Source organism: Schistocerca piceifrons, chromosome 5 (genome assembly GCF_021461385.2).
Source record: "Schistocerca piceifrons isolate TAMUIC-IGC-003096 chromosome 5, iqSchPice1.1, whole genome shotgun sequence".
Classification (NCBI taxonomy): domain Eukaryota; kingdom Metazoa; phylum Arthropoda; class Insecta; order Orthoptera; family Acrididae; genus Schistocerca; species Schistocerca piceifrons.
The window spans coordinates 696,165,116-696,453,473 of NC_060142.1; the positions used below are offsets into that span (position 1 = coordinate 696,165,116).

The 288,358-nt window shown below is 42.6% G+C and overlaps 1 protein-coding gene and 2 non-coding genes across 3 annotated transcripts; 2 read left to right on the plus strand and 1 right to left on the minus strand.

Moving 5' to 3' along the window:
* Positions 1-23,612: 23,612 nt before the first annotated feature.
* LOC124799208 (doublesex- and mab-3-related transcription factor 2) lies at positions 23,613-134,944 on the minus strand. The gene is made up of 4 exons (XM_047262743.1): positions 134,768-134,944; positions 99,918-100,147; positions 72,263-72,399; positions 23,613-23,962 (listed from the first exon to the last, which is right to left on the minus strand). Exons 2-4 carry the CDS (start codon positions 100,121-100,123, stop codon positions 23,613-23,615), a joined length of 693 nt encoding a protein of 230 aa, XP_047118699.1. The 5' UTR covers positions 100,124-100,147; positions 134,768-134,944.
* Trnat-ugu lies at positions 56,142-56,215 on the plus strand. Its single transcript has one exon. It is a non-coding gene; the product is annotated as a tRNA-Thr (tRNA).
* Positions 134,945-238,984: 104,040 nt separating the features above from the next.
* On the plus strand, positions 238,985-239,068 carry Trnas-gga. Its single transcript is given in 2 exon segments — positions 238,985-239,024; positions 239,034-239,068. It is a non-coding gene; the product is annotated as a tRNA-Ser (tRNA).
* The last annotated feature ends 49,290 nt before the right edge of the window (positions 239,069-288,358 follow it).

Sequence of the window (288,358 nt, forward strand, 5' to 3'; positions counted from 1 at the left end):
TCTCTGTGAGACTCTCCCATGGATCAGACGAACCTGTAATATTGGTGAAGCTTCCTAGCAGATTAAAACTGTGTGCCGGACCGAGACTCGAATTCGGGACCTTTGTCTTTCGCGGGCAAGTGCTCTACCAACTGAGCTACTCAAGCACGACTCACGCCCCGTCCTCACAGCTTTACTTCTGCCAGTACCTCGTCTCCTACTTGCCCGCGAAAGGCAAAGGTCCCGAGTTCGAGTCTCGGTCCGGCACACAGTTTTAATCTGCCAGGAAGTTTCACATCAGCGCACATTCCGCTGCAGAGTGAAAATCTCATTCTGTACCATTGGTGCTGCCCTTCTCTGTAATCATTCAATATCCCCTATTAGTCCTGTCTGGTACGGGTCCCACACACTTGAGCAATATTCTAGGATGGGCCACACGAGTGATTTGTAAGCAATATTTTGTGTAGACTGATTGCACTTCCCCAGTATTCTACCAAGAAACCGGAGTCTACCATCTGCTTTACCCATGACTGAACCAATGTGATCATTCCATTTCACATCCTTACAAAGCTTTACACCCAATTTGCATGATTTGTCCGATTCCAACAGTGACGCATTGGTATTATAGTCATAGGACACTATGGTTTTTCGTCTTGTGAAGTGCATAATTTTACATTTCCGAACATTTAGAGCAAGTTGCCAATTCTGCACCATGTTGCCCGGCCAGAGTGGCCGAGCGGTTCTAGGCGCTACAGTCTGGAACCGCGCGCCGCTACGGTTGCGCGGTTAGAATCCTGCCTCGGGCATGGGTGCGTGTGATGTCCTTACGTTAGTTAGGTTTAAGTAGTTCTAAGTCTAGGGGACTGATGACCTCAGAAGTTAAATCCCATAGTGCGCAGAGTCATTTTTTTCTGCACCATCTTGAAATCATATCAAGATCTGACTGAATATTTATGCAGCTTCTCTCAGATGTTACTTCATTATAGATAAGTGCATCAACTGCAAAAAGCTTGAATTTACTATTAATATTGTCTGCAAGGTCATTAATATACAAAACGAACAACAAAGGGTCCCAACGCACTTTCCTGGAGCACACCCGAAGTTACTTCTACACCAGACGATTATGGGGTTTCGAAAAACTGATCCTTTAATTCTGTTGCGCAACATCTTTTCTTAAGAATATAAAGGTACATGTTTGGAAACATCTGAAAGACACGTTTCGTGTTCTTTCAGTTCTTAGAAGTATGGAGAATTTATGTCATTACCATCGTCAAGAACATCAGTTACACATTTTGGTACAAATGGCTCTGAGCACTATGGGACTTGACTGCTGTGGTCACCAGTCCCCTAGAACTTAGAACTACTGAAACCTAATTAACCTAAGGACATCACACACATCCATGCCCGAGGCAGGATTCGAACCTGCGACCGCAGCGGTCGCGCGGTTCCAGACTGAAGCGCCTAGAACCGCTCCGCCACTGTTGTCGGCCTACAAATTTTTCTTTGGTCATTAATGAACTGTACTGGCAGTGCTTGCTTCTACACTCTGTCACCATACTTCAATTTTATCTTTATTTTATTTATTTATTTATTGTTCCGTGGGACTAAATTAAGGAGAAGTCTCCATGGTCATGGAACGAGTCAATACATGAAATTATAACACGATAGTAGAAACAGATAAAATCAAATATAAGAAATATATTCAGGCGACAATTCGTAAGTTTAAATAAATAAAATCAACAATGTAACACTGGAATTTGCTTAATTTTTCAGCTCTTCCAGGAGCTCCTCGACAGAATAGAAGGAGTGAGCCATGAGGAAACTCTTCAGTTTAGACTTAAAAGTGTTTGGGCTACTGCTAAGATTTTTGAGTTCTTGTGGTAGCTTATTGAAAATGGATGCAGCAGAATAGTGCACTCCTTTCTGCACAAGAGTCAAGGCAGTGCATTCCACATGCAGATTTGATTTCTGCCTAGTATTAGCTGAGTGAAAGCTGCTAACTCTTGGGAATAAATATTGCCAACAACAAACGACATTAAAGAAAATATATACTGTGAGGGCAATGTCAGAATTCCCAGACTTTTGAATGGGGGTCGACAAGAGGTTCTCGAACTTACACCATACATAGCTCGAACAGCCCGTTATTGAGGGAGGATGCTAGAGTTCACCCAACCTGGGTATGATGTGACGTCATTATGACGTATATACGCTTCAGTCGATTGACACACCTATCGACTTTTACGATCGTTCGAGATTCTAAACTGTCGTCAGCTAATGGTATGTTTTGACACGTGCGATTCTGAAAACAGCTCAGTGTGGCAGCGTATATGTATTTCGCCAAAATAAAAGAGCTGGATATTAATTGAAATATTCCTGACCGTGGCCTTGAAAATACCACGTAAAAGAGTGAAGTCTTCTAATGTCATGACCAGATTAGATTGTGTTATTGTTGTATTGAATGCTTACGCCGAAAATAATATTTATTTATTATCAACATTTTAGTATGGCTTCATACAATTGGTCTTGTCAGTACATATTAGATTGTAGCAGCATACTCTAGCTGACTTTTTTTTCTTAATTTATATAGCTGAAAGAGAACTCGTGCAAGTTTGTTAGCTAAGTAATTTATATGTCCATCCCAAGATAGTCTTTTATCAACCATAATTCCAAGTAATTTTACACTCGGACCGCAGAGACAGGTACCTTAGTGTCCAGTAATGACTGATGTGTAGAATGACTGAATTTCGAACTTAAAAAGAAAAATATGAGGCATTGTTGAAGAAAAATCGTCGACCGGAGATGAAATACGAGGGTAAGTGGATTTCTCAATGTAATCTTAACCAAAGGTTAGTGTCTAGTACTGATTGACGTATGAAATGATTGAATGCAGTGTCAAAGCATTCCATGGTGGTATGATAGTGTCAAAGCTTTCCTCTCATTAGTGTCTCGAATGCTGAACACATAATTAGAGACGAGCAAACGAAAAACAACGCACAGGACACAAACACAGTACAATACACGATTTAAACGCAAGGAACGCAAAACACATTCAAACGAATGGCGCAGAGCACAGCGCTACCCTGTCACAACCTCTCGAAAGTTCACAAAAGTCGAATAGTCGATATACGGTTTCTATCGTTTTCGATGTAGCGTGTATACGTCATAATGACGTCACATCGTATCCAAGTCCGGTGTACTTAGCATCCTCCGTTTTTGAGCCGTAGAAACGATGGTCCCTCATAACCTCACTTTCATTATGCAGGTGTCAAACTACGCAGCAGACAATTCTCACAGCAGACCCAGTTTCGACGCTGACATATAAACACAAACGACCATTTGTGATAGAGGAGACTCAGTGTAGGAATAAATAGGCAGTGGCGCTACAGCAAACGCACTGGCCACGAGTAGTCGCTCGTGTAAAAGGGGCTCTAAGAGAGTAACACCTCGTCGGCTGTGGTGCGCGGAAGAGCGGTGTGAAAAACAAATAGCGGGGCGAATTCCGCGAGGAAACAGATGGGGGGGGGGCTGGGGACTGGGGACTGCTCATTTGGAGCGGCCGCCACCTGCCCGCGCGCCGCAGATGTCGCTGCAACAGGAGCTCGCGGAGCGGCTGCCTGCCCCGCCCTGCGACAAGTAGCCCCGCGCTGGGCAAACAGCGCCGCTGACGGAGACAAACGGCCAACGTGCGCGCCATCTGTCCACTGGCTGGGGCTGGAGCTGGAGCCACGCTGTCTACGGCTGGCGGGCCCTGGAAACGGGACACCGGCGCCGCGCGCTTCCGCTTCCGCGAGCACATGTGCCGCCGCGCCTGGGACCACCCCTCGCGAGGCGAGACGCGAACACTTGTCGCGAGGACGTGGGAGGCGGCTGCGAGGGGAAATGGCGCGCTTCCGGCCCGGCCTCTTTGTAACGCAGGGGGTTAAGTTGCGGGTTCCACAGGCGACTTACTCCGAGGTGAAAAAAGTCATGAGATACCTCATAATATCGTGTAGAACTTCCTTTTGTCCGTCGTAGTGCAGCAACTCAAGTAGGTGGAAGTTGTCTGCAGAAATATTGAGCCCTGCTACCTCTATGATGATGTCCCACACTCCGAGGAGCGTAGGGGACGATGCGGGAGACCTGCACCGCTGTACTAGGCAAGGTCCTAGCGAAGGTGGTTTGCCATTGCCTTCCTCCGACCGTAATGGGGATGAATGATGATGATGAACACGACACAACAACACCCAGTCATCTCGAGGCAGGAAAATTCCGTGACCCCGCCGAGAATCGAACCCGTGACCCCGTGCGCGGGAAGCGACAACGCTACCGCAAGACCACGAGCTGCTACCTCTATAGCTGTCCATAATTGCGAAAGTGTCGCCGGTGCCGGATTTTATAACTGACCTCTCGATCATGTCTCATACATGTTCGATGGACTTCATGTCAACCTATCTGGGTGACCGAATCATTCGCTCGAATTGTCCAGAAAATTGTGGACCGATGACATGGCGCACCGTCATCTACAAAAACTCCATCGTCGTTTGGAAACATGAGGCCCTTGAATGGCTGCAAACGGTCTCCAAGTAGCCAAACATAACCATTTCCAGTCAATGTTCAGTTCAGATGGACCGGAGGACACAGTCCATTCCTTGGAAACACAGCCCGCGCCATTATGGAGACACAATAGCTTCCACAGTACCTTGTTGAGAACTTGGGGCGATGGATTCATGGGGTCTGCACCACACTCGACACCTACCATCAGCAGCCGGCCGGTGTGGCCGTGCGGTTCTGGCGCTTCAGTCTGGAACCGCGTGACCACTACGGTCGCAGGTTCTAATCCTGCCTCGGGCATGGATGTGTGTGATGTCCTTAGGTTAGTTAGGTTTAAGTAGTTCTACGTTCTAGGGGACTGATGACCACAGATGTTAAGTCCCATAGTGCTCAGAGCCATTTGAACCATTTGAACCTACCATCAGCTCTTACCAACTGAAATCGGGACTCGTATGACCGTCAGAGACAGCAAAGGACTTGGAAGAGCAGTTGAACAGAATGAACAGTGTCTTGAAAGGAGGATATAAGATTAACATCAACAAAAGAAAAACGAGGATAATCGAATGTAGTCGAGTTAACTCAGGTGATGCTGAAAGAATTAGATTAGGGAATGAGACACTTAAAGTAGTAAAGGAGTTTTGCTATTTGGGGAGCAAAATAACTGATGTTGGTCGAAGTAGAGAGGATATAAAATGTAGACTGGCAATGGCAAGGAAAGCGTTTCTGAAGAAGAGAAATTTGTTAACATCGAATATAGATTTAAGTGTCAGGAAGTCGTTTCTGAAAGTATTTGTATGGAGTGTAGCCATGTATGGAAGTGAAACATGGACGATAAATAGTTTGGACAAGAAGTGAATAGAAGCTTTCGAAATGTGGTGCTACAGAAGAATGCTGAAGATTAGATAGGTAGATCATATAACTAATGAGGAGGTATTGAACAGAATTGGGGAGAAGAGGAGTTTGTGGCACGACTTGACTAGAAGAAGGGATCGGTTGGTAGGACATGTTCTGAGGCATCAAGGGATCACCAATTTAGTATTGGAGGGCAGCGTGGAGGGTAAAAATCGTAGAGGGAGACCAAGAGATGAATACGCTAAGCAGATTCAGAAGGATGTAGGCTGCAGTAGGTACTGGGAGATGAAGCAGCTTGCACACGACAGAGTAGCATTGAGAGCTGCATCAAACCAGTCTCAGGACTGAAGACCACCACAACAACATCAATGACCAGGCCACGGATTTCCAGTCGTCTAGAGTCCAACCGATATGCTCACGAGCCCAGGAGATGTACTGCACTGCACTGCACTTGCAGTTAGTGAATCCACTCGATTCGGTCGTCTACTGTTATAGCCCATTAACGCCATACTTCGCCGCCCTGACCCAACAGATGTGTTCCTCGTACGTCCCGCATCAATTTCTGCGGCTATTTCACGCAGTGTTGCTTGTCTGTTAGCACTGAAAACTCTCTCGGTAGTAATGTTAAGACCCTCTGCGTTGTCCGTGATAAGAGGTAGTGCCTGAACTTTGGTGTTCTCTGCACACGTTTGACGCTGTGGATCTCGGAGTATTGAATTCGCTGACGATTTCCGAAATGGAATATCCCATAGTGTAGCTTTAATTACCATTCCGCATTCAAAGCTTAATTCCCGTCGTTGGCCATAACCACCTCGGTAACCCTTTCACATGAATTACCTATGTCTACATCTACGTGATTTCTCTGCTATTCACAATAACGTGCCTGGCAAAGCATTCAATGAACCACCTTCAGACTCGCTCTCTACCGTTCCACTCGCGGACGGCACGCGGAAAAAACGAGCACTTAAATTTTTCTGTGCGAGCCCTGATTTCTGTCATTTTATCCTGATGATTAGATTAGATTAGATTAATACTAGTTCCATGGATCATGAATACGATATTTCGTAATGATGTGGAACGAGTCGAATTTTCAAATACATGACATAATTAGGTTAATTTAACAACATACTTAAGTTAATATAACAACTTTATTCTTTTGTGTTTTTTGTTTTTTGTTTTTCTTTATTTTTTATTTTTATTTATTTTTATTTTTTAAATATTTTTTTCTTTTTTTCTTAATTTATATCTAAAAATTCCTCTATGGAGTAGAAGGAGTTGTCATTCAGAAATTCTTTTAATTTCTTCTTAAATACTTGTTGGTTATCTGTCAGACTTTTGATACTATTTGGTAAGTGACCAAAGACTTTAGTGCCAGAATAATTCACCCCTTTCTGTGCCAAAGTTAGATTTAATCTTGAATAGTGAAGATCATCCTTTCTCCTAGTATTGTAGTTGTGCACACTGCTATTACTTTTGAATTGGGTTTGGTTGTTAATAACAAATTTCATAAGAGAGTATATATACTGAGAAGCTACTGTGAATATCCCTAGATCCTTAAATAAATGTCTGCAGGATGATCTTGGGTGGACTCCAGCTATTATTCTGATTACACGCTTTTGTGCAATAAATACTTTATTCCTCAGTGATGAATTCCCCCAAAATATGATGCCATATGAAAGCAATGAGTGAAAATAGGCGTAGTAAGCTAATTTACTAAGATGTTTATCACCAAAATTTGCAATGACCCTTATTGCACAAGTAGCTGTACTCAAACGTTTCAGCAGATCATCAATGTGTTTCTTCCAATTTAATCTCTCATCAATGGACACACCTAAAAATTTGGAATATTCTACCTTAGCTATATGCTTCTGATTAAGGTCTATATTTATTAATGGCGTCATACCGTTCCCTGTACGGAACTGTATGTACTGTGTCTTATCAAAATTCAGTGAGAGTCCGTTTACAAGGAACCACTTAGTAATTTTCTGAAAGACAGTATTGACAATTTCATCAGTTAATTCTTGTTTGTCAGGTGTGATTACTATACTTGTATCATCAGCAAAGAGAACTAACTTTGCCTCTTCATGAATATAGAATGGCAAGTCATAAATATATAATAAGAACAACAAAGGACCCAAGACTGACCCTTGTGGAACCCCATTCTTGATAGTTTCCCAGTTTGAGGAATGTGCTGATCTTTGCATGTTACGAGAACTACTTATTTCAACTTTCTGCACTCTTCCAGTTAGGTACGAATTAAACCATTTGTGCACTGTCCCACTCATGCCACAATACTTGAACTTGTCTAGCAGAATTTCATGATTTACAGAATCAAAAGCCTTTGAGAGATCACAAAAAATCCCAATGGGTGGTGTTCGGTTATTCAGATCATTCAAAATTTGACTGGTGAAAGCATATAAGGCATTTTCTGTTGAAAAACCTTTCTGGAAACCAAACTGACATTTTGTTAGTACTTCATTTTTACAGATATGTGAAGCTACTCTTGAATACATTACTTTCTCAAAAATTTTGGATAAAGCTGTTAGAAGGGGGATTGGACGGTAATTGTTGACATCAGATCTATCCCCCTTTTTATGCAAAGGTATAACAATAGCATATTTCAGTCTATCAGGGAAAATGCCCTGTTCCAGAGAGCTATTACACAGGTGGCTGAGAATCTTACTTATCTGTTGAGAACAAGCTTTTAGTATTTTGCTGGAAATGCCATCAATTCCATGAGAGTTTTTGCTTTTAAGCAAGTTTATTATTTTCCTAATTTCAGAGGGAGAAGTGGGTGAGATTTCAATTGTATCAAATTGCATAGGTATGGCCTCTTCCATTAACAGCCTAGCATCTTCTAATGAACACCTGGATCCTACTATATCCACAACATTTAGAAAATGATTATTAAAAATATTTTCAACTTCTGACTTTTTGTTCGTAAAGTTCTCATTCAATTTGATGGTAATACTGTCTTCCTCTGCTCTAGGTTGACCTGTTTCTCTTTTAATAATATTCCAAATTGTTTTAATTTTATTATCAGAGTTGCTGATTTCAGACATGATACACATACTCCTGGATTTTTTAATAACTTTTCTTAATATAACACAGTAGTTTTTATAATTTTTGATAGTTTCTGGGTCACTACTCTTTCTTGCTGTCAGATACATTTCCCTTTTCCGGTTACAAGATATTTTTACACCCTTAGTAAGCCATGGTTTGTTACAAGGTTTCTTACGAGTATATTTAACTATTTTCTTGGGGAAGCAGTTTTCAAATGCATTTACAAAAATGTCATGAAATAAATTATATTTTAAATTGGCATCAGGTTCACGGTACACCTCATCCCAGTCTAACTGCTGTAGGCTTTCCCTGAAATTTGCAATTGTTAAATCGTTGACTGAACGTACTACTTTGGATGACTGTTTAGTATTGCTGAATGATCATTTCTCCCATTGTAGGTAGGTGCCAACAGAATGTTTTCGCAATCGGAGGAGAAAACTGGTGATTGAAATTTCATGAGAAGATCCCGTCGCAACGAAAAACGTCTTTGTTTTAACGATTGTCACTACAATTCAAGTATCATGTCTGTGGCACTACTACCCCTATTTCGCGATAATACAAAACGGGCTGCCCTTCTTTGTACTTTTTTTCTATGACATCCGTCAGTCACACCTGATGCAGATCCCACACCGCACAGCAATACTCCAGAATAGGGCGAACAATCGTGGTGTAAGGAGTCTCTTTAGTAGACCTGTTGTACCTTCTAAGTGTTCTGCCAAAGAATCCCAGTCTTTGGTTAGCTCCACCCACAACATTATCTACGTGATAGTTCCAATTTAGGTTACTTCAAATTGCAATTCCTACGTATTTAGTTGAATTTACAGTCTTCAGATTTGAGTGACTTATCGCTTAATCGAAATTTAGCGGATTTCTTTTAGTTCTCATGTGAATAACTTCACACTATTCTTTATTCAGGGTCAGTTGCCACTTTTCATACAGATATCTTATCTAAATCATTTTGCAATTCGTTTTGGTCATCTGATGACTTCACAAGACGGTAAATGACAGCATCATCAGCAAACAATCTAAGACGGCTACTCAGATTGTCTCCTATGTCGTTAATATAGATCAGGAAGAATAGAGGGCCTATAACACTTCCTTGGGGAACGCCGGATATTACTTCAGTTTTTCTCGATGATTTTCCTCCTATTACTATTAACTGTGACCTTTCTGACAGGAAATCACGAAGCCAGTCGCACAACTGAGGCGATATTCCAGAGGCACGCAGTTTGGTTAGAAAACGCTTGTTAGGAACGGTGTCGAAAGCCTTCTGGAAATCTAAAAATATGGAATCAATTTGACATCCCCTGTCGATAGCACTTATTACTTCATGAGTATAAAGAGCTAGTTGTGTTTCACAAGAACGATATTTTCTGAATCCGTGCTGACCATATGTCAATAAATCGTTTTCTTCGAGGTACTTCATCCTACTGCAAATCGACGTTGGCGATGTATGCCTGTAATTCAGCGGATTAAACCTACTTCCATTTTTGGGTATTGGTGTGACATGAGCCATTTTCCAGTCTGTAGGTACGGGTCTTTCTGTGAATGAGCTGTTGTATATAATTGCTAAATATGGAGCTATCGCATCAGCGTAATCTGAAAGGAACCTGACTGGTATACAATCTGGACCGGAGGCCTTGCCTTTATTAAGTGATTTAAGCTGCTTTGCTAAATCGAGGATATATACTTGTATGTATCATCCTGGCAGTTGTTCTTGATTGGAATTCAGAAATATTTACCTCAGCTTCTTTGGTGAAGGAGTTTCTGAAAACCGTGTTAATAACTCTTCTTTAGTGGCACTGTCATCAGTGAATTCACCATTGTTATCGCGCAGTGAAGGTGTTGATTGCGTCTTGCCACTGGTGTGCCTTATGTACGACTATCTCTTTGGGTTTTCTGCCAGATTCAGAGAAACTATGTCGCTGTGGAAATTATTAAAAGCATCTCGCATCGAAGTACGCGCTATATTTCGAACTTCTGCAAAACTTTGCCAATCTTGGGGATTTTGCGTTCTTTTACATTTGACGTGCTTTTTTCGTTGCTTCTGCTGCCTGAGTACAAACGACAGCCCCGCCAATGAACCGCCCTTTTATACCTTGTGTACGCCACACTAACACCATCTGTTTATGCGAACATCGCCATCCAATGACTTGCCACCTCAGTGTAATTCGCCTGTGGCCTCATCGAAACCTAGCTCTGCTTTATAACGAGTGGGTCAGTTTTGTGAAAAGTGTATAACACCGTGCCAAAGAGAAAAGGCTGGAGTATTTGGATACAGATCGATGGGCAAACGTTTATAACAGGCTGCTAGTGGAAATAAGACAGGAAATTAAAAATCCCTAAACTCAAATACGAAATAAGCCACTTCTACAGCACATTTGAACATTTGCACTCACGAATATAAACTCAGCCTAACTGGAATGTTTGTATCAGATGGATCCTGATTTCACCTGTATGAAAACAGTTTAGTGGCCTTAGACGTCATGAGGCATCAGAAAATGGAAATTTTCAGAATGAGATTTTCACTCTGCAGCGGAGTGTGCACTGACATGAAACTTCCTGGCAGACTAAAACTGTGTGCCGGACCGAGACTCGAACTCGGGACCTTTGCCTTTCGCGGGCAAGTGCTCTACCAGATGAGCTACCCAAGCACTACTCGCGACCCGCCCTCACAGCTTTAATTCTGACAGTGCCTCGTTTCCTACTTTCCAAACTTCACGGAAGCTCTTTTGCGATCCTTCTTCGACTCTGTAGTTTCGAGACAGTCTGTACGAGACGGCGCCTGGGACGGCGGGCAATTCTCAGTTCTGGTTGCCGATAGTTCAGGCGATGGTAAAAGGCTGGAATAGTGGTTACCTCACTTCTCTCCACGAAAATGTGAGGAAGAACACCTTGCTATCTTGGTCAATTTCAGTGTATATGCGGCCTAATTAATTTATGGTCCAAATGGTGTATTTCAATTTTTGTGATACAGAAACTTCTTAATCGTAAAACGTAACTTGATTAAACTATTAGACAGTGCTAGCTCAGCTGAAAGTAATGTGAGTGAAAACTATGGCAGCATTTACGAGAACATGTTGTACGTTATAGGCAGAGAGCAGAATATTTGGGATAGGAATAGAATATGACCATTGTTTGTATAAAAGTCATTCTGTGTGTGTTTCGCCTAAACAGAATAATCAGTTCTACATCCGCAAGTGAGACTGTTGAAATTACCTTCGTACTAGTGATCCGTTAGAGACCCCGAGAATATCATATGAAGGGGTAATAGCAGAACTACCTGAACGATTTGCTGTCGATTCGAGACAGCCTCGCCTCCCTGCGTAATGATCTTGACGGGCTTATGCACGGCAATCTCAGCAGGTTCGGGGTTTTTGTGTCAACTGAGCCTACCGATACCAGACGTCAGCCTAGTCAAGTGACCTACATACATGCAGTAACAGGAAGAGAACAGAACACCGACAATATTTTCTAGAGTATGCGTTAGTTTTTTGGAATTTAGGATGTGGTGTCTTATTGATCTGTAGCGTAGCCGGAGATTTAAGTTAGGTTGCAAGGAGACAATTGTTTCTGTGAGAGTTGGCGAGGGGGGAAGACGCCTCCATGAGCCCCAAACTTTAGATCCCGTTCTTTGAGTAATGCAATACATGACGCGTTCATTGCAGGTTCATTGAGTGTTTTACTTACATTTAAACGTAGGGACGATAATTTTTTTATGGTTGTCCTAAGTCTGACTCACAGGAATGTATTTGCAATGTGTGGTTCTTTCTGTCACGACGTCTGCGTGAGTTCTACACTTTATAGACCACCCTTTAAGTAATGCATTTACCGGGTATTCATTTTGCTAATTTTTGTAGTGAAGTATCGAAAAAATCTCATTTCCATGTATTCGAGAAAGCACCTTTGAAATTACGAAGCAGTCATACAAAGAAATATGCATAATGTACAAATGTATAAGTACAGTATCCAGATTAAGGAACACGATACCGGACAGTTTCTGTTCGCTGGGCGCAACGCGATTTCTTAGACGTCTCTGTGGCGTGGCTCTGTGGACAACTACTGTTTTCGCCTGCCAGCGTTGCCAACCGTACGATCTGCATCGTACATGTACAATCATTTAAGATGGCGCACGAAAATAATGATCCACACTTCGGATCACACATCTTTAGTACCATCTTTTGAAACGCTTATTACGGTTAAGAGTTCATCTTGTTTTTATTATTTTTATGGTCTATTTAATTTGTGACAGTTTATTTCACAAGCACGATTTTGAGCAGCCTACAAGCCAGTCTGTCCAGCCGTGGAATTCCCCAACTTCATTACGCTGCAGCTTAGGTTACTTCTCGAGATGAGTCCCCTGAGGAATTCGCCGTATTGACTGCTTTGCATCCTTCGCGGTGCTCATACATAAATGAAAACGATTACTGTTAACCTATTGGCTCAGATGAGCACCGCGAACGTTTTACAAGGTGTTAAGCAGTGCAAAATTGTGTCAATGGAAACAGAAGACAGTGATAGTGGTCCTAGTACTCCCAAGAAATCTACTGCGGGCGCGCTTAAATGTAAGAGGTGAAAACAAAAATACAGAAAAGTCTGGGAAACTAATTCTGAATATGAAGGTTGTTTGTGCGCTGCTGAATCGAACCCTGAAAGGTTTAGATGTAGAATCTGTAACTTAACTTTTGTGTCTGAGCTGGGATGTGATTCACTTTCTAAAAGTGAAAATAATATCAAGAAAATGAAGGTGGTGTAATCTAAAAACCAGACAATTTTGAGTACATTTTTGAAATCAGCTACAACTGATAGGTCTTTACACAATCAGGCTCACATTGCTGAATTTAACTGGCAGGTTAAGCGGCAGAACACTATCTCCTACAGGAGGAGGAGACTAGTGTTTAACGTCCCGTCGACAACGAGGTTATTAGAGACGGAGCATAAGCTCGGATTAGGGAAGGACGGGGAAGGAAATCGGCCGTGGCGAGTCCAGTGTGTTAATCACTGCACAGCCTCGCTCGCTACTATCCTTCGTTCAGTGTTGTGGATTACCTTGAGGGTTGCTTTCCTTATCCTAAAATCACCGCACTAAATGTTCTCAGGTCGTACAGAACGTGATAAGACAGAGCCATAAGAACGAACTTGCAGAAAAAATGAGACATACAAAAATTCACTGTTCTTACAGACGTATAATATGCTAAAACGTCGTGTGCCGTGGTTACATATTTTGATAAAGACGCAAATAAAACTGAAAGTAAATTTTGGAATTTATCTGGATTTTTTAAGTAGGGTGAATGTGTGAAATCAGACGAAGGTGCAACAAGTAAAAACCTTTATTCTTATCTAATACTTTCATTTTCTGAGTACAACGTTTCTGAGAACAATATTATAGGATTTGCTTCTGTGATGGGATCAAGAAGCTGTGTTACTACTCGATCAATTGAAAGACGTCCTGGACTAATTATTCTCAAATGTACATGTCACTTGCTTCACATATGCGCCAGTGAAGCTTGAAACTGTCTTCCCAGACGTTGTGAAGATCTAGCTAGGAACATTGATTACCACTTTGCTAAGAGACAGGCAGAACTACATGAATTTTAGAAGTGTTTAGATATCAAAAATCATAAGTTGTTGCATCCATCACACCTAACATTGCTACCTTTGCGGGCCATTGTAGTCAGAATTTTAGAATAGTTGAATGCTTTTCGTCTCTACTTTCAGTCTAAATACCTACAGTAGAGGCTGGTTGCGGAAGAAGAAATTCACCATCCCTCAATGACAATTTTAAAATTATTTTATTTATTTTTGGCCTATGTTTTGCCGAAATTCACAGAGTTAAATAATTATTTCCATAGTGGTAAAGTTTATATTACCGACTTACATGAGAAGATGGTAGAAGGGTACAAGCAAATATTGCTTTGCAACATTGACCGGCAGTAAACAATAAATTGATTGACACTGGCCCAAACAACAGGTCAAAATTGCTTCCTGACAGCCAAATGTAGTTACGAGTTCTGAAGTCCTGAAGGCAGTTCAGAAACCAATAAATGCATAATGAACGGGATGCCGGGAAAGACTTTTACCGCAAATGTAGGGACTTCATGCAGACATATTAATCTTGGCGATAAGCATGTAAGTGAGAAACAGTTTAGAAAAGGATTGAAATAATGGCTACAGTTTGTTGGAAGTCGCTAAATGCTTTCATTATGAAAAACTGGATGGTTATCGGATAGGTAATTTGCGCTAGATTTTAAGCAGAATCGCCTTTCTGACACATTTAATTATTTCTTGAACTATTTGCCGTACAGTGATACGTTGCAGGTGCATTGAGTGATATATGTGGATACTGTCTGCAAAGTATGTTGTAATAGTTGGTGGAGCAGGGAACAGTATCGATAGGGACCAGGGCTACAGTACTGGTAAAAATAGCATCAGCAACGAACCATACTAATGTTGAGTTCGTGCCTGTTTTCAAGCGGTACGATCGATCCCAGTTGGACAGCTCTTTGAAGAGGGTCAATATGGAGTTGGATCGACTGCTTCGGGCTGGTACTGGGTCAGGGATTGGTTTGATTCCTGACACTATTGGTAGATGGGGCTTTACTTTCCATGGCCTGCATCTTAATAGAATAGGGAATGATGTACTGGCTGGGCTGATTGCAAATTCTTTAAGTGGGGACACTGCAACTCATGGAAGTAGTTCTTTTTTAGGTTAAGCTCATTATCTACACATTCAATATTGAAACAAGATGTATCTGAAAATGTTAAGCATAATAATAAGACAAAAAAGTAACAGTAAATTTACTGCATCAAAATATCAGAGGTTTAAAAAATAAAATTAATGAATTTCAGATCTGTTTAGATGAGCTACAGTCTACAAAACCTGTTGATATTATTTGTATTACTAAGCATCATTTAGGTAGTGAAATTGAAATGCTCAATATGAAAGGGTATACCTTAGCTTCAAAGTATTGTAGAAAAGAGATAGAGAAAGGAGGAGTTGCCACTTACATTAGAAAGGGGCACAATTATAAAAACATTGACATTCTTAAATACTGTAGTGATCACCATTTTGAAGCCTGTGCCACACAATTAGAAACACACAAAAGAAAAATAATTATAGTCACAATATACAGGACTCCAATTGGTAATTTCCAGCTATTCACTAAACAGCTTGATGCAGTATTAAATTTCTTAACTTCTAAAAATAATCAACTCATACTAAATGGAGATATTAATTTAATTTTTCTGGAGGATAGTCACTCAAGGTCCATACTAGAGTCTCTTACCACTTCTTATAATCTCATTCCCTTAGTGCAGTTCCCAATCAATGTTATGGGTACCAGCAGCACTGTTATTAATAACATTTTCACACATACTACCACACTATCAAATCATAGTATAAATCCAGTATTTAATAGCCTTTCAGATCATGATGCCCAGTTGCTTACATTTAATGTAGTGGGGTCTGATTCAACTAATAACAGGATGTGGGAAACTATACGAATAATAAATGAAACAGGAATTGAAGGTATAAAAAACTGTATGAGGATTGCAGACTGGAAAGATGTATACAATTTACCTGGGATAAAGTGCATCTCAATATGGTCATAGGTCAAATTGAAAAGTGCTACCCCAAGAAAGTAATCAAAGCAAATAGATTACATGTTTCAAAACCTTGGATTACAAATGGAATAAATGTATCTCACACAACAAAAAGAAGATTGTACTTAATGTCAAGGCAAAACGATGACTACAGAGCTAAATCACACTGCAAATTGTATTGTAAAATTCTAAACAAAGTAATCAGAACCTCAAAATGCATTTTTTCAAGAAAAAATAAATGTCTCTAATAACAAGATAAAAACTATATGGAACAGAGTAAAAAGTGAAACAGGAAAAACTAATCAGGCAAATGAGAAAATTATGTTAAAGATAAATAATGAGCTGATTAGAGCTACCTCCAAAATTACAGACACTTCCAACAACTTTTTCCTTTCAGTAGCAGACAAATTAGGTTTGCATAGTTCCTCAGAAGACAGCTTAAAATATTTAAAAAATGCATTTCCGCTGACGTTTGACAAAATTCAACTATATCCTACCTCACCCAAAGAGAATTCTAATATTATCAGCTCTCTTAAAAACAAGTGTTCCAGTGGTTATGATGAAATCAGCTCTACCATAATTAAATGTTACTCCTCAGAACTTTGTGACATACTGAGTTACTTATGTAATGAATCTCTCCACAGTGGTTCTTTTCCAGATAGGCTTAAATATGCTATTGTCAAACCGTTGCACAAAAAAGGAGACAAATCATCAGTGGAAAACTTCTGTCCCATTTCATTATTGGTAATATTTTCAAAAGTGTTTGAAAGGGTTATGTACAGTAGACTTTATAAACACTTAGGTTTTTTTTGTTGGTCATCAGTCTACTGACTGGTTTGATGTGGCCCACCACGAGTAGTAGTACAGAAAAATATTCTCATTCGCAATCAGATTGGATTTCGGAAAGGATTGTCAACTGATCAAGCTATATTCACTTTTACAGATGATATATTAGAATCAATAAATCAAAAGTTACTACCACTAGGAATATTCTGTGATATGGCTAAAGCTTCTGATTGTGTTAAGCATGATATCCTTATACAAAAGTTAAGATATTATGGGATAACAGGAGTAGCAGGCTCATGGTTCACATCGTAGTGTGTGTCTGTATCAGGCTTACCACATAACAATAGTCATTCAAAATATGAAACCATCAGACAAGGGGTACCCCAGGGCTCTATATTAGGTCCCTTGTTGTTCCTATTATATATTAATGACCTTCCATATGCAGTCTCACAAAATGCAAATTTTATCGTATTTGCAGATGATACAAGTATTGGTATAAAAAAACAGTACCCATGATCTCAATGAGCAATCAGCTAATGAAATATTTGTAAGGATCAATGGGTGGTTCACAGCAGATGGACTGTCACTGAATTTTGACAAGACCCAGTACATACAGTTTAGTACCTCACAAAGAATATCTGACCCTGTAAGCATAATGTATTCAAACAATGAAATTAAAGCTGTAGACAGTGTCAGATTTTTAGGGCTACAAATTGACCACAATATAAATTGGAAAACTCACACTCTAGACTTATTGAAACACCTTAGTTCAGCTACGTTTGCAGTATGCATTATAGCAGAAATAGGTGATTTAAAAATGAAGTTAGTTAAATGGCCTACTTCCATTCACTAATGAGTTATGGAATCATCTTTTAGGGAAACTCCTCTCACAAAGAGAACATTTTCAAAATTCAGAAACGAGTCATTAGAATTATATCTGGTGTCAAGCCCTAGATCATCATGCAAAAAAATGGTTCAAATGGCTCTGAGCACTATGGGACTCAACATCTTAGGTCATAAGTCCCCTAGAACTTAGAACTTCTTAAACCTAACTAACCTAAGGACATCACACACACCCATGCCCGAGGCAGGAGTCGAACCTGCGACCGTAGCAGTCCCGCGGTTCCGGACTGCAGCGCCAGAACCGCTAGACCACCGCGGCCGGCGATCATCATGCAGAGACCTCTTTAAGAAACTTGGTATTCTAACTACTACTTCTCAGTACATATACTCATTGATGTTCTTTGTCATTTCCAGCATATCTCTTTTTACACAAAATAGTGCAAAACATGATTATAATACCAGAACCAAAAAAATCTGTATAAGGACTATAAAAGCTTAACATTAGTACAAAAAGGAGTCAAATACATGGGTACTCATATATTCAGTAACTTACCAGAGCATATCAAAGGTCTTGTAAGTGATAAAGATCGGTTTCGGAGTGAAGTTCTTTTTCCTGTTGGCCAGCTCCTCCTACTCCACCGATGAATATCTTCACAAACAAGGATTATAGCTCATAACTATCTATCTGAGTAAAAAAAAAAAAAAAAAAAAAAAAAAAAGGGAGAGAGAGAGAGACTTTTGACTCTTTCCACATCCCAGAGACTCCTCTCCAAGGGATCCATGGAAATCGATAAGTATAATGTGATGTAAGATGATGAAGTCTGACCACATGAGCAGTGAAAATGTAGTTAGCGATAAACTTTTTTCGTTACATCATTTTGTGGGAGCAGCCAGTGACAAAAAGTTTCGTAAAAGGTTTGAAGTTATATGTGAAGTTTATTGGAAGTCGGTAAATGTAATCATTTTCGAGAAATGCATGAACGAAGTTGCAATATTTGAGCTCTTCAAGACATATACATAGTTTCTAATTGTAATACTTGTGTTAAACGTAAGATATTCTTAATGAGTAGATTATGACAGCATGTTACATTTTTAAATTTGGTCAACAATTACGCGAAGTACTGAAAGTGAACTTTTTGTAGCCGCTGGAAGCCGTTAGATAGGCCAGCCGCAACAAAAAGTCCAGGACACGCACACAGAAACGGATTTTATATCGTAGATTGTAGCTGTTGAGGATCCCTTAATAAAGCGCACGATAATTTCGATGCAAGTATACGCGGTCCAGTAACGCTGGAAGGCTGGCAACGTTGTTGCCTGAAGCCGTTTGCGCTATCAGAAACGCTGGCGTCAGAGACTTCCTTAATTTGACTCGACTGTACGAGTGACATTGATAAAGAATATATGTATTAAAACTACATCCGTAATGCGCAATCTTTCACGCATCTCAGTGCTTGTGACGTCATATCTCTATGTGACGTACAGTGACGTATTTGATTAGGAGCATTCAGCGGCGTATGTGGATATTCTCTGGGAAATATGTTGGAAATAGGGTCAGTAGTAAATGAGTAATAAATACACGTCAAGCATGAAGCGGCATTTTTCCACGCTTCTGGTTGTTTACGACGTCATATGTACTGAGCTACGTTAGGTAGGTGGTTCTCACCCCCACAGCCGTTGTTGCCGGAGGACTGTAAAGGATATCTGAACCAAGTTTGGCTGAAATCGCACCATTGTTTTAGTATCGATCTCTCTCTCTCTCTCTCTCTCACACACACACACACACACACACACACACACACACACACACACACATTTTTATATTATGTTTGTTTACAGTCCACAAAACTACGTAATGGCAGAACACTTGACTATGCCGTGTTATATCTTCATGACAGTATAGTGTTTTAATGTGTTATCTAATTCATGGATGTTATTTTTGACTATTGTGAAAAGTGCGACAAGTGTTGTTTTCCATTGCCTTGAGTTTGGTAGCGTAGACGAGAAGTAAGCTCTTAGCTGCTGAAGATTTTGTATAATGTCTGTGAGTGTCTTAAACGTAGTCCTTGGAAATGACGGAAATACATTGAAGTTGATTCTCGCCTGTTTTGACCAGTATGTTGTTCGTTACTAACATGTGCAATCCGCACGAATTTAGTTCTGAATTTTTTTGTCCCGTCCGCCACATACTGGTAAAATTAGTTAAGAGTACTGCATTTATCTGTTTGTTCTATAATGTGTCCTCGTAACGTGGAGGAGTATTTTATACTTTATACAGATGGTCTATGTAACAAGCGCTGATAGGAGCCTTGGCACACGCACTTTGGGTCTAGTTTAGCAGGGGATACAACCCGTCGGCTTTGACCAAAGACGTCAGAATTGGCCAGAGAGCATGTTTTACAAAGATGAAAGAGCTAAGAAGAATGTTCAGAAACAAAGGAATGCAAGAGAGAAAAACTGTACTTCACATATATAAGGGCCAGTAATACTTTCACGTTAACGATATCGCGTGTTTGTATCTTGGTATTTCTCCGCAAAATACAATGGAAAGAAATGAATTAAATATATTACTAGCACAGAATACATCACGTTACATGTGTGTCAGTTGTATCTCGAAACTCTTTCGAAATGTATTGCTTAAGTGCAGTACGGGATACAAGTTCAGCGTACGTCGATTTCTTCGTTTTCACTAGCATTTCCGTCCTGTTCTTCACTCGAACGATGTATCAAACCCTAAGTGGAAAACGGGATACAAATTGTAGATGTGTTGTTTATTTCGTCTCCGCTATTATTAACAGTCTTTTGTTACGTACATATCAGTACTACTGATGACAGGAGGACCTACGTATGTAATATATGTATACCAGACTTCCGTTGACCTCTATATATGTACACTGGAAACGAAAAAGTGGAAATAGACGTACGTTACATTTGCAACCTGTACCTCATACACGGAAACAAGAAGACGACACATATACAATTTGTATCCCGTACTTCACTATGGGATACAGTTTTCTTGTTGCCTTGGACGCTAATAGTATCCCATTCGTTACATTTGTTATCTTGCTCGCCAATTGACATATATAGTGTCAGTGTAAAGGCGAAGTGAAGGACGGGATACAAATGTTAGGTGTATCGTCAGTGTAAAAGCAAAGTGAAGGACGGGACACAAATTTTAGTTGTGTCGGGGGTTTCGCCTGTAATATAGCACGTACACATTCGAAAATGTGTTACTGATACTAGTGCTGGGAAACGAAAGAAGATCGGCGGCTGAGAAATTTCTATTACGTACTTCACAACACGAAAATACACATATTGCTGGAATAAAACAGTGAAATATGTCAAAATAGTGAAATACAGTGAAAGAACCAAATGGAAAAGTGAACTTACCACACGGAAATATAGAGGAATAACCGAAGCTCGCGTAGACAGACAGTAACGAAAATTACATACCCACAAATAGACAAATCCATTCCTATAATGAAAATAAGGCACTAAATATTGTTCTACAATAACAAACTAATACTCCAAATTTCCTCAATATCATTACGAATAATTATTTTAATGTACAATTATAGCGCTTATCCGGAGCACAGAACTGTTTTATTATCTATGCCTCGGAGTGAAGACTTTACTATGACTAATGTATGACGTCATTGGTCAAAGCCCACGGATTGTATCCCCTGCTTCACTAGACCCCGCACTTTTTATTAGTGTTGACTATTGATGCGCTTTCTGCGCCTGTAATCACTTGAAAATGATCACATGTCGAATTCCAACAGTGAATATCTTAATAAATAGAGTCTATGGCGACTATGACGTGATTAATAATTTGTGAGATTGTGATCTCACAACAGCTACAATTTATAAAGATCGGAATGTTTTGCGGGTGTTTGTGATTCGAAAAAAGTTAAAAACATTTCCTGGGATATTATTCGGATTAGCCTGTTGCGGCATACAGGGGATACGCAAAATAATGTGAACAGTGGCAGTAATGGGAGTCTTGTGTTTGACGGTCAACAACGCAGATAAGACGTGTCGCACTGAAATGTGCGTGTTCAGTACGGACTAGGCATCAGTGCAGGTTATTTATGAGTACTGCACATTTCGTACTCGCATTCAGAGCCCGACGTCGACGTACAATGAAAGACCGAACAGAGTTCCAAAGAGAGCAGACAGTGGGGGCGCGATTAGCTGGAGCGATGTAGTAACCAAGGCAGCCAACTTATTGAATGTTTCAAGAGAAATTGTTTCTACAGTCATGACAGCCTACACAAATCATGGAAAGACATCATCGTGTAAACGTAATAGTGGGCGCATATCAAAACTATGGCAGATCGTCGTACTCTTAACACGAATTGTCTCAAAACAACACAAAAGTAACTGCAGAGCTCAATAGCCACCTTCGAGACCCCGTATCTATCGACACTGTCCGCCGAGAACTCCATAAAGCGAATATTCATGAACGGGCTGTTATACCGAAACCATCAGTGACGAAACCAACGCAAAGAAGCGTAAAACATGGTGTCAGGAGCGTAAATCCTGGACAGCTGATCAGTGGAAAAACGTCATACGGTCCGACGAGTCGACGTTTTCGTTATTTCCAACATCGGGCTGGGTTTACGACTGGAGAACGCCAAAAGAAGCCTACAATCCTGATTGCTTGAGTCCAACGGTTCTGCATGGTGGTAGAAGCGTGATGGTGTGGGCATCCATATCATGGTATTCTGGTGGTCCCATCATTACTCTCAAACGCCGTGTTACAGCCAATGATTATGTGAACATTTCACGTGATCAAGTGCACCCCATGACTCAAATGTTATTCCCCAACAATGATGCCATATTTCAGGACGATACTGCACCCATTCACACAGCCAAGACAGTACAATCGTGGTATGAGGATCGTGCAACTGAACTGCAGCGTCTTCCCTGTCTTTCCTGGCCAGCACAGTCCCCAGACGTGAACATAATCGAACCCTTAATCTTCGTTGATCCATTGTGGATCGCGGGACGACGGCTGGCATGAACTTCTTGATGCAATAATTTACCAACAGCCGTATGTATTGTAGAAATTTATTTTATTTTATGAACTTCTATGTGCTACCAGTTTCGGCATTACATTGATGCCAGCTTCAGGCCCCACTCGTCATAGGCACACAGTCTGTGTCGCCTGGCCACCAAGAGCTGTTGCAGGACGATTTGATTCACGGATCCAGTTATATGGCCCATTCTGTGTACAGCGATTTTACGACTATGACGTGTGGGGCCTGAAGATGGCATGAATGTAATGCCGAAACTGGTAGCACATATAAGTTCATAAAATAAAATAATTTTCTACAATACACACGGCTGTTGGTGAATTATTGCATCAAGAAAAAGGAAATAATCGAACTCTTGTGGGCGGTATTGGAGCGCAGACCCTCGAGCAGATTTCCGCCTCCCTCGTCACTACAGGAGTTAAAAGAGTTTCTGAATGAGGAATGGCGTAACATGCCACTGGAGACTGTACAATCATTATATGCCAATACTCGAAGAAGAATCGCAGCAGTATTACAGGTAAGTAGGGGTCCAACCACTTATTAATAAACAATTTCGAAGTAAGTACAGGAGCTCACATTATTTTGCTTATCCCCTGTATTTTAGATCTGAAACTTCCTGGCAGAGTACTGCGGAGAAATGGCTGATAGTGAGTCCTGCCCAGCAGACAGTTTTAGTCTGCCAGAATATTTCACTCTCCGATGCATTCAGGATTTTTCTGGTAATCTGGAAATAAAGTAGACTCAAAAGGTTAATCACATTCTCGGTAGCAAAGCTGCCGGTCGTGTTTTATATTTGGTAACATTAAATTACATACATACAAAGAATAACAATAATAATGAGAGCAGTTGAACCACACTGTCAGAAACATTTTCTGTCCGTACTCCTGTGTTGTAGTGTCCGCGGGAGAGTGGGCGTCGACACTACTTGACGCCTATGATGGCCTCCACCGAGAACGACAGCCGGGGCTTGGGCTTTGGCGGGGGCGGCACTGCGGTGACGACGGTGGCCGGCGGGAGCAGCAGGTCCGCCGCGAGCAACAGGCGCGGGGGCGGAAGGGGAAGCGGAAGCTGCGTCACGGCCCGGTGTGCCGGCGGCGGCGCTAGCGTAGTCGGCGTCGTCGCCGCCAGAGCCGGGAGGAGCGCCGGCGGGGGCGGCGGCAGCAGCAGCGGCGCCGACTCCAGGGCGCGGTCGGCGAAGGCGCGCCGCTTGCGGAGGCGGTCGCGCAGCGCCGCGGGCAGCAGCGGGTGGCGGCCGCCGGCCTGGCCCACGCCTGTAACACACGCGCGACTTAGACGATCGTTTACGGCGTAGCACAGTGGCGGAGGCGACGTCGATACGAACAATTTGATAGGGGACACTTGGGTCGCCTTCACACGGGACGAGGCAGCTAACGTTGACGTGGACGCGGAAGGGACATCCGACTTGACGAGGGAGAGAGAGCACTGCCGGCTCACGGGACGAACTGGCTACCGTGCTTTGCTCTCTCAGCGCTCTCAAGCGGTCTTTATCGGCTTTGTTTGGCTCGCAAAAAACAGTATCCTTAAGCCGTCGGCACAGAGACCGTGCATCCGAACGTTGAGCGTTGAGCGTGCCGAGTTTCTGGCGTCATAGCGTGGAATAGCACGCTCGGGAGTCTTTCCGAACGTGCAGAGCAATATCTGGCATGTCAGATATTCTGAGCGTGCGTCTTAGCGTTGACCAATGAGATGGCACAACGCCGCCTACGTCACACGCACGCCGTCTCCCTTCAGTACAGAGTTGTGAGGCGCCATATTGGCATTCATTTCAAGCCTATACGTATACAGGGTGTTACAAAAAGGTACGGCCGAACTTTCAGGAAATATTCCTCACACACGAAGAAAGAAAGTATGTTATGTGGACATGTGTCCGGAAACGCTTAATTTCCATGTTAGTGCTCATTTTATTACTTCTCTTCAAATCACATTAACCATGGAATGGAAACACACAGCAACAGAACGTACCAGCGCGACTTCAAACAGTTTGTTACAGGAAATGTTCAAAATGTCCTCCGTTAGCGAGGATACATGCATCCACCCTCTGTCGCATGGAATCCCTGATGCGCTGATGCAGCCCTGGAGAATGGCGTATTGTATCACAGCCGTCCACAATACGAGCACGAAGAGTCTCTACATTTGGTACTGGGGTTGCGTAGACAGGTATTTTCAAATGCCCCCATAAATGAAAGTCAAGAGGGTTGAGGTCAGCAGAGCGTGGAGGCCATAAAATTGGTCCACCTCTACCAATCCATCGGTCACCGAAGCTGTTGTTGAGAAGCGTACAAACACTTCGACTGAAATGTGCAGGAGCTCCGTCGTGCATGAACCACATGTTGTGTCATACTTGTAAAGGCACATGTTCTAGCAGCACAGGTAGAGTCTCCCTTATGAAATCATGATAACGTGCTCCATTGAGCGTAGGTGGAAGAACATACTGACGAAACTAAAATGAGCTCTAACATGGAAATTAAGTGTTTCCGGACACATGTCCACATAACATCTTTTCTTTATTTGTGTGTAAGGAATGTTTCCTCAAAGTTTGGCCGTACCTTTTTGTAACACCCTGTATATGCCGTTTCTGAGCACCAGCAAATTGAGAATCACTGGAAAACTCGTTGTTAACTGTGTGATTCGTTCCAATAAAATAATGAGAAACATCATATTCGTGGCAAAAAAATCATTGTAAGTTGCGTATTATGAGAGTATGCTATTTGAAGGCAGCGACACACTGAAGATCCACCCAAAACGTATTGTTCTTGGTAGAATTTGTTATAATTAAATTTCAATTAGCAACATATCTACGACTACGGTTTTCAGCAAGGGGTAACATAATATGCTTATATATAAAAAATATGAATTTGGTTTAGCGTAATGAGTAGCGCCACTGTCCAGTATTGCGTTCCCGTCTTGATACTTCCAAATTTTTTTTCCTAACTTTCGCGTTTTTATTAGGTTCTTATACTTTATTACTAGTTTAATATAAACATATATTATAATATTTGATGTTATGTAAATATAAGTTCAACTGTTTTGAGGGGTGACTTTGTTCGATTGGCTTAATCTACAGGACAGCTTGCGGTACTTGTTTATTTTCCTCCTTTTTCTTTTACGCTTCATAATTCACATGTTGCAAAGATTCTGCTACTAGATAGGAATAGAGATCAAGTAAGACTGACCTTGGGGTTTTACTAAAATGTGGGAATGATGAAATAATGTTTATCTTATGCGGAGAAGTATTCCAAATTTGCAACGCACTGTTTGTAATGGAACATTTATAAGCCTGTGTCCTTATTGATTGGACATGGTACTTTCCTCTTCGTCGACGATGGTGGAAATGCGCGTTTTAATAGAGCTAACGTGGGAATTTTACGCACGCCCGTTGAGTAAACAGTGTGATTTACGAACTAGAAACATCCCTCAACTGCCGCTGGAGTGCGTTGCGATCGCGTATACCACCTTGGGGCTCATGTACCATATGCACAAGTCGCATCGTTCCTGAGCGTTCAGCAGCACGTTGAACTTGGCACGCTCAACGTTAACGTTCGATAGCACGGCCCGTGTGCCGACGGTTTTACGAAAATGAACGCGCGTAGAACGGCTGCGTTAACTCTGAATGCAGCTGTCGAAGAAGAGCGGAGAAAACCGCGAAGAAGATTGTAGAATCATCGACGGCTTGAACGGTGGATTTCTGGTAGAGGAAACTAGGTAAAGCCGTCGGCACACGGACCGTGCTGTGGAACGTTAACGTTGAGCGTGCCAAGTTCAACGTGCTGCTGAACGCTCAAGATCGATGCGACTTGTGCATACGGTACGTGGGCCCCAACGTGGTATACCCGATCGCAATGCACCCCAGCGGCAGTTGAGGGATGTTTCTAGTTCGTAAATCACACTGTTCACTCAACGGGCGCGCGTAAAATTCCCACGTTAGCTCTGTTAAAACGCACTTTTCCTCCATCGTCCACGAAAAGGAAAATACCATGTCCAATCAATAAGGACACAGGCTCATAAAAGTTCCATTACAAACAGTGCGGTACAAATTTGGAATACTTCTCCGCATAATATAAACATTATTTCATCATTCCCCGATTTTAGTAAAACCCCAAGGTCAGTCTTACTTGATCACTGTTCCTACCCAGTACCAGAATCTTTGCAACATGTGAATTATGAAGCGTAAAAGAAAAAGGAGCAAAATATTTTTATACAACTAGCGCAAGCTGTCCTGTAGATTAAGCCAATAGAACAAAGTCACCTCTGAAAAAAATGGAACTTATATTTACATAAGATCAAATATATACTTATATTAAACTAATAATAAAGTATCAGAACCTAATAAAAACGCGAATGTAAGGAAAAAAATCGGAAGTGTCAAGACACGAACCACCGCTCCAACATACAACTCAAACCGAGACAGTGACGCTACTCATTACACTAAACCAACTAGACACATATACCATCTGATCATGTTATGTTACCCTTTGTTGCAAACCTTAACCGTAGATATATTACTAACTGAAATTTAATTATAACAAATTGTACCAAGAACAACGCGTTTTGGGTGTATCTTCAGTGTGTCGCTGCCTTCCAGTAGCCTACTCTCATAATACGCAAGTTAAAATAATTCTTTTGCCACGAATATGATGTTTCTCATTATTTTACTGCAACGAAAAACACAGTTAACAAGGGTTTTCCAGTGATTCTCAATTTGCTGGTGCTCAGAAACGGCATATATACATATATGCTTGAAATGAATGCCAATATGGCGCCTCACAACTCTGTACTGAAGGCAGACGGCATGCGTGTGACGTAGGTGGCGTTATGCCATCTCATTGGTCAAGGCTCAGAGGCACGCTCAGAATATCTGACATGCCAGATATTGCTCTGCACGTTCGGAAAGACTCCCGAGCGAACCATTCCACGCTATGACGTCAGAAACCCAGCACGCTCTACGCTCAACGTTCGGATGCACGGTCCGAGTGCCGACGGCTTAATGCTGTTCAACTATCTGAGATACACACTAGTACAAGTTACTACCTATCTCCTTCGAATTTTCATCCCATTTTCGGCTTTAAGTTGAATATAGTGTCTAACGTCAGTCTGCGCATCTACAATATCCATATTCTCCATGTTGCGTTGACTACCAACACTGAAATATCGCGCTACTTCACTTAGATTTCAAGATAAAAATTCGTTTCGTAATATCATTCGAATTGAAGAAGAGGTATTTTCGAAGCTGATAGAGATATATACCGGCAAGATACAAATACGAGCATATCTGTAAACTCACAGATACGAACATATACACTCCTGGAAATGGAAAAAAGAACACATTGACACCGGTGTGTCAGACCCACCATACTTGCTCCGGACACTGCGAGAGGGCTGTACAAGCAATGATCACACGCACGGCACAACGGACATACCAGGAACCGCGGTGTTGGCCGTCGAATGGCGCTAGCTGCGCATCATTTGTGCACCGCCGCCGTCAGTGTCAGCCAGTTTGCCGTGGCATACGGAGCTCCATCGCAGTCTTTAACACTGGTAGCATGCCGCGACAGCGTGGACGTGAACCGTATGTGCAGTTGACGGACTTTGAGCGAGGGCGTATAGTGGGCATGCGGGAGGCCGGGTGGACGTACCGCCGAATTGCTCAACACGTGGGGCGTGAGCTCTCCACAGTACATCGATGTTGTCGCCAGTGGTCGGCGGAAGGTGCACGTGCCCGTCGACCTGGGACCGGACCGCAGCGACGCACGGATGCACGCCAAGACCGTAGGATCCTACGCAGTGCCGTAGGGGACCGCACCGCCACTTCCCAGCAAATTAGGGACACTGTTGCTCCTGGGGTATCGGCGAGGACCATTCGCAACCGTCTCCATGAAACTGGGCTACGGTCCCGCACACCGTTAGGCCGTCTTCCGCTCACGCCCCAACATCGTGCAGCCCGCCTCCAGTGGTGTCGCGACAGGCGTGAATAGAGGGACGAATGGAGACGTGTCGTCTTCAGCGATGAGAGTCGCTTCTGCCTTGGTGCCAATGATGGTCGTATGCGTGTTTGGCGCCGTGCAGGTGAGCGCCACAATCAGGACTGCATACGACCGAGGCACACAGGGCCAACACCCGGCATCATGGTGTGAGGAGCGATCTCCTACACTGGCCGTACACCACTGGTGATCGTCGAGGGGACACTGAATAGTGCACGGTACATCCAAACCGTCATCGAACCCATCGTTCTACCATTCCTAGACCGGCAAGGGAACGTGCTGTTCCAACAGGACAATGCACGTCCGCATGTATCCCGTGCCACCCAACGTGCTCTAGAAGGTGTAAGTCAACTACCCTGGCCAGCAAGATCTCCGGATCTGTCCCCCATTGAGCATGTTTGGGACTGGATGAAGCGTCGTCTCACGCGATCTGCACGTCCAGCACGAACGCTGGTCCAACTGAGGCGCCAGGTGGAAATGGCATGGCAAGCCGTTCCACAGGACTACATCCAGCATCTCTACGATCGTCTCCATGGGAGAATAGCAGCCTGCATTGCTGCGAAAGGTGGATATGCACTGTACTAGTGCCGACATTGTGCATGCTCTGTTGCCTGTATCTATGTGCATGTGGTTCTGTCAGTGTGATCATGTGATGTATCTGACCCCAGGAATGTGTCAATAAAGTTTCCCCTTCGTGGGACAATGAATTCACGGTGTTCTTATTTCAATTTCCAGGAGTGTATTTCACACAAAGTATCACAATGGCATAAACTTCCAGTGTGTAACTTCTGTTTACTTTCAGACACAAACTGGCAGTCACGTTTAGATTTCTGACCACTGGGGAAACATTCCATCATTGGCCTTTGCAACATCAATTGTAGCAAATAGATTGTTTTTAATAAATAATATGACTTTTGGGATAATACTTGTATTAAATGAATAAGAAAGACACAGAATCTTTTAGAAATCAGAAGGTGGGAAAAAAGTGGTGGGAGGTTGGCACGAACCTACTAATTTTCTTTTCACCCTTCGTGAGCTGACGGCACTTCCCACTACGCTATAATTTCGACATTGTAGCAAGGTCTCCTTATATTGTATACATCAGGGGTGTCCAGCACGTGGCTCGCATGCGGCCTAATGCAAGTATCAGTGCGGCCCAACAAGTGAGCATGTATCACACGCCAAGTAAAAAAAATCCATTAAACCCTGTTTGTGTAAAGCTATGATGAATGAAATATTTTCCGTTTGGAACTCGTGCCACACAATCATGTGTGTCAGGTATATACGCATCCGACGTCCCCCTTTTTGGCCGCTGTTTTTCTCAGTGTAAATTATATGTGGCCCAGAAATACTCTCCTTTCAGTGTGGCACTCGTAAGCTAACAGGCGGGACACCCCTGGTATGCACTATCTAAAGGCTGTATGTCTTTATTTAGCATTTAATATGCAAACTGTACCAAAAAGACGGGCTTTTGGTAAACCATCATTGTGCCTTAGCACTGAAACGGTACATTTTCGTACTAGCACACCAGTTATAACATTGAAAACAGCTACAGGAAGCCTCCATTTACCGATATTCATAATAGTTTGCTGTCGTTTTATTACAACAAATCGCAGCTAAAACGACTCGTTTTCGGGAGAATCTCAATCTTGTGATGCTTTGGAAGAACTTTTATTCATATCACGTACCCTACGAGAAAGAAAACACACCAAATACGGTTTAATGCCATACAGTATGGTAGGTCCTACGTTCTGCTTGTGACGTAAAACAATGTCGGACCTCACTGGCAACGTTCCTCTCGACGGGACAAAAATCTGACATCCCAGATTCTTTAATTCACACTCCACAGAGCAGCTCCACGCTGTGTCGCCACCAGCTCCTCGGCCACGTGCGTCTTCACGTCCAGCAACAGTTCCTGTCTACTAAGGCGAGAAACGACAAATTGGGCTGCAAAAGCGGCCCAAGCTCCAGCGCATGCGCGCTGCGCGGGGTTTCCAAATACCCTCTCGCTGTCTCATGGCACCGTTTTAGTAGGCTGTTTTGTTGACATTATTGATCTAAACTTACCCTTTAGGGTAATGAACAAAAAAAAGGACTTTATATATGTATGCAAAAACTAATTACGTCTACAATTCGTTCCAAGCTTAACGCTTACAAGCATAGAACTTTCGTAGTAGGAAGACCAGTCAAACAAAGCGATTTAACTGTTAAGTTTATGCTTTTAAAATTCACAATATTTTGAGGTAAAATTTACACAAACAGCAATTTTATATTTTGGAAATGCAAGAACAAAGGGTGTTTTCAACAGTCAAAGACGATTTTCGCCAAAAGCTCGCATGGTACACACGTGTTGCAGCTTAGGCAGCCGTTGTAGGCCAATTTGAGGTTGCGTCCCAGTTTGATATACCACAGGTATCCTACATCAATCCGTTCATCTCTATTTCACCTACCCGCGTACGGCCATCGTGGTTTAAGCTCTCTATGATTTCCCTAAATCTCTTCAAGCAGACGCCATGACGGTTCCTTTCAAAGGGCACGGCAGACTTCCATCCCCATCCTTGACGCAATCCGAACTTGTGCTCCGTCTCTAACGACCTCGGTGTCGACGGGAAGTTAAATCCAATTTTCCTTCCTTTCTTCCTTCCTTCGACTTCACCTACACTACTGTGGTAAGCTGTAAATAGTTGCGGTTTACACTCTGTGGACCTAATCACACGCTCGTGCTAACCCTTTGAGTACCAGTAGTTTCTGCCTGAAACCACTATTTTATTAATTTCTTTAGTACCGGCACCTCTCGTATAAAACCATCGATGCTACTGCAAGACAGAGACATCTAGTGGTACACTGAAGTACTTCTACGAATGTAGTGCATTGTAGCAGTGACTTCAGCGTTCGATGCAACAGTCAGAGCATAGATTGAGCTTCATGATTGTAGTCGTGACATGTAGTTTCTTTCAAAACGATCGTGGACAGTGAAAGTAAGTATATCTAAAGTTATTGTAACTTAAATTTGAGTTTTTACTACTACTCTTTTGAGTGTTATAGGAATGAAGTCATTGGAGCAGTATATACTTTTGATACGTATTTATTAAATTTTAGGGCCATTTTTGCTTATAATTTAGAACTATAATTTATTTTAGGCATTACGAGTTCATGGAAGTTTCGGGGTGTGGGATTGTGTCTAGGAAAATGGCGAAATTGCCCTCAAATGTATCTCATGAAGTATTGGGTGATTGAAAACCGTAGGTCCTAGTGGTTCCAAAGCGAAACCGTCTTCTTAAACAATTGATTGTTTACTTTTTGCCAATTTCTTGTTGAATTTTGCGTACTTTCGTAAAGGTCAATTTTTTTTATATTGTTGGGACTCAAAGGCTTTAAGAGGTAGGGCGGTGTAGCATCCCTGCAGGGTTGGTAACAGGGAATATGTTTTTAGCCATGGATGTACACTATCCGCATTACAAACAGCCAAACACCATGTTCGGCCTGATGCGGTACTACATTTATTTTACTAAGGAATTAAGCCATAAATTAAAGTAAAAACCCTTCCTCCTAATTTTCTGCCTGTCTCCGAGACGAGAGTGATGTGGAAATTACTGGACACTAATCCCTACATCTACATCTACATGGATACTATGCAGATCACATTTAAGTGCCTGGAAGAGGGTTCATCGAACCACCTTCACAATTCTATTTATGTTGCTCCTGTAGTCTTCAGTCGAAAGACTGGACTGATGTAGCTCTCCATGCCACTCTATCCTGTGTATCTCTGAGCTACAACTGCAGGTTCGAATCCTGCCTTGGGCATTGATGTATGTGCTGTTCTTAGGTTAGTTAGGTTTAAGTAGTTCTAAGCCTAGGTGACTGATGACCTCAGATGTTGTCCCATACTGCTCAGAGCCATTTGAGCCATTTTGAGCTATTACTGCAACCTACATCCCTCCGAATCTGCTTATTCTATTCATTCCTTAGTCTCCCTCTATGATTTTTACTCCACACACTTCCCTCCAGTACTAAACTGGTGATCCCTTGATGCCTCAGAATGTGCCCTACCAACCGATCCCTTCTTTTAGTCAGGTTGTACCACAAATTTCTCTTCTCCCCAGTTCTACCCAGTACCTCTTCATTAGTTACGTGATCGACCCATCTAATCTTCAGCATTCTTCTGTAGCACCACATTTCAAAAGCTATTTTCTTCGCGTGTAAACTGTTTATCGTCCATGTTTCACTCCCTTACATGGCTACACTGCATACAAATACTTCAGGACTTCCTGACACTTAACTCTATACTCGGTGTTAACAAATTTCTCTTCTTCAGAAACGCTTTTTTTGCCGTTGTCAGTTTACATTTTATATCCTCCCTACTTCGACCATGTTTCGTATTTTGCTTCCCAAATAGCAAAACTTATCTACTACTTTCAGTGTCTCATTTCCTAGTCAAATTCCCTCAGCGAACCCTGATTTAATTCGACTACATTCCATTCCATTATCCTCGTTTTGCTTTTATTGATATTCACCTTATACCGTCCTTTCAAGATACTCTCCATTCCATTCAACTGTTCTTTCAAGTTCTTTGCTGCTTTGACAATTACAGTGTAAGTTTTTATCTCTTCTCCCTGGACTTCAATTCCTACTCCAAATTTTTCTTTGGTTTCCTTTGCTGCTAGCTCAAAGTACAGATTGCATCAGGAATAGGCTACAATCCTGTCTCACGCCCTTCTCATCCACTGTTTCCCTTTCATGCCCCTCGACTCTTGTAACTGCCATCTGGTTTCTGTACAAATTGTAAATAGCCTTTCGCTTTCAAGCCCCTTCGACTCTTTCGCTCCCTGAATTTTACCCCTTCCACCTTTAGAATTTGAAAGAGTGTGTTCCCGTCAACACTGTCAAAAGCTCTTTCTAACTCTACAAATGCTATAAACGTAGGTTTGCCTTTTCTTAACATATCTTCTATGGAAGTCGTGGGGTCAGTATTGCCTCGCGTGTTCCTTTGTTTCTCCGGAATCCAAATTGGTTTTTCCCCGGTCAGCTTCTACCAGTTTTTTCCATTCTTCTGTAAAGGATTCGTATTGGTATTTTTCAGCCTTGACTTAATAAACTGATAGTTGGATAATTTTCACACCCGTCAGCTCCTGCTTTCTTTGGAATTGTAATTATTATATTCTTCTGGAAGTCTGAGGGAATTTCGCCTGTTTCATACATCTTGCTCACCAGATGGAAGAGTTTTGTCATGGGTGGTTCTCCCAAGGCTGTAAGTAGTTCTAACGAAATGTTGTCTACTCCCAGGGCCTTGTTTCGACTTAAGTTTTCAGTGCTTTGTCAAATTCTTCACGCAGTATCATATCTCTCTTCCCATCTTCCTCTATGTCTTATTCCATTGCAATAATATTGCCCTCAAGTACATTACCGTTGTACAGACCCTATATATACTCCCTCCACCTTTCTGCTTTTCCTCCTTTGTTTAGGACTGGTTTTCCATCTGAGCTCTTGATGTTCATACAGGTGGTTCTCTTTCCTCCGAAGATACCTTTAATTTTTCTGTAGGCAGTATCTGTATTACCCCTAGTGATATATTTTATAGTTCCTATCGATTTCATTTTTTAGACTTGCCTTTCGCCCGCTTCATTTATTGCATTTTCATATTTTCTCCTTTCATCGACTGAAACTGAATTCAACACGCCTTGTGTTACCCAAGGACTTTTAATAGCTCTCGTCTTTTTACCTACTGGATCCCCTGCTACCTTCACTATTTCATCCCTCAAAGCTACCCATTTTTATTCTACTGTATTCCTTTCTCATGTTCTTGTCAATTGTGCCCTAATGTTTCCTCTGAAACCCTCTACAACCTTTGGTTCTTTCAATTTATCCAGGTCCGATCTCCTTAAATCCCTGCTTTTTTGCAGTTTCTTAAATTTTAATCTGCAGTTCATAACCAATAAATTATGGTCACAGTCCACATCTGCCCTTGACAGTGTCTTGCAATTTAAAAACTGGTTCCTATAGCTCCATCTAACCATTATATAGACAAACTGAAATCTTCCGGTGTCTCCAGGTCTCTTCTACGTATACAAACTTGTCTCATTCTTAAACCAAGTGTTACCTATGATTAAATACTGCTTTGTGCAAAATTCTACCAGGTGGCTTCCTCTTTCATTCCTTTCCCCCAATCCATATTCGTCTACTACTTTTCCTTCTCTTCCTTTTCCTACTATCGAATTCCAGTCCCCAATGACTATTACTTTTTAAGCTCCCTTAACTATCTGAGTAATTTCTTTTATCTCATCATACACTTCCTCAATTTCCTCCTCATCTGCGGAGATGGGTGGAATATAAACTTGTACTACTGAGGTGGGTGTGGGTTTCGTGTCTATCTTGGCTACAATAATTGATTCATTCACTATGTTGTTCATGGTAGCTTACCCGTCTTCCTATTTTTTTACTCACTATTGAACCTACTCCTGCATTACCCCTATTTGTATTTATGTATTGTATTGTATTTATAGGCCTGTATTCATCTGACCAGAAGTTCTGTTCCTCCTGCCATTGAACTTAAATAATTCCCATTATATCTAACATTAACCTATTAATTTCCCTTTTTAAGTTTTTTAACCTACCTGCCCGATTAAGGGGTCCGACATCCCACGCTTCGATCCGTAGAACGCCGGTTTTGTTTCTCCTGAATATCGCATCCTCCTGAGTAGTCCCCGCACGGAGATTCGAATGGGGGACTGTTTTACCTCCGGAATATTTTGCCCAAGAGAATGCCATCATCATGTAACCATACAGTAGAGCTGCATGTCCTCGGGAAAAATTACGGCTGTAGTCTCCCCTTGCTTTCAGCCGTTCGCAGTAAAAGCAATGCAAGGCCGTTTTGATTGATGTGACACTGCCAGATCAATTAATCATCTAGACTGTTGCCCTTGCAACTACTGGAAAGGCTGCTGTCCCTCTTCAGGAACCACACGTTTGTCTGGCCTCTCAACAGATACCCCTCCGTTGTGGTTGCACCTACGGTACGGCTATCTGTATCGCTGAGGCACGCAAGCCTCCCCACCAACGGCAAGGTCCATGGTTCATGGGGGACCCTCTTTATCATGAAACATAATTATTCCCTCTGTAAAGGAGTAATTTTGGGCCAGATTAATTTCAAGGCAACGCCTTTCGCATTGTAAGCACTGGTGGTCTTCAAGATAGCGGTGACCTTTAGAGAAGTTCCTTGGTCTGAAGCAGGACGCCAGGATTGCAGGGATACATTCCTCAGAGGTAGTATGTCAACATAACAGACTTGAAGATTTTTAAATGTAAACCTCAGAGGCCGGGGATGTCACACTCGTTAAAATGTTTGGGATTATTATGCAGTGGTCGAATGAATTTTTTATTCGCCCCCACCCGCGGAGGACATCTTCAAGTGGAGGTTGTAGCTTGTTTTCCGCTCCAGTGCAGAGGTGTGACGTCACATGTTTTGAATACTCCGGTGCAGGCATTCGCAGACGTTGGTACGGTTAGCGCTGGTGGTATGCAATGAAATTTCAGACAGTATGGATACAAGTAAACGAAATACGTACTGATATAAATAAGATTATTCTCTTAAGTTACTTTGTTTTTAAAGTAAAACGATAGTGCAAAAACTGATTGATAGAAGTAGCATCCGTACAACGTTAAAGGAAATGTATTTACTTCAGAATATTTGCTCCCCCCCCCCCCCCCCCTTATACATCACTAGTCGTCGCTGCGTTGGCCGGTAATGATTCATCTTATTTTGACAATGGCGATATTCTGATCAGATCTTGGTGATTATGCTAAAGTTTTCGTGCTGCTTTGCAACTGCTACCAACGTGCGTGGTGTACCGATATGTGGAGTTGCAGCAGTTATTACGCAGTGAACGGATTGTTATTGTTAGTGTCTTTGTTGCACGTTACGTTATACGGGTGAGCAAGAGGGCGAAAACAGTTCCCTCCCTACTACTACGACTGTTTGATAAAATATTGATTTGTCGATAACTTTTACAAAAACTTTCGATACATACCAGTGATATTTCTTACAACGTTATATGTATATATCTAAAGCGATATCGAAATGGCGATATTTCACTTTCACTGTTTGAAGGAGTCTTACTACTTTTTGAGCTTTCATCATTCTTTGACTGTGTGAAGCAAGTATAGATGGCACAAAGAAATAGTCCCATAGCACAGGGGGTTTGGCGGTCTGAATGGAATAACAATACATCCGATGTAAAGAAATAGCATACCAGTCGCGTCAAAAAATAAATAAAAATAACGTAACTAGTATGCCAGTTCTTCACATCGGCATTCTTCAAAGACTAATGAACAAAATTCTAAATGACAAGATTGGTCATTCATGGATGTATGTGCCGTCTTTGCAACTAAATGAAAGGCAGTTTTTTATTGCCTTACTCGTTTCGCCTCTTATTTGTGAAGATGTTCAGCAGCCTGTAAGACATGTTTCTTTTTATACATAAAATAAATGTGTTATTTAGAGTTACAATATGTTACTATGTTACACTTTCTCATGTTTTTCTCTTGGTTTTCAGATCAGAACGGTGGGGCCGAGCGGTTCTAGGCGCTTAAGTCTGGAGCCGCGCGACAGCTACGGTCGCAGGTTCGAATCCTGCCTCGGGCATGGATGTGTGTAATGTCCTTAGGTTAGTTAGGTTTAAGTAGTTCTAAGTTCTAGGGGACTGATGACCTCAAATGTTAAGTCCCATAGTGCTCAGAGCCATCTGAACCATCAGATTAGAATCAACGTTAATAGCACAAACTTCATGAGGCGAAAATATCGTTCGGTGTTACGATTTCCAGTGCCTTTAGCCCATATGTGTGGTCCTGGAGATGTGTTCATTAGTCCCCATGACGACAAGTTTGGTCTTTGCGGTGGGCAGCGACGCGTGAGGGGAAATGCTGACGCAATCGGCGCTCGGCTTACCGACAGAAACTGCAATGTTTAACTTCACCAAGCAATTTTGACACTGTAACTGCTAGGTCGCTGGCGTATGCAGAAAAAAAAAAGAAGTCGACTTGTATTCCAGACAAAACCGATATGTTTCGAATCGGAACAAAAAAATGGTTCAAATGGGTCTGAGCACTATGGGACTTAAGATCTATGGTCATCAGTCCCCTAGAACTTAGAACTACTTAAACCTAACCAACCTAAGGACATCACACAACACCCAGTCATCACGAGGCAGAGAAAATCCCTGACCCCGCCGGGAATCGAACCCGGGAACCCGAGCGTGGGAAGCGAGAACGCTACCGCACGATCACGAGCTGCGGACCCATCGGACACCTTTTATTGTGCCACTTTCGTGCAGTTGCAATTGTTAACAAAGTGGTTATCGCTAAGCGTGAACGTGCATCGTTTCCCTTTCAGTTATTGCTCTAAGGGCGATACGCAGGCTGCTAGCTTGTTGCTGTATAGAAAATCTTATAATGAATCAACTGGCAGTATACTTACAATGCGCAGCCGATTTTTTTTTTTTTTTTTTTTTTTTTTTTTGCAGGTACGCCGATATCTCTTTCATTGATATATCGATAATTTTTTCCTATATTTATAGAGGGCCGATAATGATATTTTTTAAAATATCGAGACATCAAGTTCCCCATATTTCTAAGAATATCAACAGTCCTACTTCGTACCGTTCCTGACCCCTGCGGCAGTCGTCGATCAGCATTCCGCACTGTCTCCCCTTTTCTCCTACCCAATCTCAGGGTTCGTTAAAAAGTGAACAAGCCATAGCGGCATGTCCAGATTTCTAAAAATGTCAACTGGTGCAATGAGTCTGGGAACCCTTGCTGTAGTGCAGTTAGCCGTTGTTGGTTGTTGGGAGGTATTATCACCCCACGCTGTGTGACTGGTATACACTTTCAGCATCGGAATCCAGATATTCAGTTTCACACCCTCCTTCTTCCGATTGAAATTTTGGGGTGTTTAAGATCTGTATGGATTTCTTTTGTAGTCTTTCATAGTATCCGTTGCCTCGTGAGTCTCTCATTCGCCGCATCTGCTACTGATTTTATGTGGTCGCTCCGCTTTAAATCGTTCCGGTACGCATATTCCTAGATATTTTATGGATGTTAGTGCTTCCAGTGATAGTTCTGCAACCGTGTAATCATACGATAATGGGTCTTTCAGCTTCTTTGTGTACAATAAGTGACATTTATTTTTATACTTAAGGTCAGCTGTCAAGCCCTGCACCTAACGTCGATACTGTGCAGGTGCTACAATCTTGTAGTGTTCCGACTTCTCAATATGCAGCAGCGTCGTTCGTGAAAAGCCTCATGGAACTCCCATTAGTTCATTTACCCACTAGTTTATTTACCCACTGGTTCACTTACCCACTAGTTCACTTACCCACTAGTTCACCAACCCACTAGTTCACCAACCCACTAGTTCATCAACCCACTAGTTCATCAACCCACTAGTTTTTCAACCCACTAGTTCATTTATAAAGCGTGAGCATTAATAAGACCGACAAACTGCAGGGACGGATTCCTAACTGGAAATAGCAGAAAAAAGTCCTTCGAACTTTTGCCCGGAAATGCTTCGTTGCCACAGCAAATGGTGCTGACGAATGGAAGTTCCTCTGACAACGTGTCGTGTCTTCCTTGTGTGTTCCAGGCTGTGTGATTGACGCAGCGTACTGTAAGCAGCACAGTGACCGCGCAGTGGTTAGCACACTGGACTCGCAGTCGGGGGGACGACGTTTCAAATCCGCCTCCAGCCACCCTGATTTAGGTTTTCCATTATTTCCCTACATCGCTTCAGGTAAATGCCGGGATGGTTCCTCTGAATGGGCACGACCGACTTCCTACCCCATCCTTCCACAATGCGACGGGACCGATGACTTCGCTGTTTGGTCCCCTCAACCAACCAACTAAGCAGCAGAATGGTCCGGTGTTCATGTCGGGAACAAGCCGATATGGTGTTTGTGTACGCCAAGCAGATGCAAACGGTCGAGACACAGCACGGCTATACCAAAGCAAGTACCCCGCACAGACACCAACCACATCACACAACAATTCAAACCCATTTTGGAGTTTGTGTTATCACGGGTCCTTTCAGACAGACGAAGATGCTGGGAGGCGTCCGAGTGAGCATACACCAGAATTGGAGGACAGGGTTCTAAAGGATATTGAGACGAACTCTCATACAAGCTCCAGGAAAGGGGCCTGCAAACATTGTGTAAGTCAAAGTACGATTATGTGTATCCTTCATGATAACTGCTTTTATCCTTATCACCTGCAAAGAATGCAAGGATTATCAGCAGAGGATTTCCTTCTACAGGCAGGATTTTGTCGATAGTTTTTGCACCAGACCATCACAGTTATGGGATTTCTGTCGTCAGGCCTCTCTACCGATGAACCATTATGGTGTTTACAGTACGCACTCAAAACACAAGGAACACAGGGCATGTGGTCAGAGGAACTTTAAGTCGTCAGCGCCATCTACGATGCCAACGATGCATTTCCGGGCATAGGACCTTTTTTCCTCCATTTGCAGTCAGAAATCTGTCCCTGCAGTTCATTAGTGAACCCTGTATATTAAACTGTGAAGAGTAATGGTCCTATAACACTCCTATGTCGAACGCCCGACGCTGATGTTACGTCTGAAGATTTCTATCCGTTCAGAACGACATGTGTTCTGTTTGCTAGAAACTTTTCAGTCCAGTCACATAGCTGGTCTGGAATTCCACTCGATCGTATTTTGTTCATTATGTGACAATCTGTATATTGAGCAAGCAGTGAAGGAAACAAAAGAAAAATTCGGAGTAGGTATTAAAATCCATGGAGAAGAAATAAAAACTTTGAGGTTCGCCGATGACATTGTAATTCTGTCAGAGACAGCAAAGGACTTGGAAGAGCAGTTGAAGGGAATGGATAGTGTCTTGAAAGGAGGATATAAGATGAACATCAACAAAAGCAAAACGAGGATAATGGAATGTAGTCGAATTAAGTCGGGTGATGCTGAGGGAATTAGATTAGGAAATGAGACACTTAAAGTAGTAAAGGAGTTTTGCTATTTGGGGAGCAAAATAACTGATGATGGTCGAAATAGAAAGGATATAAAATGTAGACTGGCAATGGCAAGAAAAGCGTTTCTGAAGAAGAGAAATTTGTTAACATCGAGTATAGATTTAAGTGTCAGGAAGTCGTTTCTGAAACTATTTGTATGGAGTGTAGCCATGTATGGAAGTGAAACGTGGACGATAAATATTTTGGACAAGAAGAGAATAGAATCCTTCGAAATGTGGTGCTACAGAAGAATGCTGAAGATTAGATGGGTAGATCACATAACTAATGAGGAAGTGTTGAGTAGGATTGGGGAGAAGAGAAGTTTGTGGCACAACTTGACAAGAAGAAGGGATCGGTTGGTAGGACATGTTCTGAGGCATCAAGGGATCACCAGTTTAGTATTGGAGGGCAGTGTGGAGGCTAAAAATCGTAGGGGGAGACCAAGAGACGAATACACTATGCAGATTCAGAAGGATGTAGGTTGCAGTAGATACTGGGAGATGAAGAGGCTTGCACAGGATAGAGTAGCATGGAGAGCTGCATCAAACCAGTCTCAGGACTGAAGACCACAACAACTACAACATGTGACAGTTTGGAACTGTTCTGAATCCCTTGTGGAAGTGAAGGAGTGCGACATGAACCTGGCCGCTGGTATCTTCTGCTTTCTGGGTCTCTCTGACTAACAGAGTGAGCTGGGTTTTACCGGATCATTTATTTTTATACATGTTTATTCGCACAGAGGGAATTTCCTTTCTCAGTAAGTGTCATAACACACGAGCACAAAACTATCCATAGTTTTTGTGCATGTGTACAAAGATCGTTTTTGAAAACGATTTATTAACTCTAGTTTTCTGTGCCATATTTCGAGATGGCCAAGCCATCTTCTTTAGGTACAGTGATCTGCGTTATGTGTAACCGCCGCCTGGAATCCAGCCAGCTTGTGAAGTGCGCGCTCTTTGACACACATTTCTTACTCATCTGTTTTTCGGAATCCGCATTATTGTTCCGTGAAACGCACATTCTCTAAAAGTGTTCCAGTTCTGACAAATGATATGACAGGCGAGATCTTATAAATCGAATGCCAGATCCTAAGACTCACTTAAATCGAACTTTCCGGACATCTTTATTTCGACAGATTCCTTATTCACGCTGCCCCAAGGACTTGGCTTTAAGCACCAGTGACCAGACGATACTGGCGTGGTCGTAGAAAATTTCATTATTACACTCGAGCCAGAGTTCGGTTACAGCTGATTTGTTCGGTTGTTTTCGTGCTGCTGTTTTCCTTGCACATCTCGACGGTTTTAATAGCCTGCCTAACATAAAACATGCCTCATTCGCATAGAATGCGATACACAGGCGGGTTTCTTCTTCTGCTTAACAAAAAAGACTTATCATTTCTGACGGGAGAAAAAGACATTGTTTTTACTTTTCCATGTTCCCGTAGAAATGTGGCGATCTTTCGGTAGACTGATGCAGCATAAGACTGATAAGCGATTGTTATGCTGCCTCAATGTACTGGGAATGTCCAGTGTGTGGTCCCAGTTGTGATAATACCCCAAAATTTTAATTATTGCCTTTACTGCCTTGTACAGTTATTAATGTCTCACGTCCGTTGCGTACAGATTAAAGCAGTGTTTCTTAAGGATGGGTCTTTATCAGGAGGAAACGCCGTTCCAAAGGTAAATGTTTGGCAGATTCCACACTGGCACAACCATCGCCGTTTCACAGTCTTGACAATGCGCCTGCACTCAACTTGCTCATTGTGAGGGAACTCTTGGCAAAACAGTATAATAACTGCCATCACTCACTCTTTCTGGAAATGAAACTGAAATTGAAAAAACAGTGTGTTGACCTGATAGAAGAGATTCAAGCGGAAAATCGATTAATTCTGAACATGATTCAACCAGTAGAGTTCCAGCGTTGTTCTAACAATGGGGAAACCTCCCAGGTTTTCTCGCCGTGGTTGATTAATGGTGTACTTCAGGGTGTTCTGAGCTGTGGTTTCCATGATATTGTCAATATTTCCACAACCCACCCAGCCTCCTTCTTCAGGTCCTGCGAATCTTGCTGTTATGTGTACTCTCTGCCTGAACTCCATTCAGACAATTGTTGTTAATCGCTCACCTGTTTATAGCATCGAAGGGCGTACTGGGCGTAGAGAATCGAACGCAACTATAAACAGCAGCGCGTGACCGACGGTAATTTACAGACTGGTTGGTGTCCAGGCAGCAAGTACACGTAACAAAGCTAGCAGCACCTGAAGAAGACGGTTGGATAGGCCGTCGAAATATTCTGCACCAGATGGAAACAACTCGGCAGAACACCTGCAAGTAAGCCATTAACGAGAAAATCGTTCGAAACGTTGCGTGCAAGAGCGAGGGGTAAGAGGAAGGTGTAAATTAAGATGCTTTTTACGGGGATATTTTCGGAAATTTTGGGTGCAGAGCATAAATCACTTGCTGAAAGTCGGGATGGTTCTTGAAACGACACGACCGATTTTCTTCCTCAATAAGACTTGCCTTCCTCCTCTAATGAACTCATCGTGTGTTAACCTTGGAAGTAAACGTTATTTGATACATACAAAATTAATTTTGCAATCCTAAACATCTAATGCATGGTAAGGCTTCTTTAGATCGCTTAGCGAACAGGCTATCTTAATAGTTTGTTTATCTTTGAGTATGAATGGCACGTTACGTTGACAAAATTAGTGACAACAGTTAACAGTTCGGCACATTCGTTGTTGAAAAGTCAAAAGTACTGCAAAAAGTTACAACTTTTGGAAGGTAAGTGTATTTCTTTAGACCAACATTGTTTCAGGTGAGCACAAGGTTACTTTTGATGTTAATTGAAGGTGGAGGGGGAGGGGGGGGGAATGGAAAGGAAAGCAAGGACTAATGATATCAGCTGCATCGATGCTCACCTATCCACAGTCCCCTTTGATGTCCTTCATGCTCCCTAATTTTAGATTCCCACTGAAGGTGGAAAATAAATTTGAATCTACGCCCAAGGTTGTGGATCCATTGACCGGCCATCGGGGCGAATCAATTGCATGAATGCGTGGGGTGTGTTTTTTCGGACATGGCTGAAAGAATAAGCACCATGGTTAAAAAATGGTTCAAATGGCTCTGAGCACTATGCGACTCAACTGCTATGGTCATCAGTCGCCTAGAACTTAGAACTAATTAAACCTAACTAACCTAAGGACATCACACACATCCATGACCGAGGCAGGATTCGAACCTGCGACCGTAGCGGTCGCTCGGCTCCAGACTGTAGCGCCCAGAACCGCACGGCCACTCCGGCCGGCCTAAGCACCATGCATTCAAACAATCCATATAACAAGTTTACTTTCATGAACATAAATTTTTATGCAAGATACTTTTATCCTTTACTGACAGCATGGATTACAGATTATCGGAGCAAAATAATTCTGTATCAGTGCCGTGAATAGCTTGAAGATGAAGCTCCTTTTGATCAGCAAAATAACAGTGCTTCAGACACTGGTGGTCCCCAGGATAATAAATCCACGTAATCTAGCATACCAAGTGAAGATCTGCTGATCTCTTTATTGGTCATGATGGAACTCAGTGGAGTGAAGGACGCTGCCATGCAGCAGAATTCGAGTACACAATATCATAAAAATTCCTCCTGAACCAGTTAAAGGTAGTGTAACTATGACCTAAGAGAACATGGGACACTTTTACCTCGCAAAGAATGTTATAGGAGATTGCGCACTGTACTAACCTGAAAGGTAGGTGCGTTGCTAGAAATAACCCTATCATGCATTTTTGCAAGTCAACCCCTCATGCATCCAAGGTTGGTGGGTTGGTTGGTTTGGAGAGTAAAGGGACTAAACTACAGGGTCATCAGTTCCTTCTTCCTCATTAGAACAGTCCTCGGATTAAAACCATTCCCCAAAAAAGTCTGGAAAGTACAAAGGGGTAAAAGGAAATGGAAACCACGCTGAAAGTGAAAACTAAAATGCAAGCCAAAATGGGAAAACGTGCACTAAAAGAGAAAAAAAGCCGTAGAAGGCATTCAATGTCAATGTCGTATGACCAGGGCCTCCCCTCGGGTAGACTGTTCGCCGGGTGCAAGTCTTTTGATTTGACGCCACTTCGGCGACTTGCGCGTCGATGGAGATGAAGTGATGATGATTAGGACAACACAACACCCAGTCCCTGAGCGGAGAAAATCTCCGACCCAGCAGGGAATCAAACCCGGGCCCTTAGGGTTGACATTCTGTCACCCTACCACTTTTTTTTTCTTCTCATTTTGTTCAGTATTGTACGTCGTGTTTGGTCTGGGCGGACGTCACAAGACATCCATTCAAGTTGGCCGTTGACTCCTGTACTCAGTTTTTTTTATTACAGAGGGCGAGCAGCCCTCTGACCGAACATGCTGAGCTACCGTGGCGGCAAAATCCTAACCATTACACCACCACAGCACTACACCACTCAGGTACCGGGGGCGGACGTAGAAGGCATTAAAATATTATAGCTAATGGCCTGGGCTGGCTGATCGCAAGAATCAAAAAGGACGAGCCAGTCATTTTGCAGTGCACTAAAATCTCCACCCTAAAAACACAAGGCTAGAGAAACACAGATAGGGGAAAAGACGAACATCAAGGCGAAAAAACAGCTAAGAAAGTGCGAGGAAGAGTTAACATGGTGGGAGGATGGGTAAGTCCTAATCTACCTTTCACCAGATAATAGACTAACTCGCACTCTTTCACGGATCACGTACGCTGACAGGAGAATCTGGTTCCTCATGGACTCGGTATGTCTTGAGAGTGATTAAACGTGAGGTAATAAGTTGTAGAATACTGGAAAGTTTGTAGACAAACAGAAAACCTCGGCCGAGGGATTAAACGTAAACACTCCCGGAAACAACCCCCGCCTTTCCCGAGCTCACCGTCCGCGGCAGTCCCCAGGGGACACCCAACACTGGGGCTACCTCGCTGCAAGCAGGTAGCGGGCACCCAGTTCGCCCCGACCGTAAACCGATCCCTTTGTTTCGGACGCGCGCGGGAGCGCAGCACACGACACTTATCGAGTATTTATAAACACGGGGGCCGCGGCAAGCTGTCCGCAGCCGGCGACTACCGGAGGAAGTGGAGCGGCAAAATAAACTCCACTTTACGACCTCTCCCGACCGACAATATGACGGCCCGCACGCCGAAAGGACCGCCGCACTAAAACCGTGTTGTTTTCGCGAAAGAGAAACCTTTGTGAATCCCTACGCCGCGGCCTCACACGCGTACACACGACTGTCGGCCCCTTGTATACAAGACTCGTTCGGAGCGAGTTGCGCTCTCGGCCGTTATCCCGCACGTCCGCCCACTATTTCCGAATTTTCCACTTTGTTGTTGAGCGGACAGCGTCTTCGGGCGGAACCACTGGTTAGGTGAGAACTTTTAACACTCCAGCAGTGTGTTCTCCTAGAGCTGGCCGCTGAGCTAAACGTCCGCGCACGATGTACAGATCAGCACTGACACCATCTATGGTGTCTTAATAATCAGGTGTATACACCTAGTAATCGGATCGATATGCATCTGACTACATCCAAGTACATTTAAACAAACGCCGATACATACACTGCTCAACAGTACAATCTACACTACTGGCCATTAAAATTGCTACACCATGAAGATGACATGTTACAGACGCGAAATTTAACCGACAGGAAGATGATGCTGTGATATGCAAACGATTAGCTTTTCAGAGCATTCACACAAGGCTGGCGCCGGTGGCGGCACCTACAACGTGCTGAAATGAGGAAAGTTTCCAACCGATTTCTCATACACAAACAGCAGTTGACCGGTGTTGCCTGGTGGAACGTTGCTGTGATGTCTCGTGGAAAGAGGAAAAATGCGTACCATCACGTTTTCGACTTCGATAAAGGTCGGAATGTACGCTATCGCTATTGCGGTTTATCGTATCGCGACATTGCTACTCGCGTTGGTCGAGATCCAATGACAGAATATGGAATCGGTGGGTTCAGAAGGGTAATACGGAACGCCGTGCTGGATCCCAACAGCCTCGTATCAGTAGCAGTCGAGATGACAGGCATCTTATCCGCATGACTGTAACGGATCGTGCAGTCACGTCTCGATCCCTGAGTCAACAGATGGGGACGTTTGCAAGAGAAAGACTATCTGCACGAACAGTTCGACGACGTTTGCAGCAGCATGGACTATCAACTCGGAGACCACGGCTGCGGTTACCCTTGACACTGCATCACAGACAGGAGCGCCTGCGATGGTGTACTCAATGACGAACCTGGGTGCACGAATGGCAAAACGTCATTTTTTCGGATGAGTCCAGGTTCTGTTTACAGCATGATGATGGTCGCATCCGTGTCTGGCGACATCGCGGCGAACGCACATTGGAAGCGTGTATTCGTCATCGCCATACTGGCGTATCACCGGGCGTGGTGGTATGGGGTACCATTGGTTACACGTCTGGGTCACCTCTTGTTCGCATTGACGGCACTTTGAACAGTGGACGTTACATTTCAGATGTGTTACGACCCGTGGCTCTACCCTCCATTCGATTCCTGCGAAACCCTACATTTCAGCAGGATAATGCACGACCGCATGTTGCAGGTCCTTTACGGGCCTATCTGGATACAGAAAATGTTCGACTGCTGCCCTGGCCAGCACATTCTCCAGATCTCTCACCAATTGAAAACGTCTGCTCAATGGTGGGCGAGCAACTGGCTCGTCACAATACGCCAGTCACTACTCTTGATGAAGTGTGGTATCGTGTTGAAGCTGCATGGGCAGCTGTACCTGTACACGCCATCCAAGCTCTATTTGACTCATTGCCCAGACACATCAAGGCCGTTATTACGGCCAGAGGTGGTTGTTCTGGGTACTGATTTCTCAGGTTCTATGCACCCAAATTGCGTGAAAATGTAATCACATGGCAGTTCTAGTATATATATTTGTCCAATGAATACCCGTTTATCATCTGCATTTCTTCTTGGTGTAGCAATTTTAATGGCCAGTAGTGTACTATTACTGTAGAGATATTCTGGTGTGGCTCAACCAATAAGCAACCTCTGGATGCCACTAACGGCCAGTTCCCACCCTTATATATCGGATAAAGGTACTAAATCCTAGATATGTTTACTCTAACAGGGACTGACAATGCGACACTGCCTGAACAGAATAACGTAAGAGCTCGGCAGGCGCAGTTTCGTCATTCTGCAGCGTGACTTACCATACAGTTACCAAATTGTTATACAACTGTGACTTCTCACAGACATCTTACTTAGCCAGAAATAAGTTAAAAATCCGGAATAGCACCAATCGCAAAACGTTTGTTTGTTATTACTTCAGAAAGTCGTGAGATGGGAACGGTAGTCTGACTAAGGTAATGTAAAATGGAAATTTCAAGTAAACTTATTATTTATTAAAGTAATTATTATGGCAAACTCTCAAACAGATTAATACCACATGAACCATCCGCTAGGCATGGGGCAGCCACGTGCTGCCCGATTCCTGAATCGGCAATATACAGGGTGTAAATTTTAGGTTGACAAACCAACGAAAAATAAGCTTCACACGAAAAATCGTGTAGAATCCAAGGTTGATTATTTTCGAGGGGGACATCTGCTGGTGCTAAATTACCCCGTCACCACAGCCCCCTGGGGGTGGGGCGGGAGGCAACTTTAAATTTTTCATATGGAAACCCCATTTTTATTGCAGAATCAGATTCTACGTAAAAAAGCTACGTACATTTTGTCTTAAACAGTTGTTTTGATTCTTGGTAGTTGGCGCTGTAATTCAAGAAAATCCATGTTCCTTTTTTGCGTGGAAAATGGTTACGAATGAAAAATAAATACTTATTTTCTTCGTCAATTTTGATTCGCTAAAACTAAAGCTCTCCCTCTCTCCCCATAGGGTGGGGTTTGAGAGACAGGAATTAGAGTTTTACAAACGTTGACCCAAATATTAATTTTTTCCGCTGATTAATATTTGGGTCGAAGCTTATTATTCGAGTTATTCTGGTTTGTCAACTTAAAATTTAAACCCTGTGTGTATACGTATATATTACATAAACCCACAGAAATATTACCATTTTGTTTGGTGAATGAAACAATGGCTCCAAATTCACAGTCAGTTTAAACATGGGATGCGAATATAATCAAAATGCTGTACATCGGTTCAAAAAAATGGTTCAAATGGCTCTGAGCACTATGGGACTTAACTTCTGAGGTCAACATTCCCCTAGAACTTAGAACTACTTAAACCTAACTAACCTAAGGACATCACACACATCCATGCCTGAGGCAGGATTCGAACCTCCGACCGTAGCGGTCGCGCGGTTCCAGACTGTAGCGCCTAGAACCGCTCGGCCACCCCGGCCGGCTTGTATATCGGTCTCAGTCTAATCGTCACTCTATCTCGTTCGTATGAAAACCTGATTAGTCACACGGCTAACACACCAAACCGTGTGGAAAACAGTATCACGTTTGCCAAGTAACGCTGAGCTAAATAAAAAGAGGAGTGACATGGGCATGTAATTCATTTAAAAAATGTAGCTCACTCTCAATATACGGGGTATTGCTGGTATAAGTGCAGAGATTTCTACTGGTGACTGAGGACGGTGTACTGAAAAACATTACGTCAGTATTTACTTCATTTGCAGGATAATAATTATAGCTATTAGGAGTAGTATGTTTTTAGGTTTGTTACCGCCCTTTTCAACCTCTACTTGAAAAATATGATCGACCAATGCTCATTAGATGACAAAGGAGTAGAAATTGGAGGAAGAAGAGCAGGGTGTTTGAGGTTTGCTGATGACATGGTCCTTCTCGCCACAGGGGAAAAAGAATTACAGGATTAGGTGGACACCATTGAAGCTAACTGAAAAAATTATGGAATGAAATTTAACACAAAACAAAACAAAAGTATTGGCCCTAGGAGGAAATAAAGAAATAAAAATTATGCTGAATGAGAAATATTAGAACAGGTGCAAAATTTTAAGTATCTTGGAAGCAGGATAGACGCCGACTGGAAGTGTACCATAAAAACTGAAACAAGGATAGCAATGGCAAAAGAGGAATTTTACAAGGAAAGGAGAATTTTCTGCAGCGGTCTGGACAGAGAACTCAGGAAGAGACTCATAAAATGCCTTGTGTGGAGTGTTCTTCTGTATGGCGCTGAAACATGGACTTTGGGGAAGAACGACAGAGAAAGGCAGGAGGCTTTTGAGATGTGGACATGGCGGAGGATGGAAAGAATAAGTTGGACGGACAGAGTAAAAAATGAAGAGGTAGTGAGGAGAGTGGGAGAGAAAAGGTAGTTACTAGATGTAATAAAAAGAAGAAAAAGAAATTGGATTGGGCATATATTAAGAAAGAATGACGGGCTGTTAAAAACAGTTTTAGAAGGTTATGTAGAAGTGAAAAGGAAGCGAGGAAGGAAGAGATTCCAGATACTGGATGACATGATGGACGCTACAACATACAGCAGCCTTAAGAAGGAAGCAATGGATCGCAGAACATGGAGAGGCAAAGGACCTACTAATATAGGATAAAACTAATGATAATGAATACCTCCAAGGACATGGGGCAAGAGCAGTCCATTAATGCTTATTTTACCCTGGGCAGCAGTCAAGGTGGTGAAGAGTAGACACATGGATGCAAAACGGTTAGTCTCTAATGACTGGCGTAGTCGACTTAATGGTGCAATCACGGCCATGCAGAAAACATCAGTTCATAAAGTTTGTGACGTGCTTGTGGGAAGACAGTTCGACACAGAGAAAAACAACCAGCACACAGATGTGGGTACATATTGAAATACCACACCTAATAGTTGTGCATTTATATCCGCTCTGTATTATATTGTTGTTGTTGTTGTGGTCTTCAGTCCTGAGACTGGTTTGATCCAGCTCTCCATTCTACTCTATCCTGTGCAAGCTTCTTCATCTCCCAGTATCTACTGCAACCTACATCCTTCTGCATCTGCTTAGTGTATTCATCTCTTGGTCTCTCTCCACGCTGCCCTCCAATGCTAAATTTGTGATCCCTTGATGCCTCAGAACATGTCCTACCAACCGGTCCCTTCTTCTTGTCAAGTTGTGCCACAAACTCCTCCCCAATTCTATTCAATACCTCCTCATTAGTTATCTGATCTACCAATCTAATCTTCAGCATTCTTCCGTAGCACCACATTTCAAAAGCTTCTACTCTCTTCTTGTCTAAACTATTTTTCGTCCATGTTTCACTTCCATACATGGCTACACTCCATACAAATACTTTCAGAAACGACTTCCTGACACTTAAATCTATACTCGATGTTAACAAATTTCTCTTCTTCAGAAACGCTTTCCTTGCCATTGCAAGTCTACATTTTATATCCTCTCTAATTCGACCATCATCAGTTATTTTGCTCCGCAAATAGCAAAACTCCTTTACTACTTTAAGTGTCTCATTTCCTAATCTAATTCCCTCAGCATCACCCGACTTAATTCTGCTACATTCCATTATCCTCGTTTTGCTTTTGTTGATGTTCATCTTATATCCTCCCTTCAAGACACTATCCATTCCGTTCAACTGCTCTTCCAAGTCCTTTGCTGTCTCTGACAGAATTACAATGGCATCAGCGACCTCAAAGTTTTTATTTCTTCTCCGTGGGTTTTTAATACCTACTCCGAATTTTTCTTTTGTTTCCTTTACTGCTTGCTCAATATACAGATTGAATAACATCGGAGATAGGCTACAACCCTGTCTCACTCCCATCCCAACCACTGCTTCCCTTTCATACCCCTCGACTCTTATAACTGCCATCTGGTTTCTGTACAAATTGTAAATAGCCTTTCGCTCCCTATATTTTACCCCTGCCACCTTCAGAATTTGAAAGAGAGTATTCCAGTCAATATTGTCAAAAGCTTTCTCTAAGTCTACAAATGCTAGAAACGTAGGTTTGCCTTTCCTTAATCTTTCTTCTAAGATAAGTCGTAGGGTCAGTATCGCCTCACGTGTTCCAATATTTCTACGGAATCCAAACTGATCTTCCCCGAGAACGGCTTATAGTAGTTTTTCCATTCGTCTGTAAAGAATTCGCGTTAGTATTTTGCAGCTGTGACTTATTAAACCGATAGTTCGGTACTTTTCACATCTGCCAACACCTGCTTTCTTTGGGATTGGAATTATTATATTCTTCTTGATGTCTGAGGGTATTTCGCCTGTCTCACCAGATGGTAGAGTTTTGTAGGACTAGCTCTCCTAAGGCCGTGAGTAGTTCTAATGGAATTTTGTCCACTCCCGAGGTCTTGTTGCGACTCAGGTCTTTAGTACTCTGTCAAACTCTTCACGAAGTATCATATCTCCCATTTCATCTTTATCTACATCCTCTTCCATTCTCATAATATTGTCCTCACGTACATCGCCCTTGTATAGACTCTCTATATACTGCTTCCACCTTTCTCCTTTCCCTTCTTTGCTTAGAACTGGGTTTCCATCTGAGCTCTTGATACTCATACAAGTGGTTCTCTTTTCTCCAAAGGTCTCTGTAATTTTCCTGTAGGCAATATCTATCTTACCCCTAGTGAGATGAGCCTCTAGATCCTTACATTTGTCCTCTAGCCATCCCTGCTTAGCCATTTTGCACTTCCTGTCGATCTCATTTTTGAGACGTTTGTATTCCTTTTTGCCTCCTTCATTTAATGCATTATTATATTTTCTCCTTTCATCAATTAAATTCAATATTTCTTCTGTTACCCAAGAATTTCTACTAGCCCTCGTCTTTTTACCTACTTGATCCTCTGCTGCCTTCACTACTTCATCCCTCAAAGCTACCCATTCTTCTTCTGCTGTATTTCTTTCCCCCATTCGTGACAATTGTTCCCTTATGCTCTCCCTGAAACACTGTACAACCTCTGGTTTAGTCAGTTTATCCAGGTCCCATCTCCTTAAATTCCCACCCTTTTACAGTTTCTTCAGTTTTAATCTACAGTTCATAACAGATTGTGGTCAGAATCCACATCCGCCCCTGGAAATGTCTTACAATATAAAACCTGGTTCCTAAATCTCTGTCTTACCATTATATAATCCATCTGATACCTTCTAGTACCTCCAGGATTCTTCCATGTATACACCCTTCTTTTATGGTTCTTGAACCAAGTGTTAGCTATGATTAAGTTATGCTGTGTGCAAAATTCTACCAGACGGCTTCCTCTTTCATTTCTTAACCCCAATCCATATTCACCTACTATGTTTCCTTCTATCCGTTTTCCTACTCTCGAATTCCAGTCACCCATGACTATTAAATTTTCGTCTCCCTTCACTACCAGAATAATTTCTTTAATCGCATCATACATTTCATCAATTTCTTCATCATCTGCAGAGCTAGTTGGCATATGAACTTGTAATACTGTAGTAGGCGTGGGCATCGTGTCTATCTTGGCCACAATAATGCGTTCACTATGCTGTTTGTAGTAGCTTACCCGTACTCCTATTTTTTATTCATTATTAAACCTACACCTGCATTACCCCTATTTGATTTTGTATTTATAACCCTGTATTCACCTGGCCAAAACTCTTGTTCCTCCTGCCACCGAACTTCACTAATTTCTACTATAGCTAACATTAACCTATCCATTTCCCTATTCAAATTTTCTAACCTACCTGCTCGATTAAGGGATCTGAAATTCCACGCTCCGATCCGTAGAACGCCAGTTTTCTTTCTCCTGATAACGACGTCCACCTGAGTAGTCCCCGTACGGAGATCGGAATGGGGGACTGTTTTACCTCCGGAATATTTTACCGAAGAGGACATCATCATTTAACCATACAGTAAAGCTGCATGCGCTCGGGAAAAATTACGGCTGTAGTTTCCCCTTGCTTTCAGCCGTTCGCAGTACCAGTACAGCAAGGCCGTTTTGGTTAGTGTTACAAGGCCAGATCAGTCAATCATCCCCTGCAACTACTGAAAAGGCTGCTGCCCCTCTTCAGGAACCACATGTTTGTCGGCCCCTCAGCAGATACCCCTCCGCTGTGGTTGCACCTACGGTACGGCCATCTGTATCGTTGAGGCACGCACGCCTTCCCACCAACGGCAAGGTCCATGGTTCATTGGGGGGGGGGGGGAGGAGATATTATAGTGTAGGCAGCCTCAATGTCAATTCCAGTTTATGCACTCCTCCTCTTCAACTGAGTGGCAGCAGAATTATCAGACCACAGCTCGCCTGATACAAACAGCTTTCAAACGATCTCTTCTGGCTCAGTGCTGTCTATCCACACAAGATGACAATAATAGACACTGCATACGCGAAACTCGTGAGCGCCAATTAACTCTCAATAATATGCGCTACATTACATGGTGAAATCGCTTAGAACAACTAACGTCTGTTCACAACATACTGTCTCAGTGCGATTGCCTTTCCTTCTTGCTCTCAAATTCACCTACTCACGTGGCACGTCTACTCCCTAACCGTTCATTGGCCGAGCTACCGACTCCAAAAACTAGAAGTAAAACTTAAGTATTTCCCATGTAGTAGAGATAATTATCAAAATAGATCAATATGTGATCAGTAAATAAAGACAAAGAGCTCTCCCGTAACCAATGCGTAGAGTGTACGATGTAAATGAAGAGTGGATGAGTCAACAGACATCTTTCAACAGCCTCACGGCTTCATCCCATAAGACACCATAGCGAAATTTAAAATTTGTTATAAGACACTGGCGTACACCCGTACTTCATCATACAGCTTAATGCACAGAGCGCGAGCTTGAAAGACAATGTCACGGATTAAATTCCGAACCTCTCCTTAGTGGCTCATGGAGCCTGAATTTTTTGTTCGAAAATTACTTCGAGCAGGTAGAATACCACCTCGCGATGGTACCGTCTTAGACCTCCTAGAAAAATGCACACCGGAACTTTTCGAATCAGTTAACGTAGAGGAGGGTACTATTTATTACAAGGAATGTTAAGGAAGTTGAGAAATTATTTTTGCTTGTTAAGCATAACAGGATAGAAATGGCATGATATCTGAATACTCAACATCAGACACCTAGTTCTGAGTACGAAGATATGGACCACAAATGGATAAAATTCGAAAGCATGTTCCAATACACCTTAGACAAGTACGTTCCCGGCAAGGTGTTAAGGAATGGTAGAAGCCCACCGTGGTTTGATAGCCTTGTTAGAAAGCTGTTACGGAAACAAATACAGCTTTAACACAGACTTATACGAAGTCCAAGCCTAGCTGACGAACAGCAGCAAGAAGCGAAAGTGAGCGTAAGGAGAGCAATGAGAAAAGCATTCGATGAACCCGAAAGCAGAATTTTGGCAACCGGTCTGGCTAAAATCCGTAAGAAGTTTTAGTTTTCTGTAAAGTCAGTAAGCTGATCGAAATTACCTATTCAGCTTCTCAATAACCACAATGTCACCGCACGGAAGATAACAGAAGACTGAAAATTGAATTCGGTCTTCCGAAATTCTTTCACTGCGGAGGAGGAATTCAGTGTTTAACGTCCCGTCGACAACGAGGTCATTAGAGACGGAGCACAAGCTCGAAGTAGGGAGATATGGAGAAGGAAATCGGCCGTGCCCTTTTAAAGGAACCATCCCGGCATTTGCCTGAAGTGATCTAGGGAAATCACGGAAAACCTAAATCAGGATGGCCGGACGCGGGATTGAACCGTCGTCCACCCGAATGCGAGTACAGTGTGCTAACCACTGCGCCACCCCGCTGGGTTTCACTGCGAAACATCGTACGAGTAATAGGGTCCTTCATTTCAGTCATCGCACAAAATGGCAGATGTTGAGATAAGTGATCAAGGAATAGAGAAGTGACTGCAGTCGCTTAACAGCGAAAAGGTACCTTGGCCACATGAGGAACCTGTAAGGTTCTACAGAGATTTTGCGAAAGAACACGCTCTCCCGTTTAACAGTACTTCATTGTAGGTCGCTGAAGCCACGAAGAGTACCCAGCAACTGGGAAAAAAAAACAATCGCAGATCATTCCCATTTTTAAGAAGGGCCATAGGTCGGATGCACATAATTATAGGCCGTTGTCGCTGACACCAATCCGCTATAGAATTATGGAACATATTTTATCCTCACTCTTTATAGAGTTTATGCAGAAAGAAAATCTCCGCTATCAAAAATCAACATGGGTTCCACAAACACAAATCTTGCGAAACTAAGATCACTGTTTACTTATATGTATATGGTGTCCACCATATCCATATAAGTACATAGTTCTGTCAACACCGGCCATGACCTCCTTCTTCTGTGCACACATATTCCCGAAACTCTTACGGGACTTGGAAAGAATGTCTTCCACGAGTAATGAGTGTGTTGCGGTGGGACACTACGAATGTAGTGTGTGGACATACAAGGTGAGAATGTGGGTCTCGCGGGAAGCGTGCAAGGGATAAGTCTCTGCAGTCGCGCTATTCACTTGTGTCCTCGGTGGCTCAGATGGATAGAGCGTCTGCCATGTAAGCAGGAGATCCCGGGTTCGAGTCCCGGTCGGGGCACACATTTTCACCTGTCCCCGTTGATATATATCAACGCCCGTTAGCAGCTGAAGTTATTAATATAATTCTAATTTCAGATGACTGTTAGTCCATAAGTACCAAAGTGTAGTAGACATCGCCACTTAGGTTGACGGCGTGTTCCTTGACTTCAGAAAGGTGTTTGATACAGATTTTCACTGTTATTTACAAATAAAAATTCAAGTTTATCGAGGATCGGGCCAGAGTCTGGAACCAAATAGTCAGTTGTAAATATAATTAAAGGAACACTTCAAGGAAGTGTAATAGGTCCGTTACTGATACATAGTGAGGCAGTTAAGATAGGTCACGCCAAATATATCGAGAATAAATAAATAAATAGAGGTGCGGTTTTCACCAAATCATAGCTGACAATACGACGAATTTCCTAACATTCCCAGGTAATTACTATCATTTATATTCGCCGAATTACGACACCGACTGTTTTTGTCTACTGGAACTACACTACTGGCCATGAAAGTTGGTACACCAAGAAGAAATGCAGATGATAAACGGGTATTCATTGGACAAATATATTATACTAGAACTGACATGTGATTACATTTTCACGCAATTTGGGTCCATAGATCCTGAGAAATCAGTACCCAGAACAACCACCTCTGGCCGTAATAACAGCCTTGATACGCCTGGGCATTGAGTCAAACAAAGCTTGGATGGCGTGTACAGGTACAGCTGCCCATGCAGCTTCAACACGATACCACACTTCATCAAGAGTAGTGACTGGCGTATTGTGACAAGTCAGTTGCTCGGCCACCATTGACCAGACGTTTTCAATTAATGAGAGATTTGGAGAATGTGCTGACCAGGGCAGCAGTCGAACATTTTCTGTATCCATAAAGACCTGTACAGGACCTGCAACATGCGGTCGTGCATTATCCTGCTGAAATGTAGGGTTTCGCAGGGATCGAATGAAGAGTAGAGGCACGGGTCGTAACACATCTAAAATGTAACGTCCACTGTTCAAAGTGCCGTCAATCCGAACAAGAGGTGACCGAGACGTGTAACCAATGACACCCCATATCATCACGCCCGGTGACACGCCAGTATGGCGATGGCGAATACACGCTTCCAATGTGCTTTCACCGCGATGTCGCCAAACACGGATGCGACCATCATCATGCTGTAAACAGAACCTGGATTCATCCGAAAAAATGACGTTATGCCATTCGTGCACCCAGGTTCGTCGTTGAGTATACCATCGCAGGCGCTCCTGTCTGTGATGTAGCGTCAAGGATAACCGCAGCCATGGTCTCCGAGCTGATAGTCCATGCTGCTGCAAACGTCGTCGAACTGTTCGTGCAGATGGTTGTTGTCTTGTAAACGTCCCCATCTGTTGACTCAGGGGTCGAGACGTGGCTGCACGATCCGTTACAGCCATGCGGATAAGATGCCTGTCATCTAGACTGCAAGTGATACGAGATTGTTGGGATCCAGCATGGCGTTCCGTATTACCCTCCTGAACCCACCGATTCCATATTCTACTAACAGTCATTGGATCTCTAACAACGCGAGCAGCAATGCCGCGATACAGTAAACCGCAATCGCGATAGGCTACAATCTGACATTTATCAAAGTCGGAAACGTGATGGTACGCATTTCTCCTTCTTACACGAGGCATCACAACAACGTTTCACCAGGCAATGCCGGTCAACTGCTGTTTGTGTATGAGAAATCGGTTGGAAACTTTCCTCATGTCAGCACGTTGTAGGTGTCGCCACCGGCGCCAACCTTGTGTGAATGCTCTGAAAAGCTAATCATTTCCATATCACAGCATCTTCTTCCTGTTGGTTAAATTTCGCGTCTGTAGCACGTCATCTTCGTCGTGTAGCAGTTTTAATGGCCAGTAGTGTATAAACTTTTCTGTGGCATTTGAACGAAGCTTTGAAGAGAACTTCAACGACGCAACATGTATGAGATTTGATAGAATAATATAAAGATTACAGCTCCGCAAAGCACTGTCCCGCCATCAGGAGAAGAGGTTCCCCCGCAAACGTCTGCCCTATTATACCAGATGTAGGCAAACAGGTATCTCAGGTACGGTTCGTGTGTTTATTATCACGGCTGTCATGCCAAGTGCTCAAATTATTGACTTTGAGCATTGCTACACGGTATAAAGTATTTGTGGAGAAATGACACTGCGCGTTGAAGTTCATCTGGAGTTAGCGATAACACACACTCGTATTTTAAGGGATTTCATGCCTTTGGGACACGTCAGTGTTTCCTAATAGCACTCAAAGTTGATTTTCACCGCAGATAAAAGTATAGAAGTGTTCCGTAAACAAAATTGGGCTTAGATATGCCACATCATTTCGCACTTTTCGTAAGTAATATTCGGAGAATTGGAAGCAATCTTGGAGGTCATTGCCATGGAGCTGTACATGCAGCAAAGTGTGAAGAGGATGAAACACGATGGGACGTTGTGTGCGCAGTTCCCACTCTTGCTTGCGAGACGCCTTTTACTGCTGCTAAAACGTTAGTTTCCTTTCCTTCATCAGTTGGCTTTCTTTTTCCTTGGCGTATTCTATTCTTCTCACTTCCAGTTTCTACAACTTTTCTTAAAATAATGTTTGCAAAGACAGGTCGTGAGTGCTTGGCACATTCTGGATACTCTCCAGCGTACGATCGCACCGCCGCTCTAGTGGTTTGGTGACATTCACCATAAACGATATTCATCTTTTCGACTGTCGTATACATTGTGATTGTATCAATAATTTTACGAGCAAGTTATGTGATTGCTACAACAGCAGAACAGAGATTTATAGGCATCAAGAGCACAGGTAAACACACGAACCGTACCTGAGTTACGTTTTTGCTTGCATTAACTATAACAGGGCAGACGTTTGTGGAATCTCTTCTCCTGACGCCGGGACTGGTTTGCGGCGCTGTTACCTTGACACTATTTGATCAAGTCCCATACATGTTATGTCGTTTAAATACTATTAGAAGCTTCACTGAAATGTCGCAGAAAAAATGTATAGTTCCTTCTTTAAAAAAAAAAAAAAAAAAAAAAAAAAAGCGAAGTCTCTATCGTCGTCCAGCGACTATAAACCGTACAAATTACTTGGGAATGTCAGTAAATGTGCTACATTGTCAGCTGTAACTTAGCGAAAACCTCACCTCGATATTTTTATTCATTCTTGATATTTACTGAAGACCCTAAGATACCGGTACAACTGCTTAAGATTTGGTGTAAGGTCTGACAGAATGCACAACACTTCAGCAGACGTCGCTATGTATGCTGATTACGCACTGGATTCTTCGAACCTGCAGAGCTATATTTTCTTCTTAGTGCTTGAATCAAAACGGGAGCTGCATATGCCAGTTACTGGTACCTTTGTAAATTATTTTCATCGCTCTTGTACCCAGTCCCCGGTTGAGCCTTGCTGATTTAGCTAAAGAATGAATAAATTTCGTGCATATTTCAGTCATGTACTGTGTGTGTCCATTGAACAAAAATTTAGAATGAATAATTATAAAAAACTAAACTCCTCCCGAACAGGTCATGAAGGCCCAACGGTTCCGACCGGCCGCCGTGTCATCCTCAGCCCACAGGTGTCACTGGATGCGAATATGGAGGGGCATGAGGTCAGCACACCGCTCTCCCGGCCGTATGTCAGTTTACGAGACCGGAGCCGCTACTTCTCAATCAAGTAGCTCCTCAGTTTGCCTCACAAGGGCTGAGTGCACCCCGCTTGCCAACACCGACCGAATGGTCACCCATTCAAGTGCTATCCCAGCCCGACCGCGCTTAACTTCGGTGATGTGACGGGACCCGGTGTTACCACTGTGGCAAGGCCGTTGGCACTCAGTAATTATATCCAAGTACTTTAATTGTTCAACTTGTAAAACATTGTTTAAAACGATACTAAATGTTGCTCTGTGTTTACCCCTTCCCCTTTTTATTAGCATTACTTTCGACTTTTGCTCACTAAACGGGAATACGATCGGGTAATCTGGCAGGCCAGCCGAGGTGCCTGAAAGTTTTCCTCAAACAAGGAGCGTACGCACGAAACCGTGTGAACTCGGCTGTTCATCTTGATAGATAGGAGTGTCCACAGCCTACGAGGTGTGTGAGAAATGTAATGAGACTGACAACAGAGCGAGCGATCTGGCAACGGCGTGTTGTCCTACTTGTATAGACAGGTGAGTTCATCCCTTCCACACGCTCAGTCCGAGTGTCACTCTCTACAGCCATCAGTGATTTTTGAAAGCGCCGTCAGTGAAGTTATGTTTTTGTCGTGTGTTACGAAATTGGATCAGCGGAATTTAGAGCAACGTTATGCCATCAAGTTTCGTGTTAAACCTGAGGGACCCGCAAGTGTGACCTTCGAATAGTTGAAACAGGTCTATGGGGAACATTTTTATCAAGAGCACATGTGTTTCGCTGGCACAAACCATTTTTGTAATGCCGAGAATACGTTCATGATGAACCTCGCTCAGGGAGACCAACTTCAAAAACCGACGAAAATGTCGAACCTGTGCATGCTCTTGTGATATCCCGAACGACATTTAACAATGAAGATGACGGGTTCCCGGTTAAACATTTTCACCGTAAATCAAATATCGACTGAAGTTTTGCACGTGCGAAAATGGTGCCGAAAAACCTCAAAACTGAGCAGAAGGGCAATCGAAGAAATGTGTTCGTTGATCATCTTGAGAGGATTGCCAGTCGTCACGAATGGTTCCATCACCAGCAGGAGTCGAATCAGAGTACCTCCGAACCGAGCGCCACTGCACACGGGTGCCTTAGCAGCCTCGGCTATTGAGGCAGGTCTCAGGGTAAAGGCTCCAGGTGACTTAATATTTTGTTCGCTGTTTCAAGTGTACGGTATATAGGGCAGGCACCTGTGATGAATCCTACATTTTTTAGCACAAGCCTGAGACAAAACAGCAAAGTGAAGAGTGCAACACCAAGACATCTCCTCGAAGGACAAAAGCTCGAGTAAGAGAATCAAAGTTCTTAACAATGCTGATATGCTTCTTGACAGTATGGGTATTGTGCATAAAGAATTTGTTCTTCTAGGGCAACCTGCCACCGAGAGTTTTTCAAAGTTGTCCTTCAAAGGCTGGGGAAAAGGATAAATCGAGTGAAACTAAACACTGCAGACAATGACAGTGCCTCATGTCACACGGCCACGTCCATCTCGGAATTTTTGACCTCAAACGGCATTCATGTTGTTCCGCAGCCCTCCCAACTCCCTATTCACCTGATATGAGTCCGTATGAATTTTGTTTCCCCGAAATTGAAAAATGTGTTAAAAGGACGTCATTTTGGGACTCTGAAGAGGGTTAGTAGTAGTAGTAGTAGTAGTAGTAGTAGTAGTAGTAGCTTTATTCATCCGTAGATCTATTTTTACAAGGATATACGACATTCAAAGTATTTACAAGTTTAGACCAATTTAAAATTAGCTAATTCGTACACGCATACATTTGCAGACTTATAGTTAGTTAATAAAAATGCCTTCCGAAATGTCTTCACAAAAGAAGACGAAGTAAATATTCCAGAATTCGAATTAAGAACGACTGCCAACATGAGTAACGTAGAAGTAAATATCCTCGGAGTAGTGAAGCAAAAGCAAGTCTTCTGGTCCAGGCCGTTCACCAATTAGGTTCCTTTCAGAGTATGCTGATGCATTAGCTCCATATTTATCAATCATATATAACCGTTCGCTTGACGAAAGATCCGCACCCAAAGACCGGAAAGTTGCACTGGTCACACCAATATTCAAGAAAGGTAGTAGGAGCAATCCACTAAATTACACGCCCATATCGTTAACGTCGATATGCAGCAGGATTTTGGAACATATATTGTTTTCGAAGATTATGAATTACCTCGAATAAAACGGTCTATTGACACAGTCATCATGGGTTTAGAAAACATCGTTCTTGTGAAATACAACTAGCTCTTTATTCACATGAAGTGTTGAGTGCTATTGACAAGGGATTTCAGATCGATTCTATATTTCTGGATTTCCGGAAGGCTTTTGACACTGTACCACACAAGTGGCTTGTTGCGAAATTGCTTATGGGATATCGTCTCAGTTATGTGACTGGATTTGTGATTTCCTGTCAGAGAGGTCACAGTTCGTAGTAATTGACGGAAACTCATCGAGTAAAACAGAAGTGATTTCTGGCGTTCCACAGGGTAATGTTATAGGCCTTTTGCTGTTTCTTATCTACATAAACGATTTGGGAGACAATCCGAGCAGCCGTCTCAGGTTGTTTGCAGATTACGCTGTCGTTTATCGAATAATAAAGTCATCAGAAGAACAAAACAAATTGCAAAAGAATTTAGAAAAGATATCTGAATGGTGCGAAAATTGGCAGTCGATCCTAAATAACGAAAAGTGTGAGATCATCCACATGAGTGCTAAAAGATATCCGTTAAACTTCGATTACACGATAAATCAGTCAAATCTAAAGGCCGTAAATTGAACCAAATCCCTAGGAATTACGATTACGAAAACTTAAATTGGAAGGAATACATAGAAAATGTTGTGGGGAAGGCTAACCAAAGACTGCGTTATATTGGCAGGACACTTGGAAAATGTAACAGATCAACTAAGGAGACGCATACACTACGCTTATCCGTCCTCTTTTAGAATACTGCTGCGCGGTGTGGGATCCTTACCAGATAGGACTGACTGGAGTACATCGAAAAAGTTCAAAGAAGCGCAGCACGTTTTGTATTATCGCGAAATTTTGGAGACAGTGTCACTGAAATGATACAGGATTTGGGCTGGACATCATTAAAAGAAAGGCGTCTTTCGTTGCGACGGAATCTTCTCACGAAATTCCAATCACCAACTTTCTCCTCGAATGCGAAAATATTTTTTTGACACCGACCTCATAGAGAGAAACGATCACCACGATAAAAGAAGGGAAATCAGAGCTCGTGCCGAAGGATACAGGTGTTTGTTCTTTCCACGTGCTATACGGGATTGGTATAGTAGAAAATTGTGAAGGTGGTTCGACGAACTCTCTACCAGGCAGCTAAATGTGATTTGCAGAGTATCCATGTAGATGTAGAGACAATCGTTAGATTTACTCCTGGTATACTTCTTTTACAACTAACTTATTGTAATGCGATACTGTTCACTCATATCTCACTATCAGACACTACATTCACACATTGTTTCATAACACTTCACTCATTACACACGCGCGCACACACACACACACACACACACACACATACACACACACACTGGTGATCTCTGAGCCATTTTCTGTACCGCAACTTCCCATTTGCTATCCTGAAAAACTGAGTTAGCATCCCTCTATAATGAGCGAGATGTTGAACTCAGAAAGAGGAAGAGGTGTTAGTATTGTGCTATGCATCGCTTCGGGGAAAGTTTTTCTAGAAAAGGAAAAAAGAACGAAAAAAATAGTGTGAAGGTGTTCTGTGAAATGTTGGATGTTTTATAATCATTATTATTATTATTTATTTGTATATCATTTTTTTTACCAAACCCCTACTCTGCTTCATCTAAGTAATCCTTCAATGTAAAGATGTTTTGCATAACAGATACTGTTTAGCTGCCTTTTTAAATAAGTGTATTTTTGCAATTTCTTTAATCTCTTTTGATAATTTACTGTAGAGTTTTAATGCTGTTTTGAGTTTTATGTTTATTTTTTCTTGGTAAATTTAAGTTGAGTCCAGCTCTTGTTCCATGGTCATGGACAGAGCTGTTTGTGCAGTAATTACTAATGTTACATTTGATGCGTACAACTGGCTGGTAAATGTATTCACACGGAGCAGTTGAATTCCCCAGTGTTTTGAACAGATCTTTACAATGAGTTCGACTAGTATTTTTTGTTATTATTCTTTCGGTTCTATTCTGGAGTTTGAAAATTTGTCCATGTTTTGTGCATTTGTTAACCAAAAAAGAATGACATAGCTAAGAATTTAGTGTACATATGAATAGTATGTAACTAAATGACACTGCATGTTACACGCTGAAGACAGGATTCTAAGGACATAACATGCTGATGACATTCTGTTTGCAAGTGCCTTTGTGTGTTCACACCACTTCAACTGAGAATCAGTATTCATTCCTAGAAATTTTGCATTTGTTACACTGTCTATAGAGGTACCATCTACATTTAATTTAACATTGTCATTTTCCCTCTTCAAACTAAAATTTATGTTCAATGTCACTTTATTGGTTATTGACGAATCGTAAACTTCCTTGAGAGTTTCATTCAAATGTATGTGATCGACATGTTAAAGGCCCTACCAGACGAAGCCCCTCAGTTACCAAGACTGGGAACAACGACTTCACCGGTGTACAGCCGCCAAAGGGAACTACTTTCAAGACGACAATATCGTTGTTTGAAAAAAAAATGGGTATTTTGGTAGATAAAAAATTAGACTCATCTTTCTCAGACACGACATACTTATTAAGATACAGAAGAAATGCTAATACTTGGTGAACGAAAATATTGAAATGAACTTCCTGGTCCACGTTCACGGAAACCTGAATGAGCAGGCCAAAGTGATGGCACTGAAAACACCTCTAAATATTAAACACTCCGTCCAGATGGAACTACACACTGCGGCTTAGCTCCATTATTTGAAAGAGAGAGAAAATCGCGACTAGTGCAACCACAATAGACGTCTTCAATCGGCTTCAATCCAGTTTCTGTGTTGTTTGCCCCAGTGCAGACGAGTAACTTTATGTGCCACTGTCAGCCACAGTTTTCTGCGAGGTATCCGACACAGAATGTTCTTCGTATGCAAAAAATGGCTCTGAGTACTATGGGACTTAACTACTGTGGTCATCAGTCCCCTAGAACTTAGAACTACTTAAACCTAACTAACCTAAGGACATCACACACATCCATGCCCGAGGCAGGATTCGAGCCTGCGACCGTAGCAGTCGCGCGGTTCCGGACTGCGCGCCTAGAACCGCTAGACCACCGCGGCCGGCTCTTCGTATGCAGTTCCGTGCGCAGTTTTCTTTCGCGATGAACCTGCATCCACTGACATTAGCAATTCCTGTCTGGTTTAAAACCGATTGTCATTCACAAGGCGTGACAATCATTACCGGGTCCACAGCTCGTGGTCGTGCGGTAGCGTTCTCGCTTCCCGCGCCCGGGTTCCCGGGTTCGATTCCCGGCGGGGTCTGGGATTTTCTCTGCCTCGTGATGACTGGGTGTTGTGTGATGTCCTTACGTTAGTTAGGTTTAAGTAGTTCTAAGTTCTAGGGGACTGATGACCATAGCTGTTAAGTCCCATAGTGCTCAGAGCCATTTTTGAATCATTTCCGGTCTCCGTCAGTAAGAGTCCTTTTACGACACATGCTGTTATGCGGGGTTGTGTGCGGTACACAGTTCCTGTTAGACACGTTCGACAGTCAGCGTTGATGCATCAACAAACCGTGCAAATTCACTCACGGTATGCCTGTGGGCTCCTCGAAAGACGATTACTTCTTTCTGCTATTCTGTCACATCAACACGTCGAGCCGTCTCTCACATGATTCGTGGATACCAGTTCTGCACTGCTACATAGTTATCAGAGTACCCTCTGAGGGTAGTAACTGATAATTTTGAGCTAACAAGGGAACCTCCCCATCGCACCCCCCTCAGATTTAGTTATAAGTTGGCACAGTGGATAGGCCTTGAAAAACTGAACACATATCAAACGAGAAAACAGGAAAAAGTTGTATGGAACTATGAAAAAATAAGCAAAATATACGAACTGAGGAGTCCATGCACAAGATATGGAATATAAAGGTTAGTGTAAACTCTTGAGCGCAGTGGTCCCGTGGTAGCGTGAGTAGTTGCGGAACGGGAGTACCTTGGTTCAAGTCTTCCCTCGAGAGAAAAGTTTAACTTTTTATTTTCAGTTTATGTGACAAACTCTTATGTTTTCATCACTTTTTTGGGAGTGATTAGTACATCCACAAGAAAACCTAAATCGGGCAAGGTAGAACAATCTTTGTACCCATTCGCCAAGTGTACAAGTTAGGTGGGTCGAGAACATACTCCTGTCATGTGACGCACATGCCGTCACCAGTTTCATATAGAATATATCAGACGTGTTTTCCTGTGGAGGAATCGGTTGACCTTGCGATCAAATGTTTTCGGTTCCCATTGGAGAGGCACGTCCTTTCGTCTACTAATCGCACGGTTTTGCGGTGCGGTCGCAAAACACAGACACTAAACTTATTACAGTGAACAGAGACGTCAATGAACGAACGGACAGATCATAACTTAGCGAAAATAAAGAAGTAAACTTTTCACCCGAAGGAACACTTGAAACAAGGACTTCTCGCTCCGCAGTCGCTCACGCTAAACACGGGACCACAGCGCTCCTGAACCCACGTTCTCCTGTATGTTGCATATGTTACGCATGAACTACTCAGTTTGTATATTTTTCTAAACTTTTTCATAGTTCCACACAACTCCTTCCTGTTTTCTCGATTGACCTGTGTTCAGTTTTTCAAGGCCTATCCACTGTGCCAGCTTATAACTAAATCTGAGGGGGCTGCGATGGGGAGGTTCCCTTGTAAGAACTTACGGTGACACAGAAGAACGAGATTGAAGCTGAGAGTTTGTGGACTTAGATGATACGCTTAACCAGTGGTGGTCACCTTCCAAGTACATCTACATCTACGTATATACTCCGCTAGCCACCAAGCGGTGTGTGGCGGAGGGTACTATTCGCGCCAAAGTCATGTTTCCCCCCTCTGTTCCACTCGCGGATCACGCGAGGGGAAAACGACTCTCTGAACGCCTCGGTACGAGCTCTTATTTCGCTTATCTTTGAATGGTGATCATTGCGCGATGTGAAAGTTGGTGGTAATAATATATGCTCCACATCCTCGGCTAAGATCGGATTTTGGAATTTAGTGAGCAGCCCCTCCCGTTTAGCGCGTCGTCTGTCTGAAAGTGTGTCCCACTTCAAACTTTCTACGAGAACTGTAACGCTCTCGCGATGGCTAAATGTACCAGTCACGAATCTTGCTGCTCTTCTTTGGACCTTCTCAATCTCTTGAATCAGACCCAACTGGCAAGAGCAATACTCTACGACTGTACGAACTGACGTATTGTAAGCTATTTCCTTTGTTGCATCGCTACAGGATTCCACCTATAAACCGCAATCTAGAGTTCGCCTTACCCGTCACTTGTGTAATCTGACCGTTCCATTTGAGATCATTTCGAATAGTCACACCCACATACTTGACGGACGTTACCGCTTCCAGAGACTGACCATTTATTTTGTACTCGTACATTAATGGGGATTTTCGCCTTGTTATACGCAGTAGGTTACACTTACTAATATTGGGAGATAACTGCCAGTCATTATACTACACACTTATGTTCTGCAAAGCCTCATTAATTTGCTCACAACTTTCGTGTGATACTATTTTCGTGTAGACTACAACTTCATTGGCAAACTAATGCTGCTGTCAATACCATCAACCAGATCGTTTATGCGAATCGTAAGAAGCAGCGGACCTATTACGCTGCCCTGGGCCACACCTGATGTTATGCTTGTTCCTGTTGAAGACTCCCCATTCAGGACGACATACTGCTCTCTGTCTGTTAGAAAACTTTCTATCCAGCCTCATATGTCATAGAATAGGCCGTAAGAGTGCGGAACTGAGTCTAACGCCTTTCGAAAGTCGAGATATATGGCATCCACCTGGGAGCCGGTATCTAGAACCTGTTGTATATCATGCACAAAGACGGCCATCTGTGTCTCGCATGACCGCTGTTTCCTAAAACCGTACTGGTTTCTGCAGATGAGCTTCTCGGAGTCTAGAAAAGTCATTATGTCTGAACACAAAATATGTCAGTGTGCGCTCGTGTGTGTGTGTGTGTGTGTGTGTGTGTTTTGCCGACCTGGGGTCTTAGAGGGACCATTTGCTCTTGTTTTATTCACGCACTTGTTAATGTTTCACTCCCACTTCATCACGCCACAGGAGAGCGGAAAAAAGGAGGGCTCAAAAAGCGTAAGTAACACTTGCTGCTACGGATCACGTTCAGATTTCGTTGAATGGCTTTGAATGGTCCGTAGTGGTTCCAGCCTGTATACGAGAGCAAAAATTACGGTCGCGCTGCACTTCAAAGGGCGTGTGATCTCGTTCAATGTAAATGTAGCCCAAAAATGTCTTTAGAAATGGACAGAAACGTCAGCAGTCTCGAAGATCGTCAACACCATCATCTTGTTGCTGGTCGCAATGCAAATTAACGTTTTCGACCGCTAAATACGTGGTAATCAACGCCCCTGGAAAAGGGGTGGTTTCATTAAGCCCTTTACGTCACCCTCTTTGGCCTTTTCGAGTGTACTATGAGCGGCGGCGTGCCTGAAATGTTTTCGTCGGCCGCACATAAAGAAACCCCGTGATTTTAAGATTGGGTGTTTCTGTTCTGACCTCCATCACAGAGACGTCAAAAGAGGGGGTGAAATGTGGGTAAGAGGGGCTGCGATGACCTTCTCAAAATGTGACATGTCCACAGCGCCGTTGGTCAGATTTTTGGTGAAATTTGGCGCCAGTGTGACATCATTCACCCACCTTACAGATCACATGAACTTCCGAGCTGTGGCATCTAGTTTTTTTCATTTTTTACGTCGCAAGCGCACCCTTTAGCATCTCTACAGAGATAGATGGTACGCACCTTTGAGCAAAATTTCAAACTTATGGTTCCAATGAGAGGCAATTACGGGGTTTCCAAAAAGCGATCCTTTAATTTTGATGCGCAGTGTATATGTTCGGCAGATATGAAGTTGCTTTGCCACGACCATTCAATGGTCCTGTATCGAGGCAAACTTCGGTGGGTTCAGAATATCGAGAATAATACGTATTTTAATAGAAATTCGCGTATGAAGTTTTCCTTCTTGTCAAATTTTCATGCAGACGCTCTGTGATTGCGGTCATAGACTTTGTAGTTTTGCCTCTTGTATGAATCCGTGTCTGAAAATATTATTAAACAAATAATTAAGTACCCCCTTCTTTGCTAGAACTTGACGATACAGTTGCTGAGAGATTGCTACGTATGCGTGATACATCAGGGAAAAGTCTCAGGTTTACAACAGCACGTAGAAGCTACTCTCGAAACGCTTGACGTCTTCACCAGATAGAGTACAATTGTCTCTTTTCTCAATATACTGTATATAGAATACAGCAGTACATCGGAATTTACATGAAACCTTATCTGAAGAAAAGATCTGTTCCCGATTGATTCCGCATGATATGACCGCAGCTGAGAAACTGACTAGTATCAATTGGTGTAAAGAAACTTCGATGGATGACACGCAAAATCCGTATCCAACACCATCACACGAGATGAAAATTGGATACGTAGTATTCGTACAAGCAGCAAACTAAGCAGCACTCAGTTGTATGAATGTCCCAGGATGACATAAAACCAATGAAAATGGTTCGTTTACGAAGTACTTCCAAGAAAATGATTGCTGATTTCTTTTGTTACGCTGGACAGGTCATGACCACTACCTGAGAGGCTCGTAGAACAGTTAGTACTGAATGGTTGACAATTTCTTTTACACAAACCATTGATAAAATCACAAGAAACAACCGGAAACGTCGCATCGTTCTTTATCATGACAATGCTAGCCTAGCTGTTGCACCGCAAACAATTTATTATTTGATGGACGAAAACACTGCACAAATGTCTCACTGCCCTTATTCACCTGATGTAAATAATAAGATTATAACTATATACGTAAATTACTAGAGGATGGTGAGACATTTCACCAATATGAATACTAGAAGTTCGAATAGAAAGAGGGGAAAAATTCCTGTAAGAAACACACTACACAGAGAGAATTATCAAATTATTTAATATAGTTCTTCTACACAATGAATTTGCACAATTATGAATGAGATTGAGAAGAGTCAATTTCATATATTTGTTACCGTAGACAAGACCAATTCGTTTTGTTTTTCTTATCTCGACAGTGCGAATGCAACGCCCCTTGTAACATTTGTGAAAAATATTTTATTTATATAATTTTTATTCTATTGATAATATGCTTTCTGGCACAAATTGGTGACATCAGAAGACAGGGAGTTGTGATTTTCATTGTTTTAATAAGCAGGTGAATCCATCCGAAACTGTTACGGAGTGCTAACATCAGAATGGGGAAAATGTTTGCAGAACTGGTTCGAAATCATGAAAATTTTTTGGAAATTTATGGTAAGTTCCTGTGGCACCAAAATGCTAAGGTCATCGGTCCCCAGGCTTACACACTGTTTAATCTAAGTTGAACTAACTAACGCTAAGGACAACACATACACTCAAGCTTGAGGGAGGACTCGAACCTCCGACGGGGGTAACCGCGCGAACCGTGGGAAGGCCCCTAGACCGCACGGCTACCGCGCGCGGCTCAAGAAAAATTGCATACATTTTAAAGAAGAGTATAATATCTGATCAAAAGTATCCGAACACCTATTAATGGACGTTAGTAAGGGGTGTTTTTATCCTTTGTCCTTATGACGGTTTGAGCTCTGCTAGGGTCACTTTCAGTGAGGTGTGTGAAGGTCTGAGGAGGAATCGCAGCCAATTCATACTCAAGAGCCGTGACCAGAGGAGTGACGTTGGACGCTGGGTCTGGAGCGACGCTGACGTTCTCTCCCATCCCAGAGGTGTTCAGCTGCGCTCAGTTCGGGCCTCAGCATCGGCCAAATCCATTTGAGGAATGCCTTTGTCGACAAACCATTGCCTCACAGATACTACTTTGACATGCTGAAACAATGCTCTCCGAACTGTTCCTCTACTGCATGCAATACACAATACTGTAAAATGTGCTCGTATCCGCACTTAGCTTTTTGTTCATCATAATAAGGGGACCACGAAAAACACCAGCACACCTGCACTTCACTGTTGGCACTAAATATAATGCCAGGTAACGCTGTCCAGGCTTTCGTCAAACCCAAACCCTTCCACTGGACTCTCACTGCCCGATTCATCACTTCCAGTCACTTGTTTCCAGTCACCCACTGTCCAGTGTCTTTACACCACCGCAACTGTCGCTTTTTATCGCTTGGCCTTAACTACAGAAATGTAAGGTATATGGAGCTGCTGAGACCACTGTAACCCATGCCTTTTGACTCGGTAAGCACAGTCATTGTAGAAACTGGAGTGCAGGTAGCACTTTGGAGCTCACAAGTGATTCCTTCTGCTAATTCCAGGCTGTTTTTACAACCACCGTCTGCAATTCTCGACGGTCCCTGTCTGTCAGTATTTGAGACCTGGTTGATGTTAATTTAACTGTGATTGTTCCTTCACTTTCTCACTTCGGAATCAAATCGCCAACAGTCGACTTGGGCAACGCTAGAAGTGATGAAATGTCGCTGATGGATCTGTTGCTCAGGTTCGAAGTCAATGAACTCTCCTAACCGACCCAGTCAGCTGCTACTCTACTGACAACGCAAGACTCCCGCCACCTTTTTATACCAGCGGGTCCGCCTCTCGTGAGATCTATTGGTCAGTTCTGCTCTGCATAGGTGTGCCCGGATACTTTCGATCAGATAGTGTATTTTGAAAAATAAAACCATTGAAATGTTCTTGCAGATTAAAACTGTGTTGCCGGACCGAGACTCTAACTCGGGACCTTTGCCTTTCGCGGCAAATGCTCTACCAACGGAGCTACCCCCGTAACGACCTGTCCTCATAGCTTCAGTTCTGCCAGCACCTCGTCTCCTAGTTTCCAAACTTCACAGAGGCTTCTCTGCGAACCTTGCAGAACTAGTACTCCTAGAAGAAATGATACTGCGGAGATGTTGCTTAGCCATAGCCTGGGGGATGTTTCCAGAATGGAATTTTTACTCTGCAGCGGAGAGTGTGCTGATATGAAAGTTCCTGGCAGATTAAAACTGTGTGCCGGATTGAAACTCGGGGCAAAGATCTCGAGTTCGAGTCTCGGTCTGGCACACAGCGCAGGAAGTTTCGTATGAGCGTACACTCCGGTGCAGAGTGAAAATTTCATTCTGAAACAAAACTGTTTTTTTACACAAAGAAGAAAGTTAACTGGCTCACCTTGCAGAAGGTCTCTGGCAATGGCGTTCTGCTGGAGCGAGCGCAGGTGCTTCTGGTAGAGCCGCTTCTGGGCCAGCAGCGCCTCGGCTGACTGCAGGCGAGACCTCACGTCCGGGCTGTCCTCGCTCGACTGCTGTCTGCAACGCACCGCAGAGTCCAGTTCCTTATTTGTCGAGCGCAGGTTTCTGGCTGTTCAAATAAACTGACGGGAATGGAGAGAGTTACACAGCGAACACTTTGGAAAAACTGGAAATTTGTGGTAAGGACTATGGGACCAAACTGCTGAGGTCATCGGTCCCTAGGCTTACGCACTAGTTAATCTAATTTAAACTTATGCTAAGGACAACATACACACACCCATGCGCGAGGGAGGACTCGAACCTCCGACGGGGGAGCCGCGCGAACCGTGACAAGATGCCTCAGACCACACGCACCAACACTTTAATCGAACGCTACCAAACTACAGCTTTTTCTTGCCTGTGGGATACGTTAGTTAAAATTGCATCCTTAAGAGATATTTTCTTTCAGTCTAGATAAAAGCCATTCCTACGGATGAAGGCCGGCCTGAGTGCCCGAGCGGTTCTAGGCGCTACAGTCTGGAACCGCGCGACCGCTGCGGTCGCAGGTTTGAATCGTGCCTCGGGCATGGATGTGTGTGATGTCCTTAGGTTAGTTAGGTGTAAGTAGTTCTCATTTCTAGGGGACTGATGACCTCAGAAGTTAAGTCCCATAGTGCTCAGAGCCATTTGAACCATTTTGAACCTACAGATGAAGAATGGTGTGAGTAGACGACGGCTTTTGGATCTGCCTAACGTTGCTGGTACTTTTCAGGTGGCAATTGTAAGACAGAATGCCCAGAAGATGTGGAAGTGCAGATTATAACCATTTTTCGGAGTTTGAGAAAGTGAATCGCGGGTATGGTGGCCGTAGAAGCATCATACGGACATATCGCACAGATAGTTGGGTGTACTGGAATTACTGGAGAACCAGTCGTGATGAGATCAGGTTAAGACGACAATGTAGGGAAAGTCCCTTCCAAAAGGGCTGGATTACGACATGTTAGGGTAGTTCAGTTGGCTCTGAGCAATAGACAGACGGCAACAACTGATATCCGTACAGTCGCCCCCCGGTAGGTCAGCGTATTCGGTCGGAGGGTTTAGCTACCCTCTGTAATAAAAAAACTGAGTGAACGGATCAAGAACAACCTGAACGAATGTCATCGGACGTCCGCCGCGAACAAAAAATAATAATAATAATAATAAAAGAGTGGTCAGCGTGATTTTCTCCGCTCAGGGACTGGGTGTTGTGTTGTCCTAATCATCATCATTTCATCCCCATCGACGCGCAAGTCGCCGAAGTGGCGTCAAATCGAAAGGCTTGCACTAGGCGAGCGGTCCACCCGACGGGAGCCCCTCGTCACACGCCATTATTTATTATTATTACCACTAATTGACTGGAGCATATCACTGAAAGCTCAGGAGAGATCTGGAGTTGCCAAGCGTCGTTTACCCTGGCATCACACCACTGACGACAGAGACTCGAGTGATGCAGAGCCAAGAGTCAACTGGAACATTTGATGGGATTCTTCGGTGTTCAGCAAAAGGCCTCGCTTCTGTTCACGGCGGTCAGAGCAGCGCCAGCGCGTCTGAAGACGACATGGTGGAACGTCACAGGAAGCAGCGTTTCTCGAGACAATTACCTTTCCAAATCTTGGAATCAGGGTGTGGGAAACCACTGGATATGACAACAACACTGATGTGGTAACTGTTGAAGGGAGGCTGAATGGTCACCAACATTTGGCGAGAATGGTAAACCCTGTTGGCTTGCCCTTTTTGACTAGGGTACCAAATGGCATTACTGCTGCACAATAATGCAAGACCATACACTTCAGTTCATCCCACAAACAATTTGAGGAGCGTACGAAACTTTGGCAAACCTACCTCGTCGTATGATTTGTCACCTACATAACACGTCTGGGATCTGGTATCGGACACTGTTTCAGATTCCCCACACAGCCTGAGAATTGATATAGAGTAAAGGGCAGAGACACTCGGGCTTCATAGCACGGCCGCAGCTAGCTCCGGTAGACGGTGCAGCAATGGGCATGTCGCGTGGGCCTGTCCGCTGCTACAACGGTGGCCGCGTAAGATGGCAGGGCCTCTGGCCCTCCGACACATGATAGTAGACCCGCTACGCCAGTCCATCTGGCACTATTGTGTTTGATTCTGCATATACGCAAATTGCCTTTAATATGCGATGGACATACTTTGCTGTGCAAATCAGTGACCGGATGCTCTGTACCGACGTGTAAGTGAAATTATTTGCATAGGTGCGGCACGTATTTGAGTACGTCACGGTACCACCACGCTCTTGTGTGTGAGCAGACTACCGAGACGTGGGGAGTGGAGAAATAGGAAGTACCCCACAACAAACCAAAATTCTGGACCGAACACAGTAGATGCTAAGTCGGCTATCTCATAATTTCGCACTTCTTCCTCTCAGGCTGTAAATTCTTACGAGTGCAGTTCCACTCGTAACTACAGAACGCAGCATGTCATTCTCAATGGAGAGAAGTCTTCCGAAGTAAGAGTGATTTCAGGTGTGCCACAGGAGAGTGTCGTAGGACCGTTGCTATTCACAATGTACATAAATGACCTTGTGGATGTCATCGGAAGTTCGCTGAGGCTTTTTGCGGATGATGCTGCGGTGTATCGAGAGGATGTAACAATGGAAAATTGTACTGAAATGCAGGAGGATCTGCAGCGAATTGACGCATGGTGCAGGGAATGGCAATTGACTCTCGATGTAGACAAGTGTAATGTGCTGCGAATACATAGAAAGATAGATCCCTTAGCATTTAGCTACAAAATAGTAGGTCAGCAACTGGAAGCAGTTAATTCCATAAATTATCTGGGAGTACGCATTAGAAGTGATTTAAAATGGAATGATCATATAAAGTTGATCGTCGGTAAAGCAGATGTCAGACTGAGATTCATTGGAAGAATCCTAAGGAAATGCAATCCGAAAACAAAGGAAGTAGGTTACAGTACGCTTGGTCGCCCACTGCTTGAATACAGCTCGGCAGTGTGGGGTCCGTACCAGATAGGGTTGATAGAGAAGATCCAACGGAGAGCAGCGCGCTTCGTTACAAGATCATTTAGTAATCGCGAAAGCGTTACGGAGATGATAGATAAACTCCAGTGGAAGACTCTGCAGGAGAGACGCTCAGTAGCTCGGTACGGGCTTTTGTTGAAGTTTCGAGAACATACCTTCACCGAGGAGTCAAGCAGTATATTGCTCCCTCCTACGTATATCTCGCGAAGAGACCATGAGGATAAAATCAGAGAGATTAGAGCCCACACAGAAGCATACCGACAATCCTTCTTTCCACGAACAATACGAGAGTGGAATAGAAGGGAGAACCGATGGAGGTACTCAAGGTACCCTCCGCCACACACCGTCAGGTGCCTTGCGGAGTATGGATGTAGATGTAGATATGTAGCAGCGGAATCAATCCGGAGCAACTACTTACATGCGCTGACAAATTTAGGGATAGAGCTTACGGACAAGGGAACCTCCCCATTGCACCTCCCTCAGATTTAGTGGTAAGCTGGTCCAGTGCATAGCCCGTGAAAAACTGAACACACATTAAGCATGCAAACAGGAAGAAGGTGTACTGAACTATGAAAAAAAAAAGCAAAGTAGAAACAGTGAACGGTCCAAGCTTAAGAAGTGCAAGGTCGAGGAAAGTTCAAGACCCGTGGCGTAGTGGTTAAGCGGACACAGCGCTGGACTGCGAAGAGGGCGAGCCGGGGTCTTTCACCCTTCATGGCACTTCTTTTTATTATTTTGTTTCGCAACTTTATAAACTGTCCGTCCGGTCATTGGAATGTTTGTTCTTTTTCTGTAGTCTCGTAGTTGTCATACTAAACACTGGTTATGGAGTATAAGTCATGTGCTGAGAATACATTAACGTCGCAAGTAAATGTGATGAATAGCGAGAGCAGGCGAAATACAACATAGACGTCTCACAGAAATGAAAACAACAAATAAACGGATGTGAGCTATGTTACAACAAAGGAATTTAAGCGTCGAAACTTCCAAAACGGAACGCAACTCGAAAAACGTTGAAAACATATATTTTGACAGAGCAAAAAGAAACTGAGTGACTGTGAAACTTGCGTTCATTTGTTGAAGTTTATGTGACAAACTATTATGTTTTCATCATTTCCTTGGGAGTCATCGCATGCACATTCATACGAACACCTATATCGGGTAAGGATGCATATCACACGCACTCACCAGACGTAGAAATTAGGTCCTATCATATGACACAGGTAATGTTGCTAATGCCGTGTGTGACACACCAGACGTCTTTTACGAGGATTCGGTTGACTTGTCGCCGTGTCATCAAAAGTTTGCGGTTGCCATTCGAAAGCCACTTCCCTTCGGCTGCCAATAGAGTAGTTGTGCAGAATCAAATTACAGCTCCATTCGTTACACCTCGCTGTTGGAAACGGACGTAACACCACGACACGGACGCAAATCTGAATACAGCGAACAGCGAGAGAGAGAAAAAAAAATTGTCACGGAGTTTTGGACACGGATCGTCGAACGCGGCAGTCCAACACTAACCAGTTACCCACGACGCCTCTATTGTTTCAAGCTGCTCTGTACTATACTTCTTGTTCTTGGACCGCTCACGGTTTCTATTTTCCTTTTTTCCCCCCACAGTTCCGCACTTCTCCCATGAACCTTTCACCTTGCCGTTGGTGGGGAGGCTTGCGTGCCTCAGCGATACAGATGGCCGTATCGTAGGTGCAACCACAACGGAGGGGTATCTGTTGAGAGGCCAGACAAACATGTGGTTCCTGAAGAGGGGCAGCAGCCTTTTCAGTAGTTCCAGGGGCAACAGTCTGGATGATTGACTGATCTGGCCTTGTAACATTAACCAAAACGGCCTTGCTGTGCTGGTACTACGAACGGCTGAAAGCAAGGGGAAACTACAGCCGTAATTTTTCCCGAGGACATGCAGCTCTACTGTATGATTAAATGATGATTGCGTCCTCTTGGGTAAACTATTCCGGAGGTAAAATAGTCCCCCGTTCGGATCTCCGGGCGGGGACTACTCAAGAGGACGTCGTTATCAGGAGAAAGGAAACTGGCATTCTACGGATCGGAGCGTGGAATATCAGATCCCTTAATCGGGCAGGTAGGTTAGAAAATTTAAAAAGGGAAATGGATAGGTTAAAGTTAGATATAGTGGGAATTAGTGAAGTTCGGTGGCAGGAGGAACAAGACTTTTGTTCAGGTGATTACAGGGTTATAAATACAAAATCAGATAGGGGTAATGCAGAAGGTTTAATAATGAATAAAAAAATAGGAGTGCGGGTTAGCTACTACAAACAACATAGTGAACGCATTATTGTGGCCAAGATAGACACAAAGCCCATGCCTACTACAGTAGTACAAGTTTATATGCCAACTAGCTCTGCAGATGATGAAGAAATTGATGAAATGTATGATGAGATAAAAGAAATTATTCAGGTAGTGAAGGGAGACGAAAATTTAATAGTCATGGGTGACTGGAATTCGTCAGTAGGAAAAGGGAGAGAAGGAAACATAGTAGGTGAACATGGATTGGGGGGAAGGAATGAAAGAGGAAGCCGCCTTGTAGAATTTTGCACAGAGCACAACTTAATCATAGCTAACACTTGGTTCAAGAATCATAAAAGAAGGTTGTATACCTGGAAGAATCCTGGAGATACTAAAAGGTATCAGATAGATTATATAATGGTAAGACAGAGATTTAGGAACCAGGTTTTAAATTGTAAGACATTTCCAGGGGCAAATGTGGATTCTGACCACAATCTATTGGTTATGAACTGCAGATTGAAACTGAAGAAACTGCAAAAAGGTGGGAATTTAAGGAGATGGGACCTGGATAAATTGAAAGAACCAGAGGTTGTAGAGAATTTCAGGGAGAGCATAAGGGAACAATTGACAGGAATGGGGGAAAGAAGTACAGTAGAAGAAGAATGGGTAGCTCTGAGGGATGAAGTAGTGAAGGCAGCAGAGGATCAAGTAGGTAAAAAGACGAGTGCTAATAGAAATCCTTGGGTAACAGAAGAAATATTGAATTTAATTGATGAAAGGAGAAAATATAAAAGTGCAGTAAATGAAGCAGCCAAAAAGGAATACAAACGTCTCAAAAATGAGATCGACAGGAAGTGCAAAATGGCTAAGCAGGGATGGCTAGAGGACAAATGTAAGGATGTAGAGGCTTGTCTCACTAGGGGTAAGATAGATATTGCCTATAGGAAAATTAAAGAGACCTTTGGAGAGAAGAGAACCACTTGTATGAATATCAAGAGCTCAGATGGCAACCCAGTTCTAAGCAAAGAAGGGAAGGCAGAAAGGTGGAAGGAGTATATAGAGGGTTTATACAAGGGCGATGTACTTGAAGGCAATATTATGGAAATGGAAGAGGATGTAGATGAAGATGAAATGGGAGATAAGATACTGCGTGAAGAGTTTGACAGAGCACTGAAAGACCTGAGTCGAAACAAGGCCCCGGGAGTAGACAACATTCCGTTAGAACTACTGATGGCCTTGGGAGAGCCAGTCATGACAAAACTCTACCATCTGGTGAGCAAGATGTATGAGACAGGCGAAATACCCTCAGACTTCAAGAAGAATATAATAATTCCAATCCCAAAGAAAGCAGGTGTTGACAGATGTGAAGATTACCGAACTATCAGTTTAATAAGTCACAGCTGCAAAATACTAACGCGAATTCTTTACAGACGAATGGAAAAACTAGTAGAAGCGGACCTCGGGGAAGATCAGTTTGGATTCCGTAGAAATGTTGGAATACGTGAGGCAATACTAACCTTACGACTTATCTTAGAAGAAAGATTAAGGCAAGGCATACCTACGTTTCTAGCATTTGTAAACTTAGAGAAAGCTTTTACAACGTTAACTGGAATACAGGGAGCGAAAGGCTATTTACAATTTGTACAGAAACCAGATGGCAGTTATAACAGTCGAGGGGCATGAAAGGGAAGCAGTGGTTGGGAAGGGAGTGAGGCAGGGTTGTAGCCTCTCCCCGATGTTATTCAATCTGTATATTGAGCAAGCAGTAAAGGAAACAAAAGAAAAATTCGGAGTAGGTATTAAAATTCATGGAGAAGAAGTAAAAACTTTGAGGTTCGCCGATGACATTGTAATTCTGTCAGAGACAGCAAAGGACTTGGAAGAGCAGTTGAACGGAATGCACAGTGTCTTGAAAGGAGGGTATAATATGAACATCAACAAAAACAAAACGAGGATATTGGAATGTAGTCGAATTAAGTCGGGTGATGCTGAGGGAATTAGATTACGAAATGAGACACTTAAAGCAGTAAAGGAGTTTTGCTATTTGGGGAGCAAAATAACTGATGACGGTCGAAATAGAGAGGATATAAAATGTAGACTGGCAATGGAAAGGAAAGCGTTTCTGAAGAAGAGAAATTTGTTAACATCGAGTATAGATTTAAGTGTCAGGAAGTCATTTCTGAAAGTATTTGTATGGAGTGTAGCCATGTATGGAAGTGAAACATGGACGATAACCAGTTTGGACAAGAAGAGAATAGAAGCCTTCGAAATGTGGTGCTACAGAAGAATGCTGAAGATAAGGTGGGTAGATCACGTAACTAATGAGGAGGTATTGAATAGGATTGGGGAGAAGAGAAGTTTGTGGCACAACCTGACTAGAAGAAGCGATCGGTTGGTAGGAGATGTTTTGAGGCATCGAGGGATCACAAATTTAGCATTGGAGAGCAGCGTGGAGGGTAAAAATCGTAGAGGGAGACCAAGAGATCAATACACCAAGCAGATTCAGAAGGATGTAGGTTGCAGTAGGTACTGGGAGATGAAGAAGCTTGCACAGGATAGAGTAGCATGGAGAGCTGCATCGAACCAGTCTCAGGACTGAAGACCACAACAACAACAACAACAGTTCCGTACAGCTTCTTCCAGTTTTCATGCTTGATCTGTATTCAATTTTCGACGGTCTCCACTGGGCCCTCTTACCACTAAATCTGATGGGAAGGGGGTGGGGGGTGCGATGGCGAGTTTCCATTGGGAGGAACAACGATAACAACGAAAGGAAAAGAACACCAGCACACAACCCAACGGACCCTGTCAATGGCGCGTCATCACGAGGTGCAAAGCCTCATCGTGGATCTCTGTGGCCTTAATAATCAGCGTGATGACAACGCTAGAGGGATATAATGTCTCTTACCATCGCTTTCTTTTAGCTCTCAATATGTATTAAGATAAATGTACTCACAATCCCGTGGAAGTCATACTGTTTCTTTCGTCTCATATCATTACTGAGGAATTAATCTCGACAGTGGTATCTGAAAATTTGTTTTCTTGGGTGGGTGATGTTCACAGGAGTTGCACTCACAAATTACATTGGTGAGAGACTGGATATGCCTGGACAGCGCGCTAACTCAAAAAAGGTCAGGTTACGTAACAGTTTTTTTTGTCTCAAACATCATACTTATACATACCCTTCTTTCTTTTCTAGTGTTATCACAATGCACGCTAGTTTTATTGATTTCTTTATCTCACGTCTTAGCTCATAATTGTAATTTGGAGGAGTACAAGGTGGGGGGGGGGGGGGGGTAGTCTTATGTATCAGTTTAACATTAGCAATAATCAGATGTCTTAAAATACTCAGTATCAGGGGTACCCCACACAAACAATTCGCTTTAGTTGCGTCACATACGACTAAGTATCCTTAAGATAAACGATAAGAATTTTCTTTGCTACATTTCATGCTATGTTTGAATATTCCTTTGTACTTGTCAAGTAAACACATTACTATTATCAAAATATATTTCGATATCAATTTCGGGTCGCATTCCAAGTATGAAGAACATTACTAAGTTTTATAATCATTAATATTATTTTCTTAAGTGATTCAGCTGTAAGTAGGCTGTTTAGGTTCTTATATTGGTAACGCCACGTAGCGCTCTGAATGAAAACCACTGGCTGTGCTGTGTGCAGTCTGTGGCTAGTTTGCATTGTTGTCTGCCATTGTAGTGTTGGGCAGCTGGATGTTAACAGCGCGTAGCGTTGCGCAGTTGGAGGCGAGCCGCCAGCATTGGTGGATGTGGGGAAGTGAGATGGCGGATTTTTGAGAATGGATAATCTGGAGGTGTGTCCATCAGAAACAGTACATTTGTAAGAATGGATGTCATGAACTGCTATATATATTATGACTATTAAGGTAAATACATTGTTCTCTGTTAAAATCTTTCATTGCTAACTGTGCCTATCAGTAGTTAGATTACTGAAAGTCAGATTGCGTTGTGCTAAAAAAAATATTGTGTGTCAGTTTAAGCACAGTCACGTATAATTTTTCTAAGGGGACGTTTCATACAGCTAACGATGATTGCTACTGATAACACTTAATGTTATGTTATGTTATGTTAGCCGGGGACCTAGAAACGATAGAGAGGCTCCATCCCCGCTGCAGCCGCAGTGGCCCGCAACCCCACGACGACTACCGCAGTCCACTTCAACCCTCCACCGCCCCACACCGAACCCAGGGTTATTGTGCGGTTCTTTCGGCCCCCGGTGGGACTCCCCCCCCCAGGGAGCGTCTCACACCAGACGAGTGTAACCCCTATGTTTGTGTGGTAGAGTAATAGTGGTGTACGCGTACGTGGAGAACTTGTTTGCGCAGCAATCGCCGACATAGTGTAGCTGAGGCGGAATAAGGGGAACCAGCCCGCATTCGCCGAGGCAGATGGAAAACCGCCTAAAAGCCATCCACAGACTGGCCGGCTCACCGGACCTCGACACAAATCCGCCGGGCGGATTCGTGCCGGGGACCAGGCGCTCTTTCCCGCCCGGAAAGCCGTGCGTTAGACCGCACGGCCAACCAGGTGGGCGATAACACTTTAGGTAAACATTTCGTAAGGGTTGTGGTCAGTGGTTAGGCGAATTTGCGTCCTAGGATTGTGCAGGCGACAACCGAGATGGAGAGGCAGAACCATTTGCGGACGCGCACCGTGAGTGGCACAGGATGGGGGGGGGGGGGAGAGGGGGGGTCGTTGTTGCACCGGACGTGGGGGGCGCTGGCCTCCGCCTGGCAGCAGGGAGAGGCGAGCTGGAAGCTGGAGTGGGCGCTTTCCTGGGTGGCGCACAGACGAGCGGGCAAAGGACGGGGGGATTCCCGCTGTAGGCGGTCGAGTCACTCTCGCTGTCGATGAGATGGCGTGTGCCACAGCCGCGGGCGGTCTGTTGCCCAACACGGGGCCCACCAGACAGCCGGGCGCCGCGTCGCATCGTGGCAGAAGGACCGCGCCGACGCCCAGGGTCACACGTCTTCTGGTGGGACGAAGCCGAGAGAAGCTGCAGGGCCGCCTACAACGTGCTGACTGCAGGGCCGCCCGTAGGCACGCTAGCCCGGGGATCGCCAAACTACGGCCCGCGGGCCGAAACCGGCCCGCGTTAGCTGGCCGGACATCCCCGGTATCCGGCCCCCCAAATACACTCCTGGAAATTGAAATAAGAACACCGTGAATTCATTGTCCCAGGAAGGGGAAACTTTATTGACACATTCCTGGGGTCAGATACATCACATGATCACACTGACAGAACCACAGGCACATAGACACAGGCAACAGAGCATGCACAATGTCGGCACTAGTACAGTGTATATCCACCTTTCGCAGCAATGCAGGCTGCTATTCTCCCACGGAGACGATCGTAGAGATGCTGGATGTAGTCCTGTGGAACGGCTTGCCATGCCATTTCCACCTGGCGCCTCAGTTGGACCAGCGTTCGTGCTGGACGTGCAGACCGCGTGAGACGACGCTTCATCCAGTCCCAAACATGCTCAATGGGGGACAGATCCGGAGATCTTGCTGGCCAGGGTAGTTTACTTACACCTTCTAGAGCACGTTGGGTGGCACGGGATACATGCGGACGTGCATTGTCCTGTTGGAACAGCAAGTTCCCTTGCCGGTCTAGGAATGGTAGAACGATGGGTTCGATGACGGTTTGGATGTACCGTGCACTATTCAGTGTCCCCTCGACGATCACCAGTGGTGTACGGCCAGTGTAGGAGATCGCTCCCCACACCATGATGCCGGGTGTTGGCCCTGTGTGCCTCGGTCGTCTGCAGTCCTGATTGTGGCGCTCACCTGCACGGCGCCAAACACGCATACGACCATCATTGGCACCAAGGCAGAAGCGACTCTCATCGCTGAAGACGACACGTCTCCATTCGTCCCTCCATTCACGCCTGTCGCGACACCACTGGAGGCGGGCTGCACGATGTTGGGGCGTGAGCGGAAGACGGCCTAACGGTGTGCGGGACCGTAGCCCAGCTTCATGGAGACGGTTGCGAATGGTCCTCGCCGATACCCCAGGAGCAACAGTGTCCCTAATTTGCTGGGAAGTGGCGGTGCGGTCCCCTACGGCACTGCGTAGGATCCTACGGTCTTGGCGTGCATCCATGCGTCGCTGCGGTCCGGTCCCAGGTCGACGGGCACGTGCACCTTCCGCCGACCACTGGCGACAACATCGATGTACTGTGGAGACCTCACGCCCCACGTGTTGAGCAATTCGGCGGTACGTCCAGCCGGCCTCCCGCATGCCCGCTATACGCCCTCGCTCAAAGTCCGTCAACTGCACATACGGTTCACGTCCACGCTGTCGCGGCATGCTACCAGTGTTAAAGACTGCGATGGAGCTCCGTATGCCACGGCAAACTGGCTGACACTGACGGCGGCGGTGCACAAATGCTGCGCAGCTAGCGCCATTCGACGGCCAACACCGCGGTTCCTGGTGTGTCCGCTGTGCCGTGCGTGTGATCATTGCTTGTACAGCCCTCTCGCAGTGTCCGGAGCAAGTATGGTGGGTCTGACACACCGGTGTCAATGTGTTCTTTTTTCCATTTCCAGGAGTGTATTTGAGGTGGTGCCTATACTGCCAACAACTGAGTTTCGAGGCCTATCGCTACTAATACATCGCGACATTCTCGGAGCTCTATCTTTACAAAGAGGTAGGTCATGGTTAAACTTGTGGCTATCCACAATAAACAGACAGACCATTCTACGTGCGATAGTGAAAAAAAAAAAAAACTGTTTGTAACCTCCCCCTCACTTATCGACCTTAATGACAGTGAAAAATTAAACCACGTGTACCTAATGCAAATTTGGGAAAAGCAAATCGTCACCGAAGTTAATCTGTCGGTAAAGAGGGAGGAAAGGGTTACATCTAAATGAAAGGAAAAATGCAAATGAAACTGGTGGAAATTAATTTTGAAAAGGGATAAAGTTAATACAGATAGTTAATTTGCGGCCGTTACGTCAACAATTAACTAGCGGTAATTGGATATTTGAGATTTGGGGGAAATTACAGTCGCCAGTCCTAAGGACAATTACCATAGTAACTGAAAAAGAAAGGTTATTACACATATAATTAGCACTAGAAGCGTGGCACTGAAGGTTGACACGTATAGTGTGAAAACTGAAAGTTTGTCAGAAGTAATAAATTTCGCTACACTCTGACTTAATTTAGCTAAAGAATTAATAAAACCGTAAAATTGAAAGTTAATTTAGTGACTGAGATTAACAGTGAACTTTGTTTCTGAAGCATATCGAAATTCAGTAAAATACAGTTAGTCTTGGGCTACCTCAACAATCATTTCAAAAGCTACTTGAATATACGCAATTTAGAAATAAGAGATTTAACTTCGAACTTGAATTAAATGATTCTGAACAATTTACAATAGTAAAATTTAGTATGTACCAAGCTGAGCTGGAGTCACAGGTAAGCTAAAATATGCAAACAAAAACTCGCACTCTTAATTTGTGCTTGCGTAATCTAAATATTGTAGCAGATATGAATACCTTAAGTGAACTTTGAAATTAAAGCAGTGAAATCGAATGCTTTTACTTTAACGCTGGCGTTTGAATTTCAACGACACTCGAGTTCATTCCGGAAAAGGAAGGGACCCTGCTTGGTAATGCAATTGGGACAATGAGCAACAAATGTTCATGCTAAGTTGCTGTAATTATAGTTACGAAAAAGGAACAGTTTGAAAAGCTGAGGTCTGCCATACAGTTCTAAAACTTTACGTGCTTCCAGTCTTCCTTGTTGGTTGATTGAAGGTTTGAAACCGTTGATCAAGGAGGTGGCGACAGTAACTCATTGTCGGCCGTCGCTGTTGCAGAAGCTGGGTGTTGGCGCGCCTTCTTCTCGACACGGTCACCAGGCGAAAGGGGCTCTTGATGTGCGCCAGCTAATGCTTCCCGTCCGCGACACCGTGTCAGAAACTATCATAGCAAGTCGAGCGCAATTACATGCTCCCCAACCCCGAAAGCGCGGCAACTCGGGGGAGCGTCACACAACACACCTGCTCCACTGCACCACCCCAGCCAGACTCCTCTGCTCTGCCCGCGCTCCACGCGACAGAGTTAACACTACCAAAGATCCTAATCACTTTGGTTCTCCACACGACCTATCGATGTATTCGTTCGATAGCATAGTTTTCCCTAGGCCAGACCCAGTGTATAAATACAAATATTATTCACAAAACAAACCAACATAAATGCATAAATATATGTATATACAAACAGTAAAACAATTACAATGTATAAAGAGACAGAAATGTCATATCTTCAGGTGACAAAATAAGTAAATATCTGTAGTACAATAGATGGAAATAGAAGGATATGCATTTCCGGCGTTACATGTTAACAGACTAGTTGGGCGAAAACATTTTAAGTAAAAAACTTCTTTCGTAACACACAGCAAAAACACGACTTCAGTGATGGCGCTCTCAAAAATCACTTGATAACTGCACGGAGCTGAAACTCGGAGTGAGCATTTGGAAGGGATGAACGCACCTGAATACACAAGTAGAACAACACAGCGTTGCCAGGTCGCTCGCAGTGTTGTCAGTCTCATTACTTTTCTGAAACACCTCGTATGCCTCAGGAGTCCTTCTAAGTAAGGACTTGTCTACTTCAGGACACGCAGAACCGTTGATGGATTGCATACTAAAACAATCATCGTCCAGCCTGGATCACAAGTTACCAGCAGGTGAGTGTCACGCATACGTCATGGCGCAGGTTTGCCACCCAAGCACTGATGGAGTTGTATGATACAAGCAGTCACCCATCGTTCTGTTAGTACAAGCCGTGTGTATTACACAGTACCAGGATGGGCCTGAAGGTAGTACTAAGTAATCGGCTTCAGTATCTGTGCCATGCACTGATCGATGGGCAGCGTATAAGAAGAAGGAAAGGAAGATTAGCATCTAACATCCCATTGATGATGAGATCATTAGAAATGGAATCTTGGATAGAACAAGGATCCGGTACGAACTGGCCATGCTCTCTCCAAAAGAACTGTCACAGCATTCGTCTTCAGTAATTTAGGGAAACCTCCAAATCCTGTCTGGACAAGCAGAGGAGGATTTTTATTCTGCTCATTCTACATGTGATCACAGTAACTTAACCAATTTGCCACTTTATCAGAGATGTAAGTGCTGTAGTAATTTTAATCTAACGATAATCTATAGCACAGAACCAGGGTACGTGTCAATATGAGGGTGCATAACATATGAAATGAGCATACATGCACTGCCAGACCTGAATTCGGCAATGATGGTGCTGTAAACTAAAGCATGAGTCTTTGGAAAAGATGTGGCCTTACCACGCATACAGATGTACATGCACTACAACAGCAAACAGGTTTCGTAAACGGTCATTGTTAGCTGTAGTAATGGGCAACTGGAAGATATTCTGCTGCTTCAGAAGCTGACGAGTCAAGCATGCTGACCCAGACGAATATATGGAAAAGTGAGTTGAGTTGGCAGTTATTTCTGTTATTGGCAGGCACACTAGACGGCTATTTCATTTGTGCTCCGAAGCTATTTGAGTAATTTGCACCAACACTGACTTCATAAATAGTAAATATAGCGCAACGACACAGGCTCTCACTATCTACATCAACAAGATCCATGCTGTACCTGTCGGCAATAGTACCGAAGTTCTCAGACGCGAGTGGCTCGAAGACTTCTCAGGTACTAGAATCTAGTACGTTGTCCTGGAAGCCAGGTGTTTGTTAGAGAGAAGGGTACTGCCAGGAGTGCCCTAGGGAAGTAAAACCACTCTTGTTACCTGTACGTACAACGATCTGAATTATAGGATGAGCATCAGTCTGTGAATGTTTGTGATAACACTGTATTATACGGGAAAGTATCGTAGTTGAGTTTCTGTAGGACACAGGATGACTTGAACTGGATTTCTATTTGTTGCGATGAATGGAAGCTTGCCATAAATGTAGAAAAATGTGAGTTAACGGAGAGGAGCAGGAAAAACAGTCCTGCTATTTCGAATGCATTATTAGCGGTGTGCTGCTTGACAGCCGTGTCGATTAAATCCCTAGCCGCAGCGTTACAGAGTGGTGTGAAATGGAACGAGCACGTTAGTCAGTTGCAGGAAAGGGGAGTGGTCGGCTTCTGTTTATTCATCTGTGAAAGAGACCACGTACAGAACACTTGTGCAATCCATTCTTGTATACTGCTCGAGGGTTTGGAATCTCCATCAGGTCGGACTACAGGAAGACGTCGAACCGATTCAGAGGCGTCCTGCTAGATTTGCTACTGGTAGGTTCAATCGACATGCGAATAATACGTAAATATTCCATTAACTCAAATGGCGATTCCTGGTGAGAAGGCGACGCTGATTTCGTGGAACACTGTTGGGAAAGTTTGGAGAACCACCATTTGTGACTTCAGAACTATTCTACTACCCTGCCTCCCCCCTCCCCCGAACATTCCGAGTAAGGATCGTAAAACCAAGATAAGAGAAATTAGGGCTCATACGGAGGCAGATGGACGGTTATTTCTACCAAGTTGTTGTCCAGGAAGACGAATGCCTCACCAATATGCTGCCGATATGGCTGCACTATCGGTCGGAGGATGGCATTCACGTATCGTACAGCCATTACGGCGCCTTCCATGACCACCAGCGGCGTACGTCGGCCCCACATAACGCCACCCCAAAACAGCAGGGAACCTCCACCTTGCTGCACTCGATGGACAGTGCGTCAAGGCGTTCAGCCTGACCGGGTAGCCTCCAAACATGTCTCCGACGGTTGTCTGGTTGAAGGCATTGCGACACTCATCGGTGAAGAGAATATGATGCCAATCCAGAGCGGTCCAGAGCCCTTCATGGCATAAAGTAATAATGCGGACGCGATCGAACCGCGGCATTGAACGTCTAGGCACGGTTGAACTACAGACAACACGAGCCGTGTACCTCCTTCCTGGTGGAATGGCTGGAACTTATCGGCTGTCGGACCCCCTCCGTCTAATAGGCGCTGGTTGTTTACATCTTTGGGCACGTTTAGTGACATCTCTGAACGATCAAAGGGGCCGTGTCTGTGATACAATTATGACAAGCTTCACAGTCAACGTCTATCTTCAGGAGTTCTGGGAACTGGGGTGATGCAAAAACTTTTTTGATGTGTGTAAAAACAATAGGTTTCTTGGTCATTCATTTTACGTGATTGTAAACTGTCATATTGTAATACTACTCAGCTTTATTTCAATAACATTCAGGAAAGTGGTTAAAACTTGGTTTCATTCATTTCTTTCGTAACCATAATAACCTTCCGGTCACGAAAAAAATGAATGAAACCAAGTTTTAATCCCTCTCCCCCCCCCCCCCCTTGAACCACGGACCTTGCCGTTGGTGGGGAGGCTTGCGTGCCTCAGCGATACAGATAGCCGTACCGTAGGTGCAACCACAACGGAGGGGTATCTGTTGAGAGGCCAGACAAACGTGTGGTTCCTGAAGAGGGACAGCAGCCTTTCCAGTAGTTGCAGGGGCAACAGTCTGGGTGATTGACTGATCTGGCCTTGTAACACTAACCAAAACGGCCTTGCTGTGCTGGTACTGCGAACGGTTGAAAGCAAGGGGAAACTACAGTCGTAATTTTTCCCGAGGACATGCAGCTTTACTGTATGATTAAATGATGATGTCGTCCTCTTGGGTAAAATATTCCGGAGGTAAAATAGTCCCCCATTCGGATCTCCGGGCGCGGACTACTCAAGAGGACGTCGTTATCAGGAGAAAGAAAACTGGCGTTCTACGGATCGGAGCGTGGAATATCAGATCCCTTAGTCGAGCAGGTAGGTTAGAAAATTTAAAAAGGGAAATGGATAGGTTAAAATTAGATATAGTGGGAATTAGTGAAGTTCGGTGGCAGGAGGAACAAGACTTTTGGTCAGGCGAATACAGGGTTATAAATACAAAGTCAAATAGGGGTAATGCAGGAGTAGGTTTAATAATGAATAAAAAAATAGGAATGCGGGTAAGCTACTACAAACAGCATAGTGAACGCTACTACAAACAGCATAGTGAACGCATTATTGTGGCCAAGATAGACACGAAGCCCATGCCTACTACAGTAGTACAAGTTTATATGCCAACTAGTTCTGCTGATGACGAAGAAATTGAAGAAATGTATGATGAAATAAAAGAAATTATTCAGGTAGTGAAGGGAGTCGAAAATTTAATAGTCATGGGTGACTGGAATTCGGTAGTAAGAAAAGGGAAAGAAGGAAACGTAGTTGGTGAATATAGATTGGGGGTAAGAAATGAAAGAGGAAGCCGTCTGGTAGAATTTTGCGCAGAGCACAACTTAATCATAGCTAACACTTGGTTCAAGAATCATAAAAGAAGGTTGTATACATGGAAGAAGCCTGGATATACCGACAGGTTCCAGATAGATTATGTAATGGTAAGACAGAGGTTTACGAACCAAGTTTTAAATTGTAAGACATTTTCAGGGGCAGACGTGGACTCTGACCACAATCTATTGGTTATGAACTGTAGGTTACAACTGAAGAAACTGTAAAAAGAGGGGAATTTAAGGAATTGGGACCTTGATAAACTGACTAAACAAGAGGTTGTACAGAGTTTCAGGGAGAGCATAAGGGAAAAATTGACAGGAATGGGGGAAAGAAATACAGTAGAAGATGAATGGGTAGCTTTGAGGGATGAAGTAGTGAAGGCAGCAGAGGATCAAGTAGGTAAAAAGACGAGGCGTAGTAGAAATCCTGGGGTAACAGAAGAAATATTGAATTTAATTGATGAAAGGAGAAAATATAAAAATGCAGTAAATGAAGCAGACAAAAAGGAATACAAACGTCTCAAAAATGAGATCGACAGGAAGTGCAAAATGGCTAAGCAGGGATGGCTAGAGGTTAAATGTAAGGATGTAGAGGCTTATCTCACTAGGGGTAAGATAGATACTGCCTACAGAAAATTAAAGAGACCTTTGGAGAGAACAGAACCACTTGTATGAATATCAAGAGCTCAGATGGCAACCCAGTTCTAAGCAAAGAAGGGAAGGCAGAAAGGTGGAAGGAGTATATAGTGGGTTTATACAAGGGCGATGTACTTGAGGACAATATTATGGAAATGGAAGAGGATGTAGATGAAGACGAAATGGGAGATAAGATACTGCGTGAAGAGTTTGACAGAGCACTGAAAGACCTGAGTCGAAACAAAGCTACTGATGGCCTCGGGAGAGCCAGTCACGACAAAACTCTACCATCTGGTGAGCAAGATGTATGAGGCAGGCGAAATACCCTCAGACTTCAAGAAGAATATAATAATTCCATTCCCAAAGAAAGCAGGTGTTGACAGATGTGAAAATTACCGAACTATCATTTTAATGAGTCACAGCTGCAAAATACTAACGCGCATTTTACAGACGAATGCAAAAACTAATAGAAGCCGACCTCGGGGAAGACCAGTTTGGATTCCGTAGAAATATTGGAACACGTGAGGCAATACTGACCGTACGACTTCTCTTAGAAGCTAGATTAAGGAAAGGCAAACCTACGTTTCTAGCATTTGTAGACTTAGAGAAAGCTTTTGACAATGTTGACTGGAATAGTCTCTTTCAGATTCTGAAGGTGGTAGGGGTAAAGTACAGGGTGCGAAAAGCTATTTACAATTTGTACAGAAACCAGATGACAGTTATAAGAGTTGAGGGACATGAAAGGGAAGCAGTGGTTGGAAAGGGAGTGAGACAGGTTTGTAGCCTGTCCCCGATGTTATTCAATCTGTATATTGAGCAAGCAGTGAAGGAAACAAAAGAAAATTCGGAGTAGGTATTAAAATCCATGGAGAAGAAATAAAAACTTTGAGGTTCGCCGATGACATTCTAATTCTGTCAGAGACAGCAAAGGACTTGGAAGAGCAGTTGAACGGAATGGATAGAGTCTAGCAAGGAGGATATAAGATGAACATCAACAAAAGCAAAACGAGGATAATGGAATGTAGTCGAATGAAGTCGGGAGATGCTGAAGGTATTAGATTAGGAAATGAGACACTTAAAGTAGTAAAGGAGATTTGCTATTTGGGGAGCAAAATAACTGATGATAGTCGAAGTAGAGATGATAAAAAATTTAGACTGGCAATGGCAAGGAAAGCGTTTCTGAAGAAGAGAAATTTGTTAACATCGAGTATAGATTTAAATGTCAGGAAGTCGTTTCTGAAAGTATTTGTATGGAGTGTAGCCATGTATGGAAGTGAAACATGGACGATAAATAGTTTAGACAAGAAGAGAATAGAAGCTTTCGAAATGTGGTGCTACAGAAGAATGCTGAAGATTAGATAGGTAGATCACATAACTAATGAGGAGGTATTGAATAGGATTGGGGAGAAGAGAAGTTTGTGGCACAACTTGACTAGAAGAAGGGATCGATTGGTAGGACATGTTCTTAGGTATCAAGGGATCACCAATTTAGGATTGGAGGGCAGCGTTGAGGGTAAAGATCGTAGAGGGAGACCAAGAGGTGAATGCACCAAGCAGATTCAGAAGGATGTAGGTTGCAGAAGGTACTGGGAGATGAAGAAGCTTGCACAGGATAGAGTAGCATGGAGAGCTGCATCAAACCAGTCTCAGGACTGAAGAGCACAACAACAACAATAACCTTGCGAACCTATTAACTTTGGACACAGTCATTTTTGCAAACAGTAGTAAGTAGAATTATTGAGAAGAGTTGAACAATTTTGGTTTCTTTTCATTTGCTTTTAATGTCACTTTTTCCTTATTCATGTAGTCTGCAAGTGTTTACCTAATTTGCATGTTTTGTTGTTCTGCTTTTAACCTCATAGGAGTTGTTGTGCACTGCCGATTTATTTTACGCTCTATGCATCAATCGCCATTGCATCAGTAGACAGCAACATGTCATGAGTTGTCCAGTTTCTTTAGGAGAATACACTCCTGGAAATTGAAATAAGAACACCGTGAATTCATTGTCCCAGGAAGGGGAAACTTTATTGACACATTCCTGGGGTCAGATACATCACATGATCACACTGACAGAACCACAGGCACATAGACACAGGCAACAGAGCATGCACAATGTCGGCACTAGTACAGTGTATATCCACCTTTCGCAGCAATGCAGGCTGCTATTCTCCCATGGAGACGATCGTAGAGATGCTGGATGTAGTCCTGTGGAACGGCTTGCATGCCATTTCCACCTGGCGCCTCAGTTGGACCAGCGTTCGTGCTGGACGTGCAGACCGCGTGAGACGACGCTTCATCCAGTCCCAAACATGCTTAATGGGGGACAGACCCGGAGATCTTGCTGGCCAGGGTAGTTGACTTACACCTTCTAGAGCACGTTGGGTGGCACGGGATACATGCGGACGTGCATTGTCCTGTTGGAACAGCAAGTTCCCTTGCCGGTCTAGGAATGGTAGAACGATGGGTTCGATGACGGTTTGGATGTACCGTGCACTATTCAGTGTCCCCTCGACGATCACCAGTGGTGTACGGCCAGTGTAGGAGATCGCTCCTCACACCATGATGCCGGGTGTTGGCCCTGTGTGCCTCGGTCGTATGCAGTCCTGATTGTGGCGCTCACCTGCACGGCGCCAAACACGCATACGACCATCATTGGCATCAAGGCAGAAGCGACTCTCATCGCTGAAGACGACACGTCTCCATTCGTCCCTCCATTCACGCCTGTCGCGACACCACTGGAGGCGGGCTGCACGATGTTGGGGCGTGAGCGGAAGACGGCCTAACGGTGTGCGGCACCGTAGCCCAGCTTCATGGAGACGGTTGCGAATGGTCCTCGCCGATACCCCAGGAGCAACAGTGTCCCTAATTTGCTGGGAAGTGGCGGTGCGGTCCCCTACGGCACTGCGTAGGATCCTACGGTCTTGGCGTGCATCCGTGCGTCGCTGCGGTCCAGTCCCAGGTCGACGGGCACGTGCACCTTCCGCCGACCACTGGCGACAACATCGATGTACTGTGGAGACCTCACGCCTCACGTGTTGAGCAATTCGGCGGTACGTCCACCCGGCCTCCCGCATGCCCACTATACGCCCTCGCTCAAAGTCCGTCAACTGCACATACGGTTCACGTCCACGCTGTCGCGGCATGCTACCAGTGTTAAAGACTGCGATGGAGCTCCGTATGCCACGGCAAACTGGCTGACACTGACGGCGGCGGTGCACAAATGCTGCGCAGCTAGCGCCATTCGACGGCCAACACCGCGGTTCCTGGTGTGTCCGCTGTGCCGTGCGTGTGATCATTGCTTGTACAGCCCTCTCGCAGTGTCCGGAGCAAGTATGGTGGGTCTGACACACCGGTGTCAATGTGTTCTTTTTTCCATTTCCAGGAGTGTATTTTACCAGTGGTTATATGTTCGATTTGGGCTAATAGGTGATAATCCGTATTGTTATAGTTTTTGGGTAATTACTTGCGTGTGTGAATGCAATGTTCAGTCTAACTAAAAAAGGTAGAGTATTCCTGGTTCCAATTAAAATTTGCGGATGAGATAGTTGAACACGGTCGGGGCTATCTCAGTCGATGTTTGAGGAGGTGCTGTTACATTTCGTGATGCCCTCTGATCCGTTATCGCCACACCTTCAACATTATTTATTATCTCATTCAGTGTTGTGATAACAGCATTGAATGAGACAACAGAGCAAGCGGGAGGGCTTTCATTCCGAAAGAACAACTAGGAAAGGAAAAGTTAGAATACAATTTTTTATCTTCACTGCCTGATGATAGGTTATATGATGTTATTTCAATGGTTACAAAATCGAGTCAAATTTACACAGAACTTGGCAGTATGAGCTCTGTTATGTCCCCTTAAGCCTGGATGCATGCGCTACCCAAGTGGGAAGGATGTCTAGAAGCCACTGTATCCTCTTCTGGGGCATGATCGACCCTAACTGTTGTAACAAGTCCTTGAAACCCTAGATACTGGCATTGGGATGTAGTTTACATCCAAGCTACCCCCCCACATGTTCTTGATGGCCAGAGGAGTACCATACCAGCACACAGACTGTTAAGAGACATTTTATTGTTAAAAAATTTCAGCACGATCCTACCGTATGAGAGGTAACACATGAAGTCGCAGGGTATCCGTGACTTATTGCTGTGCTGTCACTGTTCACTCAATCACAACGATCGATGGTCTGAAGTCTAGCCGGCCGCTGCGGCCGAGCGGTTCTAGGCGCTTCAGTCCGGAACCGCGCTGTTGCTATTGTCACAGATTCGAATCCTGCCTCGGGCATGGATGTGTGTGATGCCTTAGGTTAGTTAGGTTTAAGTAGTTCTAAGTTCTAGGGGACTGTTAGTGATAATCTAGCTCACTTAGAGTTTTCTTTGGATCCTGTTTTACGTTACCTTCTCTAATTTTGAGCTCAGGCTGTAAGAGGTCCATGCCTAAGGAATTTATTGCTAGCGCGCTCGAGCAGATGTAATTTCGATGGATTGCTCACGCTCTGCCTGCGAAATTTACCAGTTTAAATTCACAGTCAATTATTGAAAGGTTGTAAGTGAGCCACAATTTTATTGAGAGATTAGTCACATTGTATTATTGGTAGGTTACGGAATTTTCTGTTGGGAGGTTACAATGCCATGCGTGTCTGTACAGTATGCCTGCGTTTACCTATCACGATTCACCACATTTCGGTTGTGTCGTAGCATGCTTTACTGTTTAATCCGTTCACATACACCACTGTGCTAATTTCTCCCAGTCGAATACCGCATTGTACGGTTTCCAACCTGCTGCACTAGCACTCGGAGCGAGGTGGCGGAGTGGTAGGACATCAGACTCACATTCGGGAAGGCCAACGGCTTCTATACGCGACCGGTCATCATGACTTAGGTTTTCTGTGGTTTCCCTAAATGTCCTTAGGCAAATGCCAGGATGGTTCCTTTGATAGGGTACGTTCGATATCTTTCCCCATCCTTCCTCGATACGAGCTTTTGTTCCGTCTTGATAACCCTGTTGTCGTAAGATCGTTAAACTCTAATCTTCCTTCCTCTTACACTAGCCGGCTGTGGTGGCTGAGCGGTTCTAGGCGCTTCAGTCCGTAAACGCGCGACTGCTACGGTCGCAGGTTCGAATCCTGCCTCGGGCATGGATGTGTGTCATGTCCTTGGGTTAGTTAGGTTTAAGTAGTTCCAAGTCTATGGGACTGATGACCACACATGTTAAGTCCCATAGTGCTCAGAGCCATTTAAACCATTTTTGAAGCCTGAAGTCTAACTTGATAGATCCCCGCAGCATGAAGCCATGCTGTGCCTGTCTAAAACATTGGAAGAATGAGACCTCTCCCCAGATCGCTGCCACATTCGCCGACTATGGTCATCCATGGTATTGCAGGACCATGATTCCTCGCTGAACATGTGATGCCAGTCACCAGCAGTCCATGCTTCCCAATTACAGCATCACTCCAAATTCAGGTGTTTGGACTGTGGTGTTAATGGCAGTCTACACATTGGATGGTAATTCCCTGATCCGACTGCTGATAGTCTCCAGTCAGTGGTGAGGGATGACACAGAACGTTGCATTATTTGTTCGTGGACTGCAGGCCCAGATGTGGTTACGATGTGCTTAGTGCACAATATGACAGTACTCCCTTGTTATGATCTGACGTGGCTGACCAGAACCTTGAGGACAAGTATGAATGCCCTCACTTTCCCATGCAGTCCAAGCTCGAGCCTCTGTCACATCTGTTGTCCCGCAAATCTGGATATTCGACCAGCCGACCAAATGAAGACCCTTAATGAGACCCCTTTTAAATTTTCAACAATGCTGTCTAACGGGTACGCAGCATCTCTGTGTCCTCCACTGTGGTCATCAACGTCTAGAACTGTTCACGCCGCTTGTATACACAACCAGTCCCGGTAACAACACTGATGTACACTTGTGGTCGTTCTGCCTATCACAAAGAAAAGTAACTCTTAAATCATTTACATACCCATCTATGATGTGTGCACATACGAAGCTACGCATCCAATCACAGCTTCTGGGTGGTTCACTTTTTTTGTCAGTGTCATGAAATAATTACCGGAGGGTGAGCTGTGCGTGGCTCGTGTTCGTGCCATCTCTTATTTAACATCCTGTTTTTGTCGTACTGCCACCTCGTTATGTTAGTTTCAGTTACTAGTGCCACCGAGTTCCTGCTTTGCCTGCCCGTGAGGGGCAGCAGCAGCGCTTATCGATATAAGGCCTGCCGTATTATCTTAGCTGGACAGCATTTACTTCCGACTAGTCGTGTGTCGACCAGTGAGTTGGACGTACCATCAGTGAAGTCGGGGACGGAGCGCAGATGAGGCGCAGGCAGCCAGTACTCGCCCGACCGCTGGCGACACACATGCATTGTCCGACGAAAGGAGATTTGAACGGGGACGACCGTTGGTTGATCGTTCGGTCGTTAGTCTCATCGGGCAACGTGTAACTGGCTCTCTGACCGCTTCTGGGCCCCTTCAGTTGCCATCTTGTGGAACTTGGGTCGGTCCTTTGCTGGTGCAGGGATGTCGGTTAGCCAGTGGGCGTGTTTCCTCTGCATGGTCGGGTCCGGGCCAGCATTTGCGCCGTCGTGTGTCTGGAAGTGAGTGGGAGGCGCACCAGCAGTGCAGTCGCGACGGAGCAGCACTCGCGGACGGACCAGCAGGCAGTTGGTCGGTTGGCGTGGAGCAGCGAGGAAACCTCGGCGCGTGTTTTGGCTGAGCCCGCGGGCTGCGTCCACGCGCTGCCTGAGTGTGTTCTGCTGTTCCCATTGCTACGAGGTCCGTGGCTCATCGATCATGGACACGAAAGTTAAGTTTAACTTAAGATTAAGTTCGCTGTTCGGATTGTGTCGTTCGGATTTCGTTGTCGGCTGTTGGGACATGTTATCTTGTCCGTGGATCCGTTGACAGTCGGTCGGTTTGGGTTGTCGTGGGATTGTAAATGGTTGGCCCTACTGCCTGTCTCACCTAAGCGAGCGTTAGTGTTTGAATTACAGGCCGACCCTCGAACATTTGAGCGCCCTTGTGTGTACTGCCTTATTCAAAAAATGGTTCAAATGGCTCTGAGCACTATGGGACTCAACATCTTAGGTCATAAGTCCCCTAGAACTTAGAACTACTTAAACCTAACTAACCTAAGGACATCACACACACCCATGCCCGACGCAGGATTCGAACCAGCGACAGTAGCAGTCCCGCGGTTCCGGACTGCAGTGCCAGAACCGCTAGACCACCGCGGCCGGCTACTGCCTTATTATTTTAAAATTTGTTCTTGTTGTTGTTACTTGTGTGGCTTCTAGCCGGTTTTGTGTTTTAAATTACAGTTGTTTTGTCCTTAAGGCCTTCAGCCTAGCTGAAAGTACTGTTTCACATAAGCCTTTTGACATTTCAAAATTTTTTACAATTTTTAAGTCGTCGGCCCTCGGCCGGTTTGAGTTTCAGTTGTTTGTTCTTAAGGCTTTCAGCCTAAATTAAAGAACTGTTTCACGTAAGGACTTTGGTATTTAAAAAAAATAATGTTTTGGAGTTTTAAGTGTTTGGCCTTCAGCTGATTTGAATTTAATTTGTTTACTTCAGCCTAACTAAAGAACTGTTTTTGAGATAAGGCTTGCCTTTTAAATTTCTGATTATGCTTGCATTTTAAGTTATTGGCCTTCAGCCGTTTTTAAAGTAAAGTCACTTTCAGTCGGTAATTAAATCCCAAAGATTAAAGCTGTGTGTTTAATTTTTTGTTTTGTTTTTTGGCTCTTGTAATGTTTGATCAAAGAATAAAGTTGTATGTTGGATTGTAACTGACAGCCCCTTATTTTGGCCTCTTTCCACAATTTATTCTATCTGTCCTGTCCTGCGGATCATGTAACAGTGGACCGCGCCGATTAAGTAATAGTAAGAAGAATAAAAACAAGGACCCAGCCAGGTTAGAGCCACTGTTGCCAATGACGGCCGCTTCGAGTACTAAATTTCGCATGAATCACCTCGAAGGGAACGATCTATTGATACGTAATTAGCATCGTTTCAGAAAACATCGTGCTTGTGCAACGCAGCTAGCTCTTTATTCGCACGAAGTAATGGCCGCTATCGACAGGGGATCTCAAGTTGATTCCGTTTTTCTAGATTTCCGGAAAGCGTTTGACACCGTTCCTCACAAGCGACTTCTAATCAAGCTGCGTGCCTATGGGGTATCGTCTCAGTTGTGCGACTGGATTCGTGATTTCCTGTCAGGAAGGTCGCAGTTCGTAGTAATAGACGGCAAATCATCGAGTAAAACTGAAGTGATATCAGGTGTTCCCCAGGGAAGCGTCGTGGGACCTCTGCTGTTCGTGATCTATATAAATGACCTGGGTGACAATCTGAACTGTTCTCTTAGGTTGTTCGCAGATGACGCTGTAAGTTACCGTCTAGTAAGGTCATCCGAAGACCAGTATCAGTTGCAAAGCGAATTAGAAAAGGATTGCCGTATGGTGTGGCAGGTGGCAGTTGACGCTAAATAACGAAAAGTGTGAGGTGATCCACATGAGTTCCAAAAGAAATCCGTTGGAATTCGATTACTCGATAAATAGTACAATTCTCAAGGCTGTCAATTCAACTAAGTACCTGGGTGTTAAAATTGCGAACAACTTCAGTTGGAAAGACCACATAGATAATATTGTGGGGAAGGCGAGCCAAATGTTGCGTTTTATTGGCAGGACACTTAGAAGATGCAACAAGTCCACTAAAGAGACAGCTTACACTACACTCGTTCGTCCTCTGTTAGAATATGGCTGCACGGTGTGGGGTCCTTAACAGGTGGGATTGACGGAGGACATCGAAAGGGTGCAAAAAAGGGCAGCTCGTTTTGTATTGTGACGTAATAGGGGAGAGAGTGTGGCAGATATGATACGCGAGTTGGGATGGAAGTCATTAAAGCAAAGACGGTTTTCGTCGCGGCGAGATCTATTTACTAAGTTTCAGTCACCAACTTTCTCTTCCGAATGAGAAAATATTTGGTTGAGCCCAACCTACATAGGTAGGAATGATCATCAAAATAAAATAAGAGAAATCAGAGCTCGAACAGAAAGGTTTAGGTGTTCGTTTTTCCCGCGCGCTGTTCGGGAGTGGAATGGTAGGGAGATAGTATGATTGTGGTTCGATGAACCCTCTGCCAAGCACTTAAATGTGAATTGCAGAGTAATCATTTAGATGTATTTAATCACGTATTTCCTCCTATAAAATTTCGTTATTTGCTGTCCTCCTCGACGTTTGCAGTTTCGACAGCCAGCAGTGTAGTTGAGATGAGCGACGTCTGACTGACCTGCGCAGAGCGACCTGGGCCGCCATGACGCGCTGCCGCTCGACCACGAGCTGGCAGGATGCGCATGCGCACTCGCGCCAGCGGCACAGCCGCTTGTGGCCCTTGAGGCTGGAGATGACGCCGTGGTTGCGGCAGCGCGCACACTTGGGTGTCCTCAGGAGCCTCCGCGCGCGCCCGCCGGCTGTGGCGCCGCCGTCTTCCCCCATGCCGCCCGCGGGGATCCCCGCCACCTGCTGGCAGCAAAGAGCGTCATCCGCAGTTAGCGTCGGTCAGTAGCTGCGCGGTCTTATCTCGTTCAACAGATATACGCTACTGGCCATTAAAATTGCTACACCAAGAAGAAATGCAGATGATAAGCGGGTACTCATTGGACAAATATATTATACTAGAACTGACATGTGATTACATTTTCACGCAATTTGCGTGCATAGATCCTGAGAAATCAGTACCCAGAACAACCACCTCTGGCCGTAATAACGGCCTCGATACGCCTGGGCATTGAGTGTACAGGTACAGCTGCCCATGCAGCCTCAACACGAGACCACAGTTCATCGAGAGTAGAGACTGGCGTATTGTGACGAGCCAGTTGCTCGGCCACCATTGACCAGACGTTTTCAATTGGTGAAAGATCTGGAGAATGCGCTGGCCAGGGCAGCAGTCGAACATTTTCTGTATCCAGTAAGGCCCGTACAGGACCTGCAACATGCGGTCGTGCATTATCCTGCTGAAATGTAGGGTTTCACAGGGATAGAATGAAGGGTAGAGCCACGGGTCGTAACACATCTGAAATGTAACGTCCACTGTCCAAAGTGCCGTCAGTGCGAACAAGAGGTGACCGAGAGGTGTAACCAATGGCACCCCATACCATCACGCCGGGTGATATGCCAGTATGGCGATGACGAATACACGCTTCCAAGTGCGTTCACCGCGATGTCACCAAACACGGATGCGACCATCGTGATGCTGTAAACAAACCTGGATTCATCCGAAAAAATGACGTTTGGCCATTCGTGCATCCAGGTTCGTCGTTGAGTACACCATCGCAGGCGCTCCTGTTTGTGATGCAGCGTCAAGGGTAACCGCAGTCATGGTCTCTGATGAACTGACAAACGCTCTTAACACCATCCAAGAACACTTTTCGCAGATTGGAAAAGGTAAAGAAAGCTAATGGAGGCACAACATGGAACTTATTGCGGCACAACGCAGAAGCGCTTTTTGATCGCTTGATCACTCGAGATGACACATAGGTCCTCTACGGTAATTCAAAATGCAAAAAGCAGTGCCTCTCTCCAAATGAGTCTTCAAGAAGTACAAGCAAGCAAGTTTTACACCCCAAAAAAGCGCTTTTGTGTGTTTCGTGGAGTATTTGCAAGGTGTTATCCTGTAACAATAATGCAAGACGATACCTGGAAAAGTTTATGAGATGCGATGGGAGATATTGCCTCCCCCACTATACTCTCCCGTCACTGCATCAGATTTCCATTTATTCCGATCGCTACAACATTTTCTATGTGGCAAAAAATTTATAAATGGGGTCGATGTCCAATATATACTTTGTTCAGAAACCAGTGGGTTTTTGTGGATCCGGCATTGAAAATTTGCACAACAGATGGCAATAGACTGTTGATAACGAGGGTGATTACATCAATGATTAAAAATAAGAACTTGTTAATAGCTTATCAGTTCAAATTTAATGTAAAAAAAGAAACGACATTAGTTTCCGGTCTCCCTAATGTTTTGATACGTGCCCCAAGGGAGTGTGTCATGACACTTGCTATTTATGTTTTATACAAGTATTTATGACTTGGCAGACTGGAGTAATAGCAACATCAAACTTCTTGCTGAAGATGCAGTTATGTATTCGAGGTGTTTCTAAAAATTTCCGAGAATGCCCTCGTAGATATCAGAAAAGTTACGTTGCACCCTAATTTCCACCTTCCAAGGAGTCTCCTTGTGCTTGTACGGAACACGCTCAGTAAGAAGCAGTGCTAGAAGTCTGCTGACTCAAATGTATTCAAAATCAGTTTCAGTTCCGCTTCAATCTCGTCTATGGTACTCATTTTACAAATGTTCGAAGCTCCTCTTGATGTTCTTCCGTGTTTGAGATTTAAAATTGGGTTGTTTTGGAAATCATCCCCATGCAAACACAAATAGGTTATTTTTGTATTTACCCAGACATGTTTCGACACCTATGTGTCATCTTCTGTGTGTCAAATACTTATTTCTGTAAAGTACAATATCAGATTTTATAATAATTTAACTGCTGTAGGCCTAAGAATTACAATATGTGCAATTTTCTTTGTTTTGTTTAGACGCTCACCTTAAAATTACATCGCTTGTCATCTGCAAAACTAGCCATGAAGAAAATTAATGCTTATTTATCAAGAACTTTTCCGTGGGTGGAGGCTATGTGCGTTTCTGCACGTACATTTTGACGTCCTGTTGCGTGTCTGGTTGTTGTATCGAGCAACAGCTATTCAGTGCACTGTTTCCACATAGTTGTTCTCGCAATTTTCGATCACTAGTTCACCTCACATGCACTTACACAACAGACGTGATCTGAGCAGGAACTTCTGACTCCATTCTCAGGGAGAGATGTTATGTTATGAGAGAGAGAGAGAGAGAGAGAGAGAGAGAGAGAAAGAAGGAGAGAGAGAGAGAGAGAGAGAGAGAGAGAGAGAGCTGGAATGAGGGGTGGGAATGGAACCGAAAAACATTTATTATTTTTATTTTTATATAGGCTGTTTGAGTATTGTGTTTTATGTGGGGGAAGTGCCTTTATATAAGTCTTTGAGTCTTCCGAACAGTGTTTTTGTTGCACAATGTTGTATTTTCATTCAGGACATTCTCCCCTTGCATTATTGCTTTTTGTATGTGGTTGTTCTCTATTGCGAGTTTTTGATAGAAACTGTTGCTTTCTCTGAGAATCTTAAGATCAGTCTCCATGTTATTTGGGTGATGGTTCTCTGGAATCAGATAATCTGCAAAAGTGGAGTGTGTACAATCACTTCTTAGGGCTCTGAGGTTTTCAGAGTACCTCGTTCTGAAATTTCTTCATGTTTGGCCTATGTAGACCGACCGGCATTAACTGTAAGTTAACTGATATATTCCAGTTTTGGAGAATTGGTCTGCTTAGGAGCTCTTAGTGTTTAGATTTTTCTGTACTGTGTTATTCGTGCGGAATGATATTTGTAGTCCTTGTTTCTTCAGTATGTTTCCCACCCTGTGTACGTCTTTGTTACTGTATGTTAGTGTCTGCCATGCTGTACTCTTTACAGGGTGTTCCTGGTACCCTGTGTTTGTCTGGAGTTTGTGTACTTGGTTTTCTGTTGTGGCTGGTAATTTCTTGATGTTCGTGGTGTGTTCTCTTTTAATTTGATTTTTAATTTTGCTGTTCAGTTTGTTTATCATTTGTGTGTTGTACCCATTCTCTCTGGCTATTTGTTATATTGTGTTTAGTTCCTGCGTGTAGTTGAGTTTGTCCAATGGAGTTCTGTTGAGCCTGTGTAGTATGTCTCTGAAACGTGGGAGTTTGTGTGTTGAGGGTTGTTAGAGTTTATGTGAATGGTTGAACTTGTGGCTGTAGGTTTCCTCAAAATTATGTTTGTTGTTGGTTCTGTGTATAGTGATGTCTAAGAAATTAAGTTTCATTTCCTCTTCTGTCTCAAAGGTGAATTTTATTTTGGGGTAAACTGTATTTGTGTCACAGTGTAATTGTTTTATTCGTGTGTGTTTTATCAATCAAGCAAATGATGTCATCCACATATCGGTACCAGTATATAATCTTGTACTATTTTGGATGTATGATTTCACTGAATATTTTGTTTTTAGTGTGGTTTAGAAATGTTTTTTTAAGTAGACCGCTAATGGGTGAGCCCATTGGTAGACCATCTTTTTGCAGATAGAACTCCTTGATAGTGAAATAGTTCTGTTATAATATTTAGGGTGACTTCTATTTCATCTATGTGTGCACTTATGTCCCCTTGATACTGCAATGCTGATTGTTGCTTCTACTGGCTCTTGTGTACATGGATGTGATGTCGAAAGATACCTGGGTTGCTGTTGATGGTATGTTTATATCTTTTATCTTTTCTGTCAGTGCACTGGTAATTTTTAGGTTTCTGCTGTTCGTTAAAGTATATAGTTTCTGTAGTAATGTGTGTAGGTGTCTAGCTAGGAGATAAGATGGTGCAGTTTTTGAAATTGATTACGGGCTTGATTGGACAGTTATTTTTGTGTATCTTTGGTAAACTATTGAGGCTGGGTGCTTTGGGATTCTCTTGTGTCATGTATTTGCATAAGGCGGATTTCCAAAACAACGCAACTCGTCTATGGTGTCAAAACTCCGCCTTTTTAAATTGTTTCATTTTCCGGAAGACAAGAAACCATACAGGGCTAGACCAAGAGAGTGTGGTAGATGGGGTATAGTTATGTTCTTCTAGTCCAGGAATTCCATAGCGATGAGCGAGATGTGTGCAGGTACATTTTCATGATACAGCGGACAGTCTTTGTTCTTCTCCCTCTCAGACCGTTTGCGTCTAATATCTACCACACGATCTCCTGGAAACATTGCATTAGAATTTTCCTGTGACTGTCTGACCACACGGAATAAATTCCTTACGGACAATTCCATTAATCTAAAAGATAAATGATTAGCAAATCATTAGCATTGACTATATGTTGCTGCGAAATTGGAACTTTTTTTTTTTTGGATCGCGGAGATGGTGTTTTCCATCAGGGTCATAACCTTACACCTAAGATTCCTCGATAGTTACGAACCTGGATAGGAAATCTGGATCAACTGCTTTTGTAATTCAGTGCATATCTGAACCTTACGGTCTCGTTAGTCGGCGTTCCAAAGACGAGGAGTGAAGCTTGTTGAAATTCATCTCATGGCTAAGTCCTTCATCTAGATTGCCTTAACATACCCTGTATGAAATTCCAACGATTTCATAAACGTAATGGACTGTTTGCCTTCTGTCTTGTGATTACTTTGGCATTTATTTTCGAAGTTGCGCATGATGGCTAGCTCGTGGTTTCATCATGCTTCACAGACACAGGGACATCTTTACATCACTTAAACCACTTAAGTGTTCTTGCTTGTCTCAGCCGAGGCCTTCCTCTACTTTCGGTTTCAGCTGTAGCTTTGCGGAAAACAAAATTTCCAAATTCGCGGACTTACTAGGACACAGCATAAAGAAATCAGCAACAACCTTCGTACCGAAGCACTCACCACGTACGCGACGTCACATACTAGCAGTAGGGGTGGCAGTTATTGCTGAAACAATCGAGTTTAAATTACACCGGTTCTTTTCGACTCCAAATTGAGCTGGCTGTCACAATCCTTAAAAGAACTGGTTTATGAAACAATCGACTTTCGGTTCTTTAGTACTGGTACTTGCAGTTACAAACGCAGAATTCGAACAAAGATTGAAATTCCTAATGAAGGTGGAGGAGTGGGAGATTGTGACTGATGGGATGAGGCTGTGACAGAAATCTGTCCCACCGTCCCCAGCGAGGATGGGGTAGGTGAAGGAGACGGGCGCGGCAACAGCGAAAGCGAAAGGTCACAAGTTGATTTCCCTGCACCGTCACTTCTGGATGATATCAGTATTTCAGTGGGAAACAAAGACAAAATTAGATATTCAGTTATTACCCCAAGTTTATAGTTTATAGCGACGGCTCTGCGCGCATTATAATTCGTCCAGTCCTGCCTTCATGACCCCTACGAGAGAAATACGTAGGGGGTTGTTGAAGTATGTGCCAGTTCGGTTCTTTCAGCATACCCATGATGCTGCCCCACAGGTGAAACAAACCTGTGACTGTGTTGTCCCTCTCTGTATATGTTGAATATCCCCTGTTGGTCATTTCTGTTATGGATCCCACACACTACTGCCATATTCTAGAATGGGTAGCACGAGTGTTTTGTAAGCAAATCTCCTTTGCAGACCGACTACATTACTGTACTGAGACTTGGAACGCTTAGAGACTGCTGGCGTTTGGAGACCAGCAAGTGATGACATGGTACGCACCATCGCGTGTCATCCACCCTGGTGCCACCCACTCTGACCAGAGGCCCACCCCACGGGCATCGCGCAGCCGCGGCAAAGGCCACCTGGCAGGGTGGCCGTTGCCGGGAGTCCCGATGCCCCAGCGTGACGGGCATCTACTCCCTGGCATACGTGGGGAGTTAGGCGCAGGCATCAGTAGAGCGTGTACATGGCTCAAGAAGCACACAGCACTACCACGAGAGGCCACCAGCACACAGCCGCCTCCCAGCTTCGACCAGCTGCCTCCAGGTGGCGCTCGCTAATCGGGACTAGCTTCTGCTTCCGCCTCACGTCCACCTGCGCGTCGGATTCATCCGCCAATGGTGATACCAGCCGCCAGAAGAGCACAGTCAACAGCGCACAACTTCGCTTTTGCCTAGAATGCTTCCGCCAACATGCACAAGGGACGACGCGCTGTAGGCGTTCTCTCAGGAATACTGTGCCAGGAATTCCTGCAATTCTCCGTCACAGTTTCTGCTGTTCACACCAGTCCAGTCGCAGCTCCGCCACAGTTCCTATTGTTCGCACCAGTGCCATCACAGCTCCGCCATATTTTCTGGAATTACGCTGTTGTTTGTTGTTGTTGCGGTCTTCAGTCCTGAGACTGGTTTGATGCAGCTCTCCACGCTACTCTATCCTGTGCAAGCTTCTTCATCTCCCAGTACCTACTGCAGCCTACATCCTTCTGAATCTGCTTAGTGTATTCACCTTTTGGTCTCCCTCTAAGATCTTTACCCTCAACGCTGCCCTCCAGTACTAAATTGGTGATCCCTTGATGCCTCACAACATGTCCTACCAGCCGATCCCTTCTTCTAGTCAAGTTGTGCCACGAACTTCTCTTCTCCCCAATCCTATTCAATACTTCCTCATTAGTTATGTGGTCTACCCATCTAATCTTCAGCATTCTTCTGTAGCACCACATTTCGACAGCTTCTATTCTCTTCTTGTCCAAACTATTTATCGTCCATGTTTCACTTCCATACATGGTTACTCTCCATACAAATACTTTCAGAAACGACTTCCTGACACTTAAATCTATACTCGATGTTAACAAATTTTTCTTCTTCAGAAACGCTTTCCTTTCCATTGCCAGTCTACATTTTATATCCTCTCTATTTCGACCGTCATCAGTTATTTTGCTCCCCAAATAGCAAAACTCCTTTACTGCTTTAAGTGTCTCATTTCCTAATCTAATTCCCTCAGCATCACCCGACTTAATTCGACTACATTCCATTATCCTCGTTTTGTTTTTGTTGATGTTCATATTATACCCTCCTTTCAAGACACTGTCCATCCCGTTCAACTGCTCTTCCAAGTCCTTTGCTGTCTCTGACAGAATTACAATGTCATCGGCGAACCTCAAAGTTTTTATTTCTTCTCCATGGATTTTAATACCTACTCCGAACTTTTCTTTCGTTTCCTTTATTGCTTACTCAATATACAGATTGAATAACATCGGGGATAGGCTACAACCCTGTCTCACTCCCTTCCCAACCACTGCTTCCCTTTCGTACCCCTCGACTCTTATAATCGCGATCTGGTTTCTGTACAAATTGTAAATAGCCTTTCGCACCCTGTATTTTACCCCTGACACCTTCAGAATTTGAAAGAGAGTATTCCAGTCAACAGTGTCAAAAGCTTCCTCTAAGTCTACAAATGCTAGAAACGTAGGTTTGCCTTTCCTTAATCTTTCTTGTAAGATACGCTACAAAGAACATTTCCAGTAGTCTTGTACAGAAGACTACAGCTCCAACTTAGTGGTAGCTTTTTACAGAGCAATAGGAACAGTCTACTATGAGTATCTTTGTAATACTTTCATCAGTTGTATGGACTGCATCAGACTGCCAAATGACAGCAACGTCATTTACACTGAAGCACCAAAGAAACTGGTGTAGGCATGCGTATTCAGAGATATGTAAAGAGGCAGAATACGGCGCTGTGGTCGTCAACACCTGTATAAGACAACAAGGGTGTGACGCACTTGTTAGATCGGTTACTGCTGCTGCGATAGTAGGTTATCAAGATGAGACACAGCATCTCCGAGGTAGCGATGAAGTGGGCATTTTCCCGTGCGACCATTTCACGAGTGTACCGTGAATGTCAGGAATCCGGTAAAACATCAAATCTCCAACATAGCTCCGACTGGAAAAAAAGATCCTAAAAGGATGGGACCAATGACGACTGAAGAGAATCGTTCAATGTGACAGAATTGCAACCCTTCCGCAAATTGCTACAGATTTCTTTACCGGACCATCAACTAGAGTCAGCGTGCGAACCATTTACCGAAATATCATCGATATGGGTTTTGGGAGCCGAAGGCCTACTAGTGCAGCCTTGATGACTCCACGACACAAAGCTTTACGCCTTGTCTGGGCCCGTCATTACTGACACTGGACTGTTGATGCCTAGAAACATGTTGCCTGGTCGGACTAGTCTCGTTTCAAATTGTATCAATCAGATGGACGTGTACAGGTATGGAGACAACCGCATGAGTCCATGGACCCTGCGTGTCAGCCAGGGACTGCTAAACCTGTTTGAGGCTCTGTAACGGTGAGGGGCGTGTGCAGTTAGAGTGATATGCGACCACTGACACGTCTGCTCTGACAAATGACACCTGCGTTAGCATCGTATCTGATTACCTGCTTCCATTCATGTCCATTGTGCATTCCGACGGACTTGAGCAATTCCAGCAGGACAATGCAATACCCCACTCATCCAGAATTGCCACGGAGTGGCTCCAGGAACACTCTTCTGAGTTTAAACACTTCCGCTGGCCACCGAACTCCCCCGTCATGAACATTATTGAGCATATCTGGAATGCCTTGGAACGTGCTGTTGACCTCGTACTGTTACAGATTTATGGACAGCCCTGCAGACTTCATGGTGTCAGTTCCTCCAGCACTACTTCAGACATTATTTGAGTCAATGCCACGTCGTGTTTCGGCAGTTCTGCGTGCTCGCGGGGGCCCTACACGACACTAGGAAGGTGCACCAGTTTGTTTATCTCTAGTGTAGTATCATTGTATCAGATAGAGGACATGAAGTGCCATGCATCAAACTGTTACCAAAGTTAAGTAAACTGTGTATCTTAACAATTAGTAAACATTATTGATCATATCTTACTGTGTTGTCATATCTGTTCTGGTGCCATCCTGTCAGGCAAGTGTATAATTACATTTTGCTAGCGTGTATAGTTCCACCTTAAATTAGAGCTATAGTGGAAATACTCTTTCTGCTACCGCGCGTGATTGGGCTGAACCAATGGTATGACTGAGTTCAAGATCCCACATTTACCTCAGAACCGATGTCTTACAACCTGCTTTACCTCCGACTGGTCCTACGTCATAGTTCCATTTCATATACAAACAAATTGTTATGTGCAGGCATTTGCATGAGGTGCCGATTTCGAATACATTTCTATGACGTACATAAGACACATAGCTTCTAAGGAAAGATTTTTCAACATGGTAGAGGTATTAGAAATTTCTCGTAATAAAATGTGCTTTCCAAATCATATATTAAATTAACAGCGTGAATATGGATATAATTATTGTTTTCATATTTTGGAGGAGTGGCCTGCATAATGTCACAGCCTGTCTCTATTTGTTGATTTGTAGTGTGTTAAGAGACAGAAATAATAGTGTTTCCTGTGCATATTTGAAGAAAAATTCTCCTCGTGGCCCATCTACGCTCTGTCAAAATATAACAGCAGCTGAGTAGAAGACTAGAGAGCTCGTCAAAGCAAAAGAGATCCCTGGTGGTTGCATAAACGCCGTCGGCGGACGCTGCAACGTCCAAAGACATTTTTGTGTTTTACTCTGCGCAACACAATTAAAAGGGTCATCTTTTCGGAACCCCGTAACTGTGTCTCCCGCTGCGATGCAGAAGTCTGAAATTGGGTTCACAGGCTCCTACAACCTTTCTTTGTACTGTGCAAAAGCGTGGCGTCCTGCAACATCACCCTCGCACTCTGCGATGCTTAAACATAATGATGTCACTATGGCACCAAATTTCACCACAGTTCTGGGCAGCGCCGCAGTGGACGTGTTACACGATGAGAAGGTCGTCACACCCCCACTCACTCATATTCCGTCCTGAGGAAAACATTACAGGGACACCGCCGGCCAGAAGCGACATTAAAAGGCCTCAGGCAGTGGCATAAAGGGCGTCAATGAAACCACTCCTTCCTTTGGGGTCTTGATTACCACACATTTCGCAGTCAAAACGATAGGTCGCAATGCGATGGGCCACAGGGCTAGTTTCTTGACAACCTTTCACTCTGCTGACACTCCCTGTTCAAAATGGCTCTGAGCACTATGGGACTTAACTTCTGAGCTCATCAGTCCCCTAGAACTTAGAACTACTTAAACCTAACTAACCTCAGGACATCACACACATACATGCCCGAGGCAGGTTTCGAACCTGCGACCGTAGCGGTCGCGCGGTTCCAGTCTGTACCGCCTAGAACCGCTCGGCCACTACGGACGGCACTCCCTGTTCAATTCAACGCTTCTCTAAGAGCACTGAGGGGCTATAAACCCCGTGAATATGATGCGCCCGCAATTTAATGTTCTGGTAAAGAGGGTGGAACCTCTGGGGATCTTTAAAAACCATTCGACGAAGTCCGAAAGTAATCTGAAGCAGCAAAGGTTGTTTATGCTTTTGCAACCGTCCTGTTTCGGACCTTCATGTGGCGTGATCATGGGAGTGTGACACTGACATATGCGAAAGTAAACTGACAATGGTCTCTAAGACCTTTTGGGACGATGGCGTATTAAAGTAAACGTCGACAAGTGCGAAGCAGTTCTGTCCACACGCAGACCGAAATTACTGCGCAAACATCAAAACTGTCGACAGGTAACGCTACATACATGCCCAATACGTTTCCGAGAGAAACTCAGATATCTGTGTCTGGCTGGACCGGAAACTTACATGGGAGGGACCACATTGAATACATTGTCAACATAGCGCACACGAGGCTCAAATAGCTCTACCCAATGCTCAACAGGGAAAGTACACAGAATAGGAGGGTGTCGACGTCCATGTACATGACACTGATTAGACCTTTGATGTACGCAGCTCCCGTCTGGGAATACGCAGCTCCTATACGCCTGTGCCGCCTGCAGATCATACAGAACAAAGTGCTGGGCATCATTAGCAACGCTCCACGCTACACACGCACCGTGGATCTTCACAATGAATAGCGCCTTGAAGCCGCGCGGGATTAGCCGAGCGGTCTGAGGCGCTGCAGTCATGGACTGTGCGGCTGGTTCCGGCGGAGGTTCGAGTCCTCCCTCGGGCATGGATGTTTGTATATGTCCTTATGATAATTTAGGTTAAGTAGTGTGTAAGCTTAGGGACTGATGACCTTAGCAGTTAAGTCCCATAAGATTTCACACACATTTGAACATTTTTTGAACCGCCTTGAAACCCTCAAGGAAGTATTCAATAAACACGCCACACGACTATACAGGAACTCGAGACACTCTAACAATCCTTTCATCCTCACTCTGGGGAACTGTGATCACAACCATATGTGAAAGCAGAAGCGGGCAAAGACATTACAAGCTAGGGCATAACCAACTATGGCAAGCTCACATAGACCCACAAGCGACAACGTCGGCAAGACCCTACATAGCAACAACGTTGACTGGATATGTCAGCTGCTATTAAAGCCGACCAACAGGATACAGCAGGGAGACCGACAAGCTCGCACTCTGACGCGCAAACAAACCTCCAACATTACCCTACACTGTGCATCTGATACATGACCTATCGGACACAAAACGATGATGAACCTGTTACAGGTATGTTGACGCTGATCGAGAAATCAACACCGGCACCCAGCGGCAGCCGCCCGGTAACACCACCGCACATCGTCAAAGGTATCGACCTGCACGATACCCACTACTAACAAAGCCTACCCTTGCAAGAAAACCGCTGCTGCTCTTACAACCCGTCCCAACTACCGCAGAGGTTTTTTCCCTTGGCTCTTGCCTTGTCACTTTTTTCCCCTCTGCCATTCAAACCGCTACACTTCGTTCAACCTTCGCCTCATTCTATCTCCAGATGAGCGCACATTAATGGTTAACCTTAAACAGACGTACGCAAACATCGCAGTACCCACATCTTGCAAGACCTTACTTTAGTGGAAAGTAACCCTTTTGCAGAAATGGGGGTAGACGTTTTGTGTTGGCCATCATTCCTGTGTGGGCGTGGAGGGGCTCTACCCCTTATTTAAAAAAATAAAAAAAACTAAGACCTCCAGTTTGGCAACACCACCGCACCTTTGTTGGGCACTTGAAAAATGTTCCTGTACAGAGATAGCCAACCGCTGATTCCAAGGCGCCAGCTTGACAGGCGTCCCTTTCGACACACCTCAGATTTTGCACGCGGCCAGGAGGCGCTAGTTCAGCAGCGATGTAGCGCCACTCAGCTGACGTGTGTCGAAAAGACTGGAATCAGCGAGAGGATGTCTATGCACAAATACATTTTTGAAGTGTCTAATAAAGATGCGCACGTGGCACCGAGGCCAAACTGGGAGGTCTTACAGAGTCTCTTTGCCATTTGATTCACGCACGTGTGGCAGCCCCCAAAGACCACGCCGAATGAGGGCGCGAAATAGGATAGCCGAAAAAATATAAACACCCTTTGCTGTTTCAGATCACACTCAAATTTCTTCGTATGCTTCTGAAAGATCCCTTGTGGTTCCACCTTGTATACCACAGCAAAAAAAAGCGATCGCACGACACTAGTCGCACGATGTCTTGATTTCCGCAAGGCGTTCGATACAGTTCCCCACAGTCGTTTAATGAACAAAGTAAGAGCATATGGACTATCAGACTAATTGTGTGAGTGGATTGAAGAGTTCCCAGATAACAGAACGCAGCATGTGTTCAATGGAGAGAAGTGTTCCGAAGTAAGAGTGATTTCAGGTGTGCCGCAGCGGAGTGTCGTAGGACCGTTGTTATTCACAATATATATAAATGACCTTAGGGATAACATCGGAAGTTCACTGAGGCTTTTTGTGGATGATCCTGTAGTACATAGAGAGGTTGTAACAATGGAAAGTTGTACTGAAATGCAGGAGGATCTGCAGCGAATTGACGCATGGTGCAGGGAATGGCAATTGAATCTCAGTGTAGACAAGTGTAATGTGCTGCGAATACATAGAAAGAAAGATCCTTTATCATTTAGCTACAATATAGCAGGTCAGCAACTGGAAGCAATTAATTATCTGAGAGTAGGCATTAGGAGTGATTTAAAATGGAATGACCGTATAAAATTAATCGTCGGTGAAGCAGATACCAGACTGAGAGTCATTGGAAGAATCCTAAGGAAATGCAATCCGAAAACAAGGGAAGTAGGTTACAGTACACTTTATCGCCTACTGCTTGAATACTGCTCACCGGTGTGGGATCCGTACCAGATAGGGTTGATAGAAGAGAGAGAGAAGATCCAACGGAGAGCAGCGCGCTTCGCTACAGGATCATTTAGTAATCGCGAAAGCGTTACGGAGATGATAGATAAACTCCAGTGGAAGACTCTGCAGGAGAGACGCTCAGTAGCTCGGTACGGGCTTTTGTTGAAGTTTCGAGAACATACTTTCACCGAGGAGTCAAGCAGTATATTACTCCCTCCTACGTATACCTCGCGAAGAGACCACGAGGATAAAATCAGAGAGATCAGGGGCGACACAGAGGCATACCGACAATCTTTTTTTCCACGAACAATACGAGACTGGAATAGAAGGGAGAACCGATAGAGGTACTCAAGGTACCGTCCGCCACACACCGTCAGGTGGCTTGCGGAGTATGGATGTAGATGTAGATGTCCTTACAGAAGGGTTGAATCATCAGCGGGAATGTCAGCAGTGTCAAGGTTGGCAAAAACGTCCTCTTGTTGTTCGTCGCGCTGCGACCCCTAGTTTCCGGCTGCGAAATTTGTGGGAATTAGTGCCGAAAGGGATGTGGTGGTTCCATTGACCCCCTTTATGACACCCTCTGACCCCTTTAATGTCGCTTCTGAGTGGCGGTGTGTCCGAAATATTTTTCTCTGATGCCCACAAGAAAACAGCGTGATTTCAGCCCTGGGTGTCGCGGTCAAGATGTAACAGGACACCCTCCTGTGACATTACCTTTCTTTACAGAAATAGTCCATACCAGAGATATTTTCGAATCTCTTATATGTGAACATTATGTTGACTGTATCACTGAGAGAATTTCATATGATTTTGTATACGATGTGTTGTATTTCAGGCTAAAAAGAACAAAAAGAAATTAATTTGTTACAATCGATATTTACTAGCTCTGTCCGTATTGCTAAAATTCTTCTTCTTTTGGAAATATTTGGAATTACGTAATACCTGGCATACTTAAAATTCATATTATTAATTGCACAGGGTAACGCTAATTATTAAAATTATTTCTGGATTCATTTACAAAATAGTGTTATAACTTGTTAATGATTCTTCTTTTGTCAAGAGGCTTTGTATGCTCGAGTTCCATAAACTCTTGTTCCGTAAACCCTTGTTCCGTAAACTGTTTGGAATGTGCTAGTACCGCAGAATGAGTGAGTAGTAGTGGGGCATGCCTCTGATGAAAACAGACATGTTTTTAATTTTGGCAATATTAATGTAAATTTTGCCTTTAAGGAAACGGAATGAGATAAAATGAAAAGTCATAGAAACAGAAAGTACTTCAATTATTATGTCAACTGGGACCCACAAAATCAAAATTGCGCCCTCAACAATCTACCCGTAGACTACTGCAGCTAACAACGAGAAAATAAAGATAAGCAAGAAATGTTTTTTGTATATCTTGCGCATCTCTAAGATTTTGAAACTAATGAAGAGACTGAAAATTTACTGGTGGTGTGTGGGAGGGTAAGATTACAAAGAAAAGGGGTCAAATGTGTGTAAGAGGGGGTGTGCGGATTAAGGCGAGGCGTACGTTTGTGTCATTCAGGATACATGAGTGGGCCTTCGGCTCCGAAAGCCCATATCGATGATGTTCGTTGAATGGTTCGTACGCTGATACTTGTTGATGGCCCAGCATAGAAATCTGCAGCAATTTGCGGACGGGTTGCATTTCTGTCATGCTGAACGATTCTCTTCTGTCGTCGTTGGTCCTTTTCTTGGAAGACCTTCTTCAGACCGCAGAGATGTCGGAGATTTGATGTTTTACCGGACTGCTGATATCCACGGTACACTCGGGAAAATCCCCACTTCATCGCTACCTCGGAGATGCTGTGTCTCATCCTTCGTGCGCCGACTATAACACCACGTTCAAACTCCTGCCATTGTAGCAACAGTAACCGATCTAACGACTGCGTCAGACACTATACAGGCGTTGCCGACCGCAGCGCCGTATTCTGTTTACAGGTTCTGTATTTGAATACGCATGCCAATACCAGTTCCTTTTGCGTTTCGTGGTATAAATGAGTAACTGACGCATTTGTTTGATATGTAAACCAACGAAGTATTGAAGGCATAACTCTGCAAAATGACGACAATAGACTGGAAACATGTCGCTTGGTCGGACGAGTCTCGTTTCAAATTGTATCGAGCAGATGGACGTGTACGGGTATGGAGACAACCTCGTGAATCCATGGACCCTGCATGTCAGCAGGGGAGCCTCTGTAATGGTGTGGGGCGTGTTCAGCTGGAGTCTAGATACGACTCTGACAAGTGACACGTACATAAGCATCCTGTCTGATCACTGCATCCATTCATGTCCATTGCGCATTTCGACGGACTTAGGAAATTTCAGCAGGACAATGCGACGCCCCACACGTCGAGAATCGCTTCATAGTGGCTCCAGGAACACTCTTCTGAGTTTAAACACTTCCGCTGGCTGCCAGAATCCCCAGACATGAACATTATTGAGCATATCTGGGATGCCTTGCAACGTGCTGTTCAGAAGAGATCTCCACCCCCCGCGTATTTTTATAGATTTGTGGACAGCCCTGCAGGATTCATGACGTCAGTTCCCTCCAGCACAACTTCAGACATTACTCGACTGCATGCCACGTCGTGTTGCGGCACTTCTGCGTGCTCGCGGGGGCCTACCCGACATTAGGCAGGTGTACCAGTTTCTTTGGGTCTTCAGTGTATTACCTTGTATACATCCACTTTCCCTAAAACCTTTCTCTCATTTTTTAATCGTGCAAATACGTTATCCAACAATGACGAATAAAGGATGACGAGGATGAATCATTTAAGTATTATTACGTACTTCGTTAAGACACAATCTTTATTTTACTCACATGTATCCCTTTTGGTCGCGTCGCTTCCCTGAACTTGAACTTACGTAACTCACTAAGGTTGCAAAGGTATCAGATATCATTTCGGATAAGAAAACCATGTACAAGTATCGCATCTTTAAATGTATTACGCGTAATGTGATCCGAACAGGCATGAGTGGCAGATCAGGAAACCCTGGTCCAAACCGTAATACGGCCCTGCTCTTTCGCTAACTTCAGTTTCGCTGAGTCACTTATGAGTGTGTGTTTTTTCCTTACATAAGTTATCGCCAATATTTTATACACCATTTTACGAACCACGAATTTCTTAGACAGGGTTGTTCAAAAAGATTCATACGATTTCACAACACTATCTTCCGCGTGAATGAAGACAGAAACTTGTGGCCAATTGTTAACTTAGGCACCGGAACTAGAAGTTTTTATCTTGGCGCCAGCTGCAAGTTGCTGGTTCATGTGATTGGCAGCAGCGGTCTCGCTGGTGTTGCCAGCTCATTCACTCGCTCGTTCATTACGCAGTTACGAGGATAAGCCAAGAAAATTCATTTTTCAACAGGACAGAGCACCACAACGCTGCCACATGCACGTAAGACCATTTTTTAACAGTGAGCAGCCTCAATGATGAATTGCCAGTGAGAGGCTTACGGATCTGTTACTGCAGCATTTGGGACATTGCACATTAGTGAAAGGTAAACGAAAACATTTCGAGCCTAAACGTTATTGTAACACAGACTGCTAAGTTCTACGTACACGCATACAAGAGGCTACTACTTTTAACTTGATTTAAAAAAAAATACGAGCATAGTAGTCCTGCGCCTAAGTTCAAATTACTTTATTCATTCATAAAGAAGATATACTTTGGTGAAATCGGATGAATGTTTCTGAAGTACCCTGTATTGTTGACAAAGGAAGCACGCCGTCAATAGCAATAACTTTTAAGGCGTGAGATGAGACCATAAGAAAACTTTTGATTCATATCCAGTGAATTCCAAGCCATTAAATCTGAATAAATTTAAAATAGTTCGGCATGCAAAGAGACGCGAGCGTTTTTCGCTGTCATTTCCGTGTATTAGTAAGTTATCCGCCTCTAAGAAAGCATTTTGTTTGTGGGACGACGAACAGTGTTCTTTGTATAATTACCTAAATAGGAGTATCGATATTAGAAACGTTATGCTCACCATTCGAAAATTATTCGTAAGTGGTCAAGTATGGTAGTGGTGACGTCGCTAAAATCTTTGATTATAGCCTTCTAGACTTATTTTTCGTGTACAACATTGTTCACATAGTGGTCTGAAACTAGAATCCGATTGATAGTGCTTAAAGGGAGGAAATAAAATTAGGTCTTGTGTACCGCAGGCGACAGAGTCATTAGAGATGGAACGAGTTTAATTGATTGAGAATGGGCCAGCAAATCGGCAGAGGACTTTCCAAGGAATCATCCAGGCGTTCACTTCGAGTGATTCTAGTAAACCACTAGAAACTTCTATTTGGATCGGATAAGTCCTGTTTCTTAAGCACTGAGCCACCTCACTCGTTAACAAAGAAAAAAGTGACTGCTACTGATGTATCGAGGCATTATTTTTTGTCGAAGCTGCAATCAATACACTATTTCTACAATTTTGTATGTAGACAGGAATGACGCATAATAACAACCACAACAACAACAACAACATAACTGACAGTAACCTCGAAAACTAGTGTTGGATCAGTTTGTGTGCAAAATTTAAAAAAAACATTTCTGAAGGAGTGCTAAAATTCTGATGCTGAGTGTGACGAATAAAGCTTCTGCCAGCTATGCATGCGATCGGGCGCAGATTTGAACCGTGGACCTTCCCGAAAAGGCTCACTAGTTTCTTTTGATATATTATAAGCAACTCAAGCCGCTGTATCACACCACTTAGAGTTAGCAGATTGCGAGGTTTCGTCCGCCTTTGTGATCAGTGTCAGACATTTTCTATTGGATTAAGATCGTGAGACTTGTAGGATCTGCCTGCGTGCGACAGGGTGGATGCATGTTCTTCAAATCAAGAACCTAAGCGTCGTGTTCTGTGAACACAGCTGTCGACGTCTTGGAAACTTGTGTTTCCTTAGCATACTCATTGATGTGGAAGAGAGGGCAATTCTTGGCGAACGAGAATACTGAAATAAACATCCTGGTTCGTGTGGACGATAACTTGAATGATTGGGTCCAAGACAAGGTATGAAAAACAACCTCAAAATACTGCGGAACCATCACCAACCTGAAATGCACTCTCTACAAACGGCAGTTAGACGTTTCATTGGGACTTACATCATATGAAAGGAGCAAGATCGCGACTCGTCAAGATCACACCATTTGCCACCAGTCAGCTACTGTCGACTTTATGTGATGCTCAGCACCTTGAAGGCTCGCAGCTTTGTGTACCGAAGTAAGCAATGATTTGTGTGGTGTCACCGCCAGACACCACACTTGCTAGGTGGTAGCTTAAATCGGCCGCGGTCCATGTAGTACATGTCGGACCCGCGTGTCGCCACTGTGATCGCAGACCTAGCGCCACCACCAAGGCAGGTCTCGATATACGAGAGAGCACTCGACCCCCAGTTGTACGCGAACCTAGCTATCGCCCAGTTGTATGAGAACCTAGCTACCGACAAGATGTACGAAGCCTTTCGCTCTCATTAGCCGAGAGACAGAATAGCCTTCAGCTAAGTTAATAGCGACCACCTAGCAAGGCGCCAGTTGTATCAGTGCCTATAGCTTACGAGTATTCAAGAGAGATGTATTCCAAAGAACAATTAAAAGATAAGTAATAAGCATCTACATACTTTTCTTCTTATTCAATTATAAGTTCTCATGTTCCAGACTTCACGCCCGTCTGCTTTAGCCGTGCGTGCCCTATCGGCTACAGCGTTAGTGTAGCTGGCATTTTCAGCCATCTAAACTTCACGGTGTCGGCCCAGCTACCGACACAACAATTTGTATGTAAACACGATCGCTCAGAAATTGTCTGAGGTGGACCTGCATTCACCGACATCAGCTACTGTCGGTTTTCACACGGATTGACACTGACAAGACGTCACACTCGTCTTCAGTCTCTCTTTATTGGTTTCATTCTCCACTTATATGAGTCGAGCGTAATGTTCGATTTCAGGTCCACTAAAGAGTCGCAGTTCTTTTCAGCCAATTTTCACAGAAGCTGATAGGGGGAAATGATAGATCCCAATCGGGAATAAATGAGTATGGTTTATCAATTTTAGCATACACCTTTAGTAAAGGACAAGTTTCCAAAAAGCTTAAAAGATACTAGGAACTAGGAAGTTGAAGCTAAATTAATTTTTTAGTGGTACAACGTCCTTCACCGTGAACATTGACCTATCCATAAAGAATGATATACCGTGCGTGTAAAATCAATGAAGATATTGAATGAATTTGGAAGTGTCATTGACCATTTCGTGTTAGCGAAGATCTTTTTATGGCTGCACGTCATATTATGTAGCTGCGAGTGGTACATTGTTCCCTACAGACACGTTAGACAGCCCACTACAATACACCAATACATCAGGTGACTTCATTCACGATGTGGTCAAGGCACGTACAAACAATGTAGCTCATCTCCGCCATTCTGCCAACTGTACTCGCGTTAAGGACGGCGGTTCGAGTCTCCGTCCGGCCATCCGTATTTAGCGTTCCCGTAGATCCCAAAATAGCATAACGCAAATGCCGGGACGATGACTTCGGAAAAAAGACATTTGATTTACTTTCCCAAACCGAGCTTGTGTTAGGTCATTTCTGATGACCTGATTGTCGGCGATACTTTCAACCCCAATTCTCATTCCTTCGATCCTCCCTTCCGTTGGTGGATTAAAAATTTGCTTCCACCTCAGCTTATTTAGTTAATTTCATGTTCCACTGATCATTTGCACGATAAATCGTGCCACCGAAATTCCCTTGGTCTTGGGGATCTTCTTTCTGGATTTCTCTCGCTGATCCTTGAATTTCTCTGGCTGGGAGGGCTTCACTGATTCAGTCTCCAGGACTGAGGAGGATCGTGAAGCCCCACAATCAGCTGCTTTTGAGTACATCAGCCACTGTTGGGTGTCATCTTTCCCACTAGCAGAGACCTGGGAAGGGAGTGACCAAAGAGACCCCTTCCTAGCGAGAGAAGTCGAAGGAGACTTACACTTCTCTGGCTGAGAAGTGGGGACTGGTGTCCTGAATCGTTGGGGGGACTGGTGTCCCCAATGGCTGGGCGGACAGTGTTCCTGAGGTAGGTGGTGCGGAAGCAACAGGGACGGAAGTGCCCCCCACCATCAAGGGGGCAGCTGTAGATTTCCGGCTCTGAGAGCCGACTGGAACTCGCGGAACTGATGGGGCTACAACTATTCTCGTAGCAGCGGCATAAGAGGTCATAGCCACAGGATGTAGGCACTCAAATTTCCTCTTGGCTTCAGTGTAGGACAGTCAGTCCAGGGTCTTTTATTCCATGATTTTCCTTTCTTGCTGTAAAATCCTGCAGTCTGGTGAGCAAGGGAGATGATGCTCTCCACACTTGACACAGATGGCAGGCGGGGCACATGAAGTATTGGGATGGGATGGACGTCCACGATCTCGACACGAGATGCTGGAAGTACAGTGGGAAGACATATGGCCATACTTCCAGCACTTAAAGCACTACATTGAGGGAGGGATATATGGCTTGACATCACAGCGGTAGACCATCACCTTGACCTTTTTGGGTAATGTATGACCCTCTAACGCCACGATGAAGGCACCAGTGTTAACCTGATTATCCCTTGGACCCTGATGGACGCGCTGGACGAAATGAACTCGTCGCTTTCAGTTGGCGCGCATCTCGTTGTCCGACTGCAGAAGAAGGTCCCTGTGGAATATAATACCCTGTACCATGTTTAAGCTATTATGAGACGTGATGGTAACGGAAACCTCCCCCAGCTTGTCACAGGCGAGTAATGCTCGTGACTGGGCAGAGGATGCCGTTTTCATCAAGACTGACCCTTACCACATTTCGGACAAGCTCTCCACCTCTCCAAACATGTCCTCTAAAGGCTGTACAGAAAAATAAAAAGCTGAGGTTGCGTCGAGGCAAAGGAGTCCCCATCAGCTCTTGTACATCCAAGGTCCCGGGGCAAAGAAGGTTCGCTGCCATCCTTAGCCTGACGTTCCTCCCATGGTGGGGCCAGGGAGGGTAGCGACTTAGGATCATACTTCCTTGCATTGTACTGAGACTTCGAACGCTTACAGACTGCTGGCGTTTGATCACCAGCAAGTGATGACGAGGTACACTTCATCGCGCATCATCCGCCCTGATGCCACCCACTCCAATTAGGGGCTCTCCCCATGGGCACCACACAGACGCAGCAAAGGCCACCTGGCATGATGACCATTGCCGAGAGTCCTGATGCCCCAGGAAGACAGGCATCTACTCCTTGGCATACGTGGGGGGTTTACAGCTCAGGCATCAGCAGTGCGATCCCTGTGTTGTCAGGGGGCTACCACGAAATCGGTACATGAAGGCCACACCATAACGGATTGGTTACCATGCTGTATATTGGACCAGAAAATCCAATACTGTCATGGGGGCGAAAGAGGACAGGAGACAACAGAAGATGATGACACACCCCAGAAGTGTCCTCGCCCAAATAATTGAATTGCAGGTGGAGTTGCAAAGCCATGACAAGAGGTTCAGTAGATCGAATCTAAGGGCACTATGGGTAACTCATGCACCACATAAGGTGTCATTCCCCATATGGCCCTCACTTCTGTAGATTTTGGAAAGTGGCAGGTCAAACCATAAAATGGGACCTGAAAAAAAGTGTGAGACTCCTTTTAGTCGCCTTATACCTTGGACCTATTCTAACCCCCGGACCCTCAGGGCGAGGTCTTTTCGAGTCGTAGCTTTATGAGAAGAATTAATTTTGTGTTGTTTCTGTTGGACTTGCGATCCTTACTCTACTGCATATCTCGGAAATGAAGCAACTTCTGCCAAACCTTTAACATTTTACTCTTATGCTGATGCATACATTACACCCCATGTCGTTATTTGTCTGTCAAGTTTTCTTTCACTATTCATTCTCTGCCGCCGTGCTACTTGCTCACCATCTGCTTCGTTTCTTCGCTGCTTCTTCGTTACATTCGTTATCAATTCATCACGACAGGGTGTCCCGCTCTTTACGTTTCGGTATCCTGTTAAATGTGAATATTACTTAACACAATAAAATTCTACTTATTACATTGTTCACTACCATAACCAATTCACTCACGTTTATTTCAATTTCCATCGCCTTCATTTTTCCTTGAACCCCTCTAATCGATCTGGAAATGTATACAGACGCATGGTTCTTGACATCGCCTGTATATACGCTTCTGAACTGGAATGCGTCTCCCCCCCCCCCCCCCTCCCAGAAAAAAAGAACGGGAAATGCGAGAACATTTCTGAAGATCTTTTAACATTCTAGAGTATTCATGAACATCACGCGAGCTTTAGAGTCTTCTAGAACATTCTACAACATTCTGGAACATTCTACAACATTCTCCTGCCCCCGAAATTTTTTTCTTAATCCAACATCGCGGTCGCAATGTGCTTTGTCGATATGAGCTCTCGAAAACAATTACGCTATTATCCTATGGAACATTCTACAACATTCTCCAATATTCTTGAACATTGTAGATGGACTATTCTGGCCAGTATTGGTGTCTTCAACGCTCGATTACAGTTGCTTCACCGACTTTCACAAGAAGTCCATTGTTGCGATGCCCTCTTTTGACATCCACATCTTCCAACCCAACTCCCATAGTTCTAAACTAAAACCTCCATCATGTATGGACGTGGAGTGGTACCATACTACGAGGGTTGTAACTTAAACAGTGGCAACTATTTATTCACAACCGATACAAAAGAGTTACATGTTTGCTCCTGTTACTGTCCTTCAAATGAGTCACCAGCGATGTGTAGAACCCATTGCCAGCGATGTGGAAGGCGTAGTATACCGTTAGCAGAGCCTGTTCTGTTGATGGTGCGAATGGAGCGGTGTAAAGCTATCGTGATTCTCGTGTACGACTGTGATGGTGTTATCCTAACGCATTACGTTCCTCCACGGCAAACCGTCAATGCACAGTATTACTGTTCGTTTTTGGAGCTTCACCTGCGACCAGCTTTGCGAAACAAGCGGCGACACTTTTGCGCAATTCACCCATCATTTTGCACGACGATGCGCGGGCGCAAACAGCGCAAGCTGTGGCTGCTCTGTTCGGTCGATGGGACTGGCAAGTACTGTATCATGCACCATACTACCCGGCCTTAAGTCCTTGGGACTTTGATTTGATTCCGAGTATGAAGGAACCACTTCGTGGCATTGGCTTCAGAACTGTTCCAGAGATTCGACAGGCAGTAGATCGCTCCATTCGCACCATCAATAGAACAGGCTCTGCTAACGGTATACTACGCCTTCCACATCGCTGGCAACGGGTTTTACACAACGCTGGTGACTACTTCGAAGGACAGTAACAGATGCAAAAATGTAACTCTTTTGTATCGGTTGTGAATAAGTAGTTGCCACTATTTAAGTTCCAACCCTCGTATAACACCTATGGGGCTGTGGACGTTGGTTGCGGAGTTATAGTGGCACGCATGGACAGACCGTGTTTACATTTGTTGTATAAATTGGTTTTCGAGAGACGGTAGGTTCAAATGATACAAATGGCTTTGAGCACTATGGGACTTCACTTCTGAGGTCATCAGTCCCCTAGAAGTTAAAACTACTTAAACCTAACTAACCTAAGGACATTACACACATCCATGCCCGAGGCAGGATTCGAACCTGCGACCGCAAGAGACGGTAGGATGTGACGATGCAACGCTCACCACTCTTTCTCAGCCTTAATCCTTCACAGGATAGAAACCAGAAGCATACATGCCAACTTGTTCTGCCGCTGCTAGTCAATAATTCTTGCAATGTACTAAGTCATAGTGTAGAAATATGTTGCTAAGTAAATAATTTTTCAGTAGTTCTCAACAGTATTACTAGAAACTACGTTCTGATTTCACGTTCGCAACAAGAACGGCAACACATTTCTTGTAAAACTTACGGCACTGTTTGTTGTATTATTTTCTGAGCAAGTGATACGAATAAAAATACGGAAGTTTCGGGTGAGTAATACTGATTTCACTAAAAGAAAATAAAAATAAGAGTGTGGACAGCAAATTTGTTGCGCTGTCCCATGATAAGCGAAATACTAGTGTTGAACCGTCCCCCCCCCCCCTCCCACGAATGTGTCACCCCTTCCCCTCCGCCATCACAGACGTCATTTTTTCCCCGAAAGTTATACGCTTGTTGTGCAAAAGAAACGACATGGGCATCTGAATCAGCATGTAAGCTTAATAATTAGTAACTGACGTAAGTCATTAAAATATGTGTCTTCGTACCAACATAGCATTCGAAATAACAGTTAACAACATAAGCAACAGAGCGTCTTAAAGGCTGGTAACGGTAACACTACTTTTACATCAAGAGAAAGTCTAATATAGGAGGAAGGTTATTCAAATAAACTGAATGGAAATGAGAACCACAAGGACCAGAAACAATTCTAAGTACCGAGAATTAATCTTAAATTCTTGATGAAACAAACTGGAATAAAAACTGAGAAAAGGTCTCGCAGAAATATCGTAACTTCAGAGAAAGGGTAATAATAATCTGTATTTAAGAACATTTAAATACACTCGCAAAGCGAACTCCAGGTGTGAGACATACTTCTCCGAAAAACAACACAACAGGAATTAAAGATGCTGCATTTAATGGCACCAAAAAGCTGTAGCCACCAAAGAGTAATTAATAATGACACATACTCTATATAGACAAGTGACTCATCTAAAGAAAACAATACAGGTGCCGCATCCAGAAAATACTGCTCCTTTTCTTAATGGCTAAACGCGTCTGAATATATTCTAACTCTAGCAATAACAACGCATTTTCCATAACGTGTTTATTTTATTACCGGGGGAGGGGGGGGGGGGGGGGGGGGAAGCTGGGAGGCATGCGACTACCTCACGGACACCACAAAAAAGTTAAATAACAAATTTCGTTAATTGTTAGCTTTTAGTAACAACGCACTTTTTAAATAAGTACTGATGTGTAAGTACGGTCCAGAACCTGAAAATATCTTAGCACAATCTTAGCAATACCAGTTCATTTTCCATAATATATGCTACTAAGGGCGGGGGGGGGGGGGGGGGGTGCTAATTTATGACACACACAAAAAAAATAACAAAATTAGTTAACTGTCGTATACATTTATACACAAAATACTTTTTAAAGATACGTTTATGTGTAATAATGGTCCTGAATGAAAATACGAATATGACATTTGTTTTGAAGATTATCAAAACTAGACATGATTATCTTAATGGGATTTCCGCGATCGTTCTTTAAATAAAAATATGGCATTTCAGTCTTTGATCGCTATCTTTTTATTTTCAATGGGCAGCTAGCCTGAAACCGGTCATTGAAAATAAAAAGATAGCGATCAAAGACTGAAATGCCATATTTTTATTTTTTGTTTTGAAGATGTCACATTCGCTACTAAGACTTACATTTTTAGGTTAAGTTCAATCGAAAAATCTAAGACATTTATGAATCATTAAAAACAAATATTTTTTCAAAATTTTAAAATATGAATTACATGGCTAGATTACAATATTTTCACAAGAAGGCATGAGGCAGCCGCTCCCCTCGGTATTGCGAGGGTTAATAATAAAAAGGCACAAATGTTTGGAAAAATGACCTCATGGGGTAGAATATAGTTTTAGTCAATACATGAAAGAATAAATAGTTGAGATTTTTCAAACATTTCAAGGAAAGTATCACTCTGCCACTAGATGTCACTGTCATGTAGAAATGATAATAATAAAGTATATACTCGTACTACAAAAGCGTATCAGCAGTACTAAATCGTCACTAATTACGTCGTCAACGGGATACTAAATCCTAATCTTCTTTCTTTTTCCAGCAACCCTAGAAACTAAGAAGACTGCGGCAGTGGACGTTGACCTACTATACTATGAATATAAGACCACGTACTGGCAATAAAATTTGATTTTATTACGATGAATAGGCATCTCGAAACAAGTATTCCGTCTTCAAGGATTATCGGTTGGTACAGATCAATAATAGTCACCTTTAACGTGTAATAGCTGAGATCGGTAAGTGAATGTAGATTGGTTGGTTTGGGGAAGGAGAGCAGACAGCGAGGTCATCGGTCTCATCGGATTAGGGAAGGACGGGGAAGGAAGTCGGCCGTGCCCTTTGAAAGGAACCATCCCGGCATTTGGCTGGAGCGATTTAGGGAAATCACGGAAAACCTAAATCAGGATGGCCGGACGCGGGATTGAACCGTCGTCCTCCCGAATGCGAGTCCAGTGTCTAACCACTGTGCCACCTCGCTCGGTAGCGAATGTAGACTTCTCCAGCATATACTGCTGACGAAATCTTCTCCGGGTTCCACTGAATGCTGTGACCATCATATAAATTGAGGACAATCCTAAAAGAAGCAACCAACTGAGAATTCTTCCTTGTCCATCAGCTTGCTTTCAGGCTTTAGTAGACTCTTCGTCAAATCGTCAGATTTATAGTTGACTTCTTGAAAAATTTGCTGATAGCTACAAAAATTGTAATGATATAGAATGAGGACGTGGGAAATCTCTGGTGACTTTACATCTACATCACACTCCGCAAGCTACCTAATGGTGTATGGAGGAGCGTACTTTCGGTACCACTATCTGATCCCTCCAACCACGTTCCACTCGCGAATAGTGCGTGGGAAGAATGATTGTCGGTAAGCCTCTGTATTGGCTCTAATTTCTCGAATTTTCCCCTCGTGGTCAATACGCGAGATGTATGTGGGGGGAAGTAATATGTTGTCTGTCTCCTCCTGAAAAGTGCTGTCCCAAAATTTCCATAGTAAATCTCTCCTTGATGCACAACATCTCTCTTGTAACGTCTGCCAGTGGAGTTTGTTTAGCATCTCCGTAACGCTCTCTCGCCAGCTAAACGATCCCGTGACGAAACGCGCCGCTCTTCGTTGGATCTTCTCTATCTCCTCTATCAGTCCTACCTGATAGGGATCCCAGATAGATGAACACCACACAAGAATCGGGCGAACAAGTGCCTTATAAGCTACATTTCCTTAAGATTCTTCCGATGAATCTGAGTCTTGTGTCTGCTTTTCCCGCTATCTTTTTATATGGTCATTGCACTTACGGTCGCTCTGGATAGTTACGCCAAGATACGAGGGCTATCCACAAAGTACATTACGTTTTGGAATTTAAAATAAATAAAGTATTAGAAATTTTTTTAATTATATACAAATGAAAGCCACACTTAAATACTATTTTTCAACATAGTTGCCATTCAAATTAAGGCACTTATCGTAGCGATGGACGAGCTTGGAAATTCCTTCGTCGTACAATTCGGCCGCCTGCGCCTTCAACCACGTGGTTACCTCTTTTGGGACAGAAAAGGTGTGATTTTTGTGGATTTCCTGGAAAAAGGCACTACAATAAACTCTCAAAGGTATTTCCAAACTCTGCACAACCTCAGAAGAGCAGTACAAAACAAGCGCAGGGGAAAGTTGGGCTCAAAGATCTTGCTGAATCACGACAACGCCCGGGCCCTCACGGCAAATGCCACTCGTGAAGTTCTCGAATCTTTTAAGTGGGAGTTGTTTCCTCATCCGCCGTACAGTCCCGACCTGGCACCGAGCGACTTCCACTTATTCCCAGCAATGAAGAAGTGGTTGGCTATGCAGCGTTTTGATGACGACGCACAGCTTCAAGAAGAGGTAACCACGTGGTTGAAGGCGCAGGCGGCCAAATTTTACGACGAAGGAATTTCCAAGCTCGTCCATCGCTACGATAAGTGCCTTAATTTAAATGGCAACTATGTAGAAAAGTGGTATTTAAGTGTGGCTTTCATCTGTATATAATAAAAAAAATATTCCAATACTTTATTTATTTTTAATTCCAAAACGTAATGTACTTTGTGGATAGCCCTCGTATTTTACGGCAGGCGCTGTCTCCAGCTGCTTTTCATCAATAGTGTAGCTGTACGGTGGTGGATTTCTTTTCCTATATATGCGCAATATGTTACATCTGTTTACGCTCAGGGTCAACTGCCAGAGTCTGCACCATTCATCAATTCTCGGCAGGTCGTTCTGCAAATTCTTACTATCTTCTGGCATTGCTACTTTGATATAAACAACTGCATCATCTGCGAATAGCCTTAAAGAGCATCCGACGCTTTCTACTATATCATAGTGGACAGCAACGGTCCTGCGGTACTCCGGATATTACCTTTACATTTGTCGATTTAGTTCTGCTAAGAGCGACGTGTCGGGTTCTATCTGCAAGGAAGTCTTGAATCCAATCGCAGGTCTGCTCCGATACTCCGTAAGCGCGTATTTTTTTTATTAAATGGCAATGTGGGACGGTTTTAAATGCCTCACTGAAATCAAGGAACACGGCATCAACCCGAGCGCCGCTGTCCACTGCACTGTGGATCTCATGGAGGAACAGAGCGAGCTGAGTTTCGCAGGAGCTCTGTTTGCGGATCGATGTTGATTTTTATACAGGAGCTGTTCATTTTCCAAACACGTCATAATTCTTGTGCGTAAAACATGTTCCATAATTCTACAACAGATTGACGTCAACAATATCGGTCTATAATTGTGTGGTTCTGTCTTTCGGCCTTTCTTAAAAACGGAAAGGACCTGCGCTTTTTTCCAGCCGTTTGGCACCTTTCGTTTATCAAGCGATCTACGATAAATTACTGCTAGAAGAGGAGAAAGTTCTCTCGCGTAATCTTTATAGAATGTTATAGGTATTTCATCTGGTCCTGAAACCTTTCCACTACTAAGCGATTGTAGTTCTTTTCAATTCCGCGATCGGTTATCTCAATATCTACTATTTCGACGTTCGCCCGACGATTGAAAGGAAGGACAGAGTCACGATCTTCCGCGGTGAAACAACTTCGGAAGGCCGAATTCAGTATTTCGGCCTTATCTCTTATCTTTCATTACGGTGCCGATGTGATCGCTGAGAGAATGAGTAGATTTTGACCCACTTACTGATTTTACATACAACCAAAATCTCTTAGGGTTTTTACTCAGGTCGGCTGACAACGTCTTCCTTTCGAAATCATTTCTCTCCTTACTCTCATTTTCGCTTGGTTCAGCTTTAAAATCCATACTTGATTTTCGGACGCTGTTTCCCACATAATGTGTTAATGGGTCTCCTGTTAATTATATGCCAGAAGTAACGGAAATTTTAAGGCATAAAATGTCCCTATTCTCATTTCTACGAGAACACTATAGCTTTCGTGAAGATCGTGTCGTTTTTGCTGTAATCAGCTAAGAATGTCACCAGTACATTATACTAATGTCTGAGTGCTAGTTACTGCACAAAAACACGTTTCAAAGATAACTGCTACTGGTTGCTGTCTCTTCTAAAGCTATCCTCAATTTTTGTGTTCAAATATACAGGATGAACCCCAAAACCAGGCGACCAAATTTCTGAGGCTGTTCAGGAATATTTTCTGAACATATTTATGTAGAAGACCCTCGGTCTCCGGTAGTTCATTAATGAGTATTAATGTAATTCCGATTTACTGTCTATTACCCAGTTAGCTTTGTTTCTGTGAAAAGAGCGTCAAAACAGACGTAGCTTATACACATTCGCAGAAGCAGTGTGAAACACCTCAAAGCAACGTCGCCGTCCCACTGATCCACCGCTTCTAGTAAATCCCACACAAGCTGCATATCGACCAACCCTTCATTAGTAAACCTACCTATACAGCTGTATTTTACTGTAACGTACAACCAACACTGCTGGAAAAACAAACCCGAGACAATCGAGCAGCACTGAATGCGAGCTTGAGGACGAAAAGTAACAGTTGGCACTACTGCTGTCAACAATACAAGATACACAGCGCGTACAGTCGACGTTTGCACTATTGGCAGATATTTTCAGTGGAACACAGACACAATGATAAATAGGGACAAAGATACCAAACGAAATGCAGTAACTCTGCACAGGGCCGTCGGATACGACGTGTCCCTTACAACAAAATACCAAGAAAATATCCCATAACAACCTCCGAAATTTTGTCTCCTGCAACAAGAGCGTCGCCATGTCGGGATCTGCAAACGGATAGGAAATGGGTCCCGATCACAGATCCTACACGCAAAAAACACCTGCAAACCACGAAAATTGACGTTGAACACGTGTCGTCGGCAATAAAATTTAATTTGGTAGATGAACTTATTAGCCAGTATTTTATTTCCCGTTGTTCCTGACTGCCGTCATATGCCCACCCGGCTGCATTCTATTTTGTAACTACACCCCCCCCCCCCCTCCCTATACCCGCTCGGTTCTTTAAAGAATCAAGCTCCCATGTTTAAAACAGCACCAAACGTCTCATTAATTTACAAATGAGTTAATCTATTAAATATTTGACGTTGAGTGTGTAGGCGAGAAAAAGTGTAGAAAAGATTTTAAATTACGCTTAAAAGTTTGTTGGAAGTCGCTAGAAGCTCTCATTATCAAACGCTGGATCAGTATTGTGTGGGTAGTTTGAGCACCGTTTAAAGCAAAAGCTAGTTTTTCACGCAGCTGAATGTTTATCACGTAATATCTCCTGTACTATGTGTCGTACAATGATACAATTTTGCAGGTACATTCAGTGGTAGATGTTGATACCCGTCTCAGACATTTGCTGCGAATAGAGTCGCTAGTAAAGAAGTAATAAATTAAAACGTCGTGTCTGATGCTCAAGTTTTTGTGGATGAACAGCGAAAATATAGTGACTTATAAACATTTTTCCTTTCACCATTTTGTGAACGCTGCCAGCGTGAAAAACTTTGGGCAATGTTTTGAAACTGTATAAAGTTTGTTGGAAGCCGCTAAACGTCGTCATTCTCAAACAGTAGATGACTACAGTCTGGGTCATTTGCGCGCCAGAGTTAACGCTGCCTCAAGATTACACAGTTTCTAACCTAATATTTGACTTACTATGTTAAACCTTTAACACAAAATTATACCTCTTAATAGGTAGCATTTTAAATTTTTAAATTCGGTCAGTAATCATTTGAACCGTTGGATGTCAAATTTTTGTTGTCCCTGGAAGCCATTAGATAGATAACTTGCACCGGGTACCGTGCATCGTGTTAGATTTTTAGTAATACAGATGATGATCACAAAAGGAAGGCGCATTCACTGTGCTGCTACGTGTTGTACTTCAACACAGGGTAAATGCCAAGTACCGTATGTGGGGTGACACTAACAAGGATATGGTCAGATTTGTCGTGCCGAAACATTATCGATTTTCTTACCAGTGTTAACTGTGAAACAGGTCCGCACGTAAAATTGTAGCTGCTGACACTATTGGAACAAAAGCACGAAAACGGCTGTTTTGCTTGCTTGGCGCTTACAGTGAAGGTTGGCCACCCACGAAAGATACGAGTCGCGAGCTGTTGCATGCTGAGCATTGCGCGCATGGCCGGGAAATGCGGCCGTTTTACTGCAGCGTTCACTAAAGAGGATTATAGCTGCAACGATTTTGTGCATCTGTGAAATGCACTTTCCTTTAATGCTGGGTACGTATTTTGAAACATATGGTCCTGACGCTAGCTGGAGGTGTAAAACAAGTTCTGTAGATCTACATATATATTCTGTAAGCCAATTTACGCTGAACATCCAATCTCCAATCACAGTTGATGGCTAACTCTGTAAATGTTTTGCTACGGAGATGTACGAACGACGTCAAATCAAGCCATCAATAGAAAACACGCTGAGGACTATGCGATGTGCGAAATTGTAGTTAAACATCTAGACAAGCAAGTAAATAGCGCAGGTATGTGGCTAGAAAAGACTCAAATACTTGATATTGTGCGCCTCCACAGACAGCGAAGAAACTGAAGAAAGTTGTAGGCATGAAGACCCTTCGAGTTTCACGTATAATCTATAATCATCAGTTATCTCCGAAACCAGCACCAGGAATTAAAATTACCCTGTCAGACAAAGAAAAAGTGGTGGTGTATTGGTTGAACGAAAGCGGTAAGCCGGCCGGAGTGGCCGAGTGGTTCTAGGCGCTACAGACTGGAACCGCGCGACCGCTGCGGTCGCAGGTCCGAATCCTGCCTCGGGCATGGATGTGTGTGATGTCCTTAGGTTAGTTGAGTTTAAGTAGTTCTAAGTTCTAGGGGACTGATGACCTCAGAAGTTAAGACCCATAGTGCTCAGACCCATTTGAACCATTTTTGAAAGCGGTAAGAAACGCCTGTGTCAGTAGTGTTCAAAATAAATATCGCTTTGCCTGGTCTGAACGTGAATTGTACAGACGGAAGTCGCTGGAGAACATAAAAGAGTCGACTGAAAATTGCGACGAAGTTAAATGCGCAACTTTTTGAGCTATTTACCGAAACCAGACAAAAGTCATTTAGTATGAGCGATACAACTTTACGTGATTGGGCTCTAAAGAATTTACAGCCTCTCAAAGTTGATTAAGTCGCTTTAAAAGATCACATAAAATTGTAGCAAGACAAACAGTAAAATTTGTATCGAGAAACAGGTTCGAAATATGAAGTGATACAGACTGAAATGGTGGATGCTTTTATTACGAAAGAGAAGCATACGATCGCTAGTCTCGACGAATCCTATATTTTTACAATGCTGCTCAGTCCTGTTTTCAAAAAGAAACGCTTGCTGAGAGAACACTGTCATTTCAAGAGGAAAAACGTACAGATGCGACTGCGCAGTCCACGACTACATTCACACACTATAAAGCCTGTAATTAGTCTGGATGGCTTATTACTGCCTAAACGATACGTATGCCTTCAAGAATCAATGCGACGTTTAGGACCACGTGTCAAAAGAACAATGTTCTACGCAGTCAGTTTTTTGGTAAACGCATCGAAGTCATGCTTTTCTTCCGTTCTGCGGGAGCAAATCTCTTCTTCTAGATTCGTGGTCAGGTCATAAAAGTTCTGAGTCATTAAAAGCTGTATTTGAAGCTCATCCTGACGAAGAAGCAGAGATACTTCAGATACCACCCGGCACTATGAACGTAATTCAATCGCCGGCCAGAGAAAAAAAAGGTTCAAATGGCTCTGAGCACTATGGGACTTAATTTCTGAGGCCATCAGTCCCCTAGAACTTAGAACTACTTTAACCTAACTAACCTAAGGAAATCACACACATCCATGCCCGAGGCAGGATTCGAACTTGCGAACGGAGCGGCCGCGCGGTTCCAGACTGTAGCGCCTAGAACCGCTCGGCCACCCCGGCCGACTCGGCCAGAGAATTTTCCCGTCAGTGGAAGGCATTTTACAGAAATCTAATAGAAAATTGTGTGCAGACCGCTACAGTTTCCACGCTACCACAGTGACAATATTCACAAGTTGAATCAGCACTACATTATCAACACTCCTCTTCATTGTTTCAAAATATGATTAAAAATGTGTGGCAGTCTTCGAAATATGGTGGTATTAGGCCTCATTCAATCCGAACAAAGTTTTGTCTAAGGACGCGTAATAACGACTGAAACTCCCAGGTCTGTCATATGTCATATGTTCTTGGTGAACAAAAATATATGTTTGGAACATTGCATCAATATTTAGCATTATTGCGGTAATTACAAGAAATAAAATCAATTTTGACGAATTCTATACCGAATATTTATTTGTGTGTATTCCATAGCAATTTGGAAAGTGTTGTAGATAATGTATTAGTTGTACTGGTCAACGAATGGCTCTGAGCGCTATGGGACTTGACATCTAAGTGGAACTTAAACCTAACTAACCTAAGGACATCACACACATCCATGCCCGAGGGAGGATTCGAACCTGCGACCATAGCGGTCGCGCGGCTCCAGACTGTAGCGCCTAGAACCGCTCGGCCACTCTGGCTGGCCTCGTCAACGAATGTTTTTCTTAAAGTCGCTTTCAATGGACGAAGCACCTCTTATTGCTATGACAAGAGAGCGACGCGTAGCTAGCGCCACCTTGTGCTTAGATAGTGTTGGCATAACTTAACGAGAGAGATCAGTGTTGTAGTATAGGTAGTTACAAGCGCGGAAACCTTGTGTCAAATGTCTTACTTCATTAAGTTTTTTTACAGACATCCAGGTCTTGCCAGCAGCTAAAATATTGCGTGCGGACTTTTTTCAGCGTTAACTTACAGTGGTAAAGGAAGCGACACATGTTTCGACATGTGACCATTCTCTTTTAAGTATATGAAATGATCATATCGCATTGTTGGCCGGGAGGCCCCGTGCGGGGAAGTTCGGCCGCCGTATTGCAAGTCCTTTTTAGTTGACGCCACTTCGACGACTTGCGAATTAATTAAGATGAAATGATGATGAACACACAACAACCAGTCATCACGAGGCAGAGAAAATCCCTGATCCCACCGGGAATTGAACCCGAGACCCCATGCGCGGAAAGCGAGAACGCTACCGCAAGACTACTTATATAGGAATACGGAAAACGAGTTTCACCTGCGAGTGCGTGACGCCGTCTTATCCTCTGGCGCAGGGCACCGGCTGGCGCGCGCTCCGTCTGCCGCAGCTCTGGCGTCTCGCGCGCCCACTGCAGGCAGGCTGCTTTGACGTCTACTCGCGGTCCGCCTCCTCGAGACTCACTGACAGCTGCCGCCGCCGCCGCCGCGGCGCGCAGTAGCAGGACCCGACCCCCATTGGCCGCCTCCGTGCCCGGGGCGGAGCCCAGCAGCAAGTCGCCACCGCAGCCTCCTCCCGCGCACTCCCCAAATCAAAGCAGCGTGCACGTGGAAACAGTAATTAAAGGCCCGACACACGCACCAACCGACCGACTGACAAAATGGACGTGTGCAAGCGTTTTGACTGACCGACCGACGAACTTTGGGATGTCAGGCGCGTAGGACCACCAGACAGCCAACCTCCTCCCACCCAACTTCCAATCAACAAATTGTGCCGTTTGTAGCGCTGGTATGCCAACCGCCCGACAGAAGTTCGTCTTCTGTAGCTGCACGCAGGATATTGTTTCTTTATTGTGGAGAACGGTGTATACAGCGTGATTCACGAAGATATGCAAATATTTTAATAAGTTACTCTACAAGTAAAACTAAAGAAAAAAGTTCAGATAAACACAGGTCCGCGAATGTTTAGTTACCCAGATTTAATTTCCGATAAGTATCGGAAATAAAACCTAAAAGTATAAATATAGAAGGTCGACGGTCTTTTCTCTGTGTGTCACACCAAACCATTATGGATTCGTTATACTGGATGATTCACAAAGATATGCAAATATTTTAATATGTTATTCTACAAGTGAAACTAAAGAAAAAAGTTCATATAAACATAGGTCCACAAATGTTTAGTTACTTTAGTTACGGAGTTCCAGTTAATATAAGATTTTGCCTGAAATTTAGCAACTTCGCTAATATGAACCCATCGCAAAACTGTACGAGGTTAAAGTAAAGCTCGATTTCCGTTTATTTTGTTATTATTGATCTGGTGAATCTAATAAAACACGTCCCATATGTGTATCTGCAGTTGTTTTCCAGAACGTCCAGAGAAGCGAAGAAGTAATTTAACAAAATTTTTAATTTATGAACTACTTGGCCCAATTTGTTTTTCAAATTCCAGACAATCGCACAAAGATATCAACGGAAGTTGTAGAGAATTTAATTTTGGAGAGATGATAGTAACGTTAACTGAAACTATATGAATGTGCCAGATAATCTGCATTTATTAATACGACAGCACACGTGAATTCATCATAAACCGGAAAAAACAAAGTTCAGTGTTAAGAAAGTTCTGCAGTGTACATAAAATTTCACAATACATTCAAAACAAATGTTCAAAAATGTCTCCACCGAGTTCAATGCATTTAAGCTGCACGTGTGTGAACAGATTTCGTTGCCTGTTTCAGTTTCACAGGGTTGTTCTTAATTTCGTTTATTGCATTCATAGTGCGAGCAAGTAATGCCTCTCGTGTATTGATTTTGTCCTCATAAACTACGTCTTTAGTCCATCCCCACACACAAAAATCCATTGGTGTTAAATCGGGCGATATGGGTGACCCTAGATGTATAGTACCATCCCTATTTCATAAATAATCTACAAACTACAGCAGTTACTATGTGGTTTCACTCAAATACACTGTTGTTATTATGTTCTTTCACTGAAGAATACAGAAAACTAACTCATTTCGAGGTTAGGAAACCACTGAAACAACTCACTAACGGTTGCCAACAATGACAAACGTTTCTACATTCTTAATGGAAAGTAAACAAATTTACTTGTATAATAATCTTTGCTTCTCTGGATGTTTTGGAAAACTAATGCTGATACAAGTCTGGGGCATGTTTTTATTAGATTCACCAGACCAATAACAACAAAATAAATGGAAATTGTGCTTTACTTTAACCTCGTACAGTTTTGCGATGGCTTCATATTAGCAAAATTGCTAAATTTCAGGTAAAATCTTTTATTAACCGGAACTCCGTGACTAAAGTAACTAAAAATTTGTGGACCTTCGTTTATATGAACTTTTTTCTTTAGTTTCACTTGTAGAATAACATATTAAAATATTTGCATATCTTTGTGAATCATCCTGTATAACGAATCCATAATGGTTTTGTGTGACACACAGAGAAAAGAAAAGACCGTCGACCTTCTATATTTATACTTTTAGTTTTTATTTCCGATACTTATCGGAAATTAAATCTACGGTGCCCAAGGTACTTTATGTTTTTATATATTTTAGTTCATCTACATCTACATACTCTGCAAATCAGACTTAAGTGCCTGGCAGACGGTTCATCAAACCACCTTCACAATAATTCTCTATTACTCCAATCTCGAACAGCGCGAGAAAAAAACAGGTGCCTATATCTTCCCGCGCGAGCTCTAATTTCCCTTATTTTATTATGATGATCTTTTCTCCATGTATAGGTCAGCGTTAACAAAGTATTTTCTCATTCGGAGGAGAAAGTTGGTGATTGAAATTTCATGAGAAGATTCCGCCCCAACGAAAAACGCCTTTGTCATGTCACTGAAACTCTCTCCCAAATTTGGCGATAACACAAAATGTGCTGCTCTTCTTTGAACTTTCTCGATGTACTCCGTTAACCCTGTCTGGTAAGGATCCCACACAACCAGCAGCACTCCGAAAGAGGACGCACAAGTGTAGTGTAGGCAGTCTCTTTAACAGATCTGTTACATATTCTAAGTGTTCTGCCAGTAAAACAGTCTTTGGTTTGCCTTCCCCACAACACTTTGCGTGTGTTCTTTCTAGTTTAACTTAGCCGTAATTGTAATTACTAAGTATTTAGTTGAATTTACCGTCTTTAGATATGACTGATTTATCGCGTAACCGAAGTTTGACGGATTCCTTTTAGCACTCATGTGCTAGAAGGACAAATATTTTCTAATATGTTGTCTTTTATCCACGTAACAACGCATTCTTCCAATAAAACGCATTCTTTGGTTTGCCTTCCCCACAACATTTTCTATGGCGTTTTTTCTTATTTAAACTGTTCGTAATTGTACTTTCTAGGTATTTAGTTGAATTTACGGCCTATAGATTAGACTGATTCATTGTATAACAGAAGTTTAATGGATTCCTTTTAGCACTCACGTGGATGACCTGGACCTCACACTTTTCATTATTTACAGGCAACTGCCAATTTTCACAGCATTCAGATATCTTTTCTAAATCGTTTTGCAATTTTTTAATCTCAGGATGAGTTTATTAGACGATAAACGAGAGAACCATCTGCAAACAACCTAAGACGGCTGCTCAGATTGTCTCCTAAATCGTTTATATAGATAAGGAGCAGCAAAGTTGCTAAATGCTTCATTTCTTATGTATTTGTTGTGGTACTTATTAGATGATGTGTGCCATCACCATGTGTAGTCTTTCTTCTTCGAATTTGTAATGAATTTCTTAAACTTACAGGTCAGTTTTTATGCTACATACATAAATAAATTAATAACGTTTACGTGAATTTGTATTTCATACCAGTCTGATGTCTTTTGATATAAAAATAAATTTCTGCACTTGAAAATGGCCTAAGGCCGATATCGGAATCTTATAACAATAGAATATAAATTATCACAGTCAAATTGCGACAGCATAATTAAAAACGTCTTTTATTTTATTTATCTGATGTATTTCCGCAGTCAACTATAAAGCACGTTGCAGAATTCAGGAATCATTTGAGTCAATAATTGAGGGGATATAACAGCACTGAATCTGAGGTCTGCTTAACTTTCTGCCAGTAGCTAGAAATCGTAATATAGCTAATAGCCTCTCCTCGCAGCTTACAGATTCTCTCATGAGTGTATAGTTTTCCGTTAGGAATGGTTTGATGATGTTCATCAGTTCCGATATGCATCATACATCCATTCTTAGATAATTACAGAAATCATCGGCTTCCAGCTGCTTAAATAAAGGAAGGTGGGTCAATTTCTTTCCTTCCATTAGACCCTCTTTGCCCACGGCTTTCTGTCTCTCTTTTTGTGGCCTTCCTAACTCTAAAACAGCCAAGCCAAACGCCCGTTTTTGCTTCTGTGTAAAGCCAAGCGGGCTCTCGTACAACATGAACTAAATGAACCAAAGACAAACCAGTTACTACAACAGGGCGGCGCTGTAATCTTTGAGTACGGTCGATCGGGGTGTTTGCTAACAGGCTGCCATGATATTGGTCGGTCGGTCGACGATAAATTAGTGCGTGTGTAAGGGACTCGTAACATCTACTTGCGAGGGCTAACGGAAAGCGTAACATTTCTGCTTGCCGTAAGACAAATCTGTATTACTAAACGACAATCGCGGAATCTAGAAGACTGTTCCAATTGTAGGTTGTCTATCTACCGGCTTCTAGGGAGACCAAATATTTGATTTTCTATAATTCGTGTAATTATTGATCGAATTTAAAAATTTAAAAAGCTGCCGAAATCTAATTACGAGGTATAATATTACGTCAAAACTTTAACACAATAAGGCAAGTATTATAATTAAAAACTGTATGTTCATCCTAAGGCAACGTAACTTAACAGCGTGCAAATTCATCCAGTATTTGAGAATGAGAACACTTTGCGACTTCTAACAAATTTTACACAGAATTTCTATCGCTGACACCCTCCAACAGTACGATGAAAGGAGAAACGTTTATCGCTTACTATATTTTCGCAGTCCTTGCAGTGAAACTTCAGAATTAGTAATGGCGGTTTAATTTATTACTTTTGTACCGCTAACTATATTCGCGACACAGTTTGCAGACAGTATCCACCTATACCACTGAATACCCCTGTATAATTAAATCATTGTACAACACATAGTCCGGGGGGTAAGACATCACAGACATTTAGACGCGTGAAAAACTAGCTTCTTCCTAAAATAGCGTGCACTGCCACTACGGCATCGGTCATAACGTTTTAATTCATTACTTCTTTACAACCAACTCTATTCGCAACATACTTCGCAGACAGTATATACACTACTGGCTGTTAAAATTGCTACACCAAGAAGAAATGCAGATGATAAACGAGTATTCATTGGACAAATATATTACACTAGAACTGACATGTGATTACATTTTCACACAATTTGGGTGCATGGATCCTGAGAAATCAGTACCCAGAACGACCACCTCTGGCCGTAATAACGGCCTCGATACGCCTAGGCATTGAGTCAAACAGAGCTTGGATGGCGTGTACAGGTGCAGCTGCCCATGCAGTTTCCACACGATACCACAATTCATCAAGAGTAGTGACTGGCGTATTGTGACGAGCCAGTTGCTCGGCCACCATTGACCAGACGGTTTCTATTGGTGAGACATCTGGAGAATGTGCTGGCCAGGGGAGCTGTCGAGCATTTTCTGTATCCAGAAAGGCCCGTACAGGACCTGCAACATGCGGTCGTGCATTATCCTGCTGAAATGTAGGGTTTCTCAGGGATCGAATGAAGGGTAGAGCCACGGGTCGTAAACACATCTGAAATGTAACATCCACTGTTCAAAGTGCGGTCAATGCGAACAAGAGGTGACCGAGACGTGCAACCAATGGCACCCCATACCATCACGCCGGGTGATACGCCAGTATGGCGATGACGAATACACGCTTCCAATGTGCGTTCACCGCGATGTCGCCAAACACGGATGCGACCATCATGATGCTGTAAACATAACCTGGATTCATCCGAAAAAATTACGTTTTGCCATTCGTGCACACAGGTTTGTCGTTGAGTACACCATCGCAGGCGCTCCTGTCTGTGATGCAGCGTCAAGGGTAACCGCAGCCATGGTCTCCGAGCTGATAGTCCATGCTGCTGCAAACGTCGCCGAACTGTTCGTGCAGGTGGTTGTTGTCCTGCAGACGTCCCCATCTGTTGACTCAGGGATCGGGACGTGGCTGCACGATCCGTTACAGCCATGCGGATAAGATGCCTGTCATCTCGACTGCTGGTGATACGAAGCCGTTGGGATCCAGCACAGCGTTCCGTTTGACCTCCTGAACCCACCGATTCCATATTCTACTAACAGTCATTGGATCTCGACCAACGCGAGCAGCAATGTCGCGATACGATAAACTGCAATCGCGATAAGCTACAATCCGACCTATATCAAAATCGGAAACATGATGGTACGCATTTCTCCTCCTTACACGAGGCATCACAACAACGTTTCACCTGGCAACGCAGGTCAACTGCTGTTTGTGTATGAGAAATCGGTTGGAAACTTTCCTCACGTCAGCACGTTGTAGGTGTCGCCACCGGCGCCAAGCTTGTGTGAATGCTGTGAAAAGCTAATCATTTGCATATCACAGCATCTTCTTCCTGTCGGTTAAATTTCGCGTCTGTAGCACGTCATCTTCGTGGTGTAGCAATTTTCATGGCCAGTAGTGTAATACGTTATTTCTTCTTGCACTGTTTGTGTCACAATCATATCTAGACGTTGGATTATACAAGGTGATTCCGTGATGATGTCATAAACTTTCAGGGATGATTTGAGGTAAGGAGATGACCGAGTTCTGAGTTAAAAGCGAAAATAGTTTTGATACCTTTTACGATGAAATACACGTACCAGTACTGTTGTTGCTAAGATTGTAGTGTAGGCAATTTCAACGAGCGCTGAGGTCTACAGATTGGGATGATAACTACTCCAATGCAAATGGCGTACTGTGTACTGATATGAGTGATCCTGGCGTGTAATGTCTGTGTATACAAGCTGAGGTAGTAACGTCGATCAGTCGTAACCAAATGGAGATGAAGACGGTGACGGAAATAGCAGACATGATTTTCGCTTATGGGCAAGCAAATGGAAGCAGCAGGAAAGCTTGCACAGACCAAATATCGGCGTAAGAGACGTGCGACTCACACCTTATTCCCAAGACTGTTCCAGCGATTAACTGAAACACTACCACAGTACAACTGAAACGTCCCCTTTGAACAATTTATACACGACTGTCCTTAAACTGACACACAATTTTTTTTTTTTTTTCAAAGTCTGAACAGTAAAAGAGAATGCACACAGAAGTAGTGGATTTCCATGCAGTCTTGAAGAAGCAGTGTTGTCCTTCCAACGGAAAGACAGTGCTGACTCTTGACATGCATACAGGTAATGGGCCACAACAGAGCAAACCCACAGCAGAGTCATTCGAAGTTTTGAAGAGTATTGGTAGGTAGGTCATCACAGAGCAGACCCACTGTAGTCCTGGTAGAGATTACGGTATTGGTGGGCCACCAGTGGTGCAGACCCACTGCAGTCCTTGTAGAAATAATGATATTGATGGATCATCAAAGATGTAGACCCACTGTAGTCCTTGTAGAGATAGCCAGCAGCCATCTGTTGTGACTGTGCAGGTGCACGATCACCATTGAAGAGTCTTGCGGATAATATAGCAAGTCCATAAACAACCACTTGTGCACTCACAAAGTTTTTGAAATTGTCCTTAGAACCAGCAATGCTGTTATCCAGTCCCTTGCTGAATTATTAACACACGTGCAAACACTAACAGTCCCAACTTCTCACATATTGTCCATATACTATGACCAACAGAAACGTGTGCAGTGAAATGTAACTTAATTTGAAGAACTGGTGTCTATACAATTTTATAACATGAGAATACAATAACAAAGGTACAGAATACATCATTAAAGAACATAACAATACAGATAACATTTGTAGTAAAACAGGCGTTACAAAAGAATAGAAATAGATATATACGTCAGTGTTACAGGAATTATGACATGAGTACATACATAAAAGATCAGAATAATTATTGAAACATTGACTTCACACACGAGCATTAAACAGAACAGAATTAATAATATCTAACATCTTTACAAAGTAAATAACATATTATTAATGCCAATTATATTCGAGGATAACAGTATTCCTCATCATAGTGAATGTGGCTGAATATTAAAAGAAGAAAAAAATTCTATGAAATTACACAGAGACAGGAAGAAAACAAATACACAAGGGTACACAAACACATAGTGGGATAACACCAATAGGAAAGGACAGGGTTCGTTTTCAGTGTAACACGTGGTACTGCAGTCCAACCCAAAACTTCATATATCTTTCCTCTTATTTCATCCTTTGTTTCCACCAAAAAAAATTCTATATAAGTATGCTTTCTGTATTTATATGTTCACACATTTCTTACCTCAACATTTATTTCCAAGAAAATCCTACCTAAACCCGTTTTCTGTACTTTTTTTTCGTATAACTTCTCTATGCATTTCTTCCAATTCATCGAAACTCATTTTCTTAGAGGCTACGCCCTCTTAAGCTAACTTAAATCTACTGAGCTCAGATGCTAAACTAAGGAACGAGGCAATGCAGCAGCACAAAATAAGTAACACAAACAACAATGACCAAAAAAATGGAAAATTGCAAAGCAAGCTACAGTAAATCTAAATTACCAAGCAATGCAACATTACAACTAATATGAGCCAATGTGCAGCAACAAGAAAAATAAATGAGTAGTAAAATTGGCTTAGCAGAGTAACACAAAGTCAAATTCAGTAACACTACGCCTGGCAAACAGCAGTAACTTATACCTAAACATGACATAGCTCAAGCAGAAAAGATATTACAATAAAAACAACAATGCAGATAAGGGAAGTGTATATTCACATCTTAATGTCTATGTAAATTAAAGTGGTGCACTACAACAACTTATTATAAAAAAAATATTACCATGAACTTGAAAAGAAAATTATGTGTCCAGTTACTGTTACTAGTCCCTTCTTATTGTTCTTTCCTTTCCAAGTGCTCCTTTTTTAAAGAATGTGGATTACAAAATTATCATTTAATAGATCTGTTGACAGAAAGTGTTCACATTAGCAAATGCATCTAAGTTTATTTTATAAAACTAATGCTGTAACACAGCTGGAAAACAGGTATCAAATGAAATAAGCAATTACGCAAACCAAAGCATAAAAATATCATTCAATAGCTATGTGGCATTTCGTAGGTTAGTAGAAATTCTCTCAACTCTCGTAGAAAGACGCTTGTCGTAATCAGGTGTGCAGATGTAAAAATATTTCTCGTCATTTCATTAGGCATTTCAGTAAATATCATAAATTACGAGCTCCACAGTATGCTTTCAACAAGGAAATGTCAATAGCGAGTATAATGGCCTCCCCTTTTTTTTCTACCTGTGCCGCTGAAAGGCTAATGGCTTTTTTTTTTCGGGCGGCTGTCGCCCAGGTGGGTGCCCGCGACACATTACGTGCAGGTGGTCACTTAACTTTCTTATGGAAATATTTACGACAGCAGTTTCCGCTACAGTGACAGTCCCACATAAAAATATTTCACAGGTCACGAATTAGCGTTGCAAATCTGTAGAAAGAAAATCCTATAAATATAAGTGTCCAAAAAAATTTTCGCCGGCATTGTGATACATTCACGCATTTACACACATTTCATAACTCTTAAAGTAAGATTCTGTCTTTATAGACAGTGAGAAAATTTTAGCTTTTGACCAACATTGTATCAATAAGTGTGTGCATTTGATTTCTTTGTTATTGTAATTATGAAAAATTTTATCAAATCATTATTGGCCACTGCCCAAAAAAAATTTGTAAAATTTTTTGTGGGGAGCGTGGGGGCTATGTAAGTAGGCTGTTTATGTTTTCTCTATGTAAGTAGGCTGTTTATGTTTTCTTATTGGCAACGTTACGTAGCGCTCAATATGAAAATCACTGGCTGTGCTGTGTGCAGTCTGTGGCTAGTTTGCATTGTTGTCTGCCATTGTAGTGTTGGGCAGCGGCAGCTGGATGTAAACAGCGCATAGCGTTGCGCAGTTGGAGGTGAGCCGCCAGCAGTGGTGGATGTGGGGAGAGAGATGGCGGAGTTTTGAAATTTGTCATGAACTGCTATATTTATATATGATGATATCAAGGTAAATACATTGTTTGTTCTCTACTAATATCTTTCATTTGCTAACTATCCCTATCAGTAGTTAGTGCCTTCCATAGTTTGAATCTTTTATTTAGCTGGCAGTAGTAGGGCTCGCTGTATTGCAGTAGCTTGAGCAGCGAAGATTTTTGTGAGGTAAGTGATTTGTGAAAGGTATAGTTTAATGTTAGTCAGGGCCATTCTTTTGTAGGGAATTTTGAAAGTCAGATTGCGTTGCGCTAACAAAATATTGTGTGTCAGTTTAAGCACAGTCATTTATAATTGTTCAAAAGGGGACGTTTCACAACGACCGAGGCCGGCGACGAACTACTCGGACTCCCGACTTAGAAATGCAGGGCATGCTCGAGTGTATTGTAAGCAGGCTGTTTAGGGGGCAGTTGGATGTGAACAGCGTGTAGCGTTGCGCAGTTGGAAGTGAGCCGCCAGCAGTGGTAGATGTGGCGGGAGAGATGGCAGAATTTTGAGAGCGGACGATCTAGACGTGTGTCCATCAGAAAGAGTAAATTTGTAATACTGTATATCATGAACTGATATATATATATATATATATATGACTTTTGAATATTATTAAGGTAAATCTTTCATTTGCTAACTATGCCTATCATTAGTTAGTGCCTTCAGTGGTTAGAATCTTTTATTTAGCTGGCAGTATTGGCACTAGCTGTATTGCAGTGTTCGAGTAACGAAGATTTTTGTGAGGTAAGTGATTCATGAAAGGTATAGGTTATTGTTAATCAGGGCCACTCTTTTGTAGGGATTATTGAAAGTCAGACTGCGTTGCGCTAAAAATATTGTATGTCAGTTTAGTGTTGATCAGAATAAGTAAAGAGAGAAATGTCTGAGTACGTTCAGTTTTGCTCAGCTGTTTGAAAATCAAATAACGTAAGAGGTTTATCATCACAGTAATTCATAAATTTTTCTAAGTGGATGTTTCAGTATGAGGAACCTACAGTCAACACACGATCACTGGCACCTCAAATGAATGTTTCGCAGAGTACTGTGTGGCGAGTATTACGAGAAATGCAGCTACAACTCTACATCTACAATCGACAGACAGTGCATGCTTTGACTCCTACTGACTTCGGACCTCGTGTCGTGTTCAGCCAATTGTTCTTGCAGCGCCTTACAGTCGAACCTCACCTTCCTGCGTGTGTAATTTTCACGGATAAAGTCTGTTTCGTCAGAGGTGGAATTTAAATAGTCGTAACAGTCATGTTTGGGCCTATGACAACGCTACGTTACAGTTGTGAATGAAAGCAACCTGCTTTCACAAAATAATACTTATTGCGACGCCCTTCGTAAATGAGAGAGATCAGATCTTGCGCAGGATTTAAGTGTTCGTTTCTCCCGCGCGACGTTCGGGAGTACAACGGCAGAGAAACAACGTGAAAATGGGCCGATGATCCCTCTACCAGGCACTTAAGCGAGAACTGTAAAGTAGTCATGTAGGCGTAGATGCAGATCTGGAGAACATGATGGCCAGTGCAACACTCGAACTTCCATTGTATTCAGATGGGTCAACTGAACGGGGGAAATGCGGTCTTGCGTCATCTTGTTGAAAGATAACAGCATGGAGACTCAGCGAAGGTCACCAGCTCTCACGTGTCATAAATGTAACTTCAGCTCTCCAAAATACCGGAGGTGGTCGTGTTGTGTACCGAATGGCACGCCATGCCATCGCGCTGATGTTGGGCTCATATGACGACGGCGATAGCAGCCTAGCAATATTCATTCTCTTCGCAGCCTCCACTCACGTGCACAGTCATAGTGATGTTATAAGCATAACCGGGACTCGTCTAAAATAAAACGACGTGGCGCCACTCCCGTGTTCAGTGTCGTCGTTGATCTTACCACTCTTCCTTCTCGTCGGATAGCCGTAACAATGGCCGCCTAGCTGATAGATTGGTTGGTTGGTTGTTTTTGGGGAAGGAGACCAGACAGCGTGGTCATCGGTCTCATCGGATTAGGGAAGGATGGGGAAGGAAGTCGGCCGTGCCCTTTCAGAGGAACCATCCCGGCATTTGCCTGGAGTGATTTAGGGAAATCACGGAAAACCTAAATCAGGATGGCCGGACGCGGGATTGAACCGTCGTCCTCCCGAATGCGAGTCCAGTGTAGCTGATAGACCCCGGTGCTTCAGATGCAATCGCCCTCTTACAAAAAGCCAGACAGGGCTCCGAAGCTACTCGTCGGAAGGGGAGCGAATCACACACTGACGCGATAGCCACATAATGTCCACCGACTCCGGTACGTACATGGCACTCATCACTTCCTGCTTTGCGCTCGCTAGATAAACACGTCGCTCGCCAGCGATGGACCGTGACTCGCAGGAGGAAGTAATGCCAAACTCAAGTTGCGTGCCAACCACGGCTCACTGTTCGTGCAGATACTTCTCTTGCCGCATTCAAGCCCGTTTCCTGACTCAAAGTAAGTGCCGTGGCTGTACAATCCTGCACGGTCGGGCAAACTACGAGTATACACTGATCAGCCACAACGTTATGACCACCTTCCTAATAGCCAGTACGTCCACCCTTGGCACGCTTAAAAGAAAGCGGCGGTGCGTCGTAGCATGGAAGCAATGAGGTTTTGGTAGGTCGCTGGAGAGAGTTGGCACCACATCTTCACACACAAGTCACCTAATTGGAAATTTGTGGTAAGGGTTATGGGACCAAACTGCTGAGGTCATCGGTCCCTAGGCTTACGCACTACTTAATGTAACTTACACTAACTTACACTAAGGACAATACAAACACCCATGCCCGAGGGAGGACTCGAACCTCCGACTGGGGGAGCCACTCGAACTGTGACAAGACCCCTTAGACCGCACATCTACCCCACGCGGCAGTCACCTAGTTCCCACACATTCCAGGGAGGGGCAAGATGAGCTCTGAAGCCTCAGTCAGATCCCAGATGTGTTCAATAGGGTTGAGATATAGCCAGTTGGGTGGCCTGCATATCAATTGGAACGCCCACTGTCTTCCTCGAACCACTCCACCACACTCCTGGCCTTGTGATATGGCGCATTATCTTGTTGAAAAATGCCACTGCGATTGGGAAACATGGTTGTCATGATGGGATCTACGTGGTCTGCGACCTGTGTAGGATACTCCTTGGCCATCATGGTGCCTTGCACGAGCTCCACTGAACCATGGAAGCCCACGTGAATCTTCCCCAGAGCATAATAGACCCGCCACCAACTTGTCGCTGCCCTGCAGTACACGTGTCTAGGAGCTGTTCTCCTGGAAGACGACGGTTTCTTGCCCTCCCATTGGCATGATGCAGAAGGTATCGGGATTCATCAGACCATGCAACGCTCTGCCATTGCGCCAACGCTCAGTGTGCCGATGGTCACGTGCCTGTTTCAGTCATGTTTGCCGTTGTCGTGGTGCTAACACTGGCACATGCACAGATCATTGGCTGCGGAGGCCCGTCGTTAGGAGTGTTCAGTACACTGTTTATTCAGATACTCTTGTACTCTGTGCAGCTTTATAGTCTGATGTTAGTTTTACCACAGTTCGCCGCCTTTCCTGTTTCAACAGTCTGCCCAGCCTACGACATTCAACATCTGTAATGAACGGTGGCCGCATAACCCCACGACGTATGGACGTTATTTCAACTTGGTTTCGCCACGTATTGAAGATACTCACCACACGTCTCTTCGAAAACTGGACCAGCCGTCCGAAATGCTCCTGCCGAGCCTCTGGGCCATCACAATCTGCCCTCGGCCACATGCAGATAGATCGTGCACTTTCCGCGTTCTATACCCGGACACCACATTCAGTAATGTGTGCACCCTTCCTGTGTGTGACTAGCAGTAATTACTCGCCAGGTGCCGCTGCTATCGCCTGGTGGGGTTTATATCGGCAGCAAGTTGGCGATCATAATGTTCTGACTGACCAGTGTATGACTGAACACCTGAGCACTGTTCACACGGGAATGTTGTGGTACAAAATGGTGGTGAGTATGGCCTCTGACCGCACTGAAACGTGGTGGGCTGTAGCCAGCCTCATGTTTCATTCTTTTTCTCGCAGCACACTTAATTCCTCAGTATGGTAGGTCTAACGCTTACGGCGTTGCCGCAGTGGTCACACCAGTTGCCGTCTGATCACCAATGTTAAGCACTGTCGGGCTTGGCCAGCACTTTGGATGGGTCACCGCCCGGGTCTGCCGAGTGCTGTTGGCAAGCAGGGTTCACTCAGCCCTTGTGACGCCCGTTGAGGGGCTCCTGATTGATAAATGGCGGCACTGGTCTCGAAAACTGACAACGGCCGGAGAACGGTGTGTTGACTGCATGCCCCTCCATACCCGCCTGCGGTGACGCCTGAGGGCTGAGGGTGACACGGCGGCCGGTTGGAACCGTTGGGCCTTCAAGGCTAGTTCGGACGGTGTTTGTATGATAGGCCTAATTAATCGATAAATTCCAATGTATATGCAATGTGCAGTATTTTCCGTCGGAGTGCACAATGATTGCAGACGCTTTCCCTTAATTTCTTTTAATTCTAAAATGCATGTTTAATTCATTTTTCTGGTGGTTTGCAGGGAGTGAAAGCTTGGCCCGTGCAGTTTCCACTTCTCTCGGCCTGCCCTCAGCGGGCAAGCTGTGTGTCGCGACGCACACCCCAGGGGGTAAACACAGGGAGCAGCCACTTGTTGTCCCATTCACTTCAGCAGAGGGCGGCATGCGTCCTTGACAAGATTGTTCAAATGTGTGTGAAATCTTATGGGAGTTAACTGCTAAGGTCATCAGTCCCTAAGCTTACACACTACTTAACCTAAATTATGCGAATGACAAACACACACACCCTTGCCCGAGGGAGGACTCGAACCTCCGCCGGGCCGGGACCAGCCGCACAGTCCATGACTGTAGCGCCTTAGCGGCTAACCCCGCGCGGCTTGACAAGATTAGCAAAGCTCGAGGACGAAAGCGGTTGCCTGCTGACTTCAGTGAACTCGCCCAGACCTCGTCGTGGTGGCGAATATGAACGCAGAGTTTCCTTCAAAGGGAGAGATCACCGTTGCAAATGGCGGTCCCGTATGATAACATTGCACTTTCCTGAAGCAGCTACGGGGCACCTCCGCAGGCGAGTCTTTTGTCTCGTACCGACTCTACGCTGGTGCCACGAGCGTAAACATTAAGAAGCTGAAGTTATAGAAAGTTTTGGCGCAACGCCCGTTGACAGGTCGGAGCTCACGCTCTTCTACATCTACATCTACATTGATACTCCGCAAGCCACCCAACGGTGTGTGGCGGAGGGCACTTTACATGCCACTGTCATTACCTCCCTTTCCTGTTCCAGTCACGTATGGTTCGCGGGAAGAACGACTGTCTGAAAGCCTCCGTGCGCGCTCTAATCTCTCTAATTTTACATTCGTGATCTCCTCGGGAGGTATAAGTAGGGGGAAGCAATATATTCGATACCTCATCCAGAAACGCACCCTCTCGAAACCAGGCGAGCAAGCTACACCGCGATGCAGAGCGCCTCTCTTGCAGAGTCTGCCACTTGAGTTTATTAAACATCTCCGTAACGCTATCACGGTTACCAAATAACCCTGTGACGAAACGCGCCGCTCTTCTTTGGATCTTTTCTATCTACTCCGTCAGACCGATCTGGTACGGATCCCACACTGATGAGCAATACTCAAGTATAGGTCGAACGAGTGTTTTGTAAGCCACCTCCTTTGTTGATGGACTACATTTTCTAAGCACTCTCCCAATGAATCTCAACCTGGTACCCGCCTTACCAACAATTAATTTTATATGATCATTCCACTTCAAATCGTTCCGCGCGCATACTCCCAGATATTTTACAGAAGTAACTGCTACCAGTGTTTGTTCCGCTATCATATAATCATACAATAAAGGATCCTTCTTTCTATGTATTCGCAATACATTACATTTGTCTATGTTAAGGGTCAGTTGCCACTCCCTGCACCAAGTGCCTATCCGCTGCAGATCTTCCTGCATTTCGCTACAATTTTCTAATGCTGCAACTTCTCTGTATACTACAGCATCATCCGCGAAAAGCCGCATGGAACTTCCGACACTATCTACTAGGTCATTTATATATATTGTGAAAAGCAATGGTCCCATAACACTCCCCTGTGGCACGCCAGAGGTTACTTTAACGTCTGTAGACGTCTCTCCATTGATAACAACATGCTGTGTTCTGTTTGCTAAAAACTCTTCAATCCAGCCACACAGCTGGTCTGATATTCCGTAGGCTCTTACTTTGTTTATCAGGCGACAGTGCGGAACTGTATCGAGCTACGATTTGCTTCAAGGTAGCACTGGCAAATTTTTGGAACGAAGAGTCGGGGTAGGTCAGAGGATGAGGAGGGGATTACTGTTTAACGTCCCGTCGACCACGAGGTCATTAGACATGGAGCACAATCTCGGATTAGGAAAGGATGGGGAACAAAATCGGCCGTGCCCTTTCAAAGGAATCATCCCGGAATATGCCTGAAGCGATTTAGGGAAATGATGGAAAATCCAAATCAGGATGGCCGGACATGGGTTTGAACCGACGTCCTCCCGAATGCGAGTCTCGTGAGATGACCATTGCACCGTGTGGTTTGGTTCGGCATTTGCAGTCTTCCAGAAAGCGGTGCCGAATCTTCCAGAACAAAGCTGTTAGGACTTTTCGGATTGGAGAAAGAAAGTACGCGATCTCATACTGGCGAGAAAGGCAGTTTTGGCCAACACATAGCGCGAAGGAGCGGGAGAACAAAGTATGAAACACTTCTTTGCCGGGAGCCGTAGAGAGGACATTTCATCGTCACGTGGAGGAGAGAGCGGACTTCTTCGCCACCGGTAGTAGAGGGAGGAACAGCCGATTCACGAGCAGATTAACCTCGCCATGCCAACGTCCATATCTGCCTGTGGTCCACGCCTCGTCTCCAGCAACTGATGTTAAGCTTCACAGCTAAACAACAATATGATAGGTGCATTGTTTCACATTAGTTAATCAGGAACTATATCGTGACCTCTTGGCTATGATTTTACTCTTTTGGGGTTCTGTTTCTCATTACCCACTAACTTTCCAATGCAGTCATCACCACCAATTCATTTTCACGACTAGCAGTTAATTGATATGATTACTTGTCCGTTCGTTTTATTCTATCGGAATTTTCTGGTCCTTTTCTTCCGAACATCCGCAGTTACACCTTAACACATGTATAGGCCCTCATTCTCCCATGAGGAGTATTTGTTTGTTCTGAGCGATCATTGAATGTGAAACCAATAAATGTACGTGATTTGTAATCCCTGTTTCTTTACAACAGCTGACAGTCTCCATTATTACTTAGTAATTGTGAATTTTTAATCAGGGCACACAACTACGATCCACGCGTCAGAGCCAACCCTTTCCTTCCGTTTCCTTGCGCACAATTCCTTTACTTGCATCTGGACTGTAGTGAGGGACTTGCTCTTTGAGTGGGGATACTCGGTGCATACCAGTGACAAATCAGACTAGAGCCTTCACCCCAGTGACGCCCTGCAACATCGATTCGTCATTCTCACCACGGCAGTGTGATCCTGAGCGGCGCGAACGACAATATCGCCCCATGATAAACAGCATTTTCCATAGGCCACGATCCTGCAGCTGTCGCATTCCGACATGTGTTGGTAGACGTTACTCCCTACATGAGACGTACCACGTTCTTCTCGCAACGAAACAACACTCATTACCGATTTCTGTCCACTCTTGGAAGCTGAGTGGTGCCGGCACGGTAGCTCAGCGTGTTCGGTCAGAGAGGCACTGGCCCTCTGTAATAAAAAAACTGAGTAAAGGCATCAGCGATCAACTTGAACGGATGTCCTATGACGTGCGCCCAGACCAAACGCAAAGAACTTTACCCAACAAAATAGAAACAAATAAATAAATAAAAAATAAAAAAGTGGTCAGCGCGACAGAATGTCAATCCTAAGGACCCGGGTTCGATTCCCGGCTGCGTCGGAGATTTTCTCCGCTCAGAGACTGGGTGTTGTGTTGTCCTAATCATCATCATTTCATCCTCACTGACGTGCAAGTCGCCGCAGTGGCGTCAAATAGAAAGACTGACACCCGGCGAATGGTTGGGAGGCCCTAGTCACGCGACATTTCTATTTTACCGATTTCTGAATGAGAAACCCGCTGTGTAGTGATTATATGATAGCGGAACAAACACTGGTAGCAGTTGCTTCTGCAAAATATCTGGGAGTATGCGTGCTGAACAATTTGAAGTGGAATGATCAGATAAAATTAATTGTTGGTAAGGCGGGTGGCAGGTTGAGATTCATTGGGAGAGTCTTTCGAAAATGTAGTCCATCAGCAAAGGAGATGGCTTACAAAACACTTGTTCGACCTATACTTGAGTATTGCTCATCAGCGTGGGATCCGTACCAGGTCGGATTGACAGAGGAGATAGAGAAGATCCAAAGAAGAGCGGCGCGTTTCGTCACAGGGTTATTTGGTAAACGTGATAGCGTAACGGGGATGTTTAGCAAACTCAAGTGGCAGACTCTGCAAGAGAGTGCATCGCGGTGTAGCTTGCTATCCAGGTTTCGAGATGGTGCGTTTCTGGATGAGGTATCGAATATATTGCTTCCCCCTACTTATACCTCCCGAGGAGATCACGAATGTAAAATTAGAGAGATTCGAGCGCGCAAGGAGGCTTTCCGGCAGTCGTACTTTCCGCGAACCATACGCGAGTGGAACAGGAAAGGGAGGTAATGACAGTGGCACGTAAAGTGCCCTCTGCCACACACCGTTGGGTGGCTTGCGGAGTATAAATGTAGATGTAGATGTAGTCTTCCCTTATACACTCCTGGAAATGGAAAAAAGAACACATTGACACCGGTGTGTCAGACCCACCATACTTGCTCCGGACACTGCGAGAGGGCTGTACAAGCAATGATCACACGCACGGCACAGCGGACACACCAGGAACCGCGGTGTTGGCCGTCGAATGGCGCTAGCTGCGCAGAATTTGTGCACCGCCACCGTCAGTGTCAGCCAGTTTGCCGTGGCATACGGAGCTCCATCGCAGTCTTTAACACTGGTAGCATGCCGTGACAGCGTGGACGTGAACCGTATGTGCAGTTGACGGACTTCGAGCGAGGGCGTATAGTGGGCATGCGGGAGGCCGGGTGGACGTACCGCCGAATTGCTCAACACGTGGGGCGTGAGGTCTCCACAGTACATCGATGTTGTCGCCAGTGGTCGGCGGAAGGTGCACGTGCCCGTCGACCTGGGACCGGACCGCAGCGACGCACGGATGCACGCCAAGACCGTAGGATCCTACGCAGTGCCGTAGGGGACGGCACCGCCACTTCCCAGCAAATTAGGGACACTGTTGCTCCTGGGGTATCGGCGAGGACCATTCGCAACCGTCTCCATGAAGCTGGGCTACGGTCCCGCACACCGTTAGGCCGTCTTCCGCTCACGCCCCAACATCGTGCAGCCCGCCTCCAGTGGTGTCGCGACAGGCGTCAATGGAGGGACGAATGGAGACGTGTCGTCTTCAGCGATGAGAGTCGCTTCTGTCTTGGTGCCAATGATGGTCGTATGCGTGTTTGGTGCCGTGCAGGTGAGCGCCACAATCAGGACTGCATACGACCGAGGCACACAGGGCCAACACCCGGCATCATGGTGTGGGGAGCGATCTCCTACACTGGCCGTACACCACTGGTGATCGTCGAGGGGACACTGAATAGTGCACGGTACATCCAAACCGTCATCGGACCCATCGTTCTACCATTCCTAGACCGGCAAGGGAACTTGCTGTTCCAACAGGACAATGCACGTCCGCACGTATCCCGTGCCACCCAACGTGCTCTAGAAGGTGTAAGTCAACTACCCTGGCCAGCAAGATCTCCGGATCTGTCCCCCATTGAGCATGTTTGGGACTGGATGAAGCGTCGTCTCACGCGGTCTGCACGTCCAGCACGAACGCTGGTCCAACTGAGGCGCCAGGTGGAAATGGCATGGCAAGCCGTTCCACAGGACTACATCCAGCATCTCTACGATCGTCTCCATGGGAGAATATCAGCCTGCATTGCTGCGAAAGGTGGATATACACTGTACTAGTGCCGACATTGTGCATGCTCTGTTGCCTGTGTCTATGTGCCTGTGGTTCTGTCAGTGTGATCATGTGATGTATCTGACCCCAGGAATGTGTCAATAAAGTTTCCCCTTCCTGGGACAATGAATTCACGGTGTTCTTATTTCAATTTCCAGGAGTGTAGTATACAAAATGCCCAGGGCCCAGGGCAAAAATCGAACACCCACTGTATCGATGTAAATCATCATAGAATGAGCAACATACGATCTTGAGTCATGTTATTGAAAGACAACGTCAAGGAACCTCGCAGACAGGACACAGGCACCGGCGCTAAGACATCAGAAACATGTGGTTGCTCTGAAGTGCGCCGGACGTGGTGGCCGAGCGGTTCTAGGCGCTACAGTCTGGAACCGCGCGACCGCTACGGTCGCAGGTTCGAATCCTGCCTCGGGCATGGATGCGTGTGATGTCCTTAGGTTAGTTAGGTTTAAGTATTTCTAAGTTCTAAGGGACTGATGACCTCAGAAATTAAGTCCCATAGTGCTCAGAGCCATTTCAACCATTTTTTTGCTCTGAAGTGCTAATAATTGTAATACTTATTTCATAATGTCTGTTCCTTCGGATATATATGTACGTCTGAAGGGACAGACATTGTAAAACAAGTATCAAAAGACTAAGACGGGCAAAACGACGATAATAATGTTAGACACGTAGTCTCAGTTTCCCTATTGCGGAAATCAAAGCAATGTTGCGAGCACTAGAGTATGTAAGAAGTGTGGCATATGCAGCGAGCATGGTAAGCCGAAGTACGTGATGCGACCACTCGCAATTAGCGGGAAATGTGGGTTGGGGTTCCAGCCTGGCACAAATTTTCGTGTATTACTAACAAGTAGCATATCTCCATCTAATACAGCTGACGTCAAAGAATTCGCATCCGCGAATAAATTTCGTATTAATCTGAGCATCCAGGCATGCTAATTTTACCTTTACTGCATGTCGCTTTTATGTTGCAGCTTTGATGGGCAGCAGTCTACTAGAAGGGGTAGGAAAGCACACAAATGTATCAGGGAGCAGACTGGAGTGGTTTAACGCTGACAGTTCTTTGCTAGATTATAAGAGATAAGAAAAGGAATAGACAACGATCTACAAGGGACGTCCATTAAGTACTTTTTTTCTCGGCCAGTTTCGGTTGAAAAAATGCGTAACTTGTTGTGGGACATCGTGGAATATTCCCACTTCAGCCCCTGTAGTTCCATGAAGTTCCGATAGGTGGCTGCGCTGCACGTATCCCTCCTGCCGTCTGTAACGGAAGTGGTTTCCAAGTAGACAGCTGACATCGAGTTTCTTTTGGCACAAATCCAGACCATCACAGATATTTGTAGGCTCTTGCAGATTGTCTACGGAGATCTGACAGTGAACAAAGCACGGTGAGTCGTTATGCGGGGCGTCTGCCAACATCGCAAGAAGGTTGCTAAAACCTGCCCCATCTTCCGCGTGCTGGCCGGGTGCACACAGCTGCGCAATGTTGGAACGTGCGGACACAGTCATTCGAGGTGATGCACGGATCACAATCAAACACCTCGCTGCTCACCTGGATGTCTCTGTTGGTAGCGCTGACACACTCATCCACCAGTTGGTGTACTCAAAGGTGTGTGTCCGCTGGGTTCTTCGCTGCCAAACAGAAGACCGTAAAGAACAATGAAGGACGAATTGCTTGCGTCTTACAAGGCTGATCGTGACAATTTTTTATCGAACGTCGTCTCAGGGGATGAAACATGGGCTCATCACTTCGAACGATAAATAAACAACAATCTATGGAGTGGCGCCGCCCCACCTCTGCTCTGAAGAATAAGTTCAAAGCCGCACACTCCCCGTCAGGTCATGGCAACGGCCTTCTGGGACTTTAAAAGGGTTATTCTGTTTGATGTCCTCCCTCATGGTGCAGCAATCAACTCTGAAGTGTATTGTGCTACACTCAGGAAACTGAAGAAAAGACTTCAGCATGTTCGTCGCCACAAACATGCAAACGAACTACTCCTTCATGCTCATGAAAAGGATATTTGACTTTTTCGGTAGAAAACACAAAACTGCAACATACTGTTTTACAAGCACAAACAAGACGTCTGAACTTAGGGAACAAGCTCCAAGACGTCTTCAACAGAGATGATCATGATGATGAGAGTTTGTGGAGAGCTCAACTGCACGGTCATCAGCGCCCGTACAAATTCCCAATCTGTACACGGACCAACCTAGACACTTTCACGAATGATGATGGAATGATGAGGACGACACAAACATCCAGTTCCCGGGCAGAGAAAATCCCCAACCCGGCCGGGAATCGAACCTGGGACCCCGTGATCCAGAGATAGCAACGCTACCCACTAGACTACGAACTGAGGACTTCAACAGAGGGCTATTCCACAAAAAGATATTGGCAAATGAAATAAATTGAGACGAATAGTCGAAATTAAAACGCGGTGTCTTCTGAACAAATGAACTGAAACAAGCACACACACAAATAGTTAAAATTTGGGCGCAGAAGAAAGCTTAGTAAACTGACAAAGGCAACATGGTTTAGTGTGGTGCGAATCGGTCCCAACTGATTATAATAAAATAAATCTGTTTCGAAATTATTGGAGTGTACTTTTATTGATAAAATCTCTTTCTACATTTCTTAATAGGATTAGAGTTCTTCTACGAGGGCAGTTCAATAAGTAATGCAACACATTTTTTTTTCTGAAACAGGGGTTGTTTTATTCAGCATTGAAATACACCAGGTTATTCCCCAATCTTTTAGCTACACAACACTATTTTTCAACGTAATCTCCATTCAATGCTACGGCCTTACGCCACCTTGAAATGAGGGCCTGTATGCCTGCACGGTACCATTCCAACGTCGTACTGCATCAATAACTTCTTCATCATTCGCGTAGTGCCTCCCACGGATTGCGTCCTTCATTGGGCCAAACATATGGAAATCCGACGGTGCGAGATCAGGGCTGTAGGGTGCATGAGGAAGAACAGTCCACTGAAGTTTTGTGAGCTCCTCTCGGGTGCGAAGACTTGTGTGAGGTCTTGCGTTGTCATGAAGAAGGAGAAGTTCGTTCAGATTTTTGTGCCTACGAACACGCTGAAGTCGTTTCTTCAATTTCTGAAGAGTAGCACAATACACTTCAGAGTTGATCGTTTGACCATGGGGAAGGACATCGAACAGAATAACCCCTTCAGCGTCCCAGAAGACTGTAACCATGACTTTACCGGCTGAGGGTATGGCTTTAAACTTTTTCTTGGTAGGGGAGTGGGTGTGGCGCCACTCCATTGATTGCCGTTTTGTTTCAGGTTCGAAGTGATGAACCCATGTTTCATCGCCTGTAACAATCTTTGACAAGAAATTGTCACCCTCAGCCACATGACGAGCAAGCAATTCCGCACAGATGGTTCTCCTTTGCTCTTTATGGTGTTCGGTTAGACAACGAGGGACCCAGCGGGAACAAACCTTTGAATATCCCAACTGGTGAACAATTGTGACAGCACTACCAACAGAGATGTCAAGTTGAGCACTGAGTTGTTTGATGGTGATCCGTCGATCATCTCGAACGAGTGTGTTCGCACGCTCCGCCATTGCAGGAGTCACAGCTGTGCACGGCCGGCCCGCACGTGGGAGATCAGACAGTCTTGCTTGACCTTGCGGCGATGATGACACACGCTTTGCCCAACGACTCACCGTGCTTTTGTCAGCTGCCAGATCACCGTAGACATTCTGCAAGCGCCTATGAATATCTGAGATGCCCTGGTTTTCCGCCAGAAGAAACTCGATCACTGCCCATTGTTTGCAACGCAAATCCGTTACAGACGCCATTTTAACAGCTCCGTACAGCGCTGCCACCTGTCGGAAGTCAATGAAACTATACGAGACGAAGCGGGAATGTTTGAAAATATTCCACAAGAAATTTCCGGTTTTTTCAACCAAAATTGGCCGAGAAAAAAATGTGTTGCATTACTTATTGAACTGCCCTCGTACTTGAGGAAGTATCAAACAGACGTTGTGAGTATTTTTCTTATACAAATAGTAGAAAATCATAGGATACTCTTGTCAGATCACAGAACATTATTGTGCTGGTGCCAACGTTGGCATTTTTCACCCATTTTTTTAAAAGTGCTCCTGGCGTCTGGATATTACCCAATCTCCCAGCTTCTAGGCGATCAAAAAGTTTCTGTCTAAGGGCGTTGCTACAGCGTATATGAAACGTAGTGCGACTCCGATGCTGGTGTGCACCTGGTGTAGAAATATGAAACTGGAATTTGGTTGCAATAAATATACGTCTGATATACAATATTTCATTCAAAATAATCTTCATTGCCATTTATATATTTCTCCCACCTCTAAGGCAGGCTATGAATGCCAAGCCAAAAAACAACAGTTCTTCTTTTGAAGCGAACCAATCAACCAGCCATTTTCGTACATTTTCATACGAACTGAAGCATTGTTCAGCGGCATCATGTCCCAGTAATGCAAATAGATGATAATCGGACGGAGTCAAGTCTGCAGAATAAGCCGCATGCCCTAGTATTTCCGAATTGAACGACTCGATCGTTTCCCTGACACGTTTTGCTATACGTTTTCATGGAGCAATATGAGCTTGTGTTGCCTTTTTCCATATTCCGGTCGTTTTTCACCCAATGCTCGATTTAAATCGATCGTTTGCTGTTGGTAGCGATCAGTGTTAACGGTTTCATCAGGTTTAAGGAGCTCATAATAGATGACACCCTTTTAATCCCACCAAACACAAAACATTGTCTTCTTTCCAAAGCGATTTGGTCTTACAGTGGATGCCGATGGTTTGCTTGGATTCACCCATGCTTTAGGACGCTTAGGAGTCTCAAAATATATCCATTTTTCATCACCTGTCACTATTTGATGAAGAAACAACTTCCTCTTGTGATTGGCGAGCAGCATTTCACATCTGGTCTTCCGAATTGCTTCCTATATTTCATTCCGTTCATGCGTAACCCATTTCCCCCACTTTCTGCACCTTTTCCATAGCTTTCAACCGAAGAGAAATGGATTTCTGCGTCACATTAAATTGTTTCGCGAGTTCCTGTTGAGTCTGAGTATCATCTTCATCCAATAATGCCTGCAATTCGTTGTCTTCGAACTTTTTCGGTGGTTTCCCGAGCTCGTCGTTTCTCACGTCAAAATCAACACTTCTGAATATTTTGAACCACTCGAAACACTGTGTTTTTCCAAGAGCATGTTCGCCGAAAGCTTTGACAAGCATTCGATGCGATTCTGCAGCAGTTTTCTTCAAATGATAACAGAAAACCAATGCTGACCGCAAATCGTAGTTCGTAGGCACAAAACTCGACATATTTACGGGTTTGAAACAGATAACAATGTTCACTAAATTATCAAAAGTATCCGGACGCCCCCCCCCCTCCCCCTAAACGTACGTTTTTCAAATTAGGTGCACTGTAGTGTCACCTACTGCCAGGTACTCCACATCAGCGACCTCAGTAGTCATTAGACATCGTGAGATGAATCGAACTGTGCAGTATGCCAGTCCTGTAGAAGGCTTTGGGTTAGGTGAACGCCTGGAAACGTTACCTGCCATCATATGTAGTACCAGCACTGAAGTATGGAGGAGGCGGTATTTCGCTATGGCGGTGTTCGCAGTCAGGGTGTGGCCCACTTACTACGTTTAAAAAAAAACACTATATGCGGGAGTATATTATCAAATCTTACGTCATTATGCACTGCATACAGTAGAGTAACAGTTTGTAGACGATGATCATTTACATCAGCATGACAATGCACACTGTCATAAAGAAGTATTTGTGAGGCAGCAGTTTGTGGGTATTCCTGAAAAGGACTTGGCTCTCCAGAGTCCTGACTCGAACCCCATTGAACAACTTTGGGGTGAGTCAGAACGTTGACTTCTCCGCAGATCCCAAAGCCGTCTAACAACACTCCTTTCTCTTATTGCTGCTATTCCTCCACAGGCGTTCGAACACGTCACTGAAATTTTCCCCAGCAGAGATCAAGCTGTCATAAATGTGAAAGGTGGACACCCAGCATTTTAATATCCAATAACAGGATACTTTTGATAAGATAGTTCTTACTTTGCTTCTATTCGTGATGTCACAAGCGACGTCCCCTTATCCCTGTCGCCATCATGATGACGTCACAAGCATTTTTAAGGACATTTCCTTGGCTGGAATATCAAAAACTCAAGATGGCAGAAAATTAAAAAAATTTAAGTATTTTTTTTCCATTTAAAGAAATCGGCTGAACTAGCGCAGGTGTGCTTTATAACTACTCCCTCTGGTCCCTTCCCCCTGCATCCCATCTTTTCTAGTTGCAGTCTAGAATTTTACGCGCCATTAAAATCAAATTGCCAATCACAATGTGACCAACCTGGGCTCCGCTCATAGTATCCGAACGCTCTGAATCTTTTTTGAACCATGTTCAAAAGCATTTACGCAAATAAACACGTGAAGGACGTAACTTGCATTATTTCCCCATCTATATGTGCTTTACAGGCCATTAAGCAGTCAATCACAATGCAGTCATTTTGACCATGCACAAAAGTATCCAAACGTAGCTCTGAAAAATTTATTTTGCGCCTTGCTCAAAAGTATGTATCCAAACAAATTACGCAAAGGGCGAAATTTACCCTTTTTGACTGTTCTCAATGGTATGCGAACACTGTGAAATTCTTTCCTTATTTTGCACCATGTTCAAATGCATTTATCCAAAAAATTATGTGAAGGAAGTAACTTGCAGAATTTTCACAACCTAAAAGTACTTTTCAGCTCATTAAAATGAAATAGCCAATCAAAATGTAGTGTGAAACGTTCGATATCTGTACCATAGATGACTACTTCTCAGAAATTCACAAAGAAATACGATCCTGGCCAGTTGTCGCCAAGTGTTACCTCCCCACAAAATTCGTTCTCATTTAGTGTAACCTCAAAACAGAAAAATTCCTAAACCTCTCAACAGTAAAAAATATAATTATGTCGTTCACATTCAGTGTAATGTCCCAACAAAAAAAAAAAAAAAAAATTCAGTAACCTGGTAATAATACAATGTAACTAACCTCTCAATTAAATTGTCGCTAACTTATAATTTTTTTCAATAATTGACTGTGAATTTAACCCGGTAAATTTTGGACGTCAGCAGTGCTGCGTCATGGCCCTGAAAGATCATACTGAATAAAAAAAAGGAAAAATTCTTACCTCCATGAAGTCGCCGGATAACGCATATATATCTGCTCTAACAATAAATTTTTCTGGCACAGCCCTGTGCAATGCTGGCCGATAGATTTGTCATTTATCAAAAGGAAACAAATGATTTTTCTTTTGCAATAATCGGGATGATCATGGATTGGAGAAATTAGTAAATTCTTTAAATTGAAATGAATGGTTGTTAAAATTTACTTCTTATGAGAAAGATTATTATTAGGAGATTTTTAAAACATTTACATGGGACTTGAGATAACAATACTACATATGCGCAAGGCTGCTTTTTACCTTATACAATAATGCTCAGACTCCGGCATCGCTGCACCACGACCGGCCCAGCCAACACGATACACCAGACTAGACTAGCAACAACTTACTGCTACAGCCACACAGTTCCTACCGCAGTCAACACCGCTCTCTTCTCTGAGATTCTCTTATACCTTGCATATCACAGGCAGCGCGTGAGCAATACATCGAAATTACATCTGCTCGGACCTCTTACATAACCCTCCACTGGGGGGGGGGGGGGGGGGGGGCAAAAATTTGGCAGCAATGGTGAGTCAATTGGACTTGCCATGAGCAACAAATTTTTTCTATAATATACTTAATTAACTAAGTCTACAATCACAGAGTATATACATTATTGATAAGTGCAGAACATATTAAGTAATGACAAAATGTATACGCAATGAGTACAAAAGATATTAACAAATGACAAAGTGCACACGCACTGTGTAAGTCTTTAGCATTTTTACATAACATATCATGAAGTGAAATAAAGTGCACACGCACTGAATACATAATATATTAACAAAAGAAATAAAGTGCACACGCACTGTATAAATCTTTAGTATTTTTAGGACAAAAGATGTTATTAACAAATGAAATAAAGTGCACACGCACTGTAAAAATCTTTAGCATTTTACAAGAACTGATTACCTTAAAAATGAAATAAAGTGCACACGCACTGTAAAAATCTTTAGCGTTTTACAAGAACTAGGAAAGGAACGGGAAGGATTGCATCATGGTTGTAGCACAGTAGGTTGCACGTAGTTGCACCGAGAGTCCATATCTTTCTACAGAAGCACAACACCAAGTGAGACAATCTGAAGTTCTCTTCCCTGAAGTATTTATCAGTGTAGCCAAGACACTGAAATGTTGTATTAATATTCAATGTTATCATTTTGGTAGTAGATTAGGTACACCTAACAGTAGGACCATAATAACATCTCCATCGTTCAAGGTGGTGGACAGCATGATGTGTCAACACCACATTCTTGTAGAATCCATACTCTTTCACCAACGTAGAATTAGTGCAAAAACCAAATATAGTGCTCCATGATCACAAGGATGGACAGGACAAACGGATATTGCAGTAATTTCTGGTAATTAGGTCAGAAGGTGAAGGACATTAAGTCTTATTCTAGTCATCATAGAGAATTACACTAGTCTATCAACGATCTGAGTAATTGTTGACACTAATTGCCTAGTTACTAAACATTTCTGTACTATGTATGGAATATTACAGAACATTATTAATATGGAATATTACAGAACATTATTCATAAGTCATCTGATTACAGTAAATATTGGCACTCATTGGCCAGTTACAAACCATTTTTATGCATTATTCAGAAGTCATCATTCAAAGCAAGAGTTAATTAATGGCATAGCATTTATACATAAGTCATCATATTACAGTAAACAGTGGCATTCATTGGCCAGTTACTAAACATGTAGCAAGTATAGAATATTACAAAACACTTTTCATAACTCATCTGATTGCGGTAATTATTGGCACTCATTGGCCAGTTACAAAGTATTCATATAGTTTTACAAAATATTATTCAGTATTATTCAGAAGTCATCATTCAAAAAAGGAGTTATTGAGTGTAGCATCAAGCTACTGGTATTCATATATGATATCATGTAAGTGACGTAAGAGAAATTTAAAAAATAAGACATTGGAACTATTATTCACAGTCTGTATTACAATAATACATAGGCATAATGGAATCAATACATCAGGGAAATTTGCGTTACATTTAGGACTAGAAATATATCTTAAACTGGTAGCATTATTTGGTTGTATACCGGTAAAAGCTGGGACTGGTAATAGATTTTTTTGTGCTAGCAATGCATTGCGTTGAGATCGATAATTAATTGCTGGGGCATGAAAATATTTGCTTTTGACTTATTGCTGGAAATAAGGATTAATAACGTCATTCGTCATGAGTCAGCTGTAGCAAGGTTATTAAACAAGTAGAGTATATGTGACCACATTCATGAATGATACACACAAATGGGTAAAAAAAATGCAAGTATTAGAACAGGTTTCATAACTAAGTGTTTATAGCATATTTATATCATGAAAAGCTTCTCCTGGAAAAAATACAAAATGGATTATTGAGCTGAAAAAAGAAATGCATATTATGCTGAAAAGTAGTGAACTTCGAATTAACAGGTAATGAAACGTGTACTCAATATGTATGTACTCTAACTGTCTTTTCCAAAACATTCAGTCATTATACCATGCGACATAAGACATACTGTCAAAAGGAACTGCAACAAATACTTGAATAACTACATAGCATTTCTTAACTAACAGTAAATATATCAATGTCATCATTATCATCATCTGCAAAGAAAAACTTCATTATTCATATTACCATAACTTCATCACTATCATCACCTGCAAAGAAAAACTTCATTATTCATATCAGCATATTTTTCATATAACTATTCATCATCATTTATTATCATCTGCAAAAATGACACTTCATTATTCATTATTCATATTACCATTTACTTCATACAACTATTCATAGTATAGAGTTTCTTATTTCTAGCATATTTCATCACTAAAACTAAGATGTGTAGTTCTGTCTGACAGCCTGCATCAATCGCCTCGTATTCTGAAAGAAAAATAATTAGTTAAGACTGCTATCATACGATGTGTATAGTATATTCTTGTTAATGCTTGTTAATTCTGATCCATTTACTCTTCGTGACAAGATATTGCATTTTCTTTCCTTCATTCCGAAGGTGAAATTCCCATTTCATAGTAATCCACTGTGGTTTGTTTAATTTATTTCTTTTACACGTTATTGCTTTCTGAAAATGATGAATAAGGATTAATATCTTGCATTTAAATCATATATTCATTAAATAAAAACTTGTTTCTAGTGATATAATTAATCATACAGCATAGCATGACAGAAAACGTATTATGTCAAAAACATAGACAGTTTTCAAGTGCAAAAAATGTACACAAAGTATCATAACGTAGTAGCAAAAAAAATGTAAAATAGTCACGACGTTGAGATATCATAAGGCAAAATTTCAAAGTCAACTGGTGTTTGTTATATCTTAAAGATTACATAGTGCATACAGACAAAAATTCTACTTTCGATAGGAAAACAATCATACATACACGAAAGATGGAAAATGTGCACGTTCTGATATATAATGACAAGAAAAGCGACCTGCTAACCTTACCTTGCCGGGCACTTGCCAGGAAAAAATATGATAATCACCAGTAATTGCAAAAGTGCTCATATAAAATTCAGGAAATGGCATTACAGTGTGATAAATCATAAAGTATATTCATTCAATAAAGGGTTTAATATTGGAGACATTGTGATTGCCTTTGATTTTTCTGGTTCTCAAAGTTTCGACGTGTACTACATTGGGGTGAGGAATGCCGCGAATTCTGTATGGACCTGCGTATAGAAGCTCAAATTTACTGCATCTACTCTTTCCTCTGTTGGATAAATAGTGTGTACGTACTAATGTCTTCTGTCCAATGTGAAAGTCACGGCGTGTACAAACCTGTTTTTGCTGTCTCCTCCGGCGCTCTGCGCCACGTTTGATGTTGTTCAGCGCAATGTCAATTATTTCAAGGTGGCGTAGTCGGCGAGATGCAGGAAAAGATACTAGTTCTTTAATTTTGTCGAGTGGTTCAACATTTTTCAGTATAACAGTCGGAGATAGCATAGTAGATTCATTTGGTATGGAGTTAATTACATCCTGGAATGAGAGTATGTGTGTATCCCAATCAATATGTTTTTTTATGGCAGTATATTCTTCATAGTTTACCAATTTCTTTCATTAGTCGTTCACAAGGGTTCGAAGAAGCGTGATACTTGGATATATAGATCGGATAAATGTTTCTAGCTCGTAACATACGTGTCCACATAGCAGATCGAAACTGTGGTCCATTGTCGGAAATTACTTTCAATACATGCCCTACGTGAAATAAAAAATGTTTTACAAATGCATTCGAAACAGATTTAGCAGTAGCTTTGTGTAACGGAGTGAAGATAACAAATTTCGAAGTGAGTTCAACAGCGACAAAGATGTAGCAAAAACCTCTATGAGTTCTGGGAATTGGACCAAAAATGTCTACAGCGGCCATGTGTCTCAATTTAACGGGTACAATGGGATGTAACGGAGGAATATGTGAAGTCGTATCTGATTTAGCTTTCTGGCAGATTTTACATGACGCTAAAACTCGTAGAATACGTTTCTCCATGTTCGCAAAATAACAGTTCTGTCTCAGTATAAGAAAACATTTTCTGGCTCCATAATGTGCGTAACTTAAATGAGTATGCCAAATTAATTTGTTAACAAGCTCGTCAGGAATGCACAGTAACCAATTGTTGCTGTCAGGGTGAGAGCGGCGAAACAGAATGTTATTGCGTACAGTGTAATGGTAACATTATTCTTATCTTGCCAAAGGTGTTTAATTTCCTTCCACATGTTGTCTTTGCTCTGCTCTTGTGCTATGTCTCGTAATGACTATGAAATGAAATTTTCAAATGCGACTTGTTGAATATACATGATGCTAAAATTTGCTTGACAGAAGTTGGTTGCGATGTCTTGCTGATTGTTGCTGAGAGAGCGGGACAGTGCGTCTGCTACAACATTTTGTGTACCGGGAATGTGAGCAATTGTAAAATTAAATTCCTGTAAATAAAGTTTCCATCTGCTTAACCTGTCGTGTGTAAATTTTGCGGAAAGTAAAAGCTGTATCGCTCTATGATCGGTGTAAACGGTCGTATGTCTTCCATAAAGAAAATGCCTAAATCTCGTAAATGCCCACTCAACACATAATGTTTCAAGTTCTGTGACAGAATAATTGCGTTCAGCAGGTGACAGAATGCGACTTGCAAAGGCGATGTTTTTAATTACTGTAGTACCGTCTTCTTCAATTTCTTGAAAAATGTGTACGCCTAAAGCTGTGTTAGAACTGTCGGTGGCAATGGAAAAATTTCTGGTAGGATCTGGGTGTGATAAAAGTGGTGCGTTCAACAAGGCATGTTTCAAATTAACAAATTCAGAATGTGCTTGCCTATCCCAGGACCAAATAGCGTTTTTACCCGTCAATTGGCATAATCTAGGGGTGTCTAAAGCATAGTTGTTGTTGTTGTTGTTGTTGTGGTCTTCAGTCCTGAGACTGGTTTGACACAGCTCTCCATGCTATTCTATCCTGTGCAAGCTTCTTCATCTCCCAGTACCCACTGCAACCTACATCCTTCTGAATCTGCTTAGTGTATTCATCTGTTGGTCTCCATCTACGATTTTTCCCCTCCACGCTGCCCTCCAATGCTAAATTTGTGATCCCTTGATGCCTCAAAACATGTCCTACCAACCGATCCCTTCTTCTAGTCAAGTTGTGCCACAAACTTCTCTTCTCCACAATCCTATTCAATACCTCCTCATTAGTTACGTGATCTACCCACCTTATCTTCAGCATTCTTCTGTAGCACCACATTTCGAAAGCTTCTATTCTCTTCTTGTCCAAACTGGTTATCGTCCATGTTTCACTTCCATACATGGCTCCACTCCATACAAATACTTTCAGAAACGACTTCCTGACACTTAAATCTATACTCGATGTTAACAAATTTTTCTTCTTCAGAAACGATTTCTTTGCCATTGCCAGTCTACATTTTATATCCTTTCTACTTCGACCATCATCAGTTATTTTACTCCCTAAACAGCAAAACTCCTTTACTACTTTAAGTGTCTCATTTCCTAATCTAATCCCCTCAGCATCACCCGATTTAATTTGACTACATTCCATTATCCTCGTTTTGCTTTTGTTGATGTTCATCTTATATTCTCCTTTCAAGACACTGTCCATTCCGTTCAACTCCTCTTCCAAGTCCTTTGCTGTGTCTGACAGAATTACAATGTCATCGGCGAACGTCAAAGTTTTTACTTCTTCTCCATGAATTTTAATACCTACTCCGAATTTTTCTTTTGTTTCCTTTACTGCTTGCTTAATATACAGATTGAATAACATCGGGGAGAGGCTACAACCCTGTCTCACTCCTTTCCCAGCCACTACTTCCCTATCATGCCCCTCGACTCTTATAACCGAAATCTGGTTTCTGTACAAATTGTAAATAGCCTTTCGCTCCCTGTATTTTACCCCTGCCACCTTTAGAATTTGAAAGAGAGTATTCCAGTTAACGTTGTCAAAAGCTTTCTCTAAGTCTACAAATGCTAGAAACGTAGGTTTGCCTTTTCTTAACCTTTCTTCTAAGATAAGTCGTAAGGTTAGTATTGCCTCACGTGTTCCAACATTTCTACGGAATCCAAACTGATCTTCCCCGAGGGCCGCTTCTACCAGTTTTTCCATTCGTCTGTAAAGAATTCGCGTTAGTATTTTGCAGCTGTGACTTATTAAACTGATAGTTCGGTAATTTTCACACCTGTCAACACCTGCTTTCTTTGGGATTGCAATTATTATACTCTTCTTGAAGTCTGTGGGTATTTCGCCTGTCTCATACATCTTGCTCACCAAATGGTAGAGTTTTGTCATGACTGGCTCTCCCAAGGCCATCAGTAGTTCTAATGGAATGTTGTCTACTCTCGGGGCCTTGTTTCGACTCAGGTCTTTCAGTGCTCTATCAAACTCTTCACGCAGTATCTTATCTCCCATTCCATCTTCATCTATATCCTCTTCCATTTCCACAATATTGTCCTCAAGTACATTGCCCTTGTATAAACCCTCTATATACTCCTTCCACCTTTCTGCCTTCCCTTCTTTGCTTAGAACTGGGTTGCCATCTGAGCTTTTGATATTCATACAAGTGGTTCTCTTCTCTCCAAAGGTCTCTTTAATTTTCCTGTAGGCAGTATCTATCTTACCCCTAGTGAGATAAGCCTCTACATCCTTACATTTGTCCTCTAGCCATCCCTGCTTAGCCATTTTGCACTTCCTGTCGATCTCATTTTTGAGACGTTTGTATTCCTTTTTGCCTGCTTCATTTACTGCATTTTTATATTTTCTCCTTTCATCAATTAAATTCAATATTTCTTCTGTTACCCAAGGATTTCTATTAGCCCTCGTCTGTTTACCTACTTGATCCTCTGCTGCCTTCACTACTTCATCCCTCAGAGCTACCCATTCTTCTTCTACTGTATTTCTTTCCCCCATTCCTGTCAATTGTTCCCTTATGCTCTCCCTGAAACTCTCTACAACCTCTGGTTCTTTCAGTTTATCCAGGTCCCATCTCCTTAAATTCCCACCTTTTTCCAGTTTCTTCAGTTTCAATCTGCAGTTCATAACCAATAGATTGTGGTCAGAATCCAGATCTGCCCCTGGAAATGTCTTACAATTTAAAACCTGGTTCCTAAATCTCTGTCTTACCATTATATAATCTATCTGATACCTTTTAGTATCTCCAGGATTCTTCCAGGTATACAACCTTCTTTTATGATTCTTGAACTAAGTGGTAGGTATGATTAAGTTATGCTCTGTGCAAAATTCTAGAAGGCGGCTTCCTCTTTCATTTCTTCCCCCCAATCCATATTCACCTACTATGTTTCCTTCTCTCCCTTTTCCTACTGACGAATTCCAGTCACCCATGACTATTAAATTTTCGTCTCCCTTCACTACTTGAATAATTTCTTTTATCTCGTCATACATTTCATCAATTTCTTCATCATCTGCCGAGCTAGTTGGCATATAAACTTGTACTACTGTAGTAGGCATGGGCTTTGTGTCTATCTTGACCACAATAATTCGTTCACTATGCTGTTTGTAGTAGCTTACCTGCACTCCTATTTTTTTTTATTCATTATTAAACCTACTCCTGCATTACCCCTATTTGATTTTGTATTTATAACCCTGTAATCACCTGACCAAAAGTCTTGTTCCTCCTGCCACCGAACTTCACTAATTCCCACTATATCTAACTTTAACCTATCCCTTTCCCTTTTTAAATTTTCTAACCTACCTGCTCGATTAAGGGATCTGACATTCCACGCTCCGATCCCTAGAATGCCAGTTTTCTTTCTCCTGATAACGACGTCCTCTTGAGTAGTCCCCGCCCGGAGATCCGAATGGGGGACTATTTTACCTCCAGAATATTTTACCCAAGAGGACGTCATCATCATTTAATCATACAGTAAAGCTGCATGTCCTCGGGAAAAATTACGGCTGTAGTTGCCCCTTGCTTTCAGCTGTTCGCAGTACCAGCGCAACAAGGCCGTTTTGGTTAATGTTACAAGGCCAGATCAGTCAATCATCCAGACTGTTGCCCCTGCAACTACTGAAAAGGCTGCTGCCCCTCTTCAGGAACCACATGTTTGTCTGGCCTCTCAACAGATACCCCTCCGTTGTGGTTGCACCTACGGTACGGCCATCTGTATCGCTGAGGCACGCAAGCCTCCCCACCAACGGCAAGGTCCATGGTTCATGGGGGGGGATAAAGCAGAGTAATGAATAAATTGACGGAAAAAGTTAATTAATCCCAGAAAGCTGCGTAATTGTTTCTTTGTCGTTGGAACAGTAATGTCACGTAAGCTTGAAGTTTTTCCGGGTCAGGCGCAATGCCTTCTGCTGAAATTACATGTCCAAGAAATTTTATGGAAGTTTTGCCAATGTGCGATTTGCTAAGATTAACTGTGAATCCTTGTGCACGAAAAGTTTGCAACAGTTGTTCAAGAATCTGATTGTGTTCAGACCAATTAGCTTCTGCAATAAGAATGTCGTCTACATACGTTGTGATTCTGTCTTTAAGTTCTGTCGGAAGTATAGTATTCAAACCGCGAATAAATGCAGCTGAAGAAATTGTTAAACCGAACGGTAATTTACAAAATTGATAACAGTCACCAAAACAGAGAAATGCTGTGTACTTTCTCCAGTTCGGATGGAGCTGAATTTCCCAAAATCCCGATTTCAAATCTAATGTGGAATAAACAGCAGTGCCATGAAATTTCTGTAGAAGTTCTTCTAGCGTTTGAGGGCGATCTGTTTCATTAATAATAATGTCGTTGATGTGACGCGAATCAAGTACGTGGCGAAGTGAGCCATCATTTTTCTTAACAATATGGAGCGGGTTTATGTACGGACTAACTGCCGGTTCAATAATTCCTTGGTCAAGCATAGCTTGCAATTCTTTCTTAACTTGATCTCTGTGAATATACGGAATGGGTTAATGTTTGGCTTTAAACGTGTCATGCTGTTTAACTTGAAATTCATACATAAAACCGGACATAGTACCAGGGATGTTGTCAAAAACTGGAGCTTGCTGTAAAAGAATTTTGCGTAGTTGAATACGTTCGTCGTCTGTATTTGCACTGCTTTGTTTAACTTTATCAGAAATAATTTGCATAACGTCATAGTCGTCTTCGTCTGGAGTATTATAGTTGTGTACGTACGTATCTGTGAACAATGTCAAATGACAGTCTATGTAACGCGATGTAGAAATGACCTCTGTACGATTAATTGTTTGTTCTTCTGCAGATAAAGAGTGCTGAAATTCTAATGCCAGTTGTACATTTTCATCCTTTAACATTAAATAGGAATTCTGAAAGTCAATAATTGCGTCATGTTGTACCAAAAAATTCATACCTAAAATGACGTCTGTTGTCAATAAGGGAACAATCCAAAAATTTGAGTGTAACGTATGACCTGTAATACAAAATGATAAGTGTGTCTGTAACTTTACATCTACTTCTTTACCAGATACTGCTCCTTTTACTTTAGTTTTGCCTAATGGTAATGTACGATAGGTATTCTCTTTGTTACATTCGTTGAAAATTTCTTCATTTATAACTGACATAGGTGATCCAGAATCGATTACTGCTAAAAATTTGGATGATCCAATCTTTACTTCAATGACAGGGTGGGAAATGGTTTTTTGAATAACTGGTTTTTCCTGCAAAAGAGTGTCTCGGATGTCGTCAAAAGTGATAACATTTTCGTGAACAAGATTCTCTGTGTCAAAAGTATAGCTTGCGTTGCTGGAAGATGCAACCTGTACTGTATCTAGTCAAATTCTTTCTGACATGCCATTATTTGCGGGAGGATGCTGTGGCATTTCAACTATTTATACTGTTCTGTTATTTCTTCCTGACGTATTAGGTTCGGGATGATACTGACTGTCTGGTTCATTCAAAATAATTTGTTGTTGTGGTTAATTATGCTGCTGGTAAGACCGACTGTTATTAAACGTACGCTGAAAATTGTGCTCATTACTTTTACGTCTGTCATGACACTCATTTCTATACGGCGCGTTGCGATAGGAGTTGAAATGATGTTTTTTCTGTACGTACTGATTTCCTTGTTGCGGTGCGTTACTATTTGGTGGAGCCGACGTTATACGTGTAGGCGGCGAAACATTAAAGCTTGGTTGACCTTGTAAACCACATTGTTGGTTACGTATGCTAACCGGCTGGCTTTGATGCTGTTGCGGGTAAAACCCTCTATTATTGCCAAAAATGCGTCTGCGATAGCTGAAAATTTTGTACATACTGGTGATTACACTTCTGTCTATCATTAAAATTACGCTGGTAGTTCTGGAGTGTCTAATGAAAATTGTCACTTTCAGGTAAAACTTGTCATATCAGGTTTTCTTTACACATTTCTAATCCTAGATAGATCAACAGTTGAAGAGTTGTTTTGATAGATATAAAGGATAGTAGAAGAGTAGGCAGCAGTGCAGAAAACTAAAGATGAAATAGCACTACTACGGCTCGGGGCCCTGTGCACGCTACGGCACATATTCATCGAAGCGTAATGAATCCCCTGAGGTCAATTACGCGCTGCAAATAATTTTTATTTTCTGCATTACAGGCCAAGCTGGTGGAAATGCGAAAACAAATTGTTGTATCCAGTCCAAAGCGTGAATCTGTGTTCCGTCATTATTAAGCACCTTAAATTTTCTCACAGATAGAAAATGCTTATAATCAAAATTATCGTCTCTGTATGTCTGAACAGGTTCAGGATTGTATGATAATCTGTTTGTCTGTGACTGTTCGGAATCTAACTCACGTACTCTCTGTAAATTTTCTAAATTATACTGGCTGTGTGAGTCTGACAAATGTTCGGAAAGTGGCGTATGCTGTGATGTGTTAAAGGCTGAAATATTTTTCATCTCCATCAATTCGTGCTGTAAAGATGACAATTTTCTACGTAATGTATTATTGGACGAACCTATCTCACTGATCATCTGCTGTAAATTTTGGAATTCGGGTGTTTGATTAAGCGAAACTGGTGACGTATCGTCTGATCTGGTGTCATTATTATTTTCGATAACATCAATACGACTGGCCAATTCATCATATTTTTCAGTCAGTGCTTTTACCTGTTCATCGTTTTTAGTATCACAAGCGTTAATTTGTTTTTGTATTTTATGTGTGGTTTTATTCAATTTTTTAACGTCTGCTTTGATGGCATCGGGATCCTGTATTAGTTCCAACTTTTCAAGTCTGTTAGTCATTGTCTGAAAGTCTAATGTGTGTGTGTCTGTTTTTGTTTTAAGATCGGAGATTTCATCATGCAATTCGGTGTTCAACTGTTTGATTTTGTCTGATACTGTAGCAATATTGTTGTCTACGTATGTTTTTGATTTTGTAAACAATTTACGCTTATCTTCCTGTCTCTGTGCAGTAATCGTTTCCATGACTTGTGCTTTACTTTATTCTGTTCCTGTATAAATTTACGGTAATGCGTTTCACTGTTTTGTAGGTGGTGATTAAAACGTTCGTCAATTTGGCTGTTCTGTTGGTCAAATTTCGTGTCTACTTTCGCATCCAGTGTGCGTGAAAGTTCTGCTGACATTAATTTAATTTTAATTGTGTTGCGTTTTCGAAACATTGTTTAGCGACTGCACTAATTTCATCTCTAAGTAATTTAGTTGTGGCTGCATGTGTATTACTTAATTATTGTGCCATAGATCTAATTTCTTCACTACTGTTCCTAGCACAAGCCTTAATTTCCTCATGTAATTGTTCTTTAGTATCATGACATTGCGCGGCAACGGCTGCAATCTGTTCACTAAGTTGTTTGAAATTGTTGTCTTGTTTATCATTCGACTGTTTGGAATTGCTGTCTAGTTTTTCATTAAGTTGTTGTTTGAGATTTTCATTATTTTCATTAATTTGTTGTTTGAGATTTTCACTAAGTTGTTTGTTTGATTCATGAAGTTGTAGCAATAATGCCATAACTTGATCCATGCCAATATTACCTACTCTATTCTTTGTGCTGTTTAATGGCGTATCTGCAATTGTCACGTTTTGTGTAACCATTTGGTCATTCTCTGATTCTTGAAAAGGTTCGCCAATTGGATGTGCACTGTGGGTCACTACCTCGGAATCAAATAAATCTGGCATATTTTGACTACATTGTTCATCTTCGTGAGAAAAATTTATCTGTTCACTATGCAAATTTTGCAAATCAGGCGTGTCAAACTGGGCAGCGTTCATTGTATCGGAACGTGCCGCATCATCAATTGTTAAATTTACTGCGGACATAATTGAATTTGTTTGCCCATCATTAGGATTGAACTCAATACTAGTGATCGGCAGGCACTGATTATCTGTAATTCTTGGAAGAAGTATCGAGTAACAACCTTCTAGAAGAAAGCTAATATAAGTGATCCACAACACTACCGTCCAATATCGTTGATAGCGATTACTTGCAGAACTTAGAAATTATTCTGAGCTTAAACATAATAAGTTATCTTGAACAGAATGACTTCCTCAGTCCGAACCAGCATGGATTTCGAAAAACATCGATCATGTGAAACCCAACTCGCGCTTTACTCACATGACATACTGATAACTTTGGATCAAGAAAGTCGTATTTCTTGATTTCCAAAAAGCATTTGCTTCGGGACCACACCTACGCTTATTGTCAAAAATACGATCATATGGCGTATCAAGTATAATTTGTGATTGGATTGAGGACTTTTTGGTAGGGAGAACGCAGCATGTTATCTTGGATGGAGAGTCATTGTCAGATGTAGATGTAACTCCGAGTGTGGCCCAGGAAGTGTGTTGGGACCCTTGCTGATCACGCTGTATATTAATGACCGTGAACACAACATTAATAGTAAAATCAGACTTACTGCAGATGATACAGCCATCTGTAATGAAGTACCATCTGAAACGAGCTGCATAAATATTCAGTCAGATCTTGGTAAGATTTCAAAGTGGTACACAGATTGGCAACATACCCTAAATGTTCAGAAATGTAAAATTTTGAACTTCACAAAACAAAAAAACGTAGTTTCCTATGACTAAAATATCAAACAGTCACTACTGGAATCGGCCAGCTCATACAAATACCTGGGTATAACATTTTGTAGGGATATGATATCGAATGGTCACATAGGTTCAGTCGTGGGTAAAGTAGGTCGTAGGTTCAGTTTATTGGTAGAGTACTGGGGAAGTGCAATCAACCTACAAAGGAGATTGCTTACGAATCACTCGTGCGACCGGTTCTAGAATATTGCTCGAACGAGTGGGATCCGTACCAGATACGACTGACAGGGGATACTGAACGTATACAGAGAAGGGCAGCACGAATGATCACAGGTTTGTTTAATTCGTGGGAGAGTGTCACAGAGATACAGAAGTAACTGAACTGGAAGACTCTTGAAGCTAGACGTTAACTATTCGGAGGAAGTATATTAACAAAATTTCAAAAACCTGCTCATGATTACTCTAGGATTATACTATCGCTCAAATAGGGATCTTGAAGGTAGGGTTAGAATAATTACTGCACGTACAGAAGCATTCAAACAATCGTTCTCCTCGCGCTTCATACTTGAATGGAACAGGAAGAAACGCTAATAACTGGTACAATGAGGCGTACCCTCTGCCATGCATTTCGCCTTGGTTTGCAGGTTATAGATGTAGATTTACTTCAGATGAAACTTTATTGGGTTGGACAATTACATTATATGAAAGACTGTGTAAGTGAACATCAACTTCACATAAATGATTATCAGTTAAAGTCTTTGTATCGCTTCCAGAGTGCGGTTCTAGATCGTGTTCTGCAAAGCGTAATTTTTCTATTTCTGTTTTAGTGAACTCGCTTTGTCCAGTGTTAAGCTCCATGTTACTATTTTCTTTCGTAGCCATTTTAGTAATCCTTCCTGTTTTTACCGTAATACTGATGTAATATAATTTTGAATAAATTATGATCTGAAAGCATCTACTCGGTAAGAGTGCTTAACATTAATGCTTATTTGAATCAATAATTAAGTGTCGTGCGGTACAACAATGGCATGATTTTTCCATTACGTACTACATGCAGTAGAAAAATATCTTGTGGCTAAAGATAATTGAATAGTAAAAATTATATAGTTTGAAGTTAAAACTTTTATTTGTAACTGGCGAAGATCTTAATGTTAAGGCTGCACGCGGGAGAAAGGCAAGCAAAAGAAAACTGTCGTATTTATCGTAAGTAGTGACATGTCGTAGTTCATGGATGAACGTCCACTTTTTTTTTTCCTCGTAAATTATTTTCTGCTTCGTTTGGCTATTCCTTGGTATTTATTCTGCAATATCTCATTTCCATCAATGTACTGTACATGAAATATGAAGCAGATAATGTGAGATATCTATGAGTCTTGTCACGGTCTCACCATTATTTCTCTTGAATTGGTATTAAAGGCTGATTGCATCAGTTTACTAGCAAAAAGTGAAAGCAGAAGTACCTTAATGACAGAAATCGGCGATAGTTGGCTCATTGTTAATAGGGTGATGCACGACCATGAAAAGAAATATCAGTATTTCACTGCCAACTTTTTCTTTGCATTGCAGTGATTCTTTGAAAAGTATTGGACTTCGTAACATGAAATTTGAAAAAAATGTAGGTTCTCTCACTGACCACGCGATCTGTATTCAAGGCTGCACCAATGGCGGCCGATCAATAGCACTACCATATTAGTAATGTCCAACATAAATCGATACTCACAGTTAAAAGAGGCTACAAAATATCTAAAACCGAAGTTAAGACAAGGAGCAACGATAGCATTAAGCAAAAGCTTTGTAACCGTCAAGTAAATATTATTGGTCTAAGTGGCACATAAATAAAAATGAGACCACTTCACACTAGCAGTTGTAACTTTTTTGAATGGAAATGTTTATTTACTGTGCACTAAACTTGCACTAGTTTGCTATCTTAAACTACGTATGTTTGTGTTGTCGTACTGAACAATACATGTAGTGTAATTACGAAACGCTGTTTGATGAAAAGGAATCCTAGGACTATGTGAAACTGTATTTTAATTCAGTTACATCAAAACGTAGAACTGTATAACAAAAAAGTTGTCCTGTAAAATTCTGTATTGTGCAGAACAGTGAATAGTGCTATAATATGTGACGTCACACAACTGGCTTGCAACTTCAACACACAAGAAAATCAGAACAAAAATGCTACATCAAATTACAAAACAAATTCTGCAGAAATAAATAATCCAAAATGTTTCTGCAAATATGCCCTGTCATTTTACGAACTCAAAGTGACTAAACAAATTTCCAAATACTACATGATACACATACAAATGTTACACCGTAAGAATAAAACTGTGTGTATAAGAAATGTCAGAACTTTTCCTAATCGGGCGTGATATTAATTTTGAAATGCAACACTTAACTGTGAATGATCTTACTGTTTCCTAACTGATGAAAAGAACAGCCACTAACAAATTTTATGTGGCTTACCTGTGGCAACGGAAACTTGACACTGCTCGAAGCGATGAACATAAATACGTAGCACATACAGGAAAGCCTAGCGCAGTGTGATGCAAGGGATGTGCAACTATTCTAAACATACTATGTTTCATTTTTAAGCAAGTGGGTTCCGCTCAGTGCAGTGTGGCGATACATATAACACGAAAAATAAATTTTTGTGAGGATATGACGGTAGAATTTAAGTTTTCTGAATGAGTGAAAGGAAACTAACTTGAAGAAAACTATATAGTGAATTTTGAAACTCACTCTTTGACAATTATTACAATGATATTTACAAAAATTATTACAAATATTACTCTACCATGAGATAATTACTGAGATGGTAAAGGACTGGTAAATCTATAGCTTATGAGTGGAAGCAATATGAATAGAAAACTTTGTTTAGCCACAGTTGAGTGAGGAATAATGTACATCTGTTTCAGAATAGGTGTGCGTGTGCTTTGGTGAAAATAGTTATCTACCTTGCAAGTCCATCAAAGCTGTAGTTGAGTAGGCACAAGTTGAATCCAGACAGTTGCAGTGGACTATGCGCGGCAGCTTCACTGGCCTAGCTCAACCAATAACATAACACGATTTTGTAGACGTCTCTATAGCAACGCGTCAATGTTGTCACAGGACTGTAGCGCTTTGGAATTGAATGCTGGCAACAGTGCTGCGAGTTGTCAGGGACTCCTTACGCCGACTCGACTATACAATGAAACATAACAGTATATACTTTACAATCCAAGATTTAATAAGCCATACAAGGCAAAAGAGAAGGACTGGAACATGAAAAGTAGCACCTGTGATAACGTATGTATCGACTCAGATATAACGAGTTGTCTCACAAAAAATTAGCACAAGTACGAAAGGTGAATGTAGTAATCATTTATAAAGTATTAATGTACAGCTGCACATGCAGTGTAATCATTACAGTAGAAATGAGCAAAAATGGCATTCTTAACAATTGTATAGGATAAATGTTTCAAATGTTACAAAACAAGTGACAAACTGTACCCAGCAGTAAATGTCAAAATATTATATGTTAATAATTAATGATAAGCAAGAATAAAGAGAAATATTATTTGTGTGTATACACTTAAGATTTTTTAACTATTTTATCAACATACATTTACCAGTCAGTTGTAAATGTAAAAAATAACATTGGTAATTACTGCACAGACAACTCTGTCCATGACCATGCAATAAGAGATAGACTCACATTTACCAAGAAAAAATAAACATAAAACTCAAAACAACATTTGCTACCAAGGAATAAAACTGTACAATAAATTTCCAAAAGAGATTAAAGAAATTGCAAAAATACGCTTATTTAAAAAGGCAGCTAAAAAGTACCTGTTATGCAATACATTTTATACACTGAAGGATTAGTGTAAAAAATTTTAGATAAAAAAAATGTTATACAAATAAATAATAATAATGATTATAAAACATCTAACATTCCACATAACACCTTCACTTTATGTTTTTTCCATCTTTTTTTTCCTTTCTAGAAATACTTACCCCCATGCCGTGCATAGCACAATACTAACACCTCTTCCTCTTTCTGAGCTCAACATCTCACTCATTATGGAGGGATGCTGACTCAGTTTTTCAGGATAGCAAATTGGGAGTTGTGGGCACAAAATGGCCCAGAGATCACCAGTTTGTGTGTGTGTGTGTGTGTGTGTGTGTGTGTGTGTTATGAAACAATGTGTGTACAGTGTGTGCAGTGACTGATAGTGAGATATGAGTTAACAGTGTGACATTACATTATTTAATAAGTTATTTGTAAAAAAAGTATTGTATGCCAGGAGTAAGTCTAATGATTGTCTCTAACTAGAAGTCTGTAAATATATGTGTATACGAATTAGCTTATTTTAAATTGATCTTAACTTGTAAATACTTTGACATGTCCTACATCCTTGTAAATAGAGATCTACAGATGGTTCAAATGGCTCTGAGCACTATGAGACTTAACTTCTGAGGTCATCAGTCACCTAGAACTTAGAACTACTTAAACCTAACTAACCTAAGGACATCACACACATCCATGCCCGAGGCAGGATTCGAACCTGCGACTGTAGCGGTCGCACGGTTCCAGACTGTACCGCCTAGAACCGCTCGGCCACCCCAGCCGGCGATCTACAGATGAATAAAGCTAACACTGCTACTGCTACTACTACTATTACTACTACTACTACTACTACAAAAATCGCTAGTAACACACTACAGACTCATATAAGGACAAGGAACAAGTTAACTATCAGCACATTTGAGGACAGGGAACAACCATCATTGTACTAACTAAGGAAAGGTTACTGAATGTAGTCAGAAAATTAGCTGTAAGAAAAGTCCTGTTAGAAAGTCATTAGTCACCAGATAGTCTAAAAAAGTCTTTAAATATCATCTTAAGCCAACAAAGCAAATGGTAAAAAGACAAATATGGTGCTACAAAGAAAACTTAACTTACTAATTAAATATTGTTGTAAATGGTGTGTTTCGTTGCCTCACTTTCACTATTTTGTCTGGAAGAACCTGAATAAATAATTGAAATACGAGGGCAGTTCAATAAGTAATGCAACACATTTTTTTTCTCGGCCAATTTTGGTTGAAAAAACCGGAAATTTCTTGTGGAATATTTTCAAACATTCCCGCTTCGTCTCGTATAGTTTCATTGACTTCCGACAGGTGGCAGCGCTGTACAGAGCTGTTAAAATGGCGTCTGTAACGGATGTGCGTTGCAAACAACGGGCAGTGATCGAGTTTCTTTTGGCGGAAAACCAGGGCATCTCAGATATTCATAGGTGCTTGCAGAATGTCTACGGTGATCTGGCAGTGGACAAAAGCACTGTGAGTCGTTGGGCAAAGCGTGTGTCATCATCGCCGCAAGGTCAACCAAGACTGTCTGATCTCCCGCGTGCGGGCCGGCCGTGCACAGCTGTGACTCCTGCAATGGGGGAGCGTGCGAACACACTCGTTCGAGATGATCGACGGATCACCATCAAACAACTCAGTGCTCAACTTGACATCTCTGTTGGTAGTGCTGTCACAATTGTTCACCAGTTGGGATATTCAAAGGTTTGTTCCCGCTGGGTCCCTCGTTGTCTAACCGAACACCATAAAGAGCAAAGGAGAACCATCTGTGCGGAATTGCTTGCTCGTCATGTGGCTGAGGGTGACAATTTCTTGTCAAAGATTGTTACAGGCGATGAAACATGGGTTCATCACTTCGAACCTGAAACAAAACGGCAATCAATGGAGTGGCGCCACACCCACTCCCCTACCAAGAAAAAGTTTAAAGCCATACCCTCAGCCGGTAAAGTCATGGTTACAGTCTTCTGGGACGCTGAAGGGGTTATTCTGTTCGATGTCCTTCCCCATGGTGAAACGATCAACTCTGAAGTGTATTGTGCTACTCTTCAGAAATTGAAGAAACGACTTCAGCGTGTTCGTAGGCACAAAAATCTGAACGAACTTCTCCTTCTTCATGACAACGCAAGACCTCACACAAGTCTTCGCACCAGAGAGGAGCTCACAAAACTTCAGTGGACTGTTCTTCCTCATGCACCCTACAGTCCCGATCTCGCACCGTCGGATTTCCATATGTTTGGCCCAATGAAGGACGCAATCCGTGGGAGGCACTACGCGGATGATGAAGAAGTTATTGATGCAGTACGACGTTGGCTCCGACATCGACCAGTGGAATGGTACCGTGCAGGCATACATGCCCTCATTTCAAGGTGGCGTAAGGCCGTAGCATTGAATGGAGATTACGTTGAAAAATAGTGTTGTGTAGCTAAAAGATTGGTGAATAACCTGGTGTATTTCAATGCTGAATAAAACAACCCGTGTTTCAGAAAAAAAATGTGTTGCATTACTTATTGAACTGCCCTCGTATAACTTAGCTAAGCCTATCAATAAAGAACACACACAAGTGAAGTAACCAACATAGCTTTTTATTGTAGATATCTTTGTTTCCTTCTTTACTTCTTATGATCTTTTTCTTCATTTCTCTTATTACCATAGCTTCGTACAAATTGGAAATTTGTAGTAAAGTCTTATGGGACCAAAATGCTGAGGTCATCGGTCCCTAGTCTTACGCAGTACTTAATCTAACTTAAACTAACTTACGATAAGGACAACACACACACCCATGCCCGACAGAGGATTCGAACCTCCGACTGGCGGAGCCGCGCGGACCATGACAATGCGTCTGAGACCGCGGTGCTACCCCAAGCGCCTAGCTTCGTACACCTTCAGTTTCATACACATTTGAACACTATAAAAGCTCTTTCCCTTGAATAAATCATCCAATTTTTCTGAAACTGTGATAATTTGCTTGTCTGTACACGTACACCACATCTACCGATCTCCCTCCTATTCGAACAACTCGTTCATGGTGCTTTGATTTTTTTTATCTTAGAGCGTGTAGTGTTCTATTATAGGTTTCCTGAATAAGGAACAATGAAGCCTCAATAACGATGAATTGGTTAACATTTAAATACTTGAGGCAAGAAGTTCAAAATGGCTCTGAGCACTATGGGACTTAACATCTGGGTCATCAGTCCCCTAGAACTTATAACTACTTAAACCTTCTAACCTAAGGACATCACACACATTCATGCCCGAGACAGGATTCGAATCTGCGACCGTAGCGGTCGCGCGGTTCCAGACTGAAGCGCCTAGAACCGCTTGGCCACACCGGCCGGCCAGACAGGAAGTACTGAAATAAAACAACGACCTGAAATAACTGAAGATTATACGCTAGTGTGCACAACTTAAAAACGAAAGTTGTACTGCTGCCAAGTAATATACTCGATGAAAGTTGGACCATATATACAATGAAGCGCCAAATAATCTATTATGACTTCGTTCTCGATGTCAAATATGTGGTGTCTAGGAAGCCTGCTTACTCGCATTGCTAGACAACATTCAAACAAATCGTATTAATGAGTTTTATTACAATAGGAAAAGATACAACACTCAATTTTGCAATAACAAGCATGTGTCGCAAGCAAAGGATGACATATGAAATAATGAATCTTCTTCAGTACAAACAATTCCAAGTCTGCGATACATAGAGTGTACAAGAGAAGTAACTAGAGTTGACGTTTCTATCCAAGTCGCTAATCTCGAAGCTGCTGTTCAACTGGGCCGTCACCAGCCGGTTGCGGCGCTTATGCCCTCTTCACATAGGGGCCGCTGCTGAAGGCGTTATCGTCCTGGAGAGTGGTCGGTCTGCGTGCGATTCTCACAGCCATCTCTTTCCATCGTTCCCGAGTGGCGTGCCGGCGCTTGACTTCACGCCGTAACAGAAACTGGTATAGGCATGCGTACTGAAATACAGAGATATGTAAACAGGCAGAATACGGAGCTGCGGTTGGCAACGCCTGTATAAGACAAGTGTCCGGCGCAGCTGTTAGATCGGTTACAGCTGCTACAATGGCAGGTTGCCAAGATTTAAGTTAGTTTGAACGTGGTGTTATAGTCGGCGCACGAGCGATGGGACACAGTATCTCCGAAGTGGCGAAGAAGTGGGGATTTTCCCTTACGACCATTTCACGAGAGTACCGTGAATATGAGGAATCCGGTAAAACATCAGATCTCCGACATCGCTGCGGATGGGAAAAGATCCAGCAAGAAAGGGACCAACGACGACCGATGAGAATCGTTCAACGTGACAGAAGTGCAACCCTTCCGCAAATTGCTGGGCCAACAAGTGTCAGCGTGCGAACCATTCAACGAAACATTATTGATATGGGCTTTCGGAACCGAAGGCCCACTCGTGTACCCTTGATGACTGCACGACACAAAACTTTATTCCTCGCGTGGGCACCTGAACACCGACATTGGACTGTTGATGACTGGAAACATGTTGCCTGGTCGGGCGTGTCTCGTTTCATATTGTATCGAGCGGATGGACGTGTACGGGTATGGAAACAACCTCATGAATCCATGGATCCTGCATGCCAGCAGGGGACTGTTCAACCCGGTGGAGGCTCTTTAATGGTGTGGAGCGTGTACAGTTGGAGTGATATGGGACCCCTGATACGTCTAGGTACGATTCTGACACGTACGTAAGCTTCCTGTCTGATCACCTGTGTCCATTCATGCCCATTGTGCATTCCGACGGACTTGGGCCATTCCAAGAGGACAATGCGACACCTCACACGTCTAGAGTTGCTATAGAGTGGCTCCGTGGCTCCAGGAACACTCTTCTGAGTTTAAACACTTCCGCTGGCCACCAAACTCCCCAGACATGAACATTATTCGACCGTATCTGGGATGCCTTGCAATGTGTTGTTCAGAAGAGATCTCCAGCCCCTCGTACTCCTACGGATTTATGGACAGCGCTACTTCAGACATTACTCGAGTCCGTGCCACGTCGTGCTGCGGCATTTCCTCGTGTTCGCGGGGTCCTTACACGGTATTATGCAGATGTTCAAATGGTTCAAATGGCTCTGAGCACTATGCGACTTAACTTCTGAGGTCATCAGTCGCCTAGAACTTAGAACTACTTAAACCCAACTAACCTAAGGACATCACACACATCCATGCCCGAGGCAGGATTCGAATCTGCGACCGTAGCGGTCGCTCGGCTCCAGACTGTGGCGCCTAGAACCGCACGGCCACTCCGGCCGGTTAGGCAGGCGTACCGGTTTCTTTGGCTCTTCAGTGTACAAAGAACTGGCACAGTATACTACAGAAGATAGCTTCAAAAATACGCAATGAAACCAACAGAAATGACACTTTTATTCAATGACAATAATTACACGGAAATCACCGCGATTTATGAAGATCCCTGGATATTACAAACAGCGGAGCTTGGTTCATAGAAGGATGTGCGATCACTACTGGCGGCAATGCATGCTCTGCAATGTGCTCCCATGCTGGCCACATGGTTGTGGTAGGACGTTACGCCCCTGAAAACTGCTGGATGGTCGTCGGTGCTTGTGGACGTGCTGCAATAAGACTCCCGAAGGTGTCCCTGACGTACTCGATGATATTTAAGTCCATTCGCCGAATATCCTCTGGCTCCAAGAGCTCCGCCATCTGCAGTGCTCGACGTGGTCGCGCATTGTCATCCATAAAAATGAAGTCATCTCTGAATGCAACCTTGAAAAGACCCATATGGGGATGAAATACAGTGTGACAGTAACGTTGACTGGTGTGTGTACAGTGTTCAAAGATTTTGAGGTCAGTACCCACATGATACATTATGCCTTTCCCACCATACTACCTGGAGCAACAAAACTCTCATGTTCGACATGTTTCCGGGTGTATGTTCATCTCGACACACGAGGGTGCGCCTAGACCTTCAGACTAAAACTGCTCTCATCCGAGAAAAAATGATGTCGACGAGCGGGTGTCAACGTAACACCATGTACCAGCACTGGTCGTCGGGCAAAGAGACCACCCCCACACGGTCGCCATGCCACTGTGAAGAGTGAGACAGCGTGCCTCGTAGTCCTGTTAAATGTGATTACAATTGCATCCACTGTTTGACGTGGGTCCCTTCTTGACTGTTGCACAATGCTGCAGTGATCTGCTGCTTTAGTTGACCGTGGTCGACCACTTCTTCTCATTGGGGTAGCAGTGCCTCTGATTTGGAAGGCTCCCCATGCACATGAAACAATGCTGTGACCAGTATCAGACTCCCTGGGCTACACTCGTCACACTTCTTCTTTGACAAAACACAGTATACACAGCTTCACACAGTAAATGGAATGACACTATTAATAAATATAGATTTATATCAGAAATCGGTAGCTAACGTAGAATATTCAAAATTTCTAGGTGTATGCATTGATGAGGGGTTGAACTGGAAAAAACACACTGAAGATCTGCTGAAACGTTTGAGTTCAGCTTCTTATGCTACTAGGGTCATTGCAAATTTTGGCGATATACATCTCAGCAAATTAGCTTACCACGCCTATTTTCATCTCTGCTTTCGTATATCATCATATTCAGGGGTAACTCATCATTGAGTAAAAGAGTGTTCATTGCACAAAAGCGTGTAATCAGAATAATTGCTGGAGCTCATCCAAGATCATCCTGCAGACATTTAAAGAGCTAGGGATCTTCATTGTAGCCTTGTAAGGTGTCAGGCAAATCCAACACCTTCCATGAAAACCCTGACATGATAAGCAAATCCGGCAGTATGTCACATAGCTCCGAATAAATCCTGACATTAAATTAACCAAAGTAACACGATCAACGAGTGAGCAAATGGAATACCACAGACTAACACAAGAACGCCTAAATGCATGTCATACCTTCCCGCCGTGAAACAGACGCAGTTCCGAGGGAAGAAACGACAACAGAAGCCGAGAGCAGAACCGTGTTAAGCTAGAAGGCCCTACGATAAGGGACGGACACCCACATCTCCGGCTGACCGCCAGGACCACCCCCCAGCCCATGTTAAAAGATAGAGTCCCCCAGAAGAACAGTATAGATCTTACAATAACACTAAAAGGGACACACCAGTTGCAAGTTTTAGCGTGAGACTTTTTCGCGTCTCTGTTACGTTGCAAACGTTAAAAAATTGCCCCACCACGAAAAGTATAACAGTTCTCATTGGATAGACAGAATTTTTGTAGGCGGAGCTTAAGGTTAGCATTGAGACCCTGACTGGTCAGTTGAAAACACAGCCAGATACCTTTTTTTAAACCAACTTCGGTAAATTGTAGTAAGGAGAATGGAGAAATGTGTTGCTTCCGAGATGGCGAGCTGTGTGGAGCTGCGCCGCCCGCCGTGCACTGACGCTGCCTAAACACCGTCAAGGTAATGAACGCACGCAATGCCACATAACAGCGCATAACGCTTCACCCAGAACTGCAGAAGTCTCATCTGTTACATCCTCTTTTCACGTAATACTAGTGTCGATCGTCAATTAAAGCTCATGGTATTCACATTTGCTACTTGAAGATAAAATCTGAAACGCGATGATTTTTCTGTTATATAGTTATTGAGAAGCCACATGAGTCACTGTAATTTACGACAAGTTAAATTAGTAATTAAAGATAATTGAGAGTCACTGTAGACCATTTTGATAGTTTTCTCTTTTATGAAACTTAATTTAAACCTAGATTATAGATGTGATATGACATAGGTCATCCTTCGATCCATTATACAACTTGGAAACCCATTCAGGGAATATTCGTTCACATTTTAGTTGAATGCACTTGGTTTTTATCATCCTGTATTAAAATATTTCCTCTTATCAATAGTGCAATTTATAAACAATGTTTTGTGAGTAGAATAAAATTTCCACTGGTAAACTTAACTGCTTTTTCGACGTTATTTTACCAGCTAACTAAAGATTGGAAAGCCTTGAACCCCTTCCACTAAATTTAGTTAGTATTAAGATTCTTTTACAGGGAGTGCAGTGGAGCTGACGCTGAAATAATTAAGTATTTGATTATATCATCGCTAGTCTCACTGAACTCTTCTGAGCTCTACATGTCATGTGTGGTCTGGCGTCTCCTTACCAGCAACGGGCCCCAGGTTCAAACTAGTCAATTCCCTAAAAAATACTCTCAGAGCGTCGTTGCGTGAAAGTGGTAGGGAGACACGACTTAGAACAAACAGACACCACACAGAATGTTAGAGCCTCACTATATATATATATATATATATATATATATATATATATATATATATATATATATTCACTTATGAAATTTGTTATTAACAATCCGAACGAATTCAAAAGTAATAGCATTGTACATGGGTACAACACTAGGAGAAAGGATGATCTGCACTACTCAAGGTTAAATCTGACTTTGGCTCAGAAGGGGGTATCGTATGCTGTCGCAAAAGTCTTTGGTCACTTACCTAATAGCATCAAAAGTCTGACAGATAGCCATATAGCATTTAAAAGGAAATTAAAAGAATTTCTGAATGGCAACTCCTACTCATTAGATGAATTTTTGGATATAGTAAGTGGGTAATTTCCCCACCCCCACCCCCAAAAAAATATTAAGTGTCATGTAATATTTTGTGTAATATAATATCTTGTAGACACCTTTTATTAACCTGACACGTTCCACATCGTTACGAAGTGTCGTATTCAAGATCTATGGAACAAGTACTAATCTAATCTAATCTTTCCAGTGTCTGTATGATTCTTTCCCGTGTGAAGTAATCCAGATGTAGTCTCCGGGTCAAGTTGTAATCATTACAGTGCAGCGTAACTGCTTTCTCATTGGCTTGCACTGTATTGCCGTTCCTTCAGCTGCTTCGTCTTGAGGGACCAGCCTCATTTGGCGCTGTACTCACGCTGTCCTCACGCCATGTGGCATCTAACGTTCTGTGCACGACTCGGAGACGTCTGGCAACAACCTCCCGCATTTCCATTCCTTTCCGCCGAGTGGTTAATATGTGATGTTACTTTATCTATCTCGTCATTGAGTTTTGCAGAGCGGTGTAAAACGCTCGAGATACCAGCTTCATAAACGACGCATACGAAGTACAACGACCGTCAGCACGATGATTGCGTACCCTTGACGCGGTCCATTTGACTTGGTTCGCCTTTCTCTTCCTTCGTCCTGGACATCAGTTCATCCAAACAGTTACGAGCCTGGGGAAGGAGAGAAGTTGAGCAACGCAATCTGAAATTCATTGTGGAGTATTTTCACAGAAACACTTAAAATTAAATGTTGGATCATTTAACAATTAGCATTAGCACTGTAATGCAACAATACATAATGTTAAGTCATTGCATTATATTACAGTCAAATAAAATATAGACCTAAAACTTTCATCTACATCTGCATAATAATGATCGTATGGCATTGTTGGCCGGGAGGCTCCATGCGGGGAAGTTCGGTCGCCGGATTGCAAGTCCTTTTTAGTTGACGCCACTTCGGCGACTTTTTTTTGTAACCAAATTTTTATTTAATAAAAAACAAGAAATAAATGATCTCTACGGTTGTGAATTACAAGATTTCATATTAGTTTTTGTTGATCTGCTTATGGTATTTGTTACTCTTATTTATTTGGTAGGACATGCTGTCAATTTTCTACTTTTCCTTTCATTCTTTTCGTTTTTAAGCACATCGACATGTTTTTTCCTATATTCGTTATTGAGCGTAGTCCGTTTTCGTTGCTATTTGGTTATGTCCAAGTTTGTTATGGCATATATAATGACACTCTCTGATGTCACAGAGTTAGTTCACTTGCAATGTGTATACTAAAAAATGAGCCTAGTTATTTATATACTGATTACATTACATTATATTTATTTAATTTACATATTTGTATTTAAGGCATGAAAAGATGGTAGAAACCAAGGAGGTCCAGTTTCAGTTCGGCACGTAAGCATGCATCACGTATTATTTACACGGAAGAAAGATCTGATAGTTGAAGGACGAAAGGTGAAAGTAGAGAGGGAGTGAAAGGGTTTATTAGCACATATTATACTTTGAGGCACTTAGGAAAAGAAAGAACACTTTAATCTGTACCTGTTATTTCTGTGGTGAGTTGTTCAAATGGTTCAAATGGCGCTGAGCACTATGGGACTTAACAGCTGTGGTCATCAGTCCCCTAGAACTTAGAACTACTTAAACCTAACTAACCTAAGGACATCACACACATCCATGCTAGAGGCAGGATTCGAACCTGCGACCGTAGCAGTCGCGCGGTCCGTGGTGAGTGGGAGGTTGTAGCAATGCACACCACACCCTAGGGTGTATACACAGATAAAATTCTTTTTCTTTTGCTGCATTTCTTGAAACACTTTGGCGCACTTTACTTTCACTTTCTTTTTGGCTTTATCTATTATCACTTTGATCACTGCACTGCACTTTCGAGGTTGCTGTGATGCTGTGGGAAGACTCGCTGGTGGTCACGTGCCGCCGGGGAAGGCGTCGTCGATGGCTGCCTGCAGGGGTATCCGGAGGAAGTTCTGGAAGTCCTCGTCGTACCGCCTGTGCTGCTGGGCTTCCGTATGTTCCTCCCAGAGGTCCATCAGGAAGTTGACGTGGTCCGTCTGCCGCTTCGTCACGATGGCGTGGCCTGTCATGCCGAGGATCCACAGGGTTGCCAGCCTTTTCGGCCTGGGAAATGGTTTGATGTCGGGTGCAGTGATATGGCTGTGGTTGTTATAGCTGGCTGGTCTGTTCTTTTTTTTTTTTTTTTTTTTGCTACCATTTTCTGGCACGTTTTGAAACGTCCCCTTTGAACAATTTATACAGGACTGTGCTTAACCTGACACACAATATTTTTAGCGCAACGCAATCTGACTTTCAAAATTCCCTACAAAACAATGGCCCTGACTAACATTTAACTATACCTTTCACAAATCACTTACCTCACAAAAATCTTCGCTGCTCAAGCTACTGCAATACAGCGAGCGCCACTACTGCCAGCTAAATAAAAGATTCAAACTATGGAAGGCACTAACTACTGATAGGGATAGTTAGCAAATGAAAGATATTAATAGAGAACGAACAATGTATTTACCTTGATATCATCACAAGTCATAATATATATATCAGTTCATGACAAATTACAAACCTCCGCCATCTCTCTCCCCACATCCACCACTGCTGGCGGCTCACCTCCAACTGCGCAACGCTATGCGCTGTTCACAGCCAGCTGCCTAACACTACAATGGCGGCGAGTATTACAACAATGCAAAGCAGACACAGACTGCCCACAGCACAGCCAGTGATTATCATACAGAGGTGGCGTTACCAATAAAAAACCTAAACAGCCTACTTACATAGCCCCCATGCTCCCCACAAAAAATTTTTACAAATGGTGTTGGGCACTGGCCAATACAGATTTGACAAAAATTTTTCACAATTACAGTAACAAAGATATAAAATGCACACACTTATTAATATTATGTTGGTCAAAAGATCAAAATTTCTCACAGTCCATAAAGACAGTCCACATTGTTCATCACAGTAAAAATGCAGAGTTTTTCTCAAAGTCCAAGCACATAGAAGTAGTGGATTTCCATGCAGTCTTGAAGAAGTAGTGTTGACCTTCCAACGGAAAGACAGTGCTGACTCTCGACATGCAGACAGGTAATGGGCCACAACAGAGCAAACCCACAGCAGAGTCATTCGAAGTTTGGAAGAATATTGGTAGGTAAGTCATCACAGAGCGGACCCACTGTAGTCCTGGTAGAGAGTATGGTATTGGTGGGCCACCAGAGGTGCAGACCCACTGCAGTCCTTGTAGAAATAATGGTATTGATGGATCATCAAAGATGTAGACCCACTGTAGTCCTTGAAGAGATGGCCAGCAGCCATCTGTTGTGACTGTGCAGGTGCACAATTACCATTGAAGAGTCTTGCGGATAATATAGCAAGTCCATAAACCACCACTTGTGCACTCACAAAGTTTTTGAAATTGTCCTTAGAACCAGCAATGCTGTTATCCAGTCCCTTGCTGAGTTATTAACACACGTGCAAACACTAACAGTCCCTACTTCTCACATATTGTCCATATACTACGACCAACAGAAACGTGTGCAGTGAAATGTAACTAACAAGTTAATAATATCATGAACTGGTGACAATTACAATTTTATAACATAAGAATAGAATTACAAAGGTACAAAATACATCATTAAAAACATAACAATACAGATAACATTTGTAGTAAAACAGGCGTTACAAAAGAATAGAAATAAACATATACATCAGTGTTACAAAAATAGTGACATAAGTACATACATAAAATAATGAGAATAGTTTTCGAAACATTAATTTCACACATGAACATTGAAACAGAACAGAATTGTAAACAACTTTACAAAGAAAATAACATATTATTAATGCAACTTATATTTGAGGATAACAGTATTCCTCCTCATAGTGAATATAGCTTAGTATTAGAAGAGAAAAAAATTCTATGAAACAGTACACAGAGACAGGAAGAAAACAAATACTCAAGGGTACACAAACACATAGTGGGATAACACCAATAGGAAAGGACAGGGTTCGTTTTCAGTGTAACATTTGGTACTGCAGTCCAACCCTAAACTTCATATATCTTTCCTCTTATTTCATCCTTTGTTTCCACAAAAAAAATTCTATCTAAGCATGCTTTCTGTATTTATATGTTCACCCATTTCTCATCTCAACATTTATTTCCAAGAAAATCCTACCTAAACCTGTTTTCTCAATGCATTTCTTCCAATTCATCGCAACTCATTCTCTTAGAGGCTACCCCCTCTTAAGCTAACTTAAATCTACTGAGCTCAGATGCTAAACTAAGGAACGAGGCAATGCAGCAGCACAAAACAATTAACACAAGCAGCAATGACAAAAAATACAGATTGGCAAAGCTAGCAGCAGCAAATGTAATAACTTATATCAAAACATGACATAGCTCAAGCAGAAAAAATAGTACACTAAAGATAACAATGCAGATAAGGGAAATGTATAATCACATCTTAATGTCTAACTAATTAAAGTGGTGCACCACAAGAAGTTATTCTACCAAAAAGTTACCAATTACTTGAAAAGAAAATTATGAATGCAGTTACTAGTTCTTTCTTATTGTTCTTTCCTTTCCAAGTGCTCCTTTTTTAAAGAATGTGGATCATAAAATAATTATTTAATAGATCTGTTGACAGAAAGTGTTTACATTAGCAAATGCATTTCATTTTATAAAAGCAATGCTGCAACACAGCTGGAAACCAGATATCAAGTGAAATAAGCAATTACGCAAACCAAAGCATAAAAACATCATTCAATAGTCATGTGGCATTTCGTAAGTCAGTAGCTCTCAACTCTCATAGAAAGACACTTGTCATTATCAGGTTTGCAGATGTACGAATATTTCCCATCAATTCATAAGCATTTCAGCAATTAGCACAAAGTGCGAGTAATCATATGTTTTCAAGTAACGAGGGTGTCGCATTAGCGATGAAAGGCACACCCTAATGGCTTGTTCTCCAGGTGTTTTCCTGTGCTCTGAAATGCACGCGCTAATGGCCTTTTCTCCAGGCGTCTGACACAGCTGGGTGCCCACGACGCATTATGTGTAGGTGGTCCGTTAACTTTCTTACGGAAATATTTACGACAGCAGTTTCCGCTACAGAGACAGTCGCATATAAAGATATTTCACAGGTCAAGAATTTGCGTTACAAATCTGTAGAAACAAAATGCTATTGATATAACAGTGTCCAAAAAAAATTTTCGTCTGCATTGTAATACATTCACGCATTTACGCACATTTCATAACTCTTAAAGTACGATTCTTGGTTTCCAACAACCTTTTCCACAAATCAGAGTCCCTAAACACTACTCATTATTCCTTACCTCATTATACATAAACATATTCGTCGACACTTCTTCAATATTTCATCATGAGAAATACGTAGCATAATAAACATTCCTCAACAACATAATACACATCGTCGTCGTAATAATAACATCATAACACCTCAGTCAAATCTCAAAATCGTCGTAACTTCCTCAAATAATTTCCAAGCCTAAAAAAATTCTCTGCTCATGTCAAAAGTGTCAGCTGCCTCAAACGTACTTTAAAAATCATGAATCCATACCAAATACATCATTCAAAGCTCTCATAGTATCACAATGGTTCCAAAAAAAATATGAACAGTTTACAAAGTACAGACAAAATACAGTTTCATAAGTGTGAAGTTATCCAACTGTGTAATTACGTAAACATCTGTCACTGATATAGTAAAATAAATGTTTGTCTCTCTCAGTTAAATGATCAGATAGCTGTGTAATTTGTGTGTTAGAGAAATATGGTACCGATGTGTAAAGTTGTATAAGCAAATACCATATTAGCTAGGGTTCCTTGTGGTTGCCACACACATGGTACACAAAGTAGGCATGTACCCCCCTGAGGATAAATGTAATTATACCCTCAGGTGTTACAAATTACAGCAATGGAATGAAATGTATCACGGAAAACTTTCTTTGTAATAAAAAAATCTTTAAAAATAAATGTTTCAAGTACAAAATTAATCACTCAAATACGTGTACTGTAGCGCTAAATGTGCGTCTTGTTGCAACATAATCTGTGTGGAAGTGTCGTAGTTATCGTCCTCCGTAAGCAAAGTTCTGCTAAAGTCAATGTACTTACCTCATGATACACAAAAGTGAAATGCTTTACGTATAGATATCTTAGTTATTACGCTTATTGCCGTGATGAGGAAAGTACTGTACAGTAACGTATTGTTATGCCACGAAAAAGGCTGTCTCATTGTTGCTATACCACAAAAGTTACTACTAAAACATGTTTTTCTTCCTAGAAGAATTCAGAAAACTGTGCAGATATAAAACAGATACACTGCAAAAGCAACATTGTAAATTGTCACTCATTAGTAGCGTCGTGATAAAAATCGTGTAGCTGTCACATAAACTAACCTCTGTGTCATCTGGTATCTCTCAGAAAGTACTTTAAATCCGGAATGTATTTTCAAGTAAACCAAAATGTTGCATTAAAATCTCATTAGCAGTACTGGTAAATGTTCTAATCGTACAACTAACAAGCAAGAATGTACACACACAATTACACTGTGTCGTCTGTTCGCAATAACAATGCATTCGTAATTTCTGTTTAAATAATTTCTCTTGGTTCTTGGCTGGATATTGAACTTCAAACATTGTTGCATGGTAACAGTTTCTAAAGCATACTAGTAACGTGAAGTGAAACGTTTTATGGCAAAGACAAAGTTAAAAAGCAGATTATCTTTCAATAAACGGTTTTACATGTGAAATATGGTGTAAACCTTTACTCTTCCTAGTACGCAGAATTTCAACTTGAATGCAATTATCATGCGGTATTCGTCCGTAAAGAATACTGGAATCTTGCTCAAGGTTAGCGTCAATGTTATTTTTCTCTGAGCCAGCCGGCGCACGCGGCTGCCTGCGGTGTGAGTCATTGTCTGTTTCTTTGTGGGCGCGAGTCGTTACTGGGATTAGGAGACCTAACTTCTACAAATTCGCCTTGCCGAGAGGGCCCAGCCGTGTTAGAATCCCGCCAGTTCTGATGAAATTGACGTCTGTCGTTTTGTCGGTAGTTTACACAGTTTCTTTCGTGTCGGTCATGTGGTGGAGAATTTCTCCCTGAATCGTAACTGCGCGCTGAACTGTTGCGTCTGAAATTATTCTGTCTCCCTTGATAATAATAGTTCTGATTACCATATTGTCTGTTTCTATGGTTATCTCTGTCATATTCATTACTACGGAAATGCGATCTTTCTCTGTAACTATTACTCTGCCAATGGTTGTCATATGGGTGGTGTCTGTTTTGGTCACGATTTGCGTTGTAAGAATAGGCTTGTCGTGGCCAGTTATTGTTTCTGTCGTCACGGAATTGTGACGGATGTGACCTGTAGTGATTGTTTTCCTGTTTTCGCATCCCGCGACTGTCTGTGTCAATTTCTAATTCTTGTAACAGTCCCTGAAAAGCTTCAATGTCGTCTTTGCAACGTCCTGCCAAAATAATATGTCGTAAATGTTCAGGCAGTTTGATTAAGCAAATGCGGATGAGTTCTGAGGGGCTGTATGGGTTTGTCAGGTACTGATTCTTGTGCAACATGTCTTCAAAATATTTCACAAGACTGGAGAATTTAGATTGTTCGAAATGTTTCATCATTATGATACCATGTTTTACGCGGTCTTGTGTGGCTTGAGACCAATATGCTGAGAGGAAGGCATGGTAAAATTCTCCTTCACTGTGGCAATCGTGAATGACCGATCGCATTCTTACAGCTGGTTCATTCTCTAAGTAGTCACACATAAATTCTAATCTGTGCTCCAATGACCAGTTGGGAGGAAAACAATGAGAGAATTGATGGAGCCATGCTTGTGGATGAATGTCGTTGCCAGAATTCTTAAATGTTTTGAATTTACGTGTAGTAATGAACAGCTTATAGTCAAAATCATCGTGTCGGCGAGTAGCATCTCGGTCATAGTTACGTCGTTTCGGCGGTTCCATCTCAAAATCCAATGCGCCTTGCCAATTGCTTTCACAATTTCCGAAGTGCCCTGTGTTGTTATTTTGTGTCTGTTCCGTATTTGTATGTCCCTCTTCCCGTATTGGGGCGCGAGTGTCCTCTAAAATACGTAATTCTTGTACTACTTGTGCCAAGTGATCTTGCACTTCCCGGATTTCTCTTTTGTACTGTGTATTGATTTGATTTTGATTTTGTTTGAATTTTCTAATTTGTTCATACTCTTCTGTGTCAGTGAAGGCTACAGGTGTTGTGTCATTCAGATCATCATCTACCTTTGTAGATAAGTTAGTGAACTGATCTGAAAGTTCGGCTACTTTATCCGATAGTGAAATCATTTCCTCTGTATGTTTTTCTGAACCAAGTTTCAGAGTGTCCATTTGTGTTGCAATCGTCTCTACTGTGACCTTTAAGTTTTCCTGAGTTTTTGCAAGTTGCGTAACCGAATCGGTAGATGCAACTGAGTCAATTTTAGCTTGCAAGGTGTTGTGATTTTCATGAAAAATAGTTTGCAGTTCTTTTATGGCTGCTTCATGATTCTGTAATGCATTTTCATGCCGCGAAAAAATAGGTTGGAAATGCTCACAAATTTGTGATTTTACGTCATTACAGACTTTTTGACATTTCGATTCAATGTTATGTAACTCACTAGTTAAATCTTCACGTGTTTGTTCAAGTGTGGTGTCTAACTTTTGAAGATTTTGTTCCATTGTGTCTAACTTTTTGAGATTTTGTTCCACTGTGTCTAACTGTTGCTGTGTTTGTCTCTGATTTTGTTCCATTTGTTGCATTAATTGCAATAATAATGTATTAGTGTCTGGAATCTGTTTCTCTACGCTTTTCGGCAGTGCATTTGCACCGACAACATTCACATTTTGACAAGCAGAAAATGTGTCTTGACTTATTTGAGAAAACGGTGATGACCCAAAACCTGAATCTACAGTATTTGCGAAATTGTGTCCTGTCATTTCGGATTCCTGAGGCGAGCTGTTGCCGACCGATCGATCGATAATTCTTCCCTCTTCACTAATTGTTTCACTGTCCACGCCATTGTTTGCCGCCCGCTCCATTTCCCTATGCACAATTACCAAATTACTACTTTGAACATCAGTTAATTCATAACTCGGTGGCGCTAACACACTGCTCTCATTTTCACTGTCATTTCTCAGTTTACTTTGGAGCCTAGTATTACGTTTTTCACACGCTATTATTGTCACAGTATTTCACACGACAACACAGAAAAACACAATTTGAAGAGCAAAAATAAGAGAACACATTAACATAACACTGAAAATAATATCTAGTTAATTACAGCTGCGAAATACTTGGTGCAAATCTATATGCACGCCACAACTGTTTTACTGTACAACAATGAAAGGCTACAACTACAAAGGAGATTCTCTCTACAATTACGCGCTAGCAATAAACAAAAGCTACACTAAATACACAAACTACAAGAAAAATCAGAAGATTCCAGTGAGGTATCCCTGGCAGGGTCGCCATATGAAACGTCCCCTTTGAACAATTTATACACGAGACTTCCCCTTTAGAACAATTATACACGACTGTGCTTAACCTGACACACAATATTTTTAGCGCAACGCAATCTGACTTTCAAAATTCCCTACAAAACAATGGCCCTGACTAACATTTAACTATACCTTTCACAAATCACTTACCTCACAAAAATCTTCGCTGCTCAAGCTACTGCAATACAGCGAGCGCCACTACTGCCAGCTAAATAAAAGATTCAAACTATGGAAGGCACTAACTACTGATAGGGATAGTTAGCAAATGAAAGATATTAATAGAGAACGAACAATGTATTTACCTTGATATCATCACAAGTCATAATATATATATCAGTTCATGACAAATTACAAACCTCCGCCATCTCTCTCCCCACATCCACCACTGCTGGCGGCTCACCTCCAACTGCGCAACGCTATGCGCTGTTCACAGCCAGCTGCCTAACACTACAATGGCGGCGAGTATTACAACAATGCAAAGCAGACACAGACTGCCCACAGCACAGCCAGTGATTGTCATACAGAGGTGGCGTTACCAATAAAAAACCTAAACAGCCTACTTACAGTTTCCCATATGCTGGCCCCGTTCTTGCATGTGAAACGGTCATCTAATGTGTCAACACAGTTGCATGCTTCACATTTCTCTGATTCTCTCAGTTTTATCTGGGCTAATTTTTGGTTTGTTGGTACCGTCCTGTTTACTATTCGGTACCGGCTCGCTTTCACATGCTTTGGTAGCGTGGTTTCCGTGATGTTTTTCCATATTTGTGGCCAGTTGTGATTTGGGAACTTATTTTCGATTTTGTTTCTGACAGGCCTTCCCCTCAGCGCCCTGTATATATTCTTCGCTGTCCTCTGACTGGGATTTGTCACGGTTGTCAATGATGAAGAACACTCAACACCCAGTCATCACGAGGCAGAGGAAATCCCTGACCCCGCCGGGAATCGAACCCGGGACCCCGTGCGCGGAAAGCGAGAAAGATACCGCAAGACCACGAGCTCCGGACGGATACTCTGCAAATCACACTTCAGGGCCTGGCAGAGGGTTCACAATAATTCTCTATTATTTCACTCTCGAACAGCGCGCGGAAAAAACTAACACCTATATCTTTCCGTGCGAGCTCTGATTTCCCTTATTTTATTATGATGGTCGTTTCTCCGTATGTAGATCTCCGTCAACAAAATATTTTCGCATTCGGAGGAGAAAGCTGGTGATTGAAATTTCGTGAGCAGATTCCGCCGCAACGAATAACACCTTTGTTTTAATGGTGTCCGTCCCAAATACCATCTCATGTCCGTGACACACTCCCCTATTTCGCGATAATACAATATATGCTGCTCTTTGTTGAACTTTCTCGGTGTACTCCGTTATTCCTGTCGCAAGGATCCAAGAGCGTACAGCAGTACTACGAAAGAGGGCGGACAAGAGTAGTGTAGGCAATCTCTTTAGTAGATCTGTAACATTTCCTAAGTATTCTGCCAATAAAACGCAGTCTTTGGTTTGCCTTCCCCACTACATTTTCTCTGTGTTCTTTCCTATTTAAATTGTTCGTAATTGTGATTCCTAGGTATTTAGTTGAATTTACGGCCTTTAGATTAGATTGATTTATCGTGTAACCGAACTTCAACGGATTCCTTTTTGCACTCATATGGATGACCTCATAGTTTTCATTATTTAGGATCAAATGCTAATTTTCGCACCATTCAGATATATTTTCCAAGTCATTTTGCAGTTTGTTTTGATCTTTTGACTAAACGACAGCGTCATCTGCAAACAACCTAAGACTGCTGTTCAGATTGTTTCCTAAATCGTTTATGTAGATAAGGAACAGCAGAGGGCCAAGACGGCCAGAAATTACTTCTGTTTCACTCGGTGACTTTCTGTTAAGTTACTGCGAACTGTGACCTGTGTGACAGGAAATCACGAATCTAGTCACAAAACTGAGTTGATATTCCAAAGAACGCAATTTCACTACAAGATGCTTGTGTGGTAAAGTATCAAAAACCTTTTGGAAATCTAGATTTCTTTGACTTCTTTCCATATTTCAGAGATCCTCGTCGCGGAATTTATGGAATACGACTAATGCAATGTGATGTTAAAAAGGCGGTGCAGGATGTCATTTGCTAATTGCACAAAGCAGTGCCTAAGTTGATAGTCGCAGTAAGGATTACAAACAATCTTACGACTGAAGGAGGAAGATCGCACCCCGAACCTTCGAATTTGCTGTTGGAAGTTTACTCCCTCCGTCAATAAACCACGCTAGTATGAGAATTGGGTAATTACTGCAATGTCGTTTTTAGCGTGGACTATATCCAACTTGAATCTGTGGGCAGTCTCACGCACGTATTCGTTCGTTTTTAAAATTCAATATATGTTCTTGCTAACATAGTTTGCCCTCTCGGATACGGGAAACTTTTGTTATCTTACTGATCTGTATAAGTAATTTAATTCATTAAACCGCAAATTTCAGGATCAAAGAAAAACGTACGGAATCCGTGCTTTGGTATCTACCTCTTCGAGAGTAAACAATACCCTGAATCCAATTAAAACGAGAGAAAATATTAATATTATTCTGTACAACTATCTCATTTTTAGAATACCTTCATGACAATTTTAAATTGGGCTGACGACACAGAAAGTCACCTGTGGCTATTGCGCCTAACTTGCTTTCGTCCGAACCTGAACCCAATTATTAAAATTGAACTTACGGTCAAGTTATTGTTAGTATTGTAGGGCGAGTATTTAACAATTTATGAGCGTGAAATATGGGCGAACAACTAATGAGACATTCCAAAAATTCGTGCAAATTATTCTATTTCGTTATCATCAATCGCTTCGAAGCTTCTCTGTGCTGGAGCATGGGTAGATGCAGCCCATATCACACTGTAAAACGGAATATTTAACAAAAATTAGAAAATGGTTTGGTTTGTTTGGTTGATTTGGGGGAGGGGAGCAAACAGCGAGGTCATCGGTCATATGAAAATGGATTAGCAAGATACCGTTAGAGGTACTGAAGTACGGAAAGAAATGGAAGAAATTAATGAACCCAGAACAAGCACACTAATTTCCAAGCAGTACATACAGTAATAACACCGGTTTCGTATAGACAATGAGCCTGCCTGCAAACGAGTACTAGACAAATTCCATTATAGGAGTCAGTTCAAGACAACAAAAATGGTTGGAGCTTAAAAAAGTAGTTACTGTTACGTTTATCCCAAGAGGTGAAAGTTTTAATACTATTCCAGACAATCATCACGTTTTTAACAACATTAGCTAAACGAAAATTATCATCGAGAGAATCTATTTCATCACAATTGAACTTTTTTGATTTAGCCTCAGATACATGGAGGTAAATACTCAGGTCACAAAAGAAATAATATCTCTGCTACCATACACGACGTATTTTCTTTGCCATTTTAAGACGGTTTTAGCGACGCAAATGCAAACAAGGCGAAGAACTAGTGGTGATTTTGCTCACTAGCATTTTCTAGTGCCTGTGTTTAGTAACCACATTTGTTTCGTATCTCTGGTTTCCGTTCGTACGAGCACATTTTTTCGCCACTTTTTAATGTCTATTGCACGTTTTCAAAGCTAATGCTTTTGACGTTAATATACGAAGTAGCTATTGAAAGTTACTTCCTTCAAAAGCGAATGTAATTCTCTCCTAAGAATTTTTGTACGACATATACGTTCCAGATATTTCTTTGAATCATAGAAGAGGAAATCCAACAGCTACCCGACAATGAAGTCGAAAAGTAAGTATTTAGTATTTTAACTAAGCTTATTTAGCACGAAGCAGTTTCCACAAATAACAAGAAATTTTCGCAAAAACAGGCATGTGGACAAAAATGATTATTCTATTATTGAAGCAGAAGATAGTTTTCAGTCTTGTTATCGAAAATGTGTGGCTATTCTAACACACAACGTAACATTCGGATGTTCCAATGTATTTAGGGACATAATTAAAAGATCTGTTACTGTATGGATTCACGGTTCTTTTCACAAATTATATTAAATGTTGCTGCATTTTCTGCAGTGTGTGTTTTACCATTAACTGCAGGTTGCCTTAATGTATCCTTTCATGAAATTTCAAATAGCTCTCAGTGAATTATTGTTAACGACGTATATTTCAAAGACAACTTCTGAACTACCTGTCACAATCTTTATTTCGTAAATGCTTCCTACTCCGTTCTTTTTCTAACTATAAATCTTCCTCCCACAGTAAACACGTAACTATGTATCATTGTCTGTTATCCTTACTTGGCCGCCCTAATCAAGACATCATGAGTCTCGCAAGAAATGAAGCCGAATTTGTTTCGTGCAGCAGGGTGACACAACCGTGAAGTTGTTCGTAGGCAATTTCTCCTCGATATATTTTTTTCCAGCAGCTCTTCTCTGAAGTTTGAAAAAGAGCAGAGATAAACCGCAGAACTGAAACTGAGTGGGAGAGGATTCTTAAAGTTCACACCGATGCTTATTGACGGAACTGAGATCTTAAACAGTATCAAACGGCATTTGCGCGTGCAGTGAGGATTTCTTTGTCCGGGCAGTAATGCATGCTCGATCATTTAGAGTTTTACTTGCGGCGATATGCCGGATTTCAGCTCGAATACAGATGTGGCAAACAGTTTTAATCTTCCATAGAGTTGGTACTTTTCCCTCTTTTTCCTTCTGTTTTAACTGTACCACCTCACTTAAAACATTATATCGGTGCTAATGGGCTTGAGTTACAATCAAGTGTCAGTCCAAGACTTGCAAAGAAGTACCTTTCACTTCACTACCAACTCAGTTAACCTAGGCTTTTGCAAGTAGAAATAGATCCAGTACCCCATGCCCACAATTTCTTTGTCTCTTAGCTCCCTAGTTAGCGACTGGTCTACTTAGGAATGCTGGGCAAATTTTGTATTTTGATCAGCATCAGGTCAACCTTTCGCGTTTCACTCTTTGTTATGTTCACCAATCAGTTTATAAGATAATTTCAACTTCAGTTGTATGTATATTTAAGCGTTTCTCTGTAAGCCAGTCTTAACCGTTACGGGTGCTACACATGAGGGAGAAATCTTTGGAATACGATTTTCTTGTTGGTAATGCTTCATTCCAGTCACAACATTTATAGCGTTTGACGATATCTATTTCCTGCGCTCTCAGAGACTTTCTCTTAAAGAGACGAAGGAAAACGTGATAGTTTTATGAGTGATGGCTGTATGTGTAACCGGAATATAAATTCGTACAAACTGGATGTGCGTACTCTCCATCCTCGTGTAACAGAGAGGCGAAAGAAATTCTTTCCGGTATTAATTGTTGATTCTAAGAAGACCAAAGGGGTGCTATACGAGATTGGAATAATAGAGAATTGTGAAGGTGGTTCGATGAACCCCCTGCCAAGCACTTAAATGTGATTTGCAGAGTATCCGTGTAGATGTAGATGAGGCTGACGGGAGTAGCTGTTTCGACAGAAGTTTGGTGTGTGATTTCGGTGCGATATTAACTTACTTCCGCTCGCTACAAGTGTAGTTTCCATTACTGTGTGTTAGTAAACTAGCTGTGTTGCACCTTTACTGTCTGACCAAGAGTATCCGAAAACCACCATGTAATGCAGAATTGGCCACTAGACCACTAGATGTCACTAGAGGCTGTAAGTAGGCTGTTTAGGTTTTTATGTTGGTAACGCCACGCAGCACTCTATATGAAAAGCACTGACTGTACTGTGTGAAGTCTGTGGATGGTTTGCATTGTTGGAATATTTGCTATTGTAGTGTTGGGCAGTTGGATGTGAACAGCGCGTAGCGTTGCGCAGTTGGAGGTAAGCTGCCAGCAGTGGTGGGTGTGGGGAGAGAGATGGCGGATTTTTGAGAGCGGATGATCTGGACGTGTGTCCATCAGAGAGAGTAAAATTGTAAGACTGGATGTCATGAAGCGATATATATATTATGACTTTTGAACACTATTAAGGTAAATACATTGTTTGTTCTCTACCAAAAGCTTTCATTTGCTGACTATGCCTGTCAGTAGTTAGTGCTTTTAGTAGTTATAATCTTTTATTTAGCTGGCAGTATTGGCGCTCGCTGTATTGCAGTAATTCGAGTAACGAAGATTTTTGTGAGGCAAGTGATTCATGAAAGGTATAGGTTATTGTTAGTCAGGGCCATTCTCTTGCAGGGATTTTTGAAAGTCAGATTGCGTTGCGCTAAAAATACTGTGTGTCAGTTTCGTGTTGATCAGAATAAGTAAAGAGCGTAATGCCTGAGTACGTACGGTTTTGCTCAGCTGTTTGAAAATCAAATAACGTAGAGGTTTATCAGCACAGTAATTCATTAATTTTTCAAAGGGGATGTTTCATATGTCGACCCTTAGCCGAGGATACCTCACTGGAATCTTCTGATTTTTTCTTGTAGTTTGTGTAATTAGTGTAGCTATTGTTTATTGCTAGCTCGTATTTATAGAGAGAATTTCCTTTGTAGTTGTAGTTTTTCATTGTTGTACAGTAAAACAGTTGTGGCATGCATGTAGATTTGCACCAAGTATTTGGTAGCTGCGCTTTCAATTAACGAGATATTATTTTCAGTGCTATGCTGATGTGTTTTCTTGTTTTTGCTCTTCAAATTGTGCTTTTCTTGTAATCGTGTGAAATACGTGATAATTATAGCGTGTGAAAAACGTAACACTAGGCTCCAAAGTAAATTGAGAAATGATAGTGACGACGAGCGTAGCTTATCAGCACCACTGTGTAATGAATTAAGAGACATTCAACGTAGTAATTTTGTAATTGTGCATAGGGAAATGGACCAGGCGGCAAATAATGGGTAGACAGTGAAACAATTAGTGAACAGGGAAACATTACCGATCGATCGGTCGGCAACAGCTCGCCTCAGGAATCCGAAATGACAGAACACAATCTTGCAAATACTGTAGATTCAGGTTTTGAGTCCTCACCGTTTTCTCAAATAAGTGAAGACACATTTTCTGCTTTTCAAAATGTGAATGTTGCCGGTGCAAATGCACTGCCGAAAAGCATAGAGGAACAGATTCCAGACACTAATACATTATTACTGTAATTAATGCAACAAATGAAACAAAATCAGAGACAAACACAGCAACAGTTAGACAAAACGGAACAAAATCTTCAAAAGTTAGACACAATGGAACATAAGGTAAATACATTGTTTGTTCTCTATCAAAATCTTTCATTTGCTAACTATACCTATCAGTAGTTAGTGACTTCTGTAGTTTGAATCTTTTATTTAGCTGGCAGTAGTGGCGCTCACTCTATTGCAGTAGTTCGAGTAACGAAGATTTTTCTGAGGTAAGTGATTCATGAAAGGTATAAGTTATTGTTAGTCAGGGCCATTCTTTTGTAGTGATTTTTGAAAGTCAGATTGCGTTGCGCTAAAAATATTGTGTGTCAGTTTAGTGTTGATCAGAATAAGTATAGAGAGTAATGTCTGAATACGTTCGGTTTTGCTCAGCTGTTTGAAAATCAAATAACGTAGAGGTTTATCAGCACAGTAATACATTAATTTTTCAAAGGGGATTTTTGATAAGGCAAGCCCGCCAATGTAACAGGAGGCAGACAGAATTCTATAGTCCGTAGAGTAGCCGGTAACAACAGATTGGATCGGCCAGGAGAGTCAGTGTCTTCGAACGTGAACTAGTCATTGGATGTCACCTGAGTAAAAAATACATTAGGGACATTTCAGCCCTTCTAAAGTTGCCTAAGTCGAGTGTTGGTGACGTGATCGTGAAATGGCAACGCGTAGGGACACCACAGCTAAACAAATACCGGACAGGCCTCACATATTCATTGTCAGGGACCTTTGAGCATTGCGGAGAGTGATTGTTAAAAATCGCACGAAATCAGCAGAAGGGATCACACGTGAGTTCCAAAGTGCTGACAGCAGTCCAGCCAGCATAATGAATGTACGTAGTGAATTAAATAGAATGGGGTGTAATGGTCGAACAGCTCCTCATAGGCCACACATTTCTGTAGTCAGTGTTAAGCGACAGCGATGCCACTGGACATTGGAGGACTGAAAAGTAGTGATTTGGAGTGACGAATCGCGCTATACTCTGTGGCTGTTCGGCGGGTTTGAGTTTGGCGACTTCCTGGAGAACGGTATCTCCCATCATGTGCAGTCCAGTCCCAACAGTGAAGTACGGAAGGGTGTTACGGTGTGGGGACGTTTTTCGAGGTTAGGTTCTGGTCCCTTTATTGCGCCTAAAAAAAAAAAAAAAAAAAAAAAAAAAGCCACAGAGGCTAAATTCCGGAGGATATGAATACATTTTACAGCATTGTGTACTGCCTACTGTAGAGAGACAGTTCGAATTATTTACATAAATATGACAATTCACCCTATCATAAAGCAGAATATGTGAGGCATTGGTTTGCGGACAACATTCCTGCAGTGGACAGCCTGCCCATAGTCCCGACTTGAACCCAATGGAGTACCTTTGGGATGAGCTAGGGCGTTGACTTCTCTACAGACCCCAGCGTTCAACTTAATTACCTTCTCTGGTTTTGGCTTCTGAGAAAGAATGGGCTGCTATTTCTCCACAGGCATCCAGATACGTCACTGAAAATTTCACCAATAGAGTTCAAGCAGACATACAGGCGAAGAATTGACACACAACATATTAATTTCCACTAATAAGTGTCCAGGTACTTTTGATCCCCCTGTTATTGTGACATCCACGGCCTGATATCTGAAACTAATAATTATAGTTTCCTTTACAAATATGTACACGCACTGAGTGCAGTGTCATCTGCTAGCTAAGACTGGCTGCGCCAAGGGAGTTGTGGGTACCGACAGAAGCCATTCCAGTTCTACCGACATAACCACCCCACCGAGAGTCTTCTTTCAGTGAACCATAAGCAGTTGATCAGTGTTTTTCGTATCTTTTCACATCTTTTGCTAATATTTTCCTCTACACGTACCTGTTACAACAAATTTCTTCAACACTTACTTAAACATTTCCGTCCTTTTCTAATCTCAAAATTGTTTGCTTTACTGATACTTTTTATTCTGGACGTCCCCGTACATGTCAGACTAACCTGCCCTTCCACATACGTCCTTTCTGTCCTATTTTTCTGCTACCTATTTGTTTTGTACTTTATCTGTGAACCCAGTTATATAAAAACCTTTTGAGGCGCAACATTTCAAATGACAAACGCTCTGTAGTACTCACACTCTGAGGGATCGGGATGGAACTCTCCGTCTGGACATCCACATTTAGGTTTCCCTAAAACAATTATAGTGTATAACGGGACAGTCCCTTTGATAACAGCATGACTGACATACATCTCCTTCCTTTTCATATCAGTGTTTGCACTCTATCTCCAATGATTTCGTCGTCAACGGGACGTTAACCCATCTTCTTTTCCGTCTGATAATATCCGATTACAAGATAACTAGCAAAGTTCTTGAATCTGTCACGTTGTTTGTATATCTAAGGCTGCTACGACGGAGAGATACTGAATACAATGAATCCATGAGGAAGAGGACACTATTGGATTGGTTTCGAAAACTTCCCCAGTCCAAGCTTGTCTTCCGTCTCTAATGTCTTTGTTGCCGATGGGACACTGAACACTTATGTCTTTCTCCAGCATCTTCTTTCCGATAGCTCTCCTGTCTCGTGCAGCCTAATTTTCCTGGTGACTTTCACGTGTTATTATTATTATTATTATTATTATTATTACTAAACTCTTGGACTTAGCAGCAGCCAGCAACTATAGAATTGTGGGTGCAATGGGAATCATACAGCCAATCAATTGCACATTAAAAGTGTATTGAAACAGTTACCCAGGTTCCTCGGAAGACGTAATAAAACATGTTACATGTTGTGTGAAGAGAGAAACGAAGTCATAAGGATAGGTCAACAGTAAAATGATCCATATAAATGCTATAGGATAGTCATAAGTCTTAGTCAACAGTAAAAATGATCGTTTTTACTGTTGACTGAGCCTTATGGCTATGCCACAGCATTTATACGGATCATTTTACTGTTGACTAAGCCTTATGACATTGTTTCTATCTTTGCAAATTATGTAACACATTTTATTATTTCTTCTGAGGAAGAAAGGTTTGTTGTTGCTTTGATACAGTCGTCCATGCTACTCTATCCTGCACAAGCTTCTTCATCTCCAAGAAACTACTGCAACCTAACCTTTTCTGAATCTGCTTAGTGTATTCATCTCTTGGTCTTCCTCTATGGTTTTTATCCTCCACGCTGCCCTCCAATACTAAACTGGTGATCCCTTGATGCCTCAGAACATGTCCTACCAACCGATCTCTTCTTCTAGTCAAGTTGTGCCACAAATTACTCTTCTCCCCAGTTGTATTCAGTACCTCCTCATTAGATATCTCATCTGCCCACCTAATCTTCAGAATTCTTCTGTACCGCCACATTTCGAAAGCTTCTATTCTCTTCTTGTCTAAACTAGTTATCGTCCATGTTTCGCTTCCATACATGGCTACACTCCATACAAATACTTTCAGAAATGACTTTCTGACACTTAAATCTATACTCGATGTTAACAAATTTCTCTTCTTCAGAAACCCTTTCCTTGCCATTGCCAGTCTACATTTTACGTCCTCTCTTCTTCGACCAGTTTTCTTGCCCCCAGATAGCAAACCTCGTCTATAGCTTTAAGTGACTCATTTCCTAATCTAATTCCCTCTGCATCGCCTGATTTAATTCGACTTCATTCCAATATCCTCGTTTTGTTTTTGTTGATGTTCATCTCATATCCTCCTTTCAAGACACTGTCCATTCCGTTCAATTGCTCTTACAGGTCCTTAGGTGTCTCTGACGGAATTACTATGTCATCGGCAAAACGCAAAGTTTTTATTTCTTCTCCATGGAGTTTAATTCCTACTCCAAATTTTTCTTTTGTTTCCTTTACTGCTTGCTCATTATACAGATTGAATAACATCTGGGATCGGCTACAACCCTGTCTCACTCCCTTCCCAACCACTGCTTCCCTTTCATACCCCTCGACTCTTATAACTCCCATCTCGTTTCTGTAAAAATTGTAAATAGCCTTTTGCTCCCTGTATTTTACCCCTGCCACCTTCAGAATTTGAAAGAGTATTCCAGTCAACATTGTCAATAGCCTACAAATGCTAGAAACGAAGGTTTACTTTTCCTTAATCTATCTTCTAATATACGTCGTGGGGTCAATATTCCCTCACGTGTTCCAACATTTCTATGGAATCCAAACTGATCTTCCCCGAGGTCGGCTTCTACCAGTTTTTCCATTCATCTGTAAAGAATTCACATTAGTATTTTACAGCTGTGACACTTATTAAACCGATAGTTCGGTAATTTTCACATCTGTCAACACCTGATTCCTTTGGGAATGGAAGTCTGAGGGAATTTCGTCTGTCTCATACATCTTGCTCAGCAGATGGTAGAGTTTTGTCAGGACTGGCTCTCCCAAGGCTGTCAGTAGTTCTAATGGAATGTTGTCTACTCTGGGGCCCTTGTTTCGACTCAGGTCCTTCAGTGCTCTGTCAAACTCTTCACGCAATATCATATCTCCGATTTCATCTTCATCTACATCCTCTTCCATTTCCATAACATTGTCCTCAAGAACATCGCCCCTGTATAGACCCTCTATATACTCTTTCCGCCTTTCTGCTTTCCCTTCCTTACTTAGAACTGGGTTTCCATCTGAGCTCTTGATATTCATACAAGTGGTTCTCTTTTCTCCAAAGGTCTCTTTAATTTTCCTGTAGGCAGTATCTATCTTACCTCAAGTGAGATAAGCCTCTACATCCATACATTTGTCCTCTAGCCATGCCTGCTTAGCCATTTTGCACTTCCTGTTGATCTCATTTTTGAGACGTTTCTATTCCTTTTTGCCTGCTTCAGTTACTGCATTTTTGTATTTTCCCCTTTCATCAGTTAAATTCAGTATCTCTTCTGTTACCCAAGGATTTCTACTAGCCCTCATCTTTTTACATACTTGATCTTCTGCTGCCTTCACTATTTCATTCCTCAAAGCTACCCATTCTTCTTCTACTGTATTTCGTTCCCCCATTGCTGTCAATTGTTCCCTTATGCTCTCCCTGAAACTCTGTACAACTTCTGGTTCTTTCAGTTTATCCAGGTCACATCTCCTTAAATTCCCACATTTTTGCAATATCTTCAGTTTTAATCTACAGTTCATAACCAATAGATTGTGGTCAGAGTCCACAACTGCACCTGGAAATGTCTTACCATTTAAAACCTGGTTACTAAATCTCTGTCTTACCATTATATAATCTATCTGAAACCTTCTAGTATCTCCAGGGTTCTTACGTGTATACAACCTTCTATCATGATTCTTGAACTAAGTGTTAGCTATGATTATGTTGTGCTCTGTGCAAAATTCTACCAGGCGGCTTCCTCTTTTATTTCTTATCCCCAATCCATATTCACCTACTATGTTTCCTCCTCTCCCTTTTCCTGCTATCGAATTCCAGTCACCCATGACTATTAAATTTTCGTCACCCTTCACTACCTGAATAATTTCTTTTATCTCATCATACATTTCATCAATTTCTTCGTCATCTGCAGAGCTAGTTGGCACATAAACTTGTACTACTGTAGTAGGCGTGGGCTTCGTGTCTATCTTGGCCACAATAATGTGTTCACTATGCTGTTTGTAGTAGTTTACCTGCACGCCTATTTTTTTATTCATTATTAAACCTACTCCTGCGTTACCCCTATTTGATTTTGTATTTATAACTCTGTATTCACCTGTCCAGAAGTCTCGTTCCTCCTACCACCGAACTTCACTAATTCCCACCATATCTAACTTTAATCTATCCATTTCCCTTTTTAAAATTTCTAAACTACCTACCCAATTAAGGGATCTGACATTCAACGCTCCAATGCATAGAACACAAGTTTTCTTTCTCCTGATAAATTCCTAAGACAGGTTTATACCTGTCGATAACTAGTTAAAGTTTTGAATAAAGTTTTGGCGTGCAACTTTGTGACTGTATGATTACCATTGTACTCTCTTTTTCAGAAGGGTTCCAGGACAGGTTCTTTTATTTCTGAGTTTACAATACTAAAAAAGAGCAAATATTGCTTTTATGTTACCTGCTATGTGTGTGTCCTTGAAATGACCTTGGCCATGTTTCCGCGCAAACTCAGCAGGTGGTAGGGCTGTGCTTAGCGACACAGCGTTTGGGTTCTTGGTGGATTAGTTATGGTGACAAAATGTATGCGGATTAAGTTCTGCATTAAGTTCGGGGAAACCTCTAGTGAAAAGTGAACAATGATTAAGCAAGTATAAGCAGGCGAGTCACTTTCAAGAGTCGTTTTTGAGTGGCACAAAAGGTTTCGTCAAGACAGAGATTCAGTGCAAGACGATCCTCGAACTGGTCGCCCGTCTACAGCACATATCGATGGAATGCAATTATTGCAAGAACACCATCAAGTAACTGTGTGTGTAATATAGGAAGAACTTAATTTGAATTGTGAGGTGTGTCATAAGATTTTACGCGAAGATTTAGAGAAACGGGTTCAGTTGGTTCAAATGGCTCTGAGAACTATGGGACTTTACATCTGAGGTCATAAGTCCCCTAGAACTTAGAACTACTTAACCGTAGCGGTCGCGCGGTTCCAGACTGAAGCGCCTAGAACCGCTCGGACACACCGGCCGGCAGGGAAACAGGAATTAAATGCAAAACTCGTCCCTCATTCACTAACCAAGCGAACAGAAAGAGGAAAGACGAAGAATTTCTCTTGAACTTCTGGACAGTCAGACGTGATCCTACATTTCTGTCCCAGATTATTAGTGGGATGAAAGTTAGTGTTACCAGTATGACCCTCAAGTGAAGCGTGAAAGTGCTGAATGGTAGAGTCGCAAAAAGTCAAACGACAACCTTGGAAAACTAAGTCAATGTTGATCGCATCCTTTGGTAGTAAAGGATTAGCTCACTCTGAGTTTGTTTCTCCAGGTCAAACAGTGAACCAAACTCTTTACATATAAGTCTTGAAACGTTTGCGACAAGCAATATTCGACGTACCCGCCCTGATTTGTGGCATTCTCAGGGCTGGTTCTCACTGCATGACAATACAAGACCCCCATACTTTTATTATTATTATTATTTATTTATTGTTCCGTGGGACCAAATTAAGGAGAAGTCTCCATGGTCATGGAACGAGTCAATACATGAAATTATAACACGATATTAGAAACAGATAAAATGAAATATAAAAAAAACATATTCAGGTGACAAGTCGTAAATTTAAGTAAAGAAAATCAACAATGTAACACAGGAATTTGCTTAATTTTTTAGCTCTTCCAGGTGCTCCTCGAAAGAATAGAAGGAGTGACCCATGAGGAAACTCTTCAGTTTAGACTTTAAAAAGAGTTTGGGCTACTGCTGAGATTTTTGAGTTCTTGTGGTAGCTTATTGAAAATGGATGCAGCAGAATACTGCACTCCTTTCTGCACAAGAGTCAAGGAAGTGCATTCCAGATACAGATTTGATTTCTGCCTAGTATTAACTGAGTGAAAGCTGCTGACTCTTGGGAATAGGCTAATATTGCTAACAACAAACGACATTAAAGAAAATATATACTGTGAGGTCAATGTCAGCATTCCCAGACTATTGAATAGGGGTCGACAAGAGGTTCTCGAACTTACACCACATATAGTTCGAACAGCCCGTTTTTGAGCCAAAAATACCCTTTTTGAATCAGAAGAATTACCCCAAAAGATAATACCATACGACATATGCGTATGAAAATATGCTAAGTAGACTACTTTTCGTGTTGAAGTGTCACAATCTACGAACTTATTTCATGAACTACATTATTTGATACTGTTTCAATATTACACACAAGATCCTTCACTATCAAGCTGGTGTCATCAGCAAACAGAAATATTTTTGAATCACCTGTAATACTAGAAGGCATATCATTTATATAAATAAGAAACAGCAATGGCCCCAGCACCGACCCTTGGGGAACGCCCCACTTAACAGTGCCCCATTGGGACTGAACATCACTACCACTCTGAACATTGCGGAGAATTACCTTCTGCTTTCTGTTCTTAAAGTAAGAGGCGAACCAATTGTAAGCTACACCCCTTACCATAATGGTCTAACTTCTGCAGTAATATTTTGTGGTCAACACAGTCAAAAGCCTTCGTTAAATCAAAGAAAACACCTAGCGTTCGCAACCTTTTATTTAATCCGTCCAAAACCTCACAGAGAAAAGAGAATATAGCATTTTCAGTTGTTAAACCATTTCTAAAGCCAAACTGAACATTTGACAGCAAATTATGTGAATTTAAATGCTCCAGTAACCTTGTATATACAACCTTCTCGATAACTTTAGCAAATACTAATGGCATAGAAATAGGTCTATAATTGTCAACATTATCCCTGTCTCCCTTTTTATAAAGTGGCTTCACTACCGAGTACTTTAATCGGTCAGGAAACCGACCACTCCTTAAGAAAAAGTTACAGATATGGCTAAGTACTGGGCTAACATACATAGAACAATACTTCAGTATTCTGCTAGATACCCCGTCACATCCATGAGAGTTCTTGGTCTTTAGTGATTTAATTATTAACTCAATCTCCCTCTTGTCAGTATCATGGAGGAGCATTTCAGGTAACAGTCTCGGAACACTTTTTTTTAAGAGCGCTATATGATTCCCTGTTGGGACTAGGTTTCTATTTAGTTCACCTGCTATATTCAGAAAGTGATTATTAAATACTGTACATATATTCGACTTATCAGTAACACGGACATTCCCACTACGCACTTATTCTATATCCTCGACCTGTCTCTGCAGACCAGCCACTTCCTTTACGACTGACCATATGGTTTTAATTTTATCCTGAGACTTAGCTATTCTGTCTGCATATCACATACTTTTTGCCTTCCTAATAACTTTTTTAAGCACCTTACAATACTGTTTGTAATTGGCTGCTGGATTTAGATTTTGACTGTTTCTAACGTTTTGATGTAATTGCCACTTTGTTCTACAAGATATTCTTATCCCTCTAGTCAGCCACCCAGGCTGCCTGTTTGTGCTAGTACCCTGCTTTGAACGTTCTAACGGAAAGCAACTTTCAAAGAGCACGAGAAAAGTCTTGAAAAAAACATTATATTTATCGTCTACTGTATCAGCGCTATAAAAATCTTGCCACTCTTGTTCCTTGATAAGGTTTACAAAGGTCTCTACAGCAACTGGATCAGCTTTCCTAAACAGCTGATGACTATATTTAACATGTGTTGCAGCACTAAAATCTTTTAGAGTTAAAATTTGTGCATCATGATCTGAAAGGCCATTCACCTTTTTGCTAACAGAATGCCCTTCTAGTAACGAGGAATGAACAAAAATGTTGTCTATGGTTGTTCTACTGTTCCCTTGCACTCTCGTTGGAAAGAATATGGTTTGCATAAGATTATACTGTTTTATTGTTACCGAGTATCTGGCCAGGACATTCTGTTATTGCTATCCCACATCCGCCATATTCGCCCAACCTGTCGCCTCGCGAGTTTTTCTTGTTTCGAGGAGTGAGAGGGCGACTGCAAGGAAGGCTTCATCAACATATTGCAGACATCCAGTGGGCCAAGACAAATGAGCTTACAAGCATTGCAGTTGAAAATATCCCTGCTTGCTCCTAAGACCTCTAGAAACGTTGGGAACTGTGTATAGAAAGGCAAGGGAACTATTTAGATAGCAGCTAGGATCTTACTTGGTAATTGTAATTTTCTATTTTTTTAAAAAACTATCCTGGCACTTTTCTGACATTATTATTAATATTGTTATTGTGTCTTTCCTCAATTTTAGGGCTGTTAATGTTGCTGTTCTTGTTTTGCTATCGTTAACCGCCTTATTCTTTGCTGCAGTCTCCTTTATCACAAATTGTGTTCCGCATTGACTGTTCGCAAATTTTAACATCTGTATCGTGTTCACCTCGCCCATTGATTCCTCTCGTGAAATTTAATTTCGGAAAATAACCCCTGGTCAGTAACCCCATGATAAGGGGTGCGAATCGGTGAGTGGATATAAAAGGCAGGAGCCCAGGGAATCAGTAAAGTGTAATTCCAACCATTTCATTGCAACTGGTAAGCATCACGTCGGAATTTAACAGTGACATTTCGATTACTTGTATTTTATACTTCTAATGGTAGTAACTGCCACGAATTTCACAATACCTTTCGTAGAAAAATCAACGCAACTTACACAAATGTGCAATACCTGAATACGTCTCACAGAGAATTACGAAAGCATTTTTAATGTTGCGAAGTGTGAAAAAAGCTGCCTTTCTTTTTCCATCTTCTCTGTTGCCTTATGCTTAAGATATCTGTTCGTGCCCAGGTCGACGAGAACCGACAGTGGTGGCAGAAAAGCTCCTCCTCTCCATGGGGATACGAGCTTGGGACACGGAGAGTCGCAGCCTGGAGAAGCAGACCATAGGGAGGAGGAAGCTGCTGAAGGTGAATCAGGTACACTGTATGTTCCAGGGCGTAGTACGTAATGTGTTGTAACGCACTTTCGTACGGGAAGTAGTTACTTTCTTCACCTTTCTTAACTTTTGACTACTGTTTAGTGGTATGGAGTTTCTGTTTAAGTAATAGCCAGTGTAGTTCAGAAGGAATAAAGCTCTTAAATAAACGCATTAGATATAAATTAAATAATGGATATTTTACGTGAACCATAAATTAAGAAAATTAATCAGTACCGCGTAAGTTCCCTGAACGTCTACCAAAGATGACGTGAAGTAATACCCAACAGCTCCTCACGGCATTGCGCTAAGAGTGGCAGTGATGTTTTAATTTGCAATATTAAATCGCCCAGAAGGCCTGTGACCGTGATCTAAGTACTGAGCACGTCTTCATTGCCGCCTTTTGGGTGCTAATCACAAGAGTCTACTTGTTGTTGAAACTTTATGTATTTGCGCTTTTCAGGCCTAAGTTTGTCTTATTTGCAGATGATACAAACATTGCAATAAATAGTAAATCAAATATAAATTTAGAAAGGGCAGCCAATCAAATTTTTACTGACATTAATAAGTGGTTCATAGCCAATTCACTGACATTAAACTTTGAAAAGACCCACTATACGCAGTTCAGAACTTCCAAGAGATTTCCTTCGGGTATGTGTATAAAATATGATGACATGGAAATAGGAGAAGTTGAGAGTGTAAAATTCTTGGGATTACAACTTGATAATAAATTCAGTTGGGAGCAACATACCAACGAACTGCTAAAGCGCCTAACAAGTCTGTGTTTGCAATGCGAATGATGTCAGACATAGGAGATATAAACATAAAAACTGGCATGTTTTGCTTATTTTCACTCCATTATGACATATAGTATCGTATTTTGGGGTAACTCCACAAACAGAGGAAAAAGTTTTAGAGTACAGAAGCGTATAATAAAGAGTAATGAGTAGTGTAAATCCAAGAACATCATGTCGAAACCCATTAAAACAATTGGGGATATTAACCACAGCTTCTCAGTATATTTTTATTCCTTAATGAAGTTTGTTGTGAATAATAGATCTCTTTTTCCAACTAACTGCTTAGTACACAGTATCAATACTAGGAATAAGAACAATATACATTAAGATTTAAAATCACTTACTGTTGTCCAGAAAGGAGTCCAGTATTCAGCAATGCATATTTTCAATAAGTTACCAGCAACTATTAAGAGTTTAGTTTCGAACAAGGCACAATTTAAACATAATTTAAAAGACTTTTTGGTGGCCAACTCCTTCTATTCCATCCATGAGTTTCTCAACAAGTGCAGTAGACCATTTTAATGAAAATTTATTGTACTTTAATTTTTGACAATACTTGGTTGTAACAGTCAAGTAACTACCTACTGTGTGAATGATGGATGTATGGAAAGCAGATGTATGTCTTAAGTAAATAGTGGAAGTTTAATTTTAAATCTTGTACATAATCTGACTGTTGTTGACTGAGGATCACTGAAATGAATAATTTACTTTAGTTCTTGACAATACTTAGTTGTAATAGCCAAGAAACTAGCAAACGTCTGAATGATCGATTTAATGAAAGCAGATGTAAGCATTAAACCTGTAAATATTAGAAGTTTAAATTTAATCCTTGTACATAAATTTACTGTTTATTGACTGAGGATCATTAAAATTAATGAAACCCAAATTTTTCTAATTACATTTTTGTAATGTGTTTATCTCACATGTTCCACACCCAGGTAGAGTCCCTCTTTTATGGGTCTGTGGAATGAATAATTAATCTAATCTAATCTAATCTAAAGAATATCTGTCAAAATATCACAGTTTTCTTCAATACATATGTACAACTAATAAACGACATAAGCATACTTAAATACATTGACAAATAAGTTTAGGTACCAGATAAAATAACTCGATAAAGAGTATCGTATCATATGATTTCAATCTTAATAATGCACTGCATTGTTATAGAGGCGTAGGGACCTTACATTAAAAGTCGACGGAATAATTATTAGCAAACACAGTATCAGAAACAAATGTGAAATATAAGGTATCGTAAAACGCTTATTAAAAAGTGAGATAACGAAAGCACATCATTAAACAAGTGGTACGAGCAAGAGATGATAAGAAGGGGAAGAAGACACGTCTTCCCTAGTCATCGGGGCTCAGTTCGAAGCGGGATTCATTAGTGAAGACAGTTCTACTCCAGATTCCGGGCTGAAAACGTGTCTGAAGACGCCTCCAACAGCGGTGGGATGACAATCTGACTGTCGCCCGCCTTAGGGCCCAACAACCAAAAGTAATAATGGTCTGGGGTACCATTCATTTTCATAGCAGGACCACTCTGGTTATTATTCGCGGCACACTTACAGCTCAGCAGTACGTCGACGATATTCTATGCCCCGTTTCGTTGCCCTTCTTGGAAAGCCATTCGGAGCTTACATTTCAGCAAGGTAACCCCCGACAACACAAGGCTAGAGTTTCTACTGCTTGTATTCGTGATTCTTTTTTTTTTTAATTTGTGGTAAGCTTTGAGCAAGTAGTAAAGGAAACAAAAGAAAAATTCGGAGTAGGTATTAAAATTCATGGAGAAGTAGTAAAAACTTTGAGGTTCCCCGATGACACTGTAATTCTGTCAGAGACAGCAAAGGACTTGGAAGAGCAGTTTAACGGAATGGACAGTGTCTTGAAAGGAGGATATAAGATGAACATCAACAAAAGCAAAACGAGGATAATGGAATGTAATCTAATTAAATCGGGTGATGCTGAGGGAATTAGATTAGGAAATGAGACACTTAAAGTAGTAAAGGAGGTTTGCTATTTAGGGAGCAAAGTAACTGATGATGGTCGAAGTAGAGAGGATACAAAATGTAGACTGGCAATGGCAAGGAAATCGTTTCTGAAGAAGAGAAATTTGTTAACATCGAGTATAGATTTAAGTGTCAGGAAGTCGTTTCTGAAAGTATTTGTATGGAGTGTAGCCATGTATGGAAGTGAAACATGGACGATAAATAGTTCGGACAAGAAGAGAATAGAAGCTTTCGAAATGTGGTGCTACAGAAGAATGCTGAAGATCAGGTGGGTAGATCACGTAACTAATGAGGAGGTATTGAATAGGATTGGGGAGAAGAGAAGTTTGTGGCACAACTTGACTAGAAGAAGGGATCGGTTGGTAGGACATGTTCTGAGACATCGAGGGATCACAAATTTAGCATTGGAGGGCAGCGTGGAGGGTAAAAATCGTAGAGGGAGACCAAGAGATCAATACACTAAGCATATTCAGAAGGATGTAGGTTGCAGTAGGTACTGGGAGATGAAGAAGCTTGCGCAGGATAGAGTAGCATGGAGAGCTGCATCAAACCAGTCTCAGGACTAAAGACCACAACAACAACAACAAGCTTTTATGATGGGACGAAGCTACTGAGGTCGTCGATGCCTAGACTTACACATTCCTTAATCTAACTTCAGCTAACTTACGCTAAGGATAGCACACACACCCATGCCCGAGGGAGGACACGAACTCCGACGGGGTGAGTCGCGCGAACCGTGACAAGGCGCCCAAGACCACGCGGCTACACCCGCGCGGCTCGTGTTTTTCAAACCATACTTGGCCATTAGGGTCGCCGGATCTTTTCACAACTGAGGATATTTGGAGCATTATCGGCAGGGCCCTCCAAACATCTCGGCATTTTGATGCTTTAACGGCATTATCGACTTGCTCAGTTTGTGAAGCTCTTTCTCTTGAAGAAATCATCCATTTTTTCTGAAACCGTAATCATTTGTTTTTACATGTACTCACATCTACCGATTTCCGTCCCATTGGGATAACACCTGCGTGATGCGTCGTTGTTCTTCACTTAGAGTGTACTTTAAAAGTAGGATTATCTGATCGACGGACAGTGAAGCATACAACAACATGAAAGTTATACTAGCGTCCTAGGCATGATTGGAGCCAGATGGAAGAAAAGAAAGCACGAGAATGCATCCACTAAAGAACTGGATAGAGAGGGATGATCACCTGTAGATTGAAATCTAGGCTAAGAATTTAATTCCATCGGTGATCGCGAAATAAGGAGGATAGGCTATATATATTACTTGCATAAACTATTTTATCGCCAAGAAATCACTAATAAATAGCATAATTACCTTTGCAGGTAGTTTATAAAAATTTAATGTGAATTCGTCCTCTTTTACATATAAATATCAATCGTTAACGGTCGCTGGCGACAAAGCATGCGTTCCGTATTGCTATCCTCTACGAGCTGTAATGAAAGTACGGTCACGTCCTCTTAGCCACTGATTGAAGCTTTGATACGTATCTGTATGATGTCCGTGACTGTAATGAGTACTTGTCTAGCGTAAATGCTGTGTCTGCACCTACACTAGACATCTGTTATATGTATCTTGTGTGGACAAATATGAAAGAAATAAACAAAGAACAACATCAAGGGCAGGGGGGCTCCTGCAGAACGACAAGTCCCTATGGCCATCTGCATTTCCATACGCTACCGCTCACTAATAAATTTGTTTAGCATTTAACACAAGACACTGGCACGGAATCCTAATACACCGTTAAGTCTACTCTCATTACCAAGAAAGTTCTGGTAATAAAAGTTTGCACTTGCACGCCTAACACCATTCGAATGGAGATGTGGAATCTCTTCCTGATGAAGTCAACGTGGGCCTCCTGGACAGTTCTAATAGGCTGCACTAGTGCACGATAGCAGCTTTGTGCAGTGAGGTGTGTGCTACCATCGTGAACAGGAACAACCAAGAATTTGGCGTTGGAGCTGTCCTCTGGCATGAGTGCCGTAGCATTGAGCCTGGCTGCACACTTCCCCCACCGCCACAGCATAGGAGGGGAAGCGCATGAAACCTGCAAACACGCCACATTTACATGGCAATGCAGTCGCGACTGCACAACACTTGGTTTTACATTTCTCATTTTTCAACAATACAGACCACAAACAAAACAAAGTTTCAGTATTACTTAATTATTTTTGGCTAACTCGTAACACTACGCTACTGCGTACGATACTTATTAAAGCCTGTACTATGCTAAGTTGACGGGCTTCACCTTATAAGAATGGATTTTGGTATATATGTTGACCGCGTGTACCAGAATGGAGGCAAAATCAGACTTTCACCCACTCAGTAACAACAATGATACGTCAAGCAAGCCTGAAGTGCAACTACACGTTATGACGGACAAGAAACAACACAGCAGATGCTACCAATTTGTTAATAAAACGGTCGCCAGCCTAATTAGGCATTAACTGAGTTTCTTCCCTGTACAAGTTGCTGTACTTTCATACAAAACAACACGTAATAACACTGCATAATATGGTAACTTTTAGAACCAGAAAATCTACTGAACTAATAATTTCACTTTCTGTACTAATATGGACAAGCCAAAAATACACAGCAATACACTATAATGTTTACCACAAACTTCGTACTGTCCATTGATCTGATTAAAATCGGGCATAGGTTACCCTGGAAATAGCACTTTCGAAACACACATACGATATCAATTTTGAAAAAGGTAAAACACTAATAAATTTTGGTTTTATATTGACTTTAACTTTACTGGTCAAATCAGTTCAGTACACTTCAGAATTTAAATGAATAGAAAAGAAAAAGGGGGGGGGGACCCTGAAACTGTTATGATCACTGTAGTGAAATTTTAATTATTGAGATCATGAAGCACTCAAGATATCCAATATATGATTTACTACTCTTTTTGTCTTATTTCCTGCTCATTTAATTACCATTTTATCTGCCTCAAATAATTAAACTTCATTACTAAACCAATTTCAACATTATCTTCCAACTTTGCCAGACCTATATATTCATTAACAACAAAGTTCTTTAAACATCATTCTAACATAGATAGGTCTGCAGGTAAGTATTATTAACATAAACTTTAAATCTTCATTTCGGGACACTCGGATTGCACAACATGTGGAAAGGACCCTGTCTAGGTTAGTTGTGAGGATAATTAACTAATAGGACAGTTCTGGTAAAATTTAAGTTGTTATTGAACAGTATGGAACAAAAGTAACACTGGTCCACACGAATACAGTACTAAAAGTTTCAAACTGTTCGTGTCGATGCGGCGGTTGGCGGGCGGCGAGATGGCGAGGCGCAAAGCACACATACAATCACAGCTATGGCTCTTGATGTATCGGCACTTTGCTTCTTCTTAGCGTCGCAATACTTTTCCGTTTAGTGCCTATGGAATACTGCCATGCTGTATAGGCGTCGGAAACGGCACATCTGAGGCTCAATGAAATCACGTTTTCCAGGATAGCCTCCTCGATCCAGAGCGTGTTTCTCAGACCGATGCCCAACTCCGACGATCTACTGCTGAGCCCGTTATGCCGTGCCCCGCCCGTGTGCATTTTCCCGCGCTCGCCTGCCATCCACCTTTTACCGCTCCCCTACAGACAGGGTATTCACCAAAGGTTTTGCATTCTACATATCCTAATACATTGCCTACGTATGGACCAGGCGCACAATTACAACTTTAACATCTTACAACAGTTTCAACATTTCTTACATTTCCATTTTGTTATAATATTGCTTGCCTTTTGACATAAACATTAATATTCACATCGAAAATTGTTTACAGTTTCTTTAACATAATGACATGAAAAGAAAAAAAATGAAATCAGAACATCGCTTACACTAATTTATCGAAAATCAGAAGAAAAAATTATTATATGTACAGTTGTTGTTGTTACAAACTGAAGATATAACATAATTTTTATCTGATACATACGGTCAGCATACGGACACACGCAGGCAATTTCACAGATTTGCACACTCAGGTTACCACGTAATCGTGACTTACTTTGTTTCATAACCGAAAAACTCTTTTCACAAACGTATGTTGATCGAAATATTTTATCGTCTTTGCAACATCATTATGGAGATGTAGAAACTCTTCCTGATGAAAACAACATAGATCTTCTGGACAGTTTTAATGTCAAAGAATTTGTCTTTTAAATGGGAGTTATATTGAAAATCAATCAGTTCCATCTGCGCATGCACAGGAGCGCTTTCAACTGAAACGGCAAACGGTCTTGAAAACAGCTCGAAAATAAATGTAAGACTGGCTGTGTCCTAAAAACGTTTAGAAAACTATCCTTGTAATACTTTCAATGCCACAATAAATTCTTCAGACCTCACGCTGTTTTTAATGCCATTGATATTTGGGAAGTGGATGGTGTTTCTTACTAGAATTTGTCCCTTTTACAATGCGATTTTCTCTTTGAATGAAACCCAGTCAGATCAGAGATAGGTTGTTTCTCACCTGACAGTGTCTTACTATGGGTAGAGTGCAGTCAAGTCCACTTAAAATACGAGGGCTCCAATCCATTCTCGATGTTCTAATTATCGCTCCTGTTCTCCTTTTTGCTTCATAAATCCGACAACAGCGAGTTTTAAATCGAAAAATCGTTCCAGGAGTGCCCCTTGACTTTAGCAACGTATTATGCAGTAATATGTTTCCATACTCGTTCAGTTATATCGAAAACTGTTGCAATTGACAGTGGACTAAAGCGTGGGACTCCAGAAAATTTACTGTTTGTATCACCAGTTTCATCACGTGCTCCATGCCTGTAAATTTATCACAAAGTGCTTCTTGATGTAGAGAACAATGAATCTCGTCTGTCTACTGTTGTAATTTTTTGCTCTTATATTGCCAATTAAATCTTTAAATTCATTCTGCGTGGCGTTGAAATGTCGTTCCATAACAAATTTGTGGTACCCGTCGATTATGCGTCTGCGTATTGCATAATAGATACTGAGAATCCTTCTCGTGTTATCCCTCCATTAGCTTTCGTTTTACAGGCTTGCGACGGTAGGTCGCTAGATTGCCGACTTTTGTTCGAACAGCCACTGGACCTGAGAACTTCATTTATACAAGGAAGAAATATTAAAGGGCAAAACAGCACTGATACCACGATTCTGCTGAACTGATAGAAAGTCATGCCGACTGAACAATAATGCACCAGTATGATAAGGCGAAATGTCGCGCAGTACCTGGTACTTCCGAGAAGTACCGAGGAAAGCCGACACAGGTCCAACTTGGGCCCGCATGCAGCCCCAAATCGTGCTCCCGTGCAGTTTGGCATACCGGCTTTTGGAGTTGCGTCACCAGATATCTATGCTCTACAGAGTGCGTTCCATAAATAATGCGACCAATTTTTTTCTGACGCAACGGTACACCACAGCGTGTTGTAACCGGCTGGGCTAAGTGGAGGGGGGGTGTTAGCTTCAAAACGCTCTTTGTCTCATTCGGCTGCGAGCTGCCTGAGAGTCAGGACGTGCGTTTCCGTCAACCCCGTTTTGAGTTCATGTAACACGGCACAATGGATCATTCTGTAGAGAAACGGTACGCTATCAAATTTTGCGTTTAACTTGGGAAGTCCCCCCACCGAAACGTTTCCATTACTTCAGCATGTCTTTGGGACTGATTGCTTGCCCAAATCACAAGTTTTCCGATGGCACAAGTCGTTCATGGAGGGCCGAGAGGAGATCACCGACGAACCTCGCAGTGGACGGCCATCAACCGCACGAGTCGACGAAAATGTGACGCGTGTGCGCGATCGTTTGAACTCAGACTGATGGCTGAGCCTTCAATTGATAGCACAAACAGTAAACATGTCAAAAACAACCGTTTTCCGCATTGTGACCGAAGATTTGAACATGAGAAAGGTGTGTGCTAAACTCACCCCAAAAATGTTGACTGACGAACACAAGCACATGCGAGTGCTTCGGTGCAAAGAAGTGTTGGAAATGTGTGAAAATGATACTCATTTTTTAAACTCAGTTATCACTGGTGATGAGTCGTGGATTTTTGAGTACGACCCTGAGACAAAAAGGCAGAGTTCAGAGTGGAACACCCCATCATAGCCCCATCCTAGGAAGGCATACATGAGCAATTCCAGGATCAAATCCATGCTCATTGTCTTCTTTGATGTCAGAGGCATTGTCCACCACGAATTAGTACCTATTGGGACTACAGTGACCTCAGCTTTCTACTTGTAAGTGGTCAAGAGACTCAAAAGGAGGGTCTCGCGCTGCTGAAGCGACATCAAGGACACGTGGAAAATTCACCACAACAATGTGCCGAGTCACAGTGCCTTCATTTCAACGGCTTCCTGGCCAGGAGCAGGACCCCACTGGTTCCCCAGCCTCCCTACAGTCCTGACGTAGTTCCCTCTGACTTTTTTTTGTTTCCTTGGTTAAAAGGAGTCATGAAAGGAAAACATTGGGGCACAATTGAAAGCATCAAGGTGTGTGTTACATCAGCTCTAACCGACATTCCAGAAAAGGCATCCCAGGATGCCTTCCAGGCATTGAAACACCGCCTCCGGAAGTGTATCGACACAAGAGGGTGCTATTTTGAAAATTTTTGATTATTTGTACGAATATATTCAGTAAATGATTTTTTATGAATTTGTTTGCATTACTTATGGAATGCACCCTGTATGTGCAATTCAGGCCTTACCCGTCCCCTCCCGTGGTTTGTAGGTATGGAGTTGGTGCCCGATAGCGACCTAGGCGTATCCAATCGGATTAATATCAGGCCAATTTGGTGGCAAGACATCGATGTGAGTTCACTACCACGCTTCTCAGATCACTGAAGAACGATTCTGGTCTTTTGAAACTGACGCTTATCCTGCTGGAAAATCTTAACACTGGCAAGTGAGATATCAGGTATGAAGGGATGCAGGTGGTGAACAACACTGTTCACATATTTCACGGCTGTCAAGGTAACTTCGATTACTGGTCCTTTGTAAAATCGCTAAGCTGGTCTACGGCTTCCATACAGTCACTCATTGACCACTCAGGTGTGGCTGTAGAAGACAGCAAAAACACAGCTGAAGTTTTGAATTTCGCTTTGCGAAACAGTTCACACAGGAGAATCGTACACCTATATTGTCGTTTTTGTGATCTTAGGCTTTCCCCGCACGTCTACTGTTTGTCAAGTGCCTATTGTCTGGTGTCGATCTGGGTGCGGTATTTTCCATAATACAATATTTGACAGTGTACCTTGCCGTCATCTTCAGGTGATACCAGTAGAATGAGCGTCTTCGTGACATCCCGTCACGCCGTGACTGATGGGATGACTTTTTTGAGTGGTGGAAAGGGGGGGGGGGGCACTGAGTCGACGGATGCCGGTCCCTTAGTACTCCTGTGACCAGCGTCAGTTGCAGAAGTCCCCTTGGCCGACGCTGTGATTTAAGTTGGCTGAGTGCTGGGTACCAAGCTTTGCTGAGAGCGACCTCAGTGTCCTTGTTGATAAGCCCATCGGCAGATTTTGTTGGTTGCTAAAATTCAGTGTGTCCTGTGTGTTCCTTGCATTTTTCTTCGATTGTCGTACAGTCTCCCCGATATATGCCTTATCGCATTTACATGGAATACATAAACACCTGGTCTATGCAGCCCCAAGTTATCTTTCACAGTGCCTAATAGGGCACGCGTTTTTGGTGGTGGACGGAAAACGCATTTGATGTTACGCCGAGCCAGGATTCTGCCTATCTTGTTAGATACTTTGCCACGTACGGTCGATACGCCGTTGTCTTCTACTCCTCGTCGTTTTGTGTCTTCTGAGCTCGATACGTTCTACCTGAAAACAAGTAGGATTTATCTCTCGTCGTATCCGTTGTTCCTGAAAAACGTGCTTGATGTGGTTAAACTACCTTGGTAGACTTTCTCCGGCCGATATCGTGCGGGCCGTGTTTATCAATGTATGTAGCACGCCTCACGCTGTGTAGGAAGATGGCAGCTGGCAGCGTGGAGATACAAATCTGTATGCGTGGCTGTCCTGAACACAGGAAACAATAGATTCCTACAGCACGTAATTAGTTATGAACAACAACATACCTCGCGAGATATCCACTTCTAAACGCACACTACGTCTTCACTGCAGAAGCCGCGGAAATCACACAAGAACACAGGTCGGCACTCCGAAATATTTCTATCCTCCGCGACCACGCGCAAACTGCTCCACTGTCCAAGTCTTTCCGCCGATTGTGCGTCCTTCACGCCTTCCAACACCTCCCGTGTCCTGTGCCGTCCTGTTCCGAACTCCCCCGTGTCCTCTCCGGAAACGATGCTCCTCCACAACCTCCATACACCTCTCTTAGTAACGAGCGCTGTGATTGGCTAGAGCGCTCCCTCCATGTCTCCATGCCAAGGTACACTCACAAACATAATGAAACGTATTCGAAAAAGTGGAGTTACATTTAAATAACTTTAAATTAAAAAAATATTCCTACGGCTGGACCATAAACACGCTCTAACACACATTATTAGATACATAAACAAATTAAATAAACATGTAAAGGAATAGAACATAAGGTAGGCCAGTAGCCTAATTTCTCTGTGCTTTTTAAAACACAGTAAATATTTAACCAATTTCTTCATGACTAGTATACATCGGATATAACCAAAGACATAGATGAATAAATATATTTACAAGCATACTGCTACCGTTTTTTCGTGTCACTGTGGAGTACTTATGGCCTGACGCGATCGATAGTAATCGGCCGCTTTGTCCTCCAATGGTTCAAATGGTTCAAATGGCTCTGAGCGCTATGGGACTCAACATCTTAGGTCATAAGTCCCCTAGAACTTAGAACTAATTAAACCTAACTAACCTAAGGACATCACACACCCCCATGCCCGAGGCAGGATTCGAACCTGCGACCGTAGCAGTCCCGCGGTTCCGGACTGCAGTGCCAGAACCGCTAGACCACCGTGGCCGGCTTTGACCTCCAATAACTCATGTACTATTCAAGCTACATGCCTGCAATTCACCCCAATTTAGGTTTACACTAATAGCTTTCTAAAGACACAGCGATCGACAAAATCGGATGTAAGCGTTTATATTTTTGAAATTCGTTGCTGCGTGTTACTTGTATAATTTACAGTCAGATACTAAACTTTAAACTAATAAAGATATTGAAAATCTATTTAGAGCATCAGAATCGTCTTGCAAATAACGGTAATGTACATGTTTCTTTTTGAAGTATCATGATTCATCTGGCTACTGTTAATTTCTATACGAACTGTGAAATGTCTGCCATGAAGGTTTCACATAGTCCGCCATCTTTGGCACTCCCGGCATAGACATCTCCTTCATCGACACAAAGCACAGTCCTCGTTACAGCGGAATTCCCAGCCACGCGGCTGGACCATGCGCTGGGGCTACCCCTGTCGTCTGGCTAACGTTCGGCTCCATTTGTTTGCTGCCGGGCCTCGGCTTTGAAGAGCGTCCTGCGTAGCTGCCCGAACCTCGAACATATAATATTTCCAGGGCCCCACAACTCGCTTGATACCGCACAAGGTCACGTGGCAAAACATTGTCACAATCCGGCGACGTGCGTCACTTGCGCTGGAAACCATGACAGCCGTAACTGCCGACGCACCAAAGAAGATACACTGACTTGTGCCCGCTGAGGCGGCCAACGCATGGCATGCTTGTGGGGAGGGGAGGGGGGGGGGTGCAAAGCGTACACAGCCAAAGGCAGCGTTGGCGCGAAGACGCAGCTGACCAAGACAGTACCGGTGGATTTAGTAGGTGCTGAGCAGGGCAAAAAGGGAAAGGAAAGACCGCATTCAAACTGCGGTACCTCCTCCGGAAAACGGCAACGGGAGATGGCAGGAAACAACAGCCACCACGGCAACAGAAGGCGGCACAGAAGACCACACTGAAGGCGCAAGGGCACAGACCAACCAGCCGACAGACAAAGTCTACAAACTCATCAACACTGCCGTTGACCGGCAATTAGAACAGCTACAGGATCGGCTGCTCGAAAAACTGATCGCCGCCATGAAGGCGGCCAAAGAAGAAGACGATGATAACCAACAAAGAAAAAAAGATGCTGTCAAGAACACGGAAGACAAAATAATATTTGGTAATGATCAACTCAAATATGCCCAAAATTTTTTAAGAGCGCTTTTCAAGCAAGCATACAGAAATTTGTAAAAAGTAACGAAATGAATATGTAAAATCCATCTTTGGCCAAAGAGTGCACTGCAAGCAGTAGAATAGCAAGTCCTCCCCCTTAAGGGGAGGGAATAAAAAGTACTAAAAAAAAAAAAGGAAAGACGCTCATTCTACACGTATCACCTGAAGACAACGGCAAGGTATACTGCCGAAATATCGTGTTACGAAAACGACTGCATCTGGCTGGACATCCGACAAGAGTACAAACATACCGTTGTTCGACCATCGGACACAGTCCCATATGGACGACGTAGTAATAGGCATCCCAGGAGCAGAGAAAGAACTGAATTAGTTAAATGCGAACTAGTCGCCAGGTAACGATGGAATTCCACTTCGGTTTCGCAAAGAATACTCTACTAGTATGGCGCTGGCGCCTTACTTAGCTTGCATTTATAGCGGATCTCTCGCCCAGCGCAAAATCCCAAACGACTGGAGAAAAGTTCAAGTGACTCTTGTACAAAAGGAGGGCAAAGTAATGGACCCGCAAAATATCCTTAACATAAGTTTGCTGCACAATTCTAGAATGTATTCTGAGTTCGAATATAATAAATTTCCTTGAGACCGAGTAGGTTATGTCCACGAATCAGCACGGTTTTAGAAAGCATCGCTCGTGCGAAACTCAGCTTGCCCTTTTCTCACATGATAACCTGCAAACTATGAATGAGGGCAACAGGCAGATTCATTATTTCTTTACTTCTGAAAGACATTTGACACTGTGTGCCACTGCAGACTGTTGACGAAGGTACGAGCGTATGGGACAGGTTCCCAGGTATGTGGGTGACTCGAATATTCCATAAGTAATAGGAGCCAGTACGTTGTACTCGACGGCGAGTGTTCATCACAGAAAAGGTATTGACAGGAGTTCCCCAGGGAAGTGTTGCTAGACCACTATTGTTTTCTGTATACATAAATGATCTGTAGGACAGCGCGGCCAGCAATCTGCTTGCTGATGCTGCTTGGGTACGGGAAAGTGTCAAGTTGAGTGGCTGTAGGGGGATACAAGGTGACAGACAAAATCTATAGCTGATGTGAGGAACGGGAGCTAGCTCTAAATGTAGAAAAGTATAAGTTAATGGGGATGAGGAGGAAAAACAAAACCGTAATGTTCGGATAAAACATTAGTACTTTCCTGCTCGACACAGTCACATCGTTTAAATGGCAGGACGTAACGTTGCAACGCGATGTGGAATGGATATTGATCGGACGTAAGCAGGTTGAAATGGATGTAGGTTGCAGTTCCTATGCAGAGATGAAATGACTTGCACTGGAGAGAGTTATCATGGAGAGGTGCATGAAACCACTTGTCGGACTGAAGACCGCAGCAACAACATCTAGGAACAAATTGCCAGTTAATACTGAATGTCTTGAAACTACATCACTGGCACTAGACGTCCCACAGGTTTCGAACAAGAATTACTATTACGTCTTTTTTAAACAAAGACATATTTGTTGTAAAAGTCCGTTTGTACAAAATTTAAGTTCCGCTGCTGACAGCCTGTGACACCTTGCGTGCGGAGAAGAGGAAATTTTCGGACAGTCGGTGATGACAACTCGCGAGTTTGTGTAGGACTTAACGATGTTGACGAAAATGAAGAGGAGTACGCATTTAAAGGGAGTGAAGCGGATGTCGTCACCAGAGATTTGTTGCTTTTGGCGTCGGCTTCCAAGTGGCAGCAGCGGTGCACGTGTAAACTATTTCGAAGATACGAGCGAGAACGTTTGTTGTCCGACAAGTTTCGCTTGCACTTCCTGTGCGCTCTCCTGCAGCTACATGAGTTATCTCCAGACAACAGGTCGACCTTTCAACATTACTGATAGGCGTCGTAACTGATACCGTTATCTCCCGAAAAAAGATAATAATCAGTTCATAAGTATTCCATTACGATATTCAAAACAACATTTCTGTTTTCCTTACGAGCCGACGTTATCACGAAACATTCTAAAACTAGCTAGTAAAATTCCACTTTCTTTTTAAAACGAGCTTCATAAAAGAACTGCAGAGGGGACATAGACTTACTTTCCTCATGTTCAAGTGAATTTTGTTGATACCTTGGAAAAAACAGCTACATATTTGTGAAACGCAGGAATATAACTGTCATTGCTGTTCCTTTCACTCACAGCATTTTAAGCTGTGCTCTTAACTTACTGCTTAACCACACAATCGCGACATATTCGGAAATAAGCTGCCAAATTTTTGTGATAGGCAAGCATCGTTTCACTTGCTGAAATGTAATATTTCGTTTTTTAATCAGACGATAGAAAATCAAAGAAACCACGTCTGAGAGGGACCGCTCTTACATACAAATAACATCAAACATTCCAGAATATGCTTCTATTACATTGATAAGAACTCCTTGAATTTGTTACAAATGAGAACCAGAATTTATTAGAAACGTGGAGATGATAACTCCGTAACTGGACGTCTCTAACCACTTTCTTTTTCGTTCTTTCTATCTGTTTCATAGTCGTGTTTCTGAAGCACTTTTGTGTGGATGTTGGATGACATCTCTCAAATTCAGTCAATGAAAATGTCACTTAGTTTTTTTGCTACAGAGGGTGGGCACTCTATGACCCGAACACGCTGACTGCACCAGCAACCACTAGATCCCGGCGAACACCTACAAAATTCAGCAACAATGTCTTTCATGTTAAGATCTGCTGCTTGCTTATACAGGCGATTTGTCGTTAACTGATATTTAGTTATGACAAATCGTAGCAAGAGAGAGGTGTTTGTGGTAGATCTTGAACGTGTTGTTAGCTTGAAACGGCATACTGTCGTGACGCGAAAGTTATGTATATTACGAATACAATGAAGTACGACGAAATCCAACATGGCGTCTCCAGAGTTCTTTATTCATTGACTACTATCGACAGCTGTCGACTGCTTTATGGTCGCATCTGGGAGGCGTCATTTTGACGTTACTTCACAACAAGATTTTACAGTGTGTTCAACATAAGAATAAATCTGATGTAATCATTACATCATGTATTCTTCCACGTTTGCTTGAATCTGATTGGATTTCGTTTCACGTGAAGCCGAAGCCAAGCTGTGTCTAGCACAGTCAAGTACGATCATAAAGATACGCTTTATGCTGTGTTGCACTGACATAGACTGTGGGACAACAGTTTTACCGGCACATTTAACTTGGACAGCACTGGCCAGCCAGCCGCAACCTCCAATGATGTGAGCAGTTGCAGTTCATGCGTAAAAAGAAACGAGCAGAGAAGAGTCGGGAAGTTATTGCTTATCACACATTTCAGATAACCACGGTGTATAACAGAGATAGAGGAGCATCTTATTATGTCTACAATGCCGTTGGTTCTTAGGACGAGGAGTCGTAAAGTAAATGAATCAGAGTATGTGTCTGTATGGGTTAAAGGTGCACTTAACTGTGCTAAGATTAAGGTGGTTGGTGATGTTACGCATTATTATAGAAATTGAAATAAATTACCCCTCTTTTCCTTATTTCCGTCATATTTTTATTGAAAATATTAATAAATTAAATTACAAATTATACAAACAGCAAAAAAAAAAACCTATTGGGTCATGGTAAATGACCCATCCCCAGTCATTCAGGCACTGAATCACCAACAAAGAGGGGGGGAGGTAACCAAGCCATTGGGGGGGGGGGGGGGGGGAGCTTTGCTTCCATCCCTGATTATATATACATGTAAGTCAATTTGCTGCCAGTTAATATAATATATATCTTCGATGTGCTAGTACACTGTTGTTGTTGTGTTCTTCAGTCCAGAGACTGGTTTGATGCAGCTCTCCATGCTACTCTATCCTGTGAAAGCTTCTTCCTCTCCCAGTACCTACTGCAACCTACATCCTTTTGAATCTGTTTAGTGTATTCATCTCTTGGTGTCCCTCTACGATTTTTACCCTCCACGCTGCCCTCCAATACTAAATTGGTGATCCCTTGATGCCTCAGAACATGTCCTACCAACCGATCCCTCCTTCTAGTCAAGTTGTGCCGCCGGCCAGAGTGGTCGAGCGGTTCTAGGCGCTACAGTCTGGAACCGAGCGACCGCTACGGTCGCAGGTTCGAATCCTGCCTCGGGCATGGATGTGTGTGATGTCCTTAGGTTAGTTAGGTTTAAGTAGTTCTAAGTTCTAGGGGACTTATGACCTCAGCAGTTGAGTCCCATAGTGCTCAGAGCCATTTGAACCAAGTTGTGCCACAAACTCCTCTTCTCCCCAATTCCATTCAATACCTCCTCATTAGTTATGTGATCTACCCATCTACTCTTCAGCATTCTTCTGTAGCACCACATTTCGAAAGCTTCTATTCTCTTTTTGTCTAAACTATTTATTGACCACGTTTCACTTCCATATATGGCTACACTCCATACAAATAATTTCAGCGACGACTTCTTGACACTTAAATCTATACTCGATGTTAACAAATTTCTCTTCTTCAGAAATGCTTTCCTTGCCATTGCCAGTCAACATTTTATATCCTCTCTACTTTGACCATCATCAGATATTTTGCTCCCCAAATAGCATAACTCCTTTGCTACTTTGAGTGTCTAATTTCCTAATCTAATTCCCTCAGCGTCACCCGACTTAATTCGACTACATTCTATTATCCTCGTTTTGCTTTTGTTGATGTTTATCTTATATCCTCCTTTCAAGACACTGTCCATTCCGTTCAGCTGTTCTTCCAGGTCCTTTGCTGTCTCTGACAGAATTACAATGTCATCGGCGAACCTCAAAGTTTTTATTTCTTCTCCATGGATTTTAATTCCTACTCCGAATTTTTCTTTTGTTTCCTTTACTGCTTGCTCAATATACCGATTGAATAAAATCGGGGAGAGGCTACAACCCTGTCTCACTCCCTTCCCAACCACTGCTTAAAGCTGCTTGCCCTCGGGAAAAATTACGGCTGTAGTTTCCCCTTGCTTTAAGCCGTTCGCAGTTCCAGCGCAGCAAGACCGTTTTGGTTAGTGTTACAAGGCCAGATCAGTCAATCATCCAGAATTTTGCCTCTGCAACTACTGAAAAGGCTGCTGCCCCTATTCAGGAACCACACGTTTGTCTGGCCTCTCAACAGATACCCTTCCGTTGTGGTTGCACCTACGGTTCGGCTATCTGTATCGCTGAGGCACGCAAGCCTCACCACCAACAACAAGGTCCGTGGTTCATGGGGGGAGGGCTAGTATACTATGTGCGCCGTTCTAGGTACTTTGCCTTGAGGTAGCGACACACTAGTTTTACTAGCGTCGCAGGGACGAAAAAATCCTTATCAGGATTGCTCAGCCGGATGTTGCGGTTAGCGATAACTGGCAGCTATATAACAATGAATGTAACTCCATCTTCTGTCTGGAGCATGGGACTACGCCTGCTCAATATCCAGTTGTCCAAAGAGCACGCATGTCCGTAATAATCGTTACGAGACGAGTTAAAAGTGCTGCTGTATTTTGTAACACGAAAGTTACTCGATTGAAGCAGGCCTGAAGATGACGTAGTGTATCGTCGAAACTGGTAGACTAAAAATAAAACCTAAATAATGGCGATTGGTATTGTTTTATTGGGCAGCTATGTAAGTCACGTTTCTGATTAGACGGCGTCAGTCGTGGAGCCGCCGCACGTGCAGCAGCATCGACACAGACCAGTGATGCCGCTACAGGCGGTGTTAACATGGGATTGGCGTGATGTCTCTTGGCTGGTGACTAAGTTTTTGTCTGGCGTGTTTATTATTAAGATAAATCTGCCGTCAACCCGGAGGTTAGTTTGAATGCTGCAGTGCTTTACTAGACGTAGCACTGTCGGAGGTGGTATGGCCTTGCCTACCTCCGACCACGCACTAACCCGGCCCGTATCACCGATGAATTACGGCAATAAGTGCCCATATTTTTAAACGCTTTATTTTACTTCCTTATAATAAAAGTAGGTAACATTTAATAAAATTTTGTTTACTAATTTAAGCACCAAGCGATGGTACACCCTTGAGTTTTGAATCATTATCTCACCAACGTAATCAATATTACTCAAGCCGTTTAAACCACAAATGACAGTTGACTCTTATGGACTCCATGAAATTAATTACAAAGTATAGAATTCTGGTTAAAAAGTAAAAAAGCCTCGTATTGTAAACTTCTAAAATTTAGAGGTCTGAATCGAACAAAATTTTCCTGCGTGTTCCATAGGTGTATGGCATGCAATAAAATGTTGCGACCCACGGGTTGAGAAAGCGTAATCTATGTGCTTGGTGTACGCTGTACTATGTGCTTAGTGTACGCTGTACTATGTTTATTCACGAAACGCTTTGCCTTTTCGCGGACGATGTAGATTTCGGATGTAACTTGCCAGGAAATCCGGCGAAGCATGGGTTAAAGCTTGTGTGTATGTCGCACACTAGGACTCACTACTTACATAACGCCTACTTTATGGCCTCAAAAAATTTTAAAGTTGGCAGCAAAATGTGAATCTATCCTTGACATTTTCCAGCAATTTCGTTTGAGTTTGTGATTCTTGGTTGTTTATAAAAGACTGGAATATCATTGGATTAACAATTAAATGTTCTGCTTATAGATTTTTGACAGTCGTAGGGGAGTTCACCGTATCGGAACATCACTTCCGTATGTTCTTCTTGTTATTGATATTTTCCTGTTATTTCGCATTCATATGTTTGAAAACATGTTGTAACTAGTTGGCTTCGACAAACAACTATTAAGTTAAGACAGTTTTGTATAATTCGATTGTAAACTTGAGGAGTCTGACAGACACGATGATATACAAAATCATATGATACCGGTTAGGGGTTAAATAAGTTTTTAAGTAAAAAAGCTCAACAATTGTAGCTGTCAGCTATATACTACACTGAAGAACGGAAGAGTAACATGCTGTCGATATATATTCAAAAGCGTCGATTTCATTGTCTCCACTATCAATGGCTGAAATACATTTCGCAGCTTGAACTATCAAATCCATCGCCACAACCTCAGCTCTCCCAACGTCTGAAAAGGCGTAAAGGATTAAACTGGCTCCCTCTTCAGCAAAGTGGGTGACCTAGGTGTAATGGCACTTCAGACATTTCAACATATGTCAAGCAATGCATAACAGCAGATTACTGTTCTGGATTAAAACATAATGATTCCTATTCTATAACATATATTGACACCCACCCTGGAAGATATAGTGTGGATATGTGGGAAGTGGTTCCACTCAGTGCAGCCCAATCTGAAAGTCCGGCAATTCCTGAATGGAAGAGATTTGTGCTGTCTGTCAGTGATAGAATTAATGGTGAGAGAAGTGGATAACCTTTTGGCTAAGCGTTAAACTCGCATACTTCGGAGTTCTATCTTAACAGGAATCCTTTGCAACGAACACATCTGTTTTAAGTGACAAATATGGTCGTTTCGGTTGAAAAACGGTCATTTAGTCATAGAGTCACATTATGTACGGGGTGGTCCATTGATAGTGCCGGGGCCAAATATCTCACGAAATAAGCATCACGCGAGAAAACTACAAAGAACGAAACTCGTCTAGCTTGAAGGGGGAAACCAGATGGCGCTATGGTTGGCCCGCGAGATGGCGCTGCCATAGGTCAAACGGATATCAACTGCGTTTTTTTAAAATAGGAACCCCCATTTTTTATTACATATTCGTGTAGTACGTAAAGAAATATGAATGTTTTAGTTGGACCACTTTTTTTCGCTTTGTAATAGATGGCGCTGTAATAGTCACAAACGTGTAAGTACGTGGTATCACGTAACATACCGCCAGTGTGGGCACTATTTGCTTCGTGATACATTACCCTTGTTAAATTGGACCGTTTACCATCTGCGGAAAAGGTCGATATCGTATTGATGTACGGCTATTGTGGTCAAAATGCACAACGGGTGTGTGCTATGTATGCTGCTCGGTATCCTGGACGACATCATCCAAGTGTCCGGACCGTTCGCCGGATAGTTACGTTATTTAAGGAAACAGGAAGTGTTCAGCCACATGTGAAACGTCAACCACGACCTGCAACAAATGATGAGGCCCAAGTAGGTGTTTTAGCTGCTGTCGCGGCTAATCCGCACATGAGTAGCAGACAAATTGCGCGAGAATCGGGAATCTAGAAAACGTCGGTGTTGAGAATGCTACATCAACATCGATTGCACCCGTACCATATTTCTATGCACCAGGAATTGCATGGCGACGACTTTGAACGTCGTGTACAGTTCTGCCACTGGGCACAAGAGAAATTACGGGACGATGACAGATTGTTTGCACGCGTTCTATTTACCGACGAAGCGTCATTCACCAACAGCGATAACATCAACCGGCATAATGTGCACTATTGGGCAACGGAAAATCCACGATGGCTGCGACAAGTGGAACATCAGCGACCTTGGCGAGTTAATGTATGGTGCGGCATTATGGGAGGAAGGATAATAGGACCCCATTTCATCGATGGCAATCTAAATAGTGCAATGTATGCTGATTTCCTACGTAATGTTCTACCGATGTTACTACAAGATGTTTCACTGCATGACAGAATGGCGATGTACTTCCAACATGATGGATGTCCAGCACGTAGCTCGCGTGCGGTTGAAGCGGTATTGAATAGCATATTTCATGACGGGTGGATTGGTCGTCGAAGCACCATACCATGGCCCGCACGTTCACCGGATATGACGTCCCCGGATTTCTTTCTGTGGTTCAGTTGAAGGATATTTGTTATCGTGATCCACCGACAACGCCTGACAACATGTGTCAGCGCATTGTCAATGCATGTGCGAACATTACGGAAGGCGAACTACTCGCTGTTGAGAGAAATGTCGTTACACGTATTGTCAAATGCATTGAGGTTGACGAACATCATTTTGAGCATTTATTGCATTGATGTTGTATTTATAGGTAATCACGCTGTAACAGCATGCGTTCTCAGAAATGATAAGTTCACAAAGGTACACGTATCACATTGGAACAACCGAAATAAAATGTTCAAACGTACCTACGTTCTGTATTTCAGTTTAAAAAACCTACCTGTTAGCAACTGTTCGTCTAAAATTGTGAGCCATATGCTTGTGAGTAGTACAGCGCCATCTATCACAAAGCGAAAAAAGTGGTCCAACTAAAACAGTCATATTTCTTTACGTACTACATGAATATGTTATAAAAATGTGGGTTCCTATTTAAAAAAAAAAACGCATTTGATATCGAGTTGACGTATGGCAGCGTGATCTAGCGGGCCAACCATAGCCCCCTTCAAGCTAGGCAAGTTTCGTTCTTTGCAGCTTTGCGTTTGACGCTTATTTCGTGAGATATTCGACCCGGTCACGATCAATGGACCACGCTGTGTACTAGGTGACACAGGGAAACAAGTAAAATTGAAATAATTATAAAAAATGAAGGTTCGGTACAAAACTTCGAGGTTCGAAACAGAGGCGTGCATGGAACCTGCGCGCCCCGTGTGGGACCCCAGCCATCGGCCAGCCGGGGGCCACCACACTGCTGCAGGCGCGGAACGAAATCTCTGCGGAGCGTATGCAAGCAGTGTTTTACTTCGCACAGTGCTTACCGACATACTACTTAACTTCCGTGGTACATTAAAATAAATGATGGCTGTAACATCAGGAAGAAGATGGATACTTAAATCTCCACCGTTGCTTGCAATTGTTAAAGCGAGTTATTGTTACGCGGATGTAAAAATCTCTATATCTTACGATGCAATTAATTTTATTAAAGGCCGTACTACTAACTACCGAATTTTTGTAATACTGTATGAGGAAATGGCAAGCATTGAAAAGTTTTTGTTGGCACACACTAGAGTTACACGGTTATACCACGGCAGAAGTATTTTCACATTGCACACTCCTTTCACATTTTGAAGGCGTCGTTCTCTGTATGCAGATAATACATCATGCCAGCATGGAGCACAAATATGTTATATAGCGTAGCTGTTAATAAATTTGGTGCATTATTCACATAAATTTACGTCCTTTCGCTATTATATGATCAAACATTGACGACATTATACTGATATACGTCGCATTTACCTCGTAGTGCAACATATCTAGAACGTGCCGTGCTGAGGCATAAACTTTCTTAGTTATCGAGGCGTCTTGTCGCGGTTCTCGCGGCTCCCCCCGTCGGAGGTTCGAGTCCTCCCTCGGGTATGGCAGTGTGTGTTGTACTTTGCGTAAGTTAGTTCAAGTTAGATTGAGTAGTGCGTAAGCTTAGGGACCGATGACATCAGCAGTTTTGTCCCATAAGACCTTACCACAAATTTCCAGATATTTAATCAAAATATAAATTTCATCTATAAATGCATCTTTTTACATATATGGGAGTGCTTACCTTACTGTCCGCCGCATTCTGAACACAGTGTTCCTATGGCTGGTACGCTCATGGGACAAGCAACTTCGAATCACTGTCAGCCTGTGGCTGGTACGTTGGTTGGTTGGTTTTGGGGAAGGAGACCAGACAGCGTGGTCATCGGTCTCATCGGATTAGGGAAGGATGGGGAAGGAAGTCGGCCGTGCCCTTTCAGAGGAACCATCCCGGCATTTGCCTGGAGTGATTTAGGGAAATCACGGAAAACCTAAATCAGGATGGCCGGACGCGGGATTGAACCGTCGTCCTCCCGAATGCGAGTCCAGTGTCTTACCACTGCGCCACCTCGCTCGGTGTGGCTGGTACGCTCATGGCACAAGAAACTTCGAATCACTGTCAGCCTCCATAATCTTGGTAACCCCTTGAAATACTTAATTGCCAGCTACCTGGTAATTCCAGTTCTCAGACAAGCGTATTTTTCCGAATTCACGTAAAACTTCAACAATTTGTTCCTGGTGCATAAACACGATTTTAGCATGACACACAGTGTATTCCAGCGAGTCTCAACGTGCTACTTTACGGTAAACTACGGCGGTGTTTCGTTGATTCCAACGATGGTTGAACATTACGGCAATATTCCTGCGACCATTTTTGATCAAGGGTGTAACATAGAACAGTGCTGAAGAATTGTTTGTTGTATGGAAGCCGTCAACAGTTCTGTAGGAACTTTTTCATATATGCCCCCTGATTGGTAACGAACGTAACTTTCAAGAGGTGCCGGCCCGTGTGGCCGAGCGGTTCTAGGCGCTACAGTCTGGAACCGCGCGACCGCTGCGGTCGCAGGTTCGAATCCTGCCTCGGGCATGGCTATGTGCGATGTCCTTAGGTTAGTTAGGTTTAAGTAGTTCTAAGTTCTAGGGGACTGATGACCTCAGATGTTAAGTCCTATAGTGCTCAGAACCATTTGATCAGTTATGTCCGAAACAACATGCGATGATGCATTCTGTTTGTCATTCCGGCACCGCTCAGGCAGCTGGTGGAGGTATTTCCATGTAGGGCATATTTACATAGAGTGAAATGGAGCTCATGATATATCTGCCATGTCTCTCACAGATTAACGATACAGGAACGTGTCTGATAATGTGCATCCATTTGTCGGTTTATATCGCCCCGTAAGCGACCTTTTATCTTCAGTAACACAATGCCCAACCCCAGCACACACTAACATTTTCAGCTCCGAATAAACTCCCCTGAGCGATCATGGAACGAATTTGTTCCACAACAATTTAGTATGTTCAGTAGTATTTACACAGTCATACTGAGCACTCATTATGGAACCCAGCTGCTATTTGTATCAGTGCTTGCAGAGTAAACAAATTTTTTCAGTTAAAACATATTTCTGCATTAGTTTGCATTTTCAACTCTTTTAGTTATTACTGTACAGTTGTTCTGTAAATTAGCTGAATCCAAGTGTGTTTAATGTAAATGTTTGTGATATGACTGAAACAATGTACCAGACATTTCTTGTCTAACACACAATTACATCGCAGTCTTTCTGTACTATTTGTTTAGAACGTATACTAAAGACGTCATTATGTTCGAAGGCGTAGAAAATATGTGACACGCCGAGGAGAATTTGTGAGAAAAGATCTTGAAACAACACCTTTTTCATTGAAGTTAAAATCTTCTGGGTTATTAAGCCGTGTCATGTTTCTTCTAAAATGGTCGTCGTTTCGACCCCCCCTGCTGGGATCTTTCTCAGGATCATCTGGTGTCCACTACTGCTAGAACACTGTAGTGGACACCAGAAGATCCTGAGGAAGATCCCAGCAGGGGGTCGAAACGTCGACCATTTTAGAAGAAACATGACGCGGCCTAATAACCCAGAAGATTTTAACTTCAGTGACAACGGCCACGATAGCCTGCAGACTTACCTTTCTCATTGTTAAGGATATACAGTATAGTGTCCTGTGATCTCGTTAGGAGAAACAGTAACAGCAGAATGAAAGTGTATTCTGAAAAACGTAAGAGATGTAAAGATTTTTCTTTCGCTTTATGGCTAGTTTTTTATTCTATGTTTCTTTCCGCCCTGTAGTTTGTATATAAGTAAGCTCTCATTCTTGCTGAACTCAGAGTGAAATCGTTTTCGTTACCTCAAGAAAGTATGTGGAGTGGGTGGTTATCCTATTGCAGTGATTCCCAACCTGGGGCTAATTACCCTCTTAAAGGTACAGTGTAACTTTCTGAGGGGTAAAAGTATAAGTGCTCAATTGTGTTTCTGTCACGAAACTAAATTACTTTTTGAAGATCATTACATTCCTGTTACCACTATTTCTTAGGACTGTAGTACTAATTACATAAGTTAGGAATAATTGGTTTTTTTCCAAATATTTGTTTTAACACTTGACGTAATTTTGTGATGGTTATAGTACGATTGATCCATGACAGTCAAATTGAGAAATGTGAATCACGTGCGCTTAAAATGATGATGATGATGTTTGGTTTGTGGTGCGCTCAACTGCGCGGTCATCAGCGCCCGTACAAATTCCCAGTTTGTTCACAGTCCAGTTTTTACACAGTCCAGTCTAGACGCTGTCACGAATGATGATGATGATGAAATGCTGGGGACAACACAAACACCCAGTCCCTAAAAATCTCATGAAAAGGCCTCCTCCAAGGTGTAGGTAGACCGTAAATTGCTTCAATATTCGCTTTGCTACAATAAACGAACTAATTGACAACACAGCAGTAACTGTGTAGTGGCTACTAACTGCTGTAGCACCTACACTGTATTATTATTATTACTGTTATTATTGGCAGCAGTCAGAAACAGAGCATTGGCAGCCAGTAAGGATTCCAGCAGTCGAGTGATTTACAAACAGTAGGCCTACATGTCATTTGGTTGATTTTCAATAGGGGTGGAGGATGTGGGTGAAGCAAGTGCAGCTTTAGGAGGATTGGTGCAGACGAAGCATGTTTTGTAACAAGTTTCTACCCTCAATGTGGATAGTTCCGTTTTCTTTCTAGTTTAGGTAACACTCGCAATCCACTGAGAATTGCTTCATCCTTCTATGAAAAAGGTTGTTAGAAATAAACAGTACCAATTGCCTCACTGACTGATTCGTTCGCGGTTTAATGGAACATCTACAAAAACTAAGGATCACTTGTCTTTAGTTACTTCAAAAATGGAAGTGTTTAAAGAAAATTCTCTTGCTCTTTAAAGCTTAGTTAGTTGATCAAGATGTTTATGTTTGTGGAGGGAGGGGTCTACTATCTAAAACCTCTTTGCACTCAGGGTTAATGGTCTCGGGAAGGCTGGGAACCACTGTTCTAATCGATATAGAAGTGAAGGGATTGGCAGATGACCCTCAGCAGATACAAATGTAAACTATGGCGCATATACTGTCGGTATGAACAGTATTTTCTGATTACACGATTGCCAAACAATCTGTGGAAAGAGTCATATCCATAAAATGTCTGGAAGTGTGCGTATAGAGCGATTTAAGGTGCAACAACTACAAAAACTAATCGCTGTAAAGGTAGGTACCATACTGAAATATATTGGAAGAATCTTCGGGAACTGCAGTTCACTGACGAAGAAGGTCGCTCACAAAAACTACGGTTGACCGGTATTTCTGTATTGTCTCAATGAAGGATCCTTACCGACTAGGATTAATAAACATTAAAAAAATCCGAAAAAGACCAGCTTGTTTCGCCCCGCGTTTGTTAAGTAATCGCGATCATCACGTAGATGCTCATCCAACTCAGTGCCCGACGCTATAAGAGAAGTGCATCACGATATGGTTAAGATTCCGATAGCCTACGTTCCTAGAATAGTGAAACGACATGTTGATTCCTCCTACAAATACACTCATCAAAAAAAGTTAAGCGTGTAATTGGTTCTCGTGTCTTTAAATGAGATAGGTGTCTTATACTGCTATTTTTCGATAATACCGAATGTTATTCAAAGGAAAACTGCGCTACATGTTCTCTTTGAACAAATTATGAAATGAAAAAGGAACATCATTAAAAAAACAACAACAAAAAAGTTGCAATATCCCACAACATCAGAAAAACATAAAATGGTGTGTTCAGTGCACAGTTCCGTAAGGCAGATGACCCTCACCATGAACCCTCAGGGACTCTTGAATACGACGCGGCATGCTCAGTACCAACTCATTGCAGGCCTCTTTGAGACATATTGTCTCACTCCTCAATGACAGCATTCCTAAGAGCCCGCATCTCGTGGTCATGCGGTTGCGTTCTCGCTTCCCACGCCCGGGTTCCCGGGTTCGATTCCCGGCGGGGTCAGGGATTTTCTCTGCCTCGTGATGGCTGGGTGTTGTGTGATGTCCTTAGGTTAGTTAGGTTTAAGTAGTTCTAAGTTCTAGGGGACTGATGACCATAGATGTTAAGTCCCATAGTGCTCAGAGCCAAGAGAGAGAGCATTCCTAAGAGCTTCATCCATTAATGGAGAGTGTTGACGCCCATGTCCCGTCAGATACCGACACACAATGCGAGCTGGATGAGGTCGGGCGTTATCATCCTGTAGAGTCTACAGTCTCTGCAAAAACCACTGACTAGGGGTCGGAGAATATTGTTTTCATGCACTGCGGCATTCAAGTTGCCTTCAATGGGAACAAGTTGTGTGCGGCGGCCGTACGTGAAACCTGCCCAGAATACGATTCAGCCACCGGATTGTCGGCGACGTTACACAGTCACTGAGGGATAATGCGTTCCCCTGTTCAACTCCATATCCGAATGCAGTTCTCGTCAGGGTGAATGCCTGTTCACACTTCGTCTGTGAACAGTGTTTTGGTGCAGTGGTATCGTATCCAATGTTCATATGCTTGAGCCCAACTTACACGAGCACCCCTGTGATGTGGACGGAGTGGCGGAGTCTTGAGAGGTCACCGGATATGCAAACCTCCATCATAAATTCTTTTGCGTCCAGTTTGGGTACTTACGGTAACCCCTGTGTCTTCTCGAAGCTCGTGGCGCAGAGTAGTTGCTGTTTTTGTACGGTGTCTCTGTGCAGATATCGTTACATATCGGTCCTGAGCTGCTGTAGTTTTGCGAAGACGGCTTTCGCGATGTCGATCCGCTATTGAATGCGTTTCCTGGAACTCTTTCCACAGTCTGGAGACAACACTTTGATTAAAGTGAGACGGCCCTAGTAGCCGAGCGGTTCTAGGCGCTTCAGTCCGGCGCCGCGCGGCTGTTACAGTAGCGGGTTCGAATCCTGCCTCGGGCATGGATGTGTGTGATGTCCTTAGGTTAGTTAGGTTTAAGTAGTTCTAAGTGTAGGGGACTGATGACCTCAGATGTTAAGTCCTATAGTGCTTAGAGCCATTTGAACCATTTGATTAACGTGAACTATATTCGCAACGTCAACTTGTCTCATGTTTTGTCCTATCAATATGATGATTTTGATACAGTCTGTTCTGAGGCATTGCGCTGCACTACGAGGCACACGGATAACTGTGCATTCACCAGAGTTCAGCTCTGGTGTACTGCGTTTGTTTACAGGCCGTGATTGACAGCCCCTGTTGAGGCAGAGTGGCAACGACGAACGAGTTCGCAATATGTACACAACTACCTCTCTACATAAACACCGAAGGAACGTCCATAGTGACTATTTGTAGGTAATTATGAAATATGCTTAACCTTTTTTGATGGGCGTATTTCCCTAAAAGATCATGACGGTCAAAGGAGAGAGATACGAACTCCTATGGAGGCTCGCCAACAACCGTTCTTGCAGCTCACCATCACGACTGGGGTAATGAAAGGAAGAAGTGAGATTGGTGCACGGAGTACCTTCCGTCAAACATCTTAACGTGGTTTGGGGGACATAAATACCGGGTGATCAAAAAGTCAGTATAAATTTGAAAACTTAATAAACCACGGAATAATGTAAATAGAGAGGTAAAAATTGACACACATGCTTGGAATGACATGGCGTTTTATTAGAACAAAAAAAAAAAAAACAAAAAAACGAAGTATTGCTAGACGCGTGAAAGATCTCTTGCGCGCGTCGTTTGGTGATGATCGTGTCCTCAGCCGCCACTTTCGTCATGCTTGGCCTCCCAGGTCCCCAGACCTCAGTCCGTGCGATTATTGGCTTTGGGGTTACCTGAAGCCGCAAATGTATCGTGGTCGGCCGACATCTCTAGGGATGCTGAAAGACAACATCCGACGCCAATGCGTCATCATAACTCCGGACATGCTTTACAGTGCAGTTCACAACATTATTCCTCGACTGCAGCTATTGTTGAGGAATGATGGTGGACATATTGAGCATTTCCTGTAAAGAACATCATCTTTGCTTTGTCTTACTTTGTTATGCTAATTATTGCTATTCTGATCAGATGAAGCGCCACCTGTCGGACATTTTCTGAACGTTTGTATTTTTTTGGTTCTAATAAAACCCCATGTCATTCCAAGCATGTGTGTCAATTTGTACCTCTCTATCTACATGATTCCGTGATTTATTCAGTTTTCAAATTTATACTGACTTTTTGATCACCCTGTAAATAGGTAGATGTAATATTCTGCAGTACCAATCTGGAAATCTGAGCTCCTTATTTTAAAATCGCTGTGCGGAAGTTCTTTTAGGTTTTGTGTAGTCCTTGTCAGCTATCGAGAAACTATCTTATGATAGAAAAACTGCAAATTAAGGCCAGAGGCATTTTTCGTCCCCTCACAGGTAAGCTTATAACTAATCGAAGCTTTTAGGAACACATCTACTGTTGGACAATATGAATTAAGAAAACTTTGTGGTTTTTTATTGTAGAAAAGTCATAAACCTTGTAGCAAGGCCAACAACTTCATTATAGCAATTTTTTTTATTGTTGGTCGATATCTACCAGCTGCATTTTTAGAAGTTCTGATTCCAACAATTTTTTATTTATTTACTTATTTTTGTTACTGTTACCTTTATTTGGAATTATTCACAGTAACATTTCGGACCGTAAATGTGTAAACTGAATTATGTCGCACACATCTTTTTTTAGGTATATCGCTGATGGTGTTATTCCGTGATAAGTGTTCGTTGGTCGTCGTGGACGTTCTGTCACGGACAGACGCGAACAGTAACAATTATTTTCTTTCTTTATAGATGAATTTTGCGTGACAAAAGTTTTCCAACGTTTCTTGGAAGAGGTCCTCGAAAAGCCCGAAGAGGAGGACCAAGACTGGTTTTGTGGTTGCTGCAGAGGCTGGCGATGGAGGTGCTGGTGACCCAGAAAACAAAGCCATACTCAAGAGACCTGCCCTTCTCTTTGATCGGAGACGTGTCAACGGAATTATTTCATTTACACTATAAGTCATTACACAAATAAAGGACATGCAGATTGTTAACTAATTAGACTTTAATTGTGGGATCTGTAAATACTGCTAAAAATTAAGTATAGAAATTTGTCAGTTAACACCTAGGTAAGCTTAATCTGGTAAAAAAAGAAAAAAAAGCTTGTCAGTTCCTTAGTCCTAGTTTACGGAGGAAAGTTATATTTTTATCTGTGGATAAAGCTCGCATTGAAACCAGTACTACTGTGATCTAATGGTGTTTGTATGTCTTCAGTAGTAGTGCTTTTAAGCTTTAAAGTGCTTGCTACCAACTTGGAACTAGACAAGAACTACAAGGTGTACGAAAAGACTTTCCTTGATAGCAAACTTTATCTTTCGGCAAACATGACAAAGAGACTTAGCTACTGTTTGAATGTTTTACGATTAACAACGTAAGGAAACACCAATAAGCTCCACAAGCTTCCTTGTGAGCGCTAGCGGTGGGTCATTGGTCAGAGCTGGGCTCATTTTCGGGAGGACAGTGGTTCTAATCCGCATCGGGGCATACAGATTTAGGTTTTCTAGGATTTCCATAAACGACTTAAGGCGACTGTCGGGATGGTTCCTTTGAAAGGACACAGCCGATTTCCTTCTCCAATAAGAGCTTGTAGTCCATCCCTAATGAGTTCGAAGTCGATGGAATGTTAACACCTAATCTTTCTTCCTTACACATGTCCAGTCTGGGTAACGCAATGCGCATGTCAGCCGTCAATTGCAGTCCATTATTTGTTATCGCAACATAACTGCATCGATGCACTTTTTGTGGATTTCCTTTGTTTCAGTATATTTTACATTGTCATTGAGAAACTGTAGCAAGTTGTGCAAGATTGTCAAGCTGACATGGCATAACAGGCAACTCACCGGCACTGAAAAGTACTCAGGTACTCAACTGGGAGCCGGTGCATTGTCGTGTTCAAAATCAATCTTCTGAGGAACAGTCAGCTGTTTCGACACGAAAACGTGAACAGGGGGGTCGACAATGTACCCAGGAAAAAGCGCGCACCAAGTAGTCACCATTGGGTTGCCTCTGGTTTATTTTTATCACATCACAAGAGCACCTGAATCGCAAAGACACATGTTATATTGCTTTACTACGCCAGGGACACAAAATGTCACCTTCTCATAAACAGGAAGACTATTCAGATTGGCGTTATTGTCGTGAATTATTCCTGCAGCAAAGTCATATTAAAACGTGGTACAATTACGCAACAAATTCTGAACAGTATCACCTTGATATACGTCAGATGTTAAACCCTTGCATAAACAATTAAATACAGACCTTTGGGATCTGTAAACAGAGTTATTTCTTATATAACTGTTTCGTGAGACATTGCACAAAATATCGACTCACTGCTTCCACCCTTTCTTTTGAATTTGCTGATCGGCTATTCAGTTGCGCGCTGTTGGATTCGTTAAGCAAGATGCACCAAAATTATCACAAGTAAAAATGCATAGAGCAATCCTAGCGTTGTTGGAGAACTACACACTAAGGAAATATATACCAGTGAGCACCACTTGGCAAAGTTCAGTTGAGCGGAACCGAAAATCAGAATAATGTTAAATATCAGTGTTGGAGCTTCAAAAAGGACAGTTAGTGTAACAAGTTCTTGCTCTCACGAGATGTGCGCAGAACCAAGAATGAGTTCGTACATTTGTGGGCCTTCTGCTGAGTTCCCTTATTCGTGAGAACGCCGTCGTGGGTTACGGCAATTGTGATTTGGATGACGGCTGATGTGACGGGGATGATGGCCGATGTGACTTGCAGGTGCTATGGTCTGCAGAACAGCGGAGGCTCAACCTATATGGACACGATTCCCGGCGGGGTCGGGGATTTTCTCTGCCTCGTGATGGCTGGGTGTTGTGTGCTGTCCTTAGGTTAGTTAGGTTTAAGTAGTTCTAAGTTCTAGGGGACTGATGACCATAGATGTTAAGTCCCATAGTGCTCAGAGCCATTTGAACCTATATGGACACGCCCCCTGGATGAGGATCGGCCTGTCAGAACTCCACTGACTCGGTGACGGGTTACCTAGGTTCCCTCTCCGCGTGCCAGTTACTGATCCTGCATGGTTTGAAACGTCCCCTTAGAAAAATTAATGAATGATTGTGCTGATGAACATCTTACGTTATATGATTTTCAAACAGCTGAGCAAAACTCAACGTACTCAGACATTCACTAAACTGACACACAATATTTTTAGCGCAACGCAATCTGACTTTCAGTAATCCCTACAAAAGAATGGCCCTGACTAACAATAACCTATTCCTTTCATGAATTCTTACCCAACAAAAATCTTCGTTACTCGAACTACTGCAATACAGCGAGCGCCAATACTGCCAGCTAAATAAAAGGTTCTCACTATTGAAGGCACTAACTACTGATAGGCATAGTTAGCAAATGAAAGATTTTGATAGAGAACAAACCGTGTATTTACCTTAATAGTGTTCAAAAGTCATTATATATATATATATATATATATATATATATATATATATATATATATATATATATATATCAGTTCATGACATCCAGTCTTACAAATTTACTGTCCAGACCATCCGCCATCTCTCTTCTCTCTCCGCACATCCACCACTGCTGGCGGCTCACCTCCAACTGCGCAACGCTACGCGCTGTTCACATCCGTCTGCCCAACACTACAATAGCAAACAACAATGTAAACCAGCCGCAGACTGCACACAGCACAGCCAGTGATTTTCATACAGAGCGCTACGTGGCGTTACCAATAAAAAAACCTAAACAGCCTACTTACAGGTTTAACGTCTTGTACCGCGAATAAATGATGTCGATATTGAACAGTATATGTTGCTTGAAAATTTCATTAATTTCACATTTAGTATTACCAATGGATAACAGCGCTTCTCCCGATTTATGGACAGTTTTGGTTTTCTGAACACTACAACTGTATACTACATTCACTTTAACGGAAGTAGTTAAAAAAATTGTTTACTCTTCCATCATTCTGCAATCAGTGTCACTTTCTGTTTCATGTACGAATAACAGATATGAATACATAAATAAGCACAATCTATAAGTTTTCTCCAATGACCATTAGGCAGTAACTTCTTCGTACAGGTTTCAGCAGTGGTTGGAGTCCACGTACCTAAAGGTAGTATACCAGAAGTGCTGAAACAATCCTTTGTCGTTAGCTATATGTTTTGTAAATCGGGGGAATAGAGAAATTTCGCCGTAGGTACGTTGATATGTCAGTAAATTTACTCCGAAGAAATGGAAGTAAGTTTACTTGTACCTTTATAACGTGAGTCAAACGGGTAGGGAAAAAAAGCATGTATTCACGACAGATAAAAATGTTTTCTGACGCAGAAATTTGAAGTTACCTTTAGCAGCCACAATTATGAAGTCAATAAAATTATGTTTTTTCTGAAAGCAATCAACGACTAAAAATATAAGTAATTGGTATTACGAATAAAACAGTAATTTTCTGTCTACCAGCGTTTCAGGTACTGTTAAACACAAAGTGACAACATTTAGCAAAAGTAGACCTAATGGAAAGGGAATCGTGTTTGTCCTTAACGTATTTTTTCAGAAATGTAAGTAGAAAACTGATTTGCCAAGGGTCTAATGGAAATTAAACTGAAACTGACTCTATATTTTATTGAACAACAAAATTGTTGAGAATGAGACGACCCTAAATGATTTTAGAATTTCGTGCGATCTTCTACTTGCAAGAGCCAGAACAAAAACAGATACAAAGCTGTAAAGAAACATACTCATCAGACAGTAATTCAGTATTGTAACTTACGAGAATCGTTAACGAACAGTAGGCCTAAGGTCCATTAAGCAATAAGTTCATCATAGAAAGCGTTCTCCGCCAATAGATGAAAATCTAATGGCATGGTGTGACATTAGATCGTCCTTGTTGGACAGTGGTTTGCAAAATGCGACTGTTTATGATATAGAACATCAACTAAACCAGTTATCTATGTCAGTCACTTATATTTTCTTCCACGACGCGTTTCGGAAGCTTGTTATGTAATCCAAGGGTCCACCTGAAGACAAGGGTGTAACCCCTATAAACGCGTCTTGGAATAAAATAAAAGTGACTGACACAGATAATTAGTTTAATTTATTTTTAGGTACGCTGTGAGGCACAAACTGAAGCTCAAGCTAAGCTAGATACCTATCAACAACAATTTATGTCAAAGACTCTCAATATCAGCAAAACCAAGACTGTAGATTCGGTAATGAGTGCAAATTATCCAGCATTCCATCTAAGAACTGGAAACTAATAGAGTTTGTGCCCGACTTCCGGTAAACAGGTAGCGTTATTTCTTGAGATAATCCCACACACCAAGAGATTGGTAACAGCAGACAAAAAAAATCTTCCAAATTATACCGTAATACTTTGTGATGAAATATTTCCGCAGGTTGTTAATAACAGTCTGTAAAAACCGTATTTTGTAAAGGAAGGAAAGCTTAGCGTCTCATCGACGACGAGTTAGTTAGAAGAAAAGCTCCGGTTTTGGGGACGAAAAGGAAGAAAAACGGCAGTATACATTTCAAGGGAACCATACCGGCACTTACTTTAAGTGATTTAGGGAAACCAAGGAAATTCTGAACCTGGATGGCCATATGAGAACTGTACACTTATATTGATATGGCGTCTGTTCTTTCGGACATGTCCAAAAGAACAGACACCATATCTAGAACGAAATTAGAATTATATATTAAAACCTTCAGCTACTGGCAGATGTTGAGATACATCAACGGGGACAAGTGAAAATGTGTGCCCCGACCGGGACTCGAACCCGGGATGTCCTGCTTACATGGTCAACGCTGTATCCATCTGAGCCACCGAGGGCACAAAGGATAGTGCGAATGCAGGGACTATTTCGCGCACGCCTCCCGCGAGACCCACATTCTCACGTTGTATGTCCGAAAGAACAGACACCATATCCATATAAGTATATAGTTCTGGCAATACCGGCCATGACCTCCTTCTTCTGTGCAGATGCACACCTATTCCTCGAGTCCCCGAACTCTTACGGTACTTGGTAAGAATGTCTTCCACGAGTAATGAGTGTGTTGGGGTGGGACACTACGAATGTAGTGTGTGGAAATATAAGGTGAGAATGTGGGTCTCGCGGGAGGCGTGCTCGAGATAGTCCCTGCGGTCGCACTATCTTTTGTGCCCTCGGTGGCTCAGATGGATGTAGCGTCTGCCATGTAAGCAGGAGATCTCGGGTTCGGATCCCTGTCGGAGCACACATTTTCACCTGTCCCCGTTGATGTATATCAACGCCAGTCAGCAGCTGAAAGTATTAATATGTAATTCTAATTTAGATGAGAACTGGTACCGACGCCCTCCCGAGTACGAGACCAGTGTCTTACGACCGTGCCACCTCGCCTGGTAGCACATTTTGTACCTGTATTGTCGTATGGATTGGAGGTGTCTCCAGGCACCAGGAAAGAAGTTCTCCGCTGTCGCACACAAAAGGCAAAAGGGGATAAAATAAAGAAGAAGATACCAGCCAAAGACGTAGACGGAAATAAGCCTTGCAGAAATCAGTGAAGTAAAAGTACTACAATGATATCAGCGTATGAAGAAAATGGAATCCTACAGAATACCTCGACCATACTTTGATCGAAGTGCATCTCGAAAGAGACCAACAGGAAACTTGTGATGGCTGGACAACGTATAATTTCAGTAACCTCTAAACTCGAGACGTCAACTCGACTCAAATTCGTAAAAAAGAAGTGTAGCTGGGCAAAGCACTATACAACCGTATCCGGCAATGTGGAGAGCAGATATGTTGATGAAACTTTCTTGGTAGATTAAAACTGTGTGCCGCGCTGGGCCTCAAACCCGGAACCTTCGCCTTTCGCGGTCATGATTTCTACCAACTGAACTACCCAAGCACAATTCACATCCTTCGTCACAGCTGTATTTCCGCCAATATTTCATCTTATACCTTCCAAAATTCACAAAAGTCCTCCTGCGAAACTTGGTAGACTAACACTCTTCCAAGGAAGGATATTGGGGAGACAAGGCTTAGGCACATTTTGGTGGGCAGTTTCCAGAACTAAAGTTTGCGCTATTTGGTAGGTAGGAAAGATGTGAAGAGCGATCGTGAGTCGTGTATGGGTAGTTCAGTTAGTAGAGTACGTGACTCCGACTTCGAGTCTTGGTCCGGCACACAGTATTAATCTGTTATGAAAGTTTCACATCAGCACTCACTCCGCTGCAGAGTGAAAATTCATTCTAGATATGATGATTCGAATTCAGAATGAATCCTTCAGCCTGCAGATTAGCTGGGACTCCAACCGAGATCTTTGTCTGTATCAGGGAACCTCGTTACTAATAGCTCCCCTAGCACTACATGCGGCATAACACCAAACTTCAGTCTGTCAGTACAGCTCTCGTGTCTTTAACTCTTCAAAGACATTCTTCTAGCCGTTGGTGGTTTAGAGAACTTGGGTAAATGGACAACACTAAAAAAGTATAAGTAACAACCTAAAGAGCGACACTGACGGCCACTGAAATTGCAACGCTATGAAGGCAGCATGCAATAAATTTCAAAATGGCATGAAGTGTTCTAAATGCTGTGATTGCAAGTTATTAGAATTCCAAAAAAGTAGGAATAGACTATAAAGATAGAAAAATGATATGGAACCTGTACAAAAACGAGACAGCAGTTATCCGTCGACGGACAAAACAAGAAGAGGTGCAGATACGGAAAGGTGTCCGGCAAGGTTGCGCACTAACCCCTGTTATCTTTAACCTATACATTGAAGAGGCGCTGAAAAAAGTAAGGGAAAATTCACAGACAGGTGTAGTAATTCATGAACTGTTGGGGGACTGACATGCCACTACTTGCCACGACTGATGAACGCTGGCATATGCTTACTAGGCTTGCTGCAAATAAGCCGACTCCCTGATTCAAGTTGTGGGACTTTACTGTACAATCCTCCATGGCCGAATGAACAATGCATCTGTTCTCTCAAGCGCTAAATAGTTGCGTGAGACTGACGGTATCCTGCAATGTTTTGGGTATGACCCTCTTATTGCATGACAATTTAGGATGGCAACCAGTGCGATCATGTAGTGACGTAACTATATCTGCAGTCTTATTTCGACTCAGGACTCAACCGGTTTAGAACCTTTGTTGCTGACAGAGGCGGTAGCTCTTTGTATTAAATTTCGCACCCAGTAAACCCCCAAAACACCCACAAATTTAACCAAATTTTTCCCTACTATGTTGCACGCATGATGTGTGTGGTCCCATACTCTGAGGAGTGTAGGGGAGGTCCCAGCGGAGGTGGTTTGCCATTCCCTTCCTCCGAGCGTAATGGGGATGAAAGATGATGATGAAGACGACACAACAAAATCCAGTCATCTCGAGGCAGGAAAAATCGCTGACCGCGCCGGGAATCGAACCTGGGACCCCGTGCGAGCTGCGGTCTTTAAGTAAAATTTCATTTTTTGCTATCATTCTTGGAGTTGGCTGTCAGTGTAATGAGGCATATCTTGTCGGACTCCGAGCATCAAACTGCCGGTACTCCACTCCTGTAAATTAGCGAAGTGCTTCAGTATTACTTCTCTGTTTCTTACTGCAGCATTACAGCCGCCGTGTCAGCCCATAGCGCCCTGGTCATTCGAGCTGCGCAGTCCAGTCGGAAATGCGAGTCGGCGATGCGGCGCGCCATCCTCCTGCGTAAGACTACCCGGATTGTGCTCGGGGGCGCAGGGCGTGTGGGCAGGCGGCGCTGATTGGCTGTCCGGCAGCCACTCCACCCTACAATCCTATCCGCCCGCCGCAGGGCGGTAGCGAGATGCTTCCAATCTTCGCGGTCATCTCGCGCACGTATCTCGTATCCCGCCGTTGCGGCGTTCCGTGACCGCCATCCTCTGCTGGTGTCCGAGCCCGCGACAGGTGTCGGTCGCCAGGAAGCCTGTAGCTAACGTTCGTGGGATAAATTTACACATGTGTTCGAGTAGTCTCTGTTTGGTACCCACAACTATATTAATAGGGAAATTGTTGCCCCAAAATTTGACAACGCTAAAATAACCGCTCTTGACAAAGAACAATTGAACAGTTGGCAAAGCCTAAAGGAAAGGTTCGTCACAACAGCACAAAAGTTAATTCTGCTTCGAAAGAAACAAGAACACCCTTGGTGGAAAGCGGATTGTGAAATGGCAGTTAAGTCTACAATGAAACATTCAAAAATTGGAATAGCAACAAAACTGGAATAACAACAAAACTGGAATAACAACAAAACTGAAAATACGTACAATTTTCTAACTGTAAGAAAAGAAATATCCAAATTAATCCGACAAACTAAAAGAAACTACGAAATCGAAAAAGACTTCCTGAAGAAGAACACAAGAAAATTTTATAAAGCAGTCAAAATATAACAAACTGGTTACCAACCTCAAAGTCTTCGCTTCAAAAATTGAAATGGCTGCAATTTTGTCATATGATGACATGATGGAGACCGTGGCTGTTATCTGAAGACAAATGTTGATGGTGTTAGGACAGCAACCAGCCACAAATTTACTTTCAGTTCCTTTATTCAAAGGGCACCGTTACCGGATTCGAATCGTTGTGATTCATCCTCAGACGGTTTACACGCTTTCTTTACGACATGTTGTGTGTTTTTGACAGATTAAATTTCCTAAAATATAAATAATACATAATTATAAACACGCCACACACAGATGGTTGCGTTACAGAATTTCGTTGCATGTGACTTACGTGAAACGTCGGTTTGGAGTGTTTGTTTGCATAACATTCGTCCAACAGATGTAAATGCATTCCCACTGCATTCTTGTTGTTACACACGTGAATTGTTCTTACTAAACACTTCAGTGACAATTCGAATGCCGAGTGTGCGCGATTAGCAGAGCAAACACACACGATAGTAAGTAGCAGTTGAGTGGTAGTCATAAAGTTTAAATGTCGCCTTCGGTAAATCTTGTTTCGCAATTAATTTTTGTTTGTTTGTAGGTACATGTCTATAATCCAGGTACACAATTAAACCCCCACGTCACAGTATCTACATCTACATCTACATCACTACTCTGCAGTTCACACTTAAAGAGCCTGTCAGAGTGTTGTTCGAACCACCTTCAGGGTATTTCTCTATCGTTCCACTCTCTAACAGCGCCTGTGAAAAACGAACGCTTAAATCTTTCTATGCCATCTGTGATTTCTCTTATTTTATTACGGTGATCATTTGTCACTCTGTAGGTTGGCGTTCCTCCCCCCATGAACCATGGACCTTGCCGTTGGTGGAGAGGCTTGCGTGCCTCAGCGATACAGATAGCCGTACCGTAGGTGCAACCACAACGGAGGGGTATCTATCAGAGGCCAGACAAACGTGTGGTTCCTGAAGAGGGGCTGCAGCCTTTTCAGTAGTTGCAGGGGCAACAGTCTGGATGATTGACTGATCTGGCCTTGTAACACTAACCAAAACGGCCTTGCTGTGCTGGTACTGCGAACGGTTGAAAGCAAGGGGAAACTACGGCCGTAATTTTTCCCGAGGGCATGCAGCTTTACTGTATGATTAAATGATGATGGCGTCCTCTTGGGTAAAATATTCCGGAGGTAAAATAGTCCCCCATTCGGATCTCCGGGCGGGGACTACTCAAGAGGATGTCGTTATCAGGAGAAAGAAAACTGGCGTTCTACGGATCGGAGGGTGGAATGTCAGATCACTTAATCGGGCAGGTAGGTTAGAAAATTTAAAAAGGGAAATGGATAGATTAAAGTTAGATATAGTGGAAATTAGTGAAGTTCGGTGGCAGGAAGAACAAGACTTCTGGTCAGGTGACTATAGGGTTAAAAACACAATATCAAACAGGGGTGATGCAGGAGTAGGTTCAATAATGAATAGGAAAATAGGAACGCGGGTAAGCTACTACAAACAGCATAGTGAACGCATTATTTTGGCCAAGATAGATACGAAGCCCACACCTACTACAGTAGTACAAGTTTATATGCCAACTAGCTCTGCAGATGACGAAGAAATTGAAGAAATGTATGATGAAATAAAAGAAATTATTCAGATAGTGAAGGGTGACGAAAATTTAATAGTCATGGGTGACTGGAAGTCGGTAGTAGGAAAAGGAAGGGAAGGAAAAGTTGTAGGTGAATATGGACTGGGGATAAGGAATGAAAGAGGAATTTTGCACAGAGCACAACTTAATCATAGCTAACACTTGGTTTAAGAATTATGAAAGAAGATTGTATACATGGAAGAACCCTGGAGATACTAAAAGGTATCACATAGATTATATAATGGTAAGACAGAGATTTAGTAACCAGCTTTTAAATTGTAAGACATTTCCAGGGGCAGATGTGGACTCTGACCACAATCTATTGGTTATGAGATGTAGATTAAAACTGAAGAAACTGCAAAAAGGTGGGAACTTAAGGAGATGGGACCTGGATAAACTGACTAAACCAGAGGTTATACAGAGTTTCAGGGAGAGCATAAGGGAACAATTGACAGGAATGGGGGAAAGAAATATAGTAGAAGAAGAATGGGTAGCTTTGAGGGATGAAGTAGTGAAGGCAGCAGACGATCAAGTAGGTAAAAAGACGAGGTGTAGTAGAAATCCTTGGGTAACAGAAGAAATATTGAATTTAATTGATGAAAGGAGAAAATATAAAAATGCAGTAAATGAAGCAGGCAAAAAGGAACACAAACGTCTCAAAAATGAGATCGACAGGAAGTGCAAAATGGCTAAGCAGGGATGGCTAGAGGACAAATGTAAGGATGTAGAGGCTTATCTCACTAAGGGTAAGATAGATACTGCCTACAGGAAAATTAAAGAGACCTTTCGAGATAAGAGAACCACTTGTATGAACATCAAGAGCTCAGATGGAAACCCAGTATTAAGCAAAGAAGGGAAAGCAGAAACGTGGAAGGAGTATATAGAGGGTCTATACAAGGGCGATGTACTTGAGGACAATATTATGGAAATGGAAGAAGATGTAAAATGAAGCTGAAATGGGAGATACGATACTGCGTGAAGAGTTTGACAGAGCACTGAAAGACCTGAGTCGAAACAAGGCCCCCGGAGAAGACAACATTCCATTGGAACTACTGACGGCCTTGGGAGAGCCAGTCCTGACAAAACTCTACCATCTGGTGCGCAAGATGTATGAAACAGGCGAAATACCCTCAGACTCCAAGAAGAATATAATAATTCCAATCCCAAAGAAAGCAGGTGTTGACAGATAGTATGAAAATTACCGAACAATCAGTTTAATAAGCCACAGCTGCAAAATACTAACACGAATTCTTTACAGACGAATGGAAAAACTAGTAGAAGCCGACCTCGGGGAAGATCAGTTTGGATTCCGTAGAAATACTGGAACACGTGAGGCAATACTGACCTTACAACTTATCTTAGAAGAAAGACTAAGGAAAGGTAAACCTACGTTTCTAGCATTTGTAGATTTAGAGAAAGCTTTTGACAATGTTGACTGGAATACTCTCTTTCAAATTCTAAAGGTGGCAGGGGTAAAATACAGGGAGCGAAAGGCTATTTACAATTTGTACAGAAACCAGATGGCAGTTATAAGAGTCGAGGGACATGAAAGGGAAGTAGTTGTTGGGAAGGGAGTAAGACAGGGTTGTAGCCTCTCCCCAATGTTATTCAATCTGTATATTGAGCAAGCAGTAAAGGAAACAAAAGAAAAAAATCGGAGTAGGTATTAAAATCCATGGAGAAGAAATAAAAACTTTGAGGTTCGCCGATGACATTGTAATTCTGTCAAGGACAGCAAAGACTTGGAAGAGCAGTTGAATGGAATGGATAGCTTCTTGAAAGGAGGATATAAGATGAACATCAACAAAAGCAAAACGAGGATAATGGAATGTAGTCAAATTAAGTCGGGTGATGCTGAGGGAATTAGATTAGGAAATGAGACACTTAAATTAGTAAAGGAGTTTTGCTATTTGGGGGACAAAATAACTGATGATGGTTGAAGTAGAGAGCATATAAAATGTAGACTGGCAATGGCAAGGAAAGCGTTTCTGAAGAAGAGAAATTTGTTAACATCGAGTATAGATTTAAGTGTCAGGAAGTCATTTCTGAAAGTATTCGTATGGAGCGTAGCCATGTATGGAAGTGAAACATGGACGATAAATAGTTTGGACAAGAAGAGAATAGAAGCTTTCGAAATGTGGTGCTACAGAAGAATGCTGAAGATTAGATGGGTAGATCACATAACTAATGAGGAAGTATTGAATAGGATTGGGGAGAAGAGGAGTTTGTGGCACAACTTGACGAGAAGAAGAGACCGGTTGGTAGGACATGTTCTGAGGCATCAAGGGATCACCAATTTAGTATTGGAGGGCAGCATGGAGGGTAAAAATCGTAGAGGGAGACCAAGAGATGAATGCACTAAGCAGATTCAGAAGGATGTAGGTTGCAATAGGTACTGGGAGATGAAGAAGTTTGCACAGGATAGAGTAGCATGGAGAGCTGCATCAAACCAGTCTCAGGACTGAAGACCACAACAACAACAGGTTGGCGTTAATAAAATAGTTTCACATTCAGAGAAGAAAGTTGGCGATCGAATTTTCGTGAAAAGATCTTCCCACAAGGCAAAACACCATTGTTTTAATGATTTCCCCTTAACTTATGGTATCTATGGCACTGTTTCCCCTATTTCACGATAATACAAAATGAACTGCCCTCCTTTGAACATTTTTTGTGTCCTCCGACAATCCTGTCTGGTAAGGATCTCATACCAGACAGCAATACTGTAGCAGAGAACGAACAAGCATAGTGTAGGCAGTCTCTCTGGAAAACCTGTTGCATCTTATAAGTGTTCTGTCAACGAAACGCAGACTTTGGTTTGCCTTCCCCCCCCCCCCCCTCCCCCCCCCCCCCCCTCCAGCATAATTTTTGAGATCGTTCCAATTTAAGTTGTTCGTAATTGTAATTCCTAGGCATTTATCTGAATTGACGGTCTTTAAATTTGTATGCTTTATCGTGTAACAGAAATTTAAGGGACTTCTTTTCGGATTCTTGTGGATGACCCCACACACTGCCATAATCAGAGACAGCTACCACTTTTCGCACCATAGAGATACGGTGTTTTTTTGTATTTTGCAATTGGTTTTGATCTTCTGATGATTTTACTACACGGAAAATGACATCATCATCTGCTTACAATCTAAAAGGACTGCTCAGATTGTGTTCATAGATTAGGAACAGCAGAGGGCCTATGACGCATTTTTGGGGAGTGCCGGTTATCACTTCCGTTTCACTTGATGATTTTACGTGGATTACTGCGTACTGTGACCTTTCTAACAGGAAATCTCGAATCCAGTTGCACAACTGAAGCGATACTCCATAGGCGCGCAAGTTGATTAGAAGTATCTTGTGAGTGACATCGCCTTTAGGTTATGTTTATATATTAAAATTGAACAAGATGTACTGATTAGCTGTGAGCCGTGAGCTTTGGTGCTGTTGTAGGTTCCCGCCCTCTGTTGGAGGCCGGACTGTATCGTTTAGTTGACATGGTTGCGGTTGTTTGTCTTCTTTTCGTGTTGACTGGCGCCATTTGGTTTCCCAAGCGTTGCCTGTCCACTAATGGCAGCAGCAGCGGTTATCGGTATGTAGTAACTGTGGCCCTATCTTTGGGGCGACGTCGTCGTTCTTCCGGTGTCAGTGTGCAGTTCAGTTGAGGACTCACGAGGAGCGAGGTCCGCGCAGTGCGAGAACACGCTGGGACCGCTGGCGACGTGCATGGATTGCCAGGTCGAAGGCCTGTGGTCACGAGGGTGCACGACCTCGACGTTAACCGGATTCTGCAAGCTATAAGTTGAGTGGTTCAAATGGCTCTGAGCACTATGGGACTTAACGTCTGTGGTCATCAGTCCCCTAGAACTTAGAACTACTTAAACCTAACTAACCTAAGGACATCACACACATCCATGCCCGAGGCAGGATTCGAACCTGCGACCGTAGCGGTCACGCGGTTCCAAACTGAAGCGCCTAGAACCGCACGGTCACAACGGCCGGCTAAGTTGAGTGCTTTTGGATTCAAGTAGAGAAACCTCCACCATTGTGAGACCTTGCGATTCTCCAGTGACTTGGGCTCGTGTTGCTGCTCGTAGTGTTGCCGAGGCGAAGAGCAGCGAGTGGAGTGCTGGGGCAAGGCGGATCTGATTAGCTTTCCTGGACTTCTAATTTCCATTTATTGCGTTCAGTTTGTTACTACTTGTTAAGTTCAACCAGCGGTATTTTTCCTGCCTCATGGCTGCTAACGCCCCAGTTAGCTGCCCATGGGGTTAGTGTATGTAACGGCAGTGTACGTTTCCTCGCCTTGCCGCTGCTGTCCGGTGAGGCGTGTAGTTTCGACAGCTTTCTTGATTGTAGGTTGATTGGCGATTCTTCTGCTCTGGTGGTAGTGATTCGTTTCTCATTCCGGGCGCTCTAAGCACAGTATTCTGTGGGCAGAGTCCAGACTGCCGGTTCTGGCTTTGGCGTATTTTTACATATTTGTGGTGGTGGTTAGTGTTTAACGTCCCGTCTACAACGAGGTCATTAGAGACGGGTTAGGGAAGGATTGGGAAGGAAATCGGCCGTGCCCTTTCAAAGGAACCATCCCGGCATTTGCCTGAAACGATTTAGGGAAATCACGGAAAACCTAAATCAGGATGGCTGGAGACGGGATTGAACCGTCGTCCTCCCGAATGCGAGTCCAGTGTGCTAACCATTGCGCCACCTCGCTCGGTTACATATTTGTGTTTGGTTTATTGGACGTCAGGTAGCCTCAGCCTTAGTCATTCGTTAGACTGCCACTAGTCTGAGTTACCATCTTGTGAAGTGAATGCAAGTCTTGGCTGCCTATCTCATCGCTCGCAAAAGTATTTTTTGCTGGACGTACTCAGAGGCCGATACCTGGTACACTGTCTGTGACTGGCCCTTATGTTTTATTATTGTATTTGCTGTTTTATTGTACGTTTCTAAATTTTTTTATATAATTGCCATTCTTGGCGATGCAGCAGGTTTAAATGATTGTGCTACCAAGCTTACCATCATTTTGTCTCACCTGTTTGGTGATCAGTTGCTTGTCGTTTTAAGTTAACCTTTGCTATTGTATTTTGCTGTTTTACTGTACGCTTGTTTTAAATTTCTTATATAATTGCCATTCTTATCGTTACAGCAGGTTTAAATGGTTGTGCTATCAAGTTTATCATCATTTTGTCTCACCCGTTTGGTGATCAGTTGCCTGTTTTTTTAAATTAACCTTTGCTATTGCATTGCTGCTTTACAGTATGTTTGTTAATTTTTTATATAATTGCCTTTCTTGGCGTTAAAGGCCTTCAGCCGTGACTGTGGTTACTTGCCTTAAAATTCCAATTGGGATCACATTGGCTTTTTTTAAAAACATTATTTGCTGTGTTTGTATTTTATGCTCATTTGGTAAATTGCAATGCACTGAAAGCACTATTAATTACACAGTTCTTTATTCCTTCATTTATAACGTGTGATATCTTATTTATTGCTCAGTCTGGGATTACCGTTTCAAAATAAATGTGTGTAATTGCAAAAGGGAACCAATAGCAACTGATTGCGGCCCCGTCCACAATCGTAACTGAATACTGCCTTCCTTGACTATAAGGTTACAAGCTGTTTTTCGATAATCTCGCTTTTTTTAACGCAGTGCCCATAATTTTCAGTTTAACTTTAAAAAAGCTACTGAAACATGCACATAATATATGACATGTAACACACGTCGAATATTCGCCAGCAGTCTTCGTCACTAGCTCTCACAGAGTGGCAGAAATGTACTGGCTTCGTGATTCAAAAGTGTCTAACCGACGTACTTAACAATAGAAGATACGATCTGGAGCACACTCAGTCACGTCGCCGATCGCCTTGCGCAGGGACAGTCAGAAGTACATCGTCTGATCAAAAGTATCCGGACATCCCGATGTAGTGTGGAATTGACCACCAGATACCACGAGAGGCAGACCCACCAGTATAAAAAGAGGCAGGAAATTTCTATTGTCTGTACAGAAGCATTAACAGAAAGCTTAGGGACTTTGAGGTAGATGTCACTTATTAACAGAGCCACCAGGGGCATTAATGCTTCCAGACCCGCCCAAATCACTGTTAGTGGTGTGATTATGAAGTGGAAATCCAAGGAACAACCACTGCTAAACCACGACTAGGTAGACCTTACACATTGAGGGACGGGAGCCGTAGAGCATAGCGGATGGTGGTTATGAAAAATCGCACGAGATTAGCGGAAGCAATCACTTGTAAATTCTACTGTGTTACCAGCAGTTCAGCTAGTTACAGAGGCTGTGTGTAGGGAGCTAGAATGTTTGGGGTACAACAGTCTAGCAGCTTCTCATAAACACGTACACAGGGTGGTCCACTGATCGTGACCGGGCCAAATATCTCACGAAATGAGCGTCAAACGAAAGAACTACAGAGAACGAATCTGTTCTAGCTTGAAGGGGAAAACAGATGGCGCTATAGTTGACCCGCTACATGGCGCTGCCATAGGTCAAACGGATATGAACTCCGTTTTTTAAAATAGGAAACCCCATTTTTTATTACATATTCGTGTAGAACGTAAAGAAATATGAATGTTGTAGTTGGACCACTTTTTTCGCTTTGTGATAGATGGCGCTGTAATAGTAACAAACATATGGCTCACAATTTTAGACGAACAGTCGGTAACAGGTAGGTTTGAACGTTTTATTTCGGTTATTCCAATGTGATACATGTACCTTTGTGAACTTATCGTTTCTGAGACCGCATGCTGTGATAGCGTGATTACCTGTAAATACCACATTAATGCAATAAATGCTCAAAATGATGTCCGTCGACCTCAATGCATTTGGCAATACGTGTAACGACATTCCTCTCAACAGCGAGTAGTTCACCTTCCGTAACGTTCGCGCATGCATTGACAATGCGCTGACGCATGTTGTCAGGCGTTGTCGGTGGATCACGATAGTAAATACCCTTCAACTTTCCCCACAGAAAGAAATCCGGGGCCGTCGGATCCGGTGAACGTGCGGGCCATGGTATGGTTCTTCGACGACCAATCCACCTGTCATGAAATATGCTATTCAATACCGCTTCAACCGTACGCGAGCTATGTGCCGGACACCCATCATGTTGGAAGTACGTCGCCATTCCTCCATGCAGTGAAACATCTTGTAGTAACATCGGTAGAACATTACGTAGGAAATCAGCATACATTGCACCATTTAGATTGCCATCGATAAAAAGGGGGCCAATGCGACAGAAGCGTTTGGGTTTGGTGACTACTTGGAGAACGTTACCTGCCAACAGTCAAGTACAGAGGAGGCGTTGTTACTGCATCGGGGTGTTTTTCGCGGTTGGGTTGTGTTCCTCTTATTGAGCTAAAGAAAAATGCGTAAGGACGTGAACACGTTTGACAGCAATGTGTGCCTCTTCCAATAGAAGAACAGTTGAGAAGATGACTGTTTGCATCAGAATCGCACTGAACCGCGTCATTAAGCAGCATGTGTGAAGTAATAGTTTCTGGACAGTAACATTCCCGAAATGGAGTGGCCTGCTCAGAGTGCCGACCCGAACCCAATGGAACAGCTATGGAATGAGCGAGAGCGTCGACTTCGCCCCAGACCACAGGGTCAAACGTCAGTACTTTCTCTGGTTTCGGCTCTTGAGAAAGAATCGACTGCAGTTCTTGCAAGTACATTCTGACACAACATTGAAAGTGTCCCCAGCGGAGTTCAAACCGTCACAAAGACGAAGGATGGTCTCACTCCATATTAATGTCCACTAATAGGTGTCTGGATCTTTTTGATCAGAGTAGTGTACCTTCTGGGAACATAACAAAATGCTGCGCTGTACTTAAGTTTGAAATAAGACGTGTAATGGACATTAACTATTTTTTAGTAAATAGTCTAAGCAAAACATTTGTCATGAAATGTCATAATTACACTACTGGCCATTAAAATTGATACACCAAGAAGAAATGCAGATGATAAACGGGTATTCATTGGACACATATATTATACTAGAAGTGACATGTAATAACATTTTCACGCAATTTGGGTGCATAGATCCCGAGAAATCAGTACCCAGAACAACCACCTCTGGCCTTAATAACGGCCTTGATACGCCTGGGCATTGAGTCAACCAAAGCTTTGGTGGCGTGTAAAGGTACAGCTGCACATGCAGCTTCAACACTACACTGGCGTATTGTGATGAGCCAGTTGCTCGGCCACCATTGACCAGACGTTTTCAATTGGTGAGAGATCTGGAGAATCTGCTGGCCAGGGCAGCAGTCGAACATTTTCTGTATCCAGAAAGGCCCGTAAGGGACCTGCAACATGCGGTCGTGCATTATCCTGCTGAAATGTAGGGTTTTGCAGCGATCGAATGAAGGGTAGAGCCATGGGACGTAACACATCTGAAATGTAGCGTCCACTGTTCAAAGTGCCATCAATGCGAACAAGAGGTGACCGAGACGTGTAACCAATGGCACCCCATACCATCACGCCAGGTGATACGCCACTATGGCGATGACGAATACACGCTTCCAATGTGCGTTCACCGCGTTGTCGCCAAACACGGGTGCAACCATCATGATGCTGCTAACAGAACCTGGATTCATCAAAAAAAAATGACGTTTTGCCATTCGTGCACCCAGGTTCGTCGTTGAGTACACCATCGCAGGCGCTCCTGGCTGTGATGCAGCGTCAAGGGTAACCGCAGCCGTGGTCTCCGAGCTGATAGTCCATGCTGCTGCAAACGTCGTCGAACTGTTCGTGCAGATGGTTGTTCTCTTGAAAACGTCCCCATCTGTTGACTCAGGGATCGAGACATGGCTGCACGATCCGTTACAGCCATGCGGATAAGATGCCTGTCATCTCGACTGCTAGTGATACGAGGCCGTTGGGATCCAGCACGGCGTTCCGTATTGCCCTCATGAACCCACCGATTCCATATTCTGCTAACAGTCATTGGATCTCGACCGACGCGAGCAGTAGTGTCGCGATACGATAAACCGCAATCGCGATGGGCTACAATCCGACCTTTATCAAAGTCGGAAAGGTGATGGTACGCATTTCTCCTCCTTACACGAGGCATCACAACAACGTTTCACCAGGCAATGCCGGTCGACTGCTGTTTGTGTATGAGAAATCGGTTGGAAACTTTCCTCATGTCAACACGTTGTTGGTGTCGCCACCGGCGCCGATCTTGTGTGAATGGTCTGAAAAGCTAATCATTTGCATATCACAACATCTTCTTCCTGTCGGTTAAATTTCGCGTCTGTACCACGTCATCTTCGTGGTGTAGCAATTTTAATGGCCAGTAGTGTATTTCGCGATTCGAAGAGAAACTAATGGTTCAAATGGCTCTGGTCACAATGGGACTTAACATCTGAGGTCATCAGTCCCCCAGAACTTAGAACTACTTAAACCTAACTAACCTAAAGACATCACACACAGCCATGCCCGAGGCAGGATTCGAACCTGCGACCGTAGTGGTCGCACGGTTCCAGACTGAAGTGCCTAGAACCGCTCGGCCACACCGGCCGGCAGAGAAACTATGTTGGTAGATGGACGTTAAGAAAGTTTAATGTGAAAAAACTGACAAATTGGTGAGTGTATTTTTCTCCATGTCCTCTTTACCTGGCCGGCCGAAGTGGCCGTGCGGTTAAAGGCGCTGCATTCTGGAACCGCAAGACCGCTACGGTCGCAGGTTCGAATCCTGCCTCGGGCATGGATGTCTGTGATGTCCTTAGGTTAGTTAGGTTTACCTAGTTCTAAGTTCTAGGGGACTAATGACCTCAGCAGTTGAGTCCCATAGTGCTCAGAGCCATTTGAACCTCTTTACCTGTAAAACAGTTAATAAGCCTTGAACGACATTTGAAGGACGAGCGTACCTGGTGTGTCTCACTACAGGTTACGTAAATAATGGAAACACCAGAACGAACTTGATAATTCGCCAAGGGACCAAATTTGGCCGAACCTCCAGCTGTGATATGTTGCGCAACTGGTTTATGCAACTTGTTCATTGTTCCCAGAAGTTTCCTTTTCTTTTCTTTTCTTTTCTTTTTTTAATCCGCTGTTAAGTAGAGTCCAGATTCTCGATAGTGTAAGGAAGGTCACTGGGCGAACTATACGAGAAGTTGATATTCATTAGCAAGTAGGATGTACCATCCCGAAAAGACCCAGTCGCTTTCCCATCTTTGAAGACAGAATTCATATTAGCAAACCGTGTTTAACTGCTAGAACATAGAGAAGTGTCCGTATAATTCTTGGCATTGGAGAGTGGCCAACAATCCACCTAATACTAAGGAACGGCAGCTCACACGATCAAAGAAGTAACTCGGTGTTTGATGATAGTATACAGAGAACCCAAACAGCTTCATAAATGTTCACCGTATACAAACTGAGCTGTTGGTTCGGAAATACAATTACTTTTCTATACAGCAAATAAATATATGGTCGTTGGAAAGCGACTGGCGCTGTGGTCGAGCGGTTCTAGGCGCTTCAGTCTGGAACCGCGCTACTGCTACGGTCGCAGGTTCGAATCCTGCCTCGGGCATGGATGTGTGTGATGTCGTTAGGTTTAAGTAGTTCTACGTTCTAGGAGACTGATGACCTAAGATGTTAAGTTCCATAGTGTTCATAGCCATTTGAACCATTTGAAACCGACTGGTATTTCGTTTTTATGGAATAAATTAATAAACAATCAGAAAGTAATAAACCGATATTGAAGTATATAATGATACAGCCTTCCCCAAAATTCGTATGAAATGTCTGATACCACCTTTTTTTATACGCATCCGTATAATTATCGGACAATTTAGTGCTTTCTAGGTACTTGTATGTGTGTCTATATGTATATCACTCTGTCCAATTTGCTAACAATACTTGATATTCATTGTGAAAGCAAATAGAAGGTTCTGGAAAAACGTGTATTGTCATCGTTATCGAGAGATTGTTGTCATTAACAAAATTACGTACAAATGCTAAGCTCAATGATTAATCAACAAATTGAAGGAATAAATAAAAAGCAACAGATAATAAAATGCTGTAGAAGTGTTGGCGTAGGTGGCCGGCGCATCTAATTACGATAATTACAATCGAGTAACGAGTTAACACAAAAAACCTCATTATCATGAAAATCAGCTTAAAAGTTATTACCGGGTGATATATTTTCATTTGTTATTTATATTTATGTTTTCCTATGTAATTAACATCCTTGTAATTACATTTCTAATTACTCTCCAAATGTTTACATCTCACAGTTTTGCAGTTGCAGAAATTGATGCCTTATTTGTACGTTCTGTGTATTTAATTGTGATAAAGCACGAGCTCTGTACTACCATTACATGTTAGGAACCAAATCCAAACTGTAATACCTTACGTAACAAAAAAAATACGAGAGACATTATTGTAATGAAAGTTCATAATGATTTTCTTATGGAAAACTAAAGATATTACTACAGAAGATTGTTATTTAAATATTGTATTTTATACCTTATTCGGCTGTAACATCAGTTTCTTTACGTTTTGTAAATTTTAATGGTAACATTAAAATTATACAAATTTAATAATGGACTAATTTGGAAGTTATCGTTAAAATTATGTATAAAGCGATTCTGCGATGCTGTGACAGTTCAGTTCAGTGCATTTCAATCAGTTGTTGTTGAGTCCGCTAGGGAGTCTGGAAGTCAAAGAGATCTGTGAAGTCTGTGCCTTGTTTACATGACGAGTGTGCAGTTCGGATGTCAAATAATGTGAATAAATCTTGTTAAATATGAAAAGTTCACATTCATTCATCAATGGACCAGGCAAAAGAAACTTAAGTAACATTCAACATGAATCGTTACAAGTACACCGAGGTGACAAAAGTCATGGGATAGCGATATGCACATATAGAGATGGCGGTAGTATCGCGTACACAAGGTATAAAATGGCAGTATATTGTTGTTGTTGTGGTCTTCAGTCCAGAGACTGGTTTGATGCAGCTCTCCATGCTACTCTATCCTATGCAAACTTCTTCATCTCCCAGTACTTACTGCGACCTACGTCCTTCTGAATCTGCTTAGTGTATTCATCTCTTGGTCTCCCTCTATGAGTTTTACCCTCCACACTGCCCTCCAATGCTAAATTTGTGATCCCTTGATGCCTCAGAACATGTCCTACCAACCGGTCCCTTCTTCTTGTCAAGTTGTTATTCAATACCTCCTCATTAGTTACGTGATCTTCAGCATTCTTCCGTAGCACCACATTTCGAAAGCTTCTATTCTCTTCTTGCCCAAACTATTTATCGTCCATGTTTCACTTCCATACATTGCTACACTACATACAAATACCTTCAGAAACGACTTCCTGGCACTTAAATCTATACTCGATGTTAACAAATTTCTCTTCTTCAGAAACGCTTTCCTTGCCATTGCCAGTCTAAATTTTATATCCTCTCTACTTCGACCATCATCAGTTATTTTGCTCCCCAAATAGCAAAACTCCTTTACTACGTGTCTCATTTCCTAATCTAATTCCCTCAGCATCACCCAACTTAATTTGACTACATTCCAATATCTTCGTTTTGCTTTTGTTGATGTTCATCTTATATCCGCCTTTCAAGACACTGTCCATTCCATTCAACTGCTCTTCCAAGTCCTTTGCTGTCTCTGACAGAATTACAATGTCATCCGCGAACCTCAAAGTTTTTATTTCTTCTCCATGGATTTTAATACCTACTCCAAATTTTTCTTTTGTTTCCTTTACTGCTTGCTCAATATACAGATTGAACAACATCGGGGAGAGGCTACAACCCTGTCTCACTCCCTTCCCAACCACTGCTTCCCTTTCGTGTCCCTCGACTCTTATAACTGCCATCTGGTTTCTGTACGAATTGTAAATAGCCTTTCGCTTCCTGTATTTTACCACTGTCACCTTTAGAATTTGAAAGAGAGTATTCCAGTAAACACTGTCAAAAGCTTTCTCTAAGTCTACAAATGCTAGAAACGTAGGTTTGCCTTTCCTTAATCTTTCTTCTAAGATAAGTCGTAAGGTCAGTATTGCCTCACGTGTTCCAATATTTCTACGGAATCCAAACTGATCTTCCCCGATGTCGGCTTCTACTAGTTTTTCCATTCGTCTGTAACGAATTCGCGTTAGTATTTTGCAGCTGTTACTTATTAAACTGATAGTTCGGTAATTTTCACATCTGTCAACACCTGCTTTCTTTGGGATTGGAATTATTACATTCTTCTTGAAGTTTGAGGGTATTTCGCCTGTCGCATACATCTTGCGCACCAGATGGTAGAGTATTGTCAGGACTGGCTCCCCAAGGCTGTCAGTAGTTCTAATGGAATGTTGTCTACTCCCGGGGCCTTGTTTCGACTCAGGTGTTTCAGTGCTCTGTCAAACTCTTCACGCAGTATTGTATCTCCCATTTCGTCTTCATCTACATTCTCTTCCATTTCCACAATATTTTCCTCAAGTACGTCGCCCTTGTATAGACCCTCTATATACTCCTTCCACCTTTCTGCTTTTCCTTCTTTGCTTAGACCTGGGTTTTCATCTGAGCTCTTGATATTCATACAAGTGTTTTTCTGTTCTCCAAGGGTCTCTTTAATTTTCCTGTAGGCAGTATCTATCTTACCCCTAGTGGCAGTATATTGGAGGATCTGTCATTTGTGCTCGGGTGATTCATGTGAAGAGGTTTCCGGTGTGATTATGGCCGCACGACGGGAATTAATAGACCCTGAACATGGGATGGTAGTTGGAACTACACAGAGTGAGCATTCCATTTCGCAAATCGTTAGGGAATTCAGTATTCCGAGTTCCACAGTGTGCCGAGAATACCAAATTTCACCCATTAACTCTCACCAGGGAGAATGCAATAGCCGAAGGCCATCACTTAACGACCAAAAGTAGTGGAGTTTGCGTAGAATTGTCACTGCTAACAGACAAGCAAAATGGGCGTGAAACAACCACAAAAATGAATGTGGGACGTACTACGAACAGATCCGTTAGGGTAGTGCGGTGAAATTTGGCGTAGATGGAGTATGGCAGTAGACAACCAACGCGAGAGCCTGTGCTAACAGCACCGAATTTCAACTTCACTTGGTAATAGCTGATGGTAGACTTCGAGTGTGGCGCGGACCCCACAAAGCCATGGATCCAAGTTGACAACAAGGTACTGAGCTGGTTGGTGGTGGCTTCATAATGGTGTGGGCTGTGTTCACATGGAATGGTCTGTGTCCTCTGGCCCATCTGAACCGATCGTGACTGGAAATGGCTATGTTCGGCTACTTGGAGACTATTAACAGCCATTCATAGACTCCATGTTCCCAAACAACGATGTAATTTTTACGGCTGACAGTGCGCCATATCACCGGACCACAAATGTTCGCTATTGGTTTGAAGAACGTTCTGGACAGTTCGAGCGACTGATTTGGCCACCCATATCGCCCGACGCCAATCCCACCGAACGTTTATGGGACATAACCGAGAGGTCTGTTTGTCACAAAATCCCTCACCGGCAACTCTTTCGCAGTTATGGACAGCTAAAGAGATAGCATGGCTCAATATTTCTGCGGGGGACTTACAAAGACTTGTTGAGTTCATGCCACGTTGAGCGGACTTTTGCCATCTCAATACATATCCCCCTCGCTTAACTTTTGCTGTGGAACATAAACTCTCTTCAAGACATAACCATCCCGTGTAACTAATCGTCTAAGCCATTTATCGTCTCTGACAGAATTACAGTGGTATTGGGCAGCTTCAAACCTTTTATTTGTTCCGTGTGGAATTTAACCCCTTTTCGAAGTATATCCTTGACTTCCTATGGTTTTCTACAGTACCTCGTCAATATACAGATTTAATAACCTGGGAGGCAGACTACATGCCTATGTCACTCTCTTCTCAATTCCTACTTCCCTTTCGTGTCTTTTCACTCTTATAACTGCAGTCTGGTTTCTGTAGAAGTTGCAGATAGCCAATTGCTCCCTGTATTTCATCCTCACTGCCTTCGGTATTTCAAAAACTGTATTTCAGTCAACATTGTCAAAAATCTGTCCTTAAATCTGCAAATTGTGTAGACGTATGTTTTCCTGTCTTCAGTCTATCTGGCAGTTATAAGAGTAGAGAAACATGAAAGGGAATCAGTGGTTGGGAAGGGAGTGAGACAGGGTTGTAGCCTCTCCCCGATGTTATTCAATCTGTATATTGAGCAAGCAGTGAAGGAAACAAAAGAAAAATTCGGATTAGGTATTATAATCCATGGAGAAGAAATAAAAACTTTGAGGTTCGCCGATGACATTGTAATTCTGTCAGAGATAGCAAAGGACTTGGAAGAGCAGTTGAACGCAATTGACAGTGTCTTGAAAGGAGGATATAAGATGAACATCAACAAATGCAAAACGAGGATAATGGAATGTAGTCGAATTAAGTCGGGTGATGCTGATGGAATTAGATTAGGAAATGAGACACTTAAAGTAGTAAAGGAGTTTTGCTATTTGGGGAGCAAAATAACTGATGATGGTCGAAGTAGAGAGGATATAAAATGTAGACCAGCAAAGGTAAGGAAAGCGTTTCTGAAGAAGAGAAATTTGATAACATCGAGTATAGATTTAAGTGTGAGGAAGTCGTTTCTGAAAGAATTTGTGTGGAGTGTAGCCATGTATAGAAGTGAAACATGGACGATAAATAGTTTGGACAAGAAGAGAATAGAAGCTTTTGAAATGGGTGCTACAGAAGAATGCTGAAGATTAGATGAGTAGATCACGTAACTAATGAGGAGGTATTGAATAGAATTGGGGAGAAGAGGAGTGTGTGGCACAACTTGACTAGAAGAAGGGATCGGTTGGTAGGACATGTTCTGAGGCATCAAGGTATCACCAATTTAGTATTGGAGGGAAGCGTGGAGGGTAAAAATCGTAGAGGGAGACCAAGAGATGAATACACTAAGCAGATTCAGAAGGATGTAGATTGCAGTAGGTACTGGGAGATGAAGAAGCTTGCACAGGATAGAGTAGCATGGAGAGCTGCAACAAGCCAGTCTCAGGACTTTACCAATCCTTCCATTCCTCTGCAAGTAATAAGTATCACAATTTTGTTAAAATTCTTACTTTATTGATAGGTTATATTGACTTTCTTGTCGATGAACCGAATTGCTTTGCGAGGTTTTTTCACTGCTAGCTATCCGTAGACAGTTGCGCACATCTCTGCGTGTGATAATCTCAAACTGGGACTGGGCCTGCTAGTCATCATCAAAATTGTCCATATTTGTGGTATATCCAGGGCATGGCCAGAAACGAAAGTGGCAGAAGTGGGAGCCCCAGATGGCCAAACGTTTAGAAAAAATTATTATTTCGGCGCTAGATATGCGAGGCACGTGCGATTTTTGTTAGTCTAGTTTCCAGGCAGGATTTGGCGCAGCGGAAAGAGCACAGACCGGCAAACCGACGGTCGTGGGTTCGAGTGCCTAGGTGGAGGCTTTTTATTTTCACTTTTTACTTTACTTACACTGTAAATAAATCGAAATAATGCTTAGTATATTGCATTCATTAACAGTTTTTATAAAAGGCATGAAAAGAAATGTCAACGAAAATTTGAGATTGCAAATAAATTTCAAGGAAGGAATTGTAAGACGTACGCAAGAACTTCGGTAGATAATATTAGATACTTTTACTGTTGAGTTATGTTCATGGTAAAAACAGGGGTGGTACTAACCTTCTTGGCACGTTAGAAACGCCGCATTTTGAAATTTACTTGGTGGCTTTGGCGTTTCTATAAGAAAACAAACTTGATTTGCATCCATAAAGGTTATCTCTCATCGCACAGTGTGGTAGCAAGCCACATGTAACGCATCATTTCGCCAAATATTGGCGAAGACAACTTGTGATGTACAATCTTCTAGAGATGTCAATCCTTTGGATCGCTCGACGAAATAAGAGCAGTTTTGAAAGTTTTTGATCAAAGTCCTTATCTGACGATAAAAATTGACATCGTAGGGCTGCACTAGCGCGTTCATTACGGGGGAGGGGAGGGGGGGGGGGATCACTTTAATATTGCATGATCACAGTACTCCTTCATGTAGAATAATATCGTCTTGCCCCCTGCTCCACCCCGTGGGGGTGGGGCAGGAGGCAACTTTAAAACTTCAAATGAGGACCCCCATTTTTTATTGCAGAATCAGATTCTACATTAAAAAAACTACCTACATTTTGTCTTAAACATTTGTTTTGATTCTTGGTAGTTGGCACTGTAATTCAAGAAAATCCATGTTCTCATTTTTGTGTGGAAGATGGTTACGGATACATAAAACATACTTATTTACTTCGTAAATTTTGATTGGCCAAACTAAAACTCTCCCTCTCTCGCCATAGGATGGGATTTGAGAGAGAGGAATTAGTGTTTTGCAAATGTTGACTCACATATTAGTTTTTTCCGCAGATTCGGATAAGTTTTATTTGATTCGTGGTCATGAGGCCACACAACTTTTAATTATCAAACAAATCATCTGACTAAGTAACTAAGTAACCGAATCAAAATTTACGAAGTAAATAAGTATTTTTTATGTATCCGTAACCATTTTTCACGCGAAAATGAGAACATGGATTTTCTTGAATTACAGCGCCAACTACCAAGAATCAAAACAAATGTTTAAGACAAAATGTACGTAGTTTTTTTAATGTAGAATCTGATTCTGCAGCAAAAAATGGGGGTTCCCATTTGAAGTTTTAAAGTTACCTCCGGCCCCACATCCAGGGGGTGGGGTGGCGGGCTAATTTTAGCACCAGTAGATGTCTCCCTCGAAAATAATCAACTTTAGTTTCTACACATTTTTTCGTGTGAAGCTTATTTTTCGAGTTATTCTTGTTTGTCTTGTTAGTTCCCCAGATGCTGACGAAGTAATGACGGCATTTCTATATTTTGTCACATGCTCATCCACCAAACTTTCCTTTGTCTTTCCTTTTTATGCGATTTATGAAAATATTAATAGCTACGAAATACAGAAGATTTCTGCGAGTTATTTGCGGTGAAAGTAATGTAAAAATTGAACATATTTTTTATTTACCACATAGGGATTCGATCTCACGACTCTTGGATTACCCGTTCGTTCTGTCCCTGCTGCGCCAACCGCTGTGTGAAAACTACGCAGACATAAAAGGCTGATGCCTCTCCCATCTCGCGTGAAAAATGCAATTTTTTCTAAACACTTGGCCATCTGTAGCTCTCACGTCTTTCACTCCCGGCCAGATCCTGCACAGACCATAAATTTGGACGAAATCGGCGATGACGAGGAGGCGCGGTTCCCCTGTCGGTAGGAGTAAGGCGAGGCGACAGAAGCGGCTCCAGAGCCGCAGTTGGCCCTCGTCCGCGGCGGCGGCTCCCTTCATGTGACAATGCTGTCGCAGGTGTCACCTGTCAGCCGCAACTCGAGCCCCCGCTTCTCCTATTTGCTTTTACTACATTGCCTGCAAAATTTACACTTCCCCCCGGGCGGCTCTGGCCGGTGCTTTTCCGGGACGCACAGCGCTCCAACTCGCTCTCTCCGTGTCTAGCCGCTACGAGGTATTTTACACTGTTCCTAAAGTGTCCGACTTGTTTGGGTGTGGAGACGCCCGAGTAATCGATATTCTTGCCACGGGGTGAGGCTCCGACCATTGACTGTTTGGACGCTCTCTTTCATGTGGAAGGCCTTAACGGTGGTGGTTTTCCCGAACAGCAGGCCCAGTGATTTCAGAGAGAGCTGTGTTACTCCCTTCCCAGTTCCAACAATAACAGTACGACTTCAATGAATACGTATCTGTGAAATTAATACTTTGCTTCCAGGCACTTTTACTACACTGAAGAGCCAAAGAAACTGGTACACCTGCTTAATATCGTGTAGGACCCCCGCGAGCACGCAGAAGTGCTGTAACACGGCATGGACTCAACTAGTCTGACTTATTCTTGAAGGACATCATATTTACGCCAGTGACTGTTATAAGTTTTTATTACACACTATTGCAATTTACGCCTTAGGCCATTATCAAGTGCTGATATTACGGCTTTAAGCACTTGATAATAGCCTGAGGCCGAAGTTGCAATAGTGTGTTATAAAAACTTATAACAGTCACTGGCGTAAATATGATGTCCTTCAAAAGATTTTCATGACTGTGAATCCCAGCTACAACAAGTGTAGTCTGAAGTAGTGCTGGAGGGAACTGATACCACGAACCCTGCGGGGCTATCCATAAATCCGTAAGAGCACGAGGGGGTGCAGATCCCTTCTGTACAGCACGTTGCAAGGCATCCCAGATATTCTCAATAATGTTTATGTCTGGGGAGTTCGGTGACCAGCTGAAATGTTTAAACGCAGAAGAGTGTTCCTGGAGCCACTCTGTAGCAATTCTGGGTGTGTGGGGTGTCGCATTGTCCTGTTGGAATTGCCCAAGTCCGTCGGAATACACAATGGACATGAATGGATGCAGGTGATCAGACAGGATGCTTATGTACGTGTCACTTGTCAGAGTCGTATCTAGACTCCAGCTTCACACGTCCCATACCTTTACAGAGCCTCCACCAGCATGAACAGTCCCCAGCTGACATGCAGGATCCATGGATTCATCAGGTTGTCTCCATACCCGTCTCCATACACGTCCATCCGCTCGATACAATTTGAAACGAGATTCGTCCGACCAGGCAACATGTTTCCAGTCATTATCAGTCCAATGTTGGTGTTGATCAGTCCATGCGAGGTGTTAAAGCTTTGTGTCGTGCAGTCAGCAAGGGTACACGCGTGAGCATTCGTCCCAGAAAGCCCATATCGCTGATGTTTCGTTGAATGGTTCGCACGCTGACACTTGTTGATCGGCCAGCATTGAAATCTGCAGCAATTTGCGGAAGGTTGCACTTCTGTCACGGTGAACGATTCTTTTCAGTCGTCGTTGATCCCGTTCTTGCAGGATATTTTTCCGGCAGCAGCGATGTCGGAGATTTGATGTTCTACCGGATTCCTGATATTCACGGTACTATCGTGTCATGGTCGTACGGGAAAATCGCCACTTCATCGCTACCTCGTAAACGCTGTGTCCCATTGCTCGTGCGCCGACTATAACACCACGTTTAAACTCACTTAAATCTTGGTAACCTGCCATTGTAGCAGCAATAATCTATCTAACAAATGCACCGGACACTTGTTGTCTTATACAGGCGTTGCCTGCCGCAGCTCCGTATTGTGCCTGTTTACGTATCTCTGTATTCGAATACGTATTCCTATACCAGTTTCTTTGGTGCTTCAGTGTATTTGACATCAACGGATGTGAGTATGCAAAGTAAGTTAATTTTCTAATGATCGGTAAATTCGTCTGGAGAACAAACGATAAAAGAAGTTCATTTTCAGATGACTCTAACAAAAACAGTTATTCCGGAGAAACATAACTGAAGGAAACGCTGTGACTGGTCACTTCTATTGAAAATCAAAGATAAGCCGTGAATAATTATCATCTGAAATATTCTGTCAGGGAGTTGAAGAAATGCATGAAGTTTTTTCGTGGCAATTGCTAGTCCAGGATGTAGGTACCTTCCAGATCAATGCAATACGGAATCAAAATACTGATCGTCGTTGATGATAAGTTGAGTTACAACCTAAATTCTGACATCTTCTCTGGAAGTCTTCAACAGAAAACATGCCAATCTGCTCCTCGACAACTTCTTCAATCCACCTCAGTGGTACTGAGAATGACTAAGCCTATTAAAGGCAGTGACAAAACCGTTAGTGCTCACAGCAGGTACTGTAGCGTGGAACCTGTGGATGAATTCTCAAAACTTCGTCTAACATAAAGGGTGTTTATTTTAACATGAGACAACTAAATGTCCCGAAAGCGACGCATCACAGGAAAAAAATGTTGCAGGTGTAAACTTAATATTAGTAAAGAGGACATCTGTTTGCGCTACAACTGTCCATCTCCTAACCACGCCTCCTGCATGGGCAGAGCCAACTTCGTATCTTCAAATGCGAACCACCCATTTTATTGCATATACGGATTCTACACTAAAAAGCATACGTGGTTTACTCAAATCATTATTTTTCATTCGTGGTAGTTGGCACTGCAATCAACAAATATTAAGGGTGCCTGTCTTTGCAATTAAGAACCGACGTATTTGATTATAAACGCTTCAGTCTGGAACCGAGCTGCTGCTACGGTCGCAGGTTCGAATGCTGCCTCGGGCATGGATGTGTGTGATGTCCTTAGGTTAGTTATGTTTAAGTAGTTCTAAGTCTAGGGGACTGATGACCTCAGATGTTAAGTCCCATGGTGCTTCATTTAGGAGGTAAAAATAAATATTTATGCATCGGTCTTATTTGCAAAAACAGGCAACTACAGCGCCATCCACCACGAATGGGTAACCATAGTTGAGCATACCGTACGTTGTTTTTTTGCGTAGAATCCGAATATGCAATACAAATGGGGGGTCCCATTTGAAAATACAAGCCGAGCGGTTCTAGGCGCTACAGTGTGGAACTGCGCGACCGCTACGGTCGCAGGTTCGAATCCTGCCTCGGGCATGGATGTGTGTGATGTCCTAAGGTTAGTTAGGTTTAAGTAGTTCTAAGTTCTAGGGGACTGATGACCTCAGAAGTTAAGTCACATAGTGCTCACAGCCATTTGAACCATTTTGAAAATACGAAGTCCCCCCCACGTAGGAGGTGTGGTTAGGAATGGGCAGTGGCCAACCGAGCGAGGTAGCGCAGTGGTTAGCGAATTGGACTCTCGCATTCGGTAGGACGACGGTTCAAACCCGCACCCGGCAATCCTGATATAGGTTTCCCGTGGTTTCCCTAAAGCGCTTCAGGCAAAAGCCGGCATGGTTCCTGTGAAAGGGCACGGCCGACTTCCTTCGCCATCCTCCCCTAATCCGATGGGACCGATGACCTCGCTGTCTGGTCCCCTCCCCCAAATCAACTAATCAACGTAGGTAGTGGCCAGTTGTAGCACAAACAGATGTCCCCGTTACCAATATTAAATTTTTACCTAGAACATTTTTTTCTTACACTGCGTCGTTTTCGAGATATTTAGTTTTCTCAAGTTAAAACAAATACCCTGTAAATTGGAGCACTGAAGAAAAACAGAAAAGGGCTTTCGTCTTACTTCACAGTGAACAGGTGCACATCGGTAGAGTCTTCAAACTGTAGTTTGTCCAGTAAGAAAACTAATGGTTCTCATGTACCAAAAAGAAAGAAGATGATATTTGTGATCTAACCATAGCATTTTACCTAACATCGTGTAGAAGGTAAACGAGAAATTATATGCTGTCACAGCAGACAAACAAAAAATGGGTGGAGCTGATGCACTGGATGAAAACAGTCGCAATTTCTACGACATCTCGGAGAACAAGGCGATGGCCCAGGGCAATTTTCTGTGCTACTCTGGACGCTGGTTTGCTCCATACTTGCTCAGATGCATGGCAGTAATATTTCCCGTCTACTGTTTTGGATCTGCCACGGTAAACAATTCTCAGAGGACCTCATAAGAGTGCGTGTAGGGGGTCACTTCTACGACGGCATTTTTGAGATATCACTGGACATACTCTCAGCTTCAGTTCAGTGGCTCTCCAAGAATTACCTGATGTTTCACAGCCAACGGTTACCAGGTCTAGAAGAAAAATGCTGTTTGTCTTGCCTACGAAAGGACATGAAGTCCTTGGTCCTGTGTGTTAGCCGTGTTGCGCCTTTTCCAGCGACATGCTCACAGGTTCCTAAGGACGGCCTTATACTGCTGTCTGCAAAGTGTTCCAGTTTGACATGCGTTTTCTGTCTTCTGAAATTCTGTGCTTTTCGGCATTGCTCACTGCGTATTTACGTAACAATCACATCATAATTCATTGTTTATAGCATATATGAATACCTAAGTAGTATAGCTATTAGGACCACAGTTCACTTTGTACTTAAAATGAGGTATTGAGGTATGTGATACAACTGATGCCGCATGAGCTAGGAAAGCCCAAGGATTTGTGCGTGCTGTCTGCGTCACAGGGACAATGATGTTATGAGTGACCTTGAATGGGTGATATCACCAAGATGGCAGGAAATTTAAAACAACGCAATGTGATAAATGGTGGTAAACTTAAAAATTAAAGGTGGCAGATGACAGGAAATTTAAAAAAGCGAAGATGATGGGAAATATTTTTCAGCCAGTCACAGTGCAAGATGCCACTGGTGGGAAACTTTTTACAACCAGTCACATTGCAGTACATATTTTTTGCCAGAGCTCTTTATGTTCATAAATATCTTTAGGAATATCCCACGCTGTTATTTACCGAAGATATTTTGTAAGCACACACACGGACACACACACACACACACACACACACACACACACACATTACACACACACGCACACACGCAAAATACTTCACATATTGCTCAGAAGTATCCAAAATGTTCTAAATTTTTTCGCGCTATATTCAGAAGTATTTATCCAAAAAATTACATAAAAGGTGTAGCATGCAGTATTTTTGACCATGCTCACGAGTATCCAAACGCCCTAAATTTTTTCACTATCTTCAAAAGTATTTATCCAACAAATTACGTTGCAAAAGGTGCCAATTGCAACATTTAAAAGTACGAGGCCCGTTCGATAAATAATGCGACACATTTTTTTCTCTAGCAATTTCGTTCGAAAAAAATGCGGAATTTATTGTGAGGCATCGTGAAATATCCCCATTTCAGCCCTATAGTTTTTTGAAGTTCCGATAGGTGGCGGCGTTATATGTGGCCTCCAAAATGGCGTCTGTACCGGAGGGGCGATCCTAGCAGACAACTGTCATTGAGTTTCTTCTGGCAGAAAACTAGACCACTGCTGACTGCACACGGTTGTGATTCCTACAACGTTTGAACGTGCGGACACTCTCATTCGAGGCGATCGACGGATCACAAACAAATACATCACTGTTCAGCTGGACGTCTCTGTTTGTAGTGCTGACACAATTGTTGACCCGCTGGGTTTCTCGCGGCCTAACAGAAAACAGTAAAGAGCGACGAAAGACCATCAGTGCGGAACTCCTTCCGTGATAATCTTTTGTCGCACATCGTCTCAGGCGATTAAACATGGGTTCATCTACATCTACATCTACATTTATACTCCGCAAGCCACCCAACGGTGTGTGGCGGAGGGCACTTTACGTGCCACTGTCATTACCCCCCTTTCCTGTTCCAGTCGCGTATGGTTCACGGGAAGAACGACTGCCGGAAAGCCTCCGTGCGCGCTCGAATCTCTCTGATTTTACATTCGTGATCTCCTCGGGAGGTATAAGTAGGGGGAAGCAATATATTCGACACCTCACCCAGAAACGCATCCTCTCGAAACCTGGACAGCAAGCTACACCGCGATGCAGAGCGCCTCTCTTGCACAGTCTGCCACTTGCCTTTGCTAAACATCTCCGTAACGCTGTCACGCTTACCAAATAACCCTGTGACGAAACGCGCCGCTCTTCTTTGGATCTTCTTTGTCTCCTCTGTCAACCCGATCTGGTACGGATCCCACACTGATGAGCAATACTCAAGTATAGGTCGAACGAGTTTTTTGTATGCTACCTCCTTTGTTGATGGACTACATTTTCTAAGGACTCTCCCAATGAATCTCAACCTGGTACCCGCCTTACCAACAATTAATTTTGTATGATCATTCCACTTCAAATCGTTCCGCACGCATAGTCCCAGATATTTTACCGAAGTAACTGCTACCAGTGTTTGTTCCGCTATCATATAATCATACAATAAAGGATCCTTCTTTCTATGTATTTGCAATACATTACATTCGTCTGTGTTAAGGGTCATTTGCCACTCCCTACACCAAGTGCCTATCCGCTGCAGATCTTCCTGCATTTCGCTACAATTTTCTAATGCTGCAACTTCTCTGTATTCTACAGCATCATCCGCGAAAAGCCGCATGGAACATCCGACACTATCTACTAGGTCATTTATATATATTGTGAAAAGCAATGGTCCCATAACACTCCCCTGTGGCACGCCAGAGGTTACTTTAACGTCTGTAGACGTCTTTCCATTGAGAACAACATGGTGTGTTCTGTTCGCTAAAAACTCTTCAATCCAGCCACACAGTTGGTCTGATATTCCGTAGGCTCTTACCTTGTTTATCAGGCGACAGTGCGGAACTGTATCGAACGCCGTCCGGAAGTCAAGGAAAATAGCATCTACCTGGGAGCCTGTATCTAATATTTTCTGGGTCTCATGAACAAATAAGGCGAGTTGGGTCTCACACGATCGCTGTTTCCGGAACCCATGTTGATTCCTACAGAGTAGAACAAGAAACAAAACGGCAGTCTATGGAGTGGCGCCGCACCATCTCTCCTCCGAAGGTAAAGGCATTGGGACGGTCTCCTGGACTCGGAAGGGGTAAAATGTAAATGAGCGTATGGCGTCAGTGGCCGGGGGTTCCCAGGCGGGAAGTTCGGCCGCCATGTGCAGGTCTTACTGAGTGCGACGGCACATTGGGCGACTTGCGCTTCGACAAGGGGGATGAAATGATGATGAGGACAGCACAACACCCAGTCCCCGAGGCAAGAAAATCTCCCTCCGCAGTCGGGAACCGAAGCCGGGCCCCCGTGCGTGGCAATCCAACGCGCTGACCGTTCAGCTATTGGGGCGGAGTCGGAAGGGGTTCTTCTGTTTGATGTCCTCTCTCATGGTGCAACTATCAACTCTGAAGCGTATTGTGCTACCCTCAGGAAATTAAAGGAACGACTGCAGTGTGTTCGTCGCCACAAAAATGCAAACGAGCTTCTCCAAGACAGTGCAAAGCCTCACACAAGTCTGCGCTTACGAGAGGAGCCCAGAAAACTTCACTGGATTGGTTCTTCTTCATCTTCCTTACAGTCAGGATCTCGCACTTCCCGGCTTCCATCTGTTTGGCCCAATGAAGGATGCACTCCGCGGGAAGTAGTACGTGGATAATGAGGAGGTTATTGATGCAGCAAGAAGCTTGCTCTGACGTAGACCAGTAGAGTGGTTCCATGCGAGCATACAGACTCTCCAAGTAAGGTGGCGTAAGGCCGCCGCATTGAGTGGAGATTATGTTCAAAAATAGTGTTTTGTAGCCAAAAGAGTGGGAATAATAACGTGTTTTTAAATCCTGAATAAAACCAACCTGCTTTCAGGAAAACGTATGTTGCATTACTTATAGAACGCCCCTCTTACTTTACATAGAGTTCAAAAGCATCTGAATACTCTGAGTTTTTTGCACCATATTCAAATGTATTTATTTAAATTACGTAAAGCAGCACTTGGGTACGTGCAAAATGCGATTGCTGCACCATACAAAGAAGCCTCAGATTAATTATTTTCCACATCTTAATCGTTCTGTGGTGATTATAAAGTGTCAGAGGGTAGGCAGGAAAGCATTGGCAAGACTGAATTACCAAAGTAAACAATATTACTTGCACGACAAAAACTACTCATTCAAAACAGGTAATTTTATGCGTATGTCGGGCGTTGAACTTCTGTGGAAAAGGGTAGGCAAATGTTGATTACAAAATTCTCACTGAATGGAGTTCTCAGTTCTATGTTAATATGTTAATTTCTGATGCAGGAGCATTAAATACAGATACTAAGCACGTGTTTTGACTGAAAACCTTTTGTAAAAAGATCTCTTGTATTACGAATGCCTTGCAAAAGTTAGATATATGAAATCAACCTCAGAAGCATTTTTTGACGGAAAGGTGAGCTGTAGAAACACAGGTCCAGCTACACCAAACTTCAAAAAATTGCAATGTTCTTTGTCTGAAATCGATATTAAGAAATTGTTAAGTAGAGTTCAGGTCAAGGAATGCACGGATCAAGTCGCTGAGTCTTGATACTTCAATTTTGTTCCAGGTACCACGAGAGAACAGCGACACAAAGAGAGATTTATATCGAATTTTCAGGATTAACTGAGATCTCTCTTGACGCACAATTTGGTGTTCTAGGTGCTATCTGTCATGCAAGGTAGATGGTGAAAACTGTTGTTTGAAAACGTCTGTGTTCTGTGATGAACTTCAGTAGTGACCACAAGCATATAACGATTGCCATTAACAACACCTTAGGCGGCCGGGGTGGCCAAGCGGATCTAGGCGCTACAGTCTGGAACCGCGCGTCCGCTACAGTCGCAGGTTCGAATCCTGCCTCGGGCATGGATGTGTGTGATGTTCTTAGGTTAGTTACGTTTAAGTAGTTCTAAGTTCTAGGAGACTGATGACCTTAGAAGTTAAGTCCCATAGTGCTCGGAGCCATTTGAACCATTTTTGAACAACACCCTATGTTCTGAAATAAGAGTTTCAGCTATTTCAGTATTCATCTATACATCTTCCAATTCTTGGAACGAGTATAAATCGTAGCCTACTCCCCATAACGAGTTAAAAACAACATTCACTTGCGCAATGTAATTAATGAATTAGAAATACATAGTTACCAAAGTTGAGTTTTACTTCAATTGCTGTCCTTCAAAATTCAAAATAAAATCAACTGCTGCTTTTTGATACTGCTGATTGTTGTCACCAACAGATGGCTGTACTTGTAAATATTCATACTTTACTCTATAAATCGGGCGCAACAGACCCTCAAATTAATTACTTTACACATCTAAACGGTTTTATGAGGCATTCCAAGTGCCACAATATTCTTTTCATGACAAAAAATGTTTTCAAAAAGGGATCAGCAACACAAAAACTCCAGTGTTTACATCAGGTGTCACTATCATTTTCCACACCTTGCACCACTCTTCGCAAGCACAATAAAGTCTTTATATTAAATATTTTCACATCTAAATTGTCTTTATTACTTATTAAAATATAAACAGCTCGCTTTGTTGCACTTCTGAAATAAATTATAGATTAGGCAACGAGCCTAATTCGATCTTTGTGCCGCGCATTAAATTCATCAAAATATGGAAAAATTGGTTGGGTGATAAAAGAATGAACAAGCTTTATGCCAATGAAAAGAGGTATAAAAAGTTCTGAGACGGCGTTTGCTGTACAGGCCCTACCGATTACAACTTGTGCAGGCTCTCAACCCAAATAAGAAAGAGAAGCGTCTCACATTTTGTAGTTATGTGCTAGCAAAGATGGAGGATGACGCGTTTCTACAGCATGTAATTTTTAGCGATGAAGCGATGTTTCACCTTAGAAAGAACTGTAACGGGAATCACGTGCCTTGGCATGTTGGAACAATGGCTGTTCCCTTAAGTTATGGAAGATTCCTAGCACTTCATTTTCCAACAGGATGAAGCTCCGCACCTTTGGCGCTGTGGCTTTTTGAATGACTCCTTTCCTCAGTGCTGGATCAGTCGCAGAGGACTTGAGGACCTGGCTCTGCACTTCTGGCCACCGATATCTCCTTATCTCGCATCGTGCGACCATTTCTTATCGGGTTATGTGAAGGAAGCTGCTTACATCCCGCCTCTGCCAACCACTCTGAACGATGCGTGGAACCGGATCACTGCTGCCGTGCCCTCAGTAACAGTAGATATGCTTTCGCATGTGTGGGACGAGTTTGGCTATGGCTTCGATGTTTGCCGTGCAGCCAATGGTGGCCACATTGAACATTTATAACATTTATCACATTTCTAATTATTAAATAATTAATAACTAATTAATCACAAATATTACAAATTATTAAATTTATTAACTTGAAGTCAAACATTATGAAAAAGCTTTGAAACTTTCTCTTTTCATTGGTATAAAGCTTGTTCATTTTGGATTTGTACTTGAATAAATACGAAGTTTTGAAAATGGGACCAATCACTTAGAATAACCCTCTACTAATATTGCTGATCGCAACAGCACTGCAACTGTACAAGCTGAAACACTTTAGTTGTCAATTATCTTCACTGCGAGTGCTAGCTATTATTATTTTTTCAAATAAGTTGGCGAACATAAGTTCTGAATCCACAATAATGTGTTTCTTTTAAGTAAGTCCAAGACTGATAAGTTTTTGTGTAGAATCGTAATTCCGTAGGACAATAAAAATGCAAGAAAGCTAATAACGTCGAAAGTCGAACACAAATGAGTGTGGTGGGATGTAGTAGCAAAAATCAATGAGAGTAGTTGTAATGGCGTCGCAAACTTGAAGCATACGTCCGCCATACTAGCTGCCCCAAACATTAGCTTCTGGTGGAAGTGTTTTTATCAGAAATGACAGCTTGCATCATTTACGTATGTACTAGTAGATCTGATTACATCCTAAAATGTAAATGAATCACATTTCATTCTTAAGTGGACTTGTTCGAAGGATGTGTTCTTTTATAAACATGAATTTTGGTGGCGATGTTCACTTTTAATGTAGCGGTTTTATTTCGCTCATTTGACTTTAGATTTCCTATGAGTCCAACTAGAAAAGCTCTCTGGGTGAACTCTGTGAGAAGGAAATATTGGAAACAGACCATATATAGGAAATTATGTTCTCATCATTTTCTGGAAAAGGATATAGACCGAATATCAGTTTCGCCAGTCTGTATTAAGGCAAATGCTGGATTACGGAAGCACCCTTTTCGTATCCCATTCTTCACTTCCTGGCTATTAGAGACGTACGTGTATAACAAAAATAAAGTTACATTGACGAGGAGAAATGTGTCATTTTTTCCTGAGTCTGACTGGTATAATGCCTGTGTCAACCGTTTCGTCTCAGAATAGCAATTGCAACCTACGTCCTCAATTTTTTGCTGGATATATTCCAATCTTCGATTTGCTTTTCAGTTTTTACCCTCTGCAGTTCCCCCTAGTACCATGGAAGTTATTCGCTGGTGTCTCATCATATGTGCTATCGTCTTGTCCCTTCTTCTTGTAAATAGTTTCCCTGTGTTTCACCGAGCGAGGTGGCGCAGTGGTTAGTATTCTGGACTCGCATTGGGTCATCCAAATTTAGGTTTTCCGTGATTTCCCTAAATCGTTTCACTCAAATGCCGGGATGGTTCCTTTGAAAGGGCACGGGCGACTTCCTTCCTGATCCTGCCCTAACCTGATGAGACCGATGACCTTGCTGTTTGGTCAGCTCCCCCAAACCAACGAAACTCTATGTTGCTTTCCTCGCCCATTCTGCGAAGAACATCCTCATTCCTTACCTTATCAGTCCATCTAATTTTTAACATTCTTCTGTAGCACCACATCTCACAGGCTCCGATTTTCTGCTATTCCTGTTTTCCCATGATCCGTGTCTCACTACCACACAATGCTGTGATCCAAAGGTATATTCTCAGAAATTTCTTCCTCAGATTAAGACCTATGTTTGATACTCGCCGACTTTTCTTGGTCATGAATGCCCTTTTTGCCAATGCTAGTCTGCTTTTTAAGTTCTCCTTGCTCTGTCAGTCATGGGTTGTTTTGGTGCCTAGGTAGCAGAATTCCTTAACTTCGTCTGCTTCATGATCTCCAATTCTAAAGTTAATTTCTCGCTGTTCTCATTTCTGCTGCTTTTCATTACTTTCATCTTTCTTCGATTTAGTCTCAGTCCGTATCTGTACTCATCTTGTATTTCTTCTTATCGTATTACTGGATCAAATATGCATTTAAGACCAGAAGAAGGTGTAAAAATCCTTCCCTAATGCTGAGTTATTTACGAAACCGCTGTAACAAAATGGTTCAAATGGCTCTGAGCACTATGGGACTTAACATCTGAGGTCATCAGTCCCCTAGAACTTAGAACTATTTAAACCTAACTAACCTAAGGACATCACACACATCCATGCCCGAGGCAGGATTCGAACCTGCGACCGTAGCAGGTGCACGGTTCCGGACTGAAGAGCCTAGAACCGCTCGGCTACCGATGTAACATTTTCTATTTAAAACATGTTGCGTGCGCACGAAAGAAATGAAGAACAAGAAGCTACAGTAATCTGCTAATGGGGCATCTAACAGGGCAGCACCGGATTCAAAGCAACGCTCAGCGTTAGAAAAATGTTCAAATGTGTGTGAAGTCTTACGGGACTTAACTGCTAAGGTCATCAGTCCCTAAGCTTACACACTACTTAACCTAAATTATTCTAAGGACAAACACACACACACCCATGCCCGAGGGAGGACTCGAACCTCCGCCGGGACCAGCCGCACAGTCCATGACTGCAGCGCCCTAGACCGCTTTTTTTTCTTTTTTTTTTTACTCTTTTTTTGTTCGATATAGTTCGTTGCGTTTGGTCGGGGCGGACGTCACAAGACATCCGTTCAAATTGATCGGGGGTCCTTGACTCAGTTCTTTTATTACAGAGAGCACGCAGCCCTCAGACTTTTTTTTGTTTTTTTTTCTTTTACCCCTCTTTTTTTTTTTTTTTTTTTTTTTACTTAAATGTCACACATCTACACAAATACATAAATAAGATTTACATACAACTTAAATGAAAGTGAAAATAAAAAAAGAAAAATCCGTATTCCAAGCGGATGGTTTTATCTTTTTTTTTTTTTTTTTTTTTTTTTTTTGACAGCAGGAAGGCAGGTTAAACAAACAATCTTTATTCGTACAATTGTACTATCTTAGGGAGAAGAAAAGGATCGAGACAGCAAAAACAAAGCAAAAACAATTTGGAAACCAGAAAATCGACGTAAAGGCCGCCCTTTTTTGTTTGTGTAACATGAAGAAAGTAAATGACAATCCTAGTCACGGGCGGGAGTGAAAATCAAGTTATCATCTGCATCACAATCCCTGCAGCACGCGGTGTCGCATCATAAATCTGGCAGACAGCCATATAATCTTGACCATTTCTGCCTTTGTGGGCGGCATATATTCATGTATTTCTCCTGCGTCGACCATGTAGGGGCCCGTTGTCTTCTCAGTGTGCTGTATGCCAATATAACTGAACCGCGCAGTATTGTTTCTAGTCGTTCTGCTGCAGGAGTCTTCTCAGGTCTGGGACTCCCCAGCTGTCGGGCGGATTGTGAAAAACACTTCCTAAAAAGTTGGAAAAGTAAGTCCTGTATTTCGTATGACTCCGTATGAGCTCGTGTTGTTCTTGTAAATACATCCAATAATCCATCACGGACTTAATATCGTACGAATACAAATATTTCGTCGCATGTCCAGCGATCCAATTGACCGCATACGTCTTTTGTTTGGGAAAAAAGGTCTTGTCCGGTAGAAAAAGTACATCCGATGTGATTTCTGTGTAGTTAGTGCGCCGAAGGAAGGCCAATATTCGACGCGTCAGCATCCAGACGTCCCTCGCTGCGCCACACACTAAACCATGTTCTTCCGTTGCTAACAGGCCACAGTTTGTGCAAAGAGGAGAATCGACCATATGAATTGTATGTAATCGACTCCTGGTCACAAGTTTGCGGTTTATAAGAATGTACCACATCGATCTCGCTGCTGTTGACAGTAATGGAGTATGCACTGCACACCAAATGTGGTTCCACGTTCTCGACGGGTATTTGAATTCCATTACGTTGCGGGCATGGTGATCCATCAAGCACCTATAGATCTCCCGAGTCGTGGGTAGTCTCGTCGAAGGCACTTGCAGACGAACATAACTGTAATCAACCAGAAATGAGGCAATGTGTGCAAGAGAAGGCGAAATATTGCCCACCGCAATAGGGGGTTCGTACGAAGGCGGAACAAGTACTTCTATCAGAGCTGACGTAATGGTGTGCTTTCGTTGTTGCCAATTTCGTATCATCGCTCGCATGTAAAGCGCCAGAGCTTTGTTTCGCACGTTTGTGAGGTTGAGGCCACCGTTCCGGAAGTGCAGCGTTAACGTGTCATATGTGATCTTAAACAACATCCCAGTACTAACATAGTAACCAAAGGCAGCCATGAGGCGGTCTGCAATACCCTTCGGTATTGGTAGGATCTGCGC

What these genes read in the sequence shown, in the direction of transcription:
- LOC124799208 (XM_047262743.1), bottom strand. Translation starts at nt 100,123, where the DNA reads ATGGGGGAAGACGGCGGCGCCACAGCCGGCGGGCGCGCGCGGAGGCTC. An exon ending in GCCCAGGTCGCTCTGCGCAG is followed by an intron (nt 72,400 to 99,917) that starts GTCAGTCAGACG and finishes GGTGCGTTGCAG; the next exon opens with ACAGCAGTCGAGCGAGGACA. An exon ending in TGCCAGAGACCTTCTGCAAG is followed by an intron (nt 23,963 to 72,262) that starts GTGAGCCAGTTA and finishes CGTGTGTTACAG; the next exon opens with GCGTGGGCCAGGCCGGCGGC.